Here is a 216,308-nt window from a genome sequence, read left to right as displayed (position 1 = left end):
GTCTCTTACAATTTTTCTCATTAACTGTATGCTTATTAGGAAGCATTTCATTGTTTACTTCATGGTCCCATGTAACTTCTCTTTTAGAGGCTATTAATATAATCTTGAAGGAATGATGTAGGATGGAGTGTAGATATGAGAATTTTAAAAATTACATCAGAGAAGAAATAATGCACAGTAGTCTAGTTTCACTGTATTCCGATCAGTGGTCTGGATGTTTTCTTCCAATGTCTGTAACTTAACCCAGGGATGCAAAAGGAACATTTAGAATTTTATAGTTTGTTTTCAGATGATCTCCGTTTGGAGGCCAAGTAAATCCCATCCTGAAGCAATGTGATATGACACTGCAGAGATGGAGGTTTCTTACAATGTTTATCACTTAGGAAACATTTTGCTGTTTATCTTTTTGTTCTACATGAATTATTTTATGAGAAATTCTTGTGAGAACTATTGTAAGGCTTGTGGCAGCAAGATAGAGGGAGTGCAGAGAAGGTGTTTTCTTCCAATGTCTATCAATTAACTTAGATTCTAAAGAACATTTAAAATTAAAAAAACAATTGTTTGAAAATAAACCTTATAATGTTGCGCAAAAGGAAAACAGTATTGTTATTTTAAATGGAGTTTCTTCCAGTAACTATAATCGAAAATAGTGTTCAGGAAAACTTTAACTAAACTATGTGAGACATTTAATAATGCAGAATGGTGGTTCAAAAAAATTACTGTGAATCAATCATGTTAGTGATGTTAGAAGACATTTCAACGAACAAATTTGACTTGAAATACAGAACAATATAAGAAAATATTTGGTGACTTGATGAGAGTTTTATTTAACATAATTAATGTAAGATTTAAACTAGTAATAGTCAATTTTTAGTATTAAATCTTAGATCATAAACCATACAATATTATAAAATATACTTATAGAAAATAAACCAGTGTATTATGCAGATTTATTGTTTGTAATGTATTAATTCATATTGCTTCAGGAATAATGAGCATACTCCATTGTTAAGATCACATACATTTAGGTAATCATGTATTAGTAAAGTCCAATTAACATTAGACTGATAAAATAAACTAGACCACGAAGTATAGGCTACACAGCATTTGTTCACTTATAGCTAAACCATTAGGATGTGAAAGTAAGTGAAGAATAGATGAATAAAACCAAAGCCACTTCAAAAATATTTGTCCTGTTACAGAATAGAACTCCCTGCTTTCTTCTACTTATCTAGACGACAGCCCTTTCTGTCTCCTGGGCAGTTTATGTTAGTTTACTACGAATTTTCACATCCTTCTTTACTTTTGGATTTAGATTTTGCAAGTTGTTGTAATATATTTTTTTAATAGAGTGCTGTTATGCCACAATGTACTAAAGTAAAAAAAAATTATGATCAGTCAAGACGATGTTTCAAATACATAATGTTTAAAATCATCCATCCAAACAAATCTTTTCATTTTTATAATACGTGATGGTGTTATTACATTAATTTTTCTTGCAAGTTACACATTGATATTGATATAATTATTTCTAGCCTGAAAAATTGAAACATAATATATTGTTAACACAGTCTTCTAAATTATTTCATTCTCAACATTTGATTAGAGTGACTGTAATGAAAAAATATTGGTCATAAATAACAACAAGGTTCTTTTAAATTTAGATCTGATACCGTATGGTAATAATAAATAATGTTTCTCTAATAGCAATTTTCAGCACTTCAATACCCAAACTTAACAAATTATTTTTGGAAAACCCGTATTAATTTAATTTTCTCTAAGCACAATAATTTAATTTTTAAACTGGTTATAGTGTAATCATTAAAATCAGAATTATTATTTTCAGCATTGTAATAATATGTGTTATAATCATTCACATTTCACTATCAATTGAAACATATATACATCAGTTATTCCAGTTCATATAAAACTCAATCAGTGTAGTCATTTTTGAGTCACATTATTTACAAAACATATTTTGACATTATTTACAATATTAGAAAACCATTTCATCAATTGTTTGACAAAAGAGCTAATTCTGAAATATCTTGAAAACAGAATGAAACCGTTAGGTATTTTGAGAGCTCTCAACCAAGAGACCTTAAGGGAGTAAATTAAAACCTATTTGATACTTTCATGCTGCTTTGTAATGAACTTATTGACTCAAACAATTTCTAGAGAATTGTTAAGCACTGATAAAACAGGCTGATGACTTTTATTCATGGAAAGTCATTCAGGTTGTTTTTCTGAAAGTGTATTTAAATTTTGTTACCCATTTAACAGTCAATTGCATAGATTTGTTCTGAACAAAGAAGGAAAATAAAGAGCTTAAGCTATGTAAAACAGTAAAAATATTTTATTAAAAAAGTAATTTTCACAATGGGTGTGCCTTGACATCAATGATAACAACATCATTTTTGAGGTAACTTTTTGTGTAGAGAGTTCGGTGAGGGATGAACATCTGGAGACAAGGAGACTCGAACCCTTTAGCTGCCGGGTTGCTAGTGAAACTCTTCACCAGATCTTTTGCCTACAATAGTTGAGAACAAGTTAATATTTGAATGTGTTATAATAATACAGAATTATAAAAAAAGTAACTGTTACAATGGATGTACTCTGATATCACTGATAACTTCTATCATTTTTGAGGTAACTTTTTGTGTAGACGTTTCGGTGAGGATGAACTTCTGGAGACAAGAAGACAGTAAACTTTGTAAAAACAGATTGTATTAAAGCTTTACCAAAACTTTTGCTTAAAAATATTAGTAACATATTTATAATTATATAAGTGTTATACAGGCCATTGGTTAATATAACGCATATTTATATTCCAAATTCTATTCTAAAATCGGCCAATATAAGTAAGATTATTAAAAATTTTGAAATTGGTATATTCACTCTTACTCTGGAGAGCCTACACATCTGGCTGACAAATCTAAATTGATCTATGAAAAATGCACAAGAGAGGTAAGAACAGCCTTATCAAATGCTTCTTATTCCTCGCCACTGAACCTCAATTTACAATAAATCATTTGTCATTACTGCATGCCAAGTGTGGAACTCCCTTCCCAACCATATTAAGTCGTTTGCGAGTCAAAACCGGTTTGCAGCCTCATTGAAAGCTCAACTGCTAGAAAAGATGTCAGTGATGGGTTAGTTGAGGTAGGTTTTGGAGGACAGATGAAGTGCTAATAAATTTGTGTATAAATGAGTTATTCTTATTACATTTTTATTATTTTATTGTTTTTATTTCAAATTTAGTAGTTCTCATTGACTTTAGAAGTATTACTGTATTAAGTGTTAATCGTAAGACAGGGCCTTATGGCCTTAAATTCATCTTTTTGTACAGTATGATACAAATAAAGTCATCTGCCGGTTTTAAAGATGGTTTTCCATGCCCAAGTTCAATTCCATATTGCATACGGAAAAGGTGTGCATAGAGCCAAAACATAAATAAAATTCTTCTACTGCAATAAAAGAGCTCTGTAAACAATGTTAAAAATTGGGAAGGAGGATTCAGTTAAAAATCTACTGACAGAGTCTTTATATTTTACAATGTGTTATGTATGTTAGGACTTATAAATCTTGGTTTAAAAGCCACTGTGAAACCCATTCTTATAACACTAAAAATAAGAATGAATTAGTTTTACCTAAAAATAGTTTAGATTATTACACACAAATCTCTTATGCTGGAATAAACTTTATGAAATCTGTTCCAAAAATAATAACAAATATTGAAGATGTCCAGAAGTTTAAACTGTGTTTAACTTTAATTATTTTGTTAAGTAGAAGAACTCAAAAGGTGTTTTACACATCTTAAAATGTTTCAGTATGAGCTCTGCTAATAACTGCAAAATTCCAGCCGATAATCAATTTTTACCAAAGTTAACTGAATCATATCAGGTGTGATTGTGGCAGAGCAGCAATGATGTGTTGTATAAATGTTGTAGATCCCTGATTTTTCACTGAAGACAATGTTTTCATATATCTCCATAAAGAAAGTCGCAAGATGCCATATTGGGGCTTCTTGGAGACCAAGGAATAGGTCTGGGATAACCCTTGTTGAAATGGTGATAACTCTCCGTTTACTAGTTCATTTAAGTATAACTGTGAACAAATTTACAGCTGGAGCATGTGCAAGTAAACCTTCTCTGTGATAGATTCTTGAATAAGAATCACTCAGTTGTGCATCAAACTGTATCACATGTTTAACTTTGGAAAATCTCTAAAATACTCAACAATTTCATTATGTTGTTCAGACCCCCATATTTCATAATTATGATTTTTGACGCAAACACTGACATGAAATGTAGCTTCATCTATGAGGATAATACGTTTTAAAGATGTTTTGTAACAGTCGATTCTTATAAGCATGTCACATGTGAATTCACAAAAGCTTTTAGTCGATCCGTAGGTTTAATTTCAATGTGTGAGTTGGGTTTTGTAAGCGTAAAGATGTTAAAACATTTTGTATTTTTGTTTGGGGAATTTTGAGTTGTAAACTTCTGCCTTGCAACTGATTTTTTTGTCTTCTTACCCAATTTTGATGTATACGATCAACTCTTTTCTCATTTGTTCTAGGACGACCTGGAGACTATTTGACGTTTATGCTTCCAGTTCATTAAATCTGTTCGTACCAATGTTTAAAGCTGTTAGCATGAGGTGAATCAGTGTCATAAGCATGTTGGAAAGTGTGCTGGATAACTACAACAGATTTAAATTCCAGTAATCACAACCCTAGAGTACAATTTGCTGAAAAGTCGCCATTGCGCCAGTTGTGAGATTACTGCAAAAGACCTGTCACGCACGCACCCATTCTGCCTATCCCCTAAAGGACAACCAGAGTACAGTCTCGTTGAAATCAAACTTGGTGATGTTTCTATTAATCAGGTGTTTGAATTATTACTTATATCAAATATAACAAGAACTATATTTTGTTAAAAATTAATGCAACCTTTTTCAGTGGTTCTGTATTTATAAATGTATCAAAAAGTATATATTAAAAACTTGTAGGAAAATCCCGCCTGTCACTTTTTCTATATATATATAAAAGGCTTGTCTATTAGTAATTTTTTCATTATTATAGATTTTAATTTTTTATTTATAAGTATTATTTGTGGCTTTTTAGGTATTTTTCAAATGCATAGTAACATTATAAAAGTTTTCATCACAGATAAATATACATATATTTTCTCCTACGTGACCTATCTTTTGTAACATAAGACAAGGAATAGTCATGTTATTGTATTCAATAAATTAGGGTTTACAGTTACCCATGTACCTAAAACCAAACAGAATGTGTGAGGCTGTCTCCTCCCTATAGACTACTCAAAATTAGATGCCTCACTGAGATTAATACTAAGACCAGTAAACAGAATTCACTGGTGTTGTGCTAAATATAACAAATTATTGTTTCAAGGACTGGTCATAGGATGGCACTGTAAACTGTGTTCTAGTGAGACTTCTGTATGTAGGACCAGTCAACAGAATTCACTGGTGTTGTGCTAAATATAACAAATTATTGTTTCAAGGACTGGTCATAGGATGGCACTGTAAACTGTGTTCTAGTGAGACTTCTGTATGTAGGACCAGTCAACAGAATTCACTAGTGTTGTGCTAAATGTAGTAAATTATTCAAATATATTCAAGGACTGGTCATATGATGGCACTGTATTTCAGTGGACTTCCGTGTCTTACATTTTCTGTACACAATTTCAAACTGTTTATTAATAAAAAGCAAACCCTCAGTTTGTACTTATTTAAGCATATTTTCAATTACAAAAGCAAACTAGTGGGTCTAAAGGAATTATGTTACATTTTATAATAGTTTATTATGTTTTTAATTTCTTGCATAAAGCTATTAATAAATTATACACTAAGTTTTGTATTTTAACAGGGTATGATATCTTTCAAAACATTCTGCAGGAAGATCTGGATTTTTTTAGTAGTATCTGTTGTTATACAATGTTTCCTTTGTAACTCTTCTGTTGGACGGCATCCAATATTGTAATGACTCTCTTGTGCAGCATTCTCAAGACATAATACCTACATGAAAACTGAAGGCCAAATGTCATCTGCTGGTTTTAGTTGCTGTAGTGTTTTTAACCTATTTTCAAACGCATTGACATCAGTAAACTCAATATGTCATTACCAAATCCATATCTTCTTTCTGATTTTAACGTTATTGCTGAGTCAAAGAACGATGGAGATTTTGGTACTGACAAAAATAAACAAAGACTAAAGCCAATAAATAAGGTGATGACTGTTCTTCCAACAATGAAAACATAACAGTCACAGTTATGATAGCCTAGACCTAGGTCCTTTAGCAAATAGTGTGGTGGTGATGATGGATTGGACAACAGTTGATCTATTTATGAAGGACCTGATTTTACTTGTTTTTTTCCTTACATATTGCAAGGTGGGAAATGACCTGATATACATAAATGTTTTATAGTTCTTTAGAATGCGATCACAGCACCAATTGGAAACATCACACACTGGCTGAAAACGAAGTAATAGTGATGCCATTACAATGTTGGATGACATCTGGCATATGAGTGGAGCGGCAAAATCTCACTGCCAGACAACGTCCGACATACAAGTCTTAAGGGTTAATGTAATATTATTTATGTGCTTATTCCACATAAGTTTTTGTCCGGGCCAACACCTAGTATTATAATTATAATAAATAACAGCTAATTATATCATTGAAAACTATTATTAAGATAAGAAAAATTGGTAGTTAATTTTTTTAATCAGTTCTACATGAAACCCAAGATTTTTAAATTTCAAATTAAAATGTTGGAACTCCTATATTGCCAACCCAAAATTACAAATGAAATGAAGTCCTATACTCAAATTTAACACTTCTGAAACGAAACACTAACCTTTCTGTGGATGGGTTCTTGGTCACGTAGACAGAAGACGACCTTGAGACGGCAAGGCCAGACCAGACGGTTGTCCCACTGCGTGGGCAGGACGTGCAGGGACACGATCATGTGTCTCCCTTCCCACTGTCCAATCCCATTCAGGTATGCTCGTAACTGTAACAGGACTCAAGTCTAACTGACTGAACAGACTTACACATTCAATTACAGCAAGCAGCAAAGCGGAGCACTAACAATACAACCTCTAGTCCTATTTTAACCTCTACCATTAACTAAATTCTAAACTACATAGAACTTGAAAACTCAAGAAATAGCCCTATGCAATTTCTGTGGCTATAATGTTTGGCTCAACTTGGTTTGGTTTTTATTCAAAATTGGCATAAGAACCCGTGTTTCATCACAAGTGACTATGTGGTTAAGAAATTTGTAAATTTCTTCATGAATAAAAACTTTAGAGCAGGTCCCATTCTCTTTGTTTTTGGTTCATCAGTCAAGAGTTTGGATAGCCATTGGGCACTAAACAACTAAGACATGCAAACAATCAAAACGTAGTAAGGAAATGCATAGCAACGTGTACCCCATTGGGTGCCTCACGAAATCCCAGTGTGTACCAGATCGGGTACACAACGGAAGTTGCAGAAGATCACGTGTACCCGATGGAGTAAACGTCGTCGTGAACGTGTTAATATGCCAACATCATAGTGACTTCTCTGATCGTTATACGGCGATAGTTCATAACCATTTTTTCCACTTTTTCATCGGTTGTTGATGTGCTGGGGATGTTCATCATCTTAAATATCTTCACAGCCATCTTAGAAACTTTCATACCACTCGTATACCCTTGGTTTACTCATGCAAAACACCATAGGCCTTAGTTAACATTTCCCACAATTTGTCACACTTCATTCCATTTTCACACAAAATTTGATACAAATTCTTTTATTTTTAAAAATATGTTTTAATAAACGAAAATCGCTGAGTTCATAAAACATGTCTAACACACTGCTGTCGCTGAAAAAGTAAACAATGAATAAAGCTGGAAATTTTATTATACTACAGGAACACAAGTATGAACATAATAAAAAAATCTTGAAAATCGGACTCTCCAAACCCGTGAAACTTTGAAATTCCCGTTAATATTTTAATGCACCTCATATTAAAAAGTAAACAACATGTCTTAAAGTAGTTTAAAAAAACTTTTGAGACCAGAATCAGAATCAACAATCACAAATCAGAAAAACAGGCCTGTTAACACTAAGAAATTGGCTAGTTATAAGATAAAGAGTTGTAACCACACACTACTACTTCATTTAGCGGCACATACCTGTAACTTGTATCCACTTTCACCTGTGTAAAAGTATTGGCTCTCTATTTGTGTCCGACTCTCTTTAGATTCATCCAGTTTTGTACCAAAGTTTGATATTGTCCACATAATGCGGCCTGGAAAATATATTTAAATCAAATCACTAATTGAAGGTTAAATTGAACATTTAAAATCTAGACACGGAAATCTTAACATTACATAGTTAAAGATTTGTTATACTTATATATAGTACAGTTACACAGCACACTGTACAATACTTACACAGAGCATTGTCATCTGACTACATTAATCTGGGCTGTGATGGACCATATACAGCCAAACAACCCATCACAGCACAGATTAATATAGTCAGATGACAATGCTCTGTGTAAGTACTGTATAGTAAAATACTGTAATATACAGTGTGCTGTGTAACTGAACTGTACTGTCTATGTAAATATATTATTACATCAGCCAATAAGAAAAAGTTACCAAAACATAACTGTATGTGGTTTTGTTCTACAGGAAATTGAATTTTAGACAAAAATGAAAAAAGGTCATTGTATTCAAGACCCAAGGCATTGTATATAGTGCCTTCTTAACAAGGCACTATATACATTATAAGGTAAATGGAAAGTGGGAGATCAAACACAATAAATAATAAGTATATCACGAGATAATGTATTCAATAGGAGATAATACCATAAGTAGATAATAACATAGTACCTCATGTGAGAATGAGATGGACTCCGAAAAACAATACAAATCTACATGTAGAAGGGTACTAACTAGGAAAACTAGGTCCAAACTTAAATGGTGGGTTAAGGCTAAGGCAAACATGACAACATGAATGGAGGCAAGCGTTAAGTAATAGCTAAGAGATGGAGGATGAAAGGTGACTGTCACAAAAATAAATGGCCACTGGAGAAGATAGTATATGTTAAAAAAACTATGTTATGTATAGCTGCTCAGTTATAAATTTCAAACACTTTATTGTTTGTCTTACTAAAGTCTGCACATAATTTAAATTTGCATCATTTCCAGTTTTAAAAGATAGCCACTTTAGATGGAGTTACATTGACATATATTTACAAAATAAAAACGTCAATCCACATGCAAAATAGTAACAAGAGATAAGAACAGTTTGATACCTCATTTGTTATAAGTTAAAGTTAACTGAGAAAGTAGATTCATACCGCTTTTGTGTTGTCAAATTTAAGTGATCACACAATCTTTATGTTTATTTCAACAGCAAAAAGTATCTATCATAATTTATTTCCTATTCAACTAGAAAAAATTAAGCTCTCAAGACAGTTTGATTTATTTGCTGTTTTTATGTTTCTTTAAGTCTTTTTTAAATTATTTTGTTTTTTATGAAACCTGGTATAAAGATATAAATTTTTATGTTCCTTATATAACTTTTATCTGTAAAAACATAAACGGATAGATGGACATTAAATTTAAGCAAAATAAATAAATATTTTTTATAGTTTGACCACAAAAATCATGTGATGATATGTTTGAGTAATTTCTTAACAAACAAACTGTATAATCCTCCTTGTGTTATAATCAGAACTATTACAATAACAAACGAACTACATAAATGATTGAAATTTGTATAGATTGGAAAATTAAAGAACAAAATGACTAAACTGGCTGATACGTAAATGTTTTTAAACAGAATAATCCTTTTAAAAGCTCACCATTTATGGAGGCAGCAGAATCAAGACTGGATATCTTTTTACTGCTTAGTTTATATTTTACTTCTTCCAGTTCATGTGTCAATGCTTCCAGAGACTCCAGTCTGCGTTTTATAATAGATTGTTCACTGGTCAATTCATTCACAATGACAGGAAGGTCGTTTGGTTCGTTATTTGTCGAAGTTGAAGTCCTTCTCCCACAGTTGTGCACCTCAGTGGTGAGTTTTTCTAAAGTTTCAAGCCTTTGTGCGATTTCATTTTGCTGCTTCACAATCGTATCATCAAATATAGACAAGGAGGTGTCAGTGCTGAAGTTCCTTTCATTGGGTTTATTCAGTAATTCCAAATTTTCAAGTCTTTCTCTAAACTCATGTCTTTCCTCGATCAACTCCTTTATCAGTTCCTCATTGATTGACATCTCAGACAGTTTTAATTTTTCACTTCCGGTATTTAAATTGTTCAAATCTTTTGAGAAGTTCTCCATATGATTAATTTTGTCTTTTAATAACTTTTGCTCCTCGTTCAAGTTTTTTATTGCTGCCTCATTCTCCTCAAACCTCACCTTCAGACTCTTTATTTCCTCCAACTGTTCCCGCCAAATACCACTGATCATGATATTTTCTTCGGTTAGAAATTTCTTAAACTCCTTAACGTCCACCTCCAGCTGGTAAATTTGTTCAGTATACTTATCCTGGGTGTCAATGATAACTTCGTTCAGATCCAACAGATCATTGACAGACTTGCTCCTGATGACATTGTCCTTGTGCAATTTGTTGATCTCTGCATGTACATCCTTGTCGAGTGCTACCCTCATCCCTGACACCACTTCATCCTGCTTTCTCTTCCACTCCTGGAACTGCTCGTACATTTTCTCATATTGCTCGTTAGTATGAACATCGTTCCTCAGCTCCTCCACATCTACCCGAGTCTGGTTCAAAGTGAATTTTAACTGTGTGATCATTTTCGCGACTTCACTGACACTGGTTTTTACCTCCAGGATATCCTTCAGTCTGGCACACTGCTCCTCATTCACTAACTTGCGAATTCCTGTAACAAAGTTGTTAATGCGAAATTATATAGGAATCATTAACTTTGATAATAAAAATACATGTTTAACCCAAGAACTGGCAGTTAAAAATCTAGTAAGGGTGGTGTTTTTTTATAATTCACAACAACTTTAGAACAATTATTATTTTTTACTCTAAATCTTACCCTTGATAAAATATATTGTTTTATTCAGCAAAACCTGAACAGTAATATAATAATGAGTATAAAATATAATATGAGTATAATAAAGTAATGATGTACAGTGTAATATTTAGAGTAAACATATACAATTTATCTTTTTTAATTTAAGTTGAAATGTAATTATGTACATGTAATAGTACATTAATGATACCACTATTTTAAATGTTAGCATAAGCCTAAGAAAACCAAATGAATTGGCAAACATTTCATTGTAGAAATCTTTGTTTGGTTCATCTTGAATGTATTTCCAAACAGCACAAACATAGTATTAGGCCCTTTTAAGATCTACCAATAATAAACATGCCAAAGGCATTGTTAAAATGCAATGAATTACAATCAAGTTCTTCGACATCATTGTAGACAATCATCTAAAATGGGGGCCACATGTTGACTATATAAGTTTAAAACTGTCCACAGTTGTTTATTTTCTAAAGACTGATTAACAGTGTCAAATTAAACTATATTAAAAGTATATTTGTTCTTTATTTCCAATCACTTTTCATATATTTCAAATAAGTTTTCCTTCAATCTACATAAATTGTACTATAACACAAGAAATACTTGATTGACTTTACAGATAAAGGCCTTAAAATAATAACTAAATCTTACAAACATGAACATTGTACACCTGTACAGTACTTTTGCTTAAAGTTAGCTGCTGAGTAAGAGTGCAAATAGCCACTTAGTAATTTCACCAGAGATAACACTGATCTCGTATGTTAACAAACAAAATTACACTAGTTTATGAATATTTTTACGATTAGCTTGGTTTATCTACCTTATCCACTTACGTGTTTAATGTTTGAGAAATTTTAAATTCTGGTAACATAAAATACATTTTAACACATTCACACTCATTAGTTTTATTAAGTGTATGGTTTAAATATACTCGTAGTACACATGAAGTTGTTCACAATATCTTTTTTAAATTCATACATGTCACGTTTATGGTATAATTTGCTTACTTTAATCACAGTTATGTTTTAGGTTACTTATAGATTAGCTTTGTTGCAGTTGGAGTAACATTTATGTGCATACAGGTTACCTCTCCTAAAAAATGTTAGCATTATTTTTGTTATTAATTTATTTACTTATTGTATGCGGTCTTTTTACTATGACCTATGTTATTGTTGACAATTTTTAGTTATATATTTTGTTGTTATCCACCATTGCATAGTTATTATTTAACTTTGATTTATTATATATTTATATGTTTATATGTTGCTCTGAGTCAGCTATCACTACTGTTAAAATTGGACATATGACTTTAAAAAAACATTTTGGACTGAAATATGGTATTATCTTGGTCAATCTGCCAGTCTAGCATGTTTTATTGTGTCTTCTTTTAGTCTGTGCTTTGTGAGTATTACAAATTTTGGGTTTTTACAGTGCAGCAGATGTTATAAACGTTCTGTTTTGTTGGCCATTCTGTCCATGTTTTGGTGGACAAAAAGGAGATTTCCAGGGCTAGCTTCGGATTTGGCTATGGGTAGTGATTTTTTGGGTTTGTATTGTCTAAAAAAGCCTGTGGGAGAGAGGTTTCTGTGTGGTCCAATGTCTGGTGGAGATCTGGTGTGGTTAATGGATCAACTGTGACCACGGTTAGAGTATCAGCTTTTTTTGTCTTTTATGAAGTTATAGTATTTAGTCATATTGTGGAGGAAGAAGTCTATGTTTTGCGTTTAAGGGTGGAACCTTAAGGTTCAACTTGTTGGGCAGATTAAACTGAAGGGTTAGATAGGTTGGGATTGTGATTGTCGGTTTGTAAGTTAAAACATATGATTTTCTGTGACATGACAACTGGTTCTAGTTGTGCAAAGATCACCTTCACAGGCCTTACATCATCAAAAACAAAGCTAACACGATTTGAATTGTACTTATTGTTGTGTATTGTATAAATTATTTTTGGTTTTTGATTATTTCTAAACAAAATTAACGTTTTGATCAGTGTTAATGGAATAGAAGCTTGGTTTACAAGATTAATATCAACTATTTAGAGAGTTACGTATTTACTAATATATTACTTGCAAGAAACCTATAGTTCTAAATAAAAATCACTATTTAGAGTTTGAAAGTAGTGAATAGGTAGGCCAAGTGGCCTAACTTAAATAGAAGGTGGCTGATATGCTGGTTTTATGAAATGACTGCATTTAAAAAATACAAACCATAAACAAGCAGATAAATATTGAGTCAACTTTCTGTTGAAGTTAGGCCACTTTGACTACCAACATTGAATAAAGAATTAACCATGACATCTAAAAGAAACATCAGATAATATAATTTGAACATACGCCACCACTTTCAAATCTAGAACAAAATCGTCAAGCAAAGGCGTCTGGCCCTCTCCCTTCCAATTTTGACTTTGCCAAGTTCACATACAGATTGGTAATTGGTTAACCATATGTATTAAGTCTTTTTACACCTAAAGAAGACGATAGGTTCTAATCATCAAAACATATTTTTCTATCCTGTAACACATAACGTTGGCAAATGTCCGAAATCCTCTTTTATTTTCAGTATTAAGTGGTTTGCTGTAAATTTTGAAATTACTCAATATTCATCAATTTGAATTTAAGTTAAATGTCGCCAACAAACTGTTACTGAACAACACACTTATATTACGTTATATCTCATCTAAGAGATGGATATCAAATTATCAAAGTTTTTCTGGTTATAAATGTCAGAGAAGTATAAAAAAAACTTTTGGTAAAGTTCTGACTGACCTGTAACTGCATCTATCAATTTCACATTGAGTTCCTCCGTCCGAGCCATTTTCTGGTTGTATTTTTCCATCTGTTCCATGTACCCGTCCATCTGCTGTTTTCTCCTTGCCATTTCCTGCTCCAACTGATCTCTCATATTTGCCAGGTCAGCCTTTAAGTTCTGGACATGGGGTTGCTTGGATGGATCCTTCTTACACCAGCTCGAGTGATGGTTTTTGTACTGCCTCTGGACGTACAGACCACAGTTCTCAGGACACGGTTCCAGTACACAGCCACAGTGTTTTACATGCATCTGAAAAAACCTTTTTTATGTATACATTTTTATTTAACCCAATGGCATGCTAGTTTTTAATGGTGTTTTAGTGCCTTGATATTCCTATGATAAAAATCATAGTTTGACTGGTCTAACAAACAAATTTCTATAGGAGAATGTATTATGTATTAAGAATGTATATAGGAGATGTAGTTATGAAACTTCACCAAATTAAACTTAGTATTTTATAAATTTTAAAGGCAAAGAATATGTATACTATTACATAATTAATATGTATCAAAGTCATAGATTAACCTAATCATTTGTACTAATTTAATTATGTATACTTTTTGAATGGACTGTTTGTTTAAACCTTTGGGTACTGATGTCAGGACATTTGGACATACAAAGAAATGCTGAGGAATATTAATGTCCTGTTACATGGACAAGTATTCATTTTGTTGAAAAAGGAGAGAAAATTACTAATGTCTGGACATCAGGACGTTCCAAATGTTATGTTTGTAGTTTTGTAATTATCAATATTAAATTTATTATATTTACCATAAACTATAAATGAATCGATTTTTGTTAAAAGGGCGTAACTCCACAAATACAAACTTTTCAGGAATCATAAAAAACATTATAACTTTTGTATTTTTTTAAATAAAAATTTTTTATATTGTACAAAATTTAACATGGAACTTATAACAAACTCTGACAAAATTTTGCTAAGCTATGATTTGATTTAGTGCTATAAATTAAGCAAAATGTTTCAGTTTTTGGCAAGGTTTTTTTTAAAAGGGCGTAAATCCTAGGGAAAAAATGATAAGTCAGTTGAAAAAAGAAGCTTGGTATGTACTATAATCAACATATTACAATTTTTGGAATTTCTGAAGTTTTAGGGAACATAGATGAATGTGCATAAAAAGTTTGAAGTTAAAATAATAAATATTAACACTGTCACACAAAAAACTAGAGTACTATTTTTATTTCAGTGTTTTATTCTCTAGTGTTCTTCGATTTCATTGTCAGTTTCAATCTCGTAGTCACTGTCTGGACCTTGATTGTTGGTGGTTGTGAGCCACTGGAAGACTTCATTGTAGAAAGCAGAGTAGACATCAGGGATGTATTCCTTTAGTTTCAATATGTCCTCGATTTTTGCCTGTTTTATGGGGACTTTATTTTGAGGATAAGCAGGTTCAGTTGGAGGAAAAACCAGTTTTGTTTTGCTCATAAAAAAGTTGTGACATATAATGCCATTTATCATAGTAAATGCTTTAATATTGCCTTTTTTGTAGAGTCATATTCAAAGTGGTATAACGTACTTATTTGAAAGGTAACTTTATCTTTCTTAGCAACCTGTTTGCCTCTGGTTTCATTTGAAATGCATGTTTTTTTGTAATAGTGCTTCATCCAGTTTTTAAAATCAAGAATTTTATCTGCAGTAATTAAATTTACTGAGAATTTACCTGGAATTAAAGAACTCTTCTCAATGACCTCTTTCACTTCCTCAGGGGTAAATAACCGGTCATGTCTTCTGAGGGCTTTAGATATTATTCCAAAATCCCGGTCACAAGGTAAAAAACTATGACCAGGAACTGGGAAAAACTGTTCAACTTTTTTAAACACTTTACAGTCTGTAAGGTACAAACAATATCTTGATAATGGTTGGTTCTTGTTTTGACCTGCACAGTTGTCGTAGTACAAATGCAGCTCAGTAATATGCTCAGGGACTGATTTTAAATATTCTCTTAAAAAGGTACAAACCTCATTTGGACCTTTTCTTCCATTTCCTTCATGATAAAGGTAAATAGAGCTTGTATTTTTTTTTAAGTCATGAATGCAAAATAGATTAAGAGACAACTGCCTCATATAATAAAGCTCCTGTACAGGTATTTTAGGAAGACTGATTGTCTTCATATAGTCAAACGTAAGCGCTAAGACGTGGTCATTTGTGCTATTTTTTTCGGCATCAAGTTTATGATAAAATTTCTTACTTTTCCTAAGATGAACTACCTGCTCTGCTATGGCAACCTTTTTAGCAGTGTCATTAAGGTGAGGTGACTTGATTTTTACGTTAAGTGCCTCGCATACTGCACAAGTGTCTACTTGTGGTCTACCAAATCGATAATTAAAATTCTCACGATAACATGTCCAATAAAAGAAGTAGCTGACTTTATTGTTTGGATTCTGTTGGCAAAACATTCGCCACATTTGTTTCAATGACAAATTAGCACTCATGTAATATAATCTTTTTCCACAATAATGTGACTCTTTTAAGGGAAATGACTTTATGTGATTTCCAACCAGTTCTTTAACTTCTGTAGGAAGAGTATTGGTTATTCCTTTCCCTCTTTTGTCTAATGGTACTTCACCTACTAGTTTTAAGTTTCGGATTCTTCTGACTCGTTTTTCACTAATATTATACAGAGATAAAAGCCTTTGAAACATACCTCAGTTCTTTTACTACCGTTTACAACATGGTACTTGAAAGAAGCAGTTTTCTGTGCCCTTTGAGGAGTATCTGTAGATGGACGTCGCCGTTGAACTTCTATGGCATCAACTTGACCTTGAAGAAACAAAATCTTGTTCATTTTTTGATGATAGGTTATAAAACTTTGAACAAATTTGTGTACACCCATCTTCCCCAATTTTTTTCAGGCATTGGTTAGCACATCTGCAAACAAACAACATCATTAAACTAAACAATATTAGTTTAATGCACAGATACAAACAAAACCATTAGTAATATTACGAGCCGGTCGAATACCAGCATAACTAGTGGCCGCTTATTATATTGCAGCGTCTATAAAAATTGGATTGTTGTTGCTCAATCAAAATATTAATAAATAGTATATTAATTTAATATATTAATTTTGGTTATTGTAGGCCTGCATAAATCTTATTTTACGTTAAAATCACTAAAATGGACCTAGAGACAAACATACCTATATAGGCCTATTTCATAACAAAAAGTTATGCTTGGCTTATTTTGTAAAATATACAGAAATAATCATAAGTACTAACCTGCAATCAAATTCTGGCTGTTTTGATGCAACTGTTTTCCCACTAGGACTTACATATTCTTGCCCTTTCAGCCGAGCATTTTTATTTTTGGTCCGTATATATGAGTCAGGATTAGATACTTTCCTTTTACGAGGGCTTGGGTGATTACTCATATTGTAGATTGTAGATGCTACTATAAAACAATGAAAATCAAGTACTAAACAGTTTCTTTTCACAACACGTTCAGTAACATTGAGGTTAGATATGAAACTGATGGAAAATAATACAAGAAGAAACACAGGTGGTTGGAGAGGTTTTTTTAAACAGGCGTATCTCCACAGCTGACAATCTGTTGTATTCATTATTTTGGAGTTACGCCCATTTAAAAAAGTCACCAGATGGACATACGCCCTTCTAAAAAAGTTTGAAAAGTTTTTATGCTTATTATTCCCATATACTATTGGATTTAGAACGCCCTTTTAACTCAGTTTGATGTGTCTACCTATTAGAACCAATATTCTTTCACAAAATTCATTTTGAAAAAATGTGATTTACGCCCTTTTAACAAAAACCGGTTCAAATATGTACTGTATCTTTGAAACATAGGTTTCCACTTACATTTGTGATTGTAAATACATTACAAATTATCAACTTAGTAATGTTTAAAAATGAAAAATACAACATTTTTTCAAAGTGATATAAAAACTATAATTTATTATAAAGCCAATAAAAATGTGCAATTATGTACATTTTCTTTGTTATATAATCATGTAGGTTATTTTTAGCCCTACTTTAGAATTTAAATTCAGGCTATGTCTACTTAAATTTTTATCTTGATTCTACGATTGGAAGTACAGTGCTTCAAAGGCCAATTTATAAACGCTTACAAATCCGAAATGAATAGATTTATAAAAAATACCCAAGAAAAGAGGTTACGGAATGACATTTTAAATAGAAATTGGGCATAATATAGATAATGTTCCATTACAAAAATTAAAATTGTTTACCATGTTGGAAAATGGTTGCAAGTTTTCAATTGATTTTTAAAGTAGATCCTAAACCAAAAAGTGAGAACGGCTCCTTATTAACAAAATCATCCTGTACAGTTTGTTGTAATCTATTTTAGATATCATGTTAGACTTGTGGAATTCATCATTAGTATCTAACAATACTATTTAATAACCTACCTACCTACCTTCTAATAAAACTAGAGTCTCTGGCATCATAACACACATTTCCGACCATGATGCACAGATAATTGAAATTTTAGATCTTGGTGAAAGGCAGAACAGTGTAACGAATAGATATATTAGAAAATTTACACAGAGTAATATTAAGTCATTCTTAAGCAGCCTAGCAAATACGGCATGGTCGGATGTCTACCAAGCACCAGTGCGTATGAAATATGATGTGTTTTATTCTATTTTTAGTTATAATTTTGAAGTACATTTTCCTAAATTGATAGCCACCAAAAAAGAAAATCACAAAAGTAAATGGATAACTGATGAAATTAAATACAAGCAGTGTAAATTTATAGACTTAGAAAAAAACTGTAGGATACTTAAGGATATAAAATTAAAATCAAAAGTTAAAGAAATGAAAAAGGAATTGAAAAATGCTATATATATATTGAAAAAAAGCAATACTTTGATCAAAAGATTAATAATTCTTGCAACATTTCAAAATCAACATGGCAATTAATTAAAACAGAAATAAATAAAAAACCAGTTTGTAAAAAAAATATTACAGTTTTTAGAGATATAAACAAGGAAGTTGTAAGTGATCCAATACAGGTTGGAAATATATTTAATAAGTTTTTTGTAAACGTAGTTGATAAAACAGTATTACCCAATTTACCTTCTAGAAATGAAAAACAATTAAATTTTCCACATGCTCATACGACAAATAATAGATTTAGATTTAATCAGATTTCAGAAACTCATTTAAAAAAAATTGTCATGTCTTTTGAAAATAAACCATCATCTGGAAATGATGAGGTTACTATACAACTAATAAAACAATCTCTCCCATTCATTTTACAGCCATTAGTCCACTTAATAAATTCATCTCTAATTTCAAGCTATTTTCCGAATCAACTAAAGATTGCCAGATTAATCCCAATTTTCAAAAAAGGTAACCCAAATGACCCCTCATGTTATAGGCCGGTGTCTCTTCTTCCTGTGTTTTCTAAAATATTTGAAAAAGTAGTTTATATTCAATTAGTGAATTATTTAGAAAACAATAAATTATTAGATAAGCAACAACATGGCTTTAGATCGGGAAAGTCCACTACTACCGCTGGCATTGACTTTATTCAGTCAATAATCAACTCGGTGGATAGGGGTGAAAAGGTAATTGGAATTTTCTTGGATCTCACACGGGCATTTGATAGCGTCTCACACCAAGAACTTCTAATCTCTCTTAACAATCTAGGTATTCAAAATAGAGAATTATTATGGTTTGAATCATATTTAACAGAGAGGAAACAATACGTGGAAATAGAACACACATCATCTAAATTAAAACCGAGCAGGTGTCACATTATAAGAAAATATAAGTCTGAAATAGAAACCATTAAATACGGAGTCCCTCAAGGATCCATTTTGGGCCCATTACTTTTCCTCTGTTACATTAATGGACTACCTAAGGTGGTTCCACAGGACTGTGGCATTTGTTTGTTTGCAGATGATACCAACATCACCATATCAGGTAATTCAGAAGAAGATATAGAAATATCTTCTCACATTAGTCTAAATTTAGTTAAACAATATTTAGATAACAAACAATTACTCTTAAATTCAACTAAATCAAATTTCATTTCGTTTTCCACTCAACAATCAAGAATAACACCCAAATTTGATATTAATTTAAATAATAATGATATATCCCAAGTTGAGCACACAACATTTTTAGGACTCATAATTGACGAGAATCTGTCATGGAACGAACACATTGAGCACGTAATTTATAAAATGTCTTCTGGTATCTATGCACTCCGACAGATGTCGCAGATTTGTAGTATACAGACATTGCGGACTATATATTTCTCACTACTACATTCACACTTAGCCTATGGAATTAGTATATATGGTGCAACGACAAAGAAAAATTTAGACAAAATTTTACGCCAACAAAAGAGAGCTCTTAGAGCAATGTTTAGACTAAAAAAAACAGAATCTGTCAAAAATTTGTTTTCAGAACACAAAATTTTAACTGTTTACAGTCTATACATATATGAGACAGTGATATATATAAAACAAAATGAGAGAAATGCAAAACCTACAAAAATTTTACATCATTATAATACTAGATTTAAAAGAAATGTCCCTCAGCACAAACTAGAATTTTTCAAAAAAAGAACTGATTTTATGGGCCATAAATTTTTAACAAAACTACCAACAAAAATAACAAATGAACAAAATCTTATTAAAATGAAAAAAAAATTAAAAATATATTTGATAAATCTGGCTCTGTACTCCCTTGATGAGTTTTGGGAGGGAAGGTAGATTGGGAATGCCTGGTATGTAATTTTAGTATTTCATGTATATAAGCTTCTGGATTGTTTATTTCTTATTACATTGTATAATTTTAATTTTAAATGATATATAGATTAACTAGCTGTTCCCCGCGGCTTCGCACGCTTTTTGTAAGTTTTGCTCGTGTATGAGTACTTCTGGTTCAAGTGAATTATATTGTCAACGCCGATGTAGAGTTTACCTTGTTGACACTATCAAGAAAATCTGCCAAACGTGTGTGTTTATAGCCATTGTACACGTACATGTACTTAATAATAAAGTGGTCTAACATTCAAGCTATAAGGCCAAACAGAAATTCATTTAAAAGACAAATATCCATAAAAATTTAGCGCCTTCACATAGTGTGTGGTTATTATACACAACTACCTCGTAATTGTACATTACAATGTGCAGGCGCTTTGATAACTTATATATTTTGGAGCGCCTCCTGGTGGTGAGTTACATCAATGGGCATACATATACATACAAATTTTCAAAATGATCGGTGAAATAGTTTCTGAGTCTATAAAGGACAAACACACAAACATTCATTTATATATACAGGGTGTATATTATGTCTGGAAACACCCAAATATATCCTTTAATAATTTAAATATAAATTTGAAACCTCTTACAATCGTGATAGAGATTGGGCATCTACTTTTTGGAACAATGTTTTGTTATGTCACACCAACGGGGGACGTCCTGCCGAGGGTATCGTGAATATTCTTAATGGAAGCCTATACCTTGTGATACATAATTTTAAAGGTAATAGCTTACTGAATTGAATGCCACAAACCGCATCTCAAAGGAATTATTCTATCAGAAAATAGAGCATTTTTAGTATTGAAAATTTACTGATGTTCAACAATGTAATTTTAACATGGTTCTTGCCACAAAATGTGTTACACTAATTTTTTAGCATTTTTTAAATGTTCAATTAAAATAAAATAAACAATTTATTTTTAAGCTGGTTCTATTAGCACAAATTTGCCAGTTTTTATTACAATGAATAAAACTTATGAGTCACTTTCTCTGATTACTTATGAATCTGTACTTGGTGTTTTCCAGTCAGCAGGAAGGTTTAAAGAGACAAAGGTCACTAGCCTATGAGAAACATTATTGTGTTATTAATCATCTGGTCTACAGGTTTCAGTTTGTTGAGCATGGAGCTTTCACTAGACAGGTCTAAGCTTGGGAATTACAAATGGACAAAGGTCATATCATTCCTGTCGAGTTAATCAGTGTCTCTGAAGCATTGCTGTCAACAAGTTATCTAATTACAGTAGTTCAGTTTTTTATTTGGCATTTTTAATGGAATTGTCTGAAAGAGAACGAATTACTCTGTTGATGATGCGAGGATATGGCGATCGTCAAAGATCTTATAGGGAAGTTTGTAATTTGTTTAATGACACTTTCCCAGAAAGGAATCCCATAAAGTGTTTCAACAATATCAAAAACTATTGAGCGTTTTTTGAAATGACAGGGAGTGTACGTAATCGGCCAAAGTCGGGTAGGATACAATCTGCAACAGATGAAGAACATGCACTAGATGTTTTGCAAACATTTATTGAAGACCCACATACATCGCTCAGAAAAGCTGCACAGCAACATGATATGCACCCTATGTCTGTGAGTAAGATTTTGAAAATTAATAAATACAAACCATTTAAAGTTCAATTTAGTCCAACAGTTTAAGTGAGGATGATTACGACAGAAGAGTTGAGTTTTGTGAACTTGTGATGCGCAAATGTGATGACAATAGAGATTTTCTGACCAACATACTATTTTCTGATGAGGCAACTTTTTTTCCTAAATGGCAATGTTAACAGGCACAATTGCCCGTTACTGGGCTAGTGAAAACCCACATTGGATTACTGAGTCCCATTCACAGCAACCACAAAAACTGAACGTATGGTGTGGAATTTTAGGTAACAAAATTGTTGGACCCTTTTTCATCAATGGAAATTTAAATGCCGAACTTTACTACAATATGCTCCAAAATGAAATAAATCCCAGCTATTCAAATTGCATCAGGAGAATACTTTGATAATGTATGGTTTCAGCAGGATGGTGCTCCACCCCATTATGGGAGACAGGTAAGAGAGTATTTGATTTTAAGGTTTCCTCATAAATGGATTGGCCGAAGAGGAGAAATCGAATGGCCTCAAGATCTCCGGATTTGTCACCAATCGATTATTTCCTATGGGGTCATTTAAAATCCAATGTTTATAGAAGAAAGCCTCATAATTTGGAAGACCTAAGAAACAGGATTATAGAGGAGATTGCTTTGATAACTGAAGAAATGTTAGGCAACTCTGTCGAATCATTTTACACAAGATTGGCTCATTGTCAAACCGTAGAAGGAACACAGTTCGAACAATTGCTTTGACACCAAATGCAGGTAAAACGTTTGTTGTAAGACTTTTCTAACAGCACACATTATTTTTTATTGTAATAAGAAATCAATAACATAAGTATTTCCATAATTGTACTGTAATAAAAACTGGCAAATTTGTGCTAATAGAACCAGCTTAAAATGAAATTTTTGTTTTATTTAATTGAACATTTAAAAAAATGTTAAAAATTAGTGTAACACATTTTGTGGCAAGAACCATGTTAAAATTTACATTGTTGAACATCAGTAAATTTTCAATACTAAAAATGCTCTATTTTCTGATAGAATAATTCCTTTGAGATGCGGTTTGTGGCATTCAATTCAGTAAGCTATTACCTTTAAAATTATGTATCACAAGGTATAGGCTTCCATTAAGAATATTCACGATACCCTCGGCAGGACGTCCCCCGTTGGGTGTGACATAACAAAACATTGTTCCAAAAAGTAGATGCCCAATCTCTATCACGATTGTAAGAAGGTTTCAAATTTATATTTAAATTATTTAAAGGATATATTTGGGTATTTCCAGACATAATATACACCCTGTAGACACCCTGTAGGCTAGCTGCTACCCGTGTCTTCGCATGCAATCTTTAGAACCGAGGTCCTAATATTACGTTGTAAAAGCACCGGGTAAAGAGTATCATGTAAAATGATGGATTTCTATGAAAATTGTAAAAACGTAAGTAGGCATACATCAAGTAGATATTATTTAAGTTCATGGTAAATATTATCAGAGTTTAATTAATTAATGTATCATGTTTTGCATGTGGAAGACCATTTCTGGTCCAAATTAATTAAGTATATTTGTAATGTCACAGCTGAGCCTGCATTATTATTCTGATCAATAAAATACAAATACACAGGTCTTGGAAACCTACTTTGGTCAAAAAGCATCTATTTCTAGCCTTTATCACATATTTCAGGTCTAAGATACTTCCAGTACCATAATAGAGTTGTTTGCCTTGTCCTGACGAAGAAAAAATATATACTTACGTTGGACCGGGAAGCCTACTTCGGTTAAAAAGAGTGCCTACTTCAGATCGTTTGAATTCACTTACTATGTCACATTTCAGCTTGCAATATTTCCTCGATCAAATTTTAGATACGTTCAATTATGCAGTTTTCGGAAATCTACTTTGGTCAAAATCGTCTACTATCGGCTTCTGTAATCTATTTTCAGTTTAAAATATTTCCACGGACATAGTTGTTTGTTTTGTTGCCCTGAAGAAGAAAATATACACATACGTAGGACCTATTACGGCCAAGGGTAATACCTACTTCCTATGAACTTTCGGTATAAGTTTTTTCAGTAAAAGTACTTTCGGTATGTTGCAAATCCTTATTAAGGTTTATGCAACATTCCAAAATAATCGTTATTAAACTTTTGCGTTACACTTGTTTTTTAGACTGTATCCAGGGAAAGAATGAGTCTTTAAGGCATTTTAGTGTTCATTTCTCTGTTCTTCCAAAAGCCACTGTTAAGATGCCATAACACAATGAATTTCACCAGTTTAAAGTAACTTATGTGAAAACATTCATAATTTTGTTCATTAAGGTTGGTTACATAGCAGTGTTTATATAATTTTCATTATGCATTAGATTATTTAAATTCGTCACTGGTGCAATCTGGAGTACAATTTTGATATTAACTTTTTATTTACTATCTGCATTACACTACTGATCAAGCACTGTTTACTTAATATTTTATCAAATTTAAATATAAACAGATGTTTCAGCCAATTTGTCGACATAAAACTGAAGGTGTGAACAGCTGTTTAGTGCCAGTTTAATTTTAATTATGAAACGTACAAACTACAATTTTTCCTGAATTCCAAAATATTCCAGATATATTTTCTTAACTTTTTCTTCATAAAAACCTTCCTCGGATTTCAATGAACATTTTACAAAAAGAATTAACCGAATCCGTCCACCCGTTATCGAGTTTAGCGCTTACCAACACATTTCGACATTCATTTTTATTTATAAGATTAGTATATTGTAAAAAACTTATTGACACTATTCATGTACACGCTGTACTATGTACGAATAAAGAATTTTTGAATCTTGAATCTTAATCATCTCTGGATAAAAGCAAGCAATGTTATTCATGAGTCATAATCCTTGAGTGACCACCAAGAACAAGACTGGATATTTATACAGCAGTCACTGATACACCAATCCAACAACTGACATCAAAATGTAGTATCTCTCTTGCTCATTTGAGCATGAACACAGCTCTGCATTAAAAGAGGAGTAAACAAAGAACAACCCTTATAGGAGGCTCCATTTTATTCAAGAGGTTTTAGTTTTAGTACAACTTTTTAGTATGCTAGGAACATGAAATGCAAAATAAATTGGACTAGGAAGTTAAAAAATCAATGTTACTTACTTTTTATCATAACGGTATATTTGGAACATAAAAAAGTACCAAAAGAACTATAGAAAACTTAGGTACAAAGAAACTATGGGAAAAGTAGTTTTTTTACCTAACTCAAAATGAACTGGTCTATAATATATTCTAACTTGGTATATGCAGACATTATAAACATGTAAAATGTATATTATAAATAAAATGTATATATAAAACAATACACAATGTTGACGCAGCCTATGACTCTTTTTGCAATATACTTCAATATTCTCTAGATATTGCCTGTCCACATGTCACTTCAAACAAAAAACGTAAACCAACAAAGTACGTCTGGGATGAGGAAAGCAAGCTGTTAAGGAAAATATATATAGAAGCAAATGAACAGTACCTGCGCTCTGGGCTACCAGAAGACAAAGCAGAAGTTGCAAGAAGGAAAAAGGACTATGACCTAAAGCTCAAAAAACTTCGTAAAGACCAAAATGCAGCTTTCATTGACCAAGCGGACAACAAATCAAAAGCATTATGGCAGGTCATAAACCAAGAAAGAAAGGAAAAAAATGGAAAACTAACCGAAATGGTACTACAGGTGAATGGTAGGGATGTGAGAGAACCAAAAGATATTGCAAATAACTTCAATCAGTTTTTTTCAAACACTGCAGAAAGAACATTGAATGAAAATAACCAAAAAAACAACCCTGCCTCAAATTTCCAAATTTTACAACCAAACATCCTTGAAACACTCTCATTGTATCCTGCTACTCCTGAAGAAGTCAAGAAAACTATAGATTCCCTCAAACCAAAAACATCAACTGGAATTGATGAAATTTCAGCCAAACTGGCCAAGAGCTGTAAAGAAGAGATAGCCATTCCATTGACAACCATAATAAACAAATCATTTCAACAAGGCATCTTTCCATCAAAACTAAAAATTGCAAAAGTCTACCCGAAATTCAAAAATGGGCCAACTACAGAGATTAACAGCTACCGCCCCATTTCTCTACTACCGACTTTCTCAAAAATTATTGAAAAAATTGCCTTAACCAGATTACTACTACACCTGGAACAAAACAATCTACTAACTAATTACCAACATGGCTATTTGAAAGGCAGATCAACTACTACAGCGCTAATACAGCTGATTGAAAATATAATTGACAAACTGGAAGAGGGCTCTAAGGTGACAAGTCTATATTTGGACTTCAGCAAGGCTTTTGACTGCTTAAATCATAACTGCTTACTTGATAAGTTAAATACTCTTGGAGTCACGGGAACAGCACTAGCCTGGTTTGACAGCTATTTAAGGAGCAGACAACAAATGGTGGAAGTTGAATGCCTCTCTAATAATACTCTGAAGAAAGCTCAATCAACTCTAACTCCAATGCAGAGAGGTGTGCCTCAGGGATCAGTGTTGGGCCCGGTCCTATTCCTGCTACTAACAAATGACCTACCAGACCAACTTAAAGATGCTTGCCAGACTGTTATGTTTGCAGACGACACTGTCATTACAGTAGCAGAAAAATCAAATGAACAACTTGACATCAACGCCTACATAGCCTTTAATATGACAAAACAATATTGCTACTCAAATGACCTTGTGTTGAACGAGAAAAAGACTCTGCAGATGATCTATAACATTCGGAAAAAGGAAATCGAGGCTGGACTACCTGAACTGAAGAGAGAAGAAAACACAAAGTATCTCGGAATAGTGATAGATGAGAATCTGACCTGGCGAACTCATATAGACCAACTCTGTAAAAAACTCAGCTCAGGAACATATGTAATCAGACGAACCAAACAAACAAGTGGGATAAAAACATCAAAAATTGCATATTTTGCACTTTTTGAATCACATCTAAGGTATGGCCTGGCAATATGGGGTGGAACAACAAGCTCAAATCTGGAAAGAGTGCTTATACAACAGAAACGAGCGATTAGGAGCCTTGCAGGGTTAAACTACCAAGATAGCTGTCGAGAATCTTTCAAAGAACTTAAAATATTAACTGTAATAGCACTGTACATAAGAGAAATCATCCTGTATGCAGTAAAAACCAACCAAGACAGACACAGAGACCTACATCAACATAACACCAGAAACGCAATAGATTTCTCACTCCCAACTCACCACTTGAGTCTTTATGAAAGAAAGCCAAGCTACAGAGGAGCCTTGTTCTACAACAATATGCCTGGACACCTCAAGAAAGTATCTGGACAACGACTGAGTAGACAACTAACAGCGTGGCTGGAAGACAGACCCTTCTACTCAGTGAAAGAATTCCTGGAGAGAGCCCTTGACTAAATGAAGACCACATAATGAATTTACAAACACTGACTATTACACTCATTTATAACATTAACACTTCTTCTTGACCTTTGTTCTGTTCTCTAAGAATATGTACAATAAAGAAAATGAAAATGAAAAAAAATTAATTTTTGAACTTGTTATAAAAAATATAATGTATATATGGGAAAAACAGAGCATATTTTTTACAATAAAATGTATATTTCCTCTGGAATCTGAAAATGCCCATAGTTTTTAATAAGGTGAAATTAGTGTACACAAGCAACCAAGAGATGAAAAAAATCAACACATGCTGCAAGTAAGGGTAATTTCAGTATTACATGTCCAAACAAAAGGAAACTTCACAACTACCTTGGGGATTTTCTTCCTGATTGGAATAGAACTATACTATGCAAATCTGCCATGCCTAAAATAGATATTTGTTATGTTTGAAACAAACAATGCACAAAATATACAATTTGATTTAATACCATATACTTGTATTGCCCTTTTCAGAATAACTTTTTCAATGATTGGGTACCCTCATAAAATACGCTGCTAATTACAATAGCGGTTGACACCCAAACCCAAAGTTGCAAGGTCAAGGTGAGACCAAGATCCATGGTTCCTGTTCCAGAACACCTTAGCAGCAGACCACTCTAATTTTCTCCCCCTGTAACTATCCTGAATAACCTGTCATTCCGGAATCTACATAAGAGATTTTTTAGGTACATGGAGACTTCCAGTTTCTTCCATTATGGACTAAAAATTAGTAAAGTACATAACTCACCTCAAGTTGAGATGGAGGCATTTCTTCTCCACAAAAATAACACTGAGCTACCTTTTGTTGGTTTCGTTGGTAAACCTCCATCTGAAATAAAGAAATCATGTTGTTACTTTATATTTCTAAGAACTTATCTCTTCACTTACTTTTAAAACTTTATTTCTTTATATATTATTTATGACTTAATTTTTTGTCAGATGTCAACTCTGTCCCTTAATAAAATGTTTTTCTAGCTTTAGTGGTATTAACTAAATTGTATCCGAGTGAAGTTGCTAGGCTTTCACCAGATGCCTCTGGATGGCAGAAGTCCGCCGTATACCCAACTAGTAGTGGTGAATAAAATAAAATACTCCATAGTGGACTACAGTTCTTTTAAGATGTGAAGAGCCTTCCAGAATGCAAAAATCTTAAAGAGGAAATGTAACTCAGTAGGAGAAACAGATATGAAATAATCAACTACTGTAGGAAGTCCACACTGACTCCGTTGGGTTTCTATCCATTAGGGTATCGTGGAGTGAAGAAGTTTGGGTCAGAATACAAGTGAAAAGAACTTTTCACAAAAACCAATGAAGTAAATTATTTGTTTTCTAAACCGTTGTCCTAATTTTAAAGTAATACTACTGTATCGTTATTTTACCATTATATGAGGGTCATTCAGAACCCATGAAATATATATATATATATATAGTGATACTATCTGATAATCAGGCTACTCATATGGACTTTAACTCGATAGAATTTACTTCAATTGCACACCTTAGGACTCACTACTGATGACCCACCCTAGATGTAGACTATTAATCAGCCAGACGAGACACCTAAACACATTATTTTGGATTGAATCGTATTTTGAACTCACAGCCAAGTGATGAATTTGATATCAGCGTAGGGCAGAAGCTCTTGGATCTCTAAGGTAGAGGGGTGGGCAAGCCCTAATAATGGAACTTGGAGCATGCAAGAAGCTTTTATTAACACATTGGGAACTTTAATACTACACTCTTTGATCTAATCTAATCTAATCAAGTTTATTAAGTAAGGCTAAGAAGCCCTCTCTAACACAATCTAGGAATCAATGGCTAAGATGAGTTTTCTTGAGTTTATCAATGATGAAATTCGAAAAATTAACATTTAAATTTAAAATAGATTGTTATAATTTTATTATATAATATGACTTGTATATAATAACATATATCACATCAGATGGCGAACGCAGAAGAGTGGTCACAAGCGGGGCTGCTCAGGGTTCCATATTTGGCTTGACTCGTGAAACATTTCATACGATGAAATTTTGCGTTTGCAGATGTTTCCAGAGGCTTTCCTGGTGGGATATGCAGATGACATTGCTGCAGTAATTGTTGCTTGTAGCACAGAAGGTGCTGGACATGATAATGCAATGTGTGACCTCATGGCTACGACAAACACGTTGATTGCTAACATCACAGAGTGGATGGAGAGACGGCATGGTGAGGTGTGCATCTGCTTCACTCAGTTCTTGTCGGGCCACTGTTATTTTTGATCGTACCTGTACAGGATAGGAAAACAGGAGTTACCCGCATGCGTTTTTGTAAATTCACCTCGGGATGATGTGGAACATACCTTCATTAGGTGCAGACAATGGTTGGACGGAATAAAATAGAGAGCTGATCAGAGTTATGCTCCAAGGATAGGAATGCTGGTGGCCAAAGAGGTGGAGAAAATCCTGAGGAAGAAAAAGGTGACTCTAGATCGTGAACAAATAATCTAGGGGAAAAAAAGAACCAGATGAGAGCTTAAATAAGGCACAAACAAAAGGCCTAGCCTGATGTATTGGAAACACCATTTCCAGGTTGGTCCAAGAAGAGGAGGGGATGTTTTTTTAGTGGGTATGCCTTCAGGAAAAACCTATCAGAGAGCCCCACACTTTTTTGCTAGGTTACGGTAAGACCAATCATGCAGTAATGTATTTTCGCACTACCTATGAAAAAAATTACTTGCATATAATTATTTAGTTTTAAGTAACTACCATTTTAATAACAAATACTTAGAATATATCTATGCATGCAATGTGCTTAAGGATAAATAAAGATGACTATGTACCCAGAAAGTCACATCAAAAACCTTTCTATAAGTTTATTTTACTTCGACAGATACATTTTGTAGTAGGAAAGTTGTTGAAAAAACGAGAAAATTAGTATTACTTGTATTGTTTTATAACATAAATGAAATAATAATCAAGTGTGTATTAAACATATACTTCACAGACTTTGAGGGAGTACAAAAACAAAATAAAAAACACATATCAAACGACATTAAAAGTTAACTACTTGTCAGTGATTGTTTTAATAAAATAGTCTAAATAGAGCATAATTAATTACTATTATAGTTTTTTAAATGAACTACCACTGTTAAAAGTGTATTTAATATTAGTATACTCCAATCATTTTCAGAAGTGAAATAGTTAGATGTGATGGTTAGTAGCGGTTGACTCATGCATATCCTTCCCACTCCTCCTCATTGATGAAACTGCTCTGACCTGGCTTTACTTGTCTATGCCCAGCCTATTATATTTTTTGGATTGGTCCCCATTTCACAAGTCACTCAGATCCCAGACACTCCACAAGCTTATCACATGACATTGGAAACTGCTAGCACTGTTGGAAATGCCTGAAAGTACCTGAGGCACTTCTGAATATATAAATATGGTGGAACAACCGACAGTTGTGTTATGTGAATGCTAATCAAAGACCATAATCTACTCACTTTCTATTTCTTTACAAAGATATGAAAACTAAAAAGATCTAATATTTAGAAATATATTTTGGAGGGTTCATGACGCCAGTGACCTTCCCTAAACCTCGATAACAAAAAAAAGCTTTATTTTATTACACTTATTTCAAAAGTATTGTATTTAAAAATATATGTATTAAGCATACATCTAACATGTGGGAAGTTTTTCTATGGTAAATAACTCATAACTAAGTGTTTTTAACATCTTGCTGTGCACAACATGAAAGGAAAATTCGTACTTATTGAGTATTTTAAATTACTTTTAATACTGTAGCCTATGTATAATGTAGTTCGGATTAAAAAAATAAAACAGCTAAAGATATTTGGGTGATGCTAATCTGAGGGGTCAAGCACCAATATGGTCAGTCTGTAATCCATGAACCAGGAAAGTAGGTCAATTCAGTAATCACTAATCTCCCCCCACACCCTGATTTTAATCATCACAAATACCAGGTAGAGACCTCAATAAGTACTGTTGGTCAATATCTTCAATTTGTTTGTCAAAAACATAACCTAAACTCACTGAATTGAACTGTACTTTGGTAGACAGAGCCAATATCCAAATAGTGTATTAATAATGTTCACAGTATAAAACCTAATCAAACAACACCATATGAGCAAGTCTCATTGAGTAATTTAACACATGTTGAGTGAATCATGGTTACAGTCACTAGTTATACACATATAAATGTGAGACAAGGTCATAAAAGATCAGAGATAATGTTACAACACATATTTACCTCAAAGAATCGAGTTATACTAAAACTAAATATTTACATGAAGAAATTTAATGGGCACTTACCTTGATGCTATGATGGGAGAGCAATGAATCACTTTAGGCTTGGTGAACATGTCTTATCAAAATGTTGAAACTGATAAAGCTGAGTAGGTAAACAGTGTGATAAGCAGCAGGCACCACACCTGTGGGTTAATCAATATCAATACATTCTTGTGCGTAATTCACCAACACAATTCACAATCAATAACTTCTTTAACAGTAGTTTAATTAATGTAAAATAGTATTATGAATTTTATATATGAATATTACTATACTGTTTTAGCAGGTTCTAAAACTTAATAAATATGAAACCAAAGGAAACAATTACCAACATCTGTACAATATATAAGTTTAATTTTATAAAATGTGCTGTTTATCTATTTCACTTTTTGTTTTAATTAGTTACAGGAGAAATATTATGGTTAATTAAGGAAAAAAAAATTTATTTTACAATTTCCATAGTACGTCAATTTCAGAAAATGTCAATGTGTATATGAGCAAATATAAAAAATAAACAACTTGACTGGTTTTATACTTACATGGGATGCATGATTACAGTTATTTAGTTTTTAAAATATTTTAACAGTTTTAAAAATCATAATTTTCAAGTAAAAAAATCTTTCAAAGAAATCTGCTGTAACTGTTCTGATTAAATGTTTACTAAAACTAATAATTGTAAAGTCCAAGTGAAACATGATTAATCATGTGATTTAAAAAAATCGAACATGTGAGTCTCGTTTGTTTTCAGAAATCAGTTGTTTTTCATGATTCATATATATGTTTTATCAAAACTTGTAATGTTCTATGAACATATTTGCCAAGTTCTAGTGCTTGGAGTTAAAATACACCTAGTCACAGAAACAAAATCCAACTTTATATTTAGGACCTGGCTATTCTACATTCAAATGCACACAATTGGGTAATCTTATTTAATTTTACACACCTTTAGGCAAATACAAAGGTAACAAGACACCTGTTGTGATGTGGGCGGTTAGGGAAGAATACAAGACATGTTTAGAAAGTATGAAGTACCATCTTACTCAACTACCGTAGTAGTGTGACGACAATCATCACTTCACACTTGCTTACTGTATTCATCAATGTGGCTTTGAACAGACGAGGCCACACATCAGCTGGTTGAATAATTTGAAAGATTCCGTTGTCTTTAATATTAAAGTCAGTCTTTTGCTCACCAATTGACTGTGAAGTGTCCAGTCATTTTTAAAAGCAAGAAACATAAAATGAAATTAATACTAAAATATGTGGACACATGGTGGAGTTATTAGAAAATGTTTTGAATAATTCAAAGCAGAAGATGATGAATTTTGTCGTCATACGTACACAATGCTTGGTTTGAAGTTCATTATTGATTCATAACTATAATGTGCAAATTTTAACTTATAGATCCATTTACTTTTTAATACAGAAAAATGCTTGATTCATACAAGCAACACTATAAACAACAAATGCTTAAGTTTTGGTATTGCATTTTCCAATGTTTATGAATAAACTAATGACAAATTTTTTAGAGTTTATTTAAGTAGATAATTTAATATAATTATACTAAATTTTATAGCTTATATTTAAATATATTATACTATTACCTGGGAATATAAAATTAATTAATTCTCCAAATATGAGAGCCGATGGTCGCATGTGTTAAGATGTCAGATTTTAGATCTGAGTTTGAGAAAGCGCATGTTCAAATCCTGTATGTGACCAGTTAACATATTTTATCAGTACCTTGTACTATATTGACTTCTTCCTTATTCTGTTTGATGAGATCCTCACATAGACCAGTGCCTAATGAGGATGGGCAGAATAAGGCTTTAAAGTGATCGGCTACTTCTAAAAAACCCCTTTTACAGTTAATACTTTACTAAACTTTGAGAAATTTAACCCTTGGCTAAGCAGTCCATTAAGTGTCATTCTATCTGATATCTCACAGAGCTCAGGTAAAATCACGGGTGGTTTTCACGCGTAATGGCCAGCTGTATTCAGAGACTCCAATCGTAGATTGAGTAACCGTGTACGTCATTCAGAATCGGATTTAAATGAAATTTTCAAACACAATGTTTACTAGCTTTAAGTTTAAATTATTTTTATTGACAATTTAAATGTTTTCCTTAAAATTAACAAGTAGTGAGTAATTTAAGCTATAGCTTTATCTATTTAAAACTAGCTTAAACATATTTCTATTTGTAATTTTTTATTTTTTTTTTTTCAAGTAGGTCTAATATCATTATAAGTTATATTTTATAAGTTATAATGATGTCTAATATCAACAAAATGTAAATTTATTTCAATATTTTGTTTTCCACCAAATGCAGTAATTTATAGCAACTATAGTGGCCAATGACACTCAAATAAAAACAACTGTAAATAATGTTTGCTATGGTACGTGCAGTAAATAGTGAAATATTAATTTATTTCTTTATTTGACCAATAAATTACAGCACTAGATAGAGGTTGAATTTCATAATTGCTTAATAATGTGGGCCACAGAGCTAAGCGACTTGACAGGGTCTCAATCTTTCGATCTGTCACAAAGAACTATCATGACCACCCTTAAGGGTTCCACGAACGTTAAACTTCTTGAAACCCACCCCCCTTTCCTTACTATATTATTCTTGGTGAATAAAACTGTTTTAATAGAATTGAAAGTGGTACACACAGTATCTATTTGACAGATGGTAACACTCAATAGAAGTTACAATCTTTGGTCAACAAACCACACATCAACCAACAAGCTAATAGAAACAATACTGACTTATACTGTATGCATTTTGCAGATAAAATTAAGTAAAAAATGACTGTTTATTATGATTATCTGTTTGTGATGGCATATCAATTATTTGACTACCAACATACCAAAAACAAATTGGCCAAGTTACAATAAATTGTATATAGTTTGTATTACTATCCAGTTAAAATAATAAAGTTTGACTGTTTATAATTTACAAATTGTTCAATAATGCTGTATTACATAAGACTACTCGTTGAATGTATTGAGTGAATGAGTGTGGTGTGTCACCTACAGTTGTCACATGTGAAGTTGTCAAATAATCATAGACCACTTATTTATTAAATAATCATAAAAACTTATGGAATCGTTAGTTTACTAGGCAAATATGACAATTCAGCACTAAGGAATCAACAATAGTTTATGAAAATGTCTACTGGAGTTCAATATGAGAGTAAGGATCATCCCATGTCAAATAAACACACTCTTAGAACTTTTTAACCTTTAACATCTTTAGATTTTGATGAAATTTGGTGTACAATAATAATAATAATATATAGGTCGTCCTCATATAGACTAAGAAAAATGCCAAATATTTTTTCAATATCTCAATCGGTTATGGAATTACAGCTATGTAAAAATGCCTGAAACCACCAAAAATGGTTCTTAAGGAAATTTTTCAAATTTAAGTTGCAGCTCTCCTAATAAGGATAAAAGAGTTGGCAAAGATGTAATTTTATAACTATTTTAATAACCTTTCATAGGACATAAACATAATATGAAAAAAGTTTTTTCCAAACTCGAAAATTTGAATTTAAAGTTTTCAGAACATATAACTTTGATTTAGTATATACATACATACATTTTTTTAGTTATCCTTTAATGACTAATTCTGAACATTTCATGACAGGATTACAATTGGTTCCCTGTTTCAACCAAGATACATGAAATACAAATAATTTTGTTTAATGTAGCTAATGTTGCTAAGTACATATGATACTAGGTGAAAACTTTATCAGTGGTTAAAATCTATTTCATTACTATGTTTATTAGAAATATTATTACACAAACTTAGGCTCAGGTTCGAATCCCGGTCTGGACTAGGACACCGTAAGCTCTTGTACCTGCAAGATAATCACAGTAAAATCACGAGTAAAACAAATTACAATACAAAATGTAACAGCAGTCATGCACGTATGAACAGGCAGAATGGTTTATATAGTCAGGAATGATGAATCAGAGTTGTCTCATTCACGATGAAACATGTCTGTGCCAGTATATACAATTTTATATTCCTAATTATGTTTTACTCAAAAAAATTTAGATTCAAGGACGTTTCCAAATATTAAAGTAAGTTAACCCTTTAAATAAAAAGAATCATGTTATAAAAGATAAGAAAAACAAAGGGATGTGACTATGTGAATGTGCAATTTTTTCCTGATTTACCAAAAATGTCCAATATTTGTGACAGTTTACTATATTGAAACAACAGGAACACTCTGATTCAGAATTAGAAGATAAAGATCCAACCTTTTCTGCTCCAACTACATCTTCACAAATTGGTAGTACCTTGGACACATCTCTAAAAGAACTTAGAGAGTCACCCATAGCTGTAAAAAAACTCAATCCAAACAGTATTGAATAAAAAATGTGAGAAAATAGAACCTGTCTTGGTGTGAACCTTATTTCATTACGAGCCTCCAGAATCCACTGATAATGAACAGGAGAAGCTTGAAGAATGCATTATAAGTAGCCTTAAAGCCTTTATTTTTAATTTTGCTATAACAAATAGGATAAAGAAGATTACGATTTTCACCTATTTGCTCGAGAGTTGGAGTGTACTAAAGTATGTGTGAATTCAGTGCTACAAATTATAGAGTACACCAGGCAAAAAACTTCTCACATAATGGAAAACTGTAGTTCTTGCCCGGGAACCAATGAAATAAAAAGTATTTTAGAAAATGTTTTTGAAGAAAATATGGTTGAAAACAAATCATTGTTAATGGGTTAATGTGGATAGCTGAATCTTAAGAGGCTATTGAAAAAAGTCTACCTTAGTTCACTGATATGTTATGTGGTACTTGTTTTGTTGATTTGAAAAGACGTCTTCATAGTAATAGAACAAAGTTCATTCATGAATGAATTAAAAGAAACACTGGAATAAGATGCAGTCATGTTAGGTTTCTCAGACAATTACACTTTTGTTTAAGATAAAGTCCAAAACTACCACACTGACTCACTGAGTAACACATTGACTTCAAGACGTACATCGGCATTGGCTGCATATAGTAGGGGTTGTGGCTTTCAATTAAACCATACAATATAGTTCAAACTCATTGTTGCAATTATTGTTTTTAATTGAGCAATTCGGGTCTACGCACAGGTCACATTGCCTACGAGTATGTAGACCCATTTCCTTAGAGCAACCTTTAGATTGATAATAATTATTACATGTATAATTTGTTCCTGTATATATTGTAAATTGATGAAAATAAACTCATTCATTCATTCACCACCAATGATCAAGTGACTATACAATTATCACACCTTTGGAATTTATTATAAAGATGAAGATAAAGTAAAATATGTAAGCTATGTATAATTTCTTAATTTTTTACATAATACAATATTGATATACTTTTGTCAAAAAAAATTAATGCAGTTTTTATACATTAATTTCAATGTATATATAGATATTAAGAAAATCTATTACTTTTCTGATGGAAGTGCAGTCCAATACAATAACAAAAAGAAATTTTTGCAACCTGTGTCCATAACAATACTTTTGGTATAGATGCAGAGTGGCATTTTTCAGCAATTGTACATGGATAGGAACCATCTGATGGTGTAGGTGGCTCAGTTAAAAGGTTGGCAATAGGGGGAAATTAGAACTTTGGTATTATCTGGAGGCCACCATTTTTATAACGTTTTTCTCACTGGAGACTTAAAAACAATTTTGTTAGAATGGACAGGCTTTTTTTGATGTACGGTGAAAACCACATGTTGTTATGATGATCGGTTCTTGTTTTCTGCCTCCTGAAAGTGTCCCTTTCGAAAAGTTTAAATTTTTCAAAAAAAGCTTAATAAGTGACTAAGCAATACTAATTAATCCATCAGTCACAAACACTTGCGTGACACAATTCATAATACTTGGTCATTATGATAAAGATTAAATAGTGGAGTATGTTCAAAAAAACTAGTTTTTATGTTTAAATTATATTTACAACATGGTTAGTTATCCATTTACTTATTTAATAGTTAATGAATTAATGACAAAAATTTGTAAGACCTGAAAGTAACTCATTCAGTCTCAGAACAAATGTTAAAATACTACTGGAATGGCTAATATTGCAAATAACTATAATTTAAAAAATAATAGAATTGCATACTAATCTTTATTTGCATTAAACTACTAACACTTGAAAGAAATCAATACTAAATTTATTATTTACATGGAATATAAAACCATTAATTGTATTCAGTCAAACCTATTCATTAGCAATTACATTAAGTCCACAAGCAGTCTTTTGCGGCTTTCTGTTTGTCCAAGACACTTCTTTCATTATTTGGTGCATCTGTTTCACTTAGTGAGATGTGGTTCCCGTGATTATAGCAAGGACTTCCATTTGGCCATGAATTGACTTTTGAATGGTAATGAAGCACACTTCATTGATTTAACTTTCGAGTAATTTCATGTTAAATCAGCACACTTAGAACTTTTTAACCTAACCATCTCTGATTTAACTGAAATTTGGTATATATTACTAATAATATCAAATATTTTTTCAATATCTCAACTAGTTTTCCAATTAGGCTATAACTATGTTTTTTTTTCATTGAAGTTGTGGCTATCCTAATTAAGATAAAGAGTTGGGAAAGGTGTCATTATAAAGCTATTGTATGAGATACAACATTATATAGGTTGGATAGGGTACGATAAGCGGACCCGGTTTTTATATCGAAATTGGTAAACGATATTACTTAATCATAACCATCGATACCGATTAATTATTTTGAACTATTAACTTAAATAATCTATATCAACAGCTGTAAACACTCTAAAATAATACACATAGGATAATATTTCAATTTTACATAAGTAATTCTGATTATTAAAAATGGCAGTCAATTTTAGAAATCTACACGACGTTGTTTTTTCGTGGCTTTAACATGTTGGACTCGTACTGAAAAACCCATTATGTGAAGTTTGTGGGAAAGAAACAACTGTAACTGTGAGAGGAGTAGGCTAAATATGGTCGTCTTCAGTTTTCCTAATTTTGGTTATAATAATTTGTTTGATCACTGTAAATATTAAATTCATATTTTAATTTAAAACATATGATTGTTATTGAGGACTATAGGTACTTTTATATCGATTGATAGTCTAGGATTTAGATTGAGATGCGAATATTAGGTATCGATGACTATATTCTTCGATATAAAAAACCGGGTCCGCTTATCGTACCCTACCCGATTTTTTCCAAATTCCAAATCAAAATTGTGATTATGGAGTTTAAAAATGCGTGGCCTACTTTTGATTTTTTAATGTTTTTATTTATACTTTTAATAACTGGTTCTAAAAGTTTCATTATGTGACTGCAGTGGATTCCTTGCTTTTTATTTTTTTCTCAGCTCTGTATTACCTAAATTGCATATTACTACTAAACTACACATTTTACTGCTGTACTGAACAAATAAACCTAACATATTTGCTTCTATGACACTTAAATAATCAACAAATAATGTGAAGGGGTCTTGCAACTGCCATACTTGAGGGACTGTAACCCTATTTATGAGCTAACTACCCTACTAGAGGGCAAAGTCTTATTTAAGGGTTAACCATAATACCCAAGAGGGATTTTCTCCCTTCAAAGGGGAATGTTTTATTCTTTTTTAGGCCTCTAACTTAATTATTTTTTATTAATTAATACTGAAAATTATGGCTCTTGTAAACTAGTACAACCAAATCATTTGCTTATATATCCAAATCAAACATAATGGCTAAAAATTTAACATTTTTCACAATTTTTATTGGTTTTTATATGGCACTGATACATTTAGCACAATATTTTAGTTATGAAATCCCTAAGTGTAGTTTATCACCATTAGACGTTGTTCATCGGTTACATATATAGGGTAATTAGCCTAATTAATATTATAATATAGTCTACAGGTTTAGAATAATAACTTACCCACATAATGAAACAAGTGTTCTTTTATAAAACCACTTTTTATTGAAACAACTAACAACTTCTGCCGTTTATATTTACAGAGATATTACACTTCACTGATTTTGTTTGAACTATATTACCACAGGATAAATGATGCTGAGTATATGGAATGAATGTTTTAATGTAGTACACGCAAATTAAATCTAATATTCTGATTACATATCAAAGTAATCAGCAGCTCTAGGTCTTTTTGGTAAATTTAATAGATTATCAGTAATATTTTGACATTGCGTTCTTTTAGGTGTTAATGTGGGTGTCTTATTTACTAATTGTCTTGATGTTATTGCTGGAGATTTAAAAGATTGTTGGGATTTTGGTGAAGGAGATGGTGTTGCTGGTAGAGGTGTTCGTCTTAGAGGGCTATATGAAGCTAGCAGTGAACTGTCGGAACCCAACCTCTTCAATTTAGATGAAGCAAGTCTTTGAGCTGCAGGTGACATCGAATGAAGCCTATCAAGAGAACAACCAGAGGTTCGACTTGGTGAGGGGGAAGCAAACTGACGTTGAGCTGCTAACAAAGCTTTCTTCTTCCTATCTCTATGCCTCTCACCTGCTTTTTCAGCTAGAGCTAGAGCAAGTTTCTCTCTTTTTGGTGGCTCTGGAATTTTAAAAGATGGACCAGTTGAAGCTCTAAGAGGTGTATCCCCACCATCTAATCGAAATGGCGTTCCATCAATATTTCCCCACGTCATTAATGGTGATTCATTCACACCTGGAGCTGGAGAAGGTGTATTCACAAAACTGAAACCATTCACTTTAGGTGTATCTCCAAAAGTTAATTCTTTGCCATCTACACCAATTTTTCCTTCCAATATCCTAGATTGGTTAATGGCTAATCCCTGTATCGTTTCTTTATTTTGAGTTTCATCAAATGGACACTTTGCTAAGCGAGTGTTACTGTGGTTAATTTCTTGTTTGTTGTTTGCCTGCTGTATTTTTTCACTGTCAGATAATCCTACTCCATCAGGCACATACATTATATAGTTTTTACTACGATAGTTCCAGGAATCCAAATTAAATGGCCGTTCTTTACCACTTGCTTGTTCTTCTATTGATGGGACAACAAGATTCTTATCTTTAATTGCACAATTTTCTTCAGCTTCATACAACCATGAATGTTTATGTTTATGTTGAATTTCAGATTCTTTTATAATTTCTTGAAAACTTTGATTATCTTCACTAGTATGGCATCCTAAATATTCATCCAAACTAAGGTTCTTTTCCTTTACAGAGAGACTAGAATTAGATTTTACAACATCTTCAATTTCTTTTTCATTAAAATCTTTATTCTGATCATTTGGCCGAGTATCTTCATCAGTAGGCCTACTGTCAATAGGAGTTTCAAATGTCGCCGGACTGGCATAGTCGTTCTGGAGTGGCAGCCTACCAGAACTGTACTTAGCGTAAAGTTCACGAACTCTCTGCATGTCATTTCTCTCTAAAGCTTCTAAATAATCATTTTGTGCTCTCAACTTTTCCAAATCAGGAAAAAAGTCCCTTTCTATAATTTTTCCCATTTCATTTAAATATGAATCTTCGTCAAGCACATTTATCTTCTTGGATATTCTTTTACGCAAGTTGGGAGTTTTGAAAACATTAATATCAGTATTAGGACTGGAAGACAACACACCAGTTTTATTTGTATTAAGTGCCATTTTCTTACCAATAGCCTACTAAAACCAAAATGAAACTGGGTTAGCTATACCTAATTCACAATCAATTGTAATATATAAATAAAGACACAGCACTCACTTTGACAGTCATTACAATTTTTTTCTGTTAGTTCTTCATTTTAAAACACTAAAATCGAACTGTTAAACTTCACAACACAAAAACATTTAAGACCTAACGTCCTAACCTCAATCAACTTTAATTTGGCAACACCATATTGACCAATGACATGTCTACCAACCGAACCAACGTAATATTACCAAACGTAACCAGTTAAAATTACCACAGTCATAGGACAAACTTTTTAGATTAACTAACTACAACGCACGCCAGGAGTTAAATAAGTAGACGATATTGGATTCTCCTGTTACCCTAGCCATGAACGCCTCTGTTAGGTAGGTACACTTTGTTGTAGTTGGAGTGACATTTTTGTACATATGTTATCTTGTTTTTGTCATTCTCTGAAGAATGTTTATCGCACTATTGATTATTGTTAATAATTAAATTGTTTTCCTGTTATTTCCTTCTTGTTACCTATGCGATATTAATGATAGTTTTTACTAATTTATTTACTTATTATAGTAGTTTTTTTTACTTTGAACTATGTTTTTGCTGACAATTTTTAGTTATGTATTTTGTTAAGTTGTATAACTATTATTTAACTTTAATTTATTGCATGTTTATTTCATGTGAGTCATTGAACATTGAAACAATTGGATGTATGTTCGTTGGAAATAAAGAAATTTTAAAATCAGAGAAGTTTTCGGGCTTTAAGACTCAATTTCCAAATATGAAACGTTTATCTTGAAATCTTGTTTCATTCCAACGTTGAAATTAAATTGAAGCGACAGTCAAAGTGCACACGTTGCCAAAACTATATATTATTATTCCTGTAAGATAGAATTACAGTTTGCAAAGTACGCAAGCAACTATACTTTTATCGAATTTCTGAAAGAGCAGAATAACCCAATCCAGTGTGTATTTTATAGTGGTTTGAATAAGGTTTCCCCATATATCCTCAAATCTTTCCTCGTTAATGAACAAGGTTTATTCTTCTTAAGTCAGCTCTAACTGTAACCACTTGATTAACACATGAAAAATAACATCATACCTGGTTGATAAATACAATTCAAACGGCTGATTTATTTACCAGTACATAACACTCCTTCCCCTGTATATTAGTCCTTCAGATTTGCTGAAGGTCGACATGATCGAACAGGACAAGGGCTTGTTCTTAAACTTGTGTTGATCCGTTCTTGTAGACGTTGATCCGTTCTACAAGAGTCATCCTGATCTAATGTAGGAATGCCCTTTTCAACTTCACCCTGGCTGAAGAAACAATTGGACTCTGGAATATCTGGAGCAACTTCAGCCTGACTTGTAAAATGTTTACGTTGTTACACCGGTAATCGCATTGGAAAAGGATGTACTTCTCTCCCTATCAGTGGTTGCTGGAAATGAAGTCTTGGTATATTCTCACTAACTGATTCTGGCTTGTATAGTTGAGTCGGTCAGCAAATAAAAGTCTCATCATTGTTCAAACGAGGTCTGAGTCGGTCAATATCACGTCATATTTCAGTCCACCTTTGGTAGGTAATGGTCACATAAGTGGTTATAGCAACTTGAACCCCATTTGGTTATAGTGCATTGCAAAAACACAGTAATTCTCCTCAAATCTTCGTGGTAGTGAGCTTGAGTAATTCAGAAACACCATAGACATGTTAATGTTGAGTTTAGTTCCAGTTCATCTTCCTCTTAGTGCGTCGTTTGGAATCAAGTTCGTCTGAAGAGATCCAAACAAGTAGGCCGGAAAGAAGCTCAAAATGAACTCTACATCGTTTCGACACCAGAGACAAATAGTCTACAAATCACTAGTGTAATCTAGGTGATGTGCACAATTGGGTGCACTACGATTTAGACACGATCTATAAGTACGGGTTAGCAACAGAGTTCTTTTCAATACATAACACAGCTGTATTTGGAAGGGTTGGTTCAATGTAAATGTTAAGTTTAGCTCTAGTTCACATTCCTCTTAGTACCGTGTCTGGAAGATGACGCTGTCACAGGCTTGACTCCTGGTATCTGAAGTTATGTTCGTCTGAAAAAATCTGAAAAGTTCGGTAGTTAAGAATCTGTACATCGTTACATCAGACACCTAGTCTACAAAATATAGTGTAACCTAAATGAAAAGGCATGTGGTGTCACATGTCACGAATGTAAAAACTGAGCTAATTTCTTTAGCCAGTCTTCATTTTTTATGTGCAGCAAAAATTCTTTTGTTGTTTAAACCATTATATCCTCTTGGTGATTGGACGATAGATAGTATAAGATAACTAAGATTTGACGGATGATATTGTTGGTATTATGTTGGTAATAAATTATTTGAATTATTGTGAAATAAACCCCGACCTATTATCAGATACAATAATACGTGCCAAGAACAATAAAGATGTAGTATTTTAATTAAAGATGTAGAGTCTATAAAATGTATCAAAACTTCCTCTAACAATGACTAACTAAGTTAGCGTTAATTTTAAAACGGTATTTTAGAAATAGCCTTTTAAATACAGTTTTTTATAGCAATAAATAATTGTTATTATTATTGCTGTAGATTTTAGTTGACCCCATAAAAATAATCCAGTGGGTTGAAGTCCAGTGATCTGGCTAGCCAATTTACAGTTCTTCCACGTCCAGTCTATTTTAGAAAGTGTGTGGCATTAAGGTAATCAGTCAGAGTATTACTTAAATGAATCTGCGCACAGTCATGCATAAACCACATGTCTTTTATTGTAGCAATTGAATGTCGTCCAATAAATCTGGTAAAGTTGTTCTACAAATTCTAGGTAAATGTTTTCATTGAGAATATGAAGAAGAATATGTGGTCCAGCAAGTGATCTCCTAGTATACCACACCACACATTAAAACCAAACTGCTGCCTAACCTGAAACCTAATCCGAGATTCGTGAGGATTCTCTAGTTGCCAAGTATGCATGTTATTAGAATTTATTATATCATCTTTAGAAGATGTAGCTTCTTCACTTTCTTAAAAAGATTTAAATTTGGAATATAACCTGTAAGTTAGCAGTTACGATATTCAATCTTGGAGGTTAGTCTTGTGAGAGTAACTTTTGTAATTTAGTCAAGTGAAATGGGAGACTTTTGAGTGAACCATACTGCTCTTTGCAGTTTAGTTTACATTTAGTCCATTAGAAATGTTTCATACGCTTGTTCCTGGACTTTCCTCAACAATTTGCAAAATATATTCTTCTATTTCCTAGTTTAGTTCAACAGCAATTTCTTTAATAATGGATATAATAGTAATTTTTTGTCTCTCTTAAACGGCGATGAACAGCTTCACAAGTCTTGCGGTCGGGGATATATCTAATAAGAAATCTCTAAATCAAATCCTCTTTGCTCCAGCTCAGTTTTTCGCAAGCAGCACTGTATGCTACACGCATATCAGCGTACTCCTCATTGCTGTAAATAGCCACCTTTCATATAATTACTACTGTATTGGAATAAATAGAACCAATGAACTCCAATCAAAACGAAAACAGAATAATTGCAACAAGTCGTATTCTTGTGTATGAAACAATCTTTAATATGTACTATTGCTGGGGAAATAATTGATAGTTTTAGATTGTTAACTAGAAATATCTATGATTCAAAGACCAATAAATAACAAACAATTAGGACTTGGACCTAACAATATACTTTCCACAGGTAAGAAAGCATAAACAGCGCTTTTGACTTCTCGTGCTCGTGACTTGAATCATGTACAGTTACAACGCCTGAGTTAATTTTCTCCTGTCTGGACTCCAAGCAATTTCGGGTATGTTTGGTTACTTTTCTTTTTCTATTTATTTTTTCATTAACTAATTATATGTCCACCAAACGAAGAGGATATATTTAAATCTTTGAAATGTTGTGTTATACATTTTGTAACATATAACGATGGAAAATGTCCGGAATTCTAATATCCTTTCAAACTTTTCATCGTAATTAACAAATTTTAAACAAAAAAACATTACCATTATAATTTCATTAAATTCCTGGATTTGCTCCTGACGTTTCTCCCGTGCTCATAACCTCCTCTTTTTAACGAGACATCGAAGCAATCTAACACAGCTGAGCATGCGTGCAAAGCCATGGTATTTGTGGGAGGGTTTAAAGGGTTGCGCGTACGACGGATCGATAAGTTAGCAGACGACTTAACTTCACAAGTTGTCAGTTTCTGATAGGAAAGCAAATTCAGAAATGAAGTGTAGTTTTTGTATTTGTCAAAGCTTATTAGTTTTTTATATCTTTTTCATAGCTGTAACTTATGAGGAAGAAATTCGTCCTGAAATGTAAGTATTTTCTTAAGATGTTTAATTAAATTAGCTATATTTAATCAATAAATAGCTACACCACAAGTATTTGTATAAAAATGTAAAAATTACACATTTGGAATCCGGTAAAGTAAATCAAAGTATTTTAAAATTAAAACTAAAAATTCACATAAACATATTTATTTCTTATACCATTAATGCAATTTAACCCTTAAAATCCCAACCACTTTTGAAATGCACTTAAAATCTTTGTGATTTATTGTAAAGTATCTGTTGAAAATTCCAGCACTATTTTGCCCATTTTGCAGACAAGTAATAATTTTTTTTCTTGTTTTCAACCAGTTTTCAGGGTTTCATAATATTTTCTTTTTGTTAATTATAAAATACACTGTTATAACAACTGTGAACAATTTTTATTTATGTAATAAAATCATACTAAAATAATGTGCCTTAAACATTTTGAAACCTTTGTAGAGTTTGTCCTCATTAGAGAATTGTAAAAATAGTAAGATTTTATTAGATAATTCTATATAAAAAAAATGAGGAATTAAAAAACCCAAATTTTGTTTTTCAATTTTAATTGATGCATTACACCGGAAATTGCAATTATACTTAGCGTTTATAGTAAAACTAAGTATGCCACACATTATTGAATGTTTTTTTATTAAAAAAAAAACACTGATATAATTACAATCATATAAAAAAATAAGATAATACTGAGCATTTGGATAAACTTCAATTTCATTCATATTTTAATATTACAACCAGACAGACTTAAAATATAAGAAAATTATGTTGTGAAAAGTCATTATTAAGTGATAAGAAGGTTCAGAGTCCATACATTACCACTGCTGTATGGGACACAGTCAAATGAAGCCTGTGAGTGATGGCAAGTCAATAATAAATATCATAGATGAGTAAAAGTGTAAATGTATCCTTATTTATTAACTAATGCAAAGCCCATCGTGATTGGTGCGCTTCTTGGTCTGAGCTCGAATTTAGATACATCTTGAGGGATGGCAGTAATGAGGGGTATTGCTTTCCGCTACAGAAACCCACACTGATGGCCAAGGGCATTTGTTGTCAGTACTTTTCTGCCAAATTATTCAGTGTGATATAATCGGAGGAAACTACCAATTACTTTTAGCTGAAAGAAAAATGTCATATTGGCTGACTATTTCATGGATGAAGTTCCAAAAAGAGATGCAACGTCATCGATGACCTTAGGATCACCATCAATACTTCTTTTGAGTTTGGTCCTTACATTGATGACTTTTTTTCAATGTCTTTTACAGAATTATCATGTTTTATATTTAATATTATTCTAATTCCTTTTTTTGTAATTTAAATAGTTTAACCATGTTTGTTTTTGTTGTCGATCCGTATATTCCTAAATAAATATGTGATTGGATATATACATGATGTATAGACTTAAGCATTGACTGATAATAGAAAAATCCCATTTGCCGGATTACATAAATCCTAGAGTTTACCTTCTTCACATATTTTACATGTTCATCCCAACAAATAAATTGATCAAATTGCAAGCCTAAGAAATTAGTTTTATTTACTTATTCTAGCTGGGATCTATTTGAAAAAAACTGTGAGAGTATTATTGTTTTGGTTTGGGTTTTGTTTGCAATGAGATTGCAGAAAGTTTTAAGTTTTAATTATCTGCATACAAGGTTAAAGTATAGTTGTAAGTTAAAGTATAGTAAAGTATCAAATAATTTTGGCATATTTTTGGTATAACAAAGAGAAAAAAAACAAAGCCCAAAAGAGAAGTTTTTTATTTCTTGTAAAATGTGTTATTTCAGTATATTGTTTCCAGCCTGATAAGTAAAAAAATGTTCAGGCAAAATTTTTATTCCAATATTTATTAATTTAGAAAGAAGGATTTTATGTTTAACGCTGTCAAAGACTTAGATATGTCTATAAATATCTCTATTGTCTTTTCTCCCTTATCAATCGATTCTAAAAATATGTTGCTGCTGTAACTACAATTTATTTCACCAAAACCCATGCTAAGAATTGTTCGAAATGTTCTCACTTTCTAAATAATCCATAAGTACACAGTTTAGTCTTACACTTTGCATATATTAGGTAGCAAAGATATTGGACAGTAACTGAACATATCTTGTTTTCCTCCCACTTTATGTATTGCTACTTTTTTTGTATATTTTCAAGATATTTGGAAATTTTCACTTACAAATGGAGAGTGTTTATTTGTTAAGGTAACTTACAATTTTAGAAATATGAACTTTAGCTATTGTTAAAACCACAACAGAAACATCATCATACCCATTCGAATTTATACTTTTCATTGTTCCTATAATTTGGTTTACTTCTCTCTCACTTGGTGTTAAGTAGAAATTAGTTTGAAACAGCTCCGTGCTTCCTTATTAGGGTTTTCTATATTACTAAAATTGTTGACAGATGGGTAATTTAATTTATTGCCTAACAAATTATTAACACTGTTAGAGTGATAGTTGGACTTGTTAAGTAACTACTTTAGGATTACTGTATATGTCGTCATTTATTTTTAAAGCAACATTTTCATAATGTTGTTTATTTATTTTCCCTGTTTCAGAATTAATTGCATTCTATAGTGCTTTTGATACATTTTTAGCTTTTCTTATTTTAGTATTGTAAAATAATTTCTTATATTTTATAAGTTTTTAGTTATATATCTTATTTATTCAACCTACGTGTTTTCAATTGTTTAATCAAATAATTTTTGCATTTTTGAGATCCATGGACATCTAAGTTTTATTTTTTTTATTATATAATTGATTTGTTGTTTTTAAGTTAGTCATGAAACCTGAATCACAAATGAAATTTGAATGAGATTGGCTATATTATTTATTATCTTAACCCTTTGACGGCCACAGGCCGATATACTGGCTCTGAAATTATATTTCCAAAACAGCTGTGAGATGAGTCTCGAAACCTTCCATTTGATTTCATTTTTTCCTTACTTCTTTATTTTTAGTTTGTAGTATAATATCAAAATAAACATAAATAGATATGTTTCAAGATTATTATAAAGTTTTTTTTCATTCTTTTTGGTTCAGTAGAAAGATGCAATTTGGAAGGTAGTGGCGTAGAAACTAATACATTTTTGGAAAGATATTTTCAATAACTTTATTTATAAAGATATTCACATGAATTTTTATGTATTTGTGTGAAAATGTGTAATCTTTCTTACAATATTAATGGTTTTCTTTAAATATTTTTTTATCTCAATATTTAACAAACAAATAAAATATTTTTATGTTTTTAAATATAATACTAAGCAAAAAAAATTAAGATATTATTATAGATGAGTTACACCAGTTTTTTAGGAGTGTTTCAAAAGTGCCATCTTGAGGCTGGCCTTTTTGGCAAGTAAGCTTGATTTAATGGCTGGGGTTAATGGCCTTCAAAGGGTTATTGAAATTGTGCTAAATGATAGCAGGTCACATAACAACTTTAAGATTAGAGAGCTTTTAGTTGAGGAGGGTTACTCATCTGTTTACAGTTTGAGAAATGGTCTTGTCTTTATGTATATGGTTTAAATTACAATATCATGAAAATATCTTTGTACCATATTAGTGAGGTTTTAACATATGTATATGGTTTGACTTATGTATTAGTTTATGGTTCTTTCTTGATAAACTCAGTAAAGTTATACCTGTACATATCAAGGGCTTATAACGTATATGTGATAATTTTGGAGCAATCTCTATCATACAGGTTTAGTTTTGAAGATCTTTTGAAGAACATTTTCTACACTCTCAGCTCATTACTCTTAGAAAATTACAAATTGTTGTCTCAATGTCAGTTTAGCCTTAGACCCTACCATAGTACTATAGAAGCAATACAGTCCTGTCTTTAATCATGGAATGTTTATAGAGGACTTGAGGCCAAAAGAAAAAAAATGATTTTTAGATCTTACAACATGTCAAAGGTCTTCAACGTTGTAGCCCATGATCTCTTGGTGGATAAGCTATCATTTTATTTCTTTGGTGACTTGGTTGTTAAGTTGTTTAGGAGCAATTTTGGGGGTAGGCATCAAGCAGTTTATCTAAATGGAGAGTTATGAACATCAAAAGAATTCCTTCATATGAGGGGCTGTCCCGGAGCCTACCTATTTATATGTGTATGAGGTGCTCATAACAACCTATTATCATATGTGCATATCCACTCACTTTATGATGTATTTCTGTGGTGTAATTTTGAGTTAACTAACAAACTGATTGTTAAATATTTATTGCATTAAATAACTTGTTTTTTATTGCCTAATATGAAAAGGCTACTTTTATTGAATAATAATTATGTATATATTTTTTGTGCAACTTATACTCTATATTTGCCTTTATTTACTAAACTGTATATACTACATTAATTCTATATCTCTTTCTGCGGCCTAGTGCCTACAATACCATTCCTTACTGGATTAAAATATTCACGTACAGTGACAGACCAATGAACCATTGTTTCCCGAATCAGCTGTTTACTGTAAACTCACCAACCAATCACAACGGTTGACTTATCAATTGCCCACCTTGCAAGCGTAGGCACGCTTGCTCATTATACTCTCGGTCCCGCCTGGGGCACTTATGTACTCTCTAGCCACTGCTGACCATACTTACTCTCCCCCCCATGTGTTACTCTCTTATTTAAATATTAGTTTATCTCTATTTGTTCTACATTTACATTAACATTAAAGTCAGTGCTCTGGATTGGCAATCTCTACCAGAACGTCTCTGCTCCCGGACACCCGCGTCTACCGTGCTCTACAGGACTGGCCACAGTGTTAAGAACTATTCGTTTGCGGTCGTATTGTGCGTGAGTGAATCCGTGAAGGACATCTTCCGTCTTCACGCCTGCCGACAAGACAGCAGCCTATTTCCACACTTACTGATCACAACCTGGCCCTCAACAACAGCAGACTACGGTTAGGTACCTCTCATGAAAACAAAGGTAACTGTTTATTTTCTGCACTTTATTTGAATATGCACTGTTCATAAACTTATTATGTGTAACCTGGTGAACTCTTGTTAAAATCAGTGTGTTCGGCGTCTTCACTGCCTAGTGTGAAGTGGTCCTTCTTAATCGAGCCTCTAAAATATTATTTCATGGTTCTCATAACCAAAATTCATTCTTTTCATGGTCCTCCGGGCCGGATAATAAGAACTTTAGTCCATTGGTGAATATCAGTGCAATCTCAACTCTTATAAGCTATATACAGTGCATATTTCAAAGTGTGGTTTCAGGTTCTTTCACGATTGCAAAGTCCGTGCATATCGATTTTCCAGTCCCCTCTCTATATCAGCTGTGACGTCTGATCATATCAGCTGTGGTGCTCTGTCGACTGCATTGTTTTGTTGACAAACAAGCTTTCAGACTGTCACAGCACAGGTGAACTGATTACTGTTTAATGGTTACCGCTTCTCAATACTTGTTGGTTATCAGCCCTACTTGTAATACGCATTATTCTAAGCAGGTTAAATATAAACAATCTTGGTTATTGACACTTTACCTTGAGCAGGACTCTTATTGCAAAATTAAATGTTTATTTTGTCAACACTATATTCTAGTCTCAGCTTAAAAAGAAAAAAAAAGCTACTTACTGCTCACAATTGTTTATTATAATTTCTATTTGAACATTGCTCACGCATATGTATGCATGGTTTATGGTTACTGTCACAACACTACCATACTTTTCCACTGACAGTTTACATGTAGTACGTGCTCATAATGTTTCCAGAGCCTCTGCTACATTATAGCTGAATTTAGCTCAACAATAACCTTAATTGTTGTTTATTATTTAATAACAACTTGTCTTGTTTACGTTTTGCCATAATAACAGTGTATTTTATTTTTTCAAAACAAAACTATATTATAGGCCTATACGAGCCTACTCTACTTATTGCATTATTATTGAGTTTTTACCTCAAAAAACTAAACAATTGGTACCTGAAGATGAAATCAATGATTTCGAAATGTACATAGTAACAAAAATAAAAGTTTACAAAAAGTGTTAAAAGGTTTATTTATATTGTATCATAAATATTTTTAAATTGTGTTTCATTGTATTATATTGTTTAGATACTTGTTATTTCTTGGGGAAAATACTTCAGAGGAAAATAATTTAGTTTCTATTTTTATCACTGTCTCAGTTCAAGAGGACAATATTTTGTTTACTTTTCACCTTTGAAGTTTCACTCAAATTGATTAATTTTCTACAAACACTTTCAACATGGCGATGTCTCTTAAAGTGGCCAATGCAAAGCGAGAACACCTCTTTTCTCAGATACAAAGTATCTATGATTTAACTAAGAAGACTTCCGATCCAAATATACTTCAGCAGTTGCTTGTCAGAGCTAAATCTATTCAGAGACTTAGACAGGAATTTTCAGCGATATTAGACTTGTGCCACGAGTTGGAATTAAAAGTGGATGCCGACTATACACGTAACTATTCCGCATTAGCGAGCGTGGACGAGTTAGTTGATTACATTTCTGCTAACGTGCTTATGATTGAGACCAAGAGACAAGCTAAAGCTAATAAAAGCGAAACTATTCCGCCTGCCTCCCCTCAAGTCAACGTCCGGCTACCGAAATTGGAATTAAAAACTTTCGACGGAGCTGCTTTGGACTTCTGTACGTTCATCAACGTTTATGAACAAGCCGTACACAACAATGCGCACTTAAGCGATGTAATGAAATTTCAATATCTCTTGAGCGTGCTTTCAGGCGAACCACTCTCTCTGATAAAGTCGCTAAATATAACTGAGCAAAATTATGCAATCGCTTATCAGCTGCTGAAGGATCGCTACCATAATACTAGGCGTCTACTCACACTACAATTAAATCAAATACTAGACCTTCCCGTCATCTCCAGCACATCTGTGAAGAATATCCGTGCTTTCCTTAATCTTTTTCACGAACATATGCAATCACTTAAAGCATTAAACAATGACATCACCAGTAACAACCCACTTCTCTCAGCCTTGTTATTACGCAAGATTGATAATCGGATGGTCACCCGCCTAGAACAGTTTCGAAAAAAGGAAGAGCTTCATACTTTGCCCTCGGTTGAACAAATAATTGAGTTTCTCAACCTGGAATGCAGCCACATTGAGGACAGTAGTCTACATAACAATATTGTGGACCCCAAGAACGCTTCAAGTTCTTATCTTGGGTCAAAACCCAGATTTGATAAGCCCAAATCGTCTCTTAAAAACGTGAGCTTGTTGGCGGCTTCCTCTCCACCCTCCTCGGCCTATAAACAAGGCCCATCATGTTTTTATTGCCATCAGAGCGGTCATAAAATTTATGGCTGTCCCAGCTTCGGCCAAAAGACACCTCAAGAACGGCACGGGATTATTAAACAGCATAAACGCTGTTCTTCTTGTTTGGGGACGCACAGATTAAGTGAATGTCAGTCTAAATTCACGTGTCGAACATGTCGTGGTCGTCATCATACCTTGCTACACTTCACTGATCGGCCAACACGGTCCAGTGTTAGTACGTCGGACCGCGTTCGTCCCGTTGTGGAGAACGGCCGTGACGGCGGCCGGCCTGTAACACCTACACCTGCTGTCCGCCCTCCGCCTGCGACCACAGCGCTCTCGCCTCCTAGCCCGGCCCGAACACACCACACTACACGCTCATGGCACACTGCATCTAGACGTCGCCCCTAGTACCACGGTTCTTCTGGGTACTTCTCTTGTCAAGCTCACCGCCTCTAACGGACAAGCTTATGTCTTTCGTGCCTTAATTGATTCAGGAAGCATGCTAAATTTTATTAGCGAGAAAGCCTCCCAACTGTTGGGTACACAGCGCCGTCCGGCCACTATTAATGTCGCCGGCCTTTCTCAAACCTCTGCTCACACACGCGGATTTTTAACTCTGGGCGTGGAAACTCTTGCTGGCCACCCAGTTGCCGCCCCGCACTCGTTCCACATATTGCCACAAATCACTGTAGATCTCCCACGAGTGCAAATATCTCAGGAGGTCATGAATAAGGTTAAAAATATTACACTGGCTGATCCAACCTTCCACCTCCCTGGTGGCATTGACGTGCTTATTGGTGGAGCGCTAATTCCACATATTCTTACTCACGAGACCTACTCTCTTGGTCTCAATTTACCTCACGCCCTGGGCACCTGTTTTGGTTTCGTGCTGATGGGGACGGCTCCCTGCACACCACTGACGCAGTCTGTCTCTACTATGGCTGTCTCTCTTCTCTCGACTGCTGAGGTAGACCTCCACGCCTCTATGCAGCGTTTCTGGACACAAGAGGAACTGCCTGCTCCCAGTAAAAGGTCTGCAGAGGAAACTCAGTGCGATGAATATTTTTCTACCACGCACTCCAGGGACCATGAGGGTCGATATATGGTCCGCCTCCCTTTCAAGAACACCAGTACTCATCTGGGAAATTCCAAAGTTCATGCTGAAAGTAGACTCTATTCACTCGAGCGCAAGCTCCACGCTCCCACTAATGTGGAGTATTATAATTTATATTCTGATTTTATACATGAGTCTACATTCTGATTTTATACATGAGTCTACATGAGTCTCTCTAGGCCATATGCAGGGCTGCCCTACTCCTGACTTAAGCACTCCCCACTACTTTCTGCCACACCACGGTGTTTTTAAGGCACAAAGTAGCACCACCAAACTACGCGTCGTTTTTGACGCCAGTGCCAAAACCAGTTCCGGACTCTCTCTCAATGACACTCTGTTGACCGGACCTAAACTGCATAATAATATTTGTGACATTCTTCTGCGCTTCCGCCTTCAGAACGTAGTGTTCTCTTGTGACATCAGACAGATGTACCGCCAAATTAAGGTGCATCCTGACGATCAACATTTTCAACTGATATTATGGCGTGATCACCCTACCGACTTGATGTCCACGTTCAAGCTCACGACAGTTACCTACGGCCTGAACTGTTCACCCTACTTGGCCATCAAAACGCTACATCAATTGGCAGAAGACGAAGGTCACCGCTACCCCCATGCTGCTGAGATTCTCAAGCACCAGAGCTACGTCGACGACCTGATCTGCGGAGCTGAGACTGAAGAACTCGCCGCTGAACTTCAAGATCAACTCATCAAACTCCTTCGGCTCGGTGGCTTTGAGCTCCGGAAGTGGGTCTCGAACTCTCCGAGACTTCTGCAACACCTTCCTGAAGATCATCGGGAAATCCCAGTTTTTCTGCAACCCTCTCAGGAGCCTCATTTCTCTATTTTGGGCCTTAAATGGACCCCTCTGACTGACACTTTTACGTTTAATTTTAATTTTTCTTGTGAAAACCCCACTAAGCGTGAAGTTTTAAGTCTCATTTCTCAAGTCTATGACCCCTGTGGTTTTTTGGCGCCTTGTATAATGCTCGCAAAAAATATCATGCAACTCGTATGGATTTCTGGCATAGATTGGGATGATCCGCTCCCTCCAGAAATATACCAAAAATGGCACGCCTTTTTATTTGATCTTAAGCACGTTGCCACTATTACAATTCCTCGTGCTATCCCCTACTCTGCTGCTACTCACTGGGACTTGCACGGTTTCTCTGACGCCTCAGAACTAGGCTATGCTGCTGTAGTCTACATCCGCTCTACCTCCAATGACACGGTGCACGTAAGCCAAGATATGGCTAAAACTCGCGTTGCTCCTCTCAAAAGAGTGACGCTGCCCCGACTGGAGCTATGCGCAGCTCATCTCCTGGCCCAACTTGTGAAATATTGTGTTACTCAATTAGCTCCCACCCGCAAGTTTGGTTCTATTGTTTGCTGGTGCGACTCTACTGTGACCCTCGCGTGGATCAAAACACCTTCTTATCGCCTCAAAACCTATGTGGCTAATCGTGTGGCGCAAACTCAAGAACTTGTGGCTGTGGAGTGCTGGCGCTACATACCCAGTGCTTCCAATCCTGCTGACTGCGCCTCCCGTGGAATCCTTCCCTCTCAATTGGTGGATCATCCCCTTTGGTGGCATGGACCCGACTGGTTGCGTCTCCCCTCCTCGGCCTGGCCAGATACTGATTCCAGCCTGTACTCGGTCTCTCTGGAGGAGCTAGGGGAGCTGAAGCATTCCACTCCTGTCATTGCCTTGGCCACAGCACCGCCTACGTGGGACCTCCTCATCCAGTACTCTTCCAGGAGGAAATTGTTGCACGTGATTGCCTACGTCTTGCGTTTTATCCAAAACTGTCGTTCACCAAACCGCCACTTCGGACCTCTCTCCAAGACAGAACGGGAACTCCGCCCAGCTGCGAAATTTCAAGACCGTGCCAAGAGGAAGCTTTCATTGAAGATCTGGCTCTACTGCGGGACCGAAAGACGTGTTCTACCAGACTTCAACGCCTCGCCCCATTCCAGGGTCCGGATGGACTTCTCCGCGTCGGCGGCAGACTGCGCCACGCTGACCTCCCGCCGAACGTGTCTTACCCGTGCATCCTGCCCAAGAAGCACCCTGTCGTGGACCTCCTCATTGACCATGTCCATGTCAAATATCTCCAGACACTTCAGCAGCGCCTCAAGTGGAGCACTCCTTCCCGCAACCTCCAACCTGGAGACCTCGTCCTGGTGCATCAGGATATTCCCGCTCTCTCTTGGCCCCTTGCACGGATCACTGATGTCACTCCAGGACAAGATGGTACAGTTCGAGTGGTACATCTCAAGACCTCAAGTGGAAACTCTCACTCGTCCAGCAGTGAAGGTGTTTCTCTTACCTCACCTCTACAATTAATTAACTGTCTCTCTACCACCGCCTATAACCTTTGTAATTTGAGCCTATGTTGCTCTTTCTCTCATTGAATCCCAAGGTGATTCAAGGCGGCCGGTATGTTAAGTATTTATTGCATTAAATAACTTGTTTTTTATTGCCTAATATGAAAAGGCTACTTTTATTGAATAATAATTATGTATATATTTTTTGTGCAACTTATACTCTATATTTGCCTTTATTTACTAAACTGTATATACTACATTAATTCTATATCTCTTTCTGCGGCCTAGTGCCTACAATACCATTCCTTTACTGGATTAAAATATTCACGTACAGTGACAGACCAATGAACCATTGTTTCCCGAATCAGCTGTTTACTGTAAAACTCACCAACCAAATCACAACGGTTGACTTATCAATTGCCCACCTTGCAAGCGTAGGCACGCTTGCTCATTATACTCTCGGTCCCACCTGGGGCACTTTATGTGCTCTCTAGCCACTGCTGACCATACTTACTCTCTCCCCCATGTGTTTCTCTCTTATTTAAATATTAGTTTATCTCTATTTGTTCTACATTTACATTAACATTAAAAGTCAGTGCTCTGGATTGGCAATCTCTACCAGAACGTCTCTGCTCCCGGGAACACCCGCGTCTACCGTGCTCTACAGGACTGGCCACAGTGTTAAGAACTATCTATTCGTTTGCGGTCGTATTGTGCGTGAGTGATGAGTGAATCCGTGAAGGGACATCTTCCGTCTTCACGCCTGCCGACAAGGACAGCAGCCTATTTCCACACTTACTGATCACAACCTGGCCCTCAACAAAACAGCAGACTACGGTTAGGTACCTCTCATGAAAACAAAGGTAACTGTTTATTTTCTGCACTTTATTTGAATATGCACTGTTCATAAACTTATTATGTGTAACCTTGGTGAACTCTTGTTAAAATCAGTGTGTTCGGCGTCTTCACTGCCTAGTGTGAAGTGGGTCCTTCTTAATCGAGCCTCTAAAATATTATTTCATGGTTCTCATAACCAAAATTCATTCTTTTCATGGTCCTCCGGGCCGGATAATAAGAACTTTAGTCCATTGGTGAATATCAGTGCAATCTCAACTCATATAAGCTATATACAGTGCATATTTCAAAGTGTGGTTTCAGGTTCTTTCACGATTGCAAAGTCCGTGCATATCGATTTTCCAGTCCCCTCTCTATATCAGCTGTGACGTCTGATCATATCAGCTGTGGTGCTCTGTCGACTGCATTGTTTTGTTGACAAACAAGCTTTCAGACTGTCACAGCACAGGTGAACTGATTACTGTTTAATGGTTACCGCTTCTCAATACTTGTTGGTTATCAGCCCTACTTGTAATACGCATTATTCTAAGCAGGTTAAATATAAACAATCTTGGTTATTGGACACTTTACCTTGAGCAGGACTCTTATTGCAAAATTAAATGTTTATTTTTGTCAACACTATATTCTAGTCTCAGCTTAAAAAGAAAAAAAAAGCTACTTACTGCTCACAATTGTTTATTATAATTTCTATTTGAACATTGCTCACGCATATGTATGCATGGTTTATGGTTACTGTCACAACACTACCATACTTTTCCACTGACAGTTTACATGTAGTACGTGCTCATAATGTTTCCAGAGCCTCTGCTACATTATAGCTGAATTTAGCTCAACAATAACCTTAATTGTTGTTTATTATTTAATAACAACTTGTCTTGTTTACGTTTTGCCATAATAACAGTGTATTTTATTTTCTCAAAACAAAAACTATATTATAGGCCTATACGAGCCTACTCTACTTATTGCATTATTATTGAGTTTTTACCTCAAAAAACTAAAACAATTGGTTACTGAAGATGAAATCAATGATTTCGAAATGTACATAGTAACAAAATAAAAGTTTACAAAAAGTGTTAAAAGGTTTATTTATATTGTATCATAAATATTTTTAAATTTGTGTTTCATTGTATTATATTGTTTAGATACTTCTTATTTCTTGGGGAAAATTACTTCAGAGGAAAATAATTTAGTTTCTATTTTTATCACTGTCTCAGTTCAAGAGGAACAATATTTTGTTTACTTTTCACCTTTGAAGTTTCACTCAAATTGATTAATTTTCTACAAACACTTTCAACATGGCGATGTCTCTTAAAGTGGCCAATGCAAAGCGAGAACACCTCTTTTCTCAGATACAAAGTATCTATGATTTAACTAAGAAGACTTCCGATCCAAATATACTTCAGCAGTTGCTTGTCAGAGCTAAATCTATTCAGAGACTTGGACAGGAATTTTTCAGCGATATTAGACTTGTGCCACGAGTTGGAATTAAAAGTGGATGCCGACTATACACGTAACTATTCCGCATTAGCGAGTGTGGACGAGTTAGTTGATTACATTTCTGCTAACGTGCTTATGATTGAGACCAAGAGAGACAAGCTAAAGCTAATAAAAGCGAAACTATTCCGCCTGCCTCCCCTCAAGTCAACGTCTCATAACCTTGGTTCTCATAACAAAAATTCATTCTTTTCACTGATTCTTCTATAAAAAAGGCAATAATATTAATCTTTGGTCTCCTGTAGATGCACACTGTAGACCTTTATTTATTAGTCTAGGATTCTTACTGTTCCATCCTTGTATGTGTTATTCACTATTATACCAACATAACCCATTTTGTACCTTAGGCCAATAGATGTTAATGCTTATAAAACCAGACATAAACTTGACATCAGTACATATAGATGTATACAGTAGCACCCACAAAATCTTTTGATAATAGGGTGTAAATCTATTCAATACACTGCTACCATAGACTATAGATATTTAGAAGAGAAATATCTATAGTCTGTGCTACTACTTAACATAAGATAAGGCCCTTGCCAATTTGAAATGTAAAGTAAAAACACTCTTGCAAAGACATATGTCCTTATCATGTAAAAAATAACTACAATATAGTTGATTTTAATTAATTTAACATTATGTGTAAGTTAATTTTGTCATACAAAATTCTTTTGTTTTTTAGGCAATAAATCCAGATACAGAGCCATTCATTTCACTCAACATAAATGAAATATATTTAAAACTTCCTTGAAGAATTGGAAGATGTTGATGACTTTAACATTTTAAAAATGGTTAAGATAGTGTGTGGTAAATAATGCTTTTATCAAAATTCATAAAACCATCTTTATCACAATCCTATCCCACATCTAAAAACTCCTACCCTACAGTGACAATATCACTCAAATAGCAGAAGAAAACGATTGGCTATTTGATTGATCTGAATTAAATGTTGTTTCAGAGTTCAAGGATGGGCAGAGAAGCTTGGAACAGAACTATGGAGTCTGGGGGATTACGTTACCAGGAGAGTCGATGTCATAAAGGTGGGTAATTTTAAAATGTTTGTTGTCTAAAAATAATTACTGAAAGAATTTTAGTTGATACAAGTTCTTATAAGTAACATTTTTTCAAACTAGATTAAACTTTTAGTAGTGCATTTACTTCCAAAGTAAAATTATAAAAGTTTACAGAAAGTAATTATGAATATACAAATGACTGTTTACTGAAATACCACTTCTTAATTAGTGTAAACATTGTTCATGTTTTTTAACTTACATTAAAAAAGTAACCAATATAAGCTCCATCTACAGCATTGCTCATGTTACTGTGGGTTAAAAATTAATGGAATATTGTGAAATTTTCTACCCATTTGTATACATTTTAAGGCACATTTTGTTGAAAGTTAAAGTTTTGAAAATGAAAGCCTTCTTGAGATGAGTGATTGATCACACAAGCGGAGGTGGAGACGCAGCATCATTGTGGCTTCAACAAATAAATTGCATTTTAATTCATAAGATCTAGACATCTAAATATACACATGTATATATTCGGAATGATTACTTTTTATTGCAAATTACAGTTATTAAAACTTCTTTTCTTATTAGCTTCAACAGTGATTCTTTGTGAAGTAAACAAGACAGAATCCATGTCCATCATTTAGTGATTTAATAAATCATTGGTACAACTGAATGATAGCAAACAGGAAAATTCATGTTTCCTTCACAATCCCCTTCCATTGGCTTATTGAAACTAACCAATAACTGTCCCAATAAAAGCCCAAATAAGTTGAAACTTAGTAAAAATTATAAATATCTTGGCCAAGTTTATGGCCAGCATTTTGTTTCAATATACAACTCTGATATTTATAATCCTAAAAAACTCAAACAAAAAGTGTTTGAATGATTATAATATAACCAAAACATTTTGTAATTCAAGGTTTTTTCTTTAGTAAACGGTTTTCGAGATTAATTGTAAATATAATATTATTTTTTCGATCACAGAGAACTGGCTAAAACAAGTTCAAACTTAGTATTAAAATTGTTCATATAAATATCTCAATTAAGTTTATGGGCCAACTTGGTATGCTATTTCGTTTCATTATGGTGTCCGTCCAAACTTTAAAAAATTTCACAACTCCACTTTTTATAAACTTTGAGAAAAATAGAAAGCTTTCAGGAATGCTTTTAAAATTTCCTAAAATTATTGTTAAAACTATTTTTCAAGATAGTGAGTACATATAACTCTCATGAGAATAAATTAATAACATTTCCGACTGAGCCAGAAAGAATGATTTAATCTTTATTTGCAACTAAATCACAAGTATATGAAATAGATCTACACAAGTATAACTCCTAATTTGTTAGGATATTTCATTAATAAAAAAAGTAAGATTGTATGGATAAGTGACGTTTAGAACACTTCAGGTTACTGATGGTAATGGGTTCAGATAAGTGTCATAGTTATCAACCATCTCAAAATGTATTGGTTTCACAGTTTTTCCATTTGATTCCAAATTTAACCTGTTAATGCATACATTTATTTAAACAAATTTAAATTCTATTTGAACAATTTAATCAAATGATCAGTACATTATGCATTACACAAACAATACATGTCACAAAATAATTGAATTCCTTATACATTTTTTTTATTTCAGAGTTTCAAGGAGGCAAAAGTGGAGTCTCGAGATGGAGGGAAAGTGGTGAATGAACTTGTCAAAGACATGGAGAATATGATGGAGCACAAAGTGGACGCAGTGAGGGTAGGTTTGGATCTGGCCATACTGTTACAACAGCAATCTAAAACAGGACGTGACATTGGAAGTGTTTAAAATTTATGTACATTAATTCAACAACTAATCTTCAGGAGGGTTACGGTACAGCAAAAACTGATATGTCACTTTATATGGGCAACCCTATACATGTCTAGGAGCAGCACATCACCAACTGCATACGTGATACTGGGTGAAAAGGTTGATCGATAAATCTAGTTTACTGCAGAGAATGACTTTTAGAGGGTGGGGCTCTCTTAACCCTTTGCGGTCAGGTACGGTATTTATAGTTTGTCCTCTGCGATCGCATGGCCAGTCTGACAGGCCACAGCCATTTGCGCAACAAGTAGGAATTGTTTTCGTTGGAGTTGTCCTCAGCGATCGCCTGGCCCGTGAGACCGCCCATTATAGATATCCTTTTACGCTCGGTTGGCTTGTGTCACTGGCCAGTAAAACATCCTGTTTTTAGAAATATTTAACATGTGATAGTAGGTCTGTGAAGTGCTGAAACCTATTGAGAAATTATTTAACTAAAACACAAATGCCTTTTATCACATTTTACCGCCTTCAGTCTTGGAAACAAAATATAAATTCACAGCTGTGTTGCTGGTTCCATCGGCACTGTTTGCTCTGATTGACGTAGTTGTCTGCACATTGTTTTGTTTATGTTTATTTATCAATTTGTTTTAAGTTGTGATTTTAACATGGGTTTTATTTGTGATTTGTGTAAATAGTTCTAAAGTTTTAAGAAAACAGTGGTGAACCAAAAACTGTCTTGAAGATAACGAGAAAACTTTTTGTCACCTGGTAAAAGTAAGGTTATGCCTACCTGTAGATTTGTTGTAAATTTATTTGTAATGGTGTTAGTTATCCAACAGTTTATAAAATCCTGTTAATATGGATAACCTTGTAAGTCATGAAAATTACGAAAAAATAATCTTTGATAAATGTAGTGATTTTGACTCACATCATGATTGTGATGACTTAGAAGATTATGCTATAGAACAATTAGAAGATGAATATAATGAAATTCTTCCATTAGAAGAGGGCCAAATTTTTGAAGACGATAATGTTGTTGGCTAGACACAAAATAGAGATATAGTAGGGGTGGATGAAGAGTGGAAAGAATGGTGTGAGGGCGATACAAATGTTTGTGAATTTAAATGGGCACAATATAGTGGTTACAAACTTTCAAGTAATGAAAAACCATCAACCTCTTTACAGTTTTTCAACTATCTTTCAATGACAGCCTTTTAACTGAAATAGGTAAAGAAACAAATAGGTATGCTGCCGAAAAAATCCAGACAAATACGCCATTTCAGAAAAAATCAATCTGGTGGTCATGGGTAGAAGTAACACTTCCAGAGTTAATTTGTGTTATTTAAAGTTTAAATGCCCAACACCAACATGAATACATCGGATGTAAACATTGAAGGTTGCTGTAAAAACAATTCCGAGTTGGTAGGAAGTGGCCGCCATGATAAATATCGAGCTGACGCAAGGACTGGCGTGGCCAGTGACGCGGGCTAGGCGAGCGGCGAGGACTACTCATGTTGAAATTATTTCGCACCGTCTTTGAAAACTGTGTGGCCAGTCTCAAGGGCCATCCGACCGCAAAGGGTTAATGTTAAAGGCTGTTGCTAGCGTAAACATGAGGGAGTATTGACTCCCCTGCTTGCTTTGACTGGAAGAGTCTTGAACACAACTTTAGGCTCTGCTTCTTCCAAGATGACATGACTGAGATATAAAATCCGCTATCACTCCTCATAAGATCTCAGCAGAAGGTGATTCTTAACACCAACCTTACCCATATTGAATATTCTCTCACTAAGCAAGTGCTCCTTCTAGGACTAAATGAGGGATTTCTTTAGCTCCTAGTTTGAAGTGAACGTTTATTATGAAGGTACAAGTTGTTAGAGAAGCCTGCACCAAAATAGTCTGATGACGCTTAAGGTGGTGTTGCCATATCGCTGCTGACCACTACCTGCTCCCTCTTTGATGTGGCTATGGTCACTAATATCCATTTGATTTACATGTTGTCCGCAAAACAGATGAATGAAAAATCATATGTATATTTCTTTTCAGTAACAACTAATAATGGTTTTTTATTGAAACATATGATGAGACTACTGATCAGTAATTTTTCCTACACGTCAAACTGGCAACATTGTTTGGTGCAGGATGTAAAGGGTTATTCAAACACACCATCCACCAGCAAAGTATTTTTGTGCAGATTATTCTAGTTGTTCTTTTCTTCACATCTGTAATTTGGAAAATGTTTTGAGTCTAAATTATGTGTTTATTTTTTTGTTTTACAATAATATTAATAGTTACGATTTTTTTTTTCCTTGGGGCGGCCTACTGCCATGCACTTAAGCCTCAAGGGCTTTTTGCGCACCCCGGAAACACACCATGAGACCCACCAGTCTACAACTTCAGCAGTTCAACAAACCGCCGAAAACAACCTATCAAGTTCTCCTGGGAAAATTCACCACCCCTGTCCAAACTACCAAAGATGGCATACCGCTCTTTTGCTATTGCAGGGCAATCAAAGAGCAGGTGCTCAGCAGTCTCCTCCTGCTCATTACACCTTCCACAGAGCGGATCCTCCTGAAGGATGCCAACTCTGTGAAGATGCTTCCTTAGGTGACCATGCCCCGTAATGAGACCAATGACCTTAGAAGACATTGATCTGTTTAATGAGAGAAGGTCCGAAGCCACCTTGGAGGAAGGTGACTGTAATACCATTCTACTCACTCTCAAACCCGGATGCAACCTCCACCTTCTCCCATGCTCCGCACGAATCCATTTCGAGACAACCCTAGAGGATTCACACCTTGGAACACCGCAGAGCGGTTGAGGGCCTGTCATAATTGTCGCTGAGCCCTGGTTGGCCAGGGCATCAGCTCTTTCGTTCCCAAGAATCCCCTCATGACCAAGAACCCAACAAACGGTTACATTGTTGATTCTGGCAAGGGAGGAAACGGCCTGATAGCAATCCCAAACCAGTTTGGATTTGATCACGCAAGAATCCAGCACCATCAGTGCTGCCTGACTGTCCGTGAAAATGTTAATCGTCTTGCCCCTATATCGCAGACGAAGATTCTCACGAGCACATTCCATAATAGCTGCGACCGCTTGAAAGACTGTCGGATACGGACCCATAGGGACCACCAGCTCCCTACATGGTCTCACTCCCAGAATTCCAGCGCCTGTGCCGCTTTTTGTTTTAGAGACCACTTACCCCTGGCAATGACCCTTTCTAGATGAGGTCCCCAGTTTAGAACCCTATCTAGGATCACGCCCAGGTACTTGACCTCAGACTTCAGCTCAACGGGTGAGCCTTTGAATAGAAAGGGACCAATGCCCTCCATCTGTCGCCTCCTGGTAAAGGCAACCACAGCAGCCTTGGTGGGGTTGACGGTGAGGCCAACCTTATCACACCAATTTTCCACCATGTTCAGAGCAGCATTGGTCAGTTCCGTGATTGTTGTGTTGAACTTGCCACTCACAAGAATCACAATATCATCTGCGTACCCTTGTGCAAAGACACCGCTGCTATTCAAAGAACTTAGCAGGTCATCCACAACCATGTTCCACAGAAGAGGAGAGAGGACGCTGCCTTGCGGACAGCCCCTCGTAGTCTTCGCACTAACACTTGCTCCCATAGTTACAATTAGTATTGGAAAAGAAGATCAACGACAATAATAAAACAGTAATATAACTATTTACTGATTACCAACAAACCTGTTGAGGTCTTTTTGTTACTTTTGTATTTGTGTTATTGTATAATACTTTTGAAATGAATAATAATTAAATTAGTTCCTGTGTGATTAATAACTAAATATATATATAATCATTATTTATGTACATTTCAAATGTATTACTATACTTAGACCTATTTAGTGATTTTTTAAAATTATTAATCACTATAGGAACTAATTTAATTATTATTCATTTCAAATGTTCTATATAATAATAAATAAATATAATATATATATTATAATATATTACATATAATATATAATAATGACAATTATATATATAATAATTGTTGATCCAATAACCACCATTATTAAGCATTTGGCAGATCTGCTGGCAGATTATCTTACACACTCACCTGTTATTGTCGATGTGGTACCCATCAAGAAAATGTTTCGGACTTTCAAAACGTCATTCTAGATATTTGCTCTGCTATGAATCCAATCCCTAGGGAAGCTTCAATCATCAAATAACTGCACTTTCTGTCAACGGTTTCTTGAGTGACGGCAAAATGTGGTCTTCCTGAATCAAAATATGGTTCCTTTAAAATTCTGATTACTACCTAAAAACAACAGTTCGGGGTGGTGTTTCACAACCAAAGTCAATTTTGATTAAACTCATTCTTTTTGAGACAAAGAGACTTTAAAGTCATAGCCAGAAAATGCTCTCTGAAACTCCACAACTTCATGAAATTGATACCTCTGAATAGACAACACAGGTATACTATAAACCCAATTTGCTGTCAGGTATTTATAGGTTATTATTTGTTTTATATATTTAAGAGTGTATAATTAATACTCTACTAGTACAGTATAAATATTCTTGGGATTCTAACAGGGTGACAGATGTTGTATAACAATAAAACGATGTTGATAAATTACTAGACAGTTTTATATTTATCCAGAGTTAACAATATACTGTACATTCTCTCCATGCTTTCTCTCAAGCCCTTCCAGAATGACTCGTAGAACTGATGAGAGTAATGGGTTTGATTAGTAGTTTGAAAGAGCATAATTCAATGAATTATCAAGCTCCTTGCTGTATGATTAGGTATTTCTTTGATCAGAGTAATTATTATCAGGCCCAGGCTGTAAAACCATAGATGGGAGTTTATATCGATCGTGAAGTGATTTTCCAGACCTGGACAGTGGTATGGTTGACATTCATTGTGTGTCCATTGATCTACTGAGTTCACCTTTTTTCTCGTTATCTCCAATCTCCATCACACAATTTTTTTCATCAGGCCAGGATACAATATGAAAATTTGCCAGGATACAAGGGGATATTTGTGAAAGGTATTATATTAATATGTTTTGTCACTGTAATCTGATCACCTTTGAGGAAAATCTACAACTATATTATGTATATTCTTATTGTATATCAATTACATTACTGTTAAATTGAGTTTCACCCTTTAATAATTCATTACAGAGAATAATGGACACTGCAGAGAATGCAGCAATTGATTCAAATCCTGAAGAAGATATAGGTGACGAGTTTGAGTACTTCAATGCGAAGCTGTTGAAGCCGCCAGGTACTTATGTTCCAGGAGTGGACCCGAATGGGACTCGGGAGCTAGAGCTCACCCCCAACTCCCACTTTTTTGACATGCCGGTTAACACTGCAGTTAGCTCTGTGCATGTACCCACCAACGTCTTTGATAGAGGTACGTTCTAATGTTATTTAAATATAAGATGTTTAAATTACATCAAATAACTTTCATTTTTTAAGATAAAACAAGAATGTTACATAAATTCAGAAAAATCCTGTGTCACGAACCTGTTTTTATTCTAGGCTTAGCGAAATTTGCAGCTCTTTTGTTTACATTTTTACTATGTTCATCCCAGTTACTACAGTCTGGTTGTTAATGTAACCAAGAGTCTGTCAGAAATTAATCACTTATGTTTGTAAAATACACTTTAGTTAAATAATTTAAAAAAATCATAAACATCAAATATGTAAAACAAGAAACAATTATTTATTTTTGTTAACTCATTATTTGTGTGTAATTCAACAGATGAATTATGTTTTTCATATGATAATGAAAAAATATAATTTTCATATTATCACTATTGTTAAGATTATATGACACTATTCAATGTACAATTTGTATCTCAAAACTAATGGATAAATAATTATTGTATATTGCCTCATCTGCTTCAAATGCATACCACTTGTTAGGGAATAATCACACAATTTTAAGATATTTTCCTGTATTTAGAAAGGTTATCTTAAAAAGCCGTGACCGAAATATTGTTTAACAATTTCAGAAAAAAATATTCCAACTGAAAATTGATTGCACCACCTTAAAATACATGTGATAAAATATGTCATACTTAACTTTAAAAGAATAAATTGATGAAGGTCAGTTTTGGAAGTTTATTTTAATAACCCTAGGTTGTTGCCCCCGATATGATGATGTTCTGCACATGGGTGGGGTCAATAATCACACTATCTCATATGTTGTGTGCCTTATGAGGAAAGTCCAGAATTAGGTTATGGTGTTTTGCCCAACAATGGTGGTGCCATATGAGATGGTTCCAAATATGATATTGATCCTAATATGATGATTAGATGGATGTCCGATGTAGGTTAAGATGAAGGTGTTGAATTATGTTATATGATTCTAGCTGTCAGTAAAAAACGTGGTGTACTCATCAATTAGATAATCTTTAGGATAATAAATTTCATATAAACTTTTTTTATGTATTTCAACGTAATTCCATTCACCAATTTAATTTACTTAAACGTGTGACTCTGATGATCAGTGTAACACTTGTTCTTTCACAATATAATCACTAAAATCAAGAATATTCACATATCAGTTGCACTATATTATATAATATCTAATAGGCATTTCACAAATTAATCAAATTCAAATTTCAAATTCAAAACATGTGCTTTCTAGCACAATGACCACCTCTTTAATAGATCAAACAAGAAGAAGGCTGGCGAACTACTACTGCTGCTGGGTGTACAGACTGGAAGTTGTGACACTTTCAGCCTCCAACCCAAACTAATACGTTTTAACTTAATGTTCATTAATATCTCTCCAATAGATTTCAAATTTCTTTAGCGATTATTACAATTAAATAACTCAAATTAATCCAGTATAAAGTTGACTTATCTCTTGCTTTATTAATTATTTTAGTCTTACATGTAATAATCAGCTGTTTGTGACACATGACACTTCCGCTTACCGATCTTACTTCAAACTATTTGAAATTTAAATTTTTGATCTGTTACAAAATTTTACAGCGAAAGAGGTGATACATGCTGTGAAATGGTCAGAACGGCTGGAACTGACTTTCCGTGACAACTACAAGAGTGATCCAAGTCTCTCATGGCAATATTTTGGCAGTTCTACTGGATTTATGCGCCAGTTTCCAGGTATATGATCAGTTCTTTGTTTGAAGTTTGTTTTTGAGGATGGAAGGATTCTGAAGGAAACAGGATTTTTCCGAACATTTGCAGTGATACAATACAATCAGTAACACTACGTTTCGAGATCTGCACTCTTTCTCAGGTGAATGACTAACCTAATACATAACTACAATCTAGGTTAAAGTAAACAAAAAAACCAGAGCGTTGTGACACCCATAAGTGAGGCCCCACAACAGCCATGTTGAGTATTTATTCCACGTACACTAACTCTAAAACATGCTCTTGTACTAGGTTAGTTATTTACCTGAGGAAAAGATAAGAATTGCAGATCTCGAAATGTAGTGTTACTGATTGTATTGTATATGTGATCAGGTTTTTTCTGGGGATGAACGAAAATATGAAAGTGGGGAACTCATTTGATTAATGTTTGATAATGTTGTTTCTGCTTTGATGGACTTAAAGGTTTACTAAGGTACTTACTTTAATTACTGTAACGTTATGATCATTGATATGACTTAAGTTTTATAATATTCAGCATACACAGGGTTTATTACATTTGATGTATCCTTAATTACAAAATGAATTTTTCAACCCAAATATAAAGAACTTTTATCTCTCCATCTACTTTAAATGTTCCACTCAATAATATGTACTGGCTATGCAAGGTATGTGGCCTAATACTATTGATCTATATGTCCGAAATAATGCTCTAAGCACTAGAATAATCTTATTTTGTTAATTCCATTTAATTCATGGACACATAAAGACGACCTTTCAAATCAATTTATTAATTTAAAATAAATAAAGGAATAAGTAAATTACATTAGGACTTAACTATTAACTTTAAAATTTTAGCACCTATCAAAAATTCTGCTTTTCCTTCCATATTACTTATACCAGGAGAGAATGGTAAAAGACTAGACTACTACTCTTGGCTATATTGTATTGTGTTGAGTTCCAGAACAGTTGGTATTTACTTGCTGTATCCATACTGTGCATACGTCTTATGTAGGGGTGGAACTTCCAAATATATTCTAACATTTGATTTATTTTTCTAAACTTCTTTCAAAGTCTAAGATTTTACTGTCACACACCTTCCATGTCTGTATTCTGGTTTCTTCTTCTCTTTCAACACACGTCAACTAGACTTACAGCTGGCAAACAGTTGAGCAGCAGATTAACCTGCTGTTTATTATGTTTTTATACATGCTTTGAGGAAGTCAGTAATACTGACAAATATCAGTGATTGCGATTTATCATGTGACACTAAGTCTTCCTGGTAGCCTAACATTGTCTTAACCTTTCAGGTCTAGAGCCCTTTAATAACTGTAATTTCCACCTCTTTAATTGATTTAATAAATTATTTAGTTTTCTCTGTTTAACCTCATATTGTGTAAAGATCCAAAAAGATATACTCAGGTGCAATTCAATTTTTGCAAACATATGTTCTAAAATGTAAAATGTTGACAGCAACGGACTGGGAGATGGAGCCAGTAGATTTGTTCGACTGTCGTACTCGGTCTTGGTACATAGAGGCCGCTACTAGTCCCAAGGACATCCTGATCTTGGTGGATAACTCAGGCTCAATGATGGGTCAACGGAAGGAGATTGCCCGTCATGTTGTCAATAGCATCCTGGACACTCTGGGGAACAACGACTTTGTCAACATCATGACCTTCGTCAATGACACTAAGGAGATAGTGGAGTGCTACCGGGACATGTTGGTGCAGGTTAGCACAACTAGATGGTACAAATATATGGAGTCCAGATAATTTTTATGTGATTATTATAGACATACATTTTTTTACATATAAAATAATAACTTTTGGCATTACTGTTAAAAAGTGACATGTTTTATGTCCTTCTTTCAATAAAAAATCTCTAAGGTTGGGATTATTCGAAAATCAAGAAACATAGTGCAGAGCATGCTCAGTGTAAGGAGGAAAGAACTTGTCTGTTGTGAAATTTGATTTAGATGTTTTAAGTGCTGTGCTTATTGATTTACTAATACAAGGGTTGTCTGTTTACTGGCTGTTTATTACATAACCAACCGTCTTAGACTGGTTATCGGAAAGGATATGGGACCGCTGCTAGGAATTTGCTCCGTTCCGCTGAGTCAGTGAGCTAGAGGGTTCTGCTTTGTATTTACATATTGTGTTATTACATGTACTTGCACTGAATTTCCCTATGACTGAATGTCATGAGTAAGAATCATTTGTCATAAAAATGTGTAACGTTTATAACAATACACTTTTGTTATTTTGGTGTTGTAATCACAAATTGATGAAAAGGAGGACTTAAGAAATTGAAATAATGGGATTTACTTCTTTGTGGAGAGTAAGCATTCTTTGTGACAGCGTTACACGGGAGCATTGGTATTAAACACATGCTGATTTTGAAACAATATATCAAACATATTGTTGTGTTTACCAAAATTGTTCTATACAACATAATTGCATCTAGCCTTCTTGGGATTTTTGGGGAAAAATCCATTTGTAACTTTACCAATTAAAAACTATTTTATTATGGCCGGTAGAAAAAATAAGATCAGAGTGTTTCTAAGTCTTCCTGAAGCATTTTTTATAATGAAGCATAAGTATGTAATGGCCTTAAGTGCCTCAAACATATGTATATAAGAAATTACTTGTTTAAAACAAATTATGTACTGGGGTTATTATACACTGAGAAGAGAGACCAGTGTACTCTATAATCATGCAGTGGGAGAGATTCTTGTTGAGGAAGAGGCATAGAAATTAATAGTTGAGAGTGAAGCCTGAGGGATGCCTGGTGAGGAGTTAAAGCAGTGATGTCTAATACACATAATGTAGTCTATTGGGAACACTTAACAGAAATCCCATGCTTCCTCACGAAGTAACAGAACACAAGTAAAACATGTCACATTTTCAACCAAACTGCATATATCCTATTCCTCCGTATCTTGCTAGCTCCTAGGTCTCAAATGTTATTTTAAAACAATTTGATCTTTTTCCTCTGTGGGTTTGATCTCATGTTTCTAGTTGACTTTACCAGGAAGTGGATTTACTTACGTCCAAAGGATTTACAAGAGTTACTGGTCTGTGACAAACTTGTTGGGAGAGCCCTTCTTAAATCAGTGATAGATGGAATGGCTTTAATCATAGTTGATAGGATCAGTGATTTTTTGTTTGCAAATATCAAACTACCTGGATCACTTATATCTAAAACCTCTTAGCCCAATCTAGTGGATGAGAATAATCATATTTACTGCATAGTAAAATATCTCCTAGAGTTCAGAGAGTTAAAACCATCAAATTTTGATCATAGATTTGGACTATTGGTAGGTAGTGGATTTTATATTATTTTATAATTTATTATAACTGTTATACATATTTATGTTTAGGCTTATAGATGATCTTAAATGATTGTCAAACAATCTTATTCAGTTCATAATGTAGAGGATTTATAATAATTCTGAGTAAAATATTTGGTGTATATATTCTTGAATTAAACATGTTAATGACTACCAAAAATAAGAATAATAATGAAACTGTTGGAACACTGTTACAGGCAAACCTGGAAAATATAAGAGAGCTGAAACTCGGGATGAAGAACATGGGACCTGCCACTTTCATAGCAAACTTCAGCACTGCTTTAATAACAGCCTTTGACATTCTTGAGCAGGTAAATTGTATAATTAGACTGCCTTGAAATAGAAGTTTCAATGAAATGTTTTTCAGATAGGTTTAAATATTAACGTTGTATTCTCCTGAATATATCAGTCTTTATGCCAACTTTACTCATAAAAATTTTTCATTGTACTAAAATTAATATAACATAGTTTAGTCCACTGTCCTATACTAAATAAGTGAGATATTTTGCTCAGTACTTTTCTCATTTACATCAAATGTATAGCTAAACATATTAGTGTTACAGTGCAGTATTTATGATGAACAGTAGATTAAATAAATCTTAATTGGCTGAGTTTTATAGCAAAGTGTGAGCAACATGGAGTTTCATGATGGTAAATGTAACTCCATGGGACTGGGCTGAGCATTAGGTAACATTTTTAAACTGTTCTGACCATGATGGCAATGAGAAATAAATAGCAGAATAAATAAATTTGTAAATAAATTGTGTACAATCATATTCAGAACAAGTGACATTTTTATTCATAGAATAAGATAAAAAAATAAGTGTTAAAGGACGGTGACAAGATTTGATTTTACTCTTGTGTTGTAGTACCCTCCCTTGCTCACTAGAATTGTTATTATTTGAACATTACTGTGAAACCTAACTTAATGAACACGAATTTGAAAGTAACATGTGGCAAGATATCGTGAACAAGACTTAATCCGTAGACTTTAAGTTTTGTGTAGAAATTGTATTTATACATAGACAATAATGTGTTCTATGATGGGACATGTCTCATAATGGAATTTGGGCAGAGCGTAATTTTGTATCAATTTCTTTTCTGTATGATCAACTGTCCATCTATCTGCCTTGGATATCTCGAGAATAAAATGAGTTATAGATTAAAAATTTGCATACAACCTCAGGGAAGCCTGTTATTCAACATGTAGCGTAGCATAATCATACCTTGTTATTAATCCGTAAAGAGATGAAACTTTAATATGAAAGATGACTGTTATATAAATGCGAATGATTTAAATAAGTTATTTCTATTAATTCAGATTAAAAATTTTAATTAGAATCAAAACCATCGCTTTCAGAAAATGTTATACCTTCAATAGCTATAGAAAATCATTTCTTGTTTGCCTGCAGTACAGGGAGTCTCGTATGGGCGCTGCCTGCAACCAGGCCATCATGCTGGTCACGGACGGGGTACCTTACAACTTCAAGGAAATTTTTGAGACTTATAACTGGAAGAACTTGCCATTCATGCCAGTTCGAGTGTTCACTTATCTGTTGGGCAAAGAGGTGGCTGACGTCAGAGAAGTCAAGTGGATGGCGTGTGCCAATAGAGGTTTGTAGCATTCAATAATTTCATAACATTAATTTGCAATAATTAATCATTTCTTCATCTGTTCCAGTGTCATTTCAGTTTTTTAATTGTAGGATTTTTTTAACCTAAAAAGCACAATATTTATCTAAATACGTATGTTTTCAGACTAAAAATAAATCTACTATAAAATGGTAAGCTAGTGGTTTTGATTGAGTTGGTACATTTGTATTCTTGTAATAATTTAAAATAGAATAAAATCCACCTGCAGAATCAGAATCATCTTTATTTTTTTACACATGGTGTATAGATGAATGGTTTCATAATTATATGTGCAATATTTAATACTATTTCTAACAATATACATATACATACAAGAACAATAAATATACACAAGGTGTTTCAGACCACCCAGCCGCAATCTCCTGTGGTTGAACTATTTGACATAGAGCGATGCAATAAACTGAAACCCAAATAAATCTCATATGGCGAATGTCGTAAAATTGATTTTGTCACATTTTAAATACAGTGTGTGTCTGAAAATGAAGGTCAAAAGTACCAAAGTAAACAAGAAAAAGCTCAAAAGATTTTCAATCGATCCCTGCAATTTGAATAAGACTTAAGATATTTTCAAAATTTTTGTACCAAAATTGTTCAGCATTTAAAGACCTTTAAAATGATGGGCCATGATCTTGCATTTTCTAGATTCGAACCTGTGACCTTCATTTATGTATATGCACTGTATACTGTAATCTCTAATTAAGGGAAATGTGGTTTTTACAGATTATTCCTCTTTAAATTTAGAATAGTACAAATGATATTTTTTGTATTATAAAAATTGAATACAAGTTTTTGATTGAAGTTGATCTGTAAAAGGAAACACTACATACTGTGTGTAGATGAACATGTGTAAAATACACCATCTTCAGTATATTTTGTTGATAGTTTTGACATTCTGCAAAGAACGTATAATCCAGAATACAGTTTTGGAGCCATTTATTCTCTATTTTTATCCAATATCAGTGAACTTTGCATTGTTAAAACCAAACTACCATATGATACAGAGAATTTATCAATTTTTATGTTAGGATATATTTAATTTATACACTGGTTGGTGTTTAACTCTGTGTAGTTTGTTTTGTCCTGATTTAAAATTAAAGTTTTCCTGAAAAATACATTAACCCTTCTCACGCCACTAATAAATCCTTTAACTTTCCAACTTTAATTCCAAGACATGTAAAAATTTTTGTTTCTTTAAGTTCAAAGCTAATTTTTATTATTACTAAATTATAAAAGGTAAAAGCAAAAAAGTATAAAACAAAGCATTTTACATAAAATTATTTGATAAAAATAAAAAAGAACTATTTAAAAAACTGTTTATTTTAAATAAATTTTAATTTCATTGAAAACTGAGAAAGTTTAATTAAATTTTACTATAAAAACAAGATAAATATTTCAAACTAATCACAACACTACCACATGATGAAGAATAATACAAGATAAGCAGTAGACGTGCGTGCTCATGCATGCTTGTGACAACCGAGAAAGCAGTAATACATGTCACGGATATGTGTGGCTATAGTTCTGTAGGAGACGCAGAACTGACAAGCAGGTGGTCGGAGTTAGACAAAGGGCACTCGTCTCCTCCTGCCGCAGAGTGAAGGTAGTTTATAAATACTTCCCTTGCAATCACGATAAGCAGCAAGATTCTGGGCATTTCGAAGGCCTTTTGTGAACTAAAAAACTCTCCAAAAGACATAACCTATAATATCGGTATAACTGAATTTAGCATTTTGGTCAAAGTCTGCCATTCTAATATATCCGTCTATGGCGTGGGAAAGGTTTAAAATATGTCTGTGAAATGCTGACATTTAAATTTCATATTTAAACGATGCGCTGGCCCTTAGAGTGGCATCATCAGCATATAAACACAATTTTCCAAAACCACTCCCCCATACAAAATTTATTTTTATGTACATAAATACTCATAACATGACTGGAAACAATAACCGTCCTGGAAAAAAACACCCAAATAAGTTTAAACTTGATACAAAAAATTCACAAACATATAATTGTCTGAACTGATTTTCTTGGCCAGTTTGCTAGGAAATTTCATTTCAATATGGCGACTGTTTAAATTTGTTTTAAATTCAGAACTCCATTACTTATGAACCTAGAGAAAGAACAAAAATTGTTCTATAATGCTTATATGTACATTTCGTAACTTTTTGTCATAAACATTTTTTGGTGTCTCAACAGTTTTTAAGATAATGAGCTTATGTAAATTCCCTGAGAATAAATTAATAATATTTCAGTTGTCGCAAAAACTACCTACTTCTTCCGACTGAGTCAGAAGGACCATTATAAAGAAAGTTTATAGAGGTAATTGATTTTTGTTTCCTTGAGTTTCTACGAGGGGTATTAGAAAAATAAGGTTCCCTATGCCGCCGAGACAGAATGCGATATGTTGGGACAAATCTGGCAACACTGTTTTACTCATCAGCTGTCCCTCTCTCTATCCATACCACTCGCGCCTCGCTACGTCCAACAGTGCCGGTCTAGCTGCCTTCGAAGATCGAGCTCCCTATCGTTGTTACCACCAGATGCGAAATTCGTGGTGTGATACGTTTTTTAAATGCAAAACAGATTTCACCTGTTGAAATTCATCGTCAGTTAATCGAAGTTTATGGGCATATCTGTTCAACACGTTCGGAAATGGTGTAGAGAATTCAGTGAAGGCCGCATGGAAAGTCATGATTAAAACCGAAGTGGACGGCCTTCAGTTTCAGATGGAGTTGTTGAAAAAGTTGAGACAATACTGCTTGAAGATCGGGAGAATCACCATTCACAGGAACAACAGTAAAGTCTGACAGATATTGCGACACATTAAGAAAACTGAGACGCGCGATCCAGAACCGCCGGAGAGGAAGATTGTCCAGTGGTGTGAGGCTTCTTCATGACAACGCTCGACCTCATGTCTCACGTAAAACTCAAGAACTGCTGACATATTTTGGCTGGACTGTTGTGTCCATCCCCCCTACAGCCCACACCTAGCCCCAAGTGATTATCACTCATTCCCAAAATTAAAGGAACACTAGGGTGGCCAACGCTTCAGTACCGATGATGAAGTCAAGGAAGATGTTACTCGATTCCTCAAAGGATTGGCAGCAGAATTCTACAACATGGGGGTAGAAAAGTTGGAGCATCGTATACAAAAGTGTTTGGACAAAAACGGTGATTATGTGGAAAAATAGCTAAACTTTTAAGTTTTAAATTGATGTATAACAACTAAGTAGAAATATAGAGATGTCTATTTGAAAAAATCATGGGAACCTTATTTTTCTAATACTCCTCGTATAAAAATTTCCGCACAGAAGTTGAATTGATGAGATATGATAGGGGATTTAGTTATCTGCATAAAAGTTCTTGTGTAAAAAAATTATTTTGGTATTGCGAGAAAATGCAATAATTGTAACCACAAGTACCATCCAGATAATACAGCTTTGAAATACAACTCAAATAATATTTATTCTCATCTTATTATATACAAATTAAAAGTATGTACTTGTATTTGTTAATTCTCCTTTTAGTTTCCACAAAAATTCTATGATGAGGTAGATTTCCTGTCTCCTATTGTTTGGATAGACAGTGAGACCTTGCAGCTGGTCATAAATAGCCAAGGTCCGAATAAAACATTACCTACCTGTGTAATTAATGATTACATTTAATTGTTTAGAGTTATATAACATAGAGCGTTAGCAAATACATATCTAACAATTATGTCACACTGTTATATTTGACTGTGAATATTAATAAAACTGAATCACTCCAGGGTACTATGTGCACTTGAGCACGCTGGCGGAAGTCAGAGAACAAGTGCTACAGTATGTGCCAGTGATGGCCAGACCTATGGTGCTCCACAAGGATAAACATCCCACCATCTGGACACCCGTCTATGCTGATACTACGGTCAGTAATATCTCAACATTTTTATCATACTGTAAGGGTACAAAATTAGGTTTTCTTGTTAATATAATATTTCATATCATTTCTTTAACAAAATTAATAAAGAAATTTTTTAGCAAAATTCATACTATAATGTGGATAAGTGATGATGCTATTAAAAACTTACCTCTGTTGTAATATTGTAATTAATTCAATATTTTATCTGTTATTCTCTAAATTTACATTCTATGCTACATTATATAGAAAAATTACTATTTTTACATTCTTACTACTACCTTCCAGCTTAAGCAGGTTAAGTGTAAGAAAGGACTATGTAGTCCTAACTTCGCCTGAAAAAATAAAGAGAATTTTCATTTCATTTCATTTCATTTCAGCTCCAAGTTAACCTCACATTTTGTTACCCTCTTACAATTTGCATTGCTTTAAGTATTCTGTTCTATATTACCAGTCTTTTTTAAACCCTTTGGCCAGTTATTTTTTACACTGTATGCAACCTACCGTCTGTATTATTTATATTTTGCAATTTTTTTTAAATTTGTAGTTTGTAAAGTAAAACATTTTAAATTTCTTGTAATTAGTTGTTTTGTTATTTTTATTGTATTATTACTAAATGTAAAACTAATATTAATTTTAAGCTTGGTTTTAAAATTTAAAAAGCCATAAAATTATGTATTACCTTTCAATAGTGGAGTTTTGTTGGTAATCCTTGAAACACTGTCCGATACAATTTTACTTATTAGGTATTACACAACACTATAATCACAAGGCAAATAGTCCATTACAATATAAAAATGCTGTAAAAAAAAACTATCCATAAATACTGCCATTAGTATACGTGAACATTACACCACATCAAAGCAATCCATTGACTCACTAAGTAGTCATAACAGCCAATCTAAAATAACCACCTATTTCTGAATGATTTTTGTCTGCAAATCAATTAAGAGGAATAGCCAGAACTGATCCTATAAGCTCAGTGGTTTACTGGAAGTGTACTCTAACAAGTTTCAGGTTGAAAAAGTTAAAAATATCTTTGCAAGATTGTCACTCTGCACACCATATGTGGCAAACTGCAGTAAAGGAATAGTTAACCTTGCGTATATAACATGTATGGCAAACCAGACCAAAGGATTAAATTCTAATTTCTGGAAATGTTATTAAATTGAAAACATCAAATTTCATGCAATACTAATGGTAAACTGTAAAAGAATGTATCCAGAAACCAAACTTCATGTGGATAAAATAGTAATTGAAAATAGAAATGATCTGAGATTTATTTATATCTAGTTTCTTGTTTCTTTCATCAGGAAACTATCAGGTTAGCCTTCCAACAGCAAATTATAAAACTAGTAGTTATTTAGTCAAATTGTTGTCAGTGTGAAAGTAATAATTTTTATTTACATTGTGTAGATCGACTACTTTATTTTTGTTTTCCGCTTATAAGGACCCGTCCATGACAGATTGGCTATGGGAGAAAAAGGAATGTAATGAGCAGAAACAACGTTCCATGAACTTTCGTAAGGATCGCCAGAAGTTCATGGATCCTGACGAACAAGAAAAACGGAACATTGACAAACTGCGGAAGGTGAGTATTATTTCAGCGTCATAGTTATCTTAACAATGATTTTTTATAATATAAATAGTGTATTCTTGATGTATTGTAGGTGTTTAGGTGAATGAGATTTTATCATATTATCATGGACTGAAAATTGCATTTAATTGTTGGAGAGCAGCAGATTAACCCATTGCGGATCACTGACGAGCTGGGCTCGTCACGCAGCAGCCGGGCCTAACGGCACGGTGACGAGCTCAGGTCGCAAAAGCGGTCTGCTTTTAAATTTCCCTCCAAATAGTTCTGTTAATGTCTGATAGATCGGGCGATCGTCTTCACTTGTCTACTAAGAGTGTTTAAACAACAGTCTATGTTTAGAGTTTTCAAAAACTTTTATAAACATCATCCCTGCCACGCCGTAACCTTGCTCGCGTGTTATCGTTCCTACATCACGGATACCCCAGCAGGCCCATGTTCCATCTGAACGAATATCTTCGCAGCTGAATGTTCTAGTATACAATAGCGAGCGATATGATGTGGCGCACCATTGCTGTTCGTGCGGCCGCTGACCGTGAATTAATTCGCGCCCGCTGGTGCCCGCGCGCCAAAACAATACGATCCGCAATGGGTTAACATAGTGGATTGTCAGAGATTAAATTAATCTGATAAGAAAGTAAATAATATTACCATGAAATATGAGGAGCGTTTATAAAGTATGAACTGTTTCTCGCCATAGCCATGTAGTTCATGTTATTGCCACAAAAATCATGCACTTTGCCTTCTGGCATGCCTTGCAAACACACATAAATTAGTTACAGTTCTGTAGCTCACTTATAATTGTCACTGTTCATTTTTAACATGTTTTAGATCATTTAATTGCCCACTGCCTGCGAAATCCGGTAAGTGATACATTTTTTTTTATCTCAAGAAACATGTAAAATTTTCCATTGTCAGCTTGCTGGATCTTTTGTTTTATGTTGCTCAGCGGAGCTTGGTTATGGTAATCCTCTGCATTGACTGTCCTTTTCTTGTGGCATGAACTCCAGAAACACCATGTCTATCCAAATAAACAGTTGCCATGATCTTTTGCTGTGGCAAAGTTTGTTTAGCCATGACCTTGACAGGAGAGGATGTTTGTCGCCATTCCTTCAACAGGAATTCCTGAAAAGAGTGGATATTGCGAATCGACTGTCTTCATGAATTTTCATGTTAATTATCATCACCAAGTCTTCTGAGACCATGGGTGGTTGACCTGAACATTTTCATCATGAATGTATACATGGCCCTCTTTAAACTCTCTTACCCATTTCCAAACTTTACCTTCACTTATTATGATATCTCTGTACACTTCACACAGCTAAAGGTAAGCTGGCAGCAGACATGGTTTTTGCAGTCCAAAAAACATATCACTAACCGAATTTCACAGGTGGCGGGTGATTCAATTATCTTAAATATGTTAAATACACACAGTGACGCTTATAGATTATCAACTGTAGATTTTTCAACAGTAACAAAAAATTGTAATTCAAAGTAAAGTGTAAAGAGTATTAGCTTGTTCTGAAAGCCAAATCACAGTCAGTACCTGTCTATATTTCCAATACAATATGTTTATGAATATTAACGTAGAAAAGTCATTGTCAACAATTTTTTAAATAAAATCTTTGTAATTTCATTTATGTGAATTGTTAAAAAAAAAACTCTTTATGCAATGATAGATGGTAATTTCTGGAAACAATTTCAGTTTCAAGATCAGACTGCAGGAGATACAACCAAGTACAGGTTCATGACGTCAGTTTCGATGCCAGTATTCGACAAAAGAGATACAGCGGTAAGTCCTGATATCTATTTAAACAAGATATGTTAAATCTTTTGCAAAACATACACAATATTTACTAAACTAAATGCAGGTACTTTAAGTTTTGTAATGAAATAAACTGTCCTTCATTCTATTTTTTTTTAACTTTTGTAATAAAGTTTAGTCAAAATCTTTAGAATATAATTGAAAAGCTGCAAAGATGAAATATAAATTACAATTTTTAAACAATGTTTTACTAAAGTATTTTATACATTGAATGATTTTAAATTGTTAGTTTAAAACAAATATGAAATAATAACTGAACCTTGGAAGACAATTACATTGGGAATTTAAAAATTACTTAATTTTCAGTAGCTTAAAAATCTTTAAAAACCTGATTATCAGTCTAATAGAGTTGCAGTTAAGAAAATATTGAATTGTTATAATATACTTAAGCAACATGATTTTAAATACCTTGATTCCTTGGACAAGCTTTGTTATGGACAAACATTATACGTATATATGTGACACAGTGGCAGGAATGTTTCTGAATTAATATTGTTAAAAGTCACGTCATATTTGTTCAAGATGTTTTAAATTCAAATAATATATTTGGTTTAAAAATGTATATGTGTAAACTACAATATATGGTGTGGCCAGAGTTTAATAGAGGGCATATCCCTAACTGAGTCCCATTGTGTTGTAATTAATTAACAGTGGATTAATACATTGTAATGCCTCTTTCCCTGCCCTATCCTTAATAAATCATAGGATGGTCCATTTATAATAAGCCACTAACATTTAAACAGACACCAAGAGATGATATACTTTAGTTTAAAGAGTGTGTGTCAAAAGTAACTGATCAGCTGGGTCATTTGTTTTGAATTTAATAAAAGTGAAACTTTTCACTCATCCACATAAATTTTCATATCTATATTATTGTGAAATAGTTCTATTTACATAATAATAATTTATTACCAAACCAACAATATTCAAAACAAGAAAATTAATTTAAATCAATTAATTATAATTTTGTCAGAGCAGACTTGTGAACTGTAATGCTGTTGTAAAAGTTTATTACCAAAAAAATCCCTAAAGCTTTATGGCTTTGAAAACAGCTTAAAAGGATAGTTCTATGGCATGAAATCTAGTTATGAAGATGTAGTCTCGTTTTTTTAAACGAGACTACATGTTAATAGACTACAATGTTACGAGACTACAATGTTAACGAGACAGCAAAATGTAAATAGATTACAAATCTTGTTCTGAACATATGTCAATTTCTTGACATACCTGTATTGAGGGGAAATGTATAAACAGTTTGTGAAAGTTTGCTTGCAGATTAATGACGGTATATTAAAATTAAATACACTATCTGGCATAACTTATAGCTGTTCTAGTGAATGTTTTCTGAAGAAGTGTAAATGAGAAGGTACAGTGCAAAATGTGTGCCTCTGAACTTTCTCTACAACAACACACATGTTCATGTAATGATCATAGTGGTGGCATTTAGGAGGAAAATATAAAAGGACAGCTCAGCTTGTGAAGGGAAGTTATCGGGAATCAATAATGGCAACAACAACAAAACTCCCAGAGGACATCACTGACTCACAAAGTGTTTCCTGACATATATAGGCATTAATTCATGTAATGCAAGTTCAGAGCAGCATAAATATTTTCTACAAAACTTTTGTATACTCCCTTGTTTTCAAAATATGGCAGGAATTCAAACCGTATTGTTTTGCCCCTTTGACACGTCTTCCATTTAATATAGTGGCACTATAACACTGAAAGGGCTGATTATGTTAATAAAGATGATTTGACCCTGATTTCATTAAAATTGAATTGTGTGATTTCAAATGATGACTTCTGTTTAAATTGATGAGTGTCAGCCCCACGTTGGCTGCGGTAATTTGCTGAAAGCCCCTTACGTTGACTGCGTCAATTTGCTGCGGATCTCCTCCACGTGGTAATTTGTTTGTGAGTCGGTTCTTTAGTGTTGTTGACTCACCATGTAGTTGTGCGCCTTTTTGTCACCAGTCCCACGTTGCTGTACCATTTTGCTCCGGATGGTGTTGGTCGCCATCTTGCCCAAAATCTGCCCAATGCTAGCTGCGTTCCCTTGGTACTGCTTAAAACTTATTAAATTTGAATGTCTGTGGTGTTATCACCAACAACAAGTCTATGTCTATCTCAGGTTTTAAAATTTGTTGAGTGGTGATTAAAAAATTTAATATCACTCCATCACACTTTTTATAAATGGGATATTCAAAGAAAAGTCAAACCAAGTGACCTTGACGTTAATTTATTCCATGTCATACTGTCAATACATATTATAATTTCACTCACCTTGCAATGCTTTGATAATTTAAAAGTCTAAAATAATATCCCATCCTTCATTAAAATTTCAATACACTATATAACAGATCACTACTATCCCAGGAGAATCAACACAACCTCCTTGCTTCAAGTCTGGGTAAGAGAAGACCGAATCTCCGTATAAAACTACGGATACAGATTCAAAACAATACTCATCCCCTCTCTCGTTCAAATCAGCGTCTTCACGAATAATTATAATTTGATTCTTTTCTTATAATTGTCGAAATTTATCACGTTACTACTATAATTAATCAATTTAAGTCTTTCTATTTTCTTTTTATTATTTTTTCAAAGCTTTTTATTTAAATTTTTAGCAACATGTGCTTTATGACGTCATCAATATACAAGTCATTTATCCCACAATTGGCTTTTCTGCGTAATTCTATTTAGCACCTTTGTAAAACACGAATTTTGGTTATGTTTACTTCATTTTAATTAATCAAATCTTTTCCCGTATAAAGTTTAATATATTTCTTCGTTATTAATCAAATAAATCTCAATTCCGACAACATGTGATTCACTGACGTCACAGTCTCTGCGATTCACTGACGTCACAGTCTGCCAATTCCCCGCGAATATTCAAATGTCGTAATTTGACCTGTTACAAAATCACACCATACAAAAATTCCCAAGCTGGTCTAGTACTTTGGGCACATCTGTATATTTTGTTTGTGTTTTTTTGTATTTATTTCAGCATCAGAAACAATGCGTCAGCTGGTAAGTGAATATTTTAAAGCCTGAGAGTTAACTACTTTTGATCTATGGCAGTCTACGTAGTATTTTTGGGAAATTTAACCAGTGTTTTTCTTTCACTTTTTAATTTAGCCATCTCTACAAATGGTCAAAAAACTTATAGTTTATGTTTCCCTTTAATGACCATTATACATTACATATTATTTGTTACAATAATGCATTTAGGTATTCAAAATAGTTTTGGACCAAGTTTGCATTGCTTTTTAGTCAATTTTAAGTAAATCTAATGTAGATATAAATAATCATACAATTTTTAATTGAATTTTTCCAATCATTTCTTGTTTTAATAGTAAAATATGCTTTTAGTTCAACCAAACTGTTATATAATGTAACAATCAATCAACAATTTTCAGTCAAAACTTGAAGGACTTTATCTTTGAATGATCAGCTGGAAAACAGCACTGGAAAAAAGAAAAATTCTGATGATAGAAATGTGTGCTGAATGTGTTACTAACTGTTCCGTACTTTCTGCAGAACATTACCGAACGTGTTCTGATTAAAGAAGCATTCTGGGTACAGAGAACTCGAGAGGTATAGACATGTTTACACACCCGTACAGACCAGTATGTAGACCTAGCGACGCGGGGAGACTGTCTGTTTGCTAGTGTAAAACATTATATAGAATAGATCGTTACTGTTAGATAGTTGTAGGCTTTTAATATGTTCCCCTTTATTACTGTGTTTTATCATTAATACGTTAACTCCTGTACATGGTTTTAGCGATAGTGGAAATATTACACAAGTTGTAATGTAACGTCTGTCCCCCATACTTCATAGATTTAGAACGAAATAGAACTACAGTATGTATATGTGTGTGGTTGCTTAGTTAGATCAATAGATAGAGTTTGGTTATTAACTCGTCCCTCTTTTCATCAAGAAAGTTCTTTTTTGTTTCATAAATTAAGAAAGGACGATTTATTTTTACAGGTACCACCAATGTATAATTCATACCATTTTAACCATATTAATTTTGCAGAATATTTCAATAACTTTGTATTAACATTAAAAAGGTGTCAAATGATGTTTTTAATATGAATTTATTCAAATTACAAATAATTAAAAAGGAGAGAATGTTTCTTGTGATGATAAAAGACAAATGTATTGTTAAAAGTAAGTTTCTTAATATTTTTGTTACAACCTGTTCAATCCTACATACAATATAATTGTATACATAATACAATAATTCTAGTCCTGAAGTACTAAATTTGTTGTAATAATCTTTTATATATTTCCTTGAAAACTCGTATTAGTTCATTGTTTACACTGCTGTAATCATTAATTTGTGCAAAATCATAATCTAATAATTGTTGAAAGTTGAAAATTGTTTTGTTGGTTAATTTTAATAAATTTTCTATAAGAGTTTGGCCACCCAGTAAGATTTTTTTGGAAAAATAATGCAAATTTATTAAAAATATTGATTTACAAAATCAATTTATCTCCTATAAAACACTATAAGGTGTCCAAATATTTTGTAATATTTTTAATGTTAATGAAATGTTTGATTAAACAGTATTAATACAGATTTGTAATTTGAATTTGTTCAGAAGTCGCAAAGAAATTTCAAAATTTTTTCCACATACACAAATAAAAAGTGAATGTTACAACATTTTTCTAAACAAAATATTTTTGTTCTAAATTGTTTTCTCATTTATTATTAATATCTTATGGCTGATGGGTGTTTTTCATCAATATTTTATTCTATGATAAATTATTATGAAACTCCCATATTTCTTCCAAGCTTTAACAATAATAATATATTATTTACCAAATAGAATTATCATCAATAATAGCGGGGACTCTATCAAAACTTCATTATGAGTATAACGATCTAAATTCATCTTTTATTTAAGTTTAGATCTAAATAATCGCCTGATACTAATTGAGGTTTGACATTTCCACACTTTAATTTAAAGAAAAACAAGAAACATTATTAGGATTTTTCTGAGAGGTCACTCAGGATAAATGGGCTTTTCACCATTTTAATGTGATTAGATTAGTTTGAATAATCTCGTACATAACCGCAAAATTTTATTTTTAGAAAGTTAAATTGGCAGAGAGATTGCTATGACGTGGATCTCCAAACGTGTGCAAAACCAAAAGAGGTAGGGTGAACTGATGTTTGTGAGTGCGTTCTCAATGTTATCTGAGCGATAATCTGAGGCGCTGAGCTTGGCTTGCTGGACTACTGCACTTGCCTCGTAATGCACTCTCCGGAGGTCATGATAATCTGGATACCTGTCCAACCGCTCTTGCATATCCTGTTTCATGTTACTTCCACAACACCTATATTACCCATCGACGTAGAATAACTACTGGATTGTTCACCCGACTGTCCGGCTCGCCTTGTTCTTCCCAAATAATGATACACCTGAACAGAGCTGTCCGACAAAGGTGTGAAATAGGTGTGGAGGATAAACGTTATTTCCTTTCTGTATCTTACTCAATCCTTCATTTTTGGTTATCTTAAAAAACATATTGAGTCTTATTAGAATTGTGAATTAAAAACTCAAAAATGCTCCTCTCACACAGTCAAAAGAATTATAGATTTTTTAAAACTGAAATTTTATATTGTATATACATAATAGTTTAAAAAAATCTCAACCCTCTAACTAATATATAACATTTGCATATATAACTAGTGAGTTTAACAACAAGTGTTGAACAAGGTTTTCCCCCAATGAATATTTAAAGTAGCTATTTGAAATAAATCTAAGTAAAAAAGCTAAATAGCTAATTAAAATAAAGTGTAACAAAATGTTAACAAAGACCTATGGTGAGTCTGCTATGAGTAAAACAAGGGTTGTGGTATAACAATATGCAAATGAGGGCTGTGAAGACATTTAAGATGACGATCACTCCAGATGCCCCAGCACATCAACAACTGATGAAAAAAATACAAAAAAGTGGAAAAAAGCTTATGAGCGATCGCTGTATTACAATCAGAGAAGTCGCTGGCATGGAAATTGATTGCCCATGCCATAAACATTTTTGGAATGCTTTAGGTATGAAACATGTGGCAATAAAATTTGTTCTGAAATTGTTGAATTTTGAACAAAAACCGGCAAATAGAAGTTACTCAGGAGCCAGTAAATGAAGTCAATTGATGATGCAGAATTACTGAAAAGTGTTATAACATGTGTCAGATCATGGGTTTGTGGATATGACATAGAAACTAAGGCTCAATCATCCCAGTGGAGGCATTCTGCATCACCAAGACTGAAAAAAGGGCTTGACAAGTGCAGTTGAATGTGAAGGTTATGCTCACTGTGTTCTTCGGTTTTAAAGGCATATTGCGTCATGAATTCTTGCCACAAAGTCAAATGGTCAATATGGAGTAATACCTGCAAGTTTAATGTTGTTTGCGTGAAGCAATAAGAACCCAGATTTGCAGCAAAACAATTCATTACTTTTGTACCATGATAATGCACCTATTTTTGGCCAAAAACAGTATGGTAACTACGCCCCTGCCTCCATATTCTCCAGAAATGGCTCCGTGTGACTTTTTCTAAAAATAAAGAGAACCTTAAAAGGGCTGTCATTTTACAACCAGAGATGATATTAAAGTGCATTACTGAAAGAGCTAAAAGCTATCTCAAAGATCGAGTTTGAGTGTTTAGAGGATTGGTAGAAGGGTTGGCTCAAGTGCATAATATGCATACAATATTAAATGTAGACAAATAAACAAATTTAATTTTAATGAAAATTTTCATTACTTTTTAAACATATTTTGACAATCAGACTCTTTGAACCCACTAACTTAAAAAATTTCCATTACTTTTTGAACAAACCTCGTAATATGTTACATTTGAAGCATTGGTTGTAGTTGAAATAAGCTTTAGAGTAAATCATGAATGGTTGGACTAAAACAAAGTGACTCAACAGGGAATTTCTTGCCATGTTTATGGTGATTGTAAAATATTTAAAAATATGCAAATGTTTGCTATAAATTAAAATACAGAATAGCTATATACAAATACAGCAAACCTCTGGTAATAAAATGAAACCAACTATATACACTTTGACATCAAAATACACAGATAGAAAAACGTTTTAGTCTAAATTTAAACTTGAATATTTAAAAAACTATTTGAGTCTGTATGTTGTGTGGAAAGTTTATAAAATATCTACAATACAATACAAATATATAATTTAAAAATATATAGATTATTTGGTTTGTAAACTCTAGTCACATTTTCTTGGTATTTTATGAATGTAACGTTTAAAGAAATAATTACAGGAATATTAAAATAAATAAATAAATAAACACATCCTCTGTAAAAAAACTCAGCAGTTCATTGTATGCTATGAGGAGAATTATTGCTACTGGTACAGCAAAGACTGCAAGAGTTGCTTACTTGGCCCTCTTTGAGAGCCATATGGACATGGAATCACCTTATGGGGGGGCTCCTCCTGTGGCAACTTAGAAAGGCTTTTGCTTCTCCAAAAGAGGGCATTATGAACACTGGCTGAATCGGGAATACGTGATAGCTGTAGGAAAAACTATTCAATATATGGAAATTCTGCCAGTAATTTCTCACTACGCTCTGGCAGTGATTTCGTCTGCCTGTACAAATGGGACTTCAAATACTTGCTGCTATTCATCAACACAATACCCGATTTGCCAGGCAACTGCAATCTTCCATTTTGCCGCACAGCATTGTACGTGAAGAAACCAGTGTAGCCCATACCCAAGTTTTACAACCTTCTCCCAGATAACTTGAAGAGTCGAAACAACCATAATCTTAGACTCCATTTTGAAAAAATGGCTTGCTCAATGACCATTCTACACAGTGGATGAGTTCCTGTCCTGGAGAAACTTTGACAGATATATTTAATGTAACTTCGTTCTTGTAAACATGTGATGTAATGTAATTTTTTGACGCCTTTCAAATCTTAATGATTTTTGAATAAAGTTATTTCTCTCTCTGTCTCTCTAAATAATTGATGTATTTGATTGATTTTCTTTTTGTATTAATTGGGTTGATAAGAACCATAACAAAATTTTTAAAATCTCAAAAACAGAAAGTATATATTAAACCATTAAATACATTTTAACCACTTTTATTTATAGGTTTTTCTACAAGTGGCTTTACAAACCACAATTAATCTAATAGTAAAGTTCATCAGTTTTGAATTCAAAAACCTCTTGAGTCAAAATTCTATGTGTTATGTACATCCAACATAGCTGACAATGATTGATGGCAATGTCTAATATAGTTGACATGGGGGAGCCAGATAGTTCTCTTGTCGCCTACACAATCAGTAGTTATTATACATTGATTGCTACACCACCCTACACCTCCTGCTTGTTCTCTCTCTCTACGCATGTCGACCGGTCCCAAAGCATTGAGGGAAGCGAGCTGCCTGTGTAAAGTAAATACTATTTGGCGTTTTTAACTGCTTATAAGTTCAGTTCAGCTGATAAATTCAACGAAAGTCAACATACTCTGTGTTTTTGAAAGAGTTAGTTAGAACGAAAATGATGTTGATTTCAACAGTTTAGTCAGTCTATTAAGAAGAAGGAGTGATTAATATGATTCTAATTACCAAACACAATTTATTCCAGTAAAATTAATTTCATTATAATTATTTAAAATAAACTTTTGAAGGGTAGCTTTTTAACAGATTTGTGGTTCTAAAAATTTAATTTTATACACATGGATATGACTTTTTAATGAAAACTAAGCTAGATTTTCTTACTGACAAAATAATCAACTCCATTGCGGTTTTTCTGTGGAGCAATAAATTAAAGTGTATAACAATTGCAAAAGGAATACAAAATGAATGAAAGTTCATATTATAGCCAATTAAATGTAAAGGGATATTTTCAAAAGCATATTAGATTTTAATTAATTTTTGCTCAGAAGGTTTTGTTTTTAAAGAGAAGTTTGTGTAAATCCTTTTGAATTGGTAGTTTGTTTTATTGTAGTGCTTGTTATGCTTTAAAACGTAATCATAAATAACAGTACCCAAAAGATTATTTATCACTTTACTGATTAATTTTAAGATAATAAATATAATTTAATATTTTTTTAAAGTATTAGTAGATGTACTTTTTATTTATGATAATACTTCACAATTTCCATCCATTTAATGTATGGTGAAGTGTTTTTATAGCTTGAAATTGATTAGATTGTTTGGTAAACTTCTAAAATTTTCTGAAGCGGTTTGTAGTTTGAGTGTGTAATTAATTGTTCTAAATACTGCACAGATATAATCGAATCTTCAAGAAATCTATTATAACACAGTCAACTCTTTATCATCCAGATATGGATCAATGAAATTGCAACTTAATTGTGATGTTAGTCTTCTTAAGCTTGCATAGCAGGTGTATTGAATATAATCTAAAAATTGCCAGATCACACTAAATCTGAACATTGCTAACACACAATTTAAAATCTTTGAGATATTTCGGCCTTTCTGTAAAAAATCCATCCTCACTCAAAGCTGTCAAAATATAAATGGCTGAGCTAGTAATGCACACCCTCTTATAAAAGTGAGTGCATTTGTATAGTGTTTGCATCTGTATAGTGATTGGCTGAACCTTAGCCAAGTGATCAATAGTAGTTGATCAATACAGTGATCAATTATGGCTTCTTTTTTTCCCAGGCACTCGGCTTTGTTGATAATGTGTTAATTGTGTTCATCAAAGTTATTTTATCTTGTTGATTATTTCTAATATTTTTAATATGATTCTTAGATGATAGAAAGTATTTTTGGGGGGGTAAGTAATATGAAATTAAAATTTGTGGTGAAAATCCTTTAATTATCTTGGGTAGTTGAAGAGTTGACTGTATTTACAAAAGAAGAAGTGTAGAGTGTGAAACACATGCAAAGGAGACATTATCAGATAGCTGTTCTCACTGTCAACCTCCAAAAACAGTGTAAAGTGTCTTATCTTCAGAGTGATTATAGTAATTTGGCTAAGCAGACTTTGGAGTCCAAACCTATCCTTATGGTGTGACACTTGTGAAAGCAAAAAAAACCCTTATTATCCAAACTGAGTTCACACATCAATACTGTTCAACATAAAATAAAAGCTTTTATTACTATCTTTACTGCTGTGAACAATTTTTGTGCTTTCTTTCTATAGCTCTTGCTTACAGCTTTATGCAGATTCTTTATACGGTTTTGTACATATAGGTGTGACATTTGGAAATAGTAGTTAAAGTTATAAATAATTGAGCATTTAATACCAATCGGTATTTGCAAGTAAACCTCGCTTTTGTTTTCTTTAATGATGTTTTGTAAAATGGCAGCTTCTTAAACTAGTTTACATTTATCTGAGTTGCATATTAGTTTGGCTTCAGGAGACCATTTCAAGAGTAAGCAAAATAGTCTTAAAACGTTTGGAGTTTTAATATTTCTTGAGCTGAACTCAGTGGATATAATAAATAAATTATTTTTGTGCCTGAGCTTACTATTGAGAGGTTTTTGTTTTTCTCTGCTTCCCTATAAATTTGGTTGCAATGTTTCTTTTCCACAGCTTTCAGCCCTCTATGTTCATATTATTCGTGTGTTTGTGGTTAATCTGTGTGTCGGATTTGTGGTTTTTGTGCATCTGTTTCAACTTTACTTTGACTACTCTAGCCAACTATTAGATATTGTATCATTGTATCCGTTATCTTGCAGAGCAGAGTGTCATTTACATAATTTTGGAGTTAAAAATGCACTTGGAAAAATGTTGGTGCCTGCAAAACTTTACTTGCACATTCTCTATTTATCCTGTGTGTTCTGTGTGGGTTGCTCAGTACAGTAGGACTAATGTATTCAGAGAGTTAGACAATGTATATTTCAATAATTATATTTTTTTCTATGTAATTTTACTGATCACAACTTGTTATCCCTAATGCTGTAGTACAGGTTTTACCCTAATAGTCAGTCACATGCAATATATTGATGCACTGAAATTTTGTGTAATTTTACTGTAAACCTTTCCTATATGTGTGCTTTACCTCCTTTATAAAAATAATTGAAGCCTGCCTGTCACAATGATGTTTCTGCCTTTCACAGTGACCACATTACTCTTAACGTTTCATGTTGAAGCAAACAGTCTGTTTAAGATTCTGTTAGCTTTTTATTGTGCTCCTCTCTCAATGAGAATGGGTTCCAATTTAAAGAATTATTATGCAGTTTAAATTATAAAATAGTTATTTGAAGATGATATTCCTCTGTCATTTGTATTGGATTTAAATTTTGTATGGTACACAGTAAATAATTTAGAATTATTTAGAGGTGAATACTTTTCATTTTATATTAAAAATTTAATTTTTTTTTTCATTTTTAAAAATTTATATTAAAATATGAGGAAAAAAAGTTAACAGGTGTAAGATCACTTATTTGTTTAAAGTTTATTGATGATGGATGATTTGAAAGAATTAACATTGTTGTGGACATTGCCATCATTATATTTTACAAAAATAGAACAATACATATCTAGAACTAAAAATCTGTACTCTTCTTCAGGCATCAAAAATATACTTGTCATTGAGTTAAGTATGCATAAAAATGTATATATGGGCGATGAACTTGTCAAAGATAAATTAGATTGCCACACTGGATTAAAATAACAGCACTTTCCTGCGGGTATCACATTACTTGTTACATCTTCTGAAAACTAAAAACAGGTTGGCAATGGTTGAGAGAGGAAATAAAGACTAGGTACCCTTCAGCATAAAATTATTTTTTTCTTGATTCAAGATCATAGTGTATGTTAGAAATTATTGCATAGGTTTCTTTAGTTATTAAAATTTGTTTAGATTTCATTATTAATTTTTTTTTATATTAGTAACTGAAGTAGAACTTATTTCAATGGAAGGTTTAAGTTAGTGGTTGATTTGTTAATTGTGGTATGTGAAGCCTCATTTATTGTATATTTGAATAAATCCTCTCCATAGTATATTATGTTGGCTTGATACCAGAATTTTCTCAATAGTACTTTTTCATATTACTGCTAGTTGGACTTGGCAAGTCCATCACCATGAATTGATTAGTATTTCATTGTTCTGTATACTCAAATCCATAGGATGAAGTTCTTTTAACATTGAAGAAGAGGAGTGATCCCAGTCTTTGAAAAATTGTTTTTTTATAATATAATGATGTCAAATGTCCAAAATCTTATTATTTTTTAAAACTACTGACAGAATATATATACAGCTGTATGTTTTTTACAATTTTGGCATTAGTATAATTTAGTTGCCAGACTGTAAATCTTCTTACAAAAAACATTCTAATCTAAATTGATGTGTTATTTAGCTTTTAAAGTAAGTATTTATTTTTTCTTGAAATGTAAAAAGTGTTATTTCTAATCATATTTATTGAGCTACTTTTATATGGAGGTATATTAAATAGAGTACTGCTAATTTATTCTTTGACCAGATTCCAGATATAAAAATTTGCAGTTTTTAATAATGAATTATAAAAATATGCATATAAAAATATAATGTCTATAAAATGTGAAAATAAATTTTTTTACTTAATGTTGTAGAGATTTTAAAATATTCTTCTGTCATATTATTAAAAAAGTAGATTGTACTACACAATTATTTTTATGTATTAAAAACCTAAATTATGTGTTTTTTTTAGATGAAAGTAGCATATTTATTAGGAGTTGCTGGCACAGGATGTTCCAGTTGAAGACATCATGAAAAATTTCTAAAGCCACATTGGGTAAGCTGAATAATATTATAAAAAGTAATAATAATAGTAAACAATATAATGGACCTATACATTTTTAATAAGTTAGATATTGCGTCTTTTCAATCAAGGAATTTGTGTGAAATTAAAAAATTCACGCTACTGTTAAAATTTAGAATGTTAAAGCCAGGCATTGTTACATAAAATATTCTGTCAAAACATGATTTTTACTTGTAATATAAACTGGGTTTTTAGACTGTTGGTTGGTTTGTTCAATCAGATTCAGATTCTATCACTTAATTCAATAAAATATAGTGCATGTATTAGAATAAGTCTTTTTTTATTTATAGCAATGTAATCTGTAAAGTCCAAGGTATGCGCGATACTGTTAAGTCACTTGTTATGTGGTCCGATAAAATAACAACAGTAATTTTTAACACTTGAAATAAGTAACCTTTTATCAAAGTTCCATTACTTTGTCGGAGTTTCATTTAAACAAATATTTCACAAATTGAAACTGAATAAGTCAAAACTGTTGCAAAACTTTGAAAGTTCATTGTTTTCGGTTGGGTTTGTAACTAAGCAAATAAATGATACTATAATCCAATAAAAAAACTTAAATTTTTTTTTCTCAGTCTTTTCAATATACGGGGTGTCTATAAAAGAACTCCAGGGTTTTAAGACAAAATATTTTTAATAAAGTAAAAAAACGTACATACATGTTTTATACATGATTAGAAAGCTTACATTTTCAAGATTTTTTAACAACTTAGTAAAGTTCAATGTGAGCTCCGTTAGTGGCACGGCACACGTCGAAACGGTATTCTACCTCTTCCCATGACCTGGCGAGCATGTCTGGGGGAAACGGACGCCACGCATTCATATTCGTTCCCTGAGATGGCGAACATTTCGAAATTTTTCTCCGCATAAACAGGATTCTTGATATGCCCCCAGAGAAAAAAGTCCAACGGAGTCATTATCAGGGCCTCCTTGGTGGCCATGGAATAGGTCCTTCCCCTTCCAAACACCTGTTACCGAAACGAGCGTTTCCAGTGACTCACGCACACTCGCAAACCTTGAATGTGTGGCGGCGCCCCCATCTTGGTTTGGAAGTTAAAAAACTAAACCTTTCTCCCGGCCTCATCTCATCCAAACTGTGGTAAAAAACATACTCCCTCTAAACATAATGGTCACAATAGGACATCCCATTGATATTCCTTTCGGCAAAAAAATGACAAGGGACCTATGACTGCTGTCATGAATAAGAGCACACCAAACAATTCACTTTGGGCGTGTCACGGTTCGTACTCACTTAAAAACTCATGGGGCGGCTCGTGGAAAAAAAACCCCAAATAATTCTGCAATTATTTGCCTGTTTAACAGTTCCGTTCACATAAAAAAAGTAGCTTCATCACTAAAAAAAACCACACTTAAAAAAAATTCATTATCTTCATCAATTTTAGCCAGCATGGAAACAAGAAAAGTCGGAATCTCTTAATCCTTGGTCTGCCCGGTTTGATATTGGTGGTTAAAAAGTTGAATCTCATATTAGGCAGTTAAACGAAGTCTTTTATGGGAAATTACCTTATGGACTGTTTGATCTTGGTAGGACCCCCAAATTTCCAGACTGCGTGCTTGGGTTACCGAATTTCTTAGGGCTTCGAGTGCATGAATGCTCCGGGGATTCTGGTCTACATTCTCTTGAGGACACAACGTGGCTTACCCCCCCCCCCCCCCCCCCCCCCCCCCCCCCCCACCCCCCCCCCCCCCCCCCCCCCCCCCCCCCCGCACCCCCCCCCCCCCCCCCCCCCCCCCCCCCCCCCCCCCCCCCCCAACCCCCCCCCCCACCCCCCCCCCCCCCCCACCCCCAAAATAACCCCCCCCCCCCCCCCCCCCCCGCCCCCCCCCCCCCCCCCCCCCCCCCCCCCCCCCCACCCCCCCCCCCCCCCCCCCCCCCCCGGCGACTTTTGCTTCAAACACACCTTTTCCTGTTTCCCTTGAACGCACTTAACACCCCTGACGAATTGTTTTGGTCTGTAGGCGGGGGTTCAACACCCATAGCTACGTCGAAAGTTTCTTTTGTACAGTAACAAACAGGAATTAGTTTCTATGAGCCCAAATAATACACTGAGCCCTTTTGTTGAGGGGTCGCCATAGCGGGCAGTCCAGACGACACTGACTGCCTGCCGCAGCCGCTACGTCATTTCAAGGTCAACGCCTCCGAGTGCTGCCAATGTGAGAGAGAACGCATTCCCAAAATTTGGTATGAGTAAAACTCTTTGAGCTGGCTTGTTTCAAAGGAATTGATCAATGTTACTATCTTTTATAGTTTTTAAAAATATTTAATTTTTTTTAAACCCCGGAGTTCTTTTACGAGCCACCCTGTACTTTTGTTTGGACTGTTATAAAAACAAAAACGTAAGTCGTCGTTTTGCATTTCCTATTCAAAAACCTTTAAAAATAGCGACGACCACTACTGATGGCCGGGGGGGTGATAGGAGAAAAGAAGACACCTGGGATTCTTTGGGCTCATCTGAAATTTGCAGGCGCTACTTATCGTATGTTGCCCGCGCCTTGTTTTCGTATTCCATTATTGTTTCGGCTGTCTCATTGCTAGGATAAAACAATTCGCAGGGTTGGCTGGTTTGGGGTTGAAGCGCCTTAAATTACCGCGCGGCACCACACTTGAGTACACAGCTCGTTGCGCCGGCACGGGCCAGGTTCTTTCTTTTCTCTCGCCACCAGTACTCACTCAACCCTCAAGTTTCATAGCCTCTGTGTAACGCTCTTGACATAACAAGGAAATGTATGGAGACTTTTTGGATATTCCTTAACACTTCTTTGGAGACAGGGGAAAAACAACTGACTTTCTTCATCTAGAATGGTTCAAAACCCATTCATCTTGTGTTCAATTCTGCCACCCCAAAACATTATTATTTTCATAATTACTAAAAAGGCTTTTTGTCTCCTTTTCAGTACTTTTAGTATTATTCCCATCAAATAATGTTACTAAACTCTTGTATGGTGTTTCATTTTGTTATTAATTGTGCTTTAAATTATTTTTTAATCCAAAAAATTGTTTGCAGAGTTCTGAGAGGGACGTTTGTGAATTTGAAATTTGCTTCTGCACTTTTAATTTTTTTTCTGACGGTTGAATAGCTATAATTTTCATAATGAGTCATTATGTAGAACCTTCTTTTGCCCAAAAAGTAAACAATAATTATAGAAAATCTTATTCACTAATTTTCTAAAATTTGTTATGCCATTCATTGTTTTGCTGAAGGAAACTATATTTCTTTAAATTAGAATATTTTTAAACATTCTCTTGTTAAAAAACTTTTCTTTCTTTCCCCAGAAATTTGATACCAGACAAAACCCTAACATCATCATCAATGACATATGTTTTTAAATTTTTATCTGTAGAAATTTAGACCATGATAGTAAATTACTGATATCTGATAATTTACCTGAAAATGTATTAAAGTTCTTGCAGTTACTTGTACTTTTAATCATCTGAATGATTACAAGTATCATTAGTCTATAGTTGGAAGAAGATTTTAAAATTTAATGGTTGTTACGATTTCTTTCCACTTTCTTTTAACATTTACACCACACTATTTTCTTGGAACTGTAAGTGTTGACCTGTACAAAAGGACATTTTTATGATTTGTGTGAGGTTATTGTACGTATAGTTCAACATGATCTCAAAATATTTGAAAGTACAGTGGAAAAGATTTAGACCAATTTTAGCCAAATTTTTTAGGAAAAATTTTAGATGAAGTTTTTTTTCTTCTCTGGGTGTCCCCAAATTTAAATTTTAAATGAATCATGAAACTTAGTAAAATAGGGAAAAACAGTAGGGATGAATTTTGTAATTTTGTTTCATTTGAATATTCCAGTCCCTGGGTTTTTGATTATTTGTATAATTTTTTTTCATAAACCCAAACCCAATTTTTTATATTAAATTTACCTTTTTAATTTCCCGAAGCAGAGAAACATTCAATGAATTTTTGACTTAAGTGGGAAAAAATTATTTAAGGAATTTTTTTTCCTTCATTTCCCTTTTTTTTTACAGCTTGGGGTAAATGCATAGCATTTAAAAGTAAAAAACAATGGTTACGTTTTTTGTACCCTGACTCCGTCCCGGGGGTAAGTTTGAATAAAAAAATTTCATTTTGTTTTTTTTCTTGAAAATTTTTAAAAACAAAATGTTATTTGTAAAAAATAGTTTTAAAAAAATTTTAAAAAAAACTAAATATTGAATGCGAAAAATTAAATTTTCCTCTAAAACAGGTCACCACAAAAAAATTGGCACTTATAGGGTTTTCTAAACAGTCAGTTACTAAACCCCTTTTCAGATTTTTTTTCAAAAAACCAATGTAGAATTGTGAGTGTACGAGTCTTTCAACTCCTCTCCCCGAAAGGAAACTAGGTGGTTTTTGTCAACGTGTTGGGGATAAAAAACAAAACATGAGTACAAAAAATTACAACAATTTTTTAAAACCCCAATGGGGGCCCAAAAAACATGTTGGTTATCTAGGGAAAATAAGTAGCTTTATGTGCTATTTTTATTTTTTTTGTATATAACCCCTTTAATTTTTAGTGAAATTTATTGGTCTGGGGAAAACCCTAACTATTGCTTGGCTTTGTTTTCTGTTTCTTTTGATTGGTTTTTAAAAAGGGAAAAGACAAAATGGTGAAAACCCGAAGCTTGATATTAGTTCTTTAAAACCCGGTTCTAAATACAAAAAACATTAATATTTTTTTGCAACCCCGGAGATAAAAGCATCCCATGGGGGAAAATTTTCAGTTTAAAATTTTTTATAAAAGCTGGGACTTTTTTTTTTTTAAAAACCAAAATTAAATGTACTCCCACAAATTTAAAAACAGGAGAGGAAAAAAGGGCCCCCCTCCATGGGGTTATGAGGTGCTGGTAGCTGGAAAACCCCTAAACACAGGGGGGTGGAGTGGGTGTCAGCCTCGGAGGAAAATTTTTTTCCCCAATGGCTGGGCGATGGGTGGGGTTCTCCCTGCTTTTTGGGTTGGGTTTTTAAACCCCTGTTCAGTAATTTCCAAAAGCAAATGGTCACAAAATGGGTTTTAACCCGTACCTGGGGAAAATAACCCGGGGAGAACTGGCAAGTGGTTAAACCCCTTTTTAGATTGCTGGGTAATGGATCCCAAAGGTTTAGGTCCATAGGGAAGGTGGTTACTGTGGTTTTGTATCTTATGGTCAAGGGATGGTCACCCCGGGGTTCTTGTACCTTGGAGGTATGGGCTATAGAATGGTCTTTCGATACTCAATCCCCGGCTCGTTTAAAAATCTGGGGTTTCGGGGTTGGAGGTTAGAGACCAAGAGGGGGGGGGGACTTTGGCTTCCCCTCTTTGTAATAGGTGGAAAAAATTTTGGCAAAATCCCCGAATGACCCGATGATCTGGTTTGTACAAATTTGGGACTGTGGGGGGGGGGGGGATGGTTTAGGTCAAAAGGTAAATGATAAGCTCTTCCATTCAAATTGGGGGTGTCGTGCTGCACGGGGGCAACCCCGAATAAAGGATAAGGGCAAAAAAAGGGAAATACGTAATCTGCGGAAAAGGGTAAAGAAGACCCTTTTCAGCTGAAAAAAGTGACTAAAGAGGCCCCTTTTTGCCCATAGTCAGGGGGGGGGAGGCAGAATCCCAAGGGGGGAAAACCCCCAAAAATCCCCCCCTCCATTTTCCGTTTTTGGCCCCAAATTTCTACATCACTTACAACGAAAACTATATTTATACCCTTTTTTGTTTTTTATTCCAAACCCAATTTCCCCCACAAATTTTTTTATTCCCAGATTGCTGGACTTCCAAAGGCTTTTAGAACATCCTATAAGAGAGATGTGGTTAACAAATTTTTTGGGGAAGCTATTCCACAGATCTTTAAAATTTTTTAAATTCCCTTGAATGTTTAGTTTAAGGGCCCTCCAAAAACCCCGTACAACATTTTAGACATGCGGATGTTGAATGATGGACGATGGTTTAGGGGGCCCCCACAAACTTCAAACAAGAAATTTTGAGGGGGAAAAGATTGTTTTCTTTCAGTGTCACCTATCAAAGTTGGTTATATATGTTAAGCTCATTGTTTATTTAAAAAACTTTAAATAAATTAATTTTAAATTTTGTTTAGTTTTGAGAAAAAACTTTTTTCCAGGGGAACATTACATCCCCTTTTATCCCTGCCTTTTTAAGCAGCACTTTGAACCCCAAATTTGGTTTAAAGGTTTTTACAAGTGTATGTGTTTTTACCTAGTAAATATGGAAATTAATGTTTTTTTGTGTAATAAAATGTTAAAAAAATGTTTTTTTAAATTTCAATGTTATAACCGGTTTTAAGAGTGTACAACCCCCTTTATGGATTTGAGCGTTTGTAACATTTAAATGGGTATTTTAAAAGTTTAAAAAAGTACCAAAAAAATCAAACAAGGACAAACTGTAAATATTTATGATATGTTTTCTATTTTAAAATAAAAGGGTAACCCCAGAGTTATTTTCCCTTTTGCAAGAGTTGTTTTACCTTTATGTCCCTGAATTTTTAAGCTTGACATTGGTTAATGGTCTCAAAAAAAAAATTAGGGTTTTTTTGGACGTGCTTTGGGGTGTCCACGTCAAGGGAGGTAAATAAATTTTGTTTCACCCAAATTTTTTTGTGGGTAAAAAAATTTTATTGGTAAAAAATGTGAAAAATTTTTTAACCCCGGGAATTTTGGCAGGTTTAAATTCCCCTAATGACAGGCACCTTTTTGCTAGTTATTCACCCCATTATTTTAAAATTTGTGGAATGTTTATTATTTAAGTAAATTATACTCTTTATATTTTATTTTTCAGTTTTCAAATGCCCAAAAAAATTTATATGCAGGGTTTGATTATTTTTTTCAATTTTGGGTTTTTGTTTTTTTTTATAAGTGAAAAAAGTAAAAAATAGAAGAAAAATATCCAAAAAATAAGGCTTAAAATACAATTTTTTTTTTACTTTTTAAATGTTTCCCAAAAAAAGGGGTTTTATGTAAAAAAGTTAAAGGGAAAATTTTAATTTTTTTAAAATTTGAAAATGTTAAGTTTGTACGAAAAATGGGCAAAAGTATTTAATTTTAACTTTTTTAGTATTTCCCAATTTTTTTATTAATTTTTTTGAGACCTTTTCTATGTTGTAAAGATAACATTTCAGAAAAGAAAAACCCTATTTTTTGTTTTTTTTTATAGGTTTTTATGAAAAAAATTTTTTTTAAAAAAACTCCTAAGAAGTTGGGTTTTTAAAAAAATAAAGGGGTTTATAAAATACACAAAAATATTGTAGAAAAAAGCTTTTTAAATGAAATAAATTTTTTTAATAAAAAAAAATCATTATCTAATAATATTTATCTAAGTTCACCCGACTTATTTTTTTGGTCTCTCAGATTGAAAATTTTTAAGATTGTAAGTTGTTGATGTTTTTTTGGATAATAAAAAACCCAAATCTAAAATAATATGAGAAACCAAAAAAATAAAAGTTTTCAAACAATGGTTGCGTCGAAAAGCCCCTTTTTTTACAATATAGAGTTTCAAAAGAACGATTTTTGAAATTAATCTTGTTGAAAAAGATATTCTAAATGCCCAAAGATGTGGCCAAATATTTTAAACAAAAATTTTTTCCCCGGAAAAAATTTTTGGGAAAAAAAAAACCCGGTTTTTACGTCTCTTGAATTTCGCAAGCCGACACGGTTTTAAAAAAGCATTTGTTTTGCAGCTTATAATTTTAGTTGGGATAATTATTACCCTTATTAAATTTTAAAAAATCCTTTAATGAATTAATTTTGGGGAAACATCCTGATTAATTTTATATTTCTATTTATCCTAATTAAATTTATTTCGGGTATCAAAAGTTTGATTTAAAAAAAATAACTAAAAATTTTTTTAGTGACTAATGTTCAACCCCTTTGGGCAAAATTTTTTAGCAAAAAGTCACTAGTAGCCCCAAAAAGACCCGAAGGTTAAAGAAAGCGCGAGGGGTCTAGTTTTGTTTTTTGTAATGTAAAACCCCAAAAAAAACCTTTTGGAGAGCAGTTTTTGATGGGTTTTTAGGGTTTTTTGAAAGGTCCGATCAATCAGGGCCATAAACAGTTTAAATTTAAGAGGGCCCTCCATTTATTGTAAACAAAACCCCCCCGGGAGGGGAAAGGCCCCCTTTCAATTAATGGTACCCGAAAAAAAAAATAATTGGTTTTTTTATTTTGTTGTCTTAAATTTTAAAACCAATTTCAACCTTTTTGAAAGTATGGTTTTTAACCCAAAAATTACTTTTTTTAAAGATGACAAAATGTATGGTTGGGGGCCCATTTAAATATTAGAAAACCCTGGGACTTTGGTACTTTAAAAAATAAAATCTAATTTGGGAAACCAAAAGTAGACGTATTTCAATGAAAAATAATGATTGCAGTAAACAATAGTCGCAAAATATTTTCTGAAAAATTTTGAGTTATCTATTAACCCTTTTGGGTTTACACGTAAAAACAGTTTTTATTTTTAAATTTTTTTGTACCTGTGAAAAATAAATTCACAAAAATTTTCTAACTCTGTATTTCTTTTAAAAATAGATTTTTTTTTAAATTTTGAAAAAAACCCCCCAAGTTAAATATAAAAAAAAAACTTTGTAGCAAATCTGACAAAAATTTTTTTTTAGTATCAAAAAAAAATTGTAAAAATATAATTATGTAAAACTTCAGGAAAAATTTTTAAATTTCTGCCATGAAATACCTATTAATTGTGTTTTTTTAAAAAAAATTTTGTGCTTTTCGCTTTTAGAAAAGGGTTATGAGAGGGATACGTTTCTATACTATAAAACCTATAAGAGACTCCCCCTTTCCCCCCTTTTTTGGGGAAAACTGCCAGCCCCCCTTTAGGGGCCCCTCCCAAAATTTCGACCGAAATTTTAGAGACCCATTTTTCTAAAAGGGAAAGGGGTGGGATTTTTATATAAAAAAATTTTTTTCCCCGTTTGGGTGTCCCCAAAAATTTTACTTTAATGGGTCAAAAAGTCTAGATAGGTTTTTTTTAAAAGAAGAGTTTTTTCCCACCTTTATAATTTAAACCCCCTTTAAAGGGGGGTTTTATTTGTGTTCAGGGGCCCCGGGCCTTTTTTTTTGGGGAAATTGGGCCGGGGATCTTTTTAAATTTTTTTTGAAAATTTCTAAGTAAAAACCTGCAAAATTATATTTTTTGTTTTCCTTATGAATATAGAATAAAATAAATAAAAATTTTTTGGGGCCCCCCCCTTTTTTTTCAGAAAAAAAACATTTTTTGTTTTTGAAAAAAAAAAATTTTTAGAAAAAAAAAATTTTTAAGTTTAGGGCCCTCATTTTTTAAAAAAGGGGTCCCCAAATTTTTAAAGTCAAATTCAAAGAAATAAAAAATTTTTAATTCTAAAAAAATTTTTCCCCCCGCTTTTTTTTTTTTTTTACAAAAACAAAAAATTTTAAGGGGAAAAAACCCAAAAACAATGAAAAAAATTTTTTTTTTTTTTTTTTTTTTTAAACTTGAGCCCATAGTCACTAGGGTTTGTTTTTTTTGCCCCCGTAGTGGGGGGGGCCCTTTTAAAAGGGGCTTATTTTAACATAGCCCCCGTATTTTTTCGTAAATATAAAACGGGAAAATTGTTTTAATGGGAAAAAACCCCCCCCCATCCTCGGGGAAAAGGGGAAAAATCGAGGGTTTCCTAGTAGAAAAAAGGATTACAAAATTTTGCCCCCCATTCAGCGGGGGGGCCCCCAAAATTTTTTGTACTTTCTTGTTTTATGTGTGGGGGAAAAGATTTTTTGATGAATGACACTTTTAAGAATTTGGGTTTTTAACCAGGGGGAAGGGGGGACCATTTATTTTTTTACAAGATCGTGACTAGTTGCCTAAATCTAAAATATTCGTGGCGGTGGGCAGTTGCGGCGGGAAGGCAAAAAACCACTACACTCACTCACCCCTTGATTTTGCTGCTTTCCCGGGCGTCCCCCAGGAAACCTATTAACAATTAATAATTTTTGTAAGTTTGTAATTGAAGAGTTGCTTTTTTTTGTTTTATAATGTTTTTTTTTTTTTTTAAAATTTATTTGTTTGTGTTCCTCATACTGGGGGTAGTCCGGGAAAAATCCAAAAGTACCCCAACATTTTCCTGACAACAATAACCTAAAAAAATTTTCCGGTAACACAAACAACGCGATAAACAATAAAAAAACTGATAACCAAAGTCCCAAACAAAACTGTGACGAGACGAGTTTGACAGCTGTTCCTCGTCTGCCGCCAAGGGCAAACGAAAACCGTCGGAATTTATTTAAGCCAGCAAACATTAGTAAAAATGAATACACACTGTACTATAAAGATTTGTAAAAAGGGAAAATTTTATGGAGAATACGATAGTTCAAACTAGGCCTAAAAATAATGGACGGTTGCGGAGCAACGGGCCTTTAAAAGTGAAGCGACCGCTGTGACGGCGCTTTCCACTTCCCCGGCGGCGGAAACATACGTCTCAGACGGCGCTTTCCCAAATTAGAGGGGTTTAAATTTGTAATATTAATTTTTTTAACTATAAAAAAAACTATTATTTTTTGGGATCCACAAAAATGTTCACACTTTTACTGCCTTGTAACCCATCACAACCATATTTGTTACAGTATATTATATTTAAAGTACATATTTTGACATATCTCTCCCCCAAAAAAATTTCATATTTGATTATTAAATAATCTTTTTTCGACTTTAGTTAAATAAAATGATAAATATTTAAATATTTTCATTCCATTTTGATGAGGTTTTAAAAAAATGTTTTAGGGGATTAGGTGGCATGTATTAAGTATAAAACCAAATATATGTATACATCACAACTCCAAAATCAAAATTGATGTAGCACATCTTGAAGTAATTTTAAAAATTTTTAATGCATAAACTTATTTATGGGGTTTTATGGTTTGGGGGAATTATGATTGAAAAGAAGAGAAATTGGTAATTTCCAAAAAACAAAATTGTGGCTAAAAGTAGAGTTTCCAAAAATTAAAAAAATTTATTTTAATGTAAATTTGATTTATTTTTTTGTAATATTAAATTTATGAAGTTTTATTGGTGAAAATTCATTTTCTATACATAACAAATAATACAAAGAATGCAAAGAAATTTTTGAGGTCGACGAGAATGCAAGAAAGGTTTTATATGTTATAAAAAGGATACTGTCAACAAGGCTATAAAGGTCTGGAACGGTTTTTTATACGAGTTTAAGCTGGGGTTTACTGAATAACTCATGTGATTTGCAGTTCTCCTGGTGAAAGCAACAAGTTGTCTTGTTCTCTCTGTCATTGCCATTTTAGCTACTTGCTGATAAAGAAATGTCTTTGGTTGTATTTTCAACTAATTTTTGTATCACACCTGTTTATAGTTAATTTCCGGAAATATGGATTAATAAACTTATTTATTTGTATAACTGTAAGTTATTTGGAAAGTTTTTGTTTTCCATGTTATACACATAAAATTAATAAGATTTGTAACCTTATGTTTTCAGGCAAGCTCAATTTCTTTGAGGGAAAGAATTGGAAAGTCCATCCTGACTGGTGAGTTTTCTCATTTTTAGTACTTAAGTATTAAACTATTAATAGCCAAGGTATTAATATATTTAAGTAGTTAAATTAAACTAGGGCAAACAGGTCTATTGTTAAAACAAATTATAAAAATGATGTTTTATTTGACCGAGTGAGGTAGGGCTCAGAAGCCTTCTCTAACAATTAACCTGGAGACCAACAGCTTGGGCATGATTTCTGAAACACCACAATTGGCTGGACAGGAAGTACAATAAATTTAAAATGATACCTATATAAAATTTAAATTGTTATCAAGTGAAAAAGCTTTTAATAGTTATATTTTCTTTTGTATGAGACCTTTTAGATACTAATGGTGGATGCTTTATTTTGTTTATAGGTAGGCAACTCCCATCAGGTCTATCCATTATGAGTCAAAGCAGATTTAAAAAATTACATTTTCTTTTAGTTTTTAGGTTCATTTTATAAAAATTAGATCTTCTTTTCATGCCAATATATTTTTACGATCTGGGGGGGGGTGGGGGGGGGGGGGGGTGGGGGGGGGGGGGGGTGGGGGGGGGGGGGGGTGGGGGGGGGGGGGGGTGGGGGGGGGGGGGGGTGGGGGGGGGAGTTTACATTTATTTTTCAAAGTGGTTGCTACCATCGTGCACGTGATAAATAATTTGTTTTTGGAAATGATATCTAAACATGAGTGTTTGTGTTAAGTGTTCTAAAACCTGTTGCTAGATCGAATAAAAAACAAAGTGCAGTGTAAGTCTTGCCGTGGATATTTCCACTGGAGTTTGTGTGAAATTAACGGAGGCTAAAATTGAAGTATTTGCTGCTACTAACACCGCCTGGAACTGTGACGCTTGTAACAAAAAAGAAAAGAGTGAGTAGGAGTTTTTCTGATTCTTCTTCAGTAAATGCGAGTCCCAGTAAAATGTCTGTATCTATAGAAGATATTAAGTCCTTACTTGAAGAGATGAAAAAGGAAATATTACAGGGTCAAACTAATCTGGAGTCGGAGCTTGGGAAGTCTCTGGGGGCACTGCTCAGAGGGGATTGCTGAAATTAACAGATTAATCGAAAGTCCAGCAGAAGCGTCTTGATGAACAACAAGAAGCGATATCGAGTCTTCAGGAGGAAAACAACCGGCTGCGTGTTCAAGTTAAGGAAACTATCAAACCGTCAGGTTGATCTTGAGCAGTACTCACTACGTAATACGTTGGAGATTTTTGGGGTGCCTAAAGGTCCAAATGAAACCTCGGAAGCTTTGAAAAGGAAGGTTGTGGAGATTGGAACAGCGTTGGGTTGCGACTCTTTCTGAGGCCGGAATTGATGCTTGTCATCGCATCAACAGAGGCAGCAAGCGACCGACGTCCGGAATAATCGTCAAGTTCCTTCGTAGGGATGACGCAGACGCCCTGATCGAGAGAAGGAAGGTGAAGAGGGACTTCTCCACCAGACACCTGTCTGGCTATCAGCAGGACTCTCCAGTGTACGTCAACCTGTCCTTGGCACCAGCAAGAAGGGTACTATTTGCGAAGGCCCGTAAGTTAAAAAATGACTTTAATTATAAATATGTTTGGGTGGATAGGGCTGGTCGGGTGAAAGTCAGAAAATCGGATGATAAGGCTAGTAGGGTGATTGTGATTAACAATGAGGGACGAGCTGGCTGGACTGGTTGGTAGGGAGGCAAAGGGGTCTTAGATTTGTTTGTCGGTTAATCTGAATTTTACTCTGTCAAAATATATTGTTTCACTTTGTTAATGTTACTTGTTTGTAGTTTAATTTATATATATGATATATATATATATATATATATATATATAATATGTTTGTACATTTAAAGTTAATGTACGTAACTCTGTACGGTTTGATCTACTATAACAACAGTACTTTGAGTTTATTTAATTTTTTCGTCATTGATTATTATTCTAATTTAATAGTAATGAAGGCATATTTGGTTTTATTTGATTACAAATGGAAAATCAGCATAGTTTAAATATTTACTATCAAAATGTGCGTGGCATGAGAACGAAAACTTTTGAGTTTTATGAATCTATACTAGGTGAGGATTTTGACTTAATAGCATTAACTGAAACATGGCTCGAACCCGGTATAAGTAGTTCTGAAATCTTTGATGCAAGATATGAAGTTTTTCGTAAGGATAGGGATCAGATGGCGACAGGTAAAGAGCGGGGAGGAGGAGTATTGTTGTCAGTGCAACCGGCGCGTCTCAGCTGTGTTGATGACTCATCCCACTGATAGCGGACGACCTTGACTTGCTCTTGGTTCGGCCTGACACTGCCGCCGTCGCAAGGCACGGTTCTTGTGAGCTTACTGTATATTCCTCCCGGTCGCTCAGCTCATTTTTTACACTAACTATTGTAATTCATATGATAATTTGAATATTAAATATGATGGTTTCATAATTATGGGTGATTTTAATATTCCTAGAATAAACGGTACAAATTTTGACTTCTCTGTTGCTAGATCCTCAGCCAGAGTAATTTAATACACTCCTGTGTGAATATAATTTGAACTCCTTTAATAAAATACGTAATTGTGATAATTTTACATTAGATTTAGTTTTAAGTAACTTAAAGGATGTTAAAGTTGAAAAAAGTGAGTCTCCCCTGTTGGCACCAGATACTTATCACCCTCCACTATCTATATCTTTTATGAGTGATTGTAGCCAATTTAAATTTACAAATGTTTGTCTGCCAAAGAAATATTATGTTTTTAAAGATGCGAATTTTTTTGACTTGTATTGTAGACTGAGAGACATTAATTGGTTTGAAATGTATAGTCTTACTTGTGTGGATGACTGTTTAGATTTCTTCTATAAAGTTTTTCTTCTCTTGTGTCGATAGTACTGTACCCCAGAAAAAGCTTTTGTAAGTAAAAAGTAAATATCCAGTTTGGTTTTACGTCTGAAATTAAACATGACTTAAAAATGAAAAATAAATTAATCCAAAAAGAGAAAGTACTCAAAGTATCATGACGAATTATTTAAGCAATTAAGGAAACGTATTAAAGAAAATATTAGACTTGCCCATATAAATTATATACGTAACGTTGAAAATAGCATTTAAACTAATGTTTAAAAATTTTTGGAATTATTTTAAAGACAATAAATAGCAGAAGTGGCTTTGATATTGGTACACTTAAGAGTATGACTTGTGAGGGTAATACTATCAGTAATAAGGAAATTCCAAATGCATTTGCAGGTTATTTTTCTTCTGTGTATGATAGTTCTCCTTCCAAATACCAGTTTAAGTTGTGAGTCTTCATCTGTGGATAACTTTTCAAATATCACCTTTTACTCAATCAGAAGTACGTATTGCAATAAAAGAAATGAAATCAAAAAAGTCATCGGGACCTGACGGTATACCAGCGTATGTTGTAAAGGGTTGTGGTGAAGTATTAGCTGAACCTTTATGTTTTTTTGTTTAATTTATCGCTTTCGTCCTGTGTATTTCCGCACAGATGGAAGGAAAGCAAAGGTGACTCCTATTTTTAAATCTGGCGATAAAGATAAAATAGAAAATTATAGGCCTATCTCTTTATTAAATTCATTTGCTAAGGTCTATGAAACTACTTTTATTTAAACAAATTTTCAATGCGATTAGGAGTAAAATTCGCCCTGAGCAACATGGTTTTCTTCCTAAAACGGTCTTCCGCGACTAATCTAATGGAATTTTCTTTTAATATTTCTTCTGAACTCGATGTTGGGGGTAGGCTGGATGTAATATATACAGATTTTTCTAAGGCATTTTGACAAAGTTAACCATGATATTCTGTTAAAATAAATTATTAAATTTGGGGTTTCTCAATGAGGGCTTGCAGTTTGATGGCTTCATATCTAAAAAATCGACCTCAGTATGTCTCAATTTCTGGTACTAGATCTTCAATATTTCACAGTTCCTCGGGTGTGTGCCCCAGGGCCTCAAATTTGGGGCCTCTCTTCTTTTCTTAATTTTTATTAAATGATCTACCAGACTGCTTCTCTGACTGCAAGTGTTTTGTTGTTTTGCTGATGAATTTAAAAATATTCAAACCAATAAACAGTACATTTAGATACACAACTGTTACAAATCTCAATTGATCAACTTAGTTCCTGGTGTTTATTTAATAAATTATATCTCAATGTCCAGAAATGTTTTGCTATGTCATACTCTCGGTAGAAATGTTTCTATCAATAATTTATATCATATTGAAAGTACTCCGTTAAAGTCAGTCAATACAATAAAGGACTTGGGCATAATCTTTGATTCCACTCTTACTTTTAATGATCACGTATATAGCTTGATAGCTGAATCTTATAAGCTGTTAGGGTTTGTTAAAAGAAATACTAGGTCTTTCCAAGATACAGAAGCCATAATAAGGTTGTACCAAACTTTAATCAGAAAGCAAATTGGAATACTGTGCGGTAGTGTGGGATTCAATAACCAAGTCTGATTGTGATAAAATAGAAATTCTCCAGAACAAATTTCTAAGATATTTATATTTCAAAAGATTTTCCTCGTTCATGTCCCTTTTGATTTTCCTACTTTCCGATTTGAGAAACATTTTTTGCTGCCCCTAAACTGTCTCTGAGAAGAAAACTTTCATTAGCATCCTTAACACACAACGTTATAAATGGTTCTATTCGATAGCAGGTTTTTATTAGAGAACATTCATTTATATGTACCTGGACGAAGTGTAAGAACATTTTAAATTTGTTTTTCCTTACCAAGGTGTAAAACACTGTCACATTTTAACTTTCCTTTATACAAAATATTGAGATTATTAAATTTGTTATGCCTTTTTTTTTTTTTTTTTTTTTTAACAGAGGGCCAGGTTTCCTAGGCCTGGTAGTTGCCTCTCAGCCATCCGGCTTATTGTGCACCCTCTCCCAGGTTTAAGCTGTATCAAATCCCAGGCCTTTACAAAACCATGAGATCTTCTGAACAATGCTTTCCTGTTCCAACCCCTCTTCCGTATGCATAAGAACACCTAGGGATCTTGAGCGTTTTGCTCTGTAATGCCGGACATTCAAATATGACGTGCTTGGCTGTTTCGTCAGCCTCCGCCACATTTCCTGTACAGTGTTTCCTGAACTGGAATACCTATTCTGTTCAGGTGACTTCGGAATATCCAATGACCTGTAATAAAACCAGTCACCTTTCTGATCTCCGTTCTACTCATTCTAAGGGCATCTGCTGCAATGTTCCTTGATGGTCCCTTGAGCATCCGCTTTGCCTGTACATTCCCCTCAGTGTTTCTCCAATGTTGTAGGTGTTTTGTTTAGCCATCCACTTGGTAACTGATCTACGTGCTAAGTTTATATGAGACCCCACACACGTTGGTTCAGGACCGGTAAGAAGACGGTTGGCTCCCAAGTTAGCGCAACCGTCTGCCCCTTCATTTCCTGTGATTCCTCTATGTCCAGGCACCCAAGTTTAGAATAACTTTATTGGTTTTCGCCAGCAATTTCAAGACCTTATGGCATTCCCAGACTGCCTTCGAATTACAGTCATGGTTGGCCAAGGCCTGCAGAGCAGCCCTGCTGTCCAAGTTAATGTAAGATGTTTTTGCCTTTGTAGCCCCTTTCCACATTAACTCTTGCACATTCTGCAAGGGGCTGTAACTTCAGCCTGAAAGGCAGTTGCCAGTTTTACCTAGGCTAAAGCTTAAGTTAACCCTCGGTCTGGCTCCCCAGACCCCTGCCCCAGTACCCTTCAGAGTCTTTGACCCGTCCGTGTACCAGGTTAGAGCCTTCTTCATGTAGTCCAGGCTCACCTTTTGACCATTCCTTCCTCTCAACAATGTTTGACTTGAAATGGTTTTTCCCAGTCCGTAACCTTTGCCATTCTGTCAGACATCATTTCTAGAATATCCAGTTTGAGAAAAATTGTTATGGCTTCCAATCTAGATGTTTTTTAATGATAAGTTAAGTGTATTTTTTAATGAAATGTAGCAACCTTTTTTGATTTAGATTAGTTTATATTGATATTCCTGTTTAGTTTAACTAATTGAGTTTAGAGTTTATTCTCATAGAATTAGTTTAAGTTTAGATAAAAATATGCTTTTGGGTTATTTTTTAACGTGACTGTCAGAATATTATTTTCATTATAACTTGTACATTACTATTTAATGTCTATATATTGTAACTTAGTTAAGATAGCTGTTTTGGAACATGTTTCTGTAGCTGTCATGTAAAATTGTTTGAATAAATAAATAAATAACAACTTTAAGATTAGAGAGCTTTTAGTTTGAGGAAGGTTACTCATCTGTTTACAGTTTGAGAAATGGTCTTTGTCTTTAATGTATATGGTTTAAATTACAATATCATGAAAATATCTTTGTACCATATTAGTGAGGTTTTAAACATATGTATATGGTTTGACTTATGTATTAGTTTATGGTTCTTTCTTGATAAACTCAGTAAAGTTATACCTGTACATATCAAGGGCTTATAACGTATATGTGATAATTTTGGAGGCAATCTCTATCATACAGGTTTAGTTTTGAAGATCTTTTGAAGAACATTTTCTACACTCTCAGCTCATTACTCTTAGAAAATTACAAATTGTTGTCTCAATGTCAGTTTAGCCTTAGACCCCTACCATAGTACTATAGAAGCAGTACAGTCCTGTCTTTAATCATGGAATGTTTATAGAGGACTTGAGGCCAAAAGAAAAAAAATGATTTTTAGATCTTACAACATGTCAAAGGTCTTCAACGTTGTAGCCCATGATCTCTTGGTGGATAAGCTATCATTTTATTTCTTTGGTGACTTGGTTGTTAAGTTGTTTAGGAGCAATTTTGGGGGTAGGCATCAAGCAGTTTATCTAAATGGGAGAGTTATGAACATCAAAAGAATTCCTTCATATGAGAGGCTGTCCCGGGGCCTACCTATTTATATGTGTATGAGGTGCTCATAACAACCTATTATCATATGTGCATATCCACTCACTTTATGATGTATTTCTGTGGTGTAATTTTGAGTTAACTAACAAACTGATTCTTCTATAAAAAAGGCAATAATATTAATCTTTGGTCTCCTGTAGATGCACACTGTAGACCTTTATTTATTAGTCTAGGATTCTTACTGTTCCATCCTTGTATGTGTTATTCACTATTATACCAACATAACCCATTTTGTACCTTAGGCCAATAGATGTTAATGCTTATAAAACCAGACATAAACTTGACATCAGTACAGATAGATGTATACAGTAGCACCCACAAAATCTTTTGATAATAGGGTGTAAATCTATTCAATACACTGCTACCATAGACTATAGATATTTAGAAGAGAAATATCTATAGTCTGTGCTGCTACTTAACATAAGATAAGGCCCTTGCCAATTTGAAATGTAAAGTAAAAACACTCTTGCAAAGACATATGTCCTTATCATGTAAAAAATAACTACAATATAGTTGATTTTAATTAATTTAACATTATGTGTAAGTTAATTTTGTCATACAAAATTCTTTTGTTTTTTAGGCAATAAATCCAGATACAGAGCCATTCATTTCACTCAACATAAATGAAATATATTTAAAACTTCCTTGAAGAATTGGAAGATGTTGATGACTTTAACATTTTAAAAATGGTTAAGATAGTGTGTGGTAAATAATGCTTTTATCAAAATTCATAAAACCATCTTTATCACAATCCTATCCCACATCTAAAAACTCCTACCCTACAGTGACAATATCACTCAAATAGCAGAAGAAAACGATTGGCTATTTGATTGATCTGAATTAAATGTTGTTTCAGAGTTCAAGGATGGGCAGAGAAGCTTGGAACAGAACTATGGAGTCTGGGGGATTACGTTACCAGGAGAGTCGATGTCATAAAGGTGGGTAATTTTAAAATGTTTGTTGTCTAAAAATAATTACTGAAAGAATTTTAGTTGATACAAGTTCTTATAAGTAACATTTTTCAAACTAGATTAAACTTTTAGTAGTGCATTTACTTCCAAAGTAAAATTATAAAAGTTTACAGAAAGTAATTATGAATATACAAATGACTGTTTACTGAAATACCACTTCTTAATTAGTGTAAACATTGTTCATGTTTTTTAACTTACATTAAAAAAGTAACCAATATAAGCTCCATCTACAGCATTGCTCATGTTACTGTGGGTTAAAAATTAATGGAATATTGTGAAATTTTCTACCCATTTGTATACATTTTAAGGCACATTTTGTTGAAAGTTAAAGTTTTGAAAATGAAAGCCTTCTTGAGATGAGTGATTGATCACACAAGCGGAGGTGGAGACGCAGCATCATTGTGGCTTCAACAAATAAATTGCATTTTAATTCATAAGATCTAGACATCTAAATGTATACATGTATATATTCGGAATGATTACTTTTTATTGCAGATTACAGTTATTAAAAACTTCTTTTCTTATTAGCTTCAACAGTGATTCTTTGTGAAGTAAACAAGACAGAGTCCATGTCCATCATTTAGTGATTTAATAAATCATTGGTACAACTGAATGATAGCAAACAGGAAAATTCATGTTTCCTTCACAATCCCCTTCCATTGGCTTATTGAAACTAACCAATAACTGTCCCAATAAAAGCCCAAATAAGTTGAAACTTAGTAAAAATTATAAATATCTTGGCCAAGTTTATGGCCAGCATTTTGTTTCAATATACAACTCTGATATTTATAATCCTAAAAAACTCAAACAAAAAGTGTTTGAATGATTATAATAATATAACCAAAACATTTTGTAATTCAAGGTTTTTTCTTTAGTAAACGGTTTTCGAGATTAATTGTAAATATAATATTATTTTTTCGATCACAGAGAACTGGCTAAAACAAGTTCAAACTTAGTATTAAAATTGTTCATATAAATATCTCAATTAAGTTTATGGGCCAACTTGGTATGCTATTTCGTTTCATTATGGTGTCCGTCCAAACTTTAAAAAATTTCACAACTCCACTTTTTATAAACTTTGAGAAAAATAGAAAGCTTTCAGGAATGCTTTTAAAATTTCCTAAAATTATTGTTTAAAAATATTTTTCAAGATAGTGAGTACATATAACTCTCATGAGAATAAATTAATAACATTTCCGACTGAGCCAGAAAGAATGATTTAATCTTTATTTGCAACTAAATCACAAGTATATGAAATAGATCTACACAAGTATAACTCCTAATTTGTTAGGATATTTCATTAATAAAAAAAGTAAGATTGTATGGATAAGTGACGTTTAGAACACTTCAGGTTACTGATGGTAATGGGTTCAGATAAGTGTCATAGTTATCAACCATCTCAAAAATGTATTGGTTTCACAGTTTTTCCATTTGATTCCAAATTTAACCTGTTAATGCATACATTTATTTAAACAAATTTAAATTCTATTTAAACAATTTAATCAAATGATCAGTACATTATGCATTACACAAACAATACATGTCACAAAATAATTGAATTCCTTATACATTTTTTTTATTTCAGAGTTTCAAGGAGGCAAAAGTGGAGTCTCGAGATGGAGGGAAAGTGGTGAATGAACTTGTCAAAGACATGGAGAATATGATGGAGCACAAAGTGGACGCAGTGAGGGTAGGTTTGGATCTGGCCATACTGTTACAACAGCAATCTAAAAACAGGACGTGACATTGGAAGTGTTTAAAATTTATGTACATTAATTCAACAACTAATCTTCAGGAGGGTTACGGTACAGCAAAAACTGATATGTCACTTTATATGGGCAACCCTATACATGTCTAGGAGCAGCACATCACCAACTGCATACGTGATACTGGGTGAAAAGGTTGATCGATAAATCTAGTTTACTGCAGAGAATGACTTTTAGAGGGTGGGGCTCTCTTAACCCTTTGCGGTCAGGTACGGTATTTATAGTTTGTCCTCTGCGATCGCATGGCCAGTCTGACGGGCCACAGCCATTTGCGCAACAAGTAGGAATTGTTTTCGTTGGAGTTGTCCTCAGCGATCGCCTGGCCCGTGAGACCGCCCATTATAGATATCCTTTTACGCTCGGTTGGCTTGTGTCACTGGCCAGTAAAACATCCTGTTTTTAGAAATATTTACCATGTGATAGTAGGTCTGTGAAGTGCTGAAACCTATTGAGAAATTATTGAACTAAAACACAAATGCCTTTTATCACATTTTACCGCCTTCAGTCTTGGAAACAAAATATAAATTCACAGCTGTGTTGCTGGTTCCATCGGCACTGTTTGCTCTGATTGACGTAGTTGTCTGCACATTGTTTTGTTTATGTTTATTTATCAATTTGTTTTAAGTTGTGATTTTAACATGGGTTTTATTTGTGATTTGTGTAAATAGTTCTAAAGTTTTAAGAAAACATAGTGGTGAACCAAAAACTGTCTTGAAGATAACGAGAAAACTTTTTGTCACCTGGTAAAAGTAAGGTTATGCCTACCTGTAGATTTGTTGTAAATTTATTTGTAATGGTGTTAGTTATCCAACAGTTTATAAAATCCTGTTAATATGGATAACCTTGTAAGTCATGAAAATTACGAAAAAAATAATCTTTGATAAATGTAGTGATTTTGACTCACATCATGATTGTGATGACTTAGAAGATTATGCTATAGAACAATTAGAAGATGAATATAATGAAATTCTTCCATTAGAAGAGGGCCAAATTTTTGAAGACGATAATGTTGTTGGCTAGACACAAAATAGAGATATAGTAGGGGTGGATGAAGAGTGGAAAGAATGGTGTGAGGGCGATACAAATGTTTGTGAATTTAAATGGGCACAATATAGTGGTTACAAACTTTCAACCGTCCTGGGTATGACGTTAAACTGCCTCTTCCCACCTAACCATTTCCCTAATTCCTACCAAATCCCCCTCCAGGGTCTATAAGTACCCGTCCTCTGACCGTTCCAGTGCATGGCTCGCTGGGAGTGCTTAAGCCGGCACTAGATGCCCTATCTGGTGTCGGTGAGAGCTGATGTGAGCTTGTCCTCTGCCGAGGCGTAGGTCATGTACTGGTTCAGAAGCCAGCCACTTCGGTCCTGGTCAGGAAGTGTTCAGTAGGCAGGGGTGTCGGAGCCCCTGTTGCCACGTGCGAGTCCAAGTTGTGCGCGTAATTCCCCGACTTGGTAATCGATGGAAACCGGGCCTCGGGGAACTGAGGTAGGGTTTGTCCCCCAAGCTACGGTTTGTGGGACACCCGAGGGCATGCCCGCTCCCGGTGAATCGGCCCGCACTACTAAACACGATGCGCTGGTGACCTTATCTATGGAAACTCAAACCACCCCACCCTTAGGGCAAGAATTCGGAGTAAGAGATCCTAATGATCCAGAGAAAAAGCGACAGTTGTCGGATTCTGAAAATGAATCATACATAAAACAAAGGAAAGTGGAAGAAAAAGTAAACGCAGAAAATATGAACGTTCCAACTCCACTATACCTAATCGTTAGCCATAAGGATGAGGGCAAAACTCTAACGAAGGTTAGTTCCTTTCTTAATAAACAAAGCTTTAGTTTCCTCAGGCGGTCAGCCTAAATCTGTAAGCAAACTGAGAAATGGAACATATCTTGGTGGAGGCTGCAAACTACATCCAAGCCAGGAAGTTCCTTCAGATGACAAGCTTTTTTGATCAGGTGGAAGTCGTCGTTCAACCGCAATCCTCACTGAACACCTCCAAGGGGATCGTCTTCTGCCGTGACCTGATGGAGTGTAGTGAGGAAGAACTCAAGGACGAGCTGCAGTGTGAAATGGTAACCGATGTGGTCAGGATGCTTCGGACGGAGAATGGGAAAAAGGTTCCTACTCCTGGTCTAATTCTGACCTTTGCTTTTCCCCAACCTCCAAAAACTATTAAGGCTGGGTACTTGTCCCTGACTGTACGGCCCATACTTTAAAAATCCGCAAGCGGTGTTTCCGTTGTCAGAGATTCGGGCACTCTACTAAGACGTGCTCCGGGCCCTGAGACTTGTTTCCCGTTGCGGCGATGAAGGCCACCAAGAGGAAGGTTGCAAGAACGACGTCAGATGCGTGAACTGTAAGGGCAAACACGCGGCCACTTCGAAGGAGTGTAGAGTTTACTTAGAGGAAAAGGAAGTATTGAAGATCGTTACTCTTAACAAACTCTCCTTTAACGAAGCCCGCAAAGAGTACAGGAGAAGAATCGCTCCAACCCCTAAAAAGGGAGTCTCATACTCCGAAGCTGCTTCAGCCCCAGTCCAATCCGCACAGTGCCCGTCATGTACCGCCTTGGAGGGTATGGTGCTCAATTTAACGGAGCAGGTTGCTGCTTTGGTTAAGCAGCTTGCAGCCGGTACCGGACAACATCCGTTGGCATCCACCAGTAATCCTTCCCAAGCAGTCCACACGCCCATACAAAGTCCAGCACACAGATTCAAGCTCGCTCAACAGTTACTCCTACTTTCAGAGATAAGGTTGCAACAAAATTAACGAAACCCGCATTATCTTTGGAAGAGAGGAAAAACTCGCCGACAAACTAAAAAAGAACATACAAGCAAAAATCAGAACATAGATCTAAATTCTTAGTGAAAAAGACTAATCCATCCTCGTCCAGATCCTCCCAATTATCACTTGATGATGATATGGTTGAGGACCCTTTGGATATACAGACAGAGTTCCAAACTGTTCAAGGTAACTTCCGTCCTGTATCTAAACAAAGAAAAAAAATTTACGATGAACTAGCACAAAATAAAATATATAATATAATATAAAATGCTGTTACAATGGAATATTAATGGTTTGAGAAGCCACTTTGAAGACTTCAAATTACTTCTAAAGACAAAAAAACCTAAAGTTATTTGCCTACAAGAGACAAAATTGTCTCCTCATACTCGTTTCAAACAAAATGGTTATGACATCTTTCGCCTAGATCATCACCAACAAATTGCCTGTGGAGGTGTGGCTATTCTAGCAGATTCTTCTGTTAATGCTAGAGCCTTGAACATTGTCACAAACCTCCAGGCAGTAGCAGTATCAATCGATGTTCCGTTTAAATTAACCATCTGCTCCATATATATTCCACCTTCCCCTTTTGATTTATCTCTTGATGATCTTACGTGATCTGTACAGCCAACTCCCTTCTCCTTTCTTGATGGTTGGTGATTTCAATGCACACCATCGCTCTTGGGGTTCCAGCCATTCTGATCGGAGGGGTAACATGGTTTGCGGGATTGTGGGATGAAGTGGCAGCGGTCATTCTCAATGACGAGTCGGCCACTTACATGTGCCCTAGGACTGGCATATGGTCGGCAATCGACCTGTCAGTCAGCAGTCCGGTCGTTCGACACACTCGAAGTGCATTGGTCCGTACTTCCCGACCTGTCAGTGAGGTGACCATGCGCCCATTGCCGTGGCTTTTCAATCCTTTCCGTCTTTGACAGGCAAGTGTCCCAGGTGAAAATTAAGAGGGCTGACTGGAACGAGTACAAAAAGAACATAGTTTCTCAAACTACTAATATCGAAATTAAACGACAAAATACAGCCACTGAATTATTTACATCTAATATTATAACATCCGCAGAGCGAAGCATTCCAAAATCCTCGGGTTCACCAAACAAACGCCAGGTTTCTTTGGTGTCTGAAGAATGTTCGGCGGCTCTAAAGGAACGTCGAAAATGTTTATTAGACAATTCAACAGATCACCGAATGAAGAAAATTTAAGTAGGTACAGAAGAGCACGGGCAAAAAGCAACAACAGGTTTTTAGACAAAGACGGCGGCAATCCTGGCTGGACTACACAGATCAAATAAAAAACGTACTACTCCTGCATCTGATGTTTGGAAGCTTCGAAAGCTTCGATCTGTTTGCTGTAAGACCTCTCCCCACCTGCTCTTATTGCTCTGAAAAAATGGTACCGATGTGGTAACTGATCCCTTGACAGTTTCTAATTTACTCGGCTCACATTTTGCGGAAATTTCAAAAACGTCATCTTACAATAGGAAGTTTCAAAATTTCAAAACAAATACAGAAAGACATGCTCTAAATTTAAATATTAATAACAACTCTCCTTTAAACCTTCCCTTTACCATTGATGAACTCGATTCATCACTAAAGGCGACATCAAATTCTGCTCCAGGTCCCGATAACATACATTATGCCATGTTGCGGAACCTGACGGGAGGATGGAAAACAAGATCTTCTAAAATTATATAATAGAATATATTTAGAACACACATCCCTAATTCTTGGCGTCGCTCTCACATTATCGCTCTCCAAAAACCGGGCCAAGATAGAACTTCTCCAGGAAGCTATAGACCAATTTCGCTTACTAGCAGTCTCTGCAAAGTACTGGAAAGGATGGGTCAACAGAACGTCTTGTTTGGTTTCTGGAGAAAAATAATCTTCTTATTCACCTTCCCAGTGCGGATTCCGACAAGGCCGGTCTACAAGTGACCATCTACTTGCCTTGGAATCGGCAATCCTGAATTCCTTTATTGAAAGAAAACAGTTGATCGCGGTATTCTTCGACATTTTTCCAAGGCTTATGACAAAGCTTGGAGAAGGGGGATATTAAATGCTTTAATATCTTGGGGTGTAGGGGCCACATGGTTTCTTTCATACAGGGCTTCTTGTCGGAAAGAACCATACAGGTCAAACTTGGGACAACCATTTCCGATTCATTCACGCTGGAAAATGGTATTCCACAAGGTAGCGTTCTAAGCTGCTGTACTCTGTTTGCCATTGCAATCAATAACATATCGTCTTGTGTTACCCCTCCTGTGCGCTGTTCTTTGTTTGTAGATGATTTCTCTATTTACAATCTCTACAAAGAAGCTAGCGGTGGGGGAGAGAGCTTTACAGCTTACCATCAACAGGCTTGAGCAGTGGTGCGGAGTTACGGGTTTTTCTTTTTTCGCCACCTAAAACAAAAAGCCATCGTTTTCTCCAGAATGCGTACCGTTGAGCAGCCAACGCTCTCTTTGCTGGGTCAGACAATCACTACCTGTGACAATATCAGATTCCTGGGTCTCACATTTGATACCCGGCTAACTTGGGTGCCTCACCTGAAAGATCTAAAAAATCGATGCGTGAAGCGCTTGAACATACTGAGAGCTTTAAGCGGAACAAAAATGGGGGGCTGACAGGACATGCATGCTCAGGTTCTACAAAGCCACCATCCGTTCCTGTCTAGATTATGGATGTCAAGCATATGGGTCCGCAAGACCCAGTGCTCTCAAAATGCTTGACCCAGTCCATAATTCTGCTTTAAGACTGGCCACTGGAGCTTTTTCGATCTTCTCCTATTAACAGTCTTCTCGCAGAAACGGGAGAACCCCCTCTTTCGCATAGACGACAACAACTGTCCCTAAACTATGTTCACGCTCTTTCAGGGAAGCCAGAAAACCTGCGTTTGAACCGATCCTGCGAAATCCACTCTATAATTCTTCTTTCCTAGCGAGACCAAATCTTCCTTCACCCTTAGGCGTTAGGGCCAAATCCTACGCTTATGAAAATAGGCCTAAACGATTACCAGTTTAAAGTCGTTCATCAATGTGATATCCCACCCTGGAGCGTCTCAATGCCAAAATTATTTTAAATCTCTGTAGGTTTAAAAAAGTCTCCACTCCAGAAACAGTCTACCAACAAGAATTCCGTCAAATACTAGGCAGCCTCGCACCTTGCGATGTTGTCTACACTGACGGGTCAAAGGAACGTTGTAGAACTGGATGTGCTTTCGTCACTGGGGTAAGACGATACGGATTTCGTCTCCCCAACGACTCTTTTCCATTTTTCACGGCCGAATTAACAGCCATCCAAAAGGCCCTAAATATAACGTTTCCTATGACAAAAAAATTGGTTATCTGCAGCGACTCCCTTAGTGGTATACAAGCCATCAGCGACATGTTTTCAAAAAACACATCATCATCCGCGAAATATGGCACTCTTTGTCTTCCCTTCAGTCCGAAGGTGTTGCTGTCTTCCTTGTCTGGGTACCTGGACACATTGGAGTATCCGGAAACGAGCTGGCAGATTGAGGAGCTAAGGAAGCATTACAACTCCAGCCTTACACCGCACGGATGATTTCTTCCGACATTACCCCGGTAGTGAAGGCCAAACTGAAAGCCAAATGGAATAGCGATTGGCGGGCAGGTCGTCAACAACAAGTTACGGCTTATTAAAGACTGCGTTGGACTCTGGGAAACAGCGAAACCGCCTGAGTCGTCGTGAGGAGGGTTGTGTTGTGTCGCCTGCGGCTAGGCCACACGCTTCTCACACATGGCTTCCTCATGAGTAGAGATGATCCTCCGGTCTGCGACACATGTGACACTGTCATTACTGTCAAACATGTGCTTGTTGACTGCCCTCGCTATTCGGTACATAGGCGCAACTCGAATCTGCCGGCTTCGTTGAACGATATTCTTTGTGACGACGAGACGGTAACCTCAAAGATTGCTGTGTTTTCTGAATGCAACGTCGCTGATTAATAAAATATAATTTAAATTTTAAATTTATTTTATTCAGATTATCTATTGTTGTTAATATTTATAAATTTTATTATTTATTTTATATATCATTATCTTGACAGCTGCCAAATTAGCCCCTTTACAGCTAACTTGGTGGCAGTAAATTGTGTTAAGTTTTTACAGTTTAATTTAATTAATGTTATGTACCTTGTCCTTATTTTTGTTCTATTTATCTTTTAGTCCTTATATAGGTTAAGACCTCTCTACAGTCTTTCCCTTGTCATATTTATTGTTATCCTAGTTTTAAGTATAAATTATTTACTACACCTACTTGTCGTAATTCCTATTTTTGTTATATACAATGTAATCTGTATGCACCTAATTGACACTACCAGATACGAGTAGGTGTCAATTCTTTCTTGAGGGCAATGATAACCTCAGCGTTTTTTTGCCCCTTATTAAAAAAAAAAAAAAAAAAAAAAAAAAAAAAACAAACTTTCAAGTAATGAAAAACCATCAACCTCTTTACAGTTTTTCAACTATCTTTCAATGACAGCCTTTTAACTGAAATAGGTAAAGAAACAAATAGGTATGCTGCCGAAAAAATCCAGACAAATACGCCATTTCAGAAAAAATCAATCTGGTGGTCATGGGTAGAAGTAACACTTCCAGAGTTTAATTTGTGTTATTTAAAGTTTAAATGCCCAACACCAACATGAATACATCGGATGTAAACATTGAAGGTTGCTGTAAAAACAATTCCGAGTTGGTAGGAAGTGGCCGCCATGATAAATATCGAGCTGACGCAAGGACTGGCGTGGCCAGTGACGCGGGCTAGGCGAGCGGCGAGGACTACTCATGTTGAAATTATTCCGCACCGTCTTTGAAAACTGTGTGGCCAGTCTCAAGGGCCATCCGACCGCAAAGGGTTAATGTTAAAGGCTGTTGCTAGCGTAAACATGAGGGAGTATTGACTCCCCTGCTTGCTTTGACTGGAAGAGTCTTGAACACAACTTTAGGCTCTGCTTCTTCCAAGATGACATGACTGAGATATAAAATCCGCTATCACTCCTCATAAGATCTCAGCAGAAGGTGATTCTTAACACCAACCTTACCCATATTGAATATTCTCTCACTAAGCAAGTGCTCCTTCTAGGACTAAATGAGGGATTTCTTTAGCTCCTAGTTTGAAGTGAACGTTTATTATGAAGGTACAAGTTGTTAGAGAAGCCTGCACCAAAATAGTCTGATGACGCTTAAGGTGGTGTTGCCATATCGCTGCTGACCACTACCTGCTCCCTCTTTGATGTGGCTATGGTCACTAATATCCATTTGATTTACATGTTGTCCGCAAAACAGATGAATGAAAAATCATATGTATATTTCTTTTCAGTAACAACTAATAATGGTTTTTTTATTGAAACATATGATGAGACTACTGATCAGTAATTTTTCCTACACGTCAAACTGGCAACATTGTTTGGTGCAGGATGTAAAGGGTTATTCAAACACACCATCCACCAGCAAAGTATTTTTGTGCAGATTATTCTAGTTGTTCTTTTCTTCACATCTGTAATTTGGAAAATGTTTTGAGTCTAAATTATGTGTTTATTTTTTTGTTTTACAATAATATTAATAGTTACAATTTTTTTTTTCCTTGGGGCGGCCTACTGCCATGCACTTAAGCCTCAAGGGCTTTTTGCGCACCCCGGAAACACACCATGAGACCCACCAGTCTACAACTTCAGCAGTTCAACAAACCGCCGAAAACAACCTATCAAGTCCTCCTGGGAAAATTCACCACCCCTGTCCAAACTACCAAAGATGGCATACCGCTCTTTTGCTATTGCAGGGCAATCAAAGAGCAGGTGCTCAGCAGTCTCCTCCTGCTCATTACACCTTCCACAGAGCGGATCCTCCTGAAGGATGCCAACTCTGTGAAGATGCTTCCTTAGGTGACCATGCCCCGTAATGAGACCAATGACCTTAGAAGACATTGATCTGTTTAATGAGAGAAGGTCCGAAGCCACCTTGGAGGAAGGTGACTGTAATACCATTCTACTCACTCTCAAACCCGGATGCAACCTCCACCTTCTCCCATGCTCCGCACGAATCCATTTCGAGACAACCCTAGAGGATTCACACCTTGGAACACCGCAGAGCGGTTGAGGGCCCGTCATAATTGTCGCTGAGCCCTGGTTGGCCAGGGCATCAGCTCTTTCGTTCCCAAGAATCCCCTCATGACCAAGAACCCAACAAACGGTTACATTGTTGATTCTGGCAAGGGAGGAAACGGCCTGATAGCAATCCCAAACCAGTTTGGATTTGATCACGCAAGAATCCAGCGCCATCAGTGCTGCCTGACTGTCCGTGAAAATGTTAATCGTCTTGCCCCTATATCGCAGACGAAGATTCTCACGAGCACATTCCATAATAGCTGCGACCGCTTGAAAGACTGTCGGATACGGACCCATAGGGACCACCAGCTCCCTACATGGTCTCACTCCCAGAATTCCAGCGCCTGTGCCGCTTTTTGTTTTAGAGACCACTTACCCCTGGCAATGACCCTTTCTAGATGAGGTCCCCAGTTTAGAACCCTATCTAGGATCACGCCCAGGTACTTGACCTCAGACTTCAGCTCAACGGGTGAGCCTTTGAATAGAAAGGGACCAATGCCCTCCATCTGTCGCCTCCTGGTAAAGGCAACCACAGCAGCCTTGGTGGGGTTGACGGTGAGGCCAACCTTATCACACCAATTTTCCACCATGTTCAGAGCAGCATTGGTCAGTTCCGTGATTGTTGTGTTGAACTTGCCACTCACAAGAATCACAATATCATCTGCGTACCCTTGTGCAAAGACACCGCTGCTATTCAAAGAATTTAGCAGGTCATCCACAACCATGTTCCACAGAAGAGGAGAGAGGACGCCGCCTTGCGGACAGCCCCTCGTAGTCTTCGCACTAACACTTGCTCCCATAGTTACAATTAGTATTGGAAAAGAAGATCAACGACAATAATAAAACAGTAATATAACTATTTACTGATTACCAACAAACCTGTTGAGGTCTTTTTGTTACTTTTGTATTTGTGTTATTGTATAATACTTTTGAAATGAATAATAATTAAATTAGTTCCTGTGTGATTAATAACTAAATATATATAATCATTATTTATGTACATTTCAAATGTATTACTATACTTAGACCTATTTAGTGATTTTTTAAAATTATTAATCACTATAGGAACTAATTTAATTATTATTCATTTCAAATGTTCTATATAATAATAAATAAATAAATAAATATATATATAATATATATATATATATATATTATAATATATTACATATAATATATAATAATGACAATTATATATATAATAATTGTTGATCCAATAACCACCATTATTAAGCATTTGGCAGATCTGCTGGCAGATTATCTTACACACTCACCTGTTATTGTCGATGTGGTACCCATCAAGAAAATGTTTCGGACTTTCAAAACGTCATTCTAGATATTTGCTCTGCTATGAATCCAATCCCTAGGGAAGCTTCAATCATCAAATAAGTGCACTTTCTGTCAACGGTTTCTTGAGTGACGGCAAAATGTGGTCTTCCTGAATCAAAATATGGTTCCTTTAAAATTCTGATTACTACCTAAAAACAACAGTTCGGGGTGGTGTTTCACAACCAAAGTCAATTTTGAGTCATTAAACTCATTCTTTTTGAGACAAAGAGACTTTAAAGTCATAGCCAGAAAATGCTCTCTGAAACTCCACAACTTCATGAAATTGATACCTCTGAATAGACAACACAGGTATACTATAAACCCAATTTGCTGTCAGGTATTTATAGGTTATTATTTGTTTTATATATTTAAGAGTGTATAATTAATACTCTACTAGTACAGTATAAATATTCTTGGGATTCTAACAGGGTGACAGATGTTGTATAACAATAAAACGATGTTGATAAATTACTAGACAGTTTTATATTTATCCAGAGTTAACAATATACTGTACATTCTCTCCATGCTTTCTCTCAAGCCCTTCCAGAATGACTCGTAGAACTGATGAGAGTAATGGGTTTGATTAGTAGTTTGAAAGAGCATAATTCAATGAATTATCAAGCTCCTTGCTGTATGATTAGGTATTTCTTTGATCAGAGTAATTATTATCAGGCCCAGGCTGTAAAACCATAGATGGGAGTTTATATCGATCGTGAAGTGATTTTCCAGACCTGGACAGTGGTATGGTTGACATTCATTGTTTGTCCATTGATCTGCTGAGTTCACCTTTTTTCTCGTTATCTCCAATCTCCATCACAATTTTTTTCATCAGGCCAGGATACAATATGAAAATTTGCCAGGATACAAGGGGATATTTGTGAAAGGTATTATATTAATATGTTTTGTCACTGTAATCTGATCACCTTTGAGGAAAATCTACAACTATATTATGTATATTCTTATTGTATATCAATTACATTACTGTTAAATTGAGTTTCACCCTTTAATAATTCATTACAGAGAATAATGGACACTGCAGAGAATGCAGCAATTGATTCAAATCCTGAAGAAGATATAGGTGACGAGTTTGAGTACTTCAATGCGAAGCTGTTGAAGCCGCCAGGTACTTATGTTCCAGGAGTGGACCCGAATGGCACTCGGGAGCTAGAGCTCACCCCCAACTCCCACTTTTTTGACATGCCGGTTAACACTGCAGTTAGCTCTGTGCATGTACCCACCAACGTCTTTGATAGAGGTACGTTCTAATGTTATTTAAATATAAGATGTTTAAATTACATCAAATAACTTTCATTTTTTAAGATAAAACAAGAATGTTACATAAATTCAGAAAAATCCTGTGTCACGAACCTGTTTTTATTCTAGGCTTAGCGAAATTTGCAGCTCTTTTGTTTACATTTTTACTATGTTCATCCCAGTTACTACAGTCTGGTTGTTAATGTAACCAAGAGTCTGTCAGAAAATTAATCACTTATGTTTGTAAAATACACTTTAGTTAAATAATTTAAAAAAATCATAAACATCAAATATGTAAAACAAGAAACAATTATTTATTTTTGTTAACTCATTATTTGTGTGTAATTCAACAGATGAATTATGTTTTTCATATGATAATGAAAAAATATAATTTTCATATTATCACTATTGTTAAGATTATATGACACTATTCAATGTACAATTTGTATCTCAAAACTAATGGATAAATAATTATTGTATATTGCCTCATCTGCTTCAAATGCATACCACTTGTTAGGGAATAATCACACAATTTTAAGATATTTTCCTGTATTTAGAAAGGTTATCTTAAAAAGCCGTGACCGAAATATTGTTTAACAATTCAGAAAAAAATATTCCAACTGAAAATTGATTGCACCACCTTAAAATGCGTGTGATAAAATATGTCATACTTAACTTTAAAAGAATAAATTGATGAAGGTCAGTTTTGGAAGTTTATTTTAATAACCCTAGGTTGTTGCCCCGATATGATGATGTTCTGCACATGGGTGGGGTCAATAATCACACTATCTCATATGTTGTGTGCCTTATGAGGAAAGTCCAGAATTAGGTTATGGTGTTTTGCCCAACAATGGTGGTGCCATATGAGATGGTTCCAAATATGATATTGATCCTAATATGATGATTATTAGATGGATGTCCGATGTAGGTTAAGATGAAGGTGTTGAATTATGTTATATGATTCTAGCTGTCAGTAAAAAACGTGGTGTACTCACCAATTAGATAATCTTTAGGATAATAAATTTCATATAAACTTTTTTTATGTATTTCAACGTAATTCCATTCACCAATTTAATTTACTTAAACGTGTGACTCTGATGATCAGTGTAACACTTGTTCTTTCACAATATAATCACTAAAATCAAGAATATTCACATATCAGTTGCACTATATTATATAATATCTAATAGGCATTTCACAAATTAATCAAATTCAAATTTCAAATTCAAAACATGTGCTTTCTAGCACAATGACCACCTCTTTAATAGATCAAACAAGAAGAAGGCTGGCGAACTACTACTGCTGCTGGGTGTACAGACTGGAAGTTGTGACACTTTCAGCCTCCAACCCAAACTAATACGTTTTAACTTAATGTTCATTAATATCTCCAATAGATTTCAAATTTCTTTAGCGATTATTACAATTAAATAACTCAAATTAATTCCAGTATAAAGTTGACTTATCTCTTGCTTTATTAATTATTTTAGTCTTACATGTAATAATCAGCTGTTTGTGACACATGACACTTCCGCTTACCGATCTTACTTCAAACTATTTGAAATTTAAATTTTTGATCTGTTACAAAATTTTACAGCGAAAGAGGTGATACATGCTGTGAAATGGTCAGAACGGCTGGAACTGACTTTCCGTGACAACTACAAGAGTGATCCAAGTCTCTCATGGCAATATTTTGGCAGTTCTACTGGATTTATGCGCCAGTTTCCAGGTATATGATCAGTTCTTTGTTTGAAGTTTGTTTTTGAGGATGGAAGGATTCTGAAGGAAACAGGATTTTTCCGAACATTTGCAGTGATACAATACAATCAGTAACACTACGTTTCGAGATCTGCACTCTTTCTCAGGTGAATGACTAACCTAATACATAACTACAATCTAGGTTAAAGTAAACAAAAAAACCAGAGCGTTGTGACACCCATAAGTGAGGCCCCACAACAGCCATGTTGAGTATTTATTCCACGTACACTAACTCTAAAACATGCTCTTGTACTAGGTTAGTTATTTACCTGAGGAAAAGATAAGAATTGCAGATCTCGAAATGTAGTGTTACTGATTGTATTGTATATGTGATCAGGTTTTTTCTGGGGATGAACGAAAATATGAAAGTGGGGAACTCATTTGATTAATGTTTGATAATGTTGTTTCTGCTTTGATGGACTTAAAGGTTTACTAAGGTACTTACTTTAATTACTGTAACGTTATGATCATTGATATGACTTAAGTTTTATAATATTCAGCATACACAGGGTTATTACATTTGATGTATCCTTAATTACAAAATGAATTTTTCAACCCAAATATAAAGAACTTTTATCTCTCCATCTACTTTAAATGTTGCACTCAATAATATGTACTGGCTATGCAAGGTATGTGGCCTAATACTATTGATCTATATGTCCGAAATAATGCTCTAAGCACTAGAATAATCTTATTTTGTTAATTCCATTTAATTCATGGACACACAAAGACGACCTTTCAAATCAATTTATTAATTTAAAATAAATAAAGGAATAAGTAAATTACATTAGGACTTAACTATTAACTTTAAAATTTTAGCACCTATCAAAAATTCTGCTTTTCCTTCCATATTACTTATACCAGGAGAGAATGGTAAAAGACTAGACTATACTACTCTTGGCTATATTGTATTGTGTTGAGTTCCAGAACAGTTGGTATTTACTTGCTGTATCCATACTGTGCATACGTCTTATGTAGGGGTGGAACTTCCAAATATATTCTAACATTTGATTTATTTTTCTAAACTTCTTTCAAAGTCTAAGATTTTACTGTCACACACCTTCCATGTCTGTATTCTGGTTTCTTCTTCTCTTTCAACACACGTCAACTAGACTTACAGCTGGCAAACAGTTGAGCAGCAGATTAACCTGCTGTTTATTATGTTTTTATACATGCTTTGAGGAAGTCAGTAATACTGACAAATATCAGTGATTGCGATTTATCATGTGACACTAAGTCTTCCTGGTAGCCTAACATTGTCTTAACCTTTCAGGTCTAGAGCCCTTTAATAACTGTAATTTCCACCTCTTTAATTGATTTAATAAATTATTTAGTTTTCTCTGTTTAACCTCATATTGTGTAAAGATCCAAAAAGATATACTCAGGTGCAATTCAATTTTTGCAAACATATGTTCTAAAATGTAAAATGTTGACAGCAACGGACTGGGAGATGGAGCCAGTAGATTTGTTCGACTGTCGTACTCGGTCTTGGTACATAGAGGCCGCTACTAGTCCCAAGGACATCCTGATCTTGGTGGATAACTCAGGCTCAATGATGGGTCAACGGAAGGAGATTGCCCGTCATGTTGTCAATAGCATCCTGGACACTCTGGGGAACAACGACTTTGTCAACATCATGACCTTCGTCAATGACACTAAGGAGATAGTGGAGTGCTACCGGGACATGTTGGTGCAGGTTAGCACAACTAGATGGTACAAATATATGGTGTCCAGATAATTTTTATGTGATTATTATAGACATACATTTTTTTACATATAAAATAATAACTTTTGGCATTACTGTTAAAAAGTGACATGTTTTATGTCCTTCTTTCAATAAAAAATCTCTAAGGTTGGGATTATTCGAAAATCAAGAAACATAGTGCAGAGCATGCTCAGTGTAAGGAGGAAAGAACTTGTCTGTTGTGAAATTTGATTTAGATGTTTTAAGTGCTGTGCTTATTGATTTACTAATACAAGGGTTGTCTGTTTACTGGCTGTTTATTACATAACCAACCGTCTTAGACTGGTTATCGGAAAGGATATGGGACCGCTGCTAGGAATTTGCTCCGTTCCGCTGAGTCAGTGAGCTAGAGGGTTCTGCTTTGTATTTACATATTGTGTTATTACATGTACTTGCACTGAATTTCCCTATGACTGAATGTCATGAGTAAGAATCATTTGTCATAAAAATGTGTAACGTTTATAACAATACACTTTTGTTATTTTGGTGTTGTAATCACAAATTGATGAAAAGGAGGACTTAAGAAATTGAAATAATGGGATTTACTTCTTTGTGGAGAGTAAGCATTCTTTGTGACAGCGTTACACGGGAGCATTGGTATTAAACACATGCTGATTTTGAAACAATATATCAAACATATTGTTGTGTTTACCAAAATTGTTCTATACAACATAATTGCATCTAGCCTTCTTGGGATTTTTGGGGAAAAATCCATTTGTAACTTTACCAATTAAAAACTATTTTATTATGGCCGGTAGAAAAAATAAGATCAGAGTGTTTCTAAGTCTTCCTGAAGCATTTTTTATAATGAAGCATAAGTATGTAATGGCCTTAAGTGCCTCAAACATATGTATATAAGAAATTACTTGTTTAAAACAAATTATGTACTGGGGTTATTATACACTGAGAAGAGAGACCAGTGTACTCTATAATCATGCAGTGGGAGAGATTCTTGTTGAGGAAGAGGCATAGAAATTAATAGTTGAGAGTGAAGCCTGAGGGATGCCTGGTGAGGAGTTAAAGCAGTGATGTCTAATACACATAATGTAGTCTATTGGGAACACTTAACAGAAATCCCATGCTTCCTCACGAAGTAACAGAACACAAGTAAAACATGTCACATTTTCAACCAAACTGCATATATCCTATTCCTCCGTATCTTGCTAGCTCCTAGGTCTCAAATGTTATTTTAAAACAATTTGATCTTTTTCCTCTGTGGGTTTGATCTCATGTTTCTAGTTGACTTTACCAGGAAGTGGATTTACTTACGTCCAAAGGATTTACAAGAGTTACTGGTCTGTGACAAACTTGTTGGGAGAGCCCTTCTTAAATCAGTGATAGATGGAATGGCTTTAATCATAGTTGATAGGATCAGTGATTTTTTGTTTGCAAATATCAAACTACCTGGATCACTTATATCTAAAACCTCTTAGCCCAATCTAGTGGATGAGAATAATCATATTTACTGCATAGTAAAATATCTCCTAGAGTTCAGAGAGTTAAAACCATTAAATTTTGATCATAGATTTGGACTATTGGTAGGTAGTGGATTTTATATTATTTTATAATTTATTATAACTGTTATACATATTTATGTTTAGGCTTATAGATGATCTTAAATGATTGTCAAACAATCTTATTCAGTTCATAATGTAGAGGATTTATAATAATTCTGAGTAAAATATTTGGTGTATATTCTTGAATTAAACATGTTAATGACTACCAAAAATAAGAATAATAATGAAACTGTTGGAACACTGTTACAGGCAAACCTGGAAAATATAAGAGAGCTGAAACTCGGGATGAAGAACATGGGACCTGCCACTTTCATAGCAAACTTCAGCACTGCTTTAATAACAGCCTTTGACATTCTTGAGCAGGTAAATTGTATAATTAGACTGCCTTGAAATAGAAGTTTCAATGAAATGTTTTTCAGATAGGTTTAAATATTAACGTTGTATTCTCCTGAATATATCAGTCTTTATGCCAACTTTACTCATAAAATTTTTCATTGTACTAAAATTAATATAACATAGTTTAGTCCACTGTCCTATACTAAATAAGTGAGATATTTTGCTCAGTACTTTTCTCATTTACATCAAATGTATAGCTAAACATATTAGTGTTACAGTGCAGTATTTATGATGAACAGTAGATTAAATAAATCTTAATTGGCTGAGTTTTATAGCAAAGTGTGAGCAACATGGAGTTTCATGATGGTAAATGTAACTCCATGGGACTGGGCTGAGCATTAGGTAACATTTTTAAACTGTTCTGACCATGATGGCAATGAGAAATAAATAGCAGAATAAATAAATTTGTAAATAAATTGTGTACAATCATATTCAGAACAAGTGACATTTTTATTCATAGAATAAGATAAAAAAATAAGTGTTAAAGGACGGTGACAAGATTTGATTTTACTCTTGTGTTGTAGTACCCTCCCTTGCTCACTAGAATTGTTATTATTTGAACATTACTGTGAAACCTAACTTAATGAACACGAATTTGAAAGTAACATGTGGCAAGATATCGTGAACAAGACTTAATCCGTAGACTTTAAGTTTTGTGTAGAAATTGTATTTATACATAGACAATAATGTGTTCTATGATGGGACATGTCTCATAATGGAATTTGGGCAGAGCGTAATTTTGTATCAATTTCTTTTCTGTATGATCAACTGTCCATCTATCTGCCTTGGATATCTCGAGAATAAAATGAGTTATAGATTAAAAATTTGCATACAACCTCAGGGAAGCCTGTTATTCAACATGTAGCGTAGCATAATCATACCTTGTTATTAATCCGTAAAGAGATGAAACTTTAATATGAAAGATGACTGTTATATAAATGCGAATGATTTAAATAAGTTATTTCTATTAATTCAGATTAAAAATTTTAATTAGAATCAAAACCATCGCTTTCAGAAAATGTTATACCTTCAATAGCTATAGAAAATCATTTCTTGTTTGCCTGCAGTACAGGGAGTCTCGTATGGGCGCTGCCTGCAACCAGGCCATCATGCTGGTCACGGACGGGGTGCCTTACAACTTCAAGGAAATTTTTGAGACTTATAACTGGAAGAACTTGCCATTCATGCCAGTTCGAGTGTTCACTTATCTGTTGGGCAAAGAGGTGGCTGACGTCAGAGAAGTCAAGTGGATGGCGTGTGCCAATAGAGGTTTGTAGCATTCAATAATTTCATAACATTAATTTGCAATAATTAATCATTTCTTCATCTGTTCCAGTGTCATTTCAGTTTTTAATTTGTAGGATTTTTTAACCTAAAAAGCACAATATTTATCTAAATACGTATGTTTTCAGACTAAAAATAAATCTACTATAAAATGGTAAGCTAGTGGTTTTGATTGAGTTGGTACATTTGTATTCTTGTAATAATTTAAAATAGAATAAAATCCACCTGCAGAATCAGAATCATCTTTATTTTTTTACACATGGTGTATAGATGAATGGTTTCATAATTATATGTGCAATATTTAATACTATTTCTAACAATATACATATACATACAAGAACAATAAATATACACAAGGTGTTTCAGACCACCCAGCCGCAATCTCCTGTGGTTGAACTATTTGACATAGAGCGATGCAATAAACTGAAACCCAAATAAATCTCATATGGCGAATGTCGTAAAATTGATTTTGTCACATTTTAAATACAGTGTGTGCCTGAAAATGAAGGTCAAAAGTACCAAAGTAAACAAGAAAAAGCTCAAAAGATTTTCAATCGATCCCTGCAATTTGAATAAGACTTAAGATATTTTCAAAATTTTTGTACCAAATTGTTCAGCATTTAAAGACCTTTAAAATGATGGGCCATGATCTTGCATTTTCTAGATTCGAACCTGTGACCTTCATTTATGTATATGCACTGTATACTGTAATCTCTAATTAAGGGAAATGTGGTTTTACAGATTATTCCTCTTTAAATTTAGAATAGTACAAATGATATTTTTTGTATTATAAAAATTGAATACAAGTTTTTGATTGAAGTTGATCTGTAAAAGGAAACACTACATACTGTGTGTAGATGAACATGTGTAAAATACACCATCTTCAGTATATTTTGTTGATAGTTTTGACATTCTGCAAAGAACGTATAATCCAGAATACAGTTTTGGAGCCATTTATTCTCTATTTTTATCCAATGTCAGTGAACTTTGCATTGTTAAAACCAAACTACCATATGATACAGAGAATTTATCAATTTTTATGTTAGGATATATTTAATTTATACACTGGTTGGTGTTTAACTCTGTGTAGTTTGTTTTGTCCTGATTTAAAATTAAAGTTTTCCTGAAAAATACATTAACCCTTCTCACGCCACTAATAAATCCTTTAACTTTCCAACTTTAATTCCAAGACATGTAAAAATTTTTGTTTCTTTAAGTTCAAAGCTAATTTTTATTATTACTAAATTATAAAAGGTAAAAGCAAAAAAGTATAAAACAAAGCATTTTACATAAAATTATTTGATAAAAATAAAAAAGAACTATTTAAAAAACTGTTTATTTTAAATAAATTTTAATTTCATTGAAAACTGAGAAAGTTTAATTAAATTTTACTATAAAACAAGATAAATATTTCAAACTAATCACAACACTACCACATGATGAAGAATAATACAAGATAAGCAGTAGACGTGCGTGCTCATGCATGCTTGTGACAACCGAGAAAGCAGTAATACATGTCACGGATATGTGTGGCTATAGTTCTGTAGGAGACGCAGAACTGACAAGCAGGTGGTCGGAGTTAGACAAAGGGCACTCGTCTCCTCCTGCCGCAGAGTGAAGGTCGTTTATAAATACTTCCCTTGCAATCACGATAAGCAGCAAGATTCTGGGCATTTCGAAGGCCTTTTGTGAACTAAAAAACTCTCCAAAAGACATAACCTATAATATCGGTATAACTGAATTTAGCATTTTGGTCAAAGTCTGCCATTCTAATATATCCGTCTATGGCGTGGGAAAGGTTAAAATATGTCTGTGAAATGCTGACATTTAAATTTCATATTTAAACGATGCGCTGGCCCTTAGAGTGGCATCATCAGCATATAAACACAATTTTCCAAAACCACTCCCCCATACAAAATTTATTTTTATGTACATAAATACTCATAACATGACTGGAAACAATAACCGTCCTGGAAAAAAACACCCAAATAAGTTTAAACTTGATACAAAAAATTCACAAACATATAATTGTCTGAACTGATTTTCTTGGCCAGTTTGCTAGGAAATTTCATTTCAATATGGCGACTGTTTAAATTTGTTTTAAATTCAGAACTCCATTACTTATGAACCTAGAGAAAGAACAAAAATTGTTCTATAATGCTTATATGTACATTTCGTAACTTTTTGTCATAAACATTTTTTGGTGTCTCAACAGTTTTTAAGATAATGAGCTTATGTAAATTCCCTGAGAATAAATTAATAATATTTCAGTTGTCGCAAAAACTACCTACTTCTTCCGACTGAGTCAGAAGGACCATTATAAAGAAAGTTTATAGAGGTAATTGATTTTTGTTTCCTTGAGTTTCTACGAGGGGTATTAGAAAAATAAGGTTCCCTATGCCGCCGAGACAGAATGCGATATGTTGGGACAAATCTGGCAACACTGTTTTACTCATCAGCTGTCCCTCTCTCTATCCATACCACTCGCGCCTCGCTACGTCCAACAGTGCCGGTCTAGCTGCCTTCGAAGATCGAGCTCCCTATCGTTGTTACCACCAGATGCGAAATTCGTGGTGTGATACGTTTTTTAAATGCAAAACAGATTTCACCTGTTGAAATTCATCGTCAGTTAATCGAAGTTTATGGGCATATCTGTTCAACACGTTCGGAAATGGTGTAGAGAATTCAGTGAAGGCCGCATGGAAAGTCATGATTAAAACCGAAGTGGACGGCCTTCAGTTTCAGATGGAGTTGTTGAAAAAGTTGAGACAATACTGCTTGAAGATCGGGAGAATCACCATTCACAGGAACAACAGTAAAGTCTGACAGATATTGCGACACATTAAGAAAACTGAGACGCGCGATCCAGAACCGCCGGAGAGGAAGATTGTCCAGTGGTGTGAGGCTTCTTCATGACAACGCTCGACCTCATGTCTCACGTAAAACTCAAGAACTGCTGACATATTTTGGCTGGACTGTTGTGTCCATCCCCCCTACAGCCCACACCTAGCCCCAAGTGATTATCACTCATTCCCAAAATTAAAGGAACACTAGGGTGGCCAACGCTTCAGTACCGATGATGAAGTCAAGGAAGATGTTACTCGATTCCTCAAAGGATTGGCAGCAGAATTCTACAACATGGGGGTAGAAAAGTTGGAGCATCGTATACAAAAGTGTTTGGACAAAAACGGTGATTATGTGGAAAAATAGCTAAACTTTTAAGTTTTAAATTGATGTATAACAACTAAGTAGAAATATAGAGATGTCTATTTGAAAAAATCATGGGAACCTTATTTTTCTAATACTCCTCGTATAAAAATTTCCGCACAGAAGTTGAATTGATGAGATATGATAGGGGATTTAGTTATCTGCATAAAAGTTCTTGTGTAAAAAAATTATTTTGGTATTGCGAGAAAATGCAATAATTGTAACCACAAGTACCATCCAGATAATACAGCTTTGAAATACAACTCAAATAATATTTATTCTCATCTTATTATATACAAATTAAAAGTATGTACTTGTATTTGTTAATTCTCCTTTTAGTTTCCACAAAAATTCTATGATGAGGTAGATTTCCTGTCTCCTATTGTTTGGATAGACAGTGAGACCTTGCAGCTGGTCATAAATAGCCAAGGTCCGAATAAAACATTACCTACCTGTGTAATTAATGATTACATTTAATTGTTTAGAGTTATATAACATAGAGCGTTAGCAAATACATATCTAACAATTATGTCACACTGTTATATTTGACTGTGAATATTAATAAAACTGAATCACTCCAGGGTACTATGTGCACTTGAGCACGCTGGCGGAAGTCAGAGAACAAGTGCTACAGTATGTGCCAGTGATGGCCAGACCTATGGTGCTCCACAAGGATAAACATCCCACCATCTGGACACCCGTCTATGCTGATACTACGGTCAGTAATATCTCAACATTTTTATCATACTGTAAGGGTACAAAATTAGGTTTTCTTGTTAATATAATATTTCATATCATTCTTTAACAAAATTAATAAAGAAATTTTTTAGCAAAATTCATACTATAATGTGGATAAGTGATGATGCTATTAAAAACTTACCTCTGTTGTAATATTGTAATTAATTCAATATTTTATCTGTTATTCTCTAAATTTACATTCTATGCTACATTATATAGAAAAATTACTATTTTACATTCTTACTACTACCTTCCAGCTCCATGTTAACCTCACATTTTGTTACCCTCTTACAATTTGCATTGCTTTAAGTATTCTGTTCTATATTACCAGTCTTTTTTAACCCTTTGGCCAGTTATTTTTTACACTGTATGCAACCTACCGTCTGTATTATTTATATTTTGCAATTTTTTTTAAATTTGTAGTTTGTAAAGTAAAACATTTTAAATTTCTTGTAATTAGTTGTTTTGTTATTTTTATTGTATTATTACTAAATGTAAAACTAATATTAATTTTAAGCTTGGTTTTAAAATTTAAAAAGCCATAAAATTATGTATTACCTTTCAATAGTGGAGTTTTGTTGGTAATCCTTGAAACACTGTCCGATACAATTTTACTTATTAGGTATTACACAACACTATAATCACAAGGCAAATAGTCCATTACAATAAAAATGCTGTAAAAAAAAACTATCCATAAATACTGCCATTAGTATACGTGAACATTACACCACATCAAAGCAATCCATTGACTCACTAAGTAGTCATAACAGCCAATCTAAAATAACCACCTATTTCTGAATGATTTTTGTCTGCAAATCAATTAAGAGGAATAGCCAGAACTGATCCTATAAGCTCAGTGGTTTACTGGAAGTGTACTCTAACAAGTTTCAGGTTGAAAAAGTTAAAAATATCTTTGCAAGATTGTCACTCTGCACACCATATGTGGCAAACTGCAGTAAAGGAATAGTTAACCTTGCGTATATAACATGTATGGCAAACCAGACCAAAGGATTAAATTCTAATTTCTGGAAATGTTATTAAATTGAAAACATCAAATTTCATGCAATACTAATGGTAAACTGTAAAAGAATGTATCCAGAAACCAAACTTCATGTGGATAAATAGTAATTGAAAATAGAAATGATCTGAGATTTATTTATATCTAGTTTCTTGTTTCTTTCATCAGGAAACTATCAGGTTAGCCTTCCAACAGCAAATTATAAAACTAGTAGTTATTTAGTCAAATTGTTGTCAGTGTGAAAGTAATAATTTTTATTTACATTGTGTAGATCGACTACTTATTTTTGTTTTCCGCTTATAAGGACCCGTCCATGACAGATTGGCTATGGGAGAAAAAGGAATGTAATGAGCAGAAACAACGTTCCATGAACTTTCGTAAGGATCGCCAGAAGTTCATGGATCCTGACGAACAAGAAAAACGGAACATTGACAAACTGCGGAAGGTGAGTATTATTTCAGCGTCATAGTTATCTTAACAATGATTTTTATAATATAAATAGTGTATTCTTGATGTATTGTAGGTGTTTAGGTGAATGAGATTTTATCATATTATCATGGACTGAAAATTGCATTTAATTGTTGGAGAGCAGATTAACCCATTGCGGATCACTGACGAGCTGGGCTCGTCACGCAGCAGCCGGGCCTAACGGCACGGTGACGAGCTCAGGTCGCAAAAGCGGTCTGCTTTTAAATTTCCCTCCAAATAGTTCTGTTAATGTCTGATAGATCGGGCGATCGTCTTCACTTGTCTACTAAGAGTGTTTAACAACAGTCTATGTTTAGAGTTTTCAAAACTTTTATAAACATCATCCCTGCCACGCCGTAACCTTGCTCGCGTGTTATCGTTCCTACATCACGGATACCCCAGCAGGCCCATGTTCCATCTGAACGAATATCTTCGCAGCTGAATGTTCTAGTATACAATAGCGAGCGATATGATGTGGCGCACCATTGCTGTTCGTGCGGCCGCTGACCGTGAATTAATTCGCGCCCGCTGGTGCCCGCGCGCCAAAACAATACGATCCGCAATGGGTTAACATAGTGGATTGTCAGAGATTAAATTAATCTGATAAGAAAGTAAATAATATTACCATGAAATATGAGGAGCGTTTATAAAGTATGAACTGTTTCTCGCCATAGCCATGTAGTTCATGTTATTGCCACAAAAATCATGCACTTTGCCTTCTGGCATGCCTTGCAAACACACATAAATTAGTTACAGTTCTGTAGCTCACTTATAATTGTCACTGTTCATTTTTAACATGTTTTAGATCATTTAATTGCCCACTGCCTGCGAAATCCGGTAAGTGATACATTTTTTTTATCTCAAGAAACATGTAAAATTTCCATTGTCAGCTTGCTGGATCTTTTGTTTTATGTTGCTCAGCGGAGCTTGGTTATGGTAATCCTCTGCATTGACTGTCCTTTCTTGTGGCATGAACTCCAGAAACACCATGTCTATCCAAATAAACAGTTGCCATGATCTTTTGCTGTGGCAAAGTTTGTTTAGCCATGACCTTGACAGGAGAGGATGTTTGTCGCCATTCCTTCAACAGGAATTCCTGAAAAGAGTGGATATTGCGAATCGACTGTCTTCATGAATTTTCATGTTAATTATCATCACCAAGTCTTCTGAGACCATGGGTGGTTGACCTGAACATTTTCATCATGAATGTATACATGGCCCTCTTTAAACTCTCTTACCCATTTCCAAACTTTACCTTCACTTATTATGATATCTCTGTACACTTCACACAGCTAAAGGTAAGCTGGCAGCAGACATGGTTTTTGCAGTCCAAAAACATATCACTAACCGAATTTCACAGGTGGCGGGTGATTCAATTATCTTAAATATGTTAAATACACACAGTGACGCTTATAGATTATCAACTGTAGATTTTTCAACAGTAACAAAAAATTGTAATTCAAAGTAAAGTGTAAAGAGTATTAGCTTGTTCTGAAAGCCAAATCACAGTCAGTACCTGTCTATATTTCCAATACAATATGTTTATGAATATTAACGTAGAAAAGTCATTGTCAACAATTTTTTAAATAAAATCTTTGTAATTTCATTTATGTGAATTGTTAAAAAAAAAACTCTTTATGCAATGATAGATGGTAATTTCTGGAAACAATTTCAGTTTCAAGATCAGACTGCAGGAGATACAACCAAGTACAGGTTCATGACGTCAGTTTCGATGCCAGTATTCGACAAAAGAGATACAGCGGTAAGTCCTGATATCTATTTAAACAAGATATGTTAAATCTTTTGCAAAACATACACAATATTTACTAAACTAAATGCAGGTACTCTAAGTTTTGTAATGAAATAAACTGTCCTTCATTCTATTTTTTTTTAACTTTTGTAATAAAGTTTAGTCAAAATCTTTAGAATATAATTGAAAAGCTGCAAAGATGAAATATAAATTACAATTTTTAACAATGTTTTACTAAAGTATTTTATACATTGAATGATTTTAAATTGTTAGTTTAAAACAAATATGAAATAATAACTGAACCTTGGAAGACAATTACATTGGGAATTTAAAAATTACTTAATTTTCAGTAGCTTAAAAATCTTTAAAAACCTGATTATCAGTCTAATAGAGTTGCAGTTAAGAAAATATTGAATTGTTATATATACTTAAGCAACATGATTTTAAATACCTTGATTCCTTGGACAAGCTTTGTTATGGACAAACATTATACGTATATATGTGACACAGTGGCAGGAATGTTTCTGAATTAATATTGTTAAAAGTCACGTCATATTTGTTCAAGATGTTTTAAATTCAAATAATATATTTGGTTTAAAAATGTATATGTGTAAACTACAATATATGGTGTGGCCAGAGTTTAATAGAGGGCATATCCCTAACTGAGTCCCATTGTGTTGTAATTAATTAACAGTGGATTAATACATTGTAATGCCTCTTTCCCTGCCCTATCCTTAATAAATCATAGGATGGTCCATTTATAATAAGCCACTAACATTTAAACAGACACCAAGAGATGATATACTTTAGTTTAAAGAGTGTGTGTCAAAAGTAACTGATCAGCTGGGTCATTTGTTTTGAATTTAATAAAAGTGAAACTTTTCACTCATCCACATAAATTTTCATATCTATATTATTGTGAAATAGTTCTATTTACATAATAATAATTTATTACCAAACCAACAATATTCAAAACAAGAAATTAATTTAAATCAATTAATTATAATTTTGTCAGAGCAGACTTGTGAACTGTAATGCTGTTGTAAAAGTTTATTACCAAAAAAATCCCTAAAGCTTTATGGCTTTGAAAACAGCTTAAAAGGATAGTTCTATGGCATGAAATCTAGTTATGAAGATGTAGTCTCGTTTTTTTAAACGAGACTACATGTTAATAGACTACAATGTTACGAGACTACAATGTTAACGAGACAGCAAAATGTAAATAGATTACAAATCTTGTTCTGAACATATGTCAATTTCTTGACATACCTGTATTGAGGGGAAATGTATAAACAGTTTGTGAAAGTTTGCTTGCAGATTAATGACGGTATATTAAATTAAATACACTATCTGGCATAACTTATAGCTGTTCTAGTGAATGTTTTCTGAAGAAGTGTAAATGAGAAGGTACAGTGCAAAATGTGTGCCTCTGAACTTTCTCTACAACAACACACATGTTCATGTAATGATCATAGTGGTGGCATTTAGGAGGAAATAAAAGGACAGCTCAGCTTGTGAAGGGAAGTTATCGGGAATCAATAATGGCAACAACAACAAAACTCCCAGAGGACATCACTGACTCACAAAGTGTTTCCTGACATATATAGGCATTAATTCATGTAATGCAAGTTCAGAGCAGCATAAATATTTTCTACAAACTTTTGTATACTCCCTTGTTTTCAAAATATGGCAGGAATTCAAACCGTATTGTTTTGCCCCTTTGACACGTCTTCCATTTAATATAGTGGCACTATAACACTGAAAGGGCTGATTATGTTAATAAAGATGATTTGACCCTGATTTCATTAAAATTGAATTGTGTGATTTCAAATGATGACTTCTGTTTAAATTGATGAGTGTCAGCCCCACGTTGGCTGCGGTAATTTGCTGAAAGCCCCTTACGTTGACTGCGTCAATTTGCTGCGGATCTCCTCCACGTGGTAATTTGTTGTGAGTCGGTTCTTTAGTGTTGTTGACTCACCATGTAGTTGTGCGCCTTTTTGTCACCAGTCCCACGTTGCTGTACCATTTTGCTCCGGATGGTGTTGGTCGCCATCTTGCCCAAAATCTGCCCAATGCTAGCTGCGTTCCCTTGGTACTGCTTAAAACTTATTAAATTTGAATGTCTGTGGTGTTATCACCAACAACAAGTCTATGTCTATCTCAGGTTTTAAAATTTGTTGAGTGGTGATTAAAAAATTTAATATCACTCCATCACACTTTTTATAAATGGGATATTCAAAGAAAAGTCAAACCAAGTGACCTTGACGTTAATTTATTCCATGTCATACTGTCAATACATATTATAATTTCACTCACCTTGCAATGCTTTGATAATTTAAAAGTCTAAAATAATATCCCATCCTTCATTAAAATTTCAATACACTATATAACAGATCACTACTATCCCAGGAGAATCAACACAACCTCCTTGCTTCAAGTCTGGTAAGAGAAGACCGAATCTCCGTATAAAACTACGGATACAGATTCAAAACAATACTCATCCCCTCTCTCGTTCAAATCAGCGTCTTCACGAATAATTATAATTTGATTCTTTTCTTATAATTGTCGAAATTTATCACGTTTACTATAATTAATCAATTTAAGTCTTTCTATTTTCTTTTTATTATTTTTTCAAAGCTTTTTATTTAAATTTTTAGCAACATGTGCTTTATGACGTCATCAATATACAAGTCATTTATCCCACAATTGGCTTTTCTGCGTAATTCTATTTAGCACCTTTGTAAAACACGAATTTTGGTTATGTTTACTTCATTTTAATTAATCAAATCTTTTCCCGTATAAAGTTTAATATATTTCTTCGTTATTAATCAAATAAATCTCAATTCCGACAACATGTGATTCACTGACGTCACAGTCTGCCGATTCACTGACGTCACAGTCTGCCAATTCCCCGCGAATATTCAAATGTCGTAATTTGACCTGTTACAAAATCACACCATACAAAAATTCCCAAGCTGGTCTAGTACTTTGGGCACATCTGTATATTTTGTTTGTGTTTTTTTGTATTTATTTCAGCATCAGAAACAATGCGTCAGCTGGTAAGTGAATATTTTAAAGCCTGAGAGTTAACTACTTTTGATCTATGGCAGTCTACGTAGTATTTTGGGAAATTTAACCAGTGTTTTCTTTCACTTTTAATTTAGCCATCTCTACAAATGGTCAAAAACTTATAGTTTATGTTTCCCTTAATGACCATTATACATTACATATTATTTGTTACAATAATGCATTTAGGTATTCAAAATAGTTTTGGACCAAGTTTGCATTGCTTTTTAGTCAATTTTAAGTAAATCTAATGTAGATATAAATAATCATACAATTTTTAATTGAATTTTTCCAATCATTTCTTGTTTTAATAGTAAAATATGCTTTAGTTCAACCAAACTGTTATATAATGTAACAATCAATCAACAATTTTCAGTCAAAACTTGAAGGACTTTATCTTTGAATGATCAGCTGGAAAACAGCACTGGAAAAAAGAAAAATTCTGATGATAGAAATGTGTGCTGAATGTGTTACTAACTGTTCCGTACTTTCTGCAGAACATTACCGAACGTGTTCTGATTAAAGAAGCATTCTGGGTACAGAGAACTCGAGAGGTATAGACATGTTTACACCCGTACAGACCAGTATGTAGACCTAGCGACGCGGGGAGACTGTCTGTTGCTAGTGTAGAAACATTATATAGAATAGATCGTTACTGTTAGATAGTTGTAGGCTTTTAATATGTTCCCTTTATTACTGTGTTTTATCATTAATACGTTAACTCCTGTACATGGTTTAGCGATAGTGGAAATATTACACAAGTTGTAATGTAACGTCTGTCCCCATACTTCATAGATTTAGAACGAAATAGAACTACAGTATGTATATGTGTGTGGTTGCTTAGTTAGATCAATAGATAGAGTTTGGTTATTAACTCGTCCCTCTTTTCATCAAGAAAGTTCTTTTTGTTTCATAAATTAAGAAAGGACGATTTATTTTTTACAGGTACCACCAATGTATAATTCATACCATTTTAACCATATTAATTTTGCAGAATATTTCAATAACTTTGTATTAACATTAAAAAGGTGTCAAATGATGTTTTTAATATGAATTTATTCAAATTACAAATAATTAAAAAGGAGAGAATGTTTCTTGTGATGATAAAAGACAAATGTATTGTTAAAAGTAAGTTTCTTAATATTTTTGTTACAACCTGTTCAATCCTACATACAATATAATTGTATACATAATACAATAATTCTAGTCCTGAAGTACTAAATTTGTGTAATAATCTTTTATATATTTCCTTGAAAACTCGTATTAGTTCATTGTTACACTGCTGTAATCATTAATTTGTGCAAAATCATAATCTAATAATTGTTGAAAGTTGAAAATTGTTTTGTTGGTTAATTTTAATAAATTTTCTATAAGAGTTTGGCCACCCAGTAAGATTTTTTTGGAAAATAATGCAAATTTATTAAAAATATTGATTTACAAAATCAATTTATCTCCTATAAAACACTATAAGGTGTCCAAATATTTTGTAATATTTTTAATGTTAATGAAATGTTTGATTAAACAGTATTAATACAGATTTGTAATTTGAATTTGTTCAGAAGTCGCAAAGAAATTTCAAAATTTTTCCACATACACAAATAAAAAGTGAATGTTACAACATTTTTCTAAACAAAATATTTTTGTTCTAAATTGTTTTCTCATTTATTATTAATATCTTATGGCTGATGGGTGTTTTCATCAATATTTTATTCTATGATAAATTATTATGAAACTCCCATATTTCTTCCAAGCTTTAACAATAATAATATATTATTTACCAAATAGAATTATCATCAATAATAGCGGGGACTCTATCAAAACTTCATTATGAGTATAACGATCTAAATTCATCTTTTATTTAAGTTTAGATCTAAATAATCGCCTGATACTAATTGAGGTTTGACATTTCCACACTTTAATTTAAGAAAAACAAGAAACATTATTAGGATTTTCTGAGAGGTCACTCAGGATAAATGGGCTTTTCACCATTTTAATGTGATTAGATTAGTTTGAATAATCTCGTACATAACCGCAAATTTTATTTTTAGAAAGTTAAAATTGGCAGAGATTGCTATGACGTGGATCCAACGTGTGCAAAACCAAAAGAGGTAGGGTGAACTGATGTTTGTGAGTGCGTTCTCAATGTTATCTGAGCGATAATCTGAGGCGCTGAGCTTGGCTTGCTGACTACTGCACTTGCCTCGTAATGCACTCTCCGGAGGTCATGATAATCTGGATACCTGTCCAACCGCTCTTGCATATCCTGTTCATGTTACTTCCACAACACCTATATTACCCATCGACGTAGAATAACTACTGGATTGTTCACCCGACTGTCCGGCTCGCCTTGTTCTTCCCAAATAATGATACACCTGAACAGAGCTGTCCGACAAAGGTGTGAAATAGGTGTGGAGGATAAACGTTATTTCCTTTCTGTATCTTACTCAATCCTTCATTTTTGGTTATCTTAAAAACATATTGAGTCTTATTAGAATTGTGAATTAAAAACTCAAAAATGCTCCTCTCACACAGTCAAAAGAATTATAGATTTTTAAAACTGAAATTTTATATTGTATATACATAATAGTTTAAAAAAATCTCAACCCTCTAACTAATATATAACATTTGCATATATAACTAGTGAGTTAACAACAAGTGTTGAACAAGGTTTTCCCCCAATGAATATTTAAAGTAGCTATTTGAAATAAATCTAAGTAAAAAAGCTAAATAGCTAATTAAAATAAAGTGTAACAAAATGTTAACAAAGACCTATGGTGAGTCTGCTATGAGTAAAACAAGGGTTGTGGTATAACAATATGCAAAGAGGGCTGTGAAGACATTTAAGATGACGATCACTCCAGATGCCCCAGCACATCAACAACTGATGAAAAAAATACAAAAAAGTGGAAAAAGCTTATGAGCGATCGCTGTATTACAATCAGAGAAGTCGCTGTTGGCATGGAAATTGATTGCCCATGCCATAAACATTTTTGGAATGCTTTAGGTATGAAACATGTGGCAATAAAATTTGTTCTGAAATTGTTGAATTTTGAACAAAAACCGGCAAATAGAAGTTACTCAGGAGCCAGTAAATGAAGTCAATGATGATGCAGAATTACTGAAAAGTGTTATAACATGTGTCAGATCATGGGTTTGTGGATATGACATAGAAACTAAGGCTCAATCATCCCAGTGGAGGCATTCTGCATCACCAAGACTGAAAAAGGCTTGACAAGTGCAGTTGAATGTGAAGGTTATGCTCACTGTGTTCTTCGGTTTTAAAGGCATATTGCGTCATGAATTCTTGCCACAAAGTCAAATGGTCAATATGGAGTAATACCTGCAAGTTTAATGTTGTTTGCGTGAAGCAATAAGAACCCAGATTTGCAGCAAAACAATTCATTACTTTTGTACCATGATAATGCACCTATTTTTGGCCAAAAACAGTATGGTAACTACGCCCCTGCCTCCATATTCTCCAGAAATGGCTCCGTGTGACTTTTTCTAAAAATAAAGAGAACCTTAAAGGGCTGTCATTTTACAACCAGAGATGATATTAAAAGTGCATTACTGAAAGAGCTAAAAGCTATCTCAAAGATCGAGTTTGAGTGTTTAGAGGATTGGTAGAAGGGTTGGCTCAAGTGCATTTTTAATATGCATACAATATTAATGTAGACAAATAAACAAATTTAATTTTAATGAAAATTTTCATTACTTTTTAAACATATTTTGACAATCAGACTCTTTGAACCCACTAACTTAAAAAATTCCCATTACTTTTTGAACAAACCTCGTAATATGTTACATTTGAAGCATTGGTTGTAGTTGAAATAAGCTTTAGAGTAAATCATGAATGGTTGGACTAAAACAAAGTGACTCAACAGGGATTTCTTGCCATGTTTATGGTGATTGTAAAATATTTAAAATATGCAAATGTTGCTATAAATTAAAATACAGAATAGCTATATACAAATACAGCAAACCTCTGGTAATAAAATGAAACAACTATATACACTTTGACATCAAAATACACAGATAGAAAAACGTTTTAGTCTAAATTTAAACTTGAATATTTAAAAACTATTTGAGTCTGTATGTAGTGTGGAAGTTTATAAAATATCTACAATACAATACAAATATATAATTTAAAATATATAGATTATTTGGTTTGTAAACTCTAGTCACAATTTTCTTGGTATTTTATGATGTAACGTTAAAGAAATAATTACAGGAATATTAAAATAAATAAATAAATAAACACATCCTCTGTAAAAAAAAAACTCAGCAGTTCATTGTATGCTATGAGGAGAATTATTGCTACTGGTACAGCAAAGACTGCAAGAGTTGCTTACTTGGCCCTCTTTGAGAGCCATATGACATGGAATCACCTTATGGGGGGGCTCCTCCTGTGGCAACTTAGAAAGGCTTTTGCTTCTCCAAAAGAGGGCATTATGAACACTGGCTGAATCGGGAATACGTGATAGCTGTAGGAAAACTATTCAATATATGGAAATTCTGCCAGTAATTTCTCACTACGCTCTGGCAGTGATTTCGTCTGCCTGTACAAATGGACTTCAAATACTTGCTGCTATTCATCAACACAATACCCGATTTGCCAGCAACTGCAATCTTCCATTTTGCCGCACAGCATTGTACGTGAAGAAACCAGTGTAGCCCATACCAAGTTTTACAACCTTCTCCCAGATAACTTGAAGAGTCGAAACAACCATAATCTTAGACTCCATTTGAAAAAATGGCTTGCTCAATGACCATTCTACACAGTGGATGAGTTCCTGTCCTGGAGAAACTTTGACAGATATATTTAATGTAACTTCGTTCTTGTAAACATGTGATGTAATGTAATTTTTTGACGCCTTTCAAATCTTAATGATTTTTGAATAAAGTTATTCTCTCTCTGTCTCTCTAAATAATTGATGTATTTGATTGATTTTCTTTTTGTATTAATTGGGTTGATAAGAACCATAACAAAATTTTAAAATCTCAAAAACAGAAAGTATATATTAAACCATTAAATACATTTTAACCACTTTTATTTATAGGTTTTTCTACAAGTGGCTTTACAAACCACAATTAATCTAATAGTAAAGTTCATCAGTTTTGAATTCAAAACCTCTTGAGTCAAAATTCTATGTGTTATGTACATCCAACATAGCTGACAATGATTGATGGCAATGTCTAATATAGTTGACATGGGGAGCCAGATAGTTCTCTTGTCGCCTACACAATCCAGTAGTTATTATACATTGATGCTACACCACCCTACACCTCCTGCTTGTTCTCTCTCTCTACGCATGTCGACCGGTCCAAAGCATTGAGGGAAGCGAGCTGCCTGTGTAAAGTAAATACTATTTGGCGTTTTTAACTGCTTATAAGTTCAGTTCAGCTGATAAATTCAACGAAGTCAACATACTCTGTGTTTTTGAAAGAGTTAGTTAGAACGAAAATGATGTTGATTTCAACAGTTTAGTCAGTCTATTAAGAAGAAGGAGTGATTAATATGATTCTATTTACCAAACACAATTATTCCAGTAAATTAATTTCATTATAATTATTTAAAATAAACTTTGAAGGGTAGCTTTTAACAGATTTGTGTTCTAAAAATTTAATTTATACACATGGATATGACTTTTTAATGAAAACTAAGCTAGATTTTCTTACTGACAAAATAATCAACTCCATTGCGGTTTTTCTGTGGAGCAATAAATTAAAGTGTATAACAATTGCAAAGGAATACAAATGAATGAAAGTTCATATTATAGCCAATTAAATGTAAAGGGATATTTTCAAAGCATATTAGATTTTAATTAATTTTTGCTCAGAGGTTTTGTTTTTAAAGAGAAGTTTGTGTAAATCCTTTTGAATTGGTAGTTTGTTTTATTGTAGTGCTTGTTATGCTTTAAAACGTAATCATAAATAACAGTACCCAAAAGATTATTTATCACTTTACTGATTAATTTTAAGATAATAAATATAATTTAATATTTTTTTAAAGTATTAGTAGATGTACTTTTTATTTTGATAATACTTCACAATTTCCATCCATTTAATGTATGGTGAAGTGTTTTATAGCTTGAAATTGATTAGATTGTTTGGTAAACTTCTAAAATTTTCTGAAGCGGTTTGTAGTTTGAGTGTGTAATTAATTGTTCTAAATACTGCACAGATATAATCGAATCTTCAAGAAATCTATAACACAGTCAACTCTTTATCATCCAGATATGGATCAATGAAATTGCAACTTAATTGTGATGTTAGTTCTTAAGCTTGCATAGCAGGTGTATTGAATATAATCTAAAATTGCCAGATCACACTAAATCTGAACATTGCTAACACAATTAAAATCTTGAGATATTTCGGCCTTTCTGTAAAAAATCCATCCTCACTCAAAGCTGTCAAAATATAACTGGCTGAGCTAGTAATGCACACCCTCTTATAAAAGTGAGTGCATTTGTATAGTGTTTGCATCTGTATAGTGATTGGCTGAACCTTAGCCAAGTGATCAATAGTAGTTGATCAATACAGTGATCAATATGGCTTCTTTTTTTCCCAGGCACTCGGCTTTGTTGATAATGTGTTAATGTGTTCATCAAAGTTATTTTATCTGTTGATTATTTCTAATATTTTTAATATGATTCTTAGATGATAGAAAGTATTTTTGGGGTAGTAATATGAAATTAAAATTTGTGGTGAAAATCCTTTAATTATCTTGGGTAGTGAAGAGTTGACTGTATTTACAAAAGAAGAAGTGTAGAGAGTGAACACATGCAAAGGAGACATTATCAGATAGCTGTTCTCACTGTCAACCTCCAAAACAGTGTAAAGTGTCTTATCTTCAGAGTGATTATAGTAATTTGGCTAAGCAGACTTTGGAGTCCAAACCTATCCTTATGGTGTGACACTTGTGAAAGCAAAAAAAAACCCTTATTATCCAAACTGAGTCACACATCAATACTGTTCAACATAAATAAAAGCTTTATTACTATCTTTACTGCTGTGAACAATTTTTGTGCTTTCTTTCTATCAGCTCTGCTTACAGCTTTATGCAGATTCTTTATACGGTTTTGTACATATAGGTGAGACATTTGGAAATAGTAGTTAAGTTATAAATAATTGAGCATTTAATACCAATCGGTATTGCAAGTAAACCTCGCTTTTGTTTTCTTTAATGATGTTTTGTAAAATGGCAGCTTCTTAAACTAGTTACATTTATCTGAGTTGCATATTAGTTTGGCTTCAGGAGACCATTCAAGAGTAAGCAAAATAGTCTTAAAACGTTGGAGTTTTAATATTTCTTGAGCTGAACTCAGTGGATATAATAAATAAATTATTTTTGTGCCTGAGCTTACTATTGAGAGGTTTTTGTTTTTCTCTGCTTCCCTATAAATTTGGTGCAATGTTCTTTTCCACAGCTTTCAGCCCTCTATGTTCATATTATTCGTGTGTTTGTGGTAATCTGTGTGTCGGATTTGTGGTTTTTGTGCATCTGTTTCAACTTTACTTTGCCTACTCTAGCCAACTATTAGATATTGTATCATTGTATCCGTTATCTTGCAGAGCAGAGTGTCATTTACATAATTTTGGAGTTAAAAATGCACTTGGAAAAATGTTGGTGCCTGCAAAACTTTTACTGCACATTCTCTATTTATCCTGTGTGTTCTGTGTGGGTTGCTCAGTACAGTAGGACTAATGTATTCAGAGAGTTAGACAATGTATATTCAATAATTATATTAACCTCTATGTAATTTTCACTGATCACAACTTGTTATCCCTAATGCTGTACAGGTTTTACCCTAATAGTCAGTCACATGCAATATATGATGCACTGAAATATGTGTAATTTTACTGTAAACCTTTCCTATATGTGTGCTTTACCTCCTTTATAAAAATAATTGAAGCCTGCCTGTCACAATGATGTTTCTGCCTTTCACAGTGACCACATTACTCTTAACGTTTCATGTTGAAGCAAACTGTCTGTTTAAGATTCTGTTAGCCTTTTTATTGTGCTCCTCTCTCAATGAGAATGGGTTCCAATTTAAGAATTATTATGCAGTAATTATAAAATAGTTATTTGAAGATGATATCCTCTGTCATTTGTATTGGATTTAAATTTTGTATGGTACACAGTAAATAATTTAGAATTATTAGAGGTGAATAACTTTCATTTTATATTAAAAATTTAATTTTTTTTTCATTTTTAAAATTTATATTAAAATATGAGGAAAAAAAGTTAACAGGTGTAAGATCACTTATTTGTTTAAAGTTTATTGATGATGGATGATTTGAAAGAATAACATTGTTGTGGACATTGCCATCATTATATTTTACAAAAATAGAACAATACATATCTAGAACTAAAATCTGTACTCTTCTTCAGGCATCAAAAATACTTGTCATTGAGTTAAGTATGCATAAAAATGTATATATGGCGATGAACTTGTCAAAGATAAATTAGATTGCACACTGGATTAAAATAACAGCACTTCCTGCGGTATCACATTACTTGTTACATCTTCTGAAACTAAGAACAGGTTGGCAATGGTTGAGAGGAAATAAAGACTAGGTACCTTCAGCATAAAATTATTTTTTTCTTGATTCAAGATCATAGTGTATGTTAGAAATTATTGCATAGGTTTCTTTAGTTATTAAAATTTGTTTAGATTTCATTATTAATTTTTTTTATATTAGTAACTGAAGTAGACTTATTTCAATGGAAGGTTAAGTTAGTGGTTGATTTGTTAATTGTGTATGTGAAGCCTCATTTATTGTATATTTGAATAAATCCTCTCCATAGTATATTATGTTGGCTTGATACCAGAATTTCTCAATAGTACTTTTCTCATATTACTGCTAGTTGGACTTGGCAAGTCCATCACCATGAATTGATTAGTATTTCATTGTTCTGTATACTCAACCATAGGATGAAGTTCTTTTAACATTGAAGAAGAGGAGTGATCCCAGTCTTTGAAAAATTGTTTTTTATAATATAATGATGTCAAATGTCCAAAATCTTATTATTTTAAAACTACTGACAGAATATTATATACAGCTGTATGTTGTTTACAATTTTGGCATTAGTATAATTTAGTTGCAGACTGTAAATCTTCTTACAAAAAACATTCTAATCTAAATTGATGTGTTATTTAGCTTTTAAAGTAAGTACTTTATTTTTTCTTGAAATGTAAAAAGTGTTATTTCTAATCATATTTATTGAGCTACTTTTATATGGAGGTATATTAAAATAGTGTACTGCTAATTTATTCTTTGACCAGATCCAGATATAAAATTTGCAGTTTTTATAATGAATTATAAAAAAGTGCATATAAAAATATAATGTCTATAAAATGTGAAAATATAAATTTTTACTTAATGTTGTAGAGATTTTAAAATATTCTTCTTTCATATTATTTAAAAAGTAGATTGTACTACACAATTATTTTTATGTATTAAAAACCTAAATTATGTGTTTTTTTAGATGAAAGTAGCATATTTATTAGGAGTTGCTGGCACAGATGTTCCAGTTGAAGACATCATGAAAATTCTAAAGCCACATTGGGTAAGCTGAATAATATTATAAAAGTAATAATAATAGTAAACAATATAATGGACCTATACATTTTAATAAGTTAGATATTGCGTCTTTTCAATCAAGGAATTTGTGTGAAATTAAAAATTCACGCTACTGTTAAAATTTAGAATGTTAAGCCAGCATTGTACATAAAATATTCTGTCAAAACATGATTTTTACTTGTAATATAAACTGGGTTTTTAGACAGCTGTTGGTTTGTTCAATCAGATTCAGATTCTATCACTTAATTCAATAAAATATAGTGCATGTATTAGAATAAGTCTTTTTTTATTTATAGCAATGTAATCTGTAAAGTCCAGGTATGTGACTGTTAAGTCACTTGTTATGTGGTCCGATAAATAACAACAGTAATTTTAACACTTGAAATAAGTAACCTTTTATCAAAGTTCCATTACTTTGTCGGAGTTTCATTTAAACAAATATTTCACAAATTGAAACTGAATAAGTCAAAACTGTTGCAAAACTTTGAAAGTTCATTGTTTCGGTTGGGTTTGTAACTAAGCAAATAAATGATACTATATCCAATAAAAACTTAAATTTTATTTCTCAGTCTTTTCAATATACGGGGTGTCTATAAAAGAACTCCGGGGTTTTAAGACAAAATATTTTAATAAAGTAAAAAACGTACATACATGTTTTATACATGATTAGAAAGCTTACATTTTCAAGATTTTTTAACAACTTAGTAAAGTTCAATGTGAGCTCCGTTAGTGGCACGGCACACGTCGAAACGGTATTCTACCTCTTCCCATGTCCTGGCGAGCATGTCTGGGGGAACGGACGCCACGCAATTCACTATTCGTTCCCTGAGATGGCGAACATTTCGAATTTTCTCCGCATAAACAGGATTCTTGATATGCCCCCAGAAGAAAAAGTCCAACGGAGTCATATCAGGGCTCCTTGGTGGCCATGGAATAGGTCCTTCCCTTCCAATCCACCTGTTACCGAAACGAGCGTCCAGTGACTCACGCACACGCAAACTGAAGTGTGGCGGCGCCCCATCTTGTTGGAAGTAAACTAAACCTTTCTCCGCCTCAATCTCATCCAACTGAGGATAAACATACTCCTCTAACATGTCACAATAGACATCACCATTGATATTCCTTTCGGCAAAAATGAAGGGACCTATGACTCTGTCATGCATAAGAGCACACCAAACATTCACTTTGGGCGTGTCACGTTCGTACTCAATAAACTCATGGGGCGGCTGTGAACCCCAAATTCTGCAATTATGCCTGTTTACAGTTCCGTTCACATAAAAGTAGCTTCATCACTAAAAACCACACTTTAAAAAAAATCATTATCTTCATCAATTTTAGCCAGCATGGAAACAGAAAAGTCGAATCTCTTAACCTTGTCTGCCGGTTTGATATGGTGTAAAAGTTGAATCTTATAGGCAGTTAAACGAAGTCTTTTATGAATTACCTTATGGACTGTTGATCTTGGTAACCCCAATTCCAGACTGCGTCTTGTTACCGATTTCTTAGGGCTTCGAGTGCATGAAGCTCGGATTCTGTCTACATTCTCTTGAGACACACGCGGCCTACCCGGCGACTTTTGCTTCAAAACACTTCCTGTTTCCTTGAACGCACTTAACCACTGACGAATTGTTTTGTCTGTAGGCGGGTCAACACCATAGCTACGTCGAAAGTTTCTTTGTACAGTAACAACAGAATTAGTTTCTATGAGCCAAATAATACACTGAGCCTTTTGTTGAGGGGTCGCCATAGCGCGGCAGTCCAGACGACACTGACTGCCTGCCGCAGCCGCTACGTCATTTCAAGGTCAACGCTCCGCAGTGCTGCCAACTGTTGAGAGAAACATTCCCAATTGGTATGAGTAAAACTCTTTGAGCTGCTTGTTTCAAAGGAATTGATCAAATGTTACTATCTTTTATAGTTTTAAAAATATTAATTTTTTAAACCCCGGAGTTCTTTTATAGACACCCTGTACTTTGTTGACTGTATAAAACAAAAACGTTAGTCGTCGTTTTGCATTTCCTATTCAAAAACCTTAAAAATAGCACGACCACTACTGATGGCGAGAGAAAAGAAGACACCTGGATTCTGGCCTATCTGAAATTTGCAGGCGCTACTACTCGTATGTTGCCGCGCCTTGTTTCGTAATTCCATTATTGTTTCGCTGTTCCATTGCTAGGATAAACAATTCGCAGGGTTGGCTGTGGGGTGAAGCGCCTTAAATTACCGCGCGCGGCAACACACTAGTACACAGCTGTGCGCCGGCACGGGCCAGGTCTCTTCTTTTCTCTCGCCACCAGTACTCACTCACTCAAGTAACATAGCCTCTGTGTAACGCTCATGACATAACAAGGAAATGTATGGAGACTTTTTGATATTCCTAACACTTCTTTGAGAAGGAAAACAACTACTTTCTTCATCTAGAATGTTCAAACCACTTCCCTCTTGTGTTCACATTATGCCACAAAACATTATTATTTTCATAATACTAAAAGGCTTTTGTCTCTTTTCAATTAGTATTATTCCCAACAAAATATGTTACATAACTCTTGTATGGTGTTCATTTTGTTATAAATGTGCTTAAATAATTTAACATCCAAAAATCTGTTTGCATAGTCTGAGAGACGTTGTGAATTTGATTGCTTCTGCACTTTTAATTTTTTTTCTGAGGTTGAATAGCTAAATTTTCATAATGAGTATTATGAGAACCTTCTTTGCCAAAAAGTAAACAATAATTATAGAAAATCTTATCACTAATTTTCTAATATGTTAGCCATTCATAGTTTTGCTAAGAACTATATTCTTTAACTAAGAATATTTAAACATTCTCTTGTAAAACTTTTCTTTCTTTCCCAGAAATTTGATACCAGACAACCCTAAATCATCATCAATGACATATGTTAATTTTTATCTGTAGAATTTAGACCATGATAGTAAATTACTGATATCTGATAAGTTACCTGAAAATGTATTAAAGTCTTGCAGTACTTGTACATTTAATCATCTGAATGATACAGTATCATTAGTCTATAGTTGAAGAAGATTTTAATTAATGGTTGTTACGATTTCTTCCACTATCTTTAACATATACACACACTATTTTCTTGGAACTGTAATAGTTGACCTGTACAAAAGACATTTTTATGATTTGTGTGAGTTTATGTACGTATAGTTCACACATGATCTCAAACTATTTGATGTACAGTGGAGAGATTTAGCACCAATATTAGCCAATTTTATAGAAATTGTAGATGAAGTTTAATTCTTCTCTGTGTGTCCTAAATTAATTTAAATGACATCATGATAACTTAGTAAAATAGTCATAACAGTAGAGTATGAATTTATGTAATTTTGTTTCATTCGAATATTCCAGTCATGTTATCTGATTATTTTGTATAATTTTCTTCATGAAACCAACCAATTTTGATATTAAATTTACTTTTATATCCTGAAGCAGAGAAACATTCAATGAATTTTTGACTTAAGTGGAAAGATTATTTAAGCATTTTATACCTACATATCTTTTTGTTTACAGCTTGGCGTAAATGCATATGCGTTTATAGTAACTAACAATGGTTACGTGTTAGTCCACCCTGACCTCCGTCCTGTGGTAAGTTTGAATAAAATCTACATTATTGTTAATTCTTGAACAATTAAAATACAAAATGTTATATTGTAAAACTAGTTAAAAAGAATTAAACTAGACTAAATATTGAATGCGAAATTAATTACCTCTAATTCAGGTCACCACAGATTATTGGCACTAGTAGTTTACTAACAGTCAGTTTCATGTTACTAATCCTTTACAGCATCTTTTTTACAAAGCCAATGTAGAATCTGTGAGTGTACGAGTCTGCAACTCCTCTCCCTGAAAGGAAGCTAGGTGGTTTTGTCAACAGTGTTGGGGATAACAACATACATGAGTACAACAATTACAACAATTTTTTAACCCTAATGCGTACAATGTACATGTTGGTTATCTAGAAAATAAGTAGCTTTATGTGCTATTTCTATTATTCTGTATATACACACTAATTTCAGTGATTCATTGGCTCTGACACCATAACTATTGCTTGGCTTGTGTTTTCTGTTTCTTGTGATTGTTTAAAATGTAATGACACATGGTGAACCAGATGACTGTGATATTAGTTCTAATACCAAGGTTCTGAATACAAGAAACATTAATATTTTCTAGCAACCTGGAGATACAGCATCCTATGGGAAATTTACAGTGAAAATGTTATAAAAGCTGGACTGATACCAAACTTAAATGTACTCCTACAATTCAAAACAGGAGAGGAAAAACTGTCCCACTCCATGGGCTTATGAGGTGCTGGTAGCTGCAACCCATAAACACAGAGGGTGGAGTGATGTCAGCCTCGAGAGGCATTTCTATCCCCAATGGACTGGGCGATGAGGTGGGCTTCTCCATGCTGCTCTGGGTTGTTGCTAAAGCCCTGTTCAGTAATACCACAGCAAATGGTCACACACATGGGTGTATCCTGTACCTCTGGGGATATACCGGTGAGAACTGGCAAGTGGTACCCTTTCCTAGACTTGCTGGGTAATGGATCCAATGGTCAGAGTCCATAGAGGAAGGTGGTTACTGTGGTCTGTATCTTATGGTCAAGGGATGGTCACCCCGGTGTATCTTGTACCTTGGAGGTATGACTATAGAACTGGTCTTTCGATACTCAATCCCAGGCTCGTCAAAGTCTGGGTTACGGATCTGGAGGTTAGAGACCACAGAGGGAGGGGACTTTGGCTTCCGTCATTTGTAATAGGTGAAACATTTTGGCAAGTCAGAATGACCTGATGATCTGTAGTACAAATGGTACTGTGGGGGGGGGCATGGTTTAGGATCAGAGGTAGCTGATAAGCTCTTCCATTCAAATGGGAGTGTCGTGCTGCAGGTGGCAACCCTGAATAAAGGATAAGAGGCAAAAAAGAACCTACGCTAATCTGCGGAAAGGATAAAGAAGACAATGTCAGCTGAAAGAAGTGACTAAAGAGGCCCTTGTTGCCTATAGTCAGGGGTGGAGGCAGACAGAATCCCCAAGGGAAACCCCAACAATCCCACTCCATTGCAGTTTTTGGCCCAATCTGCTACATCACTTACATCGAAAACTATATGATGTCCTTATTGTTTCTATTCCAATCCCAATTTTCCCACCACAATTTTTTCATCTGCCCAGATAGCTAGGACTTCCAATGGCTGTAGAACATCCTATAAGAGAGACGTGCTTAACACATTTTTGGTGAAGCTATCTCCACAGATCTAAAATTAAGTTCCATTGAATGTTCTAGTTTCAAGGCATCCTAAAACCCAGCTACAACAGTGTAGACATGACGGATGTAGAACTGATGGACGATGGTCAGGGACCTCACAACTTCAGCAAGAAACTTCTTGAGGTAATGATTGTTTCTTTCAGTGTCACCTATCACAAGTTGGTTATATATGTTATGCTCATTGTTTATTTAAAACACTTTAAATAAATTATTTAATTGTGTTTTCAGTTCCGAGAAAAGCTTGTCCAGGGGAACATTACATCCTCTATATCCCTGCCTATGAAGCAGCACTTTGACAATATGGTAAGGTTATACAAGTGTATAGTGTATTACCTAGTAAATATGGAAATTAATTTATTTTGTGTAATAAAATGTAATAAATGTTTTATAAGTTTCAATGTTATAACCAGTGTAAGAGTGTACACCCCATTTATGCATTATGAGCAGTTTGTAACATTACTGGGTATTATAAAAGTTAAATTGTCACAACATATCAGCAAGGACATCTGTACAATATTTATGATATGTTTTCTATATAATATAAGAGTGGTACCTCAGAGTTATTTCATTTTGCAAGAGTTGTCACCTTTCATGTCATGAATTCTAAGCTCTGACATTGGTCTAATGGTCTCAAGAAAAATTATGTTTTTCTGGATCAGTGCTTGTGCTGTCCACGTCACAGTAGAGTAAATAAATAGTGCACAAGTTTTGTGTGGGTAAAAAGATATATTGGTAAAATATGTGATTTGTTAACCCTGAATCTGGCAGGTGAAATTCCCATAATGACAGGCACTATTTTGCTAGTTATGCACACATTCATTCAAACTTATGTGGAATGTTTATTATTGAAGTAAATTATACTCTTATATATTTTATTTTTCAGTACAAAAGCAGGAAAATTTATATGCAGTTAGATTATTTTTTTCAATTTAGGTTTATGTTTTTTACTATAAGTGAAAAAAGTAAAGTAGAAGAAAAATATCTAAAAGTAAGGCTTAAAATACAATTTTTTATTACTTTTTAAATGTCCTAAAAAGGTGTTTTATGTAAAACGTTAAAGAAATTTAATTTTTTAAATAGTAAAATGTTAAGTTTGTACGAAAAATGACATACAGTATTCACATTTTAACATTTTTAGATATTTCCTATATGCTTATTATATTTTGAGACCTTATCTATGTTGTAAAGCATAACATTTCAGAAAAGAAAAACATATTTTTTGTTTTTTTTTATAGGTTTATATGAAAACATTTTTGTTACAAAACTCCTAAGAAGTGTTTTCAACAAATAAAGGTTGATAAAGTCACACAATATATTGTCAGAAAATGCTTCAAATGAAGTAAATTTACTATAATAAAAACTCATTATCTAATAATATTTATCTAAGTTCACCTGACTTATTTACTAGGTCTCTCAGGTTGAAAATTGTAAGATTGTAAGTTGTTGATGTTGTTGGATACTAACACAACTCTAATAATAATATGAGAAACAATAAAATAAAATGTTGCCAACAATGGTTGCGTCGAATGCCTTTCTTCACAATATACGAGTATATCAATGAACAGATTTTTGAAGCAGATAATCTTGTTGAAAAAGATATTCTAAATGCAATGATGTGGCCAAACTCATTTCTAAACAAAATTTTCCACGGCAAAAGTTTAGGGAAAAAAAATCCAGGTTTTTCACGCTCTCTTGAAGTGCGCAAGCAGACACGGTAAAACAGCATTTGTATTGCAGCTTCATAATTTTAGTGCATACTTATTACCCATTATTATTTAATAAACTCTAAATCGAATTAATGCGTGAAACATCCTGATTAATTTGATATACTATTTATCCTACTTAAGTCTTATTTCCGATATCAAAAGTTTGATTAAAAACATAACTACAAAATCTATTAGTGACTAATCGTTCAACACTGGACAAACATTTTTTAGCAACTAGTCACTAGTAGCCTAACAGACAGAAGGTTAAAGAAAGCTGCTGAGTGGTCTAGTTTTGTTTTTTGTAATGTAATACAAATAAAAACCTTTTGGAGCAGTATGATGGGTTTCAGGGTTGTTGAACAGGTCCTGATCAACTCAGACCATATCTAGTTTAAATTTAAGAGTCATCCATTTATTGTAGCAAAACCAGCAGGGAGGGAAGGCCCATCTTCAATTAATGGTACCTGACAAAAAATAATTGTTTTGATTTTGTTGTCTTAACTTAAAACTCAATTTCAACCTTTTTGTATGTATGGTTTAACAAATATTACTTTTTAATGATTACAAAATGTATGGTTGGAGGCCTATAAGTATTAGAAAACCATGCACTTTGGTACTTTAAAAAATAAAATCTAATTTGAATCCAATGTAGACAGTATTTTCAATGAAAGTAATGATTGACAGTAAACAATAGCTCATGCAACTATTTGCTGAAATATTTTGAGTTATCTATTACACCTTTGATTGACACGTAAATACAGTTTTTATTTTCAAATTACTTGTACCTGTGAAAAATAAATTCACAAGCTGTCTAACTCTGCCTATTTCTTATAAACTAGATTTTTTTTAAAATCCTGAAATACATTACAAGTTAAATATAAAAAAAATCTTGTAGCAGATCTGACAATTTATTTATAGTATCAAAATCAATTGTAAAGTATAATCTATGTAACTTCAGACAATACTTATTACTGCTACATGAAATACCTATATAATTGTGTTATTAACAATTCTGTGCTTTTCGCTTTCAGAAAAGGGTTATGAGAGGGATACGTTTCTACTACTATAAGCCTATAAGAGACTCCCCCTTCACTCTTGTGGTCAGTCTGCCAGACCACTACGGCCGCTACCAGGTCGATGCCGTAGTAGAGACCCATCTGCTGAAGAGCAGCAAGGGTGAGGATTTTTATATAGAAATTTTATACCTCTGATCTGGTGTGCCTACAAATTCACATGATGGGTCACAATGTACTAGATAGGTTTATTTAAGAGAAGAGCTTATTTCCACCTTTATACAGTCTTAATTAGTAATATTGTTTTCTAACTATACAAAAACTATTATTTTGGTATCCACAAAAATGTTAAAAGTTCACACTTTTACTGCCTTGTAACCTCATCACAACCATATTAGTTACAGTATATTATATTAATGTACATATTTTGACATATCTCTCCCCCAAAAAAATTTCATATTTGATTATGTAAATAATCTTACTCGACTGAGTTACTAAAATGATAAATATTTAAATATTTTCATTCCATTTTGATGAGTTAACAAAATGTGTAGGGCATTAGGTGGCATGTATTAAGTATAAAACCGAATATATGTATACATCACAACTCTATGATCAAAATTGATGTAGCACATCTTGAAGTAATTTAAAATTTATAATGTCATAATCTTATTTATGTGGGTTATGGTGGAGGAATTATGATTGAAGAGAAGAGAAATTGGTAATGCAAAGCATAATTGTGGCTAAAAGTAGAGTTTCCAAAAATTAAAAATATTTATTTTAATGTAAGTTTGATTTATTTTTTTGTAATATTAAATTTATGAAGTTTTATTGGTGAAAATTCATTTTCTATACATAACAAATAATACAAAGAATGCAAAGAAATTTTTGAGGTCGACGAGAATGCAAGAAAGGTTTTATATGTTATAAAAAGGATACTGTCAACAAGGCTATAAAGGTCTGGAACGGTTTTTTATACGAGTTTAAGCTGGGGTTTACTGAATAACTCATGTGATTTGCAGTTCTCCTGGTGAAAGCAACAAGTTGTCTTGTTCTCTCTGTCATTGCCATTTTAGCTACTTGCTGATAAAGAAATGTCTTTGGTTGTATTTTCAACTAATTTTTGTATCACACCTGTTTATAGTTAATTTCCGGAAATATGGATTAATAAACTTATTTATTTGTATAACTGTAAGTTATTTGGAAAGTTTTTGTTTTCCATGTTATACACATAAAATTAATAAGATTTGTAACCTTATGTTTTCAGGCAAGCTCAATTTCTTTGAGGGAAAGAATTGGAAAGTCCATCCTGACTGGTGAGTTTTCTCATTTTTAGTACTTAAGTATTAAACTATTAATAGCCAAGGTATTAATATATTTAAGTAGTTAAATTAAACTAGGGCAAACAGGTCTATTGTTAAAACAAATTATAAAAATGATGTTTTATTTGACCGAGTGAGGTAGGGCTCAGAAGCCTTCTCTAACAATTAACCTGGAGACCAACAGCTTGGGCATGATTTCTGAAACACCACAATTGGCTGGACAGGAAGTACAATAAATTTAAAATGATACCTATATAAAATTTAAATTGTTATCAAGTGAAAAAGCTTTTAATAGTTATATTTTCTTTTGTATGAGACCTTTTAGATACTAATGGTGGATGCTTTATTTTGTTTATAGGTAGGCAACTCCCATCAGGTCTATCCATTATGAGTCAAAGCAGATTTAAAAAATTACATTTTCTTTTAGTTTTAGGTTCATTTTATAAAAATTAGATCTTCTTTCATGCCAATATATTTTTACGATCAAATTATCAAATGTTTGTTATTGAATCATTAATCATAGTAATACTGCTTTATTCCATAATATATATTGTACAAGGTTTAAATAATAGTGTACTTTAAACCATTAATCACATCATAAGAAGTTATTTGTGTCAGTATATTTACACTATATCATGAATGTATAAAAATTGAATTCAACTGAACTGGACATGAAAGACAGAAATATAATTTTTAGGTGTGTCCATAGACAGTTCACTGTTATCCATTAGTGAACAGATCTCATATTCACTGTTATATCCTAGTAGGGTTATGTTCAAGGCAGTAAAACTCTTTACTGTAAATCATACATGATGTGAAAAAATGTGAATTGAGGAGTGTTATTTGTTTCCTACAATCAGAAGGGAATTAATAGTGCAGTAGAAATCCATTGAATAATATGTCATGTTTACGTAGAAAACATTATGAGTGATGGTGTTATACCTGAATGGTGTAGAAAGTTTTAAGATAGCCGCACTCATGTGCATGATGAAGGAGGTCAAGGATGAACAAATTGACAAAGTTCTTAGAGAAAACGTACATTCACAGTAAGTGCTTTGTTTTTGGAATTTCCAGAAGCTTCAAATTCTTTTCTTTATTCTATTTTTACAGAACATTTATGTTACAAAACGATTTGTACTTGCCAAGTGCCTAAGGTATTGACTAACACCCACAAAAAACACTGAATGGCTTCTCCTTTGATATTCCTTGAATTGAACATTTGGCAACATTTAAACTTTGACGCGATTCACGCCCAACACCATCACTTATGATGTTTTTTCCATAAACACAGCACATTTTCCATTAGATTTCTGCTGCACTATTCCCTTCTGTTTGCAGGAAACAAATAACACTCCTCAATTAACATTTTACAGAAGAATCAATAGAGGTGGTCATGTTTATGTGACAGTAGCTCAGTGCAAACTAGCTACTTGAACTGGGAAGTAACAAACGTTGGGAAGAAGATGTGCGATCGACAGCCTACGGACACCACAGGCCTGCAACATGTCTGGTCGTCATGGTGTGAGATCGGAGGTTGACAAATAACAGCCCTCGTACATTAACATTGACTATTATAATTAGGGTTATTTTCTATATAGTGTCTTCCTAAACGTTATAAATTACATCCAGAGCATCAATAAGGTTTTCACTGGATACCTTTAGATAATCATGACATAGAGGTATTCTTTCCCATGAAAATTTTTTCCCATTGTTATTTCGCAAGTTAGTTCCATGCAGTGGTGTGCATATTTACTGATCATTTAACCATAGGGGGCAGGGGGTTAAATATCATACAAACTCATTATTAATGTGTTCTTCAAAATTCAGTCAAAATAATAAATTGATATAGTTTTTCATTGAGGCAGGGGGGAGGGAAGATTCCAGACTTCCTCTTTTTCTGATGTGTTTAATATTTCAACACTCCCTTGTTGGAAATGTAAATACTGGTGGATGTATTTTTGTGAGAACTTAAAGCAGAATTTAAAATTTCGATTACATTAAGATATTGTATATAGAAGTGCATTTAATTCCCAAATGTTATTATTAAGATTGTCATATTTTAAGCTAAATCAACATTTTCTTAACACAACATTTTTAGGAAAGTATAAGTTGTTTTTGTAGTTTTAACAATGATCTTGAATGTTGCAGGCTCTATTGCAAGTATCGAATGGATACTGAGGAAACCCAATCCTTCTTGAGTCCAGAGGAAGAGGTTGAACATTTTTTTGCAAAAACACAGTCAGCAGGATGGAACTGGCCCACACAATACCCACCAGGTAACTCCATTCAGTTGTTCTTGTTATTAACAAAGTAGGAGTAGGCCAGGCCACCTGTTACATAACAGGCTCCGCTGAAGTTGCATGCAACATTTCAAACTGTAACTCATTTCATTCTTAAGATGTTCTGTGAACAGTCAGACAGAAAAGAAATCTTTACATCCCTCAGGCAAACAGAAGAGATTTACCAGCCTATTGAATTATAGGCTTCAATGATCCTAAGCTAAATCTCATGGTAGATATTTACTATCATCGAATTCAGTTTTATCTATGTAGAAATGAAGTTTCACGCAAAATTTCAAGTCTATAGATGGAATCCTTCTCAATGTATACTTCACATAGTTAGGCTATGTAAAACGCTCAACCAAATTGCATAGAGAACATGCTCATCATCAAAAATGACATTGTCTATCTAGGAATGAAATTGTACGCAAAATTTCAAGTTTATAGGTCAATTTGTTCTCCAGATATCATGCGGTAAGACAGACAGACAGAAATGAAATTGATTCAGCCCCTCAAGTGATAGGTTTCGCTAATGCACAGCCAACAAATGATTTTATGTTAATTTTGTTTATTTTGTAGTTTATTAACCCTCTCCCGCTCCCATTGTTTCCAGGCGCTCACGGTGCTTCTAACCTCAATTAATTCGCTCTGCCGGTCGGGCTCGGTCAAAATACGCAGCGTCTGAACTTACATACGTTCTGTCATTGTAATTAACTATAATTATATATATTAATTATTTTACTATATATTGGTTCAATGAAGTTGATTGTACGAGACCATGGAGGGGGCACACGGACAGCTGGGCGCCGGGTTGTTTGTTGCGCAGTTACTTGGTGAAGGTCATTGTCTGGCTCGCCGTCACTGCCCCTGCCACTGTGATCACTCCGAACTACATCCACAATGCCACTAACCACTTCACAAAGCTCTGGTACATCACTACACTCACTTGAATCGTCGCAATCACTACTAATAACGAGATCGATTTCACTGTCACGAAGTGTACGACTACAACCCGCCATTGTTTCCGCACTACTAATATAAATAGCAAAATAATAGAATAAGTCTACTTTTAAAGTAAAGTAAATGGTCTCCTGATAGCAAACAACCCGTAGTAGTACAAACTATTGCTACTCGAGAGCAGCACTTATCGTCTCTAGTAGATAAAGCCAACGAATTATAATAATGGAACGCGCTCTGGGCCGGAGAAACCGAGCCGAAATCCTGGGCTGCGTTCCGAGTCTGCAGGCGCTGGAAATGGGCAAGAAACTAACTCCGCCCATATGGCAGGCATTATAGTAATGATCTAATATCACTTTAAAACGCCTTGTAGACTTAATACAATTGTTAGATACTACAATTTATTTATTATTACAAATGTTAGTAGCTGCTTTTTACCGTGGATTTTTATTTTCTGTTAAAAAAAACTGATTTTTGTGCAATATCAAAATAACTGAGATTTTGACTTTTATTTTTCTTACAAAGTCGGAAACAAATATTACAGGCATTAAAATATTACCCAGATGAAAAAAAACAACTTTTTATTGACAGTATTTTATTTCAAAATAAACTACAAAAAATTTACAAACATGACACACTTAATCTACGTGTTAGAAAATAAAATTATTTTGACCAATATTTTTGCCTTATTTCTAAGTTGGTTTCTTTTTTAATGTCAAAAGTTTTTGTTTTTTTCGATGTGATGAGATATTATTTAAAAAAAATAGTTTAGTCACAGTTTTAATTCAAAGTAACTCGTGGCTTCCTGTCAATTTAGAAGTGGTCGCATTTGTTTGAGATAACTAGAGTAAATAATAATATTTTACAATTTTCAATACCGTACATCATCACTTGATCTACTTAATTTACCCTTAGATTTAAAATCAATAAAAAGTTAATGTGTTCTAAGATCAGCATCATTGGCATGGAGTACAGAACTTGGTGAGTTCTTGCCCACTTTAAGCGCCTGCAAATCCATGGATACACCAGTAACGCACAGCTGTGTGCGACCGGAAAACACAACATGCTGCTTATGGGCAGTGCGCGTTCCAGTAGTATAGTTCGTTGGATAAAGCAGTGCGTGCCGATCTGTGCCGTTTAGGCTGCAGTAGCTATATTGTGGCCGTGCCGATTCATGCCTTGCGAGCGGGAGAGGGTTAAACTTTGAACTGATATCAGATGTAAATCACAAAGATTTTTTAAGAATAGTGGTTTTTTTTTCCAAGGTGGGTCGTATATTTCAGTTTGTAAATTGTCCACAAGCCACTATCATCGTCCAATGCCCCTCATCCTTGTTCACTTCCAGAAACATTCGTTGAATTAATTTTTTAATTCCGAAATATTTTCAAGAGGTTGCTTATACACCCATTTGGCTAACATAAAGGGTTGTTATTTAAACCCATTCGGCTAACAAAACTCTTGTCGCATTTGATCTTATTTGTTCTCTGTCTTAAATATAATACATGAAATCAAATCTTATTTTTTTCAGAGACATTTTCTATTTTGAAAACATCCATAAATCATATGGAACTGTTATAGGACTGTAGGGATGCTACAAAAGCAAACTGATTTTGTATTTGGCTAAGAAGCAATTTTCTGATTAATGAGCAGGATCATTGATTTTGTGCAAGATCCAATCACTGCCTGGCCATAGTTTAGGCCATTTTCTTTACACTACATCTCGTAGCTGCCTTATTACATCAAGATAACGTTCTTTGTATACTATCTGAATTCTAATATGGTCAATTAATGGCTTTTGTTGATTGTTACTTGCGGCAACACATCCAATGTTTGCAGAATTTCTAACTATTGCAGATCTGCCTGTTTATGGGTCACTTTCAGCTGAAATGCGGCCATGTTTGAATTGCCTAAACCAGTATTTTATCTGAGTACCACCCATAAACTCATCACCAAAATCTTTGTGTATCACATAGATCTCTGAAACAGAATGGCCAAGTTTCTGGTAGAACTTAATGTAAATTCATTACTCAAGATGTTCAGTAATAGTGAAATGCAACCATTGCAGTATTAACATATGAAACAGTGTTGTGATTCACTGATTGGTTGGAGAACAGAAAATGGCCGGAGTCAATCTTGGAAGGATCTCTTTTCCTATTCCATATTCCATCTCAGGCAGTCGGTTGCATAACAGTTTTATAGAAAAGGGAGGTCAGGTACTTTACACAAAAATAGAAAGGGCCCATTTCGTAAAAGTTCAACAAATGATTAGGGTACAAAAGTGCCAATCATAAAAATGCCACATCTAATCAATGCCAAAACTAATAATTGCCAAAATGATGACGTACCGATTGTAAAAAATGTTACCATAAAACCTCAAATAAATATTTGTTATATACAAATTTCGATCTGGTTTTTTGTATTATGGCGCAAGTTATAATTAAAGGAAAACTTCATATTTGTGTTACAATGGGTATATTTATATCAAACATTCATCATCGGCTGCAAGCAAATACTGGAGGTGCAAATTCTATAGAGAATGCTTTGCTCGCCTAACCTCCACTCTCGATGATAGAGGAAACATTGATGTGAAAAAAGGCGGTGATGTGGAATTCCTCAATCATGCACCAAATCCAGAGGAAGTTCAAGCTCTTCTATTACTAACGAGCATGAAGAGGCATGAATCTGAACACCCAGAAGAGCCTCCCAGCAGAATTACGAGATGTTTGTAAGATGCTCCTAAAGCAGTTCTTGCTTAACTTCCTGAAAGAGAAAACATTCAGAAACAAATTCAGCGTGAGCACTTAAGATTTACCTTCAAATCATGTTTGTTCAATGACTAATTAAAAATATTATTTTGATCTTTGAACAAATACCATTGTCCATGTACCAGCCTAAAGGAGCTTGGTATGAGTGGCACTTATGCCTAACAGTGCTTTGTACCCGTGTCTTGCACTCCAAATCAATAGAATGTTGTGTAAGTGACACATTGTGGACACCATATATTGTGCCTATGGACAGTGGCTGATCAAAACATTTAAGTAACTTTTAAAATGATTACTTTCTATAAATTTTATTCCTGAATACCTATTGTCTCAAAATCTTGAAGTAATTTGTTACACGTTCAAACGTTGAGTGTGTGTTCAGATTTATATAAAAATTAAAACTTGGAAACTGATTCACCTTGTTTTATTTGTTACAAATTTGTTAACTACTATGAAATAGAAAAAGGTATATAAATTAATTGTACTAGATAAGTTAACCAAGTATATTTGTTGAATGATTTTTTTAATTTTGTTTTTAAGTACAGTTTTTTCCAATAAATATTTCAAATTAACTTGTAATAGTTAATGTGTCTAAGGTGTGTCTTTTTGCTTTGTAACTAGTTGTATATTCCACTGTGTTATAAAATAATTAATAAATAGTTTTAAAACCGAATAAAAAATTGCATAGACAATGATTCCTGGGCTATTTTGTAGACAATTTTTAAATATTATTAAAATTATATAAATGGTAGTTCCAATATTTTGAATTAAATGAATACTTGTATTCCACAGCTAATGCAAGTGCTGCTTCAAAAAGTGATAAGTCAGCAAATAAGATCAAAACGTATTATTGTGAGTATATGAATCAATGTTAGAGCATGTTAGGTGTACTTCACAGGCTCTTGCATGTCTACAGTCAGATATGTTCACTAATAGATTTTTTATAATGTTAACAGGAAAACATTTTATTTTCTCATCAATCCAAAGTGAACAAATAAAATTCCTTACTTACTTGCATGCAGTGTCTTACTTAAATCTGTTTGAACTTACTCTGTACCTTACTTTGGCGCTGGTGTATACTAAGAACTACTCAGAACTATCTCAGTGCAATATTATGTGTGGTTAAAGTGTTGATAAAGAAATGAAGTAAATTTGTTATTTTTCTTTTCTCGTATTAGAATTAACAGAGACAACAAGCACTTATAACGTAATGAACGTATTTATATTTTTAATATGAAAATATCATTGATTTTAATTGTAGAACAAATCTAAACAAACTTGTAATTTTGTCAATGCACCACCTAATGATAAATAATATTTTTACCTGAATGATCAAAAAACTTAAGTAAGCTGTGCTGTGGTGATGACGCACTCGGGAGTATGAGATTTTTAACAAAACATTTACATTCAGCAACTGACAAAGTTGCAGATGGAAGCATTAATCTGCCTGAACATGTATTCATTTCAGGGAGACCACCCCTGTTACATTTCGTTATAGACCGAGGCACTATAAGGTCTCTTTTGAACGACCAGCATTTACCAGTATTGCATGCCATTTTATCTTTGCATTGCTTCTATTAATTGTTTTAGTGATAAATGTAATGGTCTTAGTTCTTTATTTCACATTAAGAAAAGAAATAAATTGTAAGAAAAATAATGTTATTATTCTTATGACGACTCCAATCACAATGGCAATGGCTCTTCTTGTCTTTTAATGCTCTCTCTGTCAAATGACCGCAGTGCACTTTTGGCTTTACTGAGCTTATTTCATTCCAAGTGCTCTGCTGTAGGAGAACGTGTTTTTTTATTATTTTAACAACATTATTCAAATAAACTGTTGTATGTTGTACATCATTTAATAAAATGTTATGTGTGTGTTTTACTTTTTATATCAACCAAACAGTAATAGTTGATTTTTCCATCAATGAAACCATGCTGTCTTTCCGAAAGAAGGTTGTTGTGCTAAGATGATTTAAAAGTCTGGATAAAATAATTTTCTCTATTAATTTTGAAGACAGTTGGAACTTAGGAGGTGGGCCTGAAATTCTTTTCTTCCTTGCTTGAACAGAGAAAAAAACCTTGAAAGTCTTTACCTTTGCAGGAAATAACCTTGGGCAATTGATTTGTTAGCAATATTAGCAATTGGGTGGCATAGATCAAGCTCACAAAATTGTACAAGAATAGCAAAAATTTCATCTACCCCAGCAGAAGAAGCAGATTTCAGGGTGTGAATAGTACTGAGAACATAGTGATGATTAATAGGTAGGAGAATTGACAAAAAGTTTACTATGAGATCTGGTAAGATGGTTATTCTCATGATTGTTTTTCTTCAAGGTCTCCTCAGCGATTGTCGTAAAGTACTCATTGAAATTACTGGTCACTATATCAATATCATTTGTCACCTCACTTCAACTATTGAGTGTACCATGTGTTGAGTGTTCTTTCTAGAGGGCCTTTCGTTATTTATTGTCTGCCAAAATGGTTTGATTTTGTTGGTAGTTATATTGATATAAGATTCATTTGTAGATCTCAGCTCTATCAGCTTAAGATCATAAGCTTTCTTCCTTGTTACAGCTTCATTTTTGTCCCTGTCATAATCAGTTGAAACAAATCTGTATTTAGCTTTAAGGAATTATCTTTTCAGAAAATTAATATCAGGGTGTAGTACTTTATGCTTCTTACATTTTTAAGACGTGTCTCTAGATGAGGTATTAGGACAGGCAGTTTCCAGGGCAATTGTCAATATATATATATATATATATATATATATATAAATTTGGAATACACTGTTTCTGTGTCAGCTGACTTGTACGTTCTGTCCCAGCTCTGAAGAGAAAGAGGTACCTTGAAGCATAAAATGTGTTGACGATTGAAATGTCTCCTTGTTGATGAAATAATGGTTTGGAGAAATGCCCAGCCATGCAACTTGGTCTGTGTGTATTACCTTTATGGCTATGGAGTTATGGATAAGGTTTGTGTAGACAATGTCAATAGATAACATTGATGTGTTGACGAGTTTTTTTGGAGAAATTTCTATTCGAGTTATGTCAAAGTATGCGAGCATCTAATCCAGCAAAGGTTTGCCTTAGCACACAGGCTAAAAATAGCTAACTTATAAACTACCTTGAACTGTATGTAGTTAATATAATAGTAACATCAATGGAATTGTTCGAAATGTTTATTGTTAGTTTATGAAGATAATTTTGGGAACATCCTTTCTAACGATGTAGTGGCATAATGTATACCATTATCACGTTATTTATACGCATAACGAATATTATTATAGTTCTTCACTTCAACCACATGCTGTGTGCATTTGGCTGTCAATGACAGGTACATTAATTATGTCAATGTACTACTTTGATATTTTTCAAGGAGAGTAAAATTTTCTTATTATCAATTCCTAGTCTTCATGTCATTAATACTTATTTACAGGTGACCGCAACCTTTTTCTGTCCTTGGTGTTTGACGCCAAGGTCACCTCCTGGTTCACTAAAAACGTGAGTGCGGCTTCAGCAGAAGACAAAGGGTAAATATCTTTCTCACCCCATTTACACTATGCACTTGCCATGGTCACTATCATGATGTGTAGCACTTCACTTACAGCACACCATATTCTCTATATTTCTAAACTTCTGAACCATTAAAAAACTGTATAAGTTCTTCTAACACACTAACTCAACACTAAAATAATTGGTTTGATTATTTTAAGAATGTGTGCTTTAAATTTTACTTTTAGATCATTGAGATTCACTAAATGAAATAGGGAAATATTGATATACGACATTAGCGTACCATGTATATCATTACATGAATTATGTTAAATATTTTACATGGCATTCAATAAAAATTACAGTATTGATGTAGTATTGCAATTTCTTATGTATTTGGAATATTTAAAAATCATATTAGTTAGTAAAAATTAAATTCTCACATTTGATTTTCAGATTTTATGAACTAAAAATAAATATACTGCAAATAAAACATTGTGGTGTTAAAAATGTATGTTGTTATAATTGAATAAATAACTGCAAAATTACCAGTAGCCTACGTTTAAAAAATTTTAATTACAAGTAAAGCTTTTACCTTTTTTATTACAAAAATATTGCAATATCTTCATTGAATACTTATAATTAAAGATATATATATCTGTAGTAAGACAAATAGTATTTTATATTACTTATATTACCCTCTTAAAACATTTATTTTAAAATAGTAACAATCTCTCATTTTAAAACATTTTAATTTGTTTTGTAAGTTATTGATTAAAATATCTTTACAGTTTGGTTTGGGATGGATTCAAAGTCCATTAAAAACTCAAATATTTAGAAAATATTGTTTTAGTTAAAGTTTTAGAAATTTACATTAGTTTGGCACCATGAATGGTATGAAAGTAGTTAAATTGTTCAAAATAATCACAGGTAGAAATTTTTAATTACAGTACATACTCAGTGTGAAATTTGTTAAACAATAGTTAAAAAAATAAAAAAAACTTCATAAAAGTTATGTTATTTATTTTAACATTAAAAATACTTGTACTGAAACATGAGACTTACTTTAATAATAAGCACAATCCACTTGTAACTTACAGTTAATACTGATTAGACTATTTAAAAAAGTAACACATTTTGCTATTCCTTTAACCTAACTTGTGTTGTATTGTTGTAGTTGTGTAACATATTGATTGAGATTTATCACATACACATACAGATTTAAGTCATTAAACACAAATGCAAACTATGTTGCTTGCTTGATTAGCGCACAATAATACACAGTTCTGCTGCCTACTTTAAACTCATGACACAAAACGTTGAATGTTACAGTTGAATCATGAGCTGACAACTGTTTATACATTTTTTAAATCAAAATAATTTAACAAAGAGACATGCTCTTTTCAGGAGCATGGGTTCATTCCTGCTATTAAAGCATGTTTATCTACAACGTTACATAATAAAAACTAACCATTTATAGATACAGTTATTTATCTAACTCCACATTTTGGATATTATAAGAGCTACAAGCTTCTTTTATTTATCCATGAAGCAAAGACTGGGACTATGTTAGTAAGGTAAATGATTTAGATTGTGTGTTAACCAGTGCCATTGTCATTATCTCAGATGAAAGGTTATAACGATAACGTATAACTTTATCATTCTTTTATATGTTTCTTACGTTTTTATTGATATTTTAACTTAATTGTTAACTTAAGTTAAATTAAATTACAGTGGACTATTTTGGTTACTGTGAATGGTACGTAGTTTCTTAGAATGTTATGTGTAATAAATATTAATATTTTGAGTGCCATATCTTAATGGTTGAGTGTTTGGTATAATGGTTGAGCATATCTTTAATTTGTACTCATGCATGAAATGCCAGGGTAAACTTGACAGAATTGTGTCAACAGACCAATATTTTCTAATAAAAATCCAATATCAGTACATAAAATCTATGTATTTAAACTAAACACATTGCAGATAGCTGCTTCCCTAGGCATTGGCACTTTGTGCAAGCAATGCTGATAGCTGATTTATTGGGCCACTGACATTACTTCTGCAAATTAAGCTTGATAATTGCCTCTAAAAGGGATAAATACACAGTTTATAAACTGTCTAAACTAGTTATAAAAAATTAATAAAACTAAATTATACTTTATTTACTTAATAGATTTATTTCACTACAATTCTGTGTGCTATAAGCTACTAAGTTAAAAAAAGGAAAAGAATGGATGCAGGTCAATAGAACTAGCAGCTGATAGCATATTGATCAATAAATGTGTTGCATACTCAAGTTAACACTGCCAAATAGCAAATTATAAATATACAATAAAAAAACTTTTTAACACTTTTTCATATATTTTTTATTTTGTACATGTACATTTCAAATTCTAAGAATTCAGCAAATGTACCATATAACATTGTATTCCAAGGTTGCTCACTGTATACATTTACAGTAATAAAAATCAGATGATCAAGGTGTTGAGTAAGCATAACACAAAGGTCTCAATACTGCATTAGTGTGCTAATGTGACTGGTGGGGTAGGATAGTGTGGAGTTAGATAAAAACTTTTTCAATTTTTTGAGATATGGATGTATAGTAGGCAGCAGAGCCGAAAATAGTAAGGGCACTGTTTAGTGTGTACTAACCATATGTTCTATGCACCAAAGCCCTATCGCAAAGCTGATGGTACTTCTGTCAAGGTAAAGTATATATGTATCGTGCTTGCTCTCACCTTCTCTACTGTCTTCCCTCTCGCTTTTGTACTAAACACTATGCAAGCTTACAACTTTCTCCATATCTTTAATATTATGGTAAGTTCTCTTTAAATACAATGTAACTGCGGAGCCGTCCCAACACCCATAATGTTATGGTGGTGTCCTTCTCTATTCACAAAGTTGCTACAAGTTCATTTCTATAGCAGTAATTTTATGGTGGAAACTTCTCTTTAAACACAATTTAATTATGAATCATCTGGAACTACAATGATATGATGGGTCTGTCTCTATGATCGTGTTGTTACGGTGATCCCTTTTCTGTAACAAAGTTATGGTAGGACCTTTGCTGCAGCTATAATATGATTGTGAAACAATATTTAAATGTTTTGTGGGTCCGTATCTTTGATCATGATGTTATGATGAATCCTCTCTAATCACTAAGTTATATTGCATCCATAATGTTCTTTGTGGCCATAATGATATGTTGAATCCTTATCTTTAGGTCTAATAATATGGTAGGTTCATCTCAAAAACTCAAATGTTAGGGTAGTTTACATACATGTCATGGATAGTATTGGTATTCTTAATTTTATTGTCAGTACTTCCTAGTAACCATTATGATATGTGTGTACTCTTTAATTATAATATTGTATATTAATTATAATTATAATTGTGCTGAATTCTAATGTGGTGGGACAGTGTCTTGGCTTGAAGGATATCCAACTTTTATGACAGTTACCTTTAAAAAAAAATTGATTAAGTGTTCTTCGCATGTAAATCAATCATTCTCTATTTCCAAATTGAACTTTTTTCAATTTTGATATTATTTTATTATAATTATGCTGTAAAAAATGAATATGCTTTCTTTGGATACAGGTAACTCTTGATTATCATGTTAGAATTGTATTATATATGAAGGATGTACTTTTAGGAAGAAGAAAATAGTGTTGTTCTGATTGGAATGAAAATATTTGATCTGGATTATTTAATGGAAATGTTGAAATGTATAGTTATATATATGTTGTATTTAATTTCTTATTTAATTAAATAATCAATTGGAAGGATTGATTTTTCACTGCACCAATCAGCTCACTGCTGAATCAAATGTCTTGTTTCAGCACGAGAATAATACCATTATTAGATCACAGTAATCAAGACATTCAAACTAGATTTTGTTGTTTATGATACTTGTGTGTGTACATCAGCTCACTGCTTAGTCAGATGTATAGTTCCAGCAGAAGAATGATTCCATCACCTAATAGCAGTAATTGAGATATTACAACTAGGAGACTTTGTTGTTTATGATCTTGTGTGTCTACATCAGCTCACTGCTTAGTCAGATGTATAGTTCCAGCAGAAGAATGATTCCATCACCTAATAGCAGTAATTGAGATATTACAACTAGGAGACTTTGTTGTTTATGATCTTGTGTGTGTACATCAGCTCACTGCTTAGTCAGATGTATAGTTCCAGCAGAAGAATGATACCATCACCTTATAGCAGTAATTAGGATACTGTATTACAACTAAGAGACTTTTGTAGACATTTGTTTCATAAAGTATGTTATTGGGCTCTGTAAATTGCATTCGGTTATAACAGTTTCACAGTATGTATGGAGTATTTCATACTGGTTGTCCTGGTTATTTGTCTCAAGAGTTTGTCTTTATATCTTGGAATATTTCATGCAATGCTTAGGGGATATCATGTTTATTGATCTTTTGGCACAAAAAAAAAAAAAAAATAGCCTGGAGGCTGCATTTGAAAATTAAATAAAATTAAGTCTGGATGTATTATTTCTGTTTTGAATGGTAACTCAGTGTAGTTACACTGAGTTACCTATAAGTTAGTATAGTTATACTTAACTTAACTGTCTCAAGAACTAGTAAGGATCACCTTTGATATTACTTTTGAGTGGCCATTTTGTTGTTTTATAAAACGTATTAAAAATATGCAGTTTGAATTGTTACTTATGTGCTACTTATATTCTAGGACCATTTTCTATCTATTTTCATGTAATAAGTGTATGTGATCCAGATATAAGATAGAATCATCTACATTTAAACTTAATTCCTATAAAAGTGAAAAAATAAAAAATTCGGCATTGTACATACTAATTTATGAATCATAATGGAATCGATGACAAATTTTTAATCATGGTCATGTTAAATTAATTTATCTTTTCTAATTAAACTATCAAATTCATTTCTTTAACTAGGATGTTTGTTGATAAACTAGCGTGTCACTGCAAGTTGCAAGAAGCAAAGCACAGATTTACACAGCGGAAGTGTCACTCCCTCCAACACTGGAAACTCAATAGAACATAACCTGTGAATCCTCAGTCAGACGGCAAAAAGGCTCATCCCCAACATGCAAAAATAAAAGACATCAATGAGGACTATGAAACCTTCTTTAAGAAAAACATTGACTTCTATAGAGAGCTGATAAATAATTACTGGCCCAATAACAGCTCGAATATGCTAAATTGACAAATTTAATATCCACAAGTCGCAATACATCTACAGAAACCTCCGCTGTCTTATGATTGCTCACTGAATACCCCAACGCCAGAAAATGGAGAATTTTTTTTAGGCCACAAACAACGAAACGAAACGAACATCTGACAATCCTTCAATCAAAACATCAGGGGGCTACCAAACAAAGTTGACAGACTAAACCATTTGCTCAATGAAACATCCCCTAAGCCTTTTAATACTGACAGAACACGGCTTGAGTCAAAGTGAAATTTTATAACACCAAAGTACAAGGCTACAATCTGGTAACTGAATTTAGCAGAACAGATCACAAGTAGGAGGTGCCGCTATATACTGTAAGGACAACCTAACAACCAGTGTAGAGGCCATTGAAATTACACACTTTTGTGAAGAGCTCCTCTTTGAGGCAGCAATGGCACAGATCAAAATTAAAGAAAAGCAAATATATCTCCTTGGGTGTATATCGCCCTCCTGGTGGAAACACAAGAAGTGGCCTAAACTTCTTATCACACATCCTAGACCACAGCCAAGCACACAATAAGTTATTTTTATTACTAGGGGATATAAAAATTGATAGCCTAAAAGAAAACAACCCTGACAATTTGATGCTAACAAGACGAACTAACCACACACAACATAAGAAGGCTTCCCCTTCCTGCGACACGGGTAACAGCCGAGACGAGATCCTCGATAGACTGTGTATGCACCAACATCCCAGAAGCAGAGGTCACTGTAACTATTTTACAAACTGGCCTCTCCGACCATACAGCCCAATTGAGCAGCCTTAACCTAAATCAAGAGACCAACCCAACATCAAAACTAAAGCGACAAATGGGGAAAAAGAACCTTGAAAATCTCAAATCCATCTTCTACAACAAAAACTGGAATGCTGTTGAAACTGCTGAAGACACAGAAACTGCTTATAATATATTCCATGACACCCTTTGTACTGCCCTAGATATCTGCTGCCCACAAAGGAAACACAAGAACAGAGGCTCTACCAAACCATCTCATTACTATGACCTGGAATCTGCCGATATGAAAGCCTCCTACCTACGAGCCCTCAACACCTATGAAACAACAGGAGACATTCGAGACAAAGAAATAATGAGAAACAGTAAGAGGATATATGACCAAAAAAACTAAGAACACTGCATCGGCAAGCAAACTCAAAGCACATAGAAGAATCTGACAACAAGACCAAGGCTCTATGGAGTTTGATTAATAATGAGAGGCGTGGGAAACAGTGCAACCAGGAGTGCCCTAAACTTAACATCAACAACACCACCCTACATAATCCTACAGAAGTAGCCGAAAGCCTTAACACTTACTTTACTCAGATGGCTGGCATGACAATTCAAAACCAAATACATACCCTAGCACCTGGGTGGACAGGAAAAAACCCGACCTTATTGCACATTCCCTTGCCACAGTCATTTTGCATGACACCAACAACTTGGACCGAGGTGAATCAAAACAATTTGCAGCCTGAAAAACAAATCGTCCAGTGGCATAGATGAGTTTTCTTCAAAGAGTGTGAAGTTATGTGCAAATGAAATTAACCCAACCCCTTGTAGCAATCATTAACAAATCTTTTGCCGACGGTCACTTCCCCTCAAGGCTTAAAGTGTCAAAGGTCTATGCAAAACACAAGAAAGGGAAGAAATCAGACCCTCTGAACTATAGACCCATCTCGCTAATATCTACATTTGCAAAAATCATAGAGAAACTTGTTCTGAAGCTATTGATGGGCTACCTTAAACAACATGACCTAATCACAGTCAACCAACATGGATTTCAAAAAAGGAAAATCAACCATATCAGCAATTATTAGCCTAGTAGAATCAATCATTTGACAGCATAGATGACGAAAAGTACGTAACAGCCCTATTTCTTGACTACAGCAAGGCTTTTGACTGTCTGGGACATGACCTAATCTTAAAAAAGCTGGAAAATCTGGGAGTAAGAGGCATAGAGAACAAATGGTTCTCCAGCTACCTCGAGAAGGTCACAACTTGTGGAGGTACAGCATACTGAATCTTCCATCACCAGATCGTACACATCAACTCCAAAACCACTGGCACAAGGTGTGCCTCAAGGATCGGTTACTTGGCCCAGTTCTTTTTATTCTTCTAACTAATGACTTCCCTACTTTCATCGCCAGCTCCAGTACTGACTGCATAATGTATGCAGACGACACTACCCTTCTTATAAAAAATGACACAGCAGATGAACTATCCCTTAACTCCTTGACTTTCTCTCCAACAAGCCATCAAAATACAGTGCACTGAATTATCTGGCAATAAATCTAATAAAACAACGCAAGTGCATTTCAGTAGGAAAAAGGAAATACCAACAAATATTCCAGACATATCAGTAGTTGATTAAAACACAATTTCTGGGCCTGACTATCGATAGTACACTTTCATGGAGTCATCATGTGAGCACCATTTCCAATAAAATATGCGCAGGCATATACGTTATGAGGCGACTCAAATCAGTGGGTACTCAGGGGATCCGTCAAAGCTGCTTATTACGCACTGGTAGAGTCCCACATTAGATATGGTCTTATCATCTGGGGGCAGCTCTACTGAAAACCTGAAAAGGATACTCACCCTTCAAAAAAAGGCAATTAGATCCCTCGCCAATCTTGAATCTCGACAAAGCTGCAGGGAAGCGTATCCAAATTTAGGCATTCTAACTGTACCAGCCTTGTATGTATACGAAACAATTCTACATGTTGACAGACTCAATTTTGACACTTACAACGATTTCCATGACTACAACACACGGCATGCCTCCAGATATGTTCTACCCGCCATCGAACAGCCCTCTTTGAAAGAAAACCGTCCTACATAGGACGAAAAACTCAGAAAATCAATTGCCAGAAGACTTCCAATTGCTAACTGGAAACGCACTGAAGAAAGCACTTCAAGAATTCCTTGTCAAGACTCCACTCTACACCCTGGAGGAGTTCCTGGATGCAACAAACACCTAAGCGACTTTTTCCTATTACATTATACTATGTTTGACTATATTACTGTACTTAATGTTCATGTAATAAAGAAATATTGATTAATTGATTGAAATGAGCTTGAATGTCTATCAGACTGTGTACATTAGAGTTTGTGGTATGGGATTTTTAAATTATATATATATTCAGAGTGTTCCTTAACGAACAACATAAAATTCTCTAAATGTAGGCTAGCTAATACAATACTTTTAATAAGTTCATAATAGTTTGAAGAATTGAGTTTAAATGTTACAAAAAACTTATATTTACACAATATTGTATTAACAAAAGTAACCATCAGAAGCACTGAAATTAGTAATGTTATTTTAATAACAACTCAAATACTTTAAATTGTTGCTACAAATCAGCTGAAGATAATTTGATAGTTGTTTTGCCTACATTTAACGTGAATAAAAAAGCTTTGTTTTAAAAATGTTCATTCAAAGAGATTTGGAGTTATACAAACATACATGTACATTTGTATAGGTAAATAAGTAGAACTATAGGTTAAGGTAAGGGTTCTCAATCTGGGGCTCGCGATCCCCAGGTGAGTTATGAAACGCCACATCAGGGGTTATGGAAGGGTCGTAGAAGAAAAAAGCTATGTTTTTTCTATAATAATCAGGTCCAAATTTTGTAAGATACATAGATATGTGTAATTGTTTCTCGGGTAAGATTATTTTGTATTGGTTACACTATATATTTATATAAATTAATCAATAAACCTTAAAATGGGAGATAGATGCACTGATAAAGCAACAAGTACAGTCTCTAACCGTGTAAGTGTAGAGGGTGCTGTGGCACTTAGCTTGGGAACATGCTTGTAGTGTTAGCGTCGTCTCGTCGTTGTTCTACTCCTCTTCCGACACAATTGCTGCATTGACACATCCAATGACACCTCTCCCTTTTCAAACCACTGTTTTTTATTTGAGACCAACTGCATGATTGCATCTTAATACCACAAGATTGAAATGCATAACAATTCCAAAGGGTAAACAACATTAAATACGTTGTTGAATTCTATAAAACAGTAGTCTACTTTATTTTTATAATTATACGGTAAAGTAAATGAACATATTGATGGAAAAATATAACTGTATTGTAATGAATATTACAAACACACTACTCATAAGGGACTAAGTACAATAACCTCAAGTATACTTTTGTTCTGAGTCCCAAACATCTTTGTTCATAGCTAAAATCACAGATAAGTCTCGCAGTTAGATACTGAAAAAACAGGCTTCATGGGTTTTATAATAACAAAATAAACTAAAATAATCCTACCATACTTAGCAATAAAAAGAAAAATTACATATCAGCTTGTCAGAATGTAAGAACTGTTGAAATATTGCCTTCACCAAATTAAGCAAAAGGCTACTTACACTCTGAGCTGTTCACACTTTGGTACGGATTGTTATGAATAAGAAACTTACATGTTAGATCGGGCAGACAGAAGACCAAGTCATCAGCCCTGAGATAGTTAATAAGATCTTCCACAGGCAGCAGCACAGTCTGATTACGCTTCTCCGCAGGCATTATAATGCGATCAAAAATATTATATATATTTTGATTTTGTTTTCTCTTTGTGTATTATTGGTTTTACTGGTATGATTTTATTAGTAGAAGAATAAATGTATTTTTTATCAAATATTGAATGAGGGAATAACACAAAATAAAGCCACAGATAAAAATTTTAACAGGATACAAGCCCTATTTACTTAGTGGCATTGAACGTCTTGCCCTCATTGCAATTTACTGTTGGGGGTGCCAACATTTCAGACACAAAAAGCGAGCCGTAAAGATTTATAAAGGTGGAGAACCCCTGGGTTAGGGGGAGTCTGCTGAGTGCTTTGTCCAGATCCCACCAAAGCTTTTTACAGCTCTGGAAATAGCTATATAGAAATCTCTTTGCTAACATCATTCCTCAATATATCAGTTAGTACAGAATCTTATTGTTTAAACTCTGTGGCAATTATTTTAATCTCGCGGGTGGAGAAATGTTTTACAACATTAATGACACTTCAGAATTAGATAAAATTTCAGAAATTGAATATGTACATACCATTGTGTTCATTTGTGAATTTAAAATTCAAGCAAATTTTAATATTTAGGTTTAAGTTCAACTAGCTGGCAATTTCTGTACCCTGTCAAGGGTTTGTGTGAAGTGCTTATATTAAATAAGTACGTCCTTGAGTGCTTTTTATGTCTGGATGCCTTACTTAAATATCATTTTGGTTTTATTTTGCTCTTTTTTAGAGTTCTTACTTTTTATATTTTTGTGTAACTTCAGGTTCAAAATTATTTCTCATTTTAAGAACTAAATTTTTCCAATATTATCTCAAATTATAATGATATATCTGCTAAATAAATTTAAATTGAGATATTAAGAAATTTGTTTTGTTACAGATGCAGAGTTAAAATCCATTATCATTATTCTAATATCAGAATATTATCGTCTGTATGAATGTACCTAGACTAAAAGAAGTAACTTATAATTGTATGCTACTAAAGATAGGGAATGTGTTGTCCATTGACTAGTGAATTTTATTACTCTAAACCACTTTTAGATATGGTTACACCAACTCGTGAGAGAAGATGACTGCTAGCACCGGAGACTCTATGTATTGTTTCAGGTGAGAGTGTTGGGAGCTTGTATAAAGCCTTTACTTGTGTGGGACCATCACTCCCACACCTGTCTCAGTTTCAGGTGAGAGTGTTGGGAGCTTGTATAAAGCCTTTACTTGTGTGGGATCATCACTCCCACACCTGTCTCAGTTTCAGGTGAGAGTGTTGGGAGTTTGTATAAAGCCTTTACTTGTGTGGGACCATCACTCCCACACCTGTCTCAGGTTCAGGTGAGAGTGTTGGGAGCTTGTATAAAGCCTTTACTTGTGTGGGACCATCACTCCCACACCTGTCTCAAATACTACTGTCACTGAGTATGTGATGGCAGAGAACAAGACCAGAGTGTTTACTTTTTCAGATTCAGTAAATAAGACAACCAGTTTGAGTGAAGGTGTTTTATTGTCACGTTTTTTGGATTATGCTAACATAATTAGTTCTTTTACAAGTATTTTTCCATCAATATCAATCATATAACAGGAAATTGATATCACTGGAAGGGTTTCAACTTACCGTATGATAAATCATATAGAAAGAATGAAGAAATTAATAAATTAGCCAACATTTGTATAAATTTATGTTTGATTTATGAAATATACAAATTATTTGGACTCTCAATAAAAAAATATTCTCAATTCTGACCATAAACAACTATTTTCTGCACCTATGATTTCAATGAATAGCATTTAATAGATTAGACTGTCAGAAATAAGTTTGTTTAATTCATACTGCATTTATTTGTATCATTGTTCTGTACATTTTTAAAATATGTTTTTAAATCAAATATCCCACCTGGCTTAGTTAGAAGAAAGGTAGATTTCACTTGTGACTGTCATTGAGAAATATCAAACTGAAGTCGCATTATTAGTTTAGGTGTTTGATTTGCACAACACTGATGGTAAAATGGCTCTCTAAGTTGGCATTTTGTATACATTTTGATACTTTTAGATATTCAAAAACCTTACAAGATAAATATTGTTATAAATATAAACCTTTTTAGTAGATTTATGGACTTTGTTTATTTCTAGTCAATCCAAAATTATGTTTGTAATCGTAAACACTGAATCAATGTAATTTTTTACTTTTAAAACTTTAAAGTGGATGCCATTTCTAAACTGTAAGAGTTGTCAAAAGATTTGTAGTAATTAAAGTTACTTGAAACTGCTCAAAAATTTTACAAGTACTGTCAATTTTTATTCATGTTTTGAAATATCCGAGATAAAATTTTTGCACAAATGTGAATGGCTGCCATCTTGAAAAGTTTAATTGGTTAAGGCTGTCTAATGGACCCATCCTAATGTAAAAATGCTGCCTCTGTACCTAGATACATCTGGATGTACCAAAAATTGTAGTAGTTATTGTGTTAGCAAGCTTGTGTTGTATTGCATATATATAGGGTGGTGCAAAAAGAACACATGGATTTGAGTAGTGTAGTATCAGTGGAGGTTAGTTTTCAGTGACCACTGAGTGTCACCATTTACTAGGTTAGAGGGTCTAGTTTTATTAGCAATGACACAGTTGACTGTGTAACATTGTGGGTTGCTGTTGAACAGTATTTCAAATAGAATAAATCCGTCATCATTGTTCAACGAAGCTTAGGTAGAGAGTTTAATGCCAAGTGTAATGATTTGATACCTGATCGCAATATGATAATTCATTGAATAAACTCGTTTCGTGCAACAGGATCAGTTACAAAGCATAAATCCACAGGTCATCCTTGTATGGCCCGAACTCTGCAAATGTTGACAGTGTCAGAGCCTCAATTCTTCAAAGTCCTCACCACCCAACTAGGTGGCGTGCTCCGACCTTATGGGATATCATGTTGATCGATACAGCACATCCCAACATATGAGTTGAAATTCCTTCCTTACAAGATTATGATTGTTCAGAACCTTCTCAAATGTGATTTTAATCAATGAAAAATTATTTCTGATAGAATATTTAACGTCGTCACAAATGAAAATGTTTTTTTTAATGATGAGTGGTGAAGCTCACTTCCATTTGAATGGATCTGTACCAATAGAAATTGTCCCTTTTGGGTTGCTAACTACCCACAAGAAATGCATAAAAACCATTGCACAGTCCTAAGTTATGGTCTGTTGTTCAGTCTCGAAAATTGGTATCATTGAACTGTCACAGTTAATTCTTAATATTATGTGCAAATGCTACACACATTTATGCAGTCATAATTTGAATCTATGGGGATCGACACGGCAGAAATATAGTTTTAACAGATGAAATGTGGTCCACTCAAATAATGCATCTATGGAAGCTGTTAGAGAAATGTTACCTGATTACTTATTTCACGATTCAGTGATCTCCATTGGCCTGCACACTCACCAGATCTATTGCCATGCAACTTCTTCTTATGGGATTATTGTAAATTCAAATTTTATTGTGTAAACCTCGTTCAGTCAAAGATTCAAAGGCTGCAAAGGAAGAAATTGCTGCTGTAGCACAGGACACTTTCATAAAGGTTATGGACAACTTTGAAGAGAAACTCTAATGTGTATTAACACAGAAGGATGTCATATTTCCAATGTTATTTAAAAATTAATTAATAGCTTTGGAATTCTCATGCCCAATTCTCAAATTGGGTTGTTTACTGATTGTTTAGGTGTTAATAAAATTATTGTGTGATTAAAATGAAGTTACTTATACCATTTTATAATACATGCGTTCTTTGTGCGCCACCCTGTGTTATACACATTGTAGGATTATAGTGGTTTAGGTTCTGAATGCCATGATCAGAGAAAATGCAAATTAATATGTGCAATTTCTTTGATTTTACATTAATCTAAGAAAAGTATCTGTGTATCTTAAGATAATTTTTTTCTATTGCTTGGTGTATACGACATCCAGTACAAGATGCATTTCATCTCCTGACTACTAGCCACAAATCAAGACATTTCACTGAAGCTATCCATTGTACTTTTGCTTGTTTTTGTCTTTACTGTCTCAAATAGTTTAGGTGAACAAGATTGCAATGCATTTTCTTTTCAGCTTAGGAAAACACAATAAGGCTTTTATATTGAAAATAGCTTACAAGGATATTGTGTGAGATAAACGTCTGTGATTTTCTTGTTAACAGACGATGAAACCATAATTGAGGCGTACATCACTTTAGATGTTTGTTGACTTTCTGGATTTGTGGAAGATTCTTAAATTTATTATTGATGAAGGTGAATAAAATATAACAGCATTTCAGATGTTTGCCTTTATTATTAGTTCATTTCTAGCACTTAAAGATAGAAATTTTTGCAAATATACTTTAAAATCAATTATTGAGTACTAAAGACATTTTTTATTTATCTTTATGCCCAGATAAGTAATTTTGTTAAATAGCATGATAGCAAGACCCATTGATATATTTTTGTTGTTATATTTCAACCACAGCAGAACATACATCTGTTCACACAACTCTCTCAATTCAGTAATTTTTCACAAAAAATATATCTTTGTTTACCTGAGCCCTGGGCCTGTGCTACAGGCAAAGATCAAGAACAAAAAAAGTGTTTTATGGTTTGGAAAGATTAAAACCCTTGTAAATTTTATTACCCCCAATGACAAAAATGAAAATAAATGTAAAATGCTTTAAAAAAAGTACTGTGATTGAACAGAATCCTCTCAGGACCATTGCTTACATGGACTCTAGCTGTAGAAATGTTACTTGCAAGGTTCGGCCAACTCAGTTCTATTTTGGGAACTCCTTGGTAATCTTTCCATATGCAGGAGAGTTCAAATGACAAGTATTTTACCCACTAGATTATATGATGTTATGGACTAGATTATAAAAATGTTGTAGTAGACGTATTGTATTGGATTGAGTGCTAAATTATCCAACAACTTAATCATCTGTATATTTCAGGAAATTTTATACATATTAACTACTGTGCAACAATTTAAATTCAGCTGTAGATTGTTTTATAAGAAATGTTTAGAAATAAGATTTTAAATATTTAATAATGGCTTAAGATGGTCTTATTCTTGTATGAAATTTCACAGGTTGAATGGACAATAATGCTATTCTTGGATATTGAAATATTATATGTTTTATACTATTAAATGTTGTTTGTATTTCCTGGACGTCATGAAGGAAAGGTTGTGTATGTACATTAAATAAGATTTTCAACCATGGCTAACTCGATTTCCTTGTTATAGGAAGGAGTTCAAGCAGCGTTTCGGTTTGACACTAGTATTCCTTGCAACCCGAAGTGGCCTCACGCGATGGCAAGACTTCCCAGACTCCTCTGGCCGAGATGACAGCTCTAACGCTCCGTATGCATAATTCTATTTCTTGTTAATTGTAACATTTTGGTTTAATTTATTCAAGTTTTGCTTTTGCACTAAAACACAAATCACTTTAAAAAATAGTCAAATTGTTTTATACCATTTTATATATATATATATATATATATATATATATATATATATATATATATATATATATACATACAGTCCAGACAGAGCAATTAATTTTTGTAAATCAATCTTTATGGAAATCAAATTAAGCTTTTAAAATTCACTTGAATAATTTAATTTTCAACTGAGTTCAACCATTTTTAAACCATAAGAAAAATAAGGAAAATACAGACATGTAGACATGTTTATGTTTAATAGTTCTTGATTTATATTTTTATTAAAATTACCGAAATTCCCAGAATTTTATAAAGAGGCACGTAATTTGGTGCCAACACTCAAAGTTTTAAAAGTTATTTGACAGGACGTGTTTTGTTTTGATCACTTGTTAGTTTGGTTATTTAAACCATTTGTGGCAGAATAAGTTAATCACAAACATTGAGGGCTTTGTAGTTTAGTGAGAAAAAAATGCTTGCCTGGTAAGAGAGTGAGTCATGTTCAAAGTCCCAGTAGAGCAAATAATTGTAAATACATTTTTATTGAAATGATATACATAAATTCATTTTAATTTCAAGAAAAAATACAGCCACACAGTCACTCAAGCTATTACTATGTCTTAAAGCTGCTGTACTGTAATAAGTTTTTATTTTTACACATTTAAAGCTGTGTACAGTACTGTGAAATACACACAGTACAGTGTTACCTAAGTGCAATATAGAAAAATATTATCCTAACCAAATCACTTTTTGCTCTTTATAATTAGTTAGTTAAATTTGTGATAAAAACATTTTTATTGCTAACTTTGTTGTTGTATAGATTAACCCTAGATCTGGCTGTTGAAATTCCTGTAATGTCAGGCACTATTTTGTTAGTTGTGCACATCATCATTCAAACCATCATTAAACATTAAACATTCATCATTGAATGTTTATTATTTTCAAAATATACAAATTGTCCCCCAAAAGGGTTTTTTATGCAAAACAAAACAAATTTCACTTTCCATAAACTATTAGATATTTTTTTAATGGTAAAATGTTGTGTTTTTACAAAAAAACGCATATTAAAATTCAGTCATTTGTAGACATTTTCAATATAATATGGTTATTATATTTCAATACTTTCACTATTATATATTACTTGATGACAAATTTTGCTATCATCAAAAGTTGTAGCCTTTTTTTACAATTGCTACTCTATAATAAAATAAAAAATAACAAAATACTAGTGACTAGTTAAAACTAGTCATTTGACATCATAGAAATACCGTTAACCATTTTTTTAAATCAATGTCTTTCTTCAGACCAAAGAGTAATAAACAGATGTTTGAAACTGATGCTCTTGTTCAGAAAGAAGTACTAAACACTGGGATGTAGCCAATCTTTTTCTCAAGTGAAATTGCTTGTGTCAAAAGTAGAAGACAAAATCTTGTTATTTTGCATTCTGTGAAAGTAGGTAAGCAAAGACGGCAAACAAACATTTTATATTGCAACTTTATAATTTCGGTGCTTACTTATTATGCATTATCATAGCAATAGTTTGAATTAAAAAAGATTACAGCATAAACGACTACTAGTGACTAGTCACTTAACATTGGAGAAACATTTTTAAGCAGCTAGTCACTATTCATTTGACAGATCCAGGGTTCTGATCAGTCTGATCAGGTTTTGACAGATCTTAGGTGAAATATTGCTTTCATCTGTACTATTATCATTTTGAACATGATGGTTTGTATTTGTTTCACTATGTCTTCTTGACATATTAATGAGTTTAAATTCACTGCCTTCATGTAATAAAATCCATTGTGTAATATTAAATTAACCCTTTGAGTGCCAAGCACTTTTGAGGGCATGGCCCTGTCAGTTCATGACAGTTGACCTGTCTCTTTTGATGTTTGTGAAGTTGTTAAATATATCATAACTTTTTTTAAATGAACATAATGAGATGTTTTTTCTTATATTATGTAGGTGGGAAAGGAGTCTATAACTGGGTATAGTTATGCAATAGGGATCCAACCCACAACCTATTAAATATTTATATTTTATTACCGTTTGATAAATTAAATTCATACTTTTGTTTTGCAAAAATGATCCAACCCATACAAACCCAAAAAACATTATAAATCTCATAATGAACCAACCCACACAACAGATTCTCTACATTTTAGTTATACAACAAGGATCCAATCAACTGAATCCTTACTGATCAACAAAATTAAACATTTGTAGTATTTATTTGCATGATACAACATGTTTACATTTTTAAATAAACAGATAATACAAACATAAATGACTGTTTTTAAATTTTTAAATACAACAGTTGTAATTTTAAGATTTAAATTTATTTTTATGCATCCTTTTTATTGTTAATTATGTACATACGAATATACATACAAAATTTCAAAAAAGTATCAGTATTTACATTTTTTATAATTGGTATTTGTGTATTATTCCACAAAATAATTCACAACTTTTTCCAAAATAAACATAATGGGATGATTTTTTATTGTGTTGGAGGAAAAGTAGGATATAATTTAATATTTATTCGGATGATAAAATCTGTTGACATTATAAAATAATTTAATTTAACATTTTTTACATGTTAATAAAGAAAAATTGTGATTATTTTTAACTTCATCCGACTTTTTTTATTGTTCCCTATGTAAGTAGGAACAAGTATAACTTACCAAGTTTCAAAAAAGAAGTGTCTGTAATACTGAATATGACTTTTTTATGTATTAGTGCAAAATATTGAAAATTTGCACTCGCATAAAAGTTGTATCTCATATTTATCAAATAGCTTTAACCAGCTGAAACAAATCAAATCAAGATAGATAACCTATTTTATTATGTACTAGCAGTTGCCTGCTATTTTGCAGGCAATTCTGTAGGTTTTGCACCTGATGTGCATATCTAGTTCGAGTGAATTGTATTTCTGATGCCAATGTTGAGTTTGCCTTGTTACCATGATCAAGAAAATATGTTAAAAACTGTATTTTTATGGCCATTGTAATTTACTTTTTTCTTAGTATTTATTATTCCATAGTTGATTTTGCCTTGTTTGGCAATCAAGAAACTAGATATATATATATATATATATATATATATATATATATATATATATATATATATATCAAAGGAAATCTAGAATCAAATTGTGACCACCTTATGTTTTAGGAAATTTTCTAAGGTAGATGAGAGAATTTACACTACAAGTATAATCAAATTGAAAGTAGTGGTTAAATTAATTAAACAAATCCTTGTGCTGTCAAAAAACAATGGTTAATCAGAACAGTTGATTATTTGAGTCTCTTTAAATTAATATTATACAACTTTAGAGACCAAGATGGTATTTTTCACTAATTTAGTGACTAATCGGGCGTAGAACTAGAACTAGAAAAGGATTTTCAAAATATGGACCCTAAGAATGTCCATGTAAAATTTCAGTACAATTGGTTGAATAGTTTATGCAAGAAAGCAAAAAAAAACAAAGGCACTTTCAAATTTATAATACTATTAGGATTAGGATTAGGATAAAATGAGATTAAGTACAATGCCATATGTCAACATTCAATAGCAGAATAATAAATATTCGAAAAACTGATCTAGTTGACTCTTCTGCACTTTTCAAAAAACCCACAGGCCGATCTCATCGGACTTGGCACTCAAAGGGTTAAAGACTGAAAATAGTGTAATGCAACACATAGCAGTCTCAGAACAGAACTAACCTTTTATTTTTCTTGTCATATCTATAAAAAAAAAAAAAAAAACAATGAACAAAACATATAATTTTAACTATACAATAAATTACAACAGTTTCCACTATAACATGTTGGATACACAAAGATTGGTTAATTGTGACTGAATATAAATACTTAGCCATTCTCACCACTATGCCAGTGACAGCTTTTACCTTATATTTGTAGATGTTTCATGTTGTACTGATGGAATCTTATTAGTTATTTTTGTCATAGATCAATATATGAAACTTCTATGTCCAAACATACAAAGCAAAATTATTGTGACTGGTAGATTTAATCAATCTAATCTTTGTTGAAATAATAAAGCTGTACCCCAATCATTTTTTTTTTGTTTTAGCCATTTTAAGGACATTCATAACAAGGCAATAGACGAGGTCTGGTACAAGCGAGCAGTCGAGCAGAACTTTGATGATCCTGAGAGATTCGTATACTCAGTGCCTTTCAGTAGTGGTAGGTTTATTCTACATGCATTCATATTAAAATAAAAAAAAAACACAATTTAATCTACTGCTCTCCCTCTAGTAGTTACCAGTATCTTTAACCACTTAACGGTTTAACCCGAGTATACTTGTTTACATCATTTGTGCAGTTACGGACTAACCCGAGTTATCTTGGGCCCCAGTTTAATTGTTGATACAAAATGGATTAAACCGAATAGACTCGTGCATGACTTTGTAAATGTAGTTTATTGAATTGTCACGAGACTGCAGCACCTCCCGGGTGTATTGCGTTTTGTTGATTATCTGTCTACTGTGCAGCGCCACTGGCTCGCCTGCATCACTCTGTGACTGTGGCACGTGGATGTGAACAACATAACCTGTTCGTGCGTCATAATAAGCGTATTTCATTTATTGTTCTCTTCTCTCGTAACAGTTTTAAAATGAACAGTGACGATGATCATGATTCTGAAAATGCACAGTTGGAAGAAAGTGGCAGTGAGAGTAGTGGTTCTGACACAGAAACAGAGAGTGACTCCGATTCAGATTCGTCTGTGGACTTGAACAATGCACGAGTGTGGACAGAAATAAGTACATCTAACTCTCCGGCAGCCCCTCCACGATTTCCTTTTACAGCTATACCAAGTATAAATGTTGGACCTTTCGATAAAGACAATGATGTGCTTGAATTCTTCGAAAACTATGTACCGGATGAACTCTTTCAGCTGATATGTAACGAAACCAACCGGTATGCAGCTGAATACGCTCAGACAAATCAAAGAGCCAAACCTTTTTCTGAGCTGTCGGTGAGTATTTTTAGCTCTAGTTGTGCTACAGGGGGTTTTGGTAAAACCTGAAATGGAACAATATTGGTCAAAAAATCCGTTGATAACAACTCCATTCTTTTTACAATCTATGCCTTATCGTAGATTCAAGCAAATAAAACAATATCTGCATTTTACAAATAACAATGAATACAACCCAAGAACCCACCCAAACCCTAAGTTGAATAAAATTTGGCCGGTTTTGGAGAAACGTAGGGCAATATTCAAACATAGCGTTACACCTGAAAGAGATGTCACAGTTGATGAGAGTTTATTGTTGTTCAAAGGTCGTTTGTCCTGGAAACAGTTCATACCACTAAAGTGAGCTCGCTTTGGTATAAAGAGTTATATGCTATGTGAAGCAAAAAGTGGATATGTGTGTGACCTTTCAATTTACACTGGTAAGGGGCATGAGGGCTACCATGCACAGGTACCAGGAGGTATGACAGCTGCTGACTTCAAAAAACTACCAAAATCTACACAAGTAGTTTTAACCTTGTGCAATGACTTGTTGGGGAAAGGTTACTGTTTGACAACAGATAACTTTTACACTTCGCCTCAACTAGCGGACATTCTTATTAGTAATAAGACTGATACCTACGGTACAATAAAACTGTCAAGAAAAGATGTCCCTAAGCAAATGAAGAAAAAGGAGCTGAAGAAGAAAAAAACTGAAAAAAGAAGATGTAGTATCTTACCAAAAAGGGAAATTAAATATCCTTGCTTGGCAAGACAAGAAGATTGTTGCCCTTCTTTCCACCATTCACTCAGCAAATATGGTGAATGTGGTGAAAAGGGGCGTTACAACCAAAAGGCCTAACGTTGTGGTAGCCTATAATGACACAATGGGTGGAGTGGATCGTGTAGACCAGCACATATCCACCTACGCTTCCACTAGGAAAAGAGGAAAAAAGTACTATAAAAAAGTGTTTTTTCATCTTATTGACCTGTGTATGTGGAACGCGTATGTTCTTTACAAAAAGTGTGAGGGCCAGCTTAGCCCCCTTATGTTCAGATTGGAAGTCATCAAAAGAACAATGGAAATCCAAGCCACTCTCTCAACCCAGTAAGGCTGATTGAACGTCATTTCCCTGAATACATTCCAGCCACGGCAGGGAAGGACCACCCGACTCGTCAGTGTGTGATTTGCAGCAGAGTGCGGGACGCACGCTGAAAGAAGATCCGCAGGGAATCCAGATACCATTGCCCAGACTGCAACGTTGCCTTATGTGTAACTCCATGTTTTCGGGTATACCATACCTTCGTTGACATATAACTTTTTCATTGCTACCTGTTATAGACTAAGTTTTGACCTTTTCATGTTTATGAAGTAGCCGTGTCAATGATTTCATTTTTCTGCGTTTTCTCAATATATAATCCATTGTTTACCTAAATTTGTTTTTTTCTCCCCGTATTGTTTTCACAAAAATAATTTATCAATTATGTATAATAGTATAAATGTTTAGTATATACATAATATAGCATATGAAATATAAATTTACTTTATATTTATATGTGTGTTAGAATTGCTTTATTTATGTGCAAGCTTTTACATTTACAGATAATGTTTTAGTATATATATAATATATATATATATATATATATATATATATTCAATCTATGTATACTCAAATAATGTAGTATGTAAAAGTAAAAGCTTACGAGTTGAAAGTAATTTATAGTAAAATATATTGATGTATATGAAATTATATATATAAAGTTTAATATATATATATATATATATATATATATATATATATTCTAATATATAATTTAAACTTGGCTTTAATAATATATATTATTGATGCTATCACAAGAATCGAGTACCCAATTATATGAGCTCAAATTACTTATGTGCATACGTTTACTACCATTGCCGAGATATCTTGGGTTAATCCTTATAGGGGTTTTAAAAAATCCAAAAACACATGTTAGACGTAAAAAAAAATTTCTTTTTCTAAACAAAGTGGTTAGGCATAAAGTAATGTACTTATTTCATCAATACATGACCAAAATGGAACGTTTTTCGCAAAATAACGAGACCGTCAAGTGGTTAAAGAAGAGAACAGGGCTATGGAAGTGGCCAACGATTATTTCAGGATATCTTTTTAATTATTGTGGTAAACTTGGTCACAAGAGAGATTCATAGTATCACTTTTATGTAGTTTTTAAGGCTGCCCCCTACATTTATGAGTCACACATTTCTCAGTTTTTCTTGGTGTGACTAAGACCTCTATTGTAGAACTCTGTAGGTTAAGATTTGCTATTTAAAATAGATGCTCTTGGATGTTTTTTGTGAATGAGTCGACACCAACTCCAAAGGATTTTTCAATTATATTCGACTGTTGTATGTGTAACTTTGTATGGATTATTTAAAAAAGATAATTTTAAATTTGTAATCATCCTTCATACATCAATACCCTTTTAAACTTTAAATACTGAACAATTTTTGCTATAAACGATTTAGTTTGCTTTTTAAATGTTATCTGTTTATTTCTACAAAAAAAGACAGACTGTTATTTCTGTGTGTGTAAATTGATAACTTTCAGAGTACTCTTTTCCCACAAGAGTCAGAAAATTCCTATTCTTCACAAGTATTTTTCGTTATACAGGTATTTTAGGCTCAGAAGTTCCGGATAGGAATGAAACTCTGGTTACAGCAGCTAATGCCATCTTCGTGGAGAACGGGGACAAGAAAGCTCCAGCTGCTGTTGTGGGCTTTCAGTTCCAACATTCAGCTCTCCACAACCTCTTCATTAATATCACACATTCTGTAAGTACCTGTTAGGTGTACCCCTACTCCATCCAACAATATGCAAAATTTCTAGTATGTATGCACATCTAAATTGTCATTATATACAACTTTATGATAATCTTGATTTTAACTTTTATACTTGAAAATTCCAAACCCAACCTGCATTGGAAACTAAAAGTACATTCTCAGCCGTGAGGTTGGTATTTTTACTCTTTTCATAAATTAGTTCATCATGTTCAAAGATAGCAAAAGTTCCTTTGTGAATACAGTTTCTTCCTTATTACAATGATTTTGATGATTTAAAACATATTTTGGTAAAAAGTGGGCTGATTTATTAAATTGCTGAAAGACTTAATGAAATAACCTCAATCAATGGCAATTGTTTGTTCTTTTATTCTATTTACAAAGTAAAATATTAGGTACAAAAATTTATATCACAGCTATTACTAAAGCAATATGGAATTGCATAGTGGTCCATTCTGGGCCCTTACTGTTTCTTAAGATTACACAGTTTTTTCAAGCAGTATTAACTAGAATTTAAAACTAAAGTGATTAAATTAAATTGTTATTATTTAACCTCTGATCTGCCTGCCAGTGCCCCACAAGTATTGGTGGCAACTGCAAGCCCACACAGACATGTGGTAGTGACAGCTTCGAGTGCTACGTATTGGATAGCAATGCCTACATCATCTTGTCTGAGAATAAGGAGCACACAGGCTACTTCTTCGGTGAGGTGCGTGGCTACGTTATGGAGAAGCTGGTCGAGGAGGCTGTGTACCGCAGAGTTCACATCTACGACTATCAGGGTGTCTGCTTCATCAGTGAGAACCAGGGCAGCAGCCGCTCCAATAGTCTCAAGAATGTAAGTGGCTCCTGCTCAATTTGTAACAACAATGTTGTACAGTACAGATAAATTTATCATTAAGTATTGTTTTCCAACTCTTATAATTTTTTTCACTTTTATAATGTTATAAATACGAGGTATGGCTAAAAATATAAGGGCAATAAAATTATTTACTTTTACTTCTTCACAACTTTAATATTCTTCAATAGAGGGGACGTTCCAACATAGCGATGCCATGCTCAGCCAAAAATGACAATGACCAGTACAGCATTGGCCAGTGCACTGGCTTGTTTCTCCACAACCCAGATTCCCTTTTCTTTTTTATTCTCAGAACTGAGCAAGATTAATATTATTAATATTATTAGTAGTAATAAAGATTAAATCTCCAATTTTTAAAATTATTTTATCCATTTTTTGTGTGACAAAAGTTGCCATCGACATGAGTTTTCTTCAACCTCTCCTTGTTTCTCTTTAAATTGCTTAAACCACTCAAAGTACTTGACAAAAACACTGCTGACTTCTTAAGTTTTATTAAAAATGTCACAATTAATTGTTACTCTTTTAAAACACTAGGCATTTTTTTAACAGATTGCTGATATTCTTCTGATACAAACAAAGGCCATAGTCCAACTGAGTGGTTTGGTGGCTGGCTTGCAGGGGTGGAGAAATGTGTGATATGACTTTGCAGTATAACATTTGAGCTTGAGGTTTAATCCTCCTTGAGGTCTTGCTGGAAATCAGTCTGACTTTTTAGTCAGACCTTGGGTATACATAAAAGTGGATTTTGGTTGGGTTAAATTTTGTTGAAGTTTTTTGAGTGTATATGTGTGTGAGACAGTATGTGGAGATACGGATTTAAAAAATACTAATACTGGCATCAAATAAGCACACGTCTACTTGCACGTGTGCTTGTCTTGATGTTTTCTAACATCAAGTTCATGATTTTGATTCATATGCAGCCTCTACACTATCTGAGCTGGTTGGGAAACTGGATGGTTGCCAACATCGTCTGGTTCTTCGTCGAGTTTAACCTTCAGTGGATCGGGACTTTGGCTTTCTCCTTCCCGAATGAAGAAGGTTTGTAACATGTGTGACCAAATCAAGTAGTTTTTACATTTTAGGCAGCTATAATATATGTAAGAATCACACAGTTTATTGTATTAGTAATTATATCAATTACTTATCCTCCCTACTTTGATTAAGATTTTTAGTAGTAGTTCATATTGGGGATCAATTGGGTGTACATTTTCTAACACATAACAGATTTTCCATAATGAACGGTAAATAATGAACAAAAGTTAGTGTGCAGTTTCTTTCAAAGTTCATGTTCTGTCTAATGCTTTGTTGGTTTCCAAAATTGATAAACAAAAGGAACTGACTAATCGTCTTGGTTTGCAATAGCGGTGGTGTCAGATGACTACAATACAGAGACTGAGGACGAGGACGGGGAAGACATAGATCCAACTACGACTATTCCCTCAGGGGAGAGCAACATTAAGGATGTGTTCAGCAAGGCCATGATCAACCGCACACTGCCTGCTCCATGCACCATGGAGGTGGATCTGTACCAGTTGGAGCCAGAGCGGAAGCGACGGGTGCAAGATGGGCCCTCTGGCGGAGGTCCTTGTCGCCCGTGAGTTTGTCATACCATTAACATTTTCAATAGTAACTATCTAACTTTCTATAGAGACTATAAAACATATCAGTTTGGATTGTGAAAATCTTTAGATTAGTAGAAAAATCCTGTTTGGAATATCTGATGTTAATTATGGGGTGGAAACTTTTAGAACTTATAGAAGGTACAAGGATAGGCATGTACTAATAACAGTAAATCGGGTGTGTGATAAGCTTAGGTTGACATGCTGGAAACTAGGAGTCCTTATGCTTCTATTTTAATTTAATCTTCTGAAGAATTGACTCCAATATTGTAGACATGACTCTGAATTCAATTCACATAATTTACAATCAATTATAGCTAAAACTCAGTATTCCAACATGTGATTTCACAATTATTACAATACAAATAGATTAAGAAGCTAACAAAGCCAACATCTTTACAACCTGGCCCTCAACTATGATATATTTTTGTACAATATATAATCTTGATAAATAATAGGGGTGGTGAATTGCAGAAGTGTTCTGAATAAGATACATTTTTAATAGAATATCTCCAGTAAAGTGCATTCTAAATTATAGATTAGCCATAATGCTAACAGATCAGCGAATTCATCCAAATTACACATTCTCTACCTTAAATTAAAATCTAAATATTCAACAAATCTTTCAATCAGCAACATAATAAAGAAAATGGATTACTTAAACTATTTGAAAATTCCATTCTTTAAAAAATTTATCTACTATATACATAACTCAAACTGAAATTAATCAATCTTCTTATTGTACTTTGTTTATGAAAACCTAATTTCAAAATTAGAATCAGATAGAAAATTCTGGATTTGCCTATCACTAGGTACATATCTATCCAGGGAATTTGGCTGAGTGAGGTTGAAGCCTCTCTCCCAGTAGGCTGGCAATATTTCTGCCTACCTGCAGGACATCTTGATAATGAACTGAGCTATAGATTTGAATTTTTCCTTGTAACTTCAGTGAAGCCTCTCTCCCAGTAGGCTGGCAATATTTCTGTCTACCTGCAGGACATCTTGATAATGAACTGAGCTATAGATTTGAAGATTTGCTTGTAACTTCAGTGAAGCCTCTCTCCCAGTAGGCTGGCAATATTTCTGTCTACCTGCAGGACATCTTGATAATGAACTGAGCTATAGATTTGAAGATTTGCTTGTAACTTCAGTGAAGCCTCTCTCCCAGTAGGCTGGCAATATTTCTGTCTACCTGCAGGACATCTTGATAATGAACTGAGCTATAGATTTGAAGATTTGCTTGTAACTTCAGTGAAGCCTCTCTCCCAGTAGGCTGGCAATATTTCTGTCTACCTGCAGGACATCTTGATAATGAACTGAGCTATAGATTTGAAGTTTTGCTTGTAACTTCAGTGAAGCCTCTCTCCCAGTAGGCTGGCAATATTTCTGCCTACCTGCAGGACATCTTGATAATGAACTGAGCTATAGATTTGAAGATTTCCTTGTAACTTCAGTGAAGCCTCTCTCCCAGTAGGCTGGCAATATTTCTGTCTACCTGCAGGACATCTTGATAATGAACTGAGCTATAGATTTGAATTTTTCCTTGTAACTTCAGTGAAGCCTCTCTCCCAGTAGGCTGGCAATATTTCTGTCTACCTGCAGGACATCTTGATAATGAACTGAGCTATAGATTTGAAGATTTGCTTGTAACTTCAGTGAAGCCTCTCTCCCAGTAGGCTGGCAATATTTCTGTCTACCTGCTGGACATCTTGATAATGAACTGAGCTATAGATTTGAAGTTTTTGCTTGTAACTTCAGTGAAGCCTCTCTCCCAGTAGGCTGGCAATATTTCTGTCTACCTGCAGGACATCTTGATAATGAACTGAGCTATAGATTTGAAGATTTGCTTGTAACTTCAGTGAAGCCTCTCTCCCAGTAGGCTGGCAATATTTCTGTCTACCTGCAGGACATCTTGATAATGAACTGAGCTATAGATTTGAAGTTTTGCTTGTAACTTCAGTGAAGCCTCTCTCCCAGTAGGCTGGCAATATTTCTGCCTACCTGCAGGACATCTTGATAATGAACTGAGCTATAGATTTGAAGATTTGCTTGTAACTTCAGTGAAGCCTCTCTCCCAGTAGGCTGGCAATATTTCTGTCTACCTGCAGGACATCTTGATAATGAACTGAGCTATAGATTTGAAGTTTTGCTTGTAACTTCAGTGAAGCCTCTCTCCCAGTAGGCTGGCAATATTTCTGCCTACCTGCAGGACATCTTGATAATGAACTGAGCTATAGATTTGAAGATTTGCTTGTAACTTCAGTGAAGCCTCTCTCCCAGTAGGCTGGCAATATTTCTGTCTACCTGCAGGACATCTTGATAATGAACTGAGCTATAGATTTGAATTTTTCCTTGTAACTTCAGTGAAGCCTCTCTCCCAGTAGGCTGGCAATATTTCTGTCTACCTGCAGGACATCTTGATAATGAACTGAGCTATAGATTTGAAGATTTGCTTGTAACTTCAGTGAAGCCTCTCTCCCAGTAGGCTGGCAATATTTCTGTCTACCTGCAGGACATCTTGATAATGAACTGAGCTATAGATTTGAAGTTTTGCTTGTAACTTCAGTGAAGCCTCTCTCCCAGTAGGCTGGCAATATTTCTGTCTACCTGCAGGACATCTTGATAATGAACTGAGCTATAGATTTGAAGTTTTGCTTGTAACTTCAGTGAAGCCTCTCTCCCAGTAGGCTGGCAATATTTCTGTCTACCTGCAGGACATCTTGATAATGAACTGAGCTATAGATTTGAAGATTTGCTTGTAACTTCAGTGAAGCCTCTCTCCCAGTAGGCTGGCAATATTTCTGTCTACCTGCAGGACATCTTGATAATGAACTGAGCTATAGATTTGAAGATTTGCTTGTAACTTCAGTGAAGCCTCTCTCCCAGTAGGCTGGCAATATTTCTGTCTACCTGCAGGACATCTTGATAATGAACTGAGCTATAGATTTGAAGATTTGCTTGTAACTTCAGTGAAGCCTCTCTCCCAGTAGGCTGGCAATATTTCTGTCTACCTGCAGGACATCTTGATAATGAACTGAGCTATAGATTTGAATTTTTCCTTGTAACTTCATTGAAGCCTCTCTCCCAGTAGGCTGGCAATATTTCTGCCTACCTGCAGGACATCTTGATAATGAACTGAGCTATAGATTTGAAGTTTTGCTTGTAACTTCAGTGAAGCCTGTTACGTGATATGTGATCTTACATACTCCTACCTTGTTCTCAATTTATTGGGATTTATTTGTGTGTGAAAGCATAATAGGATTTCAGGCATTTGCCATTGTTATGTGTTACAAAACAATAGTCATGTGCATACAATATGACAAGTAAGTTATTAAAAATAAAAATACTAATACAATTTACTTTAGAATAAAATATGTATGATATAAATAAATGGTTAAAAAAATTTATATTCAAAACGTTTTATTTTATTCTTTAATAAAGTTTAATACATGTTCTATCAACACGATAAGAAAGAAGTAAGGTCATTTTAGTCATGTGATCAAATCAATCAGCATTTTAAAAATGAATTTATATATTTGTTATTTTTGCATTTGTTACTTTTTATCAGACCTTCTTTTACTCAATGTTTGTTATATAAAATACTAACTTTCTTTTCATCTGGAGCAGAACATAAATCCTAGAATAGAAAGATTGTACCATATTTAGGCATTGTTTATTTTTATAATGTTAAGAAATAACACCACTAAAAAAGCAAAAAGTGTTGTAAATATATGTAACTTTTGTCTCCAAATTTGTAATCAAGTGGTTCCAATAAGTGTATGGAATTTTCCAGACCATTCGTTGTGCAGAGTATTCCATTCAGTGACATGATTCTGGTGGTGGTCCATGCTACATGTCCCCAGGCCTCTGACCCCTCTGTGTCCCCCTTGAATGTTATCCCGAGTGAGGTCAACTACAATGGCACCAGCCTTAATTGTCAAAAGATCAAGTTCAAGCACAACTTGCCTCGTAGAAGGCCTCCTTCGTGCATCAAGGAACATGAAAAAGTAAGAAATGCAGGGATATGATACATAAATCAATAAAAACATCTCTGTTTATATGTGTTTTTTTGTACATACATAGATAGAAACTTTAAAATACAATTCCTATTTAGCTTATTTTAATATGCAAATAATACCACCTTTTGTGCTTATTGACATAACACAACGTGTTTACGTTGTTGTTAAAACTTAAACGTTAGTTTCATTCTGGCACATCCTTAAAGAGATTGTTAAAAAACTATTCTCAGTCTTACTTTGAGAAAGTGGAGCTTTTGGTCTCGATAAGTACTACTGTACTGTACTGTGTGTGTTTGGTCCTCGGTTGGGCAGTGCCTCATTGGCTTACAAGCCTTTCACATAGATATTGTAGAACATAAATTTGAGGACCTTGTGGATCATACAGCATGTCTCATCCTGCATACAATTTCCATTGATGCTGCATATCTCTAAATGGGAACACAGATCCTTATCACATTGAGCGGTACATGAATCTGACAGTAGTGTTGTATAAATTTTGAATCCTTTCTTTTTCCTCTCTAGAGATGTTAAACCAATTCCCAGGACAGCAAAAATACAATATTGATAATATCAGTGATTGCATGATCTGTAACTTTGCAGATTCAATTTATACAGTTCTCTTATCGTTAAGTGAATTTTTGGATAGTGTCAGTGACATAGCCCGACAAAGTAAGACCATATATAGAGTTTCTTTTGTGGGGATAATTAAGTGCCACCTGTACAGTTTTTTTTGCTGAGGACTTCTTGTGGTGTATTATGTAGGGTATATTGAGTTTAAGGCTGTTGTTTGCTGACCACTCATGAATGTTACTCAGTAAAGTTGATGATATTAATCAATTCAATCTCATATGATAAATACAAGTGACAATCAACAACATGTTGGTGAAGAATGCATTTTAGCACACAGTTGAGAAAATCATAGGCGTACAAGTTAAACAATATGAGTAGTTGCTCTGAAGGACTTCACACTGGTATTAGAGTGACATTCATGTCTCACTCCCTGATTTGGTGACTTACTCAGTCTGTCAGGTATGAATCCATCATTAATTAACAGATACAATCATAATACTTAATTTTACTAATCTGATTATAGTAGTTAATAGAATGGAGATTCTGGAATAGTCTAACAACATATACGAGCTGTACTTTTCTAGATCTTTTCCTTTACATTAATTGTACAGCTAGTCAAGTTAACACTTCTGTACAGGTTGTGGTCAATCTGAATTTAGATTGAAATTTAGGTGTTTAAATGTTGAATGTAGTACTTTATTTGGGAGGCAGTTATTTTCCTAATATTTTTTGATAGACAAACTGACAAACTGTATAGATTCTCGTCGTTGCTAACATCTCTAGACCCTATATTGTTCAAGGATGCTTAGACTATCAGTCACTCTATTAAATTCCCCATTATGTATATTTTTTATCAAAAACCCTCGATGCAGCTAAAGTAAATCTTCTCAGTGTTCCAAATTTTCTTCTGAACTATGTTTTATTTTACTGTTTATCATTTCAAAACTATTGTCTACATTTTATTTTATGTTATTATTATTATATTATTTTAACGATATCTTATATATTGTTTAATATATATATCAATTGTCTACTTCACTTTTTCACGCTTTCCTGTTTTTCCAATAGATACACAAGTAACAATCCATCTGGAGTTTCTCTGCCTCCAAATACCTTATAAGTCCGAAAAAAAAAAAAAATCTATAACCATTCTTAGTGTTAATAAGTATCTGGATTAGCGGCATATTTAAAACACAGATAATGGATAACAGTTAGGAGTTTTCAAAATACTACATAATTTGATTTTAAGTCATCAACGTTTGTGATTTTTCAGGAAGAAGACATCAAACTATGTGGCAGTGCCAACAAGTTGATACTAAGTTACGCCTTGGAACTAACATGCCTGGTGATGGTGTATATGATATCTTTGTTCTGCAAGGCAAGTTAATACTAATGCAAATTCCTAATTAAAACTGTGACTGTGATATGAAGTAAAACTTTCACCAATCATAGATGTAACGCCACCTCAATGAGTTGCCTGCCAGATATATTTGATCCTGACAGCACTGAAATGGAAAACAAGTTATTAAAATCTTTTATAAACCAATTAATCTCGAATAATTATTAACTGTTCCATATAAATTGCTTGATCGCATAATTAACAATGCTCATGCTGTTGTACTCACAAACTCTGTAAAACTTTCCTTGTGTCATTAATTTTACATTTCGTCATATGTATGTGAAATTTATTGATGTAGAATAATTAAGAAAACTACAATGTAGATTCTTATGTAAATGTCTGGAAACCACATTTACGTATCTTTGTAATTAACTGTAACCGTTCCAATTACATGAATACATTTATTATTATTGTAAGTGCATTCAATTTTTATAGAAGGGTGATAATTAGTTTACTTACAAGCTAGAAATTTGAATAAATTTAGTATGCATGAGGAGTAATTATGCAGGCACAGTTTGAGATTTTTACAGCAAACTTTTTTGTAATTGCTTGTATTTAATAATATTCGCTTGATGGTTATGAATCATTTTTGTGATAAAGCCGAACCATTGTTTTTTAAATGGTCTCTCTATAAAAAGCTCAATATGGTAAAAAAATTGTAAAATTCTTTGGTTATTTGTTACAAATTAACAACAGTACATTATACTATATTGGTTTAATATATTTATTACGAAAAAATAATCCTAAACATATATAAATGTAGTTTAACCAGAATCAAAATAAGTAGAAATGCAATATTCATTCCAGTCTCAGTTTGTGTTTAACTTCACTATAGCAAGTGATAAAAAAAGTAAAGCATAGAGTCGTGAAAGGTTTTTTGATGTGTTAATTGTCGACTATGCAAGTTTTGATTTTGTTAAACCTTACACAGATCTTCTGTCAACTGGGTTTGACATAAATTTGACAAGGGATTATGTAACCTTAACCTTTCATATGCTTATCTGGATACCTGATAATCAATTTTAATTAAATAAAAATAAGACTGAAACTGTCATTTTCAGTTTAGAATCAATACCAGATTGATTCTGTCCATGATGTAAGAATGTGTGTGGTCTTGGGCTCTCAACTTAAATAACTACCTAAAAGGCTTTCTAGAATAATATTTTTATTACTAATACTGGTTGAGTTTGTGCCATTTCATTATATCAGAAATTGATACTTTGCTTTTATATTCTATAGTATAATAATTTTCTGAAGAAGATTTGGAAAATTGGCTAAGTTCTTGTAGACAAAAACCTCTTAATCATACTTGTTATTATAGTTATTATTATTATTATTATGTTATTACAATAAAGCAGAATACATTTCACATTGCAAATCCTTGTTTATTAAGTATGAAATATTAATTGTTATTAAATTATATATATATATATATATATATATATATATATATATATATATATATATATATATATATTTAATTTAGTATTATTTATTTATAAGGAAAAAATACTATTAATATTGAAATGTGATACATTTAATAAATACATGGAATTTTAACTTACTAGACACATCCCTTTCAGCAGACTGGAGAACATAAAATTCAGCTACATCATAAATAGCTTGTTTGTACAATAAATTACCTGCAAAAATTACAATAAAACTTAATTTAAAAAAAATGTTAACCCTAGAACTGTGCCCATGCTGCAAATTAAAAGTGAATTTGCTATTTCTTGTACGTTAAGAAAACATTTATAAAAAGAATGAAAGCTGCATGATGTATATAATGCTGTATGTTGTTTTTCTCATAAGGCTACTTACTTTTATTATATATTATTATAATTTCAATAATTTTAGTGTGAAATAAGTTTTGTAATAAAAAATTAGAATTTAAAAAATGTTTAATCAAAATTCTATTTTTCATTCAACCTTTACAGGGATAGAAAACAATAGTTATAAGAAAGTTTGAGACAGGAAACATTTTTATAATTTTATTGATAACAATAAGCCAGCCGTATCTTATTTTTCAATAGAGTAAAAATTGAATTTTTGACAATTAATAAAAGTGCAAAAACTTGGTTGTTATACGTATAAAAGTGGCTGTAAAAAGGAGGGATTGAGTCACAAAGTCACTTCACTTTAATTGGGTAAGGGTTGCCACTCTGTAGCACCAAATAACCCTTCATATGTACAAATTGGTGTAGCTTTCTTGAAGTAAATAACTGTATAATAAAAATGTTCAGACCCTTTCTCAGCTATCTATAGTTTATATGTTTCAAAGTCCAATTGGGAGAGGTGTGGGAAAATGATAATTGTCAACAAACTGCTTCACTACTTGAGTTGGCAGTTACACTGACAGACAGAATATATTCTTCATTGTTTGGATCCCAGCAAACCTGTTTCCACGACCTGCTTGTCTTTGTTGGAGTGGTTGAAAATGACATATTGTTTCCCTTCCACTTGCTTGGTGCACTAATTTCAAATTATGTTTTGAAAAATGTTCACTACATTGAATTTAGAGACATAAAATATATTGAAATATGTAATTTAACGTTTCATAAATTTATTGGAACCAATATTATTATGCCATCTCATTAACAACTCTTGTATTTAATTAAGCAGTCTAACAATAGCTCAAATATGGCCTTCACAGTTCTAGGTTTACAAATAAAATTCACTATTGGATGGTCTTAAATCTATATTACTACATTAATACATTTTTAAGTGTGCCTGTATCATACTTCTTTTTTATGTTTAACATTCCTATTATTTGTGTTCTTGTTGTGCATTAGGATATTTATTGTACTGTTATTTCAGTAAAATTGTTATCCTCTTTTTAAGGTTTGTTGATTATTTGTTATGTTTATGTTTGTTAACTTATTTTTACTATTTGAATTTTTTGGTCAGTTTTGATTAAGGCTTATGTGTGTTACAAATTGTTACTAATAAGTAATGTGTACATGGTTTAATTTTTAAGTATGAAATGGTCTATAAATTGGTACTTTGCAAATAGAAGTAATTTCATGATAAAATAGGTACATCATTCAATCGTACATAACTACTGGTAATGACAACTTATTTAGATCTTATGAATTTCAAGTATGTATGTATCTATTACATGTATACAATGTGTTGCTAAGGATGGGTTTCAGTTTCAATAATTTGGTTTACTATCAAATTTTCATTGGTATTTAGTTTTAAAAATTTTTTATGAAATTACATTTTGTAACGATACCTGTTTATTTTTTGAATAAAATAAAACAATATATACACTTAATTTAACATTTTTGGACCACCATTCCATTTCTGCAAACTCATGTAAAGGAGTTGTAAATTTTATACACCATTCTTTATATTCTGATTCGTAGTATCTGAGTAAAGTTTCAAAATGATCAAACAGTAAATAAACATGTCAAGAAATCTTAAATATATAAACCTCTTTGTGGGATACACTGTATATGTTTAATGTAGTTGATTAATTGAAGGTATTTTGGTAAACTGTGGAACCCATTTAGAATATTGGCGGATTTTATATTCTGACAACAATTATTTTAAGAAAAGTATTATTAAAAAATATATTTCTTACTCAGATATATATACTTTACATCTTATTATTTTCCTAAATTACAGAAATAATAAAAACGTGCATTGTACAGTCGCCACTCTTTCAATCACATCTTTCGCGGAACAATAAAATTGGAGTTATTGTATGATTTAATTAATGCAGTGCAACATCAGTAAACTTGATGTACAAATTTTTGATATAATGTTTGGGTTTAAGTGTGGTAGAACATTTTTGACTTGGTTCACGGTTTATCCTTCGTTATAACTATAAAAATATCAGTCACATTTATGAATGACATGTTTGTCATGTCATTACAATAAAGTGTTTACACCTTTGGTTATCCATTGAGTGGGCTTGTATCGTGGTAATTTTTACATTATTACAGAGTAATATCATCATTCAGCATTGTGGTAAATGGTGCTATCAGGCACTTGAATAGAGTTTGGTAACAATAAGTGTCTTTATAACTGAAATGTTAGATGTAAACTAAGTAGAGTATGCCAACGTTCAAGTCCTAGTAATGTTAAAGAAGCCTAGTTTCTCCAGGTTGTGAGTGTCATCTAATGTAGGTCGAGTAATACAATTGCATAGGTTTCTAACTACAAGTTGGTTGTAATATCATTTGTAGTTCAGTCAATTTTGATGTAAAACATGCTGCTATTGTTAAATTTGTATGAAGAAGAGTCACGACTATTAGATTACTGCTAGGCTTTATAATAATTTTTAAAATCTTTAGTGGTGTGCTAAAATTCAGTTGTTAATTAGTTATTGAACCATCTTTAAATATTTTGTTATTGTACCCCTTGAATTCAATTTCTTGAACTTTTATTTTAGACAAGAAATTATTTTATCTGAAATCCACCAACCCTCGGTTTTTTTTTATAAGAAAAATAATTATTAGTTGTATTGGCCTAATACATTTTTAATTGTGGGTTTTTTTATGATTATTATAATACTTGTGCAAAATGTGCTATTTTCAATAGTATACCAAATTTACTTCCTAATGGCTAACTAAAGGTTTATTTTTTCAAAATTAAAAGTTTTGCAATTGCTGTTTTAATATACAATAAAAATATGGAAGTGTTCTCTCGTGACAGAGAAACCAAATCAATTATGGACCAGTAGTGTCAGAAGCACATCACAGTAATTCAATCAGGAGAAGGTGATTTAAAGTTGTGTGGTTTAAAATATTTACAAACATTTAACAATTTGGGTTATAAATGGCATATTTATGGGGTTTTACATTGTTTTAATACATTAAACTCCATTTGCAAAGTGAAGTTGTTCAAAAATTCCCGGTTCGGAAATTTGTAGAAATAAACAACCAATATAAAAATTATTAAATAAATCTTTTTGGCCAAACAGTATCTTTGTTTCTTTTCTAAATCTGTGGTGTATAATATTATACCTCTTTTTCACAATACTCTTACACTACCTTTAGGAATAACCTCCCGACAAGAAGCAAATGAGTGCCAGATGGAAGGTTAACTAAATTTAAAGCATTTGTCTGTATTACAAAATTGTTTAGTATTTATAATATATGTAACCATAATAAATGTGATAAAACAAATGAAACACAATTCACATAAAAATATAACAAAAACATTCAACAAATAAATATCAAGTTAATTCTTGTAACTCTTCTTTATTCTCTTAGATGTTTTCTCAGCTAAACTATGTACTTCGTCATTGGCTTTTAAAGTTACTAAAAGAAAAGTGGGCAGTATTGAGCTGTGCTGCACCATGTTACTTTCTTTTACTGCTCGTTTTTAAATGTCTATTAATTGTTTGCTCATAATTGTTTTGCACAAGTTATAGCCACTGGAAAAACCTCACTAATTGAAACAAAAAACAATCACTAAATTGTTTTGTTGCTGAGAGTAAGTAATAAAAAGTGTTGCTGATTTGTGAAAGAAATAAAAAACGAGCCCTGGTTACATTTCAAAACTGACCTCTAAGCAACAGATTTAGCACTTTAGAGCTATCTAAAATTCACCACACAGAAGTGCTATTACTAAGAAGTGCTATGCACTAATTTCTGCCATACAATTTTCATATGGACATGAGGTCTATTCTCTGGTAAAGTTAAGGGAGCAGATAAGATATTTGTAAGTTAACAACACGAGTCAAGTTATTCTGCTATCCATTTGTTTATGTTCTGTAACTTAAATCCTCATTATTTACCTAATTGTCTCAACTTCCCCAAAAATTTAATTAAATTTCTGATATTGAGAATTTTCCCTCATATTACAGGGGTAAATAACACATTGAGGTCATGTAAGTTTAGGAGAAATACAACATTCCATGTGTAGTCAAACTTAAATTAATGAGGTGCGACTGTACATTCATTTTATTTTCATATACTACAATCTCCCAAAACCACAAGGTTACCCCCTTCACTTCAGTCTAATAATCACTACTAACCAGATAACTGACTCAAGCAACCCTAGCAAACTCACAGTACGTATTAGGTTCAGTTAACATTTAACTTATTTACAATTACAAAAAGTTGCAATTGTTATATAACGGAATAACTACTTCTTTTAAAATGTATGTTTGTAAAACCTTTGGCTACAAGTGCTACCTAGTGGTATCATTCCAATAAATCATTCTTATAAAAAATGTCAAACATTCCTGTGTTGATTATTTTATTCATTATTCTTGTTATTACCTGTAGGTAATGAGCATAATGTATTTGATATCAACTTCAATTCTAAAGTACAGCATACTCTGTAAGAATTATGTAGGATATATTTTATTTATTGCATGAAAAATATTTTGCTAAAATAAAAAATTATAGCTCATAGATTTTGTCATTTCAAATTAAATATATTTTCAATATAATGTTACCCATTTTATGTTGAGTAGGACATAGATTGACCAGTTAAATGCAATTGAACTGCAATGTTTAGTTTTTTGTACGCTTTAATTACTAGTAAATTGTTTAAAATAATTAAATATAAATAGTTAATATAACCAAAATCACATACTTGGTGCTTAAGATAATTACCTACTTGAGTGGTCTAACCATCAGTATCATTGTGTTTACAAGAGTTATTCTACCATTGTTGTGTTTTAATGTTTTATTTAGTGTTTTAAAATTAAGAGTGTTACCTTCCATGTAAAATATTAATATCTTAAGACTGCCTCTTGAAATATGATCGATCGTCAAGCTTTGTAAATTGTTTGCATTGTATTATACACATTCTGTATATTTGTTTTTATGTTTCATAAATAAAAATATTGGTTGTGCCTTTCTCTCAAATGAGTTTTTATTTATTTTTAAATATACATTCTTACCATTTCCTTCAACTATTTTACATCACAACTGACAGTGCTCATCTTGTCTTATCACAAAAATTGACTTAGGAGTGTTAGTACAGATGATAATGACATCATATTTCTTATATATATTTGCAGAGATTAATTTCAAGCAGAGTGGTCCAGTTTGCTCCTTGTGATACTGGAAATATGTATTCTAACAATTATATATTTACTAGAGCTTCAGTTCCTTTCGTCTGGAACAATATCTAACAAAACACAGTGAAAAGTTTTAAGTACAAATTGAAATAAATTATGGATTACAATTTAGTTACTCCTTTCATTAAGTATAGCATCAGAAAAGTCCAAATTTATGAGCCTGAAAATAATAATAAGTTGATTTTCAATACATTCTAGAAGATCTTTTCTCATTGGAATTCCTAATAAATTTGAAAACAAGTTCCAAACATCCACATTATTGTAAAAACTTTTATTCAGTTATATGCATCTGATGGTGTGTTCCTTGAACACATAAGGCTTAACAAAAATAAAAAGTATATTATTGGAGTGTTTGTTTTCAAATTTATTAAATTGAATTTCCATATTTAATATAGCATAACAAATAAAAAAAACCAAAAAGCACATATGAATAATTTAACTTAAATGAGATTTGTTGTATCTAGAACTTGCTTATGTAATAACCTTAAACTAGGGCAACATTGGTTCCGTTTCTAAATAAAACTTAGTTTATACAATATGAGTCTCTTTTAAACTATAATCATGTCAAAACTTGGACATTTTGAAAGCATATGAAAATACATTGATTAGTTGATACATAAGCGATTCTTTGCTTGCACCGAAATATTCTGACTTAATATCGATCAAAGGACTCAATATTCACATTGAGGCTATTTCTGTATGTTATGTTACTCATCATGTTCTATATGTTGTTATTTTAAACATCAATCTAAATATTCATTCATCTTTGGTTAAGCCTTTTCTAGAATCAGTGGAGACAGGCAAACCTGTTGTAGATGGAGCTTATATTGGTTACTGATAACTTACTTACATTAAAACATAAAACCAATATTTAATACTTTTATTTTTTTGTGAGGCTTTTCGATATCAAGGATATCTTCTTCAGACTCATCACAAAAGTGTGTGTAAAAAATAAAAGTATTAACCCTTTGCACGCCATAAGCGAGTTAATTCGCATGGATAAAAGTTCCGTCCAGCGCCCATAGCGAGTTATATCGCGAAACTATATTTTTACAACATTAGATAGTTTAATAGTTGTAGAATTGGCCGCTAGATGGCAGAGAAAGTCACTTTTGCTGGCTAGTGCAAATAGCCAACGTGCCAAACTGAACGTTGAGGAGTATCGATCAGTAACAGCTGTTTCTTTATATTCATGTTTGTTTCCGGTACTTCTCGAAACGCCCAAAGCGAGTACACTCGCCGCCATTCTGTGAAGCGCCGCCATTCCGTGAAGTTCTATCTTTAGTGTTCCTGCTCACTGACAGTTTACGTTTTTAAAGTTATATTAGTTTATATTACGTTTAGTGCTTGTGAACTATTAAAACTATTACTATAGTAATAACTATTATTTATTATTTTTGACGTAACTTGTGAATATATTATTGCCATAATTATGGCTAACGCAGACGATCCGGACTTTGACGATTTCGTTCTTGGGTTATGAACGCCACGTTTTCAAGTGTAGTTGACGAAGTCGAGGATGTTGAGCAACAGGACATTATTTTGCATAATTTGAGTGAAAGTGAATCTGACTCTGAAGATGACACTCAAGCATCATACCTCAAATAGGCCTACAAGAAATCTTCCATGGACTGAGGTAACTAACTATGATACAGGTCCTAGCCATTCAATACCAATTTACAGTGTAAATCATGGAGCTAACTTGCCTATTTCTTTTGATTCCGATTCAAAACCAATTGAATATTTTGATTTATTTTTCAACGACGAAATAATTGATTATATTGTATTTGAAACTAATCTAAATGCAAACAAAAAAATCAGCACAAATATTCACCTAACTCAAGACTGAAAAGATGGAATGAACATAACAGCATGTGATTTGAAAGCTTTCTTAGGCGTAATCATAAATATGGGCCTGATTCCAATGACCTCCATTGAAGAATACTTTAGTACTAAATGGGAATCGCATATGAAGTTTTTTGTAGTGATATCTTTTCCAAAAACGAATTTCTCAACATTTTTTTGGCAAATTCACTTTAATCACGATCGAGGTGGTGTCAAACCAATAGGCTTCCTCATACAACCTCTAATTGATCATATGAGCAAGATGTGTAAAATTATTTTACACTCCGAGTAGTGCAGTCGCTGTGGACGAGAGCACCATCTCGTTCAAAGGTACAGTAAGCTTTCGGGTTTACAATCCTCAAAAACCAACCAAATTTGGAATGAAAGTATTTGTGTTATCTGATTGTTCAAACGGCTACATATATGATTTTATCCCTTATTTTGGAAAGCGGGAACTTATACCAAACTCAAATCTTCTAAAAACTACACAGATAGTAAAAACTCTTTGTGAGTCAGTAATTTTGAAAGATCCAGCTCATCCTGTAAGTGGCTTTACATGTTTATACCGACAGGTATTATACTAGCCCAGAGCTAGCCAGGGAGTACTAAAATCAAATTGTTTTCTCACAGGCACTGTTTATGCCAACTAGAGTAGGCATGCCTCCAAATCTAAAAACGAATAAAAAAAAAATGAAAAAGGGTGATATTATATCACAGAGAATATAATAATATATTAGTTGTTTCTTGGTGTGACAAAAGAGTAGTTCACTTGCTGAGCACCAATAATAAAGGCAGCAAGACAGACATGATTGATGTACCCAGTAAGTGGCCGAACAAACCTCCAACAGCCAAACCAAATGTAGTCTTAGACTACACCAGGCATATGGGAGCAGTGGACCGGAGTGACCACTTTATTTCATCCTACAATTTTTTGAGACGGTCACGAAAGTGGTACAGAAAAAACATTTTTTTGGCTGTTTGAGGTAGGAATTGTAAATTCCTACATATTGTACAAAGACGTTAACAGAAACAAAACTTGAAGAAGCCGATGACACACGCCCAATTTAGAAAAAGTTTAGTGAAGGATCTCGTTGCAGGCAAACTGGCGGCAACCAATGAGCAGACGGGGGGCCGCCGCGGCCGACCCACTCAAGGTCAAGGAACACCACCCCCTGAAGTTTGAACAAGAAACCACATTTTATTCAGAAGAGACCAAAAGGAACAGCAAGATGTGTAGTTTGTCTCAAAAAGGGCTTGAGAAAAGAAACTGTATACTCGTGCAAGACATGTACAGACAATCCATGCGTTACACCCCAGAAGTTTGTTTTGAGGCGTTTCATACTTTGGACGATTATTCGTAAAAAAAAAAAACAGAAACCAGTTTGAAAGATATCTTTTTACTGTTTTTCCAAAATGTGTATTTATTTATTATCACACATCATAATCTACTTCATGTACCGGTATAAGTTTGTAAAAATTATATAGTTTTATCAAAATAATGTTTTCATTCATTTCATACCTACTGGTCCTTAAAATAGAAAAATATCTATATTTCGTTTAAAAAAAATGCCCATAAAAAGCATTTCATGGTTTTTTATTCTTTAAACCAATTACTTAAACAAATAAAAAAATGGCTTTACAGTTTTCAAAAAATTAAAATATTCAGTAATTTGGCGCTAGGGCAAAACATATACGTTATTACTTGGCGTGCAAAGGGTTAAATATTGGTTTTATGTTTTAATGTAAGTAACAGGTTACAGGTAAACCTGTTGGTTTAGTTCTTGGGCACATTCTGGCTTTACTGTTTATTGCCCCTCAGGATAAGTGTTGGCCATATTTGTCTGTTTACTTATGATACTTCACAGAACCTGAGATTATTTTTCAGTTTGCATACAGTTATTATAAAATAACATAACTTTGTTATTTATTGGCCAATTTTTCTAATTTTTTGTTTTGTACAAAAACGAAAAAATAATAACACTAAATATACTCAAAAACTTTGTATACGACAAGAAAGATAAAAGATAAGAACAATAAAATCTTACCTTGCTTTTTCTTTTTTTAATTTTCAGTTTTGATACATAAGTTTCCAAATAAATGCTCATACTCAATAAGTCAAGCTCACTAAATGAACAGTTTTGTTTATTTGAATATTTTTATGAAATTGTTGCAACTCAACAATATTATTTTTTTATATTAGGGCCTAGCACAATTGTGTTAAATAAATTTAATTTCAGGTTAACTCTTTCTGTTATATCTATATCAAATCAATTAACCCTCCAACTACCCTTAGTATTTTCCTTAATTGCCAAGCCGTTTTTCCCAGTTTTGCAAGCTTCCTTTCTAAAATCTGTAAAAAATTGTTTTTTACTGAAACCCTAACTGTATTTGGTATAAATTTGTTCACAATGAAAAGTATAATACAATGATAATAACTCATTAGAGCAAAAATTTTCATTTGAATTTTTTATGGTGAGTGAGAATTTTGTTTGTTTTTTACATGTAAAAAAGGGGGTGGGTGTGCCTGGAAATAAAGTTAAGTGCATACATTTCAAATTCACTGATAGCTTTAAGATCACAAATTTAGTCAAGTTTCAGAAAATGTATAGTTTTGTACGAGTTTTCGTGTATATATATTAATTTTAGCGCAAAAACTGAAAGTAGGACAAGATGCATGGATTTCAAGATCAAAAACACAAATTTGTAAAAATGTTTATAAATTCATGCTTCCACTTTGATTGACACTGGGAGTTTGTCTAGCTTTATTAGCGATTCATTAGTAAAAAATTGAAATTAAAAACTGACCCTCCTACTATTGGAGAAGTTACAATGGCGTCTAACTCTCCCAGTTCTCAGACAATAGGTGTCTGTTCCATGAGAATTAAACTACTAGATAATGTTTATAATGATGTATCTCTCTCTATTCTTCCAAATTTATGTACAGATGTAATAATTGGGCATGACTTGCTCGGCACTGAAAACTAGTAATGTACCTAGGTGGATCTGATAATCCTCTTGCTGTTAGTTGTATGGCTGCAGCCAAAGTTAAACCTGCTTTACTGTTTGTACAACTTGTCTCAGACTGTAGGCCGATATCCATTAAATCATGTTCTTACTCTGAATTAGATTCTAGATTTATCCCCACGGAAATATATAATCTATTAAAGGAGGGTGTAATTGAACCAAGTATATCACTGTGGCGAGCACAAGCTTGTCACATTGTCCAGTAATCATAACGTTGAATGGTCCTTGATTACTCTCTTAGTATAAATAAGTTCACTCTTCTTGATGCTTATCCGCTCCCAAAGATTGGAGACATAGTAAACAAAGTAGCTAAGAATTGTATATTTAGTACAATTGACTTAAAAAATGCATATCATCAGATACCAATCAGAGAAGAAGATAACCATTATACGGCTTTTGAAGTATGTGGCCGACTATATCAATTCAAAAGAATTCCACTTTATGTCACTAACGGTGTTGCTGCATTCCAGCATGTCATAGACGAAATATTCAGCTTGAAAATCTTAATGATACATTTGCTTATCTAGATGACGTTATGATATGTGGCAAGACTCAGGAAGACCACAATATAAATCTGGACAGATTTATGTAAGCTGTGACCAAATGCTTCTGATACTACTATAGCTGCAACCCGCAATCAAGATGGACGTCCAGTGGATTTCTTTTCAAGAGGTCTCAATTCAAGTGAATTGGAGCATAGTTCTGTGGAAAAAGAAGCCTATGATAATAGAGGTTGTTTGGAATTGGACACTATTTAGTCGGGAGGCACTTTAAGTGGGTTACAGATCAGAAATCTGTTTCCTTTATATTCCATTCAAAATTGTCTAGTAAAATAAAGAATAAGAACATCATGA

The 216,308-nt window shown here is 33.6% G+C and overlaps 4 protein-coding genes across 10 annotated transcripts; 2 read left to right on the top strand and 2 right to left on the bottom strand.

The window, feature by feature from the left end:
* Positions 1–2,338: 2,338 nt before the first annotated feature.
* LOC124354573 (TATA element modulatory factor) lies at positions 2,339–41,867 on the bottom strand. 4 transcript variants are annotated; one of them, XM_046805133.1, is made up of 8 exons: positions 41,740–41,867; positions 32,038–32,156; positions 28,476–28,556; positions 13,862–14,153; positions 9,894–10,937; positions 8,212–8,327; positions 6,888–7,043; positions 2,339–2,530 (listed from the first exon to the last, which is right to left on the bottom strand). In XM_046805133.1, the coding sequence occupies exons 3-8, from the start codon at positions 28,554–28,556 to the stop codon at positions 2,375–2,377; spliced, it is 1,845 nt and encodes a 614-aa protein (XP_046661089.1). In that variant the 5' UTR covers positions 32,038–32,156; positions 41,740–41,867; the 3' UTR covers positions 2,339–2,374. The 4 variants fall into 4 exon arrangements, with proteins under 4 accessions (XP_046661089.1, XP_046661088.1, XP_046661087.1 ...); XM_046805132.1 differs by lacking the exon at positions 41,740–41,867 and adding an exon at positions 39,949–40,109; XM_046805131.1 differs by lacking the exons at positions 32,038–32,156; positions 41,740–41,867 and adding an exon at positions 30,066–30,086.
* Positions 39,968–41,741, bottom strand: LOC124354574 (splicing factor ESS-2 homolog). The gene has a single exon (XM_046805134.1). It carries the CDS (start codon positions 41,640–41,642, stop codon positions 40,143–40,145), a length of 1,500 nt encoding a protein of 499 aa, XP_046661090.1. The 5' UTR covers positions 41,643–41,741; the 3' UTR covers positions 39,968–40,142.
* Positions 41,868–45,829: 3,962 nt separating the features above from the next.
* LOC124355763 (voltage-dependent calcium channel subunit alpha-2/delta-4-like) lies at positions 45,830–113,413 on the top strand. Its single transcript, XM_046806917.1, has 14 exons — positions 45,830–46,007; positions 60,024–60,105; positions 61,719–61,823; positions 67,026–67,260; positions 68,853–68,984; positions 70,449–70,708; positions 72,525–72,638; positions 73,740–73,941; positions 77,750–77,886; positions 79,328–79,468; positions 81,177–81,263; positions 84,837–84,893; positions 106,864–107,110; positions 113,334–113,413. The coding sequence occupies exons 1-14, from the start codon at positions 45,916–45,918 to the stop codon at positions 113,411–113,413; spliced, it is 1,971 nt and encodes a 656-aa protein (XP_046662873.1). The 5' UTR covers positions 45,830–45,915.
* LOC124354571 (voltage-dependent calcium channel subunit alpha-2/delta-3) lies at positions 113,337–210,370 on the top strand. Of its 4 annotated transcripts, none has more exons than XM_046805126.1 (28): positions 113,337–113,415; positions 115,034–115,138; positions 126,487–126,721; positions 128,315–128,446; positions 129,912–130,171; positions 131,986–132,099; positions 133,200–133,401; positions 137,205–137,341; positions 138,684–138,824; positions 140,523–140,609; positions 145,715–145,774; positions 153,160–153,240; positions 156,787–156,861; positions 158,559–158,663; positions 158,769–158,843; positions 161,278–161,422; positions 162,527–162,575; positions 164,730–164,857; positions 169,372–169,431; positions 172,015–172,108; positions 187,080–187,196; positions 191,372–191,484; positions 194,908–195,068; positions 195,646–195,912; positions 196,854–196,971; positions 197,296–197,527; positions 201,346–201,559; positions 203,415–210,370. In XM_046805126.1, exons 2-28 carry the CDS (start codon positions 115,100–115,102, stop codon positions 203,526–203,528), a joined length of 3,555 nt encoding a protein of 1,184 aa, XP_046661082.1. In that variant the 5' UTR covers positions 113,337–113,415; positions 115,034–115,099; the 3' UTR covers positions 203,529–210,370. The 4 variants fall into 4 exon arrangements, with proteins under 4 accessions (XP_046661082.1, XP_046661083.1, XP_046661084.1 ...); XM_046805127.1 differs by lacking the exon at positions 145,715–145,774 and adding an exon at positions 144,164–144,220; XM_046805128.1 differs by lacking the exon at positions 145,715–145,774.
* The last annotated feature ends 5,938 nt before the right edge of the window (positions 210,371–216,308 follow it).

Source organism: Homalodisca vitripennis, chromosome 2 (assembly GCF_021130785.1).
Source record: "Homalodisca vitripennis isolate AUS2020 chromosome 2, UT_GWSS_2.1, whole genome shotgun sequence".
Lineage (NCBI taxonomy): Eukaryota > Metazoa > Arthropoda > Insecta > Hemiptera > Cicadellidae > Homalodisca > Homalodisca vitripennis.
Note: the sequence above shows the minus strand (reverse complement) of the source record. Positions and strands in the feature narration are given on the sequence as shown.

Excerpts from the sequence above, each read along its gene's own strand:
- LOC124354571 (XM_046805126.1), top strand. The coding sequence starts at position 115,100 with ATGGAGAATATGATGGAGCACAAAGTGGACGCAGTGAGG. Across the intron at positions 137,342-138,683 it reads CCGTCTATGCTGATACTACG|GACCCGTCCATGACAGATTG; the intron begins GTCAGTAATATC and ends TCCGCTTATAAG. Across the intron at positions 197,528-201,345 it reads GGCGGAGGTCCTTGTCGCCC|ACCATTCGTTGTGCAGAGTA; the intron begins GTGAGTTTGTCA and ends GGAATTTTCCAG.
- LOC124354574 (XM_046805134.1), bottom strand. The coding sequence starts at position 41,642 with ATGGCACTTAATACAAATAAAACTGGTGTGTTGTCTTCCAGTCCTAAT.
- LOC124354573 (XM_046805130.1), bottom strand. The coding sequence starts at position 16,756 with ATGGGTGTACACAAATTTGTTCAAAGTTTTATAACCTATCATCAAAAA. Across the intron at positions 14,154-16,567 it reads ACGGTAGTAAAAGAACTGAG|ATGCATGTAAAACACTGTGG; the intron begins GTATGTTTCAAA and ends AGGTTTTTTCAG. Across the intron at positions 8,328-9,893 it reads TTCTGCTGCCTCCATAAATG|GCCGCATTATGTGGACAATA; the intron begins GTGAGCTTTTAA and ends TATATTTTCCAG.
- LOC124355763 (XM_046806917.1), top strand. The coding sequence starts at position 45,916 with ATGAAGTGTAGTTTTTGTATTTGTCAAAGCTTATTAGTTTTTTATATC. Across the intron at positions 67,261-68,852 it reads CACCAACGTCTTTGATAGAG|CGAAAGAGGTGATACATGCT; the intron begins GTACGTTCTAAT and ends AAAATTTTACAG. Across the intron at positions 81,264-84,836 it reads TCGACAAAAGAGATACAGCG|AACATTACCGAACGTGTTCT; the intron begins GTAAGTCCTGAT and ends TACTTTCTGCAG.